We start from the raw sequence: 241173 nt of genomic DNA, 5'->3' as shown, positions 1-241173 counted from the left end.
GCTGGAATAAGCAAACGCCTTCCCGCTTGGGACCCTTCGCCTGCGAGGAGCACCCTAGACAGGGTTAAACAGCAGCGCGCGCCAAGGCGTGTGAAGAAGAAGCAGGAGCAAATCAGGGATGCTGCAGTGCTAAAACCACCTGCTACAGTGATAAAGCCACCTGCGGCCTTCGTTTCCTTGGTTGCCGAACGCAGACCATGCTACAGTGATAAAGCCACCTGCGGCCTTCGTTTTCTTGGTTGCCGAACGCAGACCATGCTACAGTGATAAAGCCACCTGCGGCCATCGTCTTCCTGGTTACCCAATCGTCGGCCAAACAGAGGCAGAATTCTCCGCCTTCGGCTGTCCTCTTCGCCCCGACTCTGTCCAGGATTCCTCTTCCAGCAGCTTCAGGGAGCACAGTTCACCAAATCATAGGGTTCAGCGGATGCTAGCCTCGTCTATTACCATCCTAATGTTTAAAGTATAAAAATCTCACAAAATTTGTATATTCATTAAGAATAATTATCAGCCAACCTCAATAACGTTCAAGTTCCCACTGGGAGTGCGGGAAATGTGTTCAGAATTGGCAGTTATAAGTATTGTTAAGACATCGCTAGTTTAATTCCTTTTCGTTACACATTCGTTAAACTCATATCATGCTTAAGCTATCTTTATAAATATTCACAAGCTATTGTTGTCAGTAAGTTCGGATTGAATTGTCAGGGAGAAAATTCCCCCAAAAGTTCTGTGGCTCCACATACAAGGAGTAGGTCGAAGTTAGGAATTCTGAGTTGTAGCAAGAGATAGAGTCTCCGTACTGTAAACCACCTCTCCGAATTAACGCTTGTTTTCAGCCACGCCGGAAGATCGATCTTTCGTCGTTGGAAAATGAACAGTGAGTGGGTAAGCATACCTTCCAAAAGTTGAAATGTACGTAGTTTTGAAAACCAACTGATCCTTGCCCAACCTCGCGAATTAGAAACCTCTGACCCCTGCCTATTGAGGCTGTGCCTTGAGTGATCTGATCGTTGGCTAATTAGAGATGCCATCTGCATCCGGTCATCGACTGAACTCCGCATATGAGATCACGTTGTGTCAGCCAGACCGCCTCTTTGATTTTCGACTCACTCAGAAGTTAAAAGATTTAATGATTTTTCCACATTTGTGCGAAAAGCGAAAGTAACGAACTTAAAGTATTCAATGATTTTCCCATGTTATGCGAAAAGCGAAATTTATGAATTTAATTAAAACTTAACTCGAATTACAGTCTTATTATATATATACTCATTACATTATCAAATATCCTCATATACCCAACCATTACGAATCACCTAATTTTAGTAGTTATTAAGATCATTTACTATGTTGCCAAATCGGATTTAATTTTTGTTTTAAGGAAATAATGTTGAAGTTTAGATAAAAGAACAAAATGGACTCAATGCTAGCTCGCGCGTTTTCGTAAAAGGGTCAAAAAGGGGTCATCGAAGAACGGCTATTCCGTGAGGATGACCAAAGGCAGGGTGGGTCCAGACTCCGCATAACATCTGCGGGCATATACACCGATGTCTCTCCGTTTTCCTTGGTTCTCACTTCCCATTCCTCTTTATACTTCTTTACTTCCGCTTCCATCTCTCTTCCTGTTCTCTATCCTCTTTAGCTTCGTATCTTCTTCTCGTACAATCTACCGTTCTAGCACAAGTCGCAGCACGCTAAATTCTGGCAATATTATTAGTAATTGAAGCCTCGAGTCTGGGTTGATCTGAGGGAGCAACAACTCCACCCCCAAAGCCGACGAGCTAGAGCCGGATAATTATTAGCGTGCCCGGCTAGCTCAGTCGGTAGAGCATGAGACTCTTAATCTCAGGGTCGTGGGGCCCCAGTGGGTAGTTCGAAATATTCCACGGGGACTCCTGGATGATTAGATAGATTCTTTAATTTTTTCCCTTTTCTAAATTTTCCGCTTTTATTTTCCGGAGGAGTTATTGCCGTGTTAGAGTCCGCTTGGAAGACAGATAGAGAGAATACCCGTATTCCCTTCTGACGGCGGATTACTGGTTCGGTGACGATTTTTCCAAATAGGCAAGCGACGTTAGGCCACTTTAAGAAGAGGAATTGCAGGACGAGATCGACTCCGGTTGACCACCTGACCCTGTAGAGAGTGCCGCGTCATTGGCTTATTGGTGTTCAATGTTAGATTGGTTCTTTTACGCTGCCGCGTCGGAAAATAAATAGACAGCTTTCGAGAGTCTCTTTATCCACGGTCGCTGGAGAAATCTTCGGTTGATTTTTCTGAAGAAGCATTAGAGGTAGCCATCGAAAGCTGGAAAACCGACAAACCGTTGTTGAACAGTTGTCTGTCCGCTTCGGTGTGAGCTGCTGACGGGTACATCGTTCGTTTTGAGGAATAAGTCTGGAGATTCCTGACTGCCCACGACCAAGCGATTTACTTGAGAGTAGTAACTCTAATCCTTTTCCTTGGTGAGGGAGATATCGGTTGTATGATTAGGACCTTACGATTCGCTGCGTAGCTGCATTGAGTTCAAGCTAGTCCAAGTTAGTTAAAGTTAGTTCAAGTGAGTTCAAGTTAGTCAATTGAGTTCATCACTGGTATTAAAGTTATTAAGGAATTGTAGGTGAATAAAACAAAGTTAGGAAGAATTATAGGCATGACTTTGAGTATAGTATTTCTGGACATGGGCTTGGACAGATCTCCCGGAAAGGAAGCCCAAGGGGCAGGTGAAGGCGTCAGCCCGCTGTGCGCGCTGTGCCAGAAAGCCATACTGACCACGGATGAGGTATTCCGATCGGTTTGCGAGCACGTGTTCCATCTTCCCTGTATGACCACCCATTTAAAGACTAGCAATGTTTGCCCGGTATGTAAAGGCAGGTGTAGAACTGTAAGCGAGGCGGTGCCGAAGGTAGTAGCGCAAAATACTCGCGCTCAGTCTAAGGAACGTGCAAAAGGGGGAGAAGAAGCGAGTTCTTCTAAAAATATAGATCTGGTGGCAATGGAACAGAGATTGCTCACTTCACTAAGCAAACGAATGGCAGAACTGATGCAAAGCTCGGTAGTTGATTCAATGCAACAGTTAACCCGAACCTCAAGTCAGTCCACGGTCACCGCAACTTTAGACCGTTCTTCAACGCCGTTGTCCGAGCAGTTGCAAGCAACCAACTATGGTGAGGGAACTAGTCCTGGCCATAGACTAGAACCCCAAAGCATAGCTCATCCGTCACCATTGAGAAGCGGTTTTTCTGATTTATCCCAGAGACCGGACAGAGTAGTCCATATACTTAATGGCTGGAAAATTAAGTTCTCGGGAGTCGGAGTATCGATAGATAACTTCATATATAGAGTAGAGGCATTGACCCATCAAACTTTGGAAGGAAATTTTTCCGTGCTTTGCCGGAATGTGAGTGTTTTGTTTGAAGGCAAAGCTAACGAGTTCTACTGGCGACATCACAAGGCCGTAGTTGAAGTTCAATGGAATACTTTATGTGCTGCCTTACGACTTCAGTTTCGCCAAGAAAAAGATGACGTCGACATCGAAGAGCTGATCTGAAACCGAAAGCAGAGGGCAAGCGAGACTTTCGATAGTTTTTACGATAGCATCTCCAACTTGACCGATCAGTTGGAAGTACCCTGGACCATTCGGAAGTTGGTTCGTGTATTAAAGAACAACCTGCGTCCGGAAATTCGCCATGAGCTGTTGAATATCGATTTAAAAAGTGTACAGGAGCTCAGGGAAGTGTGCCGCAGGCGGGAGATGTTTTTAGAAGACGTCAAAAGTACGCATGGGTAAACCAAATCTGTTCCATTTCGACGTGAAGTATCAGAACTACTGCTAGATCGGGAGCTACGAGAAGACTCAGACACCGAGAGGGAGTTGGCGGTAGTAGCCATCTCGTTAATCTGCTGGAACTGTCATCAGACCGGTCACAGATATTAAGATTGCGTTTCAGAACGAAAAGTTTTTTGTTACGGCTGTGGAGCCGCGAACACTTATAAACCAAGTTGCGAAAAGTGTACAAAAAACTCCAAGTCCAGCACGCCGAAGTCGCAGTACAAACTGAAGACTTCGAGTGTGCTTCGCCATCAAGGCACAAACACCGATTAACTTCGGAGCCAACAACAGTGACATCACTGATTACACCGGACTTTCAAAAAAGCAACAATGATTTAGCGTTGGATTGCACACTCGGATCAAAAAAATTTTAACTGGCTGTGAATTACCAGAGACCGTAGGGAAGAATAAATCTCGGGGAAAGAAGCGCATGATTCGATTCTGGCAAGAAGTAAAGAAGAGTAAATCAGGTGTGGCGTATCTAAGCGCTCTCTCTGAAATGGCTAGAGATCCTCGTCCGTTTTTACCGATTCAACTGTTAGACCGCACAGTATACGGTTTGCTGGATTCAGGAGCGTCCATCAGCTGTATAGGAGGTAACTTAGCGAGCGAAGTGATGTGCGGAAACGTACCTTACAAGAGAATCACGGAAAATGCTAAAACCGCTGATGCACAACGGATAGCAGGGAAAATGAGGATAGACATCGAATACGGAGGTGATAAAAAGTCACTAGAGATTTATTTGATTCCTTCATTGAAACATGACCTATATCTCGGAATCGATTTCTGGAATTTATACGATTTACTGCCTAGTAGGTTGCGGGTATCAGAAATAGAGGCTCCGCGAACGAAGGATAGTGAGGAACAACATTCGTTAACCAGAACCCAAAAGGACCAACTGTCCAAGGTCATAGACGCTTATCCCTCGTTCGCTGTAAATGGCTTAGGTAAAACGAACTTAATCACACACGTGGTCGACGTAGGAAATGCCAAGCCAGTAAAACAAAGGCATTTTCCTGTTTCGCCAGCCGTTGAAAAGGCCATGTATACCGAAATAGACCGGATGTTACAGTTAGGTGTGATTGAGGAATCGGACAGTCCTCACCGATAGTAATGGTTACTAAGCCCGGAAAGGTTCGGATCTGCTTAGATTGTCGAAAGGTAAACGGTTTCACAGAAAAGGACGCTTATCCTTTGCCTCAGATTAGTGGCATTCTTAGCCGACTGCCGAAACCAGAATACATCACGAGTCTCGATTTGAAGGACGCCTACTGGCAAGTACCGTTACAGCTCAAGTCTCGTGATAAGACCGCGTTTACGGTTCCGGGTAGGCCTCTGTACCAATTCAAGGTAATGCCGTTTGGATTGTGTAATGCCACCAGCACCATGTCTCGCTTAATGGATAAAGTAGTTCCAGCCCGGTTGCGGAACGAAGTATTCGTTTATTTAGACGATTTATTAGTTGTTTCCTCGAATTTTGAAAAGCACCTAGAGGTTTTGTCAGAGATATCTAGGCATCTGAAACAAGCAGGATTGACGATCAATATTGCTAAAAGTCATTTCTGCATGCGACGAGTGCGTTACCTAGGTCATGTCATAGGAGATGGGGGTATCCGGACAGATCCCGAGAAGATCAAGGCGATCACCAGTTATCCCTTACCCAAAACTCTAAAGGGACTGAGAAATTTTATGGGTTTATGCGGATGGTATCGTAAATTCGTACCAAATTTCGCTTCGCTCTCTGCTCCATTAACGGACGTCATGACCACCAAACGGAAATTCGCTTTGACGGATGAAGCGGTAAAAGCTTTTGACGCCTTGAAGCAATGTCTCTGTGAAGCCCCGGTACTGAGAAGTCCAGATTTTACAAAACCTTTCTACATTCATTGCGACGCCAGCAAAACGGGAGTGGGAGGAGTATTAGTACAGTTGTCCAAAGAGGGAGACGAATGCCCTATTGCCTTCGTTTCAAAGAAGTTGAACAGAGCGCAACGTAATTACACTGTGGCGGAGCAGGAATGCTTGGCGGCAATAGTATCTTTGAAGAACTTCAGAGCATACGTGGAAGGTCATGAGTTCACGATCATAACCGATCACGCCTCGTTAAAATGGCTTATGTCCAACACAGATCTAAGTTCCCGGTTAGCTCGTTGGGCCATTGCTCTGCAGATGTATCGATTCAAGATCGAACATCGTAAAGGTGCGCAGAACGTAGTACCCGATTTTTTGTCCCGGGTCAACGAAGCTGAAGTAGCAGCTTTGGATTCACCTGATGGGTCGTTGGTCGATTTATCTTCTGAACACTTCTTATCGTCCGAATATACGGATTTAGTACAGAAGGTCCAGTCTAACCAAGACCAGCTGCCTGACTTAAAAACGGATAAGGGATTTGTGTAACGTCGCGCTGAACATCTGACCGGAGAACAAGTTCACGACGAGTACGCTTGGAAGCTGTGGATACCAAAGATAATGGTTCCCGACGTGCTTGCGCGCGCTCACGACAATTCGTTAGCGTCCCACGGAGGAATCCACAAGACTATTGAACGCATAAGGCGACATTATTTCTGGCCTGGTCTAGTATCCGACGTAAAAGCACACATCAATGCTTGTCTCGTGTGTAAGACGACCAAAGCCCCGAATTATGTCCTTCGACCTCCGTTAGGGAAAGCGCCGGAGAGTCAGCGGTTCTTTCAAAGACTGTTCGTGGATTTCCTGGGACCTTATCCCAGGTCGAGAGGCGGAAACATAGGCATTTTTATCGTACTGGACCACTTCTCGAAATACGTCTTCCTGAAGCCCGTCAAGAAAATAAGCGCTGACGTGGTGGTTAAGTATCTAGAAACTGAATTATTAATGACGTTTGGTGTTCCCGAAACAATCGTATCTGATAATGGATCCCAGTTCCGATCCGAATCGTTTCGAAAGCTTTTAAGGCGGTTTGAAATAACACACACTTTAACGGCCGTGCATTCACCGCAAGCGAACGCCTCTGAGCGTGTGAACCGGTCAGTGATTAGCGGGATCAGGGCGTACCTACGAACCGATCAAAAGGATTGGGACGAGCACCTAAGTCGCATTTCATGGGCGCTAAGATCCGAGTCTCATGCTAGTATAGGGACTACCCCGTACTACATGGTGTTTGGCCAGCATATGGTCACGGCCGGGTCGACATATTCGCTACTCAGGAAATTAAAGTTACTAGACGATCGATCCTTGGTATTCAACAGACCCGACTCGCTCGAAATCATACGCAAGGGCACCTGTGAACAAATGCAGAAGATGCACGATCAAAACGAGAAGCGATACAACCTGCGCTCAAGACAAGTAGATTTCGCCGTAGGTCAGGAAGTGTTCCGGAGGAACTTCAAGCAAAGCTGCTTCCAAACAGGGTACAGTGCCAAATTCGGACAAGCGTTTGTGAAGGCTCGAGTTCGAAGAAAGCTTGGCGGTGCGTATTATGAATTGGAAGACTTGCAAGGACGATCTTTGGGTAACTAACACGCAAAGGACGTACGACAATGATAAGTCGCTTCATGCGGTATCAGCCTAGGAGATGTAACCACCCCTAGTCTGATCTGGTGGGGGGCTTTGTAGCGGGCCTGAAGCGACGTAGAAGAAGTCGATAGGTTTGGCGGGAAGGATTAATCGGTTGAGATTTGAAAGAGAAATGGAAAGTCAAGACCATGATATCGATCTCGAGGCCAGGGATACATGCTGCCACCCTTTGACAGGCACAGGGTTACTTTGACCTGTTAACAGGCGCAGGGTTACTTTGACCTGTTAACGCGCAGAGATGCTTTGGACATCTGACAGGCCATGTCAAATTCCTTTTCCGGTTAAAGATCTCGTCGAGAACGGCTGTGCGCGCAAACGAATCTTTTGTAAGAAGTGCCATCATAGGAAAATTTCCTTGTGAAACAACTCGACACGGTACGGAAAAGACATACCTTTCGGTTGATCGCGATATTTTGGGGGAGTGCGATTGGAAAAATCCACAGAACAGGTTTTCATCTGATTTTCTGCAGCTCACGCACCCGCTGATTCCCTTGCTCGTACAAGTGGAGTGGCGGGGGACGGGGGTCTCGCGACAGATCCCGCTCGGAAGAAAGACGCCACAGCTCCAAAGACCGGACGGTCTTTCGCTTATTGCGTGGGGCAGCGACCCACGCTATTTAAACGCACCCCATCGGCCAGTCGCCGGCTAAGTAAGCCGCAGAGCGCAGTCAGCCGGGGGCTGGAATAAGCAAACGCCTTCCCGCTTGGGACCCTTCGCCTGCGAGGAGCACCCTAGACAGGGTTAAACAGCAGCGCGCGCCAAGGCGTGTGAAGAAGAAGCAGGAGCAAATCAGGGATGCTGCAGTGCTAAAACCACCTGCGGCCTTCGTTTCCTTGGTTGCCGAACGCAGACCATGCTACAGTGATAAAGCCACCTGCGGCCTTCGTTTCCTTGGTTGCCGAACGCAGACCATGCTACAGTGATAAAGCCACCTGCGGCCTTCGTTTTCTTGGTTGCCGAACGCAGACCATGCTACAGTGATAAAGCCTCCTGCGGCCTTCGTTTTCTTGGTTGCCGAACGCAGACCATGCTACAGTGATAAAGCCACCTGCGGCCTTCGTTTCCTTGGTTGCCGAACGCAGACCATGCTACAGTGATAAAGCCACCTGCGGCCTTCGTTTTCTTGGTTGCCGAACGCAGACCATGCCACAGTGATAAAGCCACCTGCGGCCATCGTCTTCCTGGTTACCCAATCGTCGGCCAAACAGAGGCAGAATTCTCCGCCTTCGGCTGTCCTCTTCGCCCCGACTCTGTCCAGGATTCCTCTTCCAGCAGCTTCAGGGAGCACAGTTCACCAAATCATAGGGTTCAGCGGATGCTAGCCTCGTCTATTACCATCCTAATGTTTAAAGTATAAAAATCTCACAAAATTTGTATATTCATTAAGAATAATTATCAGCCAACCTCAATAACGTTCAAGTTCCCACTGGGAGTGCGGGAAATGTGTTCAGAATTGGCAGTTATAAGTATTGTTAAGACATCGCTAGTTTAATTCCTTTTCGTTACACATTCGTTAAACTCATATCATGCTTAAGCTATCTTTATAAATATTCACAAGCTATTGTTGTCAGTAAGTTCGGATTGAATTGTCAGGGAGAAAATTCCACCAAAAGTTCTGTGGCTCCACATACAAGGAGTAGGTCGAAGTTAGGAATTCTGAGTTGTAGCAAGAGATAGAGTCTCCGTACTGTAAAACACCTCTCCGAATTAACGCTTGTTTTCAGCCACGCCGGAAGATCGATCTTTCGTCGTTGGAAAATGAACAGTGAGTGGGTAAGCATACCTTCCAAAAGTTGAAATGTACGTAGTTTTGAAAACCAACTGATCCTTGCCCAACCTCGCGAATTAGAAACCTCTGACCCCTGCCTATTGAGGCTGTGCCTTGAGTGATCTGATCGTTGGCTAATTAGAGATGCCATCTGCATCCGGTCATCGACTGAACTCCGCATATGAGATCACGTTGTGTCAGCCAGACCGCCTCTTTGATTTTCGACTCACTCAGAAGTTAAAAGATTTAATGATTTTTCCACATTTGTGCGAAAAGCGAAAGTAACGAACTTAAAGTATTCAATGATTTTCCCATGTTATGCGAAAAGCGAAATTTATGAATTTAATTAAAACTTAACTCGAATTACAGTCTTATTATATATATACTCATTACATTATCAAATATCCTCATATACCCAACCATTACGAATCACCTAATTTTAGTAGTTATTAAGATCATTTACTATGTTGCCAAATCGGATTTAATTTTTGTTTTAAGGAAATAATGTTGAAGTTTAGATAAAAGAACAAAATGGACTCAATGCTAGCTCGCGCGTTTTCGTAAAAGGGTCAAAAAGGGGTCATCGAAGAACGGCTATTCCGTGAGGATGACCAAAGGCAGGGTGGGTCCAGACTCCGCATAACATCTGCGGGCATATACACCGATGTCTCTCCGTTTTCCTTGGTTCTCACTTCCCATTCCTCTTTATCCTTCTTTCCTTTCGCTTCCCTCTCTCTTCCTGTTCTCTATCCTCTTTAGCTTCGTATCTTCTTCTCGTCAAATCTACCGTTCTAGCACAAGTCGCAGCACGCTAAATTCTGGCAATATTATTAGTAATTGAAGCCTCGAGTCTGGGTTGATCTGAGGGAGCAACAACTCCACCCCCAAAGCCGACGAGCTAGAGCCGGATAATTATTAGCGTGCCCGGCTAGCTCAGTCGGTAGAGCATGAGACTCTTAATCTCAGGGTCGTGGGGCCCCAGTGGGTAGTTCGAAATATTCCACGGGGACTCCTGGATGATTAGATAGATTCTTTAATTTTTTCCCTTTTCTAAATTTTCCGCTTTTATTTTCCGGAGGAGTTATTGCCGTGTTAGAGTCCGCTTGGAAGACAGATAGAGAGAATACCCGTATTCCCTTCTGACGGCGGATTACTGGTTCGGTGACGATTTTTCCAAATAGGCAAGCGACGTTAGGCCACTTTAAGAAGAGGAATTGCAGGACGAGATCGACTCCGGTTGACCACCTGACCCTGTAGAGAGTGCCGCGTCATTGGCTTATTGGTGTTCAATGTTAGATTGCTTCTTTTACGCTGCCGCGTCGGAAAATAAATAGACAGCTTTCGAGAGTCTCTTTATCCACGGTCGCTGGAGAAAATCTTCGGTTGATTTTTCTGAAGAAGCATTAGAGGTAGCCATCGAAAGCTGGAAAACCGACAAACCGTTGTTGAACAGTTGTCTGTCCGCTTCGGTGTGAGCTGCTGACGGGTACATCGTTCGTTTTGAGGAATAAGTCTGGAGATTCCTGACTGCCCACGACCAAGCGATTTACTTGAGAGTAGTAACTCTAATCCTTTTCCTTGGTGAGGGAGATATCGGTTGTATGATTAGGACCTTACGATTCGCTGCGTAGCTGCATTGAGTTCAAGCTAGTCCAAGTTAGTTAAAGTTAGTTCAAGTGAGTTCAAGTTAGTCAATTGAGTTCATCACTGGTATTAAAGTTATTAAGGAATTGTAGGTGAATAAAACAAAGTTAGGAAGAATTATAGGCATGACTTTGAGTATAGTATTTCTGGACATGGGCTTGGACAGATCTCCCGGAAAGGAAGCCCAAGGGGCAGGTGAAGGCGTCAGCCCGCTGTGCGCGCTGTGCCAGAAAGCCATACTGACCACGGATGAGGTATTCCGATCGGTTTGCGAGCACGTGTTCCATCTTCCCTGTATGACCACCCATTTAAAGACTAGCAATGTTTGCCCGGTATGTAAAGGCAGGTGTAGAACTGTAAGCGAGGCGGTGCCGAAGGTAGTAGCGCAAAATACTCGCGCTCAGTCTAAGGAACGTGCAAAAGGGGGAGAAGAAGCGAGTTCTTCTAAAAATATAGATCTGGTGGCAATGGAACAGAGATTGCTCACTTCACTAAGCAAACGAATGGCAGAACTGATTCAAAGCTCGGTAGTTGATTCAATGCAACAGTTAACCCGAACCTCAAGTCAGTCCACGGTCACCGCAGCTTTAGACCGTTCTTCAACGCCGTTGTCCGAGCAGTTGCAAGCAACCAACTATGGTGAGGGAACTAGTCCTGGCCATAGACTAGAACCCCAAAGCATAGCTCATCCGTCACCATTGAGAAGCGGTTTTTCTGATTTATCCCAGAGACCGGACAGAGTAGTCCATATACTTAATGGCTGGAAAATTAAGTTCTCGGGAGTCGGAGTATCGATAGATAACTTCATATATAGAGTAGAGGCATTGACCCATCAAACTTTGGAAGGAAATTTTTCCGTGCTTTGCCGGAATGTGAGTGTTTTGTTTGAAGGCAAAGCTAACGAGTTCTACTGGCGACATCACAAGGCCGTAGTTGAAGTTCAATGGAATACTTTATGTGCTGCCTTACGACTTCAGTTTCGCCAAGAAAAAGATGACGTCGACATCGAAGAGCTGATCTGAAACCGAAAGCAGAGGGCAAGCGAGACTTTCGATAGTTTTTACGATAGCATCTCCAACTTGACCGATCAGTTGGAAGTACCCTGGACCATTCGGAAGTTGGTTCGTGTATTAAAGAACAACCTGCGTCCGGAAATTCGCCATGAGCTGTTGAATATCGATTTAAAAAGTGTACAGGAGCTCAGGGAAGTGTGCCGCAGGCGGGAGATGTTTTTAGACGACGTCAAAAGTACGCATGGGTATACCAAAGCTGTTCCATTTCGACGTGAAGTATCAGAACTACTGCTAGATCGGGAGCTACGAGAAGACTCAGACACCGAGAGGGAGTTGGCGGTAGTAGCCATCTCGTTAATCTGCTGGAACTGTCATCAGACCGGTCACAGATATCAAGATTGCGTTTCAGAACGAAAAGTTTTTTGTTACGGCTGTGGAGCCGCGAACACTTATAAACCAAGTTGCGAAAAGTGTACAAAAAACTCCAAGTCCAGCACGCCGAAGTCGCAGTACAAACTGAAGACTTCGAGTGTGCTTCGCCATCAAGGCACAAACACCGATTAACTTCGGAGCCAACAACAGTGACATCACTGATTACACCGGACTTTCAAAAAAGCAACAATGATTTAGCGTTGGATTGCACACTCGGATCAAAAAAATTTTAACTGGCTGTGAATTACCAGAGACCGTAGGGAAGAATAAATCTCGGGGAAAGAAGCGCATGATTCGATTCTGGCAAGAAGTAAAGAAGAGTAAATCAGGTGTGGCGTATCTAAGCGCTCTCTCTGAAATGGCTAGAGATCCTCGTCCGTTTTTACCGATTCAACTGTTAGACCGCACAGTATACGGTTTGCTGGATTCAGGAGCGTCCATCAGCTGTATAGGAGGTAACTTAGCGAGCGAAGTGATGTGCGGAAACGTACCTTACAAGAGAATCACGGAAAATGTTAAAACCGCTGATGGAAGAGCACAACGGATAGCAGGGAAAATGAGGATAGACATCGAATACGGAGGTGATAAAAAGTCACTAGAGATTTATTTGATTCCTTCATTGAAACATGACCTATATCTCGGAATCGATTTCTGGAATTTATACGATTTACTGCCTAGTAGGTTGCGGGTATCAGAAATAGAGGCTCCGCGAACGAAGGATAGTGAGGAACAACATTCGATAACCAGAACCCAAAAGGACCAACTGTCCAAGGTCATAGACGCTTATCCCTCGTTCGCTGTAAATGGCTAAGGTAAAACGAACTTAAACACACACGTGGTCGACGTAGGAAATGCCAAGCCAGTAAAACAAAGGCATTTTCCTGTTTCGCCAGCCGTTGAAAAGGCCATGTATACCGAAATAGACCGGATGTTACAGTTAGGTGTGATTGAGGAATCGGACAGTCCGTGGTCCTCACCGATAGTAATGGTTACTAAGCCCGGAAAGGTTCGGATCTGCTTAGATTGTCGAAAGGTAAACGGTTTCACAGAAAAGGACGCTTATCCATTGCCTCAGATTAGTGGCATTATTAGCCGACTGCCGAAACCAGAATACATCACGAGTCTCGATTTGAAGGACGCCTACTGGCAAGTACCGTTACAGCTCAAGTCTCGTGATAAGACCGCGTTTACGGTTCCGGGTAGGCCTCTGTACCAATTCAAGGTAATGCCGTTTGGATTGTGTAATGCCACCAGCACCATGTCTCGCTTAATGGATAAAGTAGTTCCAGCCCGGTTGCGGAACGAAGTATTCGTTTATTTAGACGATTTATTAGTTGTTTCCTCGAATTTTGAAAAGCACCTAGAGGTTTTGTCAGAGATATCTAGGCATCTGAAACAAGCAGGATTGACGATCAATATTGCTAAAAGTCATTTCTGCATGCGACGAGTGCGTTACCTAGGTCATGTCATAGGAGATGGGGGTATCCGGACAGATCCCGAGAAGATCAAGGCGATCACCAGTTATCCCTTACCCAAAACTCTAAAGGGACTGAGAAGTTTTATGGGATTATGCGGATGGTATCGTAAATTCGTACCAAATTTCGCTTCGCTCTCTGCTCCATTAACGGACGTCATGACCACCAAACGGAAATTCGCTTTGACGGATGAAGCGGTAAAAGCTTTTGACGCCTTGAAGCAATGTCTCTGTGAAGCCCCGGTACTGAGAAGTGCAGATTTTACAAAACCTTTCCATTCATTGCGACGCCAGCAAAACGGGAGTGGGAGGAGTATTAGTACAGTTGTCCAAAGAGGGAGACGAATGACCTATTGCCTTCGTTTCAAAGAAGTTGAACAGAGCGCAACGTAATTACACTGTGACGGAGCAGGAATGCTTGGCGGCAATAGTATCTTTGAAGAACTTCAGAGCATACGTGGAAGGTCATGAGTTCAAGATCATAACCGATCACGCCTCGTTAAAATGGCTTATGTCCAACACAGATCTAAGTTCCCGGTTAGCTCGTTGGGCCATTGCTCTGCAGATGTATCGATTCAAGATCGAACATCGTAAAGGTGCGCAGAACGTAGTACCCGATTTTTTGTCCCGGGTCGACGAAGCTGAAGTAGCAGCTTTGGATTCACCTGATGGGTCGTTGGTCGATTTATCTTCTGAACACTTCTTATCGTCCGAATATACGGATTTAGTACAGAAGGTCCAGGCTAACCAAGACCAGCTGCCTGACTTAAAAACGGATAAGGGATTTGTGTACCGTCGCGCTGAACATCTGACCGAAGAACAAGTTCACGACGAGTACGCTTGGAAGCTGTGGATACCAAAGATAATGGTTCCCGACGTGATTGCGCGCGCTCACGACAATTCGTTAGCGTCCCACGGAGGAATCCACAAGACTATTGAACGCATAAGGTGACATTATTTCTGGCCTGGTCTAGTATCCGACGTAAAAGCACACATCAATGCTTGTCTCGTGTGTAAGACGACCAAAGCCCCGAATTATGTTCTTCGACCTCCGTTAGGGAAAGCGCCGGAGAGTCAGCGGTTCTTTCAAAGACTGTTCGTGGATTTCCTGGGACCTTATCCCAGGTCGAGAGGCGGAAACATAGGCATTTTTATCGTACTGGACCACTTCTCGAAATACGTCTTCCTGAAGCCCGTCAAGAAAATAAGCGCTGACGTGGTGGTTAAGTATCTAGAAACTGAATTATTAATGACGTTTGGTGTTCCCGAAACAATCGTATCTGATAATGGATCCCAGTTCCGATCCGAATCGTTTCGAAAGCTTTTAAGGCGGTTTGAAATAACACACACTTTAACGGCCGTGCATTCACCGCAAGCGAACGCCTCTGAGCGTGTGAACCGGTCAGTGATTAGCGGGATCAGGGCGTACCTACGAACCGATCAAAAGGATTGGGACGAGCACCTAAGTCGCATTTCATGGGCGCTAAGATCCGAGTCTCATGCTAGTATAGGGACTACCCCGTACTACATGGTGTTTGGCCAGCATATGGTCACGGCCGGGTCGACATATTCGCTACTCAGGAAATTAAAGTTACTAGACGATCGATCCTTGGTATTCAACAGACCCGACTCGCTCGAAATCATACGCAAGGGCGCCTGTGAACAAATGCAGAAGATGCACGATCAAAACGAGAAGCGATACAACCTGCGCTCAAGACAAGTAGATTTCGCCGTAGGTCAGGAAGTGTTCCGGAGGAACTTCAAGCAAAGCTGCTTCCAAACAGGGTACAGTGCCAAATTCGGACAAGCGTTTGTGAAGGCTCGAGTTCGAAGAAAGCTTGGCGGTGCGTATTATGAATTGGAAGACTTGCAAGGACGATCTTTGGGTAACTACCACGCAAAGGACGTACGACAATGATAAGTCGCTTCATGCGGTATCAGCCTAGGAGATGTAACCACCCCTAGTCTGATCTGGTGGGGGGCTTTGTAGCGGGCCTGAAGCGACGTAGAAGAAGTCGATAGGTTTGGCGGGAAGGATTAATCGGTTGAGATTTGAAAGAGAAATGGGAAGTCAAGACCATGATATCGATCTCGGGGTTAGGGATACTTGCTGCCACCCTTTGACAGGCACAGGGTTACTTTGACCTGTTAACAGGCGCAGGGCTACTTTGACCTGTTAACGCGCAGAGATGCTTTGGACATCTGACAGGCCATGTCAAATTCCTTTTCCGGTTAAAGATCTCGTCGAGAACGGTTGTGCGCGCAAACGAATCTTTTGTAAGAAGTGCCATCATAGGAAAATTTCCTTGTGAAACAACTCGACACGGTACGGAAAAGACATACCTTTCGGTTGATCGCGATATTTAGGGTGAGTGCGATTGGAAAAATCCACAGAACAGGTTTTCATCTGATTTTCTGCAGCTCACGCACCCGCTGATTACCTTGCTCGTACAAGTGGAGTGGCGGGGCACGGGAGTCTCGCGACAGATCCCGCTCGGAAGAAAGACGCCACCGCTCCAAAGACCGGACGGTCTTTCGCTTATTGCGTGGGGCAGCGACCCACGCTATTTAAACGCACCCCATCGGCCAGTCGCCGGCTAAGTAAGCCGCAGAGCGCAGTCAGCCGGGGGCTGGAATAAGCAAACGCCTTCCCGCTTGGGACCCTTCGCCTGCGAGGAGCACCCTAGACAGGGTTAAACAGCAGCGCGCGCCAATGCGTGTGAAGAAGAAGCAGGAGCAAATCAGGGATGCTGCAGTGCTAAAACCACCTGCGGCCTTCGTTTCCTTGGTTGCCGAACGCAGACCATGCTACAGTGATAAAGCCACCTGCGGCCTTCGTTTTCTTGGTTGCCGAACGCAGACCATGCTACAGTGATAAAGCCACCTGCGGCCATCGTCTTCCTGGTTACCCAATCGTCGGCCAAACAGAGGCAGAATTCTCCGCCTTCGGCTGTCCTCTTCGCCCCGACTCTGTCCAGGATTCCTCTTCCAGCAGCTTCAGGGAGCACAGTTCACCAAATCATAGGGTTCAGCGGATGCTAGCCTCGTCTATTACCATCCTAATGTTTAAAGTATAAAAATCTCACAAAATTTGTATATTCATTAAGAATAATTATCAGCCAACCTCAATAACGTTCAAGTTCCCACTGGGAGTGCGGGAAATGTGTTCAGAATTGGCAGTTATAAGTATTGTTAAGACATCGCTAGTTTAATTCCTTTTCGTTACACATTCGTTAAACTCATATCATGCTTAAGCTATCTGTTCGGAGCAGAACCCAGCCGATTAGCTGCTTGCCAAATAGCACCTAATTCTTGGCCCTCAGCCGCTTATTTTGTTTGTTACTTATGTCTATGTCACTCATTTGTTTGTTAAAGCTTTGCGCTTGCTTGCCCTGCTAAACGCTCTCTGCCAGCTCTCTCTTCGCTATCTCCGCTTTGCGTCTGCCTACCGACGTCGGCCGAGCGAAGCTGCGCTTAGCGATCGGAGCGGCAATGTAAAGGGCAGGCAAGCCACACTTGCAATTTGGATGTCACGCATTAAAGAACATATCGTAATTTTATTTCTGCGCCGAGTTTTGTTTAATTCGAAATAATTAGTCGGCCGATTGGGGATAAAAAATATTATCTCCACATAAAATTTGGTGACCCCGACGTGATCTCTGAGTTGCAGTGTCAATTAATAATCATTCGCGATCGACATTCGTTAGACCTAGCAAATTTTCGGCGGTTAAGCACAATTCGGTGCTAAAACACACTTACATACACCTACATACACGCATTGCTGGCTATTAATTTCTCTGTCGCGACAATTCGGTCAGTGCAGTGCGGTAGGCAGTGCAGCGAACTCACTAATACACACAAGCGGAGTACAAAGCGGAATCGGACAGCTCGCACAGCCGCACAGCTAAAGGCATTAGCTGTAATCCCTTTGCTTTCGGTTCCCACGTTTATACGTATACAGGGTGTCTTTTTCGGTCGTGCTGAGAGACTCTTTTAAAACCTCAACATGGCAGCACCTGAGCCTACCAATGTCGCGAACGCAGCAATGCCGAGTGATGTAGATTTCTACAAGCACAAGGCCGAGTCCATCGCGCGCCAACTAAAGGCCATGGATCGCTTTCTTACCAAGGAAGAGCTTGCCGAGTTAGATGAGGCAGAACTTCAAGCTCGCTTAGAGCAAATCGAGCGAATGAATGCGGATTTCGATGCCGCTCAAACGAGCCTTGAAAGGCTGGATTTCCTGCAGTTAGCCCATGATGCCCGGCTGGACTTTTCGAATGTTTATGTCAAGGTTAGGTCCAGGCTGTCGCGGGAGTTGATGGCTGCTCGCACGGTAAATGTTGCCAATTCAACGGCTCGGCATACTCTCGAGGGGAATTCGTCGTTGTTCGCCTATAATAGTATAGGCCGTTCTCGAATGCCCGAGTTGCAGCTTCCGCGATTCGGTGGGAACTACATGGATTGGCCAGAATTCCACTCGATGTTCTCGACAATGGTGCACAAAGACCATCGTATACCAATCATCGAAAAATTCCAATATCTTCGTGGATGTCTAGATGGTGCTGCGCTGGATACGATTCGTTCCTTGGAACTTTCTGAGGAGAATTACGACAAGGCGTTGAATTTACTAATGTTGCGATTCGATAATAAACTGTTACATTTTCAGGCACACGTCAAGGCTATTTTCGGGCTGCAAGGGGTGGAGAAGGGCTCGGCTATCGGCTTGCGCGCGCTCAGCGACAAAATCAATTCGCACTTGCGTGCACTTCAGACCTTGGCGACCCCGCAGGAGATATCCGATGGGTTGCTGATCTTCATCATAGGCACGAAACTGGACCACAAAACAAAGGAGAAATGGGAAGAGAACTTGCCGACGTCAGGATTGCCTCGGTGGTCAAGCATGGCCTCATTTCTGGAAGCGAGATGTCGGATGCTGGAGAATTTGGGATCAGCCATGGCAACAAGTCCTAGTCAACAGGTGGGAGAAGACAAACCTGTCACCCTTATCACCTCCAGTAACGACCATCCTAACCCCATATGTAACCATTGCAATTCCTCCGAGCATTACATATCTAGATGTCAGGCATTCCTGAATCTCTCTGCGTTTGAACGATACAAAGAAGCAAAGAAGAGCCGCTTGTGTTTGAACTGCCTCAACAAAGGCCATGAATTGCAGAGGTGCAGGTCAGGACTTTGCAGGCATTGCCAGGCCAAACATCACACGCTACTCCACATTCCATCGGGAACTGGTGCTTCATCTTCCTCTTCACCGGCCGAGGAATCGATCCAGCAAGAGGCCGCGACTGTGCTTCTAGCAAGCGGGTGTTCCAGCCCTCCCCCTCGATCCAGAAATCTCAGCCTAGCCAGAACGTGTTGCTACCATGTCGTGCCATTTTGGATTCTGCATCACAGGCAAACTTTGTAACATCTAGACTTGCTGATCAGTTGCAGTTGGATCATCGCTCGTCTTATGTTCACATCTCTGGAATCGGAGATTCCATTCTACCTTCGAGCAAGTCTGTACATATAGTTGTACAATCCCAGGACGCAAGCTATCGAGCTTCCTTCGCTGCAATTGTCACCAACTCAATTACGGAAATGCAGCCTAACTTCGGCGTAGACGCAAAGGATTGGCCAATGCCGAATAATCTAAAACTAGCTGATCCTAATTTCTCCAAGCCCCAACGTATCGATCTGTTGATAGGTTCTGGTTTGTTCTTCGATTTAATGTGCGTCGGACAGATTCGACTATCAGCCCAATTGCCAACATTGCAGGAGACAAAACTTGGTTGGATAGTATCAGGAAGCATTGATAGCTCGGAGAATAAGCGTGCAGCTTTAGCCGCTTTTGAAAATTCCTCGTGCATCTCTATTGACGATTTTCGACCCACAACGCTGGAGTACCAAAACTTAGAGCAGCAATGCAGGAAGAAGCTGCTCGAGTGCCAGGTGCAAGTGGAAAAACTGCGATCGGAGAATCAGGAACTGCAGCGCGAACTTTTCCATATATTAAAAACCTACATATCCACGCTAAATGAAATTCAACTTTCAACAATTTCTACATTGCCAAATTTCCTGCCATTCTATACAATTACAGAGGTTCCCGATGATCAAGACGTAATCACGACAAGACGCCTTCGTAAAGAAGCGCCGATTGCTGCGTTCGACGATCATCCCAGCGTAGCCGCCAGCTGCGCCCAAGCAAGCATCTTCAAGAGGGCCGTTGGAAAAATAGCGGATCTGCCCCTTCAGGATGGATCTGTTGAAAGCCTTTGCCTTCCAACGGGGGGTGAATGTTCGGAGCAGAACCCAGCCGATTAGCTGCTTGCCAAATAGCACCTAATTCTTGGCCCTCAGCCGCTTATTTTGTTTGTTACTTATGTCTATGTCACTCATTTGTTTGTTAAAGCTTTGCGCTTGCTTGCCCTGCTAAACGCTCTCTGCCAGCTCGCTCTTCGCTATCTCCGCTTTGCGTCTGCCTACCGACGTCGGCCGAGCGAAGCTGCGCTTAGCGATCGGAGCGGCAATGTAAAGGGCAGGCAAGCCACACTTGCAATTTGGATGTCACGCATTAAAGAACATATCGTAATTTTATTTCTGCGCCGAGTTTTGTTTAATTCGAAATAATTAGTCGGCCGATTGGGGATAAAAAATATTATCTCCACACCACTATCTTTATAAATATTCACAAGCTATTGTTGTCAGTAAGTTCGGATTGAATTGTCAGGGAGAAAATTCCCCCAAAAGTTCTGTGGCTCCACATACAAGGAGTAGGTCGAAGTTAGGAATTCTGAGTTGTAGCAAGAGATAGAGTCTCCGTACTGTAAACCACCTCTCCGAATTAACGCTTGTTTTCAGCCACGCCGGAAGATCGATCTTTCGTCGTTGGAAAATGAACAGTGAGTGGGTAAGCATACCTTCCAAAAGTTGAAATGTACGTAGTTTTGAAAACCAACTGATCCTTGCCCAACCTCGCGAATTAGAAACCTCTGACCCCTGCCTATTGAGGCTGTGCCTTGAGTGATCTGATCGTTGGCTAATGGATGCCATCTGCATCCGGTCATCGACTGAACTCCGCATAGGAGATCACGTTGTGTCAGCCAGACCGCCTCTTTGATTTTCGACTCACTCAGAAGTTAAAAGATTTAATGATTTTTCCACATTTGTGCGAAAAGCGAAAGTAACGAACTTAAAATATTCAATGATTTTCCCATGTTATGCGAAAAGCGAAATTTATGAATTTAATTAAAACTTAACTCGAATTACAGTCTTATTATATATATACTCATTACATTATCAAATATCCTCATATACCCAACCATTACGAATTACCTAATTTTAGTAGTTATTAAGATCATTTACTATGTTGCCACATCGGATTTAATTTTTGTTTTAAGGAAATAATGTTGAAGTTTAGATAAAAGAACAAAATGGACTCAATGCTAGCTCGCTCGTTTTCGTCAAAAAGGGGTCATCGAAGAACGACTATTCCGTGAGGATGACCAAAGGCAGGGTGGGTCCAGACTCCGCATAACATCTGCGGGCATATAAACCGATGTCTCTCCGTTTTCCTTGGTTCTCACTTCCCATTCCTCTTTATCCTTCTTTCCTTTCGCTTCCCTCTCTCTTCCTGTTCTCTACCCTCTTTAGCTTCGTATCTTCTTCTCGTCAAATCTACCGTTCTAGCACAAGTCGCAGCACGCTAAATTCTGGGTTGATCTGAGGGAGCAACAACTCCACCCCCAAAGCCGACGAGCTAGAGCCGGATAATTATTAGCGTGCCCGGCTAGCTCAGTCGGTAGAGCATGAGACTCTTAATCTCAGGGTCGTGGGGCCCCAGTGGGTAGTTCGAAATATTCCACGGGGACTCCTGGATGATTAGATAGATTCTTTAATTTTTTCCCTTTTCTAAATTTTCCGCTTTTATTTTCCGGAGGAGTTATTGCCGTGTTAGAGTCCGCTTGGAAGACAGATAGAGAGAATACCCGTATTCCCTTCTGACCGCGGATTACTGGTTCGGTGACGATTTTTCCAAATAGGCAAGCGACGTTAGGCCACTTTAAGCAGAGGAATTGCAGGACGAGATCGACTCCGGTTGACCACCTGACCCTGTAGAGAGTGCCGCGTCATTGGCTTATTGGTGTTCAATGTTAGATTGGTTCTTTTACGCTGCCGCGTCGGAAAATAAATAGACAGCTTTCGAGAGTCTCTTTATCCACGGTCGCTGGAGAAAATCTTCGGTTGATTTTTCTGAAGAAGGAAGCTACCATTAGAGGTAGCCATCGAAAGCTGGAAAACCGACAAACCGTTGTTGAACAGTTGTCTGTCCGCTTCGGTGTGAGCTGCTGACGGGTACATCGTTCGTTTTGAGGAATAAGTCTGGAGATTCCTGACTGCCCACGACCAAGCGATTTACTTGAGAGTAGTAACTCTAATCCTTTTCCTTGGTGAGGGAGATATCGGTTGTATGATTAGGACCTTACGATTCGCTGCGTAGCTGCATTGAGTTCAAGCTAGTCCAAGTTAGTTAAAGTTAGTTCAAGTGAGTTCAAGTTAGTCAATTGAGTTCATCACTGGTATTAAAGTTATTATCGGAATTGTAGGTGAATAAAACAAAGTTAGGAAGAATTATAGGCACGACTTTGAGTACAGTATTTCTGGCCACGGATGAGGTATTCCGATCGGTTTGCGAGCACGTGTTCCATCTTCCCTGTATGACCACCCATTTAAAGACTAGCAATGTTTGCCCGGTATGTAAAGGCAGGTGTAGAACTGTAGGCGAGGCGGTGCCGAAGGTAGTAGCGCAAAATACTCGCGCTCAGTCTAAGGAACGTGCAAAAGGGGGAGAAGAAGCGAGTTCTTCTAAAAATATAGATCTGGTGGCAATGGAACAGAGATTGCTCACTTCACTAAGCAAACGAATGGCAGAACTGATTCAAAGCTCGGTAGTTGATTCAATGCAACAGTTAACCCGAACCTCAAGTCAGTCCACGGTCACCGCAGCTTTAGACCGTTCTTCAACGCCGTTGTCCGAGCAGTTGCAAGCAACCAACTATGGTGAGGGAACTAGTCCTGGCCATAGACTAGAACTTCAAAGCATAGCTCATCCGTCACCATTGAGAAGCGGTTTTTCTGATTTATCCCAGAGACCGGACAAAGTAGTCCATATACTTAATGGCTGGAAAATTAAGTTCTCGGGAGTCGGAGTATCGATAGATAACTTCATATATAGAGTAGAGGCATTGACCCATCAAACTTTGGAAGGAAATTTTTCCGTGCTTTGCCGGAATGTGAGTGTTTTGTTTGAAGGCAAAGCTAACGAGTTCTACTGGCGAAATCACAAGGCCGTAGTTGAAGTTCAATGGAATACTTTATGTGCTGCCTTACGACTTCAGTTTCGCCAAGAAAAAGATGACGTCGACATCGAAGAGCTGATCTGAAACCGAAAGCAGAGGGCAAGCGAGACTTTCGATAGTTTATACGATAGCATCTCCAACTTGACCGATCAGTTGGAAGTACCCTGGACCATTCGGATGTTGGTTCGTGTATTAAAGAACAACCTGCGTCCGGAAATTCGCCATGAGCTGTTGAATATCGATTTAAAAAGTGTACAGGAGCTCAGGGAAGTGTGCCGCAGGCGGGAGATGTTTTTAGAAGACGTCAAAAGTACGCATGGGTATACCAAAGCTGTTCCATTTCGACGTGAAGAAGATCGGGAGCTACGAGAAGACTCAGACACCGAGAGGGAGTTGGCGGTAGAAGCCATCTCGTTAATCAGCTGGAACTGTCATCAGACCGGTCACAGATATCAAGATTGCGTTTCAGAACGAAAAATTTTTTGTTACGGCTGTGGAGCCGCGAACACTTATAAACCAAGTTGCGAAAAGTGTACAAAAAACTCCAAGTCCAGCACGCCGAAGTCGCAGTACAAACTGAAGACTTCGAGTGTGCTTCGCCATCAAGGCACAAACACCGATTAACTTCGGAGCCAACAACAGTGACATCACTGATTACACCGGACTTTCAAAAAAGCAACAATGATTTAGCGTTGGATTGCACACTCGGATGAAACAAATTTTAACTGGCTGTGAATTACCAGAGACCGTAGGGAAGAATAAATCTCGGGGAAAGAAGCGCATGATTCGATTCTGGCAAGAAGTAAAGAAGAGTAAATCAGGTGTGGCGTATCTAAGCGCTCTCTCTGAAATGGCTAGAGATCCTCGTCCGTTTTTACCGATTCAACTGTTAGACCGCACAGTATACGGTTTGCTGGATTCAGGAGCGTCCATCAGCTGTATAGGAGGTAACTTAGCGAGCGAAGTGATGTGCGGAAACGTACCTTACAAGAGAATCACGGAAAATGCTAAAACCGCTGATGGAAGAGCACAACGGATAGCAGGGAAAATGAGGATAGACATCGAATACGGAGGTGATAAAAAGTCACTAGAGACTTATTTGATTCCTTCATTGAAACATGACCTATATCTCGGAATCGATTTCTGGAATTTATACGATTTACTGCCTAGTAGGTTGCGGGTATCAGAAATAGAGGCTCCGCGAACGAAGGATAGTGAGGAACAACATTCGATAACCAGAACCCAAAAGGACCAACTGTCCAAGGTCATAGACGCTTATCCCTCGTTCGCTGTAAATGGCTAAGGTAAAACGAACTTAAACACACACGTGTTTAAGTGTGTGTAGGAAATGCCAAGCCAGTAAAACAAAGGCATTTTCCTGTTTCGCCAGCCGTTGAAAAGGCCATGTATACCGAAATAGACCGGATGTTACAGTTAGGTGTGATTGAGGAATCGGACAGTCCTCACCGATAGTAATGGTTACTAAGCCCGGAAAGGTTCGGATCTGCTTAGATTGTCGAAAGGTAAACGGTTTCACAGAAAAGGACGCTTATCCTTTGCCTCAGATTAGTGGCATTCTTAGCCGACTGCCGAAACCAGAATACATCACGAGTCTCGATTTGAAGGACGCCTACTGGCAAGTACCGTTACAGCTCAAGTCTCGTGATAAGACCGCGTTTACGGTTCCGGGTAGGCCTCTGTACCAATTCAAGGTAATGCCGTTTGGATTGTGTAATGCCACCAGCACCATGTCTCGCTTAATGGATAAAGTAGTTCCAGCCCGGTTGCGGAACGAAGTATTCGTTTATTTAGACGATTTATTAGTTGTTTCCTCGAATTTTGAAAAGCACCTAGAGGTTTTGTCAGAGATATCTAGGCATCTGAAACAAGCAGGATTGACGATCAATATTGCTAAAAGTCATTTCTGCATGCGACGAGTGCGTTACCTAGGTCATGTCATAGGAGATGGGGGTATCCGGACAGATCCCGAGAAGACCAAGGCGATCACCAGTTATCCCTTACCCAAAACTCTAAAGGGACTGAGAAGTTTTATGGGTTTATGCGGATGGTATCGTAAATTCGTACCAAATTTCGCTTCGCTCTCTGCTCCATTAACGGACGTCATGACCACCAAACGGAAATTCGCTTTGACGGATGAAGCGGTAAAAGCTTTTGACGCCTTGAAGCAATGTCTCTGTGAAGCCCCGGTACTGAGAAGTCCAGATTTTACAAAACCTTTCTACATTCATTGCGACGCCAGCAAAACGGGAGTGGGAGGAGTATTAGTACAGTTGTCCAAAGAGGGAGACGAATGCCCTATTGCCTTCGTTTCAAAGAAGTTGAACAGAGCGCAACGTAATTACACTGTGACGGAGCAGGAATGCTTGTCGGCAATAGTATCTTTGAAGAACTTCAGAGCATACGTGGAAGGTCATGAGTTCACGATCATAACCCATCACGCCTCGTTAAAATGGCTTATGTCCAACACAGATCTAAGTTCCCGGTTTCGATCGAACATCGTAAAGGTGCGCAGAACCGGAGAAAGCACCGGAGAGTCAGCGGTTCTTTCAAAGACTGTTCGTGGATTTCCTGGGACCTTATCCCAGGTCGAGAGGCGGAAACATAGGCATTTTTATCGTACTGGACCACTTCTCGAAATACGTCTTGCTGAAGCCCGTCAAGAAAATAAGCGCAGACGTGGTGGTTAAGTATCTAGAAACTGAATTATTCAGGACGTTTGGTGTTCCCGAAACAATCGTATCTGATAATGGATCCCAGTTCCGATCCGAATCGTTTCGAAAGCTTTTAAGGCGGTTTGAAATAACACTCTCTTTAACGGCCGTGCATTCACCGCAAGCGAACGCCTCTGTGCGTGTGAACCGGTCAGTGATTAGCGGGATCAGGGCGTACCTACGAACCGATCAAAAGGATTGGGACGAGCACCTAAGTCGCATTTCATGTGCGCTAAGATCCGAGTCTCATGCTAGTATAGGGACTACCCCGTACTACATGGTGTTTGGCCAGCATATGGTCACGGCCGGGTCGACATATTTGCTACTCAGGAAATTTAAGTTACTAGACGATCGATCCTTGGTGTTCAACAGACCCGACTCGCTCGAAATCATACGCAAGGGCGCCTGTGAACAAATGCAGAAGATGCACAATCAAAACGAAAAGCGATACAACCTGCGCTCAAGACAAGTAGATTTCGCCGTAGGTCAGGAAGTGTTCCGGAGGAACTTCAAGCAAAGCTGCTTCCAAACAGGGTACAGTGCCAAATTCGGACAAGCGTTTGTGAAGGCTCGAGTTCGAAGAAAGCTTGGCGGTGCGTATTATGAATTGGAAGACTTGCAAGGACGATCTTTGGGTAACTAACACGCAAAGGACGTACGACAATGATAAGTCGCTTCATGCGGTATCAGCCTAGGAGATGTAACCACCCCTAGTCTGATCTGGTGGGGGGGCTTTGTAGCGGGCCTGAAGCGACGTAGAAGAAGTCGATAGGTTTGGCGGGAAGGATTAATCGGTTGAGATTTGAAAGAGAAATGGAAAGTCAAGACCATGATGTCGATCTCGGGGCCAGGGATACATGCTGCCACCCTTTGACAGGCACAGGGTTACTTTGACCTGTTAACTGGCGCAGGGTTACTTTGACCTGTTAACGCGCAGAGATGCTTTGGACATCTGACAGGCCATGTCAAATTCCTTTTCCGGTTAAAGATCTCGTCGAGAACGGTTGTGCGCGCAAACGAATCTTTTGTAAGAAGTGCCATCATAGGAAAATTTCCTTGTGAAACAACTCGACACGGTACGGAAAAGACATACCTTTCGGTTGGTCGCGATATTTTGGTTGAGTGCGATTGGAAAAATCCACAGAACAGGTTTTCATCTGATTTTCTGCAGCTCACGCACCCGCTGATTCCCTTGCTCGTACAAGTGGAGTGGCGGGGCACGGGAGTCTCGCGACAGATCCCGCTCGGAAGAAAGACGCCACCGCTCCAAAGACCGGACGGTCTTTCGCTTATTGCGTGGGGCAGCGACCCACGCTAATTAAACGCACCCCATCGGCCAGTCGCCGGCTAAGTAAGCCGCAGAGCGCAGTCAGCCGGGGGCTGGAATAAGCAAACGCCTTCCCGCTTGGGACCCTTCGCCTGCGAGGAGCACCCTAGACAGGGTTAAACAGCAGCGCGCGCCAAGGCGTGTGAAGAAGAAGCAGGAGCAAATCAGGGATGCTGCAGTGCTAAAACCACCTGCGGCCTTCGTTTCCTTGGTTGCCGAACGCAGACCATGCTACAGTGATAAAGCCACCTGCGGCCTTCGTTTCCTTGGTTGCCGAACGCAGACCATGCTACAGTGATAAAGCCACCTGCGGCCTTCGTTTTCTTGGTTGCCGAACGCAGACCATGCTACAGTGATAAAGCCACCTGCGGCCATCGTCTTCCTGGTTACCCAATCGTCGGCCAAACAGAGGCAGAATTCTCCGCCTTCGGCTGTCCTCTTCGCCCCGACTCTGTGCAGGATTCCTCTTCCAGCAGCTTCAGGGAGCACAGTTCACCAAATCATAGGGTTCAGCGGATGCTAGCCTCGTCTATTACCATCCTAATGTTTAAAGTATAAAAATCTCACAAAATTTGTATATTCATGAAGAATAATTATCAGCCAACCTCATTAACGTTCAAGTTCCCACTGGGAGTGCGGGAAATGTGTTCAGAATTTGCAGTTATAAGTATTGTTAAGACATCGCTAGTTTAATTCCTTTTCGTTACACATTCGTTAAACTCATATCATGCTTAAGCTATCTTTATAAATATTCACAAGCTATTGTTGTCAGTAAGTTCGGATTGAATTGTCAGGGAGAAAATTCCCCCAAAAGTTCTGTGGCTCCACATACAAGGAGTAGGTCGAAGTTAGGAATTCTGAGTTGTAGCAAGAGATAGAGTCTCCGTACTGTAAACCACCTCTCCGAATTGTAGCAAGGTAATAATTAGTGAGGCATTCAACTAGTATTTAAAATAGCATACAGCGCGCATTGGTATTTACCGCACCATCGATACACTCGGTGGGAAATACCAATAGTGAGATATCGGATAAGAAACATCGAGAAGAGAGTGAGGGCACTTTGTAAATGGCGATTGTGAGAGACGGACGCGCAGCTAATAAAAAAGAGTTACATTAAATCACCGGGTTTGTGTTTTTATACCTATACCGTTCACTCACGCACCGATATTGGTCACTACAATTCCCGGGTTAGACGGCCTACAATTTCAGAAGTGGGATACGATCAATCGCCGCCAGTGAAAAATAGCGAAAATTTTTATTATCTCGTCCGTCGAAGACGCCATCGCTGAAAAAAAACATGTCGGACTTGGTCGGCACGGAGGAGTTCTCGGCCGCCCAGCTGCGCGAATGGCTGGAGTACCTCAATCTACCAAAAGGTGGAAGCAAAGCTGCCATGGCAGCGAGACTTAACGAAATACCAGTAGAGCTGCGGGGACAGGGACCACCGGCAGCCGAAACATGCGAGAACGAGAGGGAAGATGAGGCGGCCGCAGATCAAGACTCGACGAAGAGCGAACGCAAAGAGAAGAACGAAAAAGCACCGCAAGCGCCTGGGCACAACAACAACCATGGCGAATATCGAGCAGAGGTTGAAATGTTAAAACTGCAAATCGAGCTGCTGAAGCTGCAGAGCGAGAGGGAGAAGGAAGGGAGAGGAGAGAACACAACACCAGCCGCCAGCAATGACGCTGGCGTCATGTTGCTAAATGCCGCCAAAGACATGTTGCCAACATATCATGGCAACATTTCTGGAAACAACGATGACGTCACAACTTGGATCGCGCAGTTTAAGGCCGTCGCAAAAGTGAACAAACTGAAGGATGAGAAGCTACTAATGCTGCTAATGTCGAAGCTTAAGGACAAAGCATTGGTGTGGCTGCATTCGAGTCCGGAGCACATGTCGCTGCCAATCGATCAATTGTTGAACGTCATGGAAGACACTTTCCATCCCAAGGAAAGCAAACTGTTGCTCCGTCGCAAGTTCGAGTCCCGTTCATGGGCACGTGGCGAGGAGTTCTCGATGTACTTCAACGCCAAAGTGTCGCTGGCATCCCGCATAGTCATTGACGACGAGGAGTTTATTGACGGAGTCATCGAAGGTATCCCAGATGTAGGCCTGCGTAGGCAAGCCCACATGCAGTGCTTTGGCGCTCCATATCAACTACTCAAGGCGTTCGAGAAGATCATGCTGCCAAAGAAGTACGGTTCAACTGAAGGGGCAAACACTGGAGCCTCGCCAACACCCATTCGCTGCTACAACTGCAACTCTTTGGGCCACGTGGCAGGGGAGTGCCGCAAGCCCAAGCGCGAAAGAGGAGCGTGCTACGGATGCGGCAGCATGAGTCACCAGGTGTCACACTGTGACGAAAAGAAGTACAAGGTACATAACGATTATATATACAAATTTAATATATACATTAGCAATTACAATAACAAATGCTTGTCCTTAAATTGCCTCATCGACTCAGGGAGCCCAATAAGTTTTATGAAGTTATCGTGTCTAGAGCACCAGTCGGAAAATAACCTAAATAAAGTGGAAGAGCGCTCACGATTAAGTTCGAACGAAATCAAAGAAGATGATTTAAGTTTATATAAGTTTAACAAAGACAAGAAAAACAGAGAAATTGAATTTATTTTGAATAAAAATGCGGATTACGCTTATGTTGGACTAAATAATAGCAAACTTAACATCTTTGGTAAAATACCCAGTTTTGTAATTATTAACAAAAATCGAATCAACTTTGAATTACTAGTAGTGGCAGACGAGTCGATGGGCTATGAGGCTGTGTTAGGTAGGGATTTTATGAATTTATGCAAATTTAAAATTGTAAGTGACATTTGCAAGGAGAAGGAGAGTGAGACAAAAAACGAGTGTGAAATAAAAAATGAGTGTTTAGAAAAAAATGAGTGTTTAGAAGAAAATGAGTGTTTAGGAGAAAATGAGTGTTTAGAAGAAAATGAGTGTTTAGGAGAAAATGAGTGTTTAGAAGAAAATGAGTGTTTAGGAGAAAATGAGTGTTTAGAAAAAAATGAGTGGAAAATAGAGAATGAGTGTTTAGGAGAATATGAATGTGAAGTTAAAGATGAGGGTGTTAAAGAGAATAAGCATGAAGTAGAAAGTGGAGGCAAGGTAGAAAATGAGTGTTCTGCAATGGTTGAGTGTCTGGAAGACAGCGATACCTGCGAGAGCGTAAAAACCAATTTCAACGAACTACCAAGCCAGTATCCAGACAAAGAAAACGACTGGGAGTTGAAAGTAGGGACAGATTGTAGCCAAGAACTCGCAGGACGACTTAAATACATGTTTAGGACAGCGTATGTAAACGCAGAAAGACCAAACTTACCACAAACCAAGTGGGAAATGAAGTTGAATTTCGAACACGAAAAACCGTTTCATTGCCCACCTAGAAGACTGTCGTATAGCGAAAAAGCCCAAGTACAGAAAATGATAGACGAATACACAGAAAAAGGTTACATCAGAACCAGTGAGTCAGAATACGTTTCGCCTATAGTACTGGTAAAAAAGAATTCGGGAGAGTTGAGACTGTGCGTCGATTATCGCACACTTAATAAAGGTATGATAAAGGACAATTACCCAACACCTCTGATAGACGACCTACTAGATAAACTGTCAGGGAAAAGACTTTTCACCAAGTTAGACCTGAAGAATGGATACTTCCACGTATTTATGCATAAAGATTCAGTTAAATACACATCGTTCACGACCCCCATGGGACAATACGAATGGTTGAGGATGCCGTTCGGGTTACGAAATGCATCGGCGGTGTTTCAAAGATTCACAAACAACATTTTTGCAGATATGGTAAAGGAAGACAAAGTTATAATATACATGGACGATATTATGGTAGCAACTAAAGATAGTGATAGTCACATGGAAATTTTACAAGAAGTGATGAGACGATTGGTAGAGAATAAACTTGAATTAAGGATTGATAAATGCGAATTCTTACAGTCAGAAGTTAAGTACCTGGGCTATTCCATATCGGGTAACGGAATTAAACCAGATACGAAGGGATTACAGGCAGTAAAAGGGTTCCCAGTCCCCACGAAAACGAACGAAGTGCAGAGTTTCTTAGGGTTATGTTCTTACTTTAGACGGTTCGTAAAAGATTTTTCTACGAAAGCTAAGCCCCTTTATGATTTGGTCAAAAAAGACAGGAAGTTTGAATTCGGTATCGTAGAACTAGAATGTTTCGAACAACTCAAAAGTAATTTGTTGGAAGCACCGATCTTGGCACTTTACAATCCCAGAGATCCGACAGAATTACATTGCGATGCAAGTTCGTTAGGTTTCGGGTCAATTCTAATGCAGAAGAAGGGTGATGGCAGAATGCACCCGGTGTTTTATTTCTCCAAGCGGACAACAATTACCGAAGCAAAATACCACAGCTTTGAACTGGAGACACTAGCGATAATTTATGCACTACAACGGTTTAGAGTATACGTGCAAGGCATACCCTTCAAAATAGTGACAGACTGCAACGCGCTAACTATGACTCTAAACAAAAAAGAACTCAATCCACGCATTGCCCGCTGGGCGTTAGAGTTACAAAATTATGACTACAAGTTAGAACACAGGTCAGGAAGTAGAATGCAACACGTAGATGCGCTAAGCAGAGCCGTTCAGATACTCACGGTAGACACAAACACCTTTGAAGAAAATTTAATTATATGCCAAAACAGGGATAAAAAACTGATGGAGCTGAGAGAAACGTTACAGAAATCAGAACACAAACATTATGAGATGAGAAACGGAATAATATACAGGAAAAAAGATAACAATACTATCCTATTCTGCGTACCCGAGGAAATGGAAGGCCACGTACTCTATAAGTACCACGATGAACTAGGGCACGTCGGTATAGACAAGATGACCGACGCTATATCGAAAAGCTACTGGATCTCAAACGTAAGGTATAAAGCCAAGCGACACATTGAAAACTGTCTAAAATGCATAGCGTACTCAGCAAAACACGGAAAAGAGGAAGGGTTTTTACACAACATACCAAAAGGGTCAGGACCATTCGAGGTAGTACATATCGACCATTTCGGGCCAGTCGACAAAGGCAGGGCCAACAAACATGTTTTAGTAGTAATAGACGCGTTCACCAAATTCGTAAGACTTTATACGACCAAAACCACTAGCACAAAGGAAGCAGTAATTGCAATGAAAGATTATTTCCGAGCTTACAGTAGACCCAGATGCATTGTGTCAGACAGAGGAAGCTGTTTCACGTCAAAAGAGTTTGAAGAATTCTTAGAACAGAGCAATGTTAAACACGTAAAGATAGCAACAGGGTCGCCACAGGCCAACGGGCAGGTAGAAAGGGTGAACAGAAGTTTGGGACCCATGATTGCAAAGCTTGTTGACCCGGAAAAAGGATTACATTGGGATATGGTAGTGGAAACAGTAGAACACGCGATGAACAACACAATTCAAAGAACAATTAATGAACACCCGAGCAGAATGTTGTTTGGGGTCGTACAAAAAGGAAAGGTTTCAGATTTACTAAAAGATCATCTAGACGAACTAACCGAACAGCGGGCAACAAGGGATATAGAAAAGATTAGAGCAGTAGCAGGCACTCATCAGGAAAAAATACAGTCTTATAACAAACAAGCAACAAATTCAAAGCGAAGGGAGCCACACGTGTACGTAGATAATGATCTAGTTATGGTGAGAAATTTCGACACTCATACAGGGGTGTCTAAAAAGCTTATCCCGAAGTTCAAAGGACCTTATAAGATATCAAAGGTGTTAAAAAATGATAGGTATTTGCTAGAAGATGTAGAGGGGTTTCAACAATCAAGGATCCCGTATAAAGGAGTTTGGGCGGTGGCAAATATGAAGCCGTGGATTGAAAATGGTAATAATGCAAATGTCACAGGGAATCAAAATGAAGAAAATGATTGTAACACGTAAACTTAGAATATTAAGAGTAAACCACACCCAACTGTAATAAATCAACCTATCTAGAAACTAAATTAAATGTAAGGAGTTCAGGAGCACTCCGGTCAGGATGGCCGAATTGTAGCAAGGTAATAATTAGTGAGGCATTCAACTAGTATTTAAAATAGCATACAGCGCGCATTGGTATTTACCGCACCATCGATACACTCGGTGGGAAATACCAATAGTGAGATATCGGATAAGAAACATCGAGAAGAGAGTGAGGGCACTTTGTAAATGGCGATTGTGAGAGACGGACGCGCAGCTAATAAAAAAGAGTTACATTAAATCACCGGGTTTGTGTTTTTATACCTATACCGTTCACTCACGCACCGATATTGGTCACTACAATTCCCGGGTTAGACGGCCTACAGAATTAACGCTTGTTTTCAGCCACGCCGGAAGATCGATCTTTCGTCGTTGGAAAATGAACAGTGAGTGGGTAAGCATACCTTCCAAAAGTTGAAATGTGCGTAGTTTTGAAAACCAACTGATCCTTGCCCAACCTCGCGAATTAGAAACCTCTGACCCCTGCCTATTGAGGCTGTGCCTTGAGTGATCTGATCGTTGGCTAATTAGTGATGCCATCTGCATCCGGTCATCGACTGAACTCCGCATAGGAGATCACGTTGTGTCAGCCAGACCGCCTCTTTGATTTTCGACTCACTCAGAAGTTAAAAGATTTAATGATTTTTCCACATTTGTGCGAAAAGCGAAAGTAACGAACTTAAAGTATTCAATGATTTTCCCATGTTATGCGAAAAGCGAAATTTATGAATTTAATTAAAACTTAACTCGAATTACAGTCTTATTATATATATACTCATTACATTATCAAATATCCTCATATACCCAACCATTACGAATCACCTAATTTTAGTAGTTATTAAGATCATTTACTATGTTGCCACATCGGATTTAATTTTTGTTTTAAGGAAATAATGTTGAAGTTTAGATAAAAGAACAAAATGGACTCAATGCTAGCTCGCGCGTTTTCGTAAAAGGGTCAAAAAGGGGTCATCGAAGAACGGCTATTCCGTGAGGATGACCAAAGGCAGGGTGGGTCCAGACTCCGCATAACATCTGCGGGCATATACACCGATGTCTCTCCGTTTTCCTTGGTTCTCACTTTCCTTTCCTCTTTATCCTTCTTTCCTTTCGCTTCCCTCTCTCTTCCTGTTCTCTATCCTCTTTAGCTTCGTATCTTCTTCTCGTCAAATCTACCGTTCTAGCACAAGTCGCAGCACGCTAAATTCTGGGTTGATCTGAGGGAGCAACAACTTCACCCCCAAAGCCGACGAGCTAGAGCCGGATAATTATTAGCGTGCCCGGCTAGCTCAGTCGGTAGAGCATGAGACTCTTAATCTCAGGGTCGTGGGGCCCCAGTGGGTAGTTCGAAATATTCCACGGGGACTCCTGGATGATTAGATAGATTCTTTAATTTTTTCCCTTTTCTAAATTTTCCGCTTTTATTTTCCGGAGGAGTTATTGCCGTGTTAGAGTCCGCTTGGAAGACAGATAGAGAGAATACCCGTATTCCCTTCTGACCGCGGATTACTGGTTCGGTGACGATTTTTCCAAATAGGCAAGCGACGTTAGGCCACTTTAAGCAGAGGAATTGCAGGACGAGATCGACTCCGGTTGACCACCTGACCCTGTAGAGAGTGCCGCGTCATTGGCTTATTGGTGTTCAATGTTAGATTGGTTCTTTTACGCTGCCGCGTCGGAAAATAAATAGACAGCTTTCGAGAGTCTCTTTATCCACGGTCGCTGGAGAAAATCTTCGGTTGATTTTTCTGAAGAAGGAAGCTACCATTAGAGGTAGCCATCGAAAGCTGGAAAACCGACAAACCGTTGTTGAACAGTTGCTGTCCGCTTCGGTGTGAGCTGCTGACGGGTACATCGTTCGTTTTGAGGAATAAGTCTGGAGATTCCTGACTGCCCACGACCAAGCGATTTACTTGAGAGTAGTAACTCTAATCCTTTTCCTTGGTGAGGGAGATATCGGTTGTATGATTAGGACCTTACGATTCGCTGCGTAGCTGCATTGAGTTCAAGCTAGTTCAAGTTAGTTAAAGTTAGTTCAAGTGAGTTCAAGTTAGTCAATTGAGTTCATCACTGGTATTAAAGTTATTATCGGAATTGTAGGTGAATAAAACAAAGTTAGGAAGAATTATAGGCACGACTTTGAGTATAGTATTTCTGGACATGGGCTTGGACAGATCTCCCGGAAAGGAAGCCCAAGGGGCAGGTGAAGGCGTCAGCCCGCTGTGCGCCCTGTGCCAGAAAGCCATACTGACCACGGATGAGGTATTCCGATCGGTTTGCGAGCACGTGTTCCATCTTCCCTGTATGACCACCCATTTAAAGACTAGCAATGTTTGCCCGGTATGTAAAGGCAGGTGTAGAACTGTAAGCGAGGCGGTGCCGAAGGTAGTAGCGCAAAATACTCGCGCTTAGTCTAAGGAACGTGCAAAAGGGGGAGAAGAAGCGAGTTCTTCTAAAAATATAGATCTGGTGGCAATGGAACAGAGATTGCTCACTTCACTAAGCAAACGAATGGCAGAACTGATGCAAAGCTCGGTAGTTGATTCAATGCAACAGTTAACCCGAATCTCAAGTCAGTCCACGGTCACCGCAGCTTTAGACCGTTCTTCAACGCCGTTGTCCGAGCAGTTGCAAGCAACCAACTATGGTGAGGGAACTAGTCCTGGCCATAGACTAGAACCCCAAAGCATAGCTCATCCGTCACCATTGAGAAGCGGTTTTTCTGATTTATCCCAGAGACCGGACAAAGTAGTCCATATACTTAATGGCTGGAAAATTAAGTTCTCGGGAGTCGGAGTATCGATAGATAACTTCATATATAGAGTAGAGGCATTGACCCATCAAACTTTGGAAGGAAATTTTTCCGTGCTTTGCCGGAGTGTGAGTGTTTTGTTTGAAGGCAAAGCTAACGAGTTCTACTGGCGACATCACAAGGCCGTAGTTAAAGTTCAATGGAATACTTTATGTGCTGCCTTACGACTTCAGTTTCGCCAAGAAAAAGATGACGTCGACATCGAAGAGCTGATCTGAAACCGAAAGCAGAGGGCAAGCGAGACTTTCGATAGTTTTTACGATAGCATCTCCAACTTGACCGATCAGTTGGAAGTACCCTGGACCATTCGGAAGTTGGTTCGTGTATTAAAGAACAACCTGCGTCCGGAAATTCGCCATGAGCTGTTGAATATCGATTTAAAAAGTGTACAGGAGCTCAGGGAAGTGTGCCGCAGGCGGGAGATGTTTTTAGAAGACGTCAAAAGTACGCATGGGTATACCAAAGCTGTTCCATTTCGACGTGAAGTATCAGAACTACTGCTAGATCGGGAGCTACGAGAAGACTCAGACACCGAGAGGGAGTTGGCGGTAGAAGCCATCTCGTTAATCAGCTGGAACTGTCATCAGACCGGTCACAGATATCAAGATTGCGTTTCAGAACGAAAAGTTTTTTGTTACGGCTGTGGAGCCGCGAACACTTATAAACCAAGTTGCGAAAAGTGTACAAAAAACTCCAAGTCCAGCACGCCGAAGTCGCAGTACAAACTGAAGACTTCGAGTGTGCTTCGCCATCAAGGCACAAACACCGATTAACTTCGGAGCCAACAACAGTGACATCACTGATTACACCGGACTTTCAAAAAAGCAACAATGATTTAGCGTTGGATTGCACACTCGGATCAAAAAAATTTTAACTGGCTGTGAATTACCAGAGACCGTAGGGAAGAATAAATCTCGGGGAAAGAAGCGCATGATTCGATTCTGGCAAGAAGTAAAGAAGAGTAAATCAGGTGTGGCGTATCTAAGCGCTCTCTCTGAAATGGCTAGAGATCCTCGTCCGTTTTTACCGATTCAACTGTTAGACCGCACAGTATACGGTTTGCTGGATTCAGGAGCGTCCATCAGCTGTATAGGAGGTAACTTAGCGAGCGAAGTGATGTGCGGAAACGTACCTTACAAGAGAATCACGGAAAATGCTAAAACCGCTGATGGAAGAGCACAACGGATAGCAGGGAAAATGCGGCTAGACATCGAATACGGAGGTGATAAAAAGTCACTAGAGATTTATTTGATTCCTTCATTGAAACATGACCTATATCTCGGAATCGATTTCTGGAATTTATACGATTTACTGCCTAGTAGGTTGCGGGTATCAGAAATAGAGGCTCCGCGAACGAAGGATAGTGAGGAACAACATTCGATAACCAGAACCCAAAAGGACCAACTGTCCAAGGTCATAGACGCTTATCCCTCGTTCGCTGTAAATGGCTAAGGTAAAACGAACTTAAACACACACGTGGTCGACGTAGGAAATGCCAAGCCAGTAAAACAAAGGCATTTTCCTGTTTCGCCAGCCGTTGAAAAGGCCATGTATACCGAAATAGACCGGATGTTACAGTTAGGTGTGATTGAGGAATCGGACAGTCCTCACCGATAGTAATGGTTACTAAGCCCGGAAAGGTTCGGATCTGCTTAGATTGTCGAAAGGTAAACGGTTTCACAGAAAAGGACGCTTATCCTTTGCCTCAGATTAGTGGCATTCATAGCCGACTGCCGAAACCAGAATACATCACGAGTCTCGATTTGAAGGACGCCTACTGGCAAGTACCGTTACAGCTCAAGTCTCGTGATAAGACCGCGTTTACGGTTCCGGGTAGGCCTCTGTACCAATTCAAGGTAATGCCGTTTGGATTGTGTAATGCCACCAGCACCATGTTTCGCTTAATGGATAAAGTAGTTCCAGCCCGGTTGCGGAACGAAGTATTCGTTTATTTATACGATTTATTAGTTGTTTCCTCGAATTTTGAAAAGCACCAGAGGTTTTGTCAGAGATATCTAGGCATCTGAAACAAGCAGGATTGACGATCAATATTGCTAAAAGTCATTTCTGCATGCGACGAGTGCGTTACCTAGGTCATGTCATAGGAGATGGGGGTATCCGGACAGATCCCGAGAAGATCAAGGCGATCACCAGTTATCCCTTACCCAAAACTCTAAAGGGACTGAGAAGTTTTATGGGTTTATGCGGATGGTATCGTAAATTCGTACCAAATTTCGCTTCGCTCTCTGCTCCATTAACGGACGTCATGACCACCAAACGGAAATTCGCTTTGACGGATGAAGCGGTAAAAGCTTTTGACGCCTTGAAGCAATGTCTCTGTGAAGCCCCGGTACTGAGAAGTCCAGATTTTACAAAACCTTTCTACATTCATTGTGACGCCAGCAAAACGGGAGTGGGAGGAGTATTAGTACAGTTGTCCAAAGAGGGAGACGAATGCCCTATTGCCTTCGTTTCAAAGAAGTTGAACAGAGCGCAACGTAATTACACTGTGACGGAGCAGGAATGCTTGTCGGCAATAGTATCTTTGAAGAACTTCAGAGCATACGTGGAAGGTCATGAGTTCACGATCATAACCCATCACGCCTCGTTGAAATGGCTTATGTCCAACACAGATCTAAGTTCCCGGTTTGCTCGTTGGGCCATTGCTCTGCAGAGGTATCGATTCAAGATCGAACATCGTAAAGGTGCGCAGAACGTAGTACCCGATTTTTTGTCCCGGGTCAACGAAGCTGAAGTAGCAGCTTTGGATTCACCTGATGGGTTGTTGGTCGATTTATCTTCTGAACACTTCTTATCGTCCGAATATACGGATTTAGTACAGAAGGTCCAGGCTAACCAAGACCACCTGCCTGACTTAAAAACGGATAAGGGATTTGTGTACCGTCGCGCTGAACATCTGACCGGAGAACAAGTTCACGACGAGTACGCTTGGAAGCTGTGGATACCAAAGATAATGGTTCCCGACGTGCTTTCGCGCGCTCACGACAATTCGTTAGCGTCCCACGGAGGAATCCACAAGACTATTGAACGCATAAGGCGACATTATTTCTGGCCTGGTCTAGTATCCGACGTAAAAGCACACATCAATGCTTGTCTCGTGTGTAAGACGACCAAAGCCCCGAATTATGTTCTTCGACCTCCGTTAGGGAAAGCGCCGGAGAGTCAGCGGTTCTTTCAAAGACTGTTCGTGGATTTCCTGGGACCTTATCCCAGGTCGAGAGGCGGAAACATAGGCATTTTTATCGTACTGGACCACTTCTCGAAATACGTCTTCCTGAAGCCCGTCAAGAAAATAAGCGCAGACGTGGTGGTTAAGTATCTAGAAACTGAATTATTCAGGACGTTTGGTGTTCCCGAAACAATGGATCCCAGTTCCGATCCGAATCGTTTCGAAAGCTTTTAAGGCGGTTTGAAATAACACACACTTTAACGGCCGTGCATTCACCGCAAGCGAACGCCTCTGAGCGTGTGAACCGGTCAGTGATTAGCGGGATCAGGGCGTACATACGAACCGATCAAAAGGATTGGGACGAGCACCTAAGTCGCATTTCATGGGCGCTAAGATCCGAGTCTCATGCTAGTATAGGGACTACCCCGTACTACATGGTGTTTGGCCAGCATATGGTCACGGCCGAGTCGACATATTCGCTACTCAGGAAATTAAAGTTACTAGACGATCGATCCTTGGTATTCAACAGACCCGACTCGCTCGAAATCATACGCAAGGGCGCCTGTGAACAAATGCAGAAGATGCACGATCAAAACGAGAACCGATACAACCTGCGCTCAAGACAAGTAGATTTCGCCGTAGGTCAGGAAGTGTTCCGGAGGAACTTCAAGCAAAGCTGCTTCCAAACAGGGTACAGTGCCAAATTCGGACAAGCGTTTGTGAAGGCTCGAGTTCGAAGAAAGCTTGGCGGTGCGTATTATGAATTGGAAGACTTGCAAGGACGATCTTTGGGTAACTACCACGCAAAGGACGTACGACAATGATAAGTCGCTTCATGCGGTATCAGCCTAGGAGATGTAACCACCCCTAGTCTGATCTGGTGGGGGGCTTTGTAGCGGGCCTGAAGCGACGTAGAAGAAGTCGATAGGTTTGGCGGGAAGGATTAATCGGTTGAGATTTGAAAGAGAAATGGAAAGTCAAGACCATGATATCGATCTCGAGGCCAGGGATACATGCTGCCACCCTTTGACAGGCACAGGGTTACTTTGACCTGTTAACAGGCGCAGGGTTACTTTGACCTGTTAACGCGCAGAGATGCTTTGGACATCTGACAGGCCATGTCAAATTCCTTTTCCGGTTAAAGATCTCGTCGAGAACGGCTGTGCGCGCAAACGAATCTTTTGTAAGAAGTGCCATCATAGGAAAATTTCCTTGTGAAACAACTCGACACGGTACGGAAAAGACATACCTTTCGGTTGATCGCGATATTTTGGGTGAGTGCGATTGGAAAAATCCACAGAACACGTTTTCATCTGATTTTCTGCAGCTCACGCACCCGCTGATTCCCTTGCTCGTACAAGTGGAGTGGCGGGGCACGGGAGTCTCGCGACAGATCCCGCTCGGAAGAAAGACGCCACAGCTCCAAAGACCGGACGGTCTTTCGCTTATTGCGTGGGGCAGCGACCCACGCTATTTAAACGCACCCCATCGGTCAGTCGCCGGCTAAGTAAGCCGCAGAGCGCAGTCAGCCGGGGGCTGGAATAAGCAAACGCCTTCCCGCTTGGGACCCTTCGCCTGCGAGGAGCACCCTATACAGGGTTAAACAGCAGCGCGCGCCAAGGCGTGTGAAGAAGAAGCAGGAGCAAATCAGGGATGCTGCAGTGCTAAAACCACCTGCGGCCTTCGTTTCCTTTTTTTGCCGAACGCAGACCATGCTACAGTGATAAAGCCACCTGCGGCCTTCGTTTTCTTGGTTGCCGAACGCAGACCATGCTACAGTGATAAAGCCACCTGCGGCCATCGTCTTCCTGGTTACCCAATCGTCGGCCAAACAGAGGCAGAATTCTCCGCCTTCGGCTGTCCTCTTCGCCCCGACTCTGTCCAGGATTCCTCTTCCAGCAGCTTCAGGGAGCACAGTTCACCAAATCATAGGGTTCAGCGGATGCTAGCCTCGTCTATTACCATCCTAATGTTTAAAGTATAAAAATCTCACAAAATTTGTATATTCATTAAGAATAATTATCAGTCAACCTCAATAACGTTCAAGTTCCCACTGGGAGTGCGGGAAATGTGTTCAGAATTTGCAGTTATAAGTATTGTTAAGACATCGCTAGTTTAATTCCTTTTCGTTACACATTCGTTAAACTCATATCATGCTTAAGTTCGGATTGAATTGTCAGGGAGAAAATTCCCCCAAAAGTTCTGTGGCTCCACATACAAGGAGTAGGTCGAAGTTAGGAATTCTGAGTTGTAGCAAGAGATAGAGTCTCCGTACTGTAAACCACCTCTCCGAATTAACGCTTGTTTTCAGCCACGCCGGAAGATCGATCTTTCGTCGTTGGAAAATGAACAGACTCCGCATAACATCTGCGGGCATATACACCGATGTCTCTCCGTTTTCCTTGGTTCTCACTTCCCTTTCCTCTTTATCCTTCTTTCCTTTCGCTTCCCTCTCTCTTCCTGTTCTCTACCCTCTTTAGCTTCGTATCTTCTTCTCGTCAAATCTACCGTTCTAGCACAAGTCGCAGCACTCTAAATTCTGGCAATATAATTAGTAATTGAAGGGTAAGCATACCTTGCAAAAGTTGAAATGTACGTAGTTTTGAAAACCAACTTATCCTTGCCCAACCTCGCGAATTAGAAACCTCTGACCCCTGCCTATTGAGGCTGTGCCTTGAGTGATCTGATCGTTGGCTAATTAGAGATGCCATCTGCATCCGGTCATCGACTGAACTCCGCATAGGAGATCACGTTGTGTCAGCCAGACCGCCTCTTTGATTTTCGACTCACTCAGAAGTTAAAAGATTTAATGATTTTTCCACATTAGTGCGAAAAGCGAAAGTAACGAACTTAAAGTATTCAATGATTTTCCCATGTTATGCGAAAAGCGAAATTTATGAATTTAATTAGAACTTAACTCGAATTACAGTCTTATTATATATATACTCATTACATTATCAAATATCCTCATATACCCAACCATTACGAATCACCTAATTTTAGTAGTTATTAAGATCATTTACTATGTTGCCACATCGGATTTAATTTTTGTTTTAAGGAAATAATGTTGAAGTTTAGATAAAAGAACAAAATGGACTCAATGCTAGCTCGCGCGTTTTCGTAAAAGGGTCAAAAAGGGGTCATCGAAGAACGACTATTCCGTGAGGATGACCAAAGGCAGGGTGGGTCCAGACTCCGCATAACATCTGCGGGCATATACACCGATGTCTCTCCGTTTTCCTTGGTTCTCACTTCCCTTTCCTCTTTATCCTTCTTTCCTTTCGCTTCCCTCTCTCTTCCTGTTCTCTACCCTCTTTAGCTTCGTATCTTCTTCTCGTCAAATCTACCGTTCTAGCACAAGTCGCAGCACGCTAAATTCTGGCAATATTATTAGTAATTGAAGCCTCGAGTCTGGGTTGATCTGAGGGAGCAACAACTCCACCCCCAAAGCCGACGAGCTAGAGCCGGATAATTATTAGCGTGCCCAGCTCTCTCAAATCGGAACGCCCGTTTTCGAACAGGACTCGTTGCACGTTACATATTAATAACGATTATAATGATAGGAGGTAATAAAGTTAAGGCTCTGAAATCTTACGGCAGACCAAGCAGTGTGAGCGAGAGAAATATATATGGTAGGATCTGATATTAATGCAGCTCTTCGACTGTCATGGTTGTATGACATAATACTGTGCTAACTGCTAGACTAACTAGGTTTTCCGTACGGGAAAAGTAAGCAATAAGATCGAGGGACATATATGCGGAAGTTTGGCTTTCTAATCGAGCTGGTGGCAGAGCAGCTGTAGATTTGATCAGCTCTGTGTGCTGGAAAAAAACCTTTTGGTCGCAAATAGTACGACTCTTGCACTCTAGATTTGATTTGAAGTCTAAAACCCTTGAAAAGAGCTGGCAATATAAATGTTAAACGCGAGATTTTTTTCATGTATCCAGCTTATTTTTTAGAAAGTTTAAATTAATATTTAAACAAAGTATTTATAATTAATCATTTTAACTATCGCATCACAGTGAACATTCAATAGTGGCAGTAACTATCGGCGTTCAGTGCTTTTCTTGTAATCGAGTGTGCCACAAAATCGAGTATCGATTACTTCTATGATTGTATATAAAGAAAGACAAGGGTTCTCAACTTTTCTTAATATTTTAAGTCTCAAGGAATTAATGTAGAATCAAGCAAATGTAAAATGATCTTCGAATTACTTAATATATTCTGGATACCTTTTGCTGGATTCATATCGTTTCTGATATTCATATCAGCAATCAACAAATCCATCGGCGTCCGGAGGGCATACATATGTAAATCTTCTTTTAAGGATATTTGAGGTAAATTTGTTGTGCCAGTGACACCCAACCACCCATCGACATATTAACAGCCATTAATTTCGTGTTCGTACCTTCAGTTGATTGCCCCTGTCATGGCCAACTGATAGTTAGCTATTCCAAAGTCCATAAATATAGTCAGCCTAAAGTACATGCATACAATGATACGCACAGGCGAGCCAATATGCAGATGCCATACCGATGTATGCTAAAAGGTGTTAATTTATTGTAATTTCAAATTCTTTCGGCTGTATTCAGACTAGTTATGAAACTGGACAGCTTTTTCTTTGAACACACCCACCTATATGCTCATATAAGAGTTGCTACGGGCTTATCTTTATGGTCGGTCGGTCGGTCAGGTCAGCCATCGAAAGAACTGTTGTTATGTTATCAACCTGTTTCCTTCTGCTTTCATAACTGCCCCATCTATAGATAAAGGTCCCAGACATGAAATTAATGTATTGTTTTATCTTTTATATTATCGAATTTTCAGTATGGTCGAGTTAGCATAGAGCATCAACAACTTTCCCAAAATAATCTTAAGACTGACGATACAAATTCAGTGCAGTTCGTCGTTAATGCCGATTCGAAGGAAAGTACAAATGGAACAACAATAACCAGAGATGCAGTACTTCTTCCACAACCGCAAGAGCCTGCGTCAGAAAAGCCAGCGTCCTCAAAAAAGGTACGAGGGGTCATCCATTGCCTTTTCTTGTCTATTATAACCGCTAGACGAAAAATCTTTATCTCAATTGTTGTTTTTATTCAGGAAGAAATTACCTTTGACTTTGAAAAATGCCTGGACTACTTGAAGTCGGGAGTGGAGTCCATAATTGAAGATGATGTGACATCCCGTTTCGAGGCGGAATAGCTGAAAAGCTGGAACATGCTGACACGCACCAATAGACACCACGAATTTATATCCTGGAAGATAACGCTCATTTGGATGGTTGGATTTTTTGTGCGATATGTATTCTTAATGCCGTTGCGTGTATTAGTTTGCTTTGTTGGTGTAAGTATGAACTGTTATGTATGTTTGTTGTACAGCAAATACTTAAAAGTTGCTAGGATTCCCTTGCCTTCGATTATGAATTGACAAACATAAAGTGTTGGTATAACTACTCGTATGCAAGTGAATCAACGCAACAAGCGACTAATTCAAGCTGTAAGGGATACTTTACCTTATGCTATCCCAGGGTCAAAACTGTCACAGCAAGTACTAGGCAGCAATGCATTCTTGCGAAAGACAGAAACCGATAGTAAGTTGCCTCAAATGTAACATATTTTACTCTGGAGCCAACGTTCTATAGCTGTTAGCTTAAGTGTTTCAAATGTTCGTCTATTAGTAGTAAACTTCAACAATTTATCGCTTTTCACAAATAATATTCGTGGAATGTGGAAAGCTTTGGGCCATCGACGTTAGTTCCCCTGAATAAGGCTAAAAGTTCTTTGGGCATCAGGTATGATAATAAAAACGTCCTTACGTGGAATCAGAATATTTAATTGGCTTATGTTGAACCCATATCGACGATTATCGCTGGAATTTGGTACACTCTGGATATTTTAGTCCTGAAATTTACATGTCCTTGCTCCCAACTGCTCTCATCATGACGTGACACATTGATGCTTGACACGAACAAGAAAATGCTCCAAAAGAGAATGCCGGAGAATTACAAAAACAACATAGTACGAGTGTCGCGACACTTTCATGCATGACACGCACAAGTGAATGCTGCAAAAGATAATGCCTGGGAGTTGCAAAGCCAACATGGCATACATGGCGCGTGCATGACGCTGCACATTGATGCTTGACTCGAGTTTGGCTGAGAAGGGTTTTTGTTGCTTTTGTTGTTCACAAAGCCAGCCCACCGCTGTTTAAGTCCATTACCAGGTCCAAAAACTGGAACGTGCTAAAACATAAAGTCCTAGTAGGGGTACTAAAATTGATGAACTGTCTTAAGCTTTAATCTTGTAATGAAACTTTTGTTAAACCACTTCTTCTGTCGATTAAAAATAGTTATGTTTATTTAGTTTTGATTTTGTACAGAGCTCTGAAGCTTAATTTGTAGCATTTTAGCTATGTTTTCTCAACATAATTGCGTAGAGTATACGAGTACGTACGAGTATATTGTAATCCTTTGCTGTGTTGCAATATTTTAGACGTTCTTTTTAAGATCTTTTGTTTGATATTGATTGTTTGATATTGTTATGTGCCTGTACTTATTATTTAACATTTCTCTAATACAAATATTTGATCCCTAGGTTTTATTTGCAGTTTTAACAAACTCTATTGTGGCTCTAATACCCAATCGATTTTTGCGGCTCCTTTTAGCGGACTTATCGTTTAAAATTACGTTCCGTCTTATAGCATGTTCTTTGTCATCCCTTATTGAGTTTCATAATAAACAATACAGGCCCACCAGATCCGGGTTTTGTGTAGCAAATCATACATCTCCATTGGACGTGGCAATACTATCGACAGACCGTACCTTTTCTTTGGTGAGAAAGAAGTTTTATATTTACTGCAACATATAAAAATGGATTGATTTTAATTGTATAATTCATGCATGTAACCCCGAACTCTAAACTCTCGTCCATCTCTTCAATGGTACATTCATATCTTTCGTAAAAGCACTCAATCTCAATTCTCATTCCCATTCTCAGCAGACAGGCTATCCTTCTGTCCCTCCCTGGGTACGAGTACCTATGGATTTGCAGAACGTAGCTCTCTCTTGCTCATACAAACATACTATTTATTCAGTAAGCGGTAGTAATACAGACCTGAAATGTACCAGTATCTGTACGTTTTGATAACCCCTCGGGTATAACATTGTGACGAAACCTCTTATCTAACGATAATTCCATCATTAATTACACCTGGTGACTAGTTAAGACCTTAATATGCGTCTGGGAAAAGCACCGACCAACTATTCGAGAATTCATCCATGAATTTAATTAGAATAAGTTCAGTTTTATGTGTAGTATTATTCTATGTTTCTGTATTCGTATCTTGGCTTTTGTCATTGTCTTCGCGTAGTTGCGCATCTGTATGTACTCTTAAGTTTTGTTTACATTTTGATTGCCACAGCGCTTATTTCTTAGCACAGTTAAGAATCAGGTAAGAAGAGCGAATATATTTAATTTATTACTACCATTTAGTTAATGATTTTACGTTGAGTACTCCTAAAGTGGGCCCGTTTATCTGCCGTGTCCATTTGGTCAGCTTCCACGCTGATTTTGTGGGATATTTGCTTGGGTTGATTGTACCGACTGATTCCACTGAACTGATGCGTGATTCGGAAGAATTCTATAAATATTGTTGAAAACATACATGGAAGATTGCAAGAAGCTTGGATACATCGCTAGTCTATGGGCCTATGGGTCCCTGGGAATGTTCTCTCTCTCACCTCCAATGCGTTTTTCACTTTTGTAGGAGTTTAGTTCCCCCTTAAACATTGAGCAAGCAACGGTATTCCAGCAAACCTCCACACAACACACACAACACCTTTTAATTTAATGCAATGCCCTGCCAAAATATTACCATAATATTACTTTAATTTTTTATGCCATCTTAAATAGTATGGCTTACAGTACGTACGGCCGCTGTGGGCTATCTGAAGGAGGGACAAAAAAAGCGTGCTATCGTGAATTTAGTACTGGGGACATGCTTTGGTGTCCTGTCCAGTGCGATTTCAGCGGTTATAACATACCATAATGAGGAGAATCGCCCATTGTCTGGCATTTGCGTCGCAAATCATCGATGTGCTGGTGCTGATGTGTGACTCGACCTATTCCCTGGTAAGGCAATTTTTAGACCTAAAGGATACTAACTATTGTATGGAAACACTTGTGAATTCCGTTTCGTTTCTAATTACACAACAACTTTTTTAAGTTTTCAAGTTCTGTAAAGTACATAAAAAACCCCGTAGTGGAATGGCAGATGTATAAGCAGAGAGCCCTTATTTCTTCTCCCTTCTTTTGTTGTACATACTAATTATTATTCTTTCCTAAAATTAATAGTTTTTTTTTTTGTTGGAATGCGGTTGGTTTGGAAGCTGTTGCCAATCAAGAACCAATGTTATGGGACTGCTGTAATGTTCAGTCATTAAACGTGAGCTAAGCTTCTGTGTGAGAGCTCTTTAGACTTTTCTTTTTTCTTATTCTTAGGTTTAGTACTATACGAGTCAGCTTTTATAATGGTTTATCCCAATTCTCGGGCATTCATACCATTAAAATTAAGGTTATATGTATATTCCTAATTAATGTTGACATTCCTCGCCTCGCACACATGTAGGTACTAATTTACTAATACTTTATTGGTTGATGATGCTTGATTATTGTTTTAATGTTTGGTTTTTGGAATTTTGTATGTTGTCTGCTTGGTGAAAGTGTCTCTCCATTTGCAGGCTCATTAAACAGTTTCTCCAAATATATTTCAGATTGGCCAACGTCATGGCGGCTTTCTTGGCGTCCTCCAAAGGGCACTGGCCAGACCGTCGCCCCACATTTGGTTTGAGAGAGGCGAGGCAAAGGACCGTCACTTGGTCGCCGAGAGGCTAAAGCAGCATGTTTCGGACCCAAACAATCCACCAATTCTTATATTCCCGGAGGGAACATGCATCAACAACACATCCGTAATGCAATTTAAAAAGGGAAGCTTTGAAGTCGGCGGTGTCATATATCCGGTGGCCATAAAGTGCGTACAGTAGCAGATCTGTTGGAAGAATACAATTATGATAATCTCTTGCTCTTTGTTTCTTTAAGGTACGATCCGCGATTTGGCGATGCTTTCTGGAACAGCGCAAAGTATTCGATGATGCAGTATCTTTACATGATGATGACATCATGGGCAATCGTATGCGATGTCTGGTACCTCCCGCCGATGTACAGACAGGATGGAGAGTCTGCGATTGATTTCGCGAACCGTGTGAAGGGTGTGATTGCAAAGTAGGGAGGCCTAATTGATCTTGTCTGGGACGGACAATTGAAGAGGATGAAACCAAAAAAAGAGTGGAGGGAAATTCATCAGGTTGAATTTGCGAATCGTTTGAAGGCGGAATGATAATAATTTTAATGATAATGAAAATACTTCTACAGTGACTGTAATTTACATACATATACATAATTCGTACATACATAATTTTTTTATTATTTGTAATATGTATAAATTACGATTAATTATTGCATGGTTTAAATAAAAGATGAAGTCAAATGTAAATAGCTATTCGTACGAGTATATAAACTGATTAAATTATATTTGATATACTGGTAACCCAGCAAACCAATGTTTATCTCATCTTAAGACGAGTAGTCTGTTACCTAGATGCGAGCCAAGCCGAGCTGTGACATTCATTGATTTCTTTGTTTCTCACTTTTTCTCACAGCAATCCCGTACAGAAAGCGACTCCACTCGAAGACTTTTTTGAAGGTGAGGCCTAGGCTGGTCAAAAAACTGCTAACAGGTCAACGCCCGCCTGAGTTTCATGAATATTGCTCAAATTGATAGCATAGGTGGTTTAATTGGGAGTTGTGGGGGCATTATCATAATAAGAGGGTACTCGGCTGTCGACATAAGATCCTAATAGTTAATGAGCACACCTCGTTCTAGGCACCGTTTTGGGGCGGAATCAAATTGTAAACGCTTTCAGATGCGTGGTATATTCAATACTTTTTCAGTTCCGAGCACAAGCAGAGCAGAATGTGTTTGTTTTTGTTTTGCCTCACGAGTCATTCCCGTAGATCGGATCGTAGATCTGGCCTTCATAAATTGTTAGGCTCATTGCCAATCGCAATTGAGCGATTTACAATTAATAAATACATACTTATTTATGGATTTTATATTGTATAGGTACATATATGTACGTATAGGTATATGTGGGCTGGGCACTGGCACCCCCGCCATCCATGCATACATTTGCTGAATTACTGAATTTCGAAGGGTGTCAAGATTATTAATATTTTAATGGCTTCGAATCTGCACAAAACCATTGTTATTTTCCATAAAAACATACATATGTATGAACATTCAGATGGCAATCAAACACTTGGGGGCTACATACAGTATGTCAAGAAACTCTTTACACACTGAAAATAAATTAAATTTTTTGACTTTGGATAAAAAAATAATGGCCTTTGGTTCAAATTTATCAAATTTTTTTAATTCATAACCATTCAGGGATTAATTATAAAGTAGTTAGTGAAAAAAAAATAACAAAACTATAAATAGGTAACTTACAAAACAACAAAAACAATGATTACTCATTTTTGACACTGTCAAGAAACTCTTTACCCATTTCGTTTTCGAGCTCTGTTTTGATCTCGTTCTTAGAAAAAACGGGACTTTACCGTAATCTATGCTTTTGGCGTTGCTCAGTGATGTTCTATTTTTGCATTGACTTTGATTTGGTTGCGAAATTTGACTGGTGCAGATCTACAGACTAACTTTCTGAAATTTTTAAAATGCCTGGCAAAAGACTAAGCTTTGACGTTGTCCAGTTGATTTACTATAATCACCAGTTGGGCAAATCTGTTGCAGACATGGTAGACATGTTTTCAGTATCAAGGAAAACAATTTACAATGTCCTAAGTCGCGCGAAGAACGAAGGGAGACTGGAAACCAAATCTGGAGGTGGCCGTAAAAGGAAGATAGACAAACGGGCAGACCGCATAATCATGAGGAAAATTAATCAGAATCCGCAAATATCGGTCAGGACTCTGGCCAAGGAACTTGACGAAGAACTTGACTTGGTTATTTCACACGAAACAGTACGCCAGGTTATTCTACGCCATAAATAATCTTCCAGAGTGGCACGAAAAAAACCGCTGCTTTCGTCGGTCAATGTGGAAAAGCGCTTCACTTTCGCTGTTAACATGATCAGTAAGCCGGCAGAGTATTGGGATGACGTCATATTTTGCGACGAAACAAAAATGATGCTATATTACAATGATGGTCCACCCAGAGTATGGCGCAAGCCGTTAACAGCTTTAGATAACCGAAACATCATTCCGACTGTAAAGTTTGGAAAACTTTCGGTTATGATTTGGGGTGCATCTCTAGCCGAGGAGGGGGAAATATTGAATTTATTGAGAACACAATGGATGCCAAACAGTACCTCAAAATTTTAAAAACAAATTTAAAAAGCAGTGCGGTGAAATTTGGTCTCATTACGGACAATAGGGCCAAATTTAAGTTTTATCAAGACAATGATCCCAAACATAAAGAGTCCAATGTGAGAGCTTGGCTGCTTTACAACTGTGGAAAAGTTATTGATAAATTTGAACCAAAGGCCATTATTTTCTTATCCAAAGTCAAAAAATTTAATTTATTTTCAGTGTGTAAAGAGTTTCTTGACATACTGTATGTGATCCACTTACATATGATGGTACACACATACGTATGTATTTACAAACTGGATTATTTGCACACACTGTCCATATGATCTTACGTGTGTGTATGCATGTACATACATGTATGTAGGTATGTACATATGTATATTCGATCGATCACATCGGACAGGTAGATCGCTGAGCAGTGGAAAATATGTGCACATACTCGTATGTTTGTATTTACTTTATTACGAACGGATTTAAACATGGCCTTTTGACCCCGTTCGCATAGGTCTGCATTTCTCATACTCGTACATATCTAAATTTATTCGTTATATGTCCATACATACATCCTACTCCCTCAAATCTGAAAACATACATACATATATGTATGTATGTATATTGTACAGTGTGTATCTATCTATAAAGCCAGATGAACAGATTAATCTATGTTTTGTTTTTATTGTAGCTTTTCCTCATTGTATGCTCGTATGAATTTAGGAAATGAAAAGCCCCAAAAAGATATGTATGTATGTATGCACATACAATGTACAACAAACACATGTAAATATTTCAATATGAACAAATGTATGCGTAATGTATTTACTTATGGAACTGGGTTGAGCAGTTATGAGTTATTTATATATTTTTAGAGACGCCTAAAATAAGGCCATGAATGTACTTTGATACATATCCTATGTATGCATGTACATATTTATAGACTAAGCACCACCACCGCACTATGGTCCGAACGACCACTTTTGTTGGCCAAAACCTAATTTTTAAAAGTCACAACTAAAACTTGGTTTTGATCACTCTGCATTAGAAAAAAATGGACCATTAAAGCTGCGTACCAGAATTTTCCATAGATGGCGCCACATTCGCAAAATCAGCTGTGCAACCCAACTGTTTTTATAGTAAAGCACGTAAAGGGAAAAAGTGCCAAATTAATAACCATTTTAGATCTCTCAAAAAATGAAAAACGGCAAGAAGTGATTAAATTTTTTTGATGAATCTTAATCTGTCGGGTTCTTACTACGTGTTTTGAGTTTTTTTTAACTGTCTCTGGTAGTTGTGATGTCTTCGTAATTGAAGGTTAAAGTGAGGCCTTCAACATGTGCCAACTTGCAATGAAAACTAATTTTTGAAAAGGTGTACAAAGTGAGTCCTACCTAGTCCCACCCTGAAACCTTTTGTGTCTCGTAGATTAATAAATTCTTTTTGAAATGTGTATAGTAAGAAATGCCACTTTTCACCACAATTCTTGGAATTTGCATTAATAGAGCATAACCTCAAATTCGAAAATGCAGAGTTGTTTGCCGTAAGGATTTCAAAAAGGGTAAAATTATCAATTAATTGAAAACGGATCTTAAGGCGACATATCATATGAAATTAATAAAGCTTTTGAAGATACCAGCAAGAAAATTTGTTATCGCTTGGCAACATACCGGAACAAATGCAAGTAAAATTCACAGATGTTTGAACGAAAATATGTGGATTGGCCACAAGCCTTTATTTCACTACTATTATCTTTATGCCCAGAGAATGCTAACTAAGTTCGTAAGGCTGTACAGGACCCACTCGGAAAGCCGGCACATATCTCACCTAACGAGGCGTTAACCTTGCTTCTAGACAAGGATCTCAGCAATAATTTACGGAAACCTTTAAACGATTTTATTTTTATTTAAATCAAAATTTTGTTTATGCGTGCAACGCCGTTTTCTTAAATAAAATATGCTTAATACTTTTTTTCACTATAACTAATAATTTAAATATGCATTATTAAAAAAAGGGGCGGTGCCACACCCATTTTTTTCTTAAATCCACTTCATATTGATTATATATATCCAATACAAAAAACTAAATGAAAAAATCTTGTTCTGTTCGGGAGTTATTAATTTTGGCCAACAAAAGTGGTCGTTCGGACCATAGTGCACCGTATGTAAATAAATACATATAGATGTACGTACATATATATTCTATAGTCGCTATAGTATAGGTTAGTGTGCGTGCAGACAGCTAAGAAATTGACCGTTGTGCAGAATTACTTTGATACACGTACGGACACACACCACACTTTCAGATACAATTTGCATATGCAATTAATATACATAAATAGTTATATGCGAAAATATATTTAGAATCTTATGGATCAATATATGGAACTACTTGCACGGACATACAGAATGCGAAATTCCATTGTTTCGAAATAGCAGAGTGTACGTGTGTCCATTGTCTGGGAGCTGAAAGTTACTATGTTGCTACCGCCCTGAGTGGGATGGGTGTAGCAGTAGCAGTAGCATTAGCCGAAAGCGATGCGATGTACACATAAATATGTACATACATACCATGAACATGTATTGCATGATAAATAATGATATATTCAGAAAGTGCTGTTTTTATTACGCAAACTGTATTTTCTTAGTTGTGCCGTGTGCATCCACAAATATAGACTACCTGTGTACAGAATCTTTCCAGTCTAGTCCGCGGCATTTCCGACGAATAGGAACTACTTCACAGAGTACCTCCGAAGTTTTTGTCCGTCTTTGCCTTCCCTCTCCCCCCGCAGACATACACAAACACACACATCAAAATGCCTTTTGTTCCCGTGGAAACTCCCAAGTGCCCAGCATGCGGAAAGTCGGTCTATGCCGCTGAGGAGCGCGTTGCTGGTGGCTACAAATTCCATAAAACATGCTTCAAGTGCAGTAAGTATTGGGAGAATCCATAAACCAGAACTATGGCCTCGATGGAATCGATCTTTGCCTGGAGCAACATGGCATAACGTTTTGCTTTCCGTTCCGTTTAATCACAAAAGGCATGTGTAACAAGGCTCTGGACTCCACAAACTGCACCGAGCATGAAAAGGAACTGTTCTGCAAAAACTGCCACGGACGCAAGTACGGACCCAAGGGTTACGGTTTCGGTGGTGGTGCCGGTTGCCTGTCCATGGACACTGGCTCTCACTTCAACAGAGAGTAAGGACTAAAATAAAATATGTTTTGTATGAAAAGTGTCAAATTCCTTGAATTAAATGTGTAGTGTTGCTTGCTATTAGAACCTGTATGTTTTACATGTTGTTTTATTTGTTCTACTGCATTCCCCCATGGTTACACCTCGTCTTTGAACTTATCACCTTTGTGCCCATACATTTCTGAGCGTTAGGTATGGGATGGTACTCACGATCAGAACAGCTTTTATGTATACCTTTTGTTATTTGTCCAAATATACACAATGTATTTTATGGTAAAAATAACTCAATTCAATAATAAAATGTAAAAATGTAACGGGAAAAACTAACAGAATTCAAAATTTGTCTTTTGTTCTTTGGTAAATATTGTTTCTCCCAATGACCTTGCGGTGGTCCCCAAATCTGTTGCTAAGGTCTGTCTTCGTTGATGTTTTTTATACCCGATACTCAAAATGAGTATTGGGGTATATTAGATTTGTGGTAAAAGTGGATGTGTGTAAAGTCCAGAAGGAATCGTTTCCGACCCCATAAAGTATATATATTCTTGATCAGCATCAATAGCCGAGTCGATTGAGCCCTGTCTGTCTGTCCGTCTGTCCGTCCGTCCGTCCGTCCGTCCGTCCGTCCGTCCCCTTCAGCGCCTATTGCTCAAAGACTATAAGAGCTAGAGCAACGATGTTTTGGATCCAGACATCTGTGAAATGTCACTGCTACAAAAATATATCAAAACTTTGCCCCGCCCATTTCCGCCCCCACAAAGGACGAAAATCTGTGGCATCCACATTTTTAAAGATACGATAAAACGAAGATGACTATATGTTCTAGAGTGTAAAATCTCAACCAGATCGTATAATTATTATAGCCAGAATCAAGAAAACAATTACATTCTTTCTCGCTCTGTCTCTCTCTAACACACAGGTTTCATGGTCGGCTTTGCCAATTGCAAAATATGAGTTCAAGGATCTCAGAACCTATAAGAGCCAGAGCAACCAAATTTGGTATCCACACTCCTGTGATATCTGACCTTGACCGTTTCGTGCCCAAATTTCGCCACACCCCCTTCCGCCCCCGCAAAGGACGAAAATCTGGGGCATCCACAAATCTCAGAGACTATTAAGGCTAGAGTAACAAAATTTGGTATCCGCACTCCTGTTAGATCTCACTATAAAACGTATATCTCAGAATTTCGCCCCACCCCCTTCCGCCCCACAAAGAACGAAAATCTGTTGCATCCACAATATTGCACATTCGAGAAAACTAAAAACGCAGAAATATAGATAATGACTATATCTATCAGATTGCTGAATCTGGATCAGATCGGATCATTTTTGTAGCCAAAAGCAAGAAATCAATTTGCAGTGGCCACGCAGCGCCCGACGTCACGCTCAGACTGATTTTCTGTCTCTCTCGCACGCACTCTTTGTCGTGTGGTTCAATATTAGCGGCGTCTGCCGCAGGAGAGCCATACTGACTTAGTATCGGGTATAACTGTAGAGTTGCGGTGTACGAAGCAACTCACAACGTTCCCCCTCGTTTTTGTTTGTATCAGCGGTGCCATATAATGAGAATCATCCCCTGTTGAATGTACAATTATGTATTGTAGTGTGCTTGTAGTGGTACTCGTACTCGCTTAATTGAGGAAGGCATCTGAATCACTCACCTCACTGAATCATTATAGCTTTGTTCCACCGAAAATTCCGCCAAAAGCGCCCGATGGTGAGGGCTGTCCCAGGTGTGGCATATATGTTTATGCAGCGGAGCAAATGCTTGCCAGAGGGAAGGTAAGCCTTAGGGTATGGTGTGTTCTTGGGAAACAGACACTTAGACATACATATATGATTATTAAAATCAATTCTTTATGAATGCCTTCTCCGAGTATTTCGGTTGCGTGGAATGATTTCAAAGCGCTTTCATTACGATTCCAGGGGTACCATCGCAGATGCTTCAAGTGCGTTCAGTGTAACAAGACACTAGACTCCACTCTTCACTGTGACGGTCCTGATAAAGATATCTAGTGTCGAGGTACTTTTCACTTTCAGTTGTTTACAGCTTACGGACAGCTTTCGGGCTGTTTGGGGTTCAGGGTGTATCAACAAGTATCAACGATGTCTACTGCAAAACGTGCTATGGCAAAAAGTGGGGGCCGCATGGATATGGCTTTGCATGTGGATATGGTTTTCTTCAAACCGATGGGGTTAGGTGGGTATGGGTAGTCCACTTCTACACGATATTATTGTCCAACTACAAACCTATTCCATGGCCTTCCCCTAGTGAAGGCGTATCGCAGCGACCCTTCGTGTGTCCCGATACGAAATCGCTCAAGGCGCCCGAAGGTGAGGGATGCCCGCGCTGTGGTGGAGCCGTATTCGCCGCCGAGCTGCAGCTGTCCAAGGGGAAGATGTGGCACAGGCAGTGCTTCAGCTGTGCCAAGTGCCACCGACCCCTGGACTCGGTCCTGGCCTGCGACGGTCCTGCAAGCTGTGCTACGCGAAACTGTACGGCCCCAAGGGCGTTGGATACGGTCACACCCCAGCTCTAGTCTCCACGAGCTACGAATATACGCCCTCCAGGTATGGACCCCTTCATCGCTATCGGCGAAACCGATTGTACATAATTTTCCGTGTCTGTTTCAGTTGGGGACAGCTTAACCGCTGCGGTGTCCAATCGGAGGACGGATGTCCCCGTTGCGGATACATCGTGTTTGCGGCCGAGCAGATGAAGAGCAAGAACAGCATATGGCACAAGCTGTGCTTCTACTGCTCGGGCTGCCGAAAGTATCTGGATTCGACTAACCTTAACGATGGTCCCGATGGCAACATATACTGCCGATCCTGCTACGGCAAGAACTACGGACCAAAAGGTGTGGGATATGGAATCGGGGCTGGCACGTTGACCATGGCCTAACGGGAGCGGTGCGGAACGAAATTATCCAAAAAAGTGTACTTTTATAAGACTGGACCAGTAATCCAACCAGCTCCAAATGGATATTGAAGTTTCAGTCTTTAAATGAACACTTTACAGGAGGCAGACCCACAAATATTCGGATTTATTTTAATCAAATTACTGCACGAGTAGTATTGTATTTCTCGGATTAGTTTCCTTTTGGATGATGTATGGGATCAAAGCTCCAAAGCCATACATATTTATTCAACTAAGCGTCGTTGGTGGTTATTAATATAATAACTACAGATGGTATACATCCTTTAGTTAAGAATCTTTACAAGCGAAATCGATATGTATGTATTGGCAGTCGAAATAAACGAAAAATATATTCTGAAATGCTATAAAACAACCAAAATATACAAGTTGCTTACTTTCAGAGAGTGTTAGACCCAGAAACCATAGTTTTGTTTCTATAATATTGAGGGTTTTTTTTTCAAGAAATCTTCATTTAAAATATCTTAACAAGTATAGAAATAGTAGATAGTATTGTAATGGTTTTTGGGATAATCAATAACCTACCTGAGCTTGTGGAATTACAGCAATCCACTGAATAATATAGAATTTTGGGGTACAACGATTTCCAAAAGTTGATTCTCTGATTTTGGAGTAAATTATCCGTATTGAAGTTCTCGTCGATCAACAGTACCGAATCGTTGCTGGGAGTCATTGCATTCCACTTGACGTATACGTTGGACTTGGTAGGGTTCGAGGTTTTCGCAAAGTTTGCCCACAGGGTCATGATAATTTCGGCAATTTTCTTGTCGGTAGACTTCCACTCCACGGAGTTTGTCATATATGGGTTGCCCCAGACGAAGACCTGATCGAAATACTGGGAAGATCCTGAAGCACACTCTTGGGGCGTGTCTTGTACGGTGAGGCTTGTAGCTGCTGTGAGGAGGCCTAGGGTTTTTGGGGGTCCGCCGAAAATTAGGCACCATCTGACGAGAGGCAAGAGAAATTCTCTTTAACAGTCGGCAAAGAGGGCTTGGGATCAGAGAGTGGGTCAGAGCCAGGTCAGACTTCCTCGTCGAAAGGAGAGCGGGTTCGAAGTCGAAGTTCGACGAGAAGAGAGGCTACAAATAGATGTCATTGGACGCCATTGCAGCATTCCAAGCCTGGTCGACAGCATTGGATGGTGTTCATTTTCTAAAGTGGCAGCGGGGTTTTTAAATATTCAAAAAAAAAAAAGGAGAGAGAAACCTTTTAAATTAAATAACGACAAGGAGATATATCTCAAGCAGTTAGTGGCTGATCGAAGTTGAAATTGTCACAGAGATCTAGCATGGTCCAAAAGAAACAAAAAAAAATAGCAAGAATAAGACAAAAAAAATAACGTAACACAGTCATATGCTCTAAGCATTTTTACCCGGGTTATTTCATTGTCCCTCTTCATTTAGGCTTTTTGATCTCTCTATCCCTTTCCCTTTTTCTCCACCTAACTTTGCCGCTGAGGGCGAGCCCCCACATACCGGTGCTCGATAAGCGCCGGTGATCCGCAAAGAGGAATGCGAGACTGAGCGCAGAGGAATGCGGAGAGATAAGAGAGATAAAAATTCACAGTAAAATTAGCTCGACCTGCCTGAGCCACTCGGTCGTCGTCTCACTTTTTTTTGTGTGTGCGAATTGTGCGTGTTCTCTTTTTTTTTAACTTTTCAGAAACCCAAGTCGGAAGCGCTTCGTCGATGGAGGTTCCTGTAAGTGGTTTTAATTAAACAAATAAATTATCTTCCATTTTTTTTGTGTGGCGAATGCTCTGAAGGTTCGTCACGGGAGCACACCCAATTAGTGGGATGAAAAGAGAGGGCATCGGAAAGTCGTAGATAATTGCTCTCCTCTTGATTCTTTTCCCAACGTCTCTCGCGTATTACACCTTCCCTTTTGATGGATCGATATGCCAGCGAATGCTCAGATTAAAATTTCTTACATTTCTTTTGTTTTCATTCCTATTCAAATTATCTGTTCTCAAACATATCTAATCTAAGCTTCTTACTTATTTACATTACTTCACTCTATTTTATTTAAAATTAAGTCGTAGCCAATACTCGGGGAAGGGAGAAACTAATGAATAAACTTAATTACAAGGGATCAAGAATTTTAGTCATAAGGAATGAATAAATGTTTATAATGTGTGAGTAGAGATAATAGTGTTTGATCTCCTGCAGCAAGCCCCTGTAGGTCCCCCATAAATATAAGGGGTCTTTTAGCAAATCATGTGTTATCGGGCACAACAAGACCAAGTTAGGGTGGGCGAACATCACTCCTCATGAACAGCTGAGGAATTCTTGTCGTGTTCCGTTCACCAGTGCAGTCATTGTCTTTCGTTTTAGGTGTTGTGCTTTCCGTCCGGTTTCAAATGGCTTAGTGACACGCATTAAATGTAAAATAATAATAGGGTAGGCCTCAGCTTAGGAGCAAAATACATAAGAACACCACACTCGTGGCCGACGAGCCAGTAGCCGGAGAATTGACAGCGTGCCGCTCCAAGCTGAGAGGACCATCTTGCCTACATCGTGTTTGCACGTTACAGTCTTGAACAGGTAGCTGTACACGTGCTGATCCTTGCTTATCATGTCTGCAAACATTTGAATCGGCGTGATATAGAACTTTTCGGTGTGGGCACTGATTATATGTTTGTTCGCTGTGGAGATAATGTTTTTTATCCCCAATCGGCCGACTAATTATTTCGAATTAAATAAAACTCGGCGCAGAAATAAAATTACGATATGTTCTTTAATGCGTGACATCCAAATTGCAAGTGTGGCTTGCCTGCCCTTTACATTGCCGCTCCGATCGCTAAGCGCAGCTTCGCTCGGCCGACGTCGGTAGGCAGACGCAAAGCGGAGATAGCGAAGAGCGAGCTGGCAGAGAGCGTTTAGCAGGGCAAGCAAGCGCAGAGCTTTAACAAACAAATGAGTGACATAGACATAAGTAACAAACAAAATAAGCGGCTGAGGGCCAAGAATTAGGTGCTATTTGGCAAGCAGCTAATCGGCTGGGTTCTGCTCCGAACATATCGTTATCCGTCTCTTTGTTGTACATAAAATGGATTGCCTCCGAGATCAATTCGTAGTTGGAGCACCATTCGTAGTTCTTGACCAGCTTATGCATATCATTCACTGCTATGTCGTTGAAGAAACCCTCCAGGTCGGCGGCGCTGATTTCTGCATCGAGATTATCCATGAATAAGGTCAACACTTCTTCCATGTCGGTTACTCCAGTGATGACCGGTACTTTGGGATAGCTCCCCCTCTTGAACAAAATCTCTGGCTGGTTTTCGATGAACGGATATGAGGTGTTACTCAATCCAAAGTCCAAAACAGGACCCCAACTCACGGAGGGAAGGTTCTCGGAGAGTCGCTTTCCGTCGATTTTCTTGAGGCACTGCATAAACATAGACGTGGGCCTGCGTGGACAGCCGAAAGTGCTCGAAACCTGGTCCAACGAGCCTTCGTAGTCCGATGGTAGTTTCACAGAGTTAAGTGGATTGCTCGACATTATAATAACCTTATGGAAGCCCCTTCGACCACTCGCCCGAGGTCATGTGCAGTGCCACGCTTATTGCTCCGGCATCGTGCCCCATGAGGGTGATGCGATTTGTGTCACCACCGAAGAAGTTGATATTCTTTTTGACCCAATACAAGGCTGCTGCCTGATCCATTAGTCCATAATTTCCCTGGGCTTCGCCATCGTCGGTTGTAAAAAATCCGAAAATGTTAAGCCGATACGAAAAGGTTACAACAATCACCTTTTGCTTAAAGACCAATTGAAATGGGCTCACATCAGCAGGGCTTCCGGTGGAGAAGTCCCCTGAATGGATGCACACAACGACTGCATATCCATTAATTTCAGGCAATCCTGAGAATGTGAATGAAAAATGAAAGAAATGGAGTTTTGAAAACTTACAAACTTAGGAAAGATAATAATGATTAAATAATTATTATAACTTTCACATTGACAATTACCACTCACCATCAGGTACAAAAACATTCAGATAAAAACAGTTCTCTTCGTATTTCCTGGCACTGCCTGATTCCTGATTGGTATCGGCGGACAAGATTTTCAGGATTTGGTCGGTTTCTTTACCCATGGAAGGCACTGGATTTTGCAAACAGTCCGCTCCGAATGAGGTTGCGTTAAAAATTCCCTTCCAGGGTGTTAGTTCGATATCTGGAGGGGAAAATCTTCTAGCATGGGCATAGCGAATACCGAGATAAGCTTTAATATTTTGGGTTCGAAACATTTTCAAATATGTTCCAGATATGACTCCATTGCCCGGAATATGGATGAACGGAGCATCCGCACATTGCACGTATATACAAAAAAAGCTACTAAATAAATGGAAAAAAAGGGCTAAAAATGTTAGGAAATTCCTTTTGCACTTCATTTTCCGTACGTATCCTTTACATCTTTCTATGTTTTGAAGTTAAACGACACTGTTCAAATCCTGCACGACACGCGAGCCTCTGGTTGCTATGGTGAAAATACACAAAAAAAATATTGTTGCTAGGATTTTGTAACTATGGTAGTCGTCATCGTCATCCATCTCGCCTTCCTCTGCGGTTGAGTTTATTTATTTCGGCTACGTCAGCCGCCAGAATGCTATTTACCCATTGTTACCGTTGGCCCCACTCTGTATCCAACACAATGTCCCGACCCAAGAAATAATTGCAAATATTATACTACTATTATTCATACTATGGCTAAAAAGGATCTCCATTAACGATCTAGAATCATTAGACAATCAGATAATGCAAGCTGATTTTGAAAAATCACAAAAAACTGTAAAACATAGTTTTGGAAACAAATTCAAAAGGTAGTAACTCATTGATTATATATCAGCCTAACACAAAGCCTCAACAAACTGGGTAGCGTATCAAAATGAGTAAAGATCAGAAATCTTTGGAGGCGAAGAAATTGGAAGCAGCTCGCGTGTCAGAGTCATCTAGCAAGACCAATGACAAATGCATTACAGACTTTCTTATGAAGGGTGCCCGCGGCTTGATAATCGGCACTGTATTCACAGTATTTTTCACACGGCCCCGAACATATCCGATCTGGCTGGGCTTGGGTGTTGGCATGGGCCTGGCCTATGACTGCTGCCAGAAACGGTTGGCCACCGTGGACGATAATCAACGATAATGACACGTACGCAGAACGAACACTGGCGAGTAAATCTAATGATATTCATCACGTACTATTTGAAGGGGATTAAGAAAAGAGTTTTATTTACAGCAGACCAGACGATGCTTTGTACCACAAAAAGAAAGTCCATTATGTGGTAGAGGCTCCCTCCAAAAGCGCTGTTTTAGTCCCGTCCCTAACTAACTGCTAATCCAGACTTTCTTCTAATTCAAATTCAATTTATCAGCAGAGAGAAGCATATTTAATTAAATCATTTTTCAAAATGGATTTAAAATGTTAAATATTTAACAAACGCATGGGTTGTTTCACTTAAAGAGTTTCTTTTATTGCAGAATCTTCATTTTCAGTGTATTTTTGCAAGAAAAAGTATTAGATGTTAGATAAACAGATTTTTTTTTACTGTGTTAAGTATTTTTATCTTTTTTACTCCATAATTTCCATGAGAATTCGCTCATGGCTCACGAAATTTGTTCGAAACGGCACGAAACGCGCCATGGGGCGCATTGATATGAAGAAACCAAACTGGTTTTCTCGCATCGTGAGTAACCCTAGTTCGGACACCACAAATTACTCGTATCTGTTTACAAGCTATCTATGTACTTTATATACATGTAAGAAGGAGTGGGCCAGCTGGCCTATTGAGGGGGCAGCGGAGATAAGCAACAGCAGTAATAACAGCAGCAGAGGAACAGCTGATTAGCAGCAACAGCAGTAGTAACAGCAGCAGCAACAGCAGTAGTAACAGCAGCAGCAACAGCAGCAGCAACAGCAGTAGTAACAGAAGCAGATCAACAGCGGACAGAGAAGAAGAGGAACCGAGCGAAGCAGTGAAAAGGAGAGAACAGCAGCATACGGACGTGACTCAAGCAGCAGCAGAAAATCAGCAGAAATAAGCCGTAACATTAAGAACTTTTGTAAGCACACATACCAGGCCACCGCGATAATAATACGAATAAACAATACTCTAAATAATATCTTGCATTTGGGGGCTCAACCAGTCGCGTACTGCCTGTGTAAAGTGGAAAAAATCAAAAATTGTGTGTCTCATGTCTCAGAAGCCGGCAGCAGACGAAGCGAGACGGAAAAGCAAAAATTCGGTGCAAAAAAACTGCGCATTAGACTCTCAGAAGCCGCAAGCAGAGGAAGCGAGACAGCGAGTGGGTGAAAAGAAGAACCGAGAAAAAAGGGTTGTTTCAAGTCGGCCCACAAGAGTATTGCGCAGTAGAATTATAATGGAAAATACAAGTGGACCACCAGCCGGGAATATGCAGCAAAACGCGAACGAGGAAGCGATGAGGGGAACACTCCTAGAAGAAAACACACAGACGCTCCAACAGCTGGTTCAACTGATCTCGATGAAAATAAATGCTGATGAAATAGACAAGAAAAATGATGCAAAGCTGGTAGTGGAAAATTTTGCCAAAATTGTTCCAGAATTCAACGGAGAAAATATGTCGGTACAGCAGTGGTTTATTAACTTCGAGCTAAACGCTGAAGCATACGGACTAAATGACAAACAAAAATACGTGCAAGCCCGAGCAAAAATGACAGGTACAGCCGCTCTTTTTCTCGAGTCCACAGCAGTGTATGAGTACGGCCAATTGCGTCACCAACTTTTACAGGAGTTGGAGTGTGAGCGTTTATGCAGTGCGCAAATTCACAATCAACTGTCTATGCGAGTGAAGATTGCCGGCGAAAGTTTTCACGAATATATACTACAGATGAAACGCATTGCTGCACGTGGGACAACAGACACGGAGTCGGTGATTCGATACATAGTCGACGGACTCAATTTAAAAACGGATTATAAGTACACCTTGTATGGATGCAGCTCATACAAGCAGCTGCGAGAGAAGTACGAAATCTACGAAAGAACGCTCGCGGTTGATGGGGGTTTGGCCCCGAAACAAAAAGACTCACAGCCGTTCGGAAAGAAGTCCAATTTCACCAAATATGAAAGGAAGCAACACTGCTACAATTGTGGATCCCAGGAGCATCTACGCAAGGATTGCCGAGCTGCATTAAAGTGTTTCCGCTGCAATCAGACTGGACACATGTCTAAGGATTGCCCGAGTGCTGCTGCCGTAAACGTTGCATACGAGGAAAAACGCCTGAAGTCTCTTAAAATTAACGACGTGCAAGTCAAGGGGCTCATAGACACCGGTGCAGATGTTTCCCTATTAAAGATGTCAGTGTTCGGCAAAATGAGTGGTATCCATCTGCAAGCCAGTTCGTCAACTTTGAGGGGACTTGGAAACAACATCACACGCTCCGCTGGGCAGTTTACGGCAGAAGTGGAGATCGACGGAATGCGACTGGCACACAAATTCCTTGTGGTGGCCGATCATGCCGTCGGATGCGAATTGTTGCTTGGACACGACTTTATATCCAAGTTCACAATGACATCAACGCCAGGAGGATATAAGTTTTCTCCCCTGCCGGGGGAGGAAACTGAGGACACCAAACAGATAAGTATTTACAACGTGGTCGAAGCAAATACTGACATAAACATTCCATCGCAGTTCAGAGATGCCGTCCAATCAATGATTCAGGACTTTACTGAAAAGAAGCAGACTGCAGTGTGCCCGATCATGCTGAAGATCGTACCGGACGAGAAAATAGCGCCGTTTCGACATTCGCCAAGTCGAGTGGCCATCAGCGAAGCCGACGTTGTCAAGCAGCAGATCGATGAATGGGCCAACGCTGGGATAATACGACGCTCAACATCAAATTTCGCCAGTCGGACTGTAATTGTCAAGAAAAAGGATGGGAGCAGCCGGGTCTGCGTGGACTATCGTCAGTTGAACAAGATGGTCTTGAAAGATTGCTTTCCCGTTCCAATCGTTGAAGAGGTGCTGGAAAAACTGGAAAATGCTAAGGTGTTCACCATCATGGACTTAGAAAATGGGTTTTTCCACGTTCCTGTGGAAGAAAGCAGCAAAAAATATACGGCGTTCATAACGAAGGAAGGCCTCTTTGAGTTCAACCGTGCGCCTTTCGGTTTTTGCAATTCGCCAGCAGTTTTCATCCGTTTTATAAGATTTGTATTTCAAAACCTTATAAATGAAAACATTTTTGACCTGTACATGGACGATATCGTTATACACGCTGAAACCGCCGACGAATGCCTGGGAAAGCTGAAGAAGGCTTTTGATGCTGCAGCTGAATACGGGCTGAAGATGAAGTGGAAGAAGTGCCGATTTCTGCAGTCGACCATTACATTTTTGGGTCATCAAGTTGGAGGAGGGGAAATCAAGCCTGGATTGGAGAAAACCAAAGCCGTCAGCAAGTTCCCGATGCCGAAAAACATAAAGGCTGTGCAGTCGTTTTTAGGATTAACTGGGTTTTTCCGTAAATTCATAAGAAACTATTCGCTAATCGCCAAACCACTGACCAATCTGCTGCGAAAAGATGTCCTATTTAAAATGAGTATGGATGAGCAGCAGGCGTTCGCTACAATAAAGGAAGCATTGGTGAAAGAGCCGGTCTTGAAACTTTATCGCAGGAATGCAAAAACCGAGATACACACTGATGCGTCAAAGGACGGGTTTGCAGCGGCGTTGTTACAATGGCACGAAGGACAATTGCTTCCGATCTTATTCTGGAGTAAGAAAACCTCGGAGTCTGAAGCACGACAGCATAGCTATATACAGGAAGCCAAAGCAATTTTCCTAGCGTGCAAAAAATTTCGTCAGTACATACTTGGAACCAACTTTAAGCTCGTAACGGATTGCGCTGCTTTCAAGCAAACGTTAAGCAAGAAGGACGTTCCGCGGGAGGTAGCCCAATGGGTCCTGTACTTGCAGGACTACGACTTTGAAGTGGAACACAGACCAGGAGAACGGCTGAAGCATGTGGATGGCCTGAGTAGGTACCCAATTGATGTCATGATGGTATCTTCGGAAGTCACAGCAAGAATTAAGAAAGCCCAGCAGGAGAATACGATGATCAAAGCAGTTTCCGAAATTTTGAAAAGTAAACCATATGACAACTTTAAGTTGAAAGCTGGTCTCGTATACAAAGTGGTGCAAGGCACGGACTTGCTGGCAATACCGAAGTCATTAGAAAAAGAAATAATAACCGACGCTCACAACGCAGGACACTTTGCCGCTCAAAAAACAATGCATACCGTACAGCAGAGCTATTGGATTCCACATCTGGAAGGAAAAGTAATGCAGATCATAGGAAACTGTATGAAATGTATAATCTACAACAAAAAGCTTGGCAAAAAAGAGGGATTTCTGCATCAAATTGACAAAGGATCACAGCCGGTGTATATTATACACGTGGATGACCTTGGGCCTATGGATGCTACTTCAAAGCAATACAAGTACATCTTCGCAATGGTTGATAGCTTCAGTAAGTTCGTATGGATGTATCCCCCAAAAACAACAGGAGCAGACGAAGTTCTTAAGAAGTTAAGGGAGTGGTCTGATGTATTTGGTAATCCGGCACGCATAGTAAGCGATCGTGGAGCAGCATTTACATCTTCAAGCTTTGAGGAGTTTGTCAAGGAAAAGAACATCGAACACATATGGAGCACCACAGGGGTACCAAGAGGAAACGGACAAATTGAACGCGAAAACCGATCTATTCTGAGCATCATTTCCAAATTGTCGTCGGAGGAACCTGGAAGATGGTATAAGTTCGTACCGCGAGTTCAGAGGGCTATTAACAGCACTGTTCATGTGTGTACAAAGCGTTGTCCATTTGAGCTGATGATCGGGGTAAAAATGCGTTGTGGACCGGATAGCGACATACTTCAGCTAATAGAAAAAGAGATGGTTGATAATTTTGAAGACGAGAGGCAAAAGATGCGACAAGAGGCAAAAGAAAATATTCAGCAGGCCCAGGACAGATACAAGGAACAATTCGATAAAAAGCGGAAATGCGAATACGGATACAAGGTCGGAGACCTCGTAGCCATACGTAGAACACAATTTGTAACTGGAAGAAAGATGGCCAGCGAATTCTTAGGACCATACGAAATAACCAACGTGAAACGAGGCGGACGCTATAATGTTCGAAAGGCAGCAGACGTCGAAGGACCAAGCAATACGACCACAAGCAATGATAACATGAAACTATGGAGCTTCTCTGTAGAAAACGAGGACGCATGGTCATCAGGGACTGATGACTAATCAGGATGACCGAGTGTAAGAAGGAGTGGGCCAGCTGGCCTATTGAGGGGGCAGCGGAGATAAGCAACAGCAGTAATAACAGCAGCAGAGGAACAGCTGATTAGCAGCAACAGCAGTAGTAACAGCAGCAGCAACAGCAGTAGTAACAGAAGCAGATCAACAGCGGACAGAGAAGAAGAGGAACCGAGCGAAGCAGTGAAAAGGAGAGAACAGCAGCATACGGACGTGACTCAAGCAGCAGCAGAAAATCAGCAGAAATAAGCCGTAACATTAAGAACTTTTGTAAGCACACATACCAGGCCACCGCGATAATAATACGAATAAACAATACTCTAAATAATATCTTACATACATATGTACAACAATTGTGTGTGAGTGAGCTATCCAATTAAATGGAACAGTGTTTTTGCAACCAACCTGAATAATGATGTAGGCCTTTCTCTATTCAATGTTTCTCAATGACCAAATGCTTCATTGTCTCTATGTGCGCCTTGTCTTTTCTTTGTGCTTGTGTTTGTGAGTGGTTACATACTGTGGGCAACAAAAGTTTACGGGTCCGTTCAAACATTTTGGCTGGAAAATGTGTGTGCACAGACTTTTTTGACCGCTGAATGGATAAGCACCCGCTCCACACTGACAATCTGTAGACCTTGGCGCATAATGTGGAGTATGTACAAGTGACCAAACCAAAGCCACCTAAACAAGAATCAACCCACATCCCCTAAGCCAGCCAACAGCAGACCGAAAGCGAAAGGCAGGCACTGTAGAAATATTTTGATATTCGCGTACCAAAGAGACACCCTAATTAAAATTTGAACGATCACCTTTGCTGCGCCAATGCCACCGGATCAGTGGGGGTGCGGTCGTAAAGTTGGTCCTACTTATTTCGAGATATTATGGATCTCAATTAAGGTCTGAAAACTACATTTCTTGTGGAATCGTGAAGAGACTATCAAATGACTATTGAAAAATATACGTAGATCACCGGAAAAGAAAGAAACCAAACTTATTAGTATTACAACGGCACATTATCCAAGAAGTTACATAAAGCCCAAAGATAATTGACTGAAGAGATAGTTAAATCACAATACTTATGTATATGTTTCAGCTCTAAGTTTGGTAATATATTCGAACTTAATTATTATAATTCGAATTTTAATGAATAGTAGATTATACGAGTATCACTCATTGGCCATGTATAAATTACGAAATTTTTAATTATTTTTCAGATTGAATTTATTTTTCCCCAACTTTAAATCTGTGCACCCTTCACAAACATGTTAATTTACTTGCTTATACTTTGTGCTTTAAAAAGCGGTAAGTTTATTAAATAAATGGATGGTTTGATTTGATATTTACTCAAGTTTCAAAATACAAACTACACATGCAACAAAATATTTAAAATTTGTTTATATTGTTATGTGTATTTCGATTCCAGCATCTTGTGGTGAAAATGAGTTACTTACTCAAACTGTTTATGGATTTTTGGACTTTACGACTACAATTGGGAATACCGTAATGGTATTTTCTCCCCAAAGCTCCCCACATTTTGGTGAGTTTTTATTATTTTCAGATAATGTTTCCTAATCATGAGAATAAGGTCCTTACCATTGTAATTCTAATTTTGAGGACACAAACTGATTTAAATATGCCCATTAACGTTCCTTTGTATCTTGTTGTATCTTTTAGAACTAAAACCTAACAACACAAACAACATCATTAATATTATTGAAACCAAGCCAAAATTTTCAAAAAAAGAAAAGGAAAAAGAGGGAATCAAACCTACCCCTCTAATTTTGAGTCAGTCCAATGTTCATCCCGAAACATTTACGTCGAAGAGTGAGCCGTACAATAAAAGTATATCGAATTGCCCAATACAAACACTATTAAGCACCCCCGAATACGATCTGCTTTCGCGCCAGCCAGAGCAGTTTGCCGAAGAATCGTATCGTGTGGTTAACTTTAAGGGGAAGAATGAAGCTGAGCGGCAAAGAAATTATTTGTCTAAAAAGGAGAGTGTCCATGGTTATCAGACAAGAGTAGCTGACGGCAACGCTAGAAATGGTGTTACTTCCACAAAGGAATCTGGGCGTTTTACAAAAGTTCCTCAGTCCATATCTTTATCGAATACCGAGAAAAAGAGCAAGCCCAGGCAGACCAGAATAAATAAAACATCAACGATTCAACCAAGTAAAACTATAAAAGATTCCACATCTCAGACTCTGGTCTCTAAAAATCCACGGAAAAGTCAACAAGGCAGCCGGGATCACAGAGGATCAAGCACTAGAAAATCATCTCGCCCAAAAGGAAAAAGGTAATGATGTAATCCAATTAGTTAAAAATGAGCATCGTGTCATTAAAAGCAATGCAAATATTATTGGCCGAAATCAATTTTTCGTTCTAGGATGCATAAATCAACGCAAAACACTAAGATATTAATCACTCCATCATCAACGGAAACTACCTCACGTCACTCATATCGTTCCAAAGTAACAAGTCTACAGGAAGAATCCGTTACAGTTCCAAGTGCTAGCACGTTCAAACTAAATAGGCGACCAGGTCGATGGCAATATAAAACCTCCAGAAAGCCCAAAGTTAATATAAGGAAGAATACCAGCTCCAACAGTCCGATCACCATCCAAAATAATGATACGACCCACGTTGATCAAAGCATACCGGAGGTTCCCATAAACGGCGAAAATCCGGAGCAGATTCTGAAGGCCTTAAACAGTGGAAGAGATCTAGAGGTTTCTGGCTCCCAAAATGGCCCTGTGGCTAATAACAATGACAACGACGATGAAAAATCAAAGTACTTTGTGCAAACATTAAATGTAGAGATATCGACACCGAAACCTTTTATCGACACATACTATGAAATTGCAACAATTAAAAGCCCGTTTATCTTCCAGGTAATTTATGATATATTTTAATCTATCTAATCTATTTTTGTAAACTTCTTTAACACGTTTCCCTTATCTTAATCCTGAAACTTTTTTTCAGGCGGGAGTGGTAAAAAAAACGAGATTTTTGACCATCACATCGACCATAGAAAAAGTAATAAGGGAAGAGCACACGAAAGAATACTCTGAAGATGATGGCCCTCTGACCGAGAATATTTTGGAATCGACAGCTCAGACAGACGAAAAACCATTGGATGGAAGTATATCAACACTAAAACCTATTTATATTGAAGATGGTTCAGAGACTCCTAGCTTGGAAACAATAACAGAATCGTTTTCCATAAAACAAACCAAGCTTAAAACACAGATTCTTCCAATAATTAATGAAAAAAGAAATGAAACAATCCAAGTAACATTGGTTCAAACATATGATTATACCAGCCTTATAACAGTTACGCAAACAATATCCCCATTGAGCGAAGATTTTAGTCCTTCCAAGAACTTTAAAGACTTCGAAGGGAATTTAGACGAAGCTGGATCAGAGCTGAACTTGGATCTGGAGTTCGGTGATGAGGATAATACCGGAAAATTTGATGCGAAAATTAAACCGAAAAATAAAGAAGACATCAAGAGTGGAAGCAACCTAACCCTAACAAATCCATTGATTCCTGAAACTATTCATTTTTCAGAGAGCCAACCACCAAACAATTTCATAACCTCAACGCGCCCAGTTGTAAAACTTGAAACAATTTGGGAGTCGCATGTAGTACCTCTAGTTAGAGGAACTGAGACCATTATGAGAACGCTCTCCAAGTCTGTTGGAGTAGTTGAGAAAACAGAATATGTTACTGATATTACTCCACTGTCCGTGCCAACATCACAATATCCATTTTCAATCAATCCTTTCTACAATCCCTTATTGCCCATGCCGCCACATCAGCAGCAGCTGATTACTTCCACTGAAATTTTGCAAACAATGGCAACAGAAACGAGCTCTAAGGTTTTGAAATTGACATTTGGTGCAAGAACAGCTTATACCACAATATATTCAACTGCCGTTGTACCAACACAAGTTACAAAATTAATTACAGCAACCATACCTGTTCAGCACTCTGGATCTTTCCCAAACTTCTATCCACCCCCATATAATCCTTTCGCATATGTTGGTTAATATTTAAATAGATATAAGGACGAGCACCTAAACCAATACTTCGATTACTCTAAATACAATTTCTCCTTATAACTAAGTTTGTGTATTGAAAGGCGGTGATAAAAATACAATAGATTTTATTAGATTTAATATAAACGTTGTCACAAGAAAGTGCAAATATAATTATAAATATTTATCTTAAGTTTAGAAATAAGCTATATTCAAATTGTTTTTGATAGTTACATACGCGTAAATATGGTCGTTGTTTGGTTAAACTTCTCGGATAAAATAAATTTTTCTACTTTTTCAATCCATGACTTTTTTATTCTCTTTCGTTTTCTCCTATCAAGGATTGGATTCTTTTTATGTACTTGTAGTATACAGGACCGCTTCCGCGGGACTGCCGCTAGGCATTACTTCGCGGTGCGGGCTGTGGGGTCATCTTTCTGGCTTAGTTTGTCCGGCTTCGCTCCAGCCTGCGCAGCTCCTTGATCACGCTTGCTGCCATGTAGGCGACCGCGTTCCAAGATTGCTCATCGGCTAGCATCTGGTCGGTGAGGGTGTCCACACTCACTTCTGCAAGCGTCTCCCCTAGCCTCGTTCGTTCTTGCGAGAAGCGGGGGCATACAAAGAAGACGTGCTCTGCATCCTCGTCGACTCCAGGCCCGCAGCAGCTGCAATACGGGTCGTCAGCATGCCTAAGGCGATGCAGGTACTGCTTGAAGCAGCCATGCCCCGTCAGCAGTTGGCCCAAATAATGGTCCATTTGGCCGTGCCTTCTTCGCAGCCATGGGCTAAGCTGGGGAAGGAGACGTCTGGTCCACCTCCCTTTTGCCGCTTGGTCCCAGCGCCGTTGCCACTGGGCTATAGTGCGCTCTCGCCGCTCGCTGGCTACCTCCACTCCGCTCTGCCGCTCAGCTGCCAGGAGATCCAGCGGGACCATGCCTGCCACAATAAGTGCGGCGTCTTCAGACACCGTCCGGAAGCAGCATGTAACCCTCAGGGCACAGCGTCGGTATGCGCTTCTGCAGTCTCTGCTGTATGTGGAAACCATCATTGCTGGTACCCACACTGCTGATCCATATAAGATTATGTAGGTGACCACCCCAGCGATGAGCTGCCTGCTACGCTGCCGTGGTCCCCCTGTATTGGCCATCATCCTGCTTATGGCCGCCGTTGCTGCAGTCGCTTTTGCGCTGGCGTGCTTGAAGTCCCTGGGCCTTGAAGTTCAGCCTCTGGTCCATCATTACCCCTAGGTACTTTACCGCAGGCTTGGTCCTGATGATCGTGCTACCGACTCTCACACATGCCTGCTCGACCTTTTTTCTGCTGCTCATCAGCACAGCCTCCGTCTTCTTCTCCGCCAATGCTAGCCCGTTGGCTGCGAGCCAGGCCACTGTCATCCTGACTGCTACGTTGGTTTTCTCCTCTGCGTCTCTTACGTGTTTCGACACTGTCACCAGTGCTATGTCGTCGGCGAAGCCCACCAGGGTGCACCCTTCCGGTAATGTAAGCCGCAGGATATCGTCATACATCACGTTCCACAGTATCGGCCCTAGGACCGAGCCCTGTGTGACGCCTCCGGTGATTTGGTGATGTTCTGCTCCTTCTTCCGTGTCGTAGATCAGGACGCGGTCCGTAAAATAGATTCGCAGAGTCCGTGTGATTTGCTCAGATATACCCCTCCTGGTCAGGGCCTTTAGGATGCTCTTCCAGCTGGCAGAGTTGAAGGCGTTTCGTACGTCTAGTGTACATACTAGGCAGTACTTTTTGTCGCCTCCAGCCCATCGCGTTTCTGCCATGGCTTCCCTGGCAAGGTTTGTCACCATCTCGATGGCGTCAGTGGTGCTCCTCTGATTGCGGAACCCGAATTGGAGGTCGGAAAGTCCGCGACGGTCAGCCAGTTCCGCCTCCAGTCGATTACATACCATCCTCTCGAAAATCTTGCCCATGGTATCCAGCATGCACAGCGGCCGGTATGACGATGGGTCGTTGAGCTCTTTGCCTGGCTTGGGTATCAGAACCAGCCTTTGCCGTTTCCATGCTCGTGGGACTGTCCGCTCCGCTAGGCACTGGGTGTACATTGTGGCGAATGCTTCCGGATGGGCTCTAATTATGCATTTTAGTGCTGCAGTAGGGACTCCATCTGGACCTGCCGCTTTCCCGATCTTCAGCTTACCCGTGGCCTCCAGTACTTCTCTGGCAGTGATGATGGTGGTGATGTCCCTCAGGCTAGCTCCTTCTACCCTAGCTTCCTCTTGTAAGGGTGGTTGTCTAGGGAAAAGGGTGCCGACTATCTCTCTCATATGCACCGGATCCTTGGGCATAGGCTGTCTGTTTAGTCTCCCCATGACTAGTTTGTATGCTCCACCAAAAGGTTCCGCATCGGCCGCATCGCAGAGCTCCTTGAAGCATTTGAGTTTGCTGCTTCTGATGGCCTCCTTCAGCTCTTTTCTTTTGGCCTTGAATGCCGCGCCATTTCTGCCAAATTGGGCGGAGCCTCTTGCTCGCTGGTAGGCACGCCGAGCTGCGCAGCACTCCCTCCTAGCCTTGGCAATGTGCTCATTCCACCACGGTACTGGCCGGTGCCTGCTTCCTCCGATCTTTCTTTTTTTCATGGCTGCATCACAGGCCGCTTTGACGGTCCTGTAAACGGCAAGCGCGGATGCTTCAGCATCCCCGGCGGCGCTTAGGTTTTCTGCTGCCGAGAGGAGCGCGGCTCTGCTCAGGATTTCCTCCTTGTACCCGGCCTGGAGCGCCCGCTGTATCCTTGTTGTGTTCCTGGGTGCAAAGGTTTCCGTCATTACGGCTAAGTGGTCGCTATGGGTGTAAGCACTCAGCACTTGCCACTTCGCGTGGCGTGCGAGCTCTGGGCTTGCAAAGGTGAGGTCTATAATAGACTCCCGCCCTGCTTTGCTGAACGTTGGTGTGGTTCGTGTGTTGAGGAGACAGACGTTCGGGCTTGCAAACTCGTCCAGGAGCGATGTCCCACGGGGTGTGTTCTTGGCGCTGCCCCAAGTCGTGGCCCAGGCGTTAAAGTCGCCCGCTATCAGGACCGGCGATTTGCCTCGTGCGTCGTTAGCGATGTTGCTGATGATCGCCTCATACTCCTGCTGCGTGAACCTTGGTGCTATGTAGCAGCTGTAGACAAAAGTCCCGCTGTGCTTAGCTCTCACATATCCCACTCTGGATGCTCTGTGGGTAAGCTGGCCTGGTTGTGGGCCACAGCTCCAGATTGCTGCTCCTCCGTCTGAGCATTGCTGCCAGACTCCTTCGTGTTTTTTGCCGTACGGCTCGCTGAGTAACGCTATGTCGATCTTCTGCTCCAGGACTGTTTGCGCCAACAGATCCTGAGCAGCTCGGCAGTGGTTTAGGTTGAGCTGCAGGAGCTTAACCATCAACCAGTTTTGCTAGTGCCTTCTTATACTCAGGGCAGCTGCGGCTGAGGGCCGAGTGGGCTGCTGAGCGGACGTCTCCTGGCTTGCCAGCGCATAGTATGCACATTGGCGGGTTGTTGCACTGGCTGTGCTTGTGCCCCTCCCCACAACATTTGTAGCATGCATTGCTTGACACAGGCCGCTTGGATCTGCACCTGGCTGCAGTGTGTCCATAGGCCATGCACTTGAAGCAGCGGGTTGGCGCAATCCGTTGCCGCACGCGGCAGACAACCCAGCCGATTCGAACTTTTCCGAGCTCCAGGAGCTTCTTTGCGAGTGCGGGCTGAAGGTTCAGCGTAGCTACCTGCGTTGCGCCATATGCTTTCCGCATGTACGACACTGCTCCTTGTGTTAAGTCGCCGTCGATCGCTGCAGCTATGGCCTCACATACCTCGTCGCCTGTCGTGAGCTCGTCTATGTTGAGTACCTCAACCGCGACTGTCTCCTGCATGGCCTTCACGGCTGCCTTGTCCCCAAGCGCTGCCTGGATGGCCATCTGTAGCTCCTGGGTGGCGGATTGTCTGAGGATTGTTGCATCCTTAGAAGCAGCTCGCCCGAGGCTGTCTTCCTGATGCCCTGAACCTTGTTTTTGAGGTTCTGGAGCGTTGGTGCTGCCTTCACCAGTTTTAGGATGTCGGCGTATGATGCCTCCTCGGTGCATTTGACCAGCACTGCGTCTGGTCGGCCTGTCTGCTTGCGTTTCGCACGCCTGCCTCTCACCTCACTCCACTTCTGTGTAGGGTTGGTGTCTTCCGCCTTGCCGCACTGCATCTTGGTTTCCTCTTGTCGAGTGGCGTCAGCTTGGTGGCCTTGCCGAGGCCTTCCGCGCGCGCTCTTCTCCTCAGTTCGGGGTGTTGCCTCGCTCTTGTGGGCTCCTGATGCCGTTTGCGTCGCCTTAGTCGCACTGGGCTTGGTCATCCTGGGTAGGGGGCCAGTTGGGCATGCAGTGTGATCATGGCACTGGCATCCTCCTGGCGCTGCCCTTTTATCCTCTAGCGCCTGCAGATGGGATTTGACTTCCACTTGCAACTCCTTCATGCGTGCTACCATCTTCTTGATGGCCATGTTGATCGACCTCTGGCCCTTCTCGTTCATCTGGTAGAGTAGGTCGTCCAGGATTGCGCCAATCTCGTCTATGTCCTGTAAGCGGTTCCTTCTTCGCTTGGGGGGGGGGGGGGGGGGTTTCTCCCGCTACTCGATGGTGTAGGGGGGTCCCTCGGCTCCTTCGGAGTATCAGTGCCCTTGCCGCCGTCCTGCGTGGCCCCACTGGCAAAGCTGTGCAACGAGCTCTGCTTCATTGGCGGTGCTAAAGCTGCTTGTGGCAGTGTTCGGGCCACCTTTGAGGCTTTTTGGAAAGCCATTGCTCCTTGGCTTGTAGCGTATTTTGCTTCTTCGGCCAAGTGTGCCGCCGTCTTTATTTGACGAATAATTAAAGACTACTTTTCAATATATTTTGAGGCCCTATTCTTCGCGACCGCGGAATGTTGCAGCGATGCAACGACAGCAGTTCAGCCGAGGCGAGGTATTTCTCGGAATCCCTCGCCGTTGGCGGATATCGTCCAGACGCTGATCCAGCAGTTTTGGCGATCTGGAGCGGCTCGTGTTGGTTGCTGGTGTTTTGGCAACTTTGTCGTTAACTTACATACATTTTATAAAATAAAATAAAAAATCCTACTGCCGCAAAATTTTGAGCTTCTTCTCGTATGATTTTGCATTTTGATTCCCTATCATCCTATCTGTTAACCATTTGCAATTTTTTCTAATCAAAATCAATACAAACTGATTGAGCAGATGATTTCGGTGTACAAAGCACGGATCGGAAAATTTAAACCAGTCTGCATATTTATCTATTTTTGACGTTAAAATTATACATTTTTGGACTATGCTTCTTTTTAAATTGAATTTGTGAGACTTTGTCTCGAAATGCCGATGAAATATATCAAAATAAAATATACCAATGTAATAAACTTTAATATTTATGTACATATGTATGTACATAAGATATTTTATAATTGAATTAGAAAATTTATGGGTATTCAAGAGTATTCAAGGTGCGACCGGCATCTAAATTTTGCTTTGCAGATTCCCGTCGGAAAGCGCGCGATTGACAATTGATTTGAAATATATGTAAAACCAATTCCATTTATATTTATGCATATTTATTTAAGTATATATATATTTTTTCTTATATTATATATTTAGATACATCATTGTTTTAGTTATAATAAACAAAAAAGTCGAGAACCGACGGCGTTTGCATAATTTTTATAATTTATAATAAACCTGTTTAAAATAAGGAAATAAATGTGTAATTATATTATTGTAATATTTTATATTTTGTGGTATAAATCAAACAAATAACAGCTTTTATTTCATTTCCCGCGCCCTAGGGTACCATACCCCCACCCCCTGCCCATTCTTCATTTATTTTGTGGCGGTAGGTCAGTCCATCAAAAGACCCAAAACAAGAACCAAACTCAAATTTCAGTTCTAGCGGCCAGCAATACTAAACACACACACGCAAAGTACGTGAGAATGCATGTGCACCCATACACTAAAACATGCTGGTGGCAAAACAGAACCAGACCTGAGAGAGTTCAAAAAATCTGAAAAAGCATACAATCACATAATTTTGTCGAAACATATTGCGTGTGTACTAACACATGCAAAGATGTTCTCTCTGCGCTCTCTCTCTCATGATGACGTCACTCTGGGGTACTGAACGCGCTATCCAGTGTGTGACGCTTTCGTTGTATGAACTGGCACATCTATATACTGTATGGTTAGTGATCAGAGCTACCGCTCTAGCAGTGTGTAAACACATACAGGCATAACTAACATGTGTAAAAACCGTTGCAAGCACCCATTCAAATGCGCTGCTGCTCTGTCCCTTTCAATCCGACGAGAGAAAATAACGAGAATTTACAGCCGGAGCAATTAAATTCTGATTAAATTTGAATTTTATTGCATAGTTTTCAAAGGAAAGAATATCCAAATCGACCTGAAGATTTATGTTACAGATTGATATTGCATTAATATGGTTGCACTAGGTTTTTTTTTTTGTACGCATTTATTTGGTCCCAGCTGAAAATATAAACAAATTTAAAGTTAGTCGTAATCAGTTTCACAAATGCCCATAATAAATAATTAATACGTCAAGATAGTATGATCGAATCATTCCGATTCCATCGTTCTAAAAATACATCAATTTGAATGCAAACCTAACCTATAACGATAGATATCGCGGTATCGATATAATTATGTGCAATGCTGTCAAATAAATAGTGTCGAGGCAAAAATAAAATACTCCGACGTTTATTTTTGAGTTGTAAGTAATTGTGTGCGTGCCAAATGTTTACCGGTAATATCTTGTAAATGGCCAGTGTTTTGTGGTAGATTTGCCTGTACTAATCCGTACGTTCTTTGAATCACATTTAGTTATCTATTTAATGTCTACATGTGGATGTAGCTATGTGCACAAAAATTCGCTCACGCATTTGTATGCTTGTAGCATAAATTGAAAGTTCAGTGTTTTTTCATAAGCTATATTCGTTCCATGGTGTAATAATATAGTTCATGTCATTGCGTTTATTTAGTTGTACGTATTTAGCTATACCAATGATTTTTGTGGGTAATGATTCTTCGAGTAATGTTATCGTGGTGATCCAATCAGTGCAAATAAAAGAAAATTGCTAAAAGTACAACACGTCCTTTTTATGTCCTTTATGTTATGTACGTACATATGTATGTATTTAGCGTCCTCTTAGCCATTTCAAATCGTTTTCACCATCGCTCTCAGAACCTATCATCGAACCGACATACCTGCTATTTGCAAATCGTCTTCTTCTTCACATTTCTGTCCGGATTAGGTGCATATATTAAATACATGCATATGTATCCACATCATGTATCAAATGTTGACCTGTACTTTAATACAACGTTCTAATCTGAAACTTTAATTTGCAACTCAAGCCCCCTCTGTTATATGAGTGGTAGCGGCTCTTCTGGGACGAAAAATATATATTTATATTCTCCTAATTGCATCTTCCTATCTTAGATCATACTCACACTTGAAAATGTCAGTGCATTATAAATTCAAAAGTACACTCAACTTCGATACCATTACGTTTGATGGACTTCACATATCTGTGGGCGATCTGAAAAGGGAAATTGTACAGCAGAAGCGTCTGGGGAAAATCATAGACTTTGATCTTCAAATAACGAATGCGCAGACTAAAGAAGGTATGTTTGAAATAGTATACAGTAAAAGTTTGTTGATAAAACTCTCTACTTCCCTATTAGAATACAAGGATGATGGAGTCCTTATACCAAAAAACACAACGCTGATCATTTCCAGAATACCGTTGGCCCATCCAACGAAGAAGGGATGGGAGCCGCCAGCCGAAAATGAGGCCCCGGCTCCCTCCTCAAATAAGCAGGAGAACTTCAATATGGAACTCTCCAAAATGCAAGGCACTGAAGAGGACAAAATCCATGCGATGATGATGCAGAGTACTATGGACTATGACCCAAAGACGTAAGAAGTAGCCCACAACTGAAAAGCCAATTTCCCTACAATTCTTTCTTGCTCAGGTATCATCGCATAAAGGGGCAATCTCAAGTGGGCGAAGTTCCCGCCTCGTATCGTTGCAACAAGTGCAAGAAAACAGGTCACTGGATCAAGAACTGCCCTTATACAGCTGGTAAAGATCAGTTCGAAGTTAAAAGAAATACTGGCATACCGCGCTCCTTCAGGGACAAACCAGACACGTAAGTGACAGGATTTCGTCCTCGATTCAGTAGATAAATGAAACACATTTGAAAATACCATATTTTCTGATTTATTTCAGGGCAACAGAGGAAGAGGCCTCCATGTTTGTAGTGCCAGCGGAGCAGAATCAGGAAATTCCCGACGATTTAATCTGCGGCATTTGCCGGGACATTTTTGTTGATGCAGTCATGATACCCTGCTGCGGCAGTTCCTTCTGTGACGACTGTAAGCACCCCTCTAGCAGTAGCTTTGATTACCTAAGCCCTAATTAATTTCCTCTCTACTCTACTGGCAGGCGTGCGAACATCGTTGCTGGAGACCGAGGAGAGCGAATGCCCGGACTGCAAGGAGAAGAACTGTTCACCGGGATCACTAATACCAAATCGATTCCTCAGAAATTCTGTGAATGCTTTCAAAAACGAAACTGGATATACAATGCGTGCCGCCAAATCGGGTAAGATATTGTTAAGTGGAGAGTAAAGTAAAAAACTAAAACCATTTAAAATCAGTTCCAGTTAAAAAAGTTGAGAAACCCACTGAGGAGAAGCCGCCGGGCATTGAGGACAAACCCGTCGATGAGAAGCCGAGCATTGAAGAGAAATCCACTGTGGAGAAGCCCGTGGCGGAGAAAGAGCCCGATGAAGTGTCAATCAAAGAAAGGATTCTAAAGCATGAAGAGCCAGAGACAAATGGCAACAAACACCCCCCCAAGGTGCCATCTCCGGAACGGGACACAGCTGCAACTACGGCCGCTGCCACAGATAGTAATGCTGATCAGTCGCAAAAAGAAAGGGAAAAGGATAAGGAAAAAGAAAAGGACAAATATGATTCGGATTATGAAGATAACATAACTATTACGATGCCCCAACCGCTGGCCGATTCAGCTTCGATTGTCTCCAGCAAGGTGAGTTGAGTGCTTACTTATTCGAATAAAAGATAGTTTTTTCTACTTTATTTCACTCATTTTTTTTTGTTTGTCTGCAGTTGTCTCCCACGTTTGCAAGGAAACCTCCTGCTCATCATGTATCACACAGACGTGATCATAAATTGGATTACATGTCCGAGTCCGATATGAAGCGACGTCCACCAGCGCAATCGGAGTCTGGAAAGCCCCACAATGAACGGGGGGAACGGAGCCTCCTGCCCACGCCCATCTCGACACACCAAAGCTACCAGGGACACCATGTGGTGAACGAGTCCGATGAAGTGCATCGTGGGAATGTATATAAGACGCCGTATATGCAAATGCCTCGGGGTCCACCACCATTGCATATGATGGGCCACCATATACCGCCACCCTACAGCAATGGAAACAATAATATAGGACAGCGGCCGCCCTTAAGGTATGTTTTCATCCTATTCAACTTGGGATCTCCAGCAGAGTGGATCTCCGAGGAGAGGCCTGCGCAGTACTACTCCAATTGTAATTTAGTTACGATCTATGCTCTATTACGTTACTACTTTAAGCTTTGTGCCGTACCAGAACCAGCCTGTGCCTCCCATTCGCGCACAGTATGGACCCACAGGCGGAAATATGAACATGAATATGTCCCAACAGTTTCAGTCCCCAAATTTAGCCTCAATATATCACGGCGTGGCAGCAAAAGTGGGCTCCGGGTAAGTATCTCTGTGTGGATCTTGGTTCCTTTTATGATTTGCTCATTTTCGAACATAGCCTTATTGACGACCCCCTGGAGGCCTTCAATCGCATTATGAAGGAGAGAGAGAGACAGAAATTCGAGAGATTTCGGAGCATAGATCATCACAGGTCCAGGTCACCGGATAGGCAGAGGTCACATCGCTTCAAATCCCCCGTATACGAAAAAGAGTCACTGAGAGACCTGAATCTAAAGGATAAACGACCTAGGTCGAGGGAAAGAAAGCGCGAGTATAGCTACGAACGACATACGCGACACAATAGTCTCACGCGTCAGCCCTGCGATGGGTCCAAGTCGCCCATAAACAAAATTAAAAGGTAAAACCCAACCAACTCCACACTTAATTTGTCAGAGTTTCTTTAAAGAATTTTTTGTATTTTGTGTATGATCAGATCGGCGTCTCGCCGTTCTATATCCCCTAAAGCGTCTTATAAATCGGACTTCAGGGAGAAGTCATATGCCAAGCCCAGTGCTCCCAAACTTGACCCATTTGAGCCACCTCCGCCAGGGTTCGAGGGCATGCAATTGTTTGATGATGCGGCGGCTTACAAACCAAAGCACCATCTGGGCGGCAGTGGGGGGCATGCCAAGAGAAGTGCCGCCGAGGACGAGTTGCCACGCAAGCGGAAAAGGTCGCGCAGCAGAAGTAAGGAACTGAATCAAAAACTTATTGACACCAGCTTCAGAAGCCTGACTCCTCCCCCAGCGAAAGTAGCCATTATCGCCCCGAGGCAATCAACTGTTGGGCCCAGCTACGACCACTGCGAAAGGTCTCCAAAGACGCCAGAAAGAGGACAGGTCGAGTATTGCATGCAGCCGATACAGCGAGTGGTACAGAATGCAGCCCCAGAGGCGACTGCGCCCAATCCCTTGGATGGCATGGGAAATATGGGCAAGGAGAACAAGAGTAAGAGTCCTGTTCCGTTGAAGGAGCGGAAGAAGAAGAAGAAGGACAAGGACAAGACCGAACGCAAGAAAAACAAGAAAGACAAGAAGGTCAAGAAGGAAAAGGAGAAACACGAAAGAGCCAAGAAGAGCTCGTCCATCAATCGGTCCGATTCGGATATCAACAACATGCAAATAGAGCAGACCTGTAAGATAACCCCACCCTTGCGGGCTTTGCCTGAGAGCTATGGAAAATATGAATCTGCCTCGAATTCCCCAGCCCAGAGCAAGACCAACGATATTGTTAAACCCATTAAGGCCCTGTTTGCCGTTGAGGCTCCCCATAGACATAATTTCGGTGAGGAGAGCGTCAGTGTCTCCTCCAGAAGTGGCAAACGAAGTGAGGCAGCGGCGTTGAATGCGGTCAACGTGTCCAAATGGGAGATTGAGGAGAACAGTTTGTCCTGCAATTTCGATGATTCCTTTAAGAAGGCGGGCTCTGCCAATTCGGGATGGGAGCACACTGTTATCACCTCAGACGTTATACGCAAGGCAGAAAACGCGATCTTTGCCAAGGCCATAAACGCCATCAGACCAGTCGAATTTCAAGTTGTAATTAATTCCAAGGGCAACAGCAAGGACCGCTCTGTGTCCATTCGAAATGATAATAAAGATCGCTCGCTCTCGCCGAAGCAGCGCCCCAGCAGCAAGTCGGTGAAGGAGCGGCTGGGCAATAAGGTGGTGCGTGATAGAAGTCGCTCGGAGGACAAGTCAAGAGGAGCCAAGAGGCGGGAGATTTCCGCTAAAGTTGCACCTGATGATGACGGGTACAGGGGCAGACCAGACGCCAATAGTGGGTCCCGCAGAGGGGACAAGCACTCGAGAGCTAGGGATAGGGATAGAGCTATTTCCACAGAGAAAAGACACTCGCAACAGGTATACAAGAGAACACTCCCCGAGAGCGATAGAAATAGGCGGCAATACAAAGACGCCAAGCACGATAAGATCGGTCAAATCAATATCCACGACTCAGATCGCAGAGGAGCTAGGAGCGTCAAGTTGGGCGAAGGGCGCATTGTATCTTCTGTGTCTGTGGCAGCAGCCTTGCCACCGAAGCCATGCCGCCCAGATAATCCGTTTAGACGAGCCGGCGACAGCAGTTCGAAGAGCAGTTTAGTTTTAAAATATGATAATACGATACCGAATGAGGTTTCGCATCCAGTAAGCAGCCGCTCAGCCGCCGAGAGCAGCTTTGAACAAAGGAAACAAAAGGATAAAAAACTTAAGAAACATGCGAAATATTCGTCAACAGATTCGTTGAAGAGCGAGAAGCGCAAAGATTTGAAGAGCAAACGGAAGAGCAAGATAATGAAAAAGAAGAAAAAGTCGAAGAAGAAGAGTTTAGTTTAGTCTTAAGCTAAGCTGAAACAATTATAATATAATATGATTCATTCTAATGATTTCTGTGTACAAATCAAAGATTTTTAAGTGTATGTATTTATCATGCAGACTCTAGTATACAAATAAAAACAAATACACAACAAAAACGAGGGGGAACGTTGTGAGTTGCAGCGAACACCGCAACTCTACAGTTATACCCGATACTAAGTCAGTATGGCTCTCCTCCGGCAGACGCTGCTAATATTAAACGACACGACAAAAAGAGTGCGTGCGAGAGAGACAGAAAATCAGTCTGAGCGTGACGTCGGGGGCTGCGTAGCCAGTGCAAATTGATTTGTTCCTTTTGGCTATAAAAATGATCTGATCTGATCCAGATTGAGCAATCTGATAGATATGATCATTATCTATGATTCCGCGTTTTTAGTTTTCTCGTATCCTCAATATTGTGGATCCTTTGTGGGGGCGGAAGGGGGTGGGGCGAAATTTTGAGATATACGTTTTGAAGTGAGATCTAACAGGAGTGCGGATACCAAATTTGGTTACTCTAGCCTTAATAGTCTCTGAGATTTGTGAATATCCCCAGATTTTCATCCCTTGCGGGGGCGGAAGGGGGTGTGGCGAAATTTTGAAACAAACTCGTCTCGGTCCGATATATTAGAAGTGTGGATACCAAATTTGGTTGCTCTAGCTTTTATAGTCTCTGAGATCTAGGCGCTAATGTTTTACTCTAAGCAAAGCCGGCTATGCTACGTGTGTGTTAGAGAGAGACAGGGCGAGAAAAAATGAAATTGTTTTCTTGATGCTGGCTATAATAATAATACGATCTTATTCAAATTCTGCAGTCTAAAAGATATGGTCATTCTCTACGATTCTGCGTTGTTGGTTTTCTCGTATCTTTAAAATTGTGGATGCCCCAGATTTTCGTCCTTTGTGGGGGCGGAAGTGGGCGGGGCGAAGTTTTGAAATATTTTTGTAGCAGTGACATATCACAGAAGTCTGGATCCAAGACATCGTTGCTCTAGCTCTTATAGTCTTTGAGCACTATGCGCTAATAGGGACGGACAGACGGACGGACAGACAGACATGGCTCAATCTACTCGGCTATTGATGCTGATCAAGAATATATATACTTTATGGGGTCGGAAACGATTCCTTCTGGACGTTACACACATCCACTTTTACCACAAATCTAATATACCCCAATACTCATTTTGAGTATCGGGTATTAAAAACACACCCAACGAATTGTATAATATATTTCATTGTTTTATCCCGATTAAATTCGAAAGGCGGCAAGCCTAAGCCGCAGCTCTGGAATAGCTCCATTGATCCCAATTGGTTGCAGCCCATTTGCCACTCGTCTGTTTACATAGAGGATTCGATTCAGAATCTTCGTGATTATACCTAACTTCTAAACTCGAAAGCCAGAATCATGGAACAGCTTTTTAACACGATGATTGAGGAGTCGAGTCCACGGCTAGGGAATGCTACTTGGGGTGTATTCACGCCATCTCTCTATTATATAAAAAAGGTTTGGGTCGTCGTCGTCATCGGCAGATATTTTATTTTGGGTCGTCGGCTAATGATGGCATATGAGGGCAAAAATTACATGGCTGAAAATAGACAGATAGTTTCTGTACATATATTCTTGAAACATTTTGTACAATGCACTTGACACATTTTTTGATTCTTCGTGCCACTTTCTTACCCGATTAGATCTGGGAAACTTGCTTAGCTCAGAGAAGTTATCGAGTCTAAAAAACTTAAGGTCAAGACTTTATGAACAATTTCAAGAAGGCAATCAAGAAGGCAAGAAGGCGGCCACCAACCACCACGAATTTACTAAAGTTCAGCTCTTTCATCATTAAAGGCTTTCAAGGTCACTTACAGACGGATTTTTTTAGCTCCGACTTTAGTAAAGCATTCGACTCTGTAAACCATTCCCGATAGCACATAGACTTGATCTTATAGGGTTTCCGCCCAACGTCCTGATATGGATTTCTAGCTATCTAGGTCTCCAGTCCACTTCACAAACTTCGGTAGTACCACAGGGCAGCCATCTAGGTCGCTTACTCTTCTCCCTCTTTACTAATGATTTGCCTTCGATATTAACATACTCCCGAGTACTCATGTATGCGGATTATTTTAAGCCCTGTGTCCAGTATAAGGACATTTAATTTTATTCTCGCTTGCAGGGAGGAGGACTGCGTCTTTCCTTAGGACGCTTGATGGTGCACAGTCATTGCACATCAACGTCCAAGCAAGTTATAATAGTTTCTGCACTTAAATTATTCATAAATAGCATTCCATCGAATGCCCATTAGTACATCTCCATTTTTTTGTCTTTGCTTGGGAAAATACAGACTGATGTTTTTCTCAGATTCTGAAGTTTCCTTTTCGCTATTAAAGTAACCGATAAGGCTATCCTTAAGCGCCCTTTCAGAGTATGGGAGGATTTAAGGCCATTTGCTCCCTTTGCAAATCGAAAATCTTGGGTGATGTTATTGTTTTTTCAGATCCAATCGTTTACAAAAATTAACTCTTGAATGCGTTTTATTCACCAGGCGAACAGAAAGAAAAGCAAGTGGCGGGACGATCTGTCAGCGATAACCGTACCACGCCATAGTATGATATGGTACTTAGTACTTCCAAAAACCGGAAACACAGAATGGGATATTCGAGAAATTAAATATGTTTATTACAAACAGTTTCCTTAAAAAATTGGTTAATTAGATAAGTAGATGTAGAGATTGACTGAAACTAATCGTTATTGCTTAAGCCGTCCATAAAAGACGATGCCATTGGACTGGGTGTTCTAGAGATTATATTATCGTTGCCATAGTCATCAGAGTTTGCATCCACTGAAAAACGAGATGCATTTAACAAAGCATTACACTTTAATGAACTTGACAATAATCACCTTGTTCTAGAAAATTTGATTTTCTAGATGGTATGGAGCTCAGCGAATGTATGATGGGACTGCAGGCCTGATCGGCTGTATCGAGCGTGGTTGGTAGATCTAAGAGTCGCTGATTTTGAATGCCATCGCCTGGCCCCATGTGCGAAATGTGGTTGAAATTAGTCGGTGCCGATATCATCTTTGATCTTCGATCACTGTAAAATGATTTACTTGCGTTACTTGAAAGGTATTTAAGTTGTGAAATATCTAGCTTACCTTTTTACTGTTTTGTTAATCTCACGAATGGAAAATCTTCGCTTGATGTGCGCCAGTCCCTTTCGATTTCCTTCACGGTATTGCAAAAGTCCCTCTGTATGAGAAATGAAAGCAAATAAACACTCCAATGCCTACACGTCTGTGGGGAATATACGCTTACTTGTGTGAATATTGGGCAGGTAAACAATCAAAGGAGTGTCATTGACTGACGCCAACACCACATTTCCTTCATTATTTAGGGGCAGTGACTGCTTCAGGCCAATCGACTGCACCCATTCAGCGGTTTGCGTATTGAAGATATCCAAATGTGTGTCGGAGAACACCAACAAATGGCCATCACAAAAGGCTGGAAACAAACAAAGCACAGGTTGAGTCACTTTCCGGTCGGTCCCTGGCATCAGCAGTACTCACTTATATATGTGGGAAAAGCGGGGTACATTATTTCTCTGTCGCGGGACTTTCGTCCCTGCAGGTCCACATATATGGCCAGAGTTTGGAATACCAACAAGTACTCCCCGAAGTTTCCGCCGCTGGGGCAGAGTATTTCAATTACTCGAACAGCATCGACTTCGGAATAATTTAAAAATGCACATAGCTGGTTTTCAGGATGAACCAGAGCTGAATGACAGTATATATATGTGTTTATAAGAAAGATGCAAAGGAAAGACCGTGGGCGGTATACATACACATCGCGTTAGATTCTCCTCTCAGAAAATAGGCGGTAAATCCACTTTGGTGCGCCACAACCAGCCGCATATCGGACAATATCTGCAGATGCTGGGCCAAGTAGCCAATTGTGAATTCACAAGTCTTCTGGTGCCTTGTGCGCGTTCTATTAATCTCGTAGACAACGATTTGTGTGTGGTTATTGGGCCGTTTCAGGGCAATTATAAACGAATAAACAATGTTGGGGAAACGTCGGATAATGCCAGTGCAAGCCGATATACAGTTCTTCGATTCGACCACTTTTATCCACTCAACATCGCTAGCCTCTAGCGCTCTGATGGGCAACAGCCGCAGGTTGCGCTGCTTCCCGCAAAGTATAACGAGAATATGCTCCTCTTCGATGTACCACAGCTGCAGGATCTTCTTGCTCTCCCCAATACGAGCTATTTCTGCAAGAAAATACAAGCATAAGTCAAGCAATTCCCATCCAGGAGGGAGTGTGTGTACCATACTGATCTAAATTTATGTAAAAGAGTCCGTCTTCAGTGCCCAGTAGGATTTGATTGGGGTATATGATGACAGAACACAATGCATTCCGAATGAGCGAGAGCGTGTTATCCAGAATCTCGTAGACCTTAAAAATTGAAGTATTTGGTAGACTGTTTCGTTTCAATATTCGATGTAGTTCACTCAGGGCAATGACCCATTTGGACTTCTCCGATTCGTTGCCGGCCAGCGCGGTTTTGATCTGTAATAAATGGAACACAAATAGTAACTACATCTACACACTTATGTATACATAGCATCTTCCGATTATCTTTCGTAGTGATCAGACGTGTTTTTGTTTTGCGCTCCGCATTTTTTCCTTTTGTTTTGAATACACAGCCGGTGTTTTCCTAACTAAATTCTAATTATACTTTCTAACCAGACAACAATCTGGAAACCTATTCATTTACGCGAGTGCATGCCTTTTGATTTGTGTTAAAACATTATTTAACTTTTTATTTTTCGGCGTCGGCTTGTGTTTGTGTTGTTGCAGTGAGTGAGTATTGCATTGCAGTCCGCTCTCGTCTGGTAGCTTTTGTTGTTTTATCACTCTCTCGCTATCACCTCAACTTCAATAACTGTTCTTTCTCTCTCGCTCTTTAAACTTTCTGAGCAATAGCGCTCTCTGCTTAGTAGTTCTCGCTATAACCGCTCTACACTCTGCTCTCTTTTTTTTTACCAATTCCGCTTTGAGCGTTGTCTGGCACATTGGTCTGATACCAATTTGTTTTGCAAATAATAGTAAATAAATAAATAATAAAATGGAATACGCTGTGGTCTGTGCCAAAAAAAGCTGTAAGAAGCAGATCACCCACGATCAGCCGAATGTCTCCTGCTGGCTCTGCGACAGCGTAGTGCATGCAAAATGCGCTGGATTTTCTGGCCTCGTGAGTGATGCTATAGCCAAACGTAATGGCTTGCATTACAGTTGCGAGGCATGCCGTGCGGTGGAGAAAGACATGGTGGCTTTCATGAGGCAGACGCGGAGTGGCTTTAAGGAGCTGACCGTTGGTTTTAAAAACCAATCCGATCGGCTCCTAGCCATGGATGCTCAGTTTAGCGGCTTAAAACTGCTGAATGAGTCTCCGAGGCGCAAAAAGGTCACTCCGCGGGATCTGCAATTGCCAACCGTCACTCAGCCGTGCGCCGCCGAAAAACTGACTCCGACCACTCCAAGTGTGCAGCAGTTGATCTCGTTTGCCACTCCAAGGGCAACGACAGCTGCTGGCGATGCAGATTCGGTAGCCGAATTCATCGCCTCGGAGAATGTGCAGCCAAGTACGTCTGCAGCGTCCGTGTCCGTGGTGTCCGCAAGTTCGCTAGTTGTCCCGTCTATCCCGATCCCACCAGTAAATAGACGTTCCGGACCTCCGGATATTGCCACAACAGGTACTAGGCCTGTGGTGACTAAACCACTGGTGGGAGTCCCACCAAAACGACAAGTTTTTGTTTCACGGCTGGCCCCTGACCTCACATCTAATGATGTAATTGCTTTTATTCAAAGCAAAATAAAAGCCGTGGGTTTAAAGGTGGAGAAATTTAACTTCTCTTATGCCAGGGAGATAGCCTCGTTTAAGATAAGCATCTTCCCAACTCAATTTGACACCATTTGCTCCGCCAAATTTTGGCCGGAGCATTTGGTGGTGAAGGAGTTTAAGGCTAAGAAGAAGAATAGGCCCCCCATATCCCTTCCAAATCTTTCCAGTGGGCCACCCTCAACCTCAACTTCCTCTTCCTCAACTTCCCGTCTTGCTTCCACCTTTCCAAAAAACTAACTTCTCTTTTAGTAACCTATCAGAATGTAAGAGGCTTGCGTAGTAAGCTCAGCATTCTTTTCCGGGATAGTGTTGCATTTGCTTCCCACGTTATTGTGTTTACTGAAACCTGGTTAAAGCCGGACATTCGTAGTTCCGAGGTTTTGGCAGGTCGGTACACAACTTTTAGAAAGGACCGTTCGTCTCGACGGGCAGGGGGGGGTCTAATTGCAGTGGACTCTTACTTCACGTCGGAACACTTCACAGTCCAAGTTCAACAGGAACTGGAATTCCTGTGTGTAAAACTGATTCTTCCCGCTTTCGCTATATTCATTACTTGCTCGTATATCCCACCTTCTTCGGATATTTCAATTTATGAGCAGCACTTGTCCGCTTTAGCCGCTGTTTCTTCCTCGCTATCTGATAAAGATCGTATGATAGTTCTTGGTGACTTCAACTTGCCAGGAACTGTTTGGTCTTCGGTAAACGAGTCTAGTATCCTAGTGCCCATGTCACGACATGACTTTGTTGACGGCTTGCTTGACCTATCCCTGTCTCAAGTCAACCATGTGAAAAATTCCTTGGGTCGATTGCTTGATCTGTGCTTTGTATCGGATCCGACCATAGTGTTGTTAACCCGAGCCCTTCCGCTCACTATACCTGAAGACGCCTACCACCCTACTTTCGAGGTGTCGCTAGATATAGGACCAACTGTATTGGATCGGTCGAGTAGGCTGCCCGAACATGTCCGCTGCTTTCGTAAAGCCGAGTTTGCGAAGCTTAATAACCTCATTAGGGAAAAGAGTTATCCAGTCTAAAAAACTTAAAATCAAGACTTTATAAAAAATTTCAAGAAGTGGGTTCTCCTACTTCTCACTCTCGCTATGTATTAGCTCGGTCAAACTTTTCAGTTCTTAATGCTCAATGCTATAAGAACTACCTATCTCGATGCAGGATACGTTTTTCTCAGGACCCTAAACAGTTTTACAGCTTCGTAAACAGTAAGCGTAGAACGTCCGCACACCCATCCTCGCTATCATTTTGTAATACGTCGGCAAATAATGATCAGGCAATTGCCGATCTTTTTGCCCAATTCTTCCAAACCACCTATTCTGAGGAAAGCTACTCTGGTCATCCGTACCCATACGGTTTAGCGAGGTCGAACGGCATTTTCAGTCCCTTGTTAAATGAATGTTCCCTACTTCATGATCTTCGACTAGTTAAGCCGGTGTTTTCACCGGGTCCAGACGGGGTTCCAGGTTGTGGACTCAGGTACTGCGCCGAGGCTCTGTGTGGTCCTTTGCTTAAACTATTCAACCTGTCCATTGATTCTTCTTGCTTCCCCCCGATCTGGAAGGAATCGTTTATAATTCCTCTCCATAAAAAAGGTAGCAAGTCTGATGCAAAAAATTATAGAGGTATAGCAAAGTTATCCGCTATTCCTAAAATGTTTGAGAAGGTTTTAACTCCGCACTTGCAACATCTCTGCAAGTCACTTATATCTCCAACTCAGCATGGATTTATAAGGCGGCGATCAACCACCACGAACTTGTTAGAGTTTACCTCTTTCATTATTAAAGGCTTTCAATGTAACTTACAGACGGATGTTATTTACACCGACTTTAGTAAAGCATTCGACTCTGTAAACCATTCCCTTTTAGCGCATAAACTTGAACTTTTAGGGTTTCCGCCCAACCTCCTGAGTTGGATTTCTAGCTATCTTTGTTCTAGGTCTCAAAGAGTCCTCTTCAAAAACTCCCTCTCTTTACCAGTAAAGGTTTCTTCGGGAGTACCACAAGGCAGCCATCTAGGCCCCTTACTCTTCACACTCTTTATTAATGACTTACCTTCAGTATTAACATACTCTCGAGTACTTATGTATGCGGATGATGTTAAACTCTGTGTCCAGTACAAGGACATTTCATTTCATTCTCGCTTGCAATCCGATCTCAATAACTTTCAGTCATGGTGTTGTGCAAACTTGTTACACCTTAATGCCTCGAAATGCAAAGTTATGACATTTCATCGTTCTAGCCCTTTGTTGGCTCCCTACACCCTATTTGGTGGTTCTCTTGACAGAATTACCCTGGTGGATGATCTGGGTGTTATGTTAGACCCCAAGTTAAAGTTTTTCGAACACATTTCTACCATGGTAAATAAGGCCATGGGCGTGCTTGGGTTTATAAAGAGGTGGTCAAAGGAATTTGACGACCCCTATATAACAAAGACTCTCTATACCTCGCTTGTTCGTCCGATCTTAGAATACGGCTCCTGTGTATGGTGCCCTCAGTACAAAGGACACCAGGACCGTATAGAATCAGTACAGAAAAACTTTTTACTCTTTGCTCTGCGGGGCCTTACTCTAGTAGACTACTATTAGTAAACCTCCCATCCTTAGTTAACCGCAGAAAAATGCTTGGTGTGATATTTATGCACAACTTGATCAGGGGTGACATAGACAGCCCTGATCTGTTGAGCCGCATAAACTTCCCGATTCCTATTAGACTGACTAGAAATTTTATACCGTTGTTCCTTCCACTTTGTAGATCGAATTATTCCTTGCATGAACCGTTTAGGGTCTTATGCTCGGATTATAATTCCCTCTACCATATTATATCCACCACTAATTCTCTTCCTCTTATTAAATTATTAATCCTTACACACCTTTCTATTAATTAGTAACTGTAGTGGTATTTGTATTTTGATTGCATGCTTAGTTTCTTAGTAAGTTTAGTACTAATTTTCCTCGAATATTAGTCTAATAGCTATCTTTCTTGCATGTTCGCGTTTGGTTCGGCTACGCACCGCGCGTCATGCGGCAGCGCCCCTCGGTCGGTTGGGCGGGAGGAGGGCTGCGTTTTGCCTGGGATCCGCGCGTAACAGCCTTCTGCTGGTGTCACACGGGCCACTTGACGGTGCAGTAACTGCATCGCCTCTTGAAATATGCAGTAATTGCATGTCAACGTCCAAAAACAAAAATATGGGACAGCGGCCGCCCTTAAGGTATGTTTTCATCCTATTCCACTTGGGATCTCCAGCAGAGTGGATCTCCGAGGAGAGGCCTGCGCAGTACTACTCCAATTGTAATTTAGTTACGATCTATGCTCTATTACGTTACTACTTTAAGCTTTGGTTTATTAAAACAGCATTCCTAACTACCAATCATACTTAAGCTTTTCTATTCCCAAAATAACTTCTGAATTTTCAGCTTTGTGCCGTACTAGAACCAGCCTGTGCCTCCCATTCGCGCACAGTATGGACCCACAGGCGGAAATATGAACATGAATATGTCCCAACAGTTTCAGTCCCCAAATTTAGCCTCAATATATCACGGCGTGGCAGCAAAAGTGGGCTCCGGGTAAGTATCTCTGTGTGGATCTTGGTTCCTTTTATTATTTGCTCATTTTCGAACATAGCCTTATTGACGACCCCCTGGAGGCCTTCAATCGCATTATGAAGGAGAGAGAGAGACAGAAATTCGAGAGATTTCGGAGCATAGATCATCACAGGTCCAGGTCACCGGATAGGCAGAGGTCACATCGCTTCAAATCCCCCGTATACGAAAAAGAGTCACTGAGAGACCTGAATCTAAAGGATAAACGACCTAGGTCGAGGGAAAGAAAGCGCGAGTATAGCTACGAACGACATACGCGACACAATAGACCCAGTCGTCAGCCCTGCGATGGGTCCAAGTCGCCCATAAACAAAATTAAAAGGTAAAACCCAACCAACTCCACACTTAATTTGTCAGAGTTTCTTTAAAGAATTTTTTGTATTTTGTGTATGATCAGATCGGCGTCTCGCCGTTCTATATCCCCTAAAGCGTCTTATAAATCGGACTTCAGGGAGAAGTCATATGCCAAGCCCAGTGCTCCCAAACTTGACCCATTTGAGCCACCTCCGCCAGGGTTCGAGGGCATGCAATTGTTTGATGATGCGGCGGCTTACAAACCAAAGCACCATCTGGGCGGCAGTGGGGGGCATGCCAAGAGAAGTGCCGCCGAGGACGAGTTGCCACGCAAGCGGAAAAGGTCGCGCAGCAGAAGTAAGGAACTGAATCAAAAACTTATTGACACCAGCTTCAGAAGCCTGACTCCTCCCCCAGCGAAAGTAGCCATTATCGCCCCGAGGCAATCAACTGTTGGGCCCAGCTACGACCACTGCGAAAGGTCTCCCAAGACGCCAGAAAGAGGACAGGTCGAGTATTGCATGCAGCCGATACAGCGAGTGGTACAGAATGCAGCCCCAGAGGCGACTGCGCCCAATCCCTTGGATGGCATGGGAAATATGGGCAAGGAGAACAAGAGTAAGAGTCCTGTTCCGTTGAAGGAGCGGAAGAAGAAGAAGAAGGACAAGGACAAGACCGAACGCAAGAAAAACAAGAAAGACAAGAAGGTCAAGAAGGAAAAGGAGAAACACGAAAGAGCCAAGAAGAGCTCGTCCATCAATCGGTCCGATTCGGATATCAACAACATGCAAATAGAGCAGACCTGTAAGATAACCCCACCCTTGCGGGCTTTGCCTGAGAGCTATGGAAAATATGAATCTGCCTCGAATTCCCCAGCCCAGAGCAAGACCAACGATATTGTTAAACCCATTAAGGCCCTGTTTGCCGTTGAGGCTCCCCATAGACATAATTTCGGTGAGGAGAGCGTCAGTGTCTCCTCCAGAAGTGGCAAACGAAGTGAGGCAGCGGCGTTGAATGCGGTCAACGTGTCCAAATGGGAGATTGAGGAGAACAGTTTGTCCTGCAATTTCGATGATTCCTTTAAGAAGGCGGGCTCTGCCAATTGGGGAGGGGAGCACACTGAAATCACCTCAGACGTTATACGCAAGGCAGAAAACGCGATCTTTGCCAAGGCCATAAACGCCATCAGACCAGTCGAATTTCAAGTTGTAATTAATTCCAAGGGCAACAGCAAGGACCGCTCTGTGTCCATTCGAAATGATAATAAATATCGCTCGCTCTCGCCGAAGCAGCGCCCCAGCAGCAAGTCGGTGAAGGAGCGGCTGGGCAATAAGGTGGTGCGTGATAGAAGTCGCTCGGAGGACAAGTCAAGAGGAGCCAAGAGGCGGGAGATTTCTGCTAAAGTTGCACCTGATGATGACGGGTACAGGGGCAGACCAGACGCCAATAGTGGGTCCCGCAGAGGGGACAAGCAATCGAGAGATAGGGATAGGGACAGAGCTATTTCCACAGAGAAAAGACACTCGCAACAGGTATACAAGAGAACACTCCCCGAGAGCGATAGAAATAGGCGGCAATACAAAGACGCCAAGCACAATAAGATCGGTCAAATCAATATCCACGAATCAGATCGCAGAGGAGCTAGGAGCGTAAAGTCGGGCGAACGGCGCATTGTATCTTCTGTGTCTGTGGCAGCAGCCTTGCCACCGAAGCCATGCCGCCCAGATAATCCGTTTAGACGAGCCGGCGACAGCAGTTCGAAGAGCAGTTTAGTTTTAAAATATGATAATACGATACCGAATGAGGTTTCGCATCCAGTAAGCAGCCGCTCAGCCGCCGAGAGCAGCTTTGAACAAAGGAAACAAAAGGATAAAAAACTTAAGAAACATGCGAAATATTCGTCAACAGATTCGTTGAAGAGCGAGAAGCGCAAAGATTTGAAGAGCAAACGGAAGAGCAAGATAATGAAAAAGAAGAAAAAGTCGAAGAAGAAGAGTTTAGTTTAGTCTTAAGCTAAGCTGCAACAATTATAATATAATATGATTCATTCTAATGATTTCTGTGTACAAGTCAAAGATTTTTAAGTGTATGTATTTATCATGCAGACTCTAGTATACAAATAAAAACAAATCACAACAAAAACGAGGGGGAACGTTGTGAGTTGCAGCGGACACCGCAACTCTACAGTTATACCCGATACTAAGTCAGTATGGCTCTCCTCCGGCAGACGCTGCTAATATTAAACGACACGACAAAGAGTGCGTGCGAGAGAGACAGAAAATCAGTCTGAGCGTGACGTCGGGGGCTGCGTAGCCAGTGCAAATTGATTTGTTCCTTTTGGCTATAAAAATGATCTGATCTGATCCAGATTGAGCAATCTGATAGATATGATCATTATCTATGATTCTGCGTTTTTAGTTTTCTCGTATCCTCAATATTGTGGATGCAACAGATTTTCGTCCTTTGTGGGGGCGGAAGGGGGTGGGGCGAAATTTTGAGATATACGTTTTGAAGTGAGATCTAACAGGAGTGCGGATACCAAATTTGGTTACTCTAGCCTTAATAGTCTCTGAGATTTGTGAATATCCCCAGATTTTCATCCTTTGCGGGGGCGGAAGGGGGTGTGGCGAAATTTTGAAACAAACTCGTCTCGGTCCGATATATTAGGAGTGTGGATACCAAATTTGGTTGCTCTAGCTTTTATAGTCTCTGAGATCTAGGCTAATGTTTTACTCTAAGCAAAGCCGGCTATGCTACGTGTGTGTTAGAGAGAGACAGGGCGAGAAAAAATGAAATTGTTTTCTTGATGCTGGCTATAATAATAATACGATCTTATTCAAATTCTGCAGTCTAAAAGATATGGTCATTCTCTACGATTCTGCGTTTTTGGTTTTCTCGTATCTTTAAAATTGTGGATGCCACAGATTTTCGTCCTTTGTGGGGGCGGAAGTGGGCGGGGCGAAGTTTTGAAATATTTTTGTAAAAATTCCATATCACAGAAGTCTGGATCCCAAACATCGTTGCTCTAGCTCTTATAGTCTTTCAGCACTAGGCGCTAATAGGGACGGACAGACGGACAGACGGACGGACGGACAGACGGACAGACAGACATGGCTCAATCTACTCGGCTATTGATGCTGATCAAGAATATATATACTTTATGGGGTCGGAAACGATTCCTTCTGGACGTTACACACATCCACTTTTACCACAAATCTAATATACCCCAATACTCATTTTGAGTATCGGGTATAAAAAACACACCCAACGAATTGTATAATATATTTCATTGTTTTATCCCGATTAAATTCGAAAGGCGGCAAGCCTAAGCCGCAGCTCTGGAATAGCTCCATTGATCCCAATTGGTTGCAGCCCATTTGCCACTCGTCTGTTTACATAGAGGATTCGATTCAGAATCTTCGTGATTATACCTAACTTCTAAACTCGAAAGCCAGAATCATGGAACAGCTTTTTAACACGATGATTGAGGAGTCGAGTCCACGGCTAGGGAATGCTACTTGGGGTGTATTCACGCCATCTCTCTATTATATAAAAAAGGTTTGGGTCGTCGTCGTCATCGGCAGATATTTTATTTTGGGTCGTCGGCTAATGATGGCATATGAGGGCAAAAATTACATGGCTGAAAATAGACAGATAGTTTCTGTACATATATTCTTGAAACATTTTGTACAATGCACTTGACACATTTTTTGATTCTTCGTGCCACTTTCTTACCCGATTAGATCTGGGAAACTTGCTTAGCTCAGAGAAGTTATCGAGTCTAAAAAACTTAAGGTCAAGACTTTATGAACAATTTCAAGAAGGCAAGCGCATATATTTTTTCCCAATTCGACCAAAGTTCTCAAGTACTGCGCCGAAGTTCTTTGTGGACCCTTGCTTAAACTATTCACCCTGTCCATTGATTCTTCATGCTTTCCCCTGATTTGAAAGGAATCTCCATAAGAAATGTAGCAAGTCTGATGCAAATAACAACAGTGGTATTTATAAGGCGGCCACCAACCACCACGAATTTACTAAAGTTCAGCTCTTTCATCATTAAAGGCTTTCAAGGTCACTTACAGACGGATTTTTTTAGCTCCGACTTTAGTAAAGCATTCGACTCTGTAAACCATTCCCGATAGCACATAGACTTGATCTTATAGGGTTTCCGCCCAACGTCCTGATATGGATTTCTAGCTATCTAGGTCTCCAGTCCACTTCACAAACTTCGGTAGTACCACAGGGCAGCCATCTAGGTCGCTTACTCTTCTCCCTCTTTACTAATGATTTGCCTTCGTTATTAACATACTCCCGAGTACTCATGTATGCGGATTATGTTAAGCCCTGTGTCCAGTATAAGGACATTTAATTTTATTCTCGCTTGCAGGGAGGAGGACTGCGTCTTTCCTTAGGACGCTTGATGGTGCACAGTCATTGCACATCAACGTCCAAGCAAGTTATAATAGTTTCTGCACTTAAATTATTCATAAATAGCATTCCATCGAATGCCCATTAGTACATCTCCATTTTTTTGTCTTTGCTTGGGAAAATACAGACTGATGATCTTCTCAGATTCTGAAGTTTCCTTTTCGCTCTTAAAGTAACCGATAAGGCTATCCTTAAGCGCCCTTTCAAAGTATGGGAGGATTTAAGGCCATTTGCTCCCTTTGCAAATCGAAAATCTTGGGTGATGTTATTGTTTTTTCAGATCCAATCGTTTACAAAAATTAACTCTTGAATGCGTTTTATTCACCAGGCGAACAGAAAGAAAAGCAAGTGGCGGGACGATCTGTCAGCGATAACCGTACCACGCCATAGTATGATATGGTACTTAGTACTTCCAAAAACCGGAAACACAGAATGGGATATTCGAGAAATTAAATATGTTTATTACAAACAGTTTCCTTAAAAAATTGGTTAATTAGATAAGTAGATGTAGAGATTGACTGAAACTAATCGTTATTGCTTAAGCCGTCCATAAAAGACGATGCCATTGGACTGGGTGTTCTAGAGATTATATTATCGTTGCCATAGTCATCAGAGTTTGCATCCACTGAAAAACGAGATGCATTTAACAAAGCATTACACTTTAATGAACTTGACAATAATCACCTTGTTCTAGAAAATTTGATTTTCTAGATGGTATGGAGCTCAGCGAATGTATGATGGGACTGCAGGCCTGATCGGCTGTTTCGAGCGTGGTTGGTAGATCTAAGAGTCGCTGATTTTGAATGCCATCGCCTGGCCCCATGTGCGAAATGTGGTTGAAATTAGTCGGTGCCGATATCATCTTTGATCTTCGATCACTGTAAAATGATTTACTTGCGTTACTTGAAAGGTATTTAAGTTGTGAAATATCTAGCTTACCTTTTTACTGTTTTGTTAATCTCACGAATGGAAAATCTTCGCTTGATGTGCGCCAGTCCCTTTCGATTTCCTTCACGGTATTGCAAAAGTACCTCTGTATGAGAAATGAAAGCAAATAAACACTCCAATGCCTACACGTCTGTGGGGAATATACGCTTACTTGTGTGAATATTGGGCAGGTAAACAATCAAAGGAGTGTCATTGACTGACGCCAACACCACATTTCCTTCATTATTTAGGGGCAGTGACTGCTTCAGGCCAATCGACTGCACCCATTCAGCGGTTTGCGTATTGAAGATATCCAAATGTGTGTCGGAGAACACCAACAAATGGCCATCACAAAAGGCTGGAAACAAGCAAAGCACAGGTTGAGTCACTTTCCGGTCGGTACCTGCCATCAGCAGTACTCACTTATATATGTGGGAAAAGCGGGGTACATTATTTCTCTGTCGCGGGACTTTCGTCCCTGCAGGTCCACATATATGGCCAGAGTTTGGAATACCAACAAGTACTCCCCGAAGTTTCCGCCGCTGGGGCAGAGTATTTCAATTACTCGAACAGCATCGACTTCGGAATAATTTAAAAATGCACATAGCTGGTTTTCAGGATGAACCAGAGCTGAATGACAGTATATATATGTGTTTATAAGAAAGATGCAAAGGAAAGACCGTGGGCGGTATACATACACATCGCGGTAGCTTCTCCTCTCAGAAAATAGGCGGTAAATCCACTTTGGTGCGCCACAACTAGCCGCATATCGGACAATATCTGCAGATGCTGGGCCAAGTAGCCAATTGTGAATTCACAAGTCTTCTGGTGCCTTGTGCGCGTTCTATTAATCTCGTAGACAACGATTTGTGTGTGGTTATTGGGCCGTTTCACGGCAATTATAAACGAATAAACAATGTTGGGGAAACGTCGGATAATGCCAGTGCAAGCCGATATACAGTTCTTCGATTCGACCACTTTTATCCACTCAACATCGCTAGCCTCTAGCACTCTGATGGGCAACAGCCGCAGGTTGCGCTGCTTCCCGCAAAGTATAACGAGAATATGCACCTCTTCGATGTACCACAGCTGCAGGATCTTCTTGCTCTCCCCAATACGAGCTATTTCTGCAAGAAAATACAAGCATAAGTCAAGCAATTCCCATCCAGGAGGGAGTGTGTGTACCATACTGATCTAAATTTATGTAAAAGAGTCCGTCTTCAGTGCCCAGTAGGATTTGATTGGGGTATATGAAGACAGAACACAATGCATTCCGAATGAGCGAGAGCGTGTTATCCAGAATCTCGTAGACCTTAAAAATAGCAGTATTTGGTAGACTGTTTCGTTTCAATATTCGATGTAGTTCACTCAGGGCAATGACCCATTTGGACTTCTCCGATTCGTTGTCGGCCAGCATCAGGGTGTTCAGCGAGAGACCGCTTTCAATAAGCGCGGTTTTGATCTGTAATAAATGGAACACAAATAGTCACTACATCTACACACATATACATAGCAGAGAGAGGCTATAATTACCTTGAAAATACATGGCACATCTTTCTTGGCCGCGTGAATGACATCGCTTTCGCGCACGCCGCCAACTGAGAACTCAGGATCGCGCATATCCAACACCTGGGAGACGCTCACACTCGGCAGGGCGCATCGGTCGGGAGATATATCGTATAGAAATAGTTTAAAGTCGCACACGACCACAAATTGACGAATCCATCCGCGCTTGATCACCCCCGACTTGGGCACCTTCACATAGCCCTCGTAGGCAGTGCCTATGCCCCGCGTGGGATCTATGCCCAGGGGCCGCTTGGTCTGGTCCATAGGAACTGGGCAGGTGGTCGGCACCTTTTGGCAGCAGATCGTGTGGCAGGCAAAGCCGCAGCTTTCGCACACCACGCCCTGACGCGTCAGTCCGACCATCAGAGAAGTGCAGTGATTGCATTTCGTGGGGCTGCTGAAGGTGCGCACCAGAAACTGATGGATGGCCGTGTTCGAGGGGTTGTTGGCGCCCGCCTTCTTTTGGGATTTCTTCATCAGCAGTTCGGCGTCCTCTCGCGATATATCGCTAACCGAGGCGTCCTTCATGGCTGCCAGAGAGCTATCTTTGCTCTTTCCTCCCGCATACTTTGGTTCGTAGTTGAAGAGCATGCCAGAGTTCCCTGACTGGAAGAAATCGGGTGTGCCTATGAAACTATCGCTGGAATCGTTGCCAAAACTTTCCGCGGGATCAATCATTTCGCTCTTGGATATATCCCTAAAGAAGGCGCTGCTCAGGCCCTGGTGCGTGGATTTATTCAAAAACGTCTCGGAATACTCTAGACCTCCCTTCTGCAGGTCGCGCATCTCGGTTTCCTTCTTCTGAAAGTCGTGCAGAATAGAATCGTAGCGCTTTTTGTAGTCGCGCACCTCCTTCTGTATGGATATCAGGTCGGATCGGGTCTGGCTCAGCTCCTCGGATATTATGGCCTTGGCCTGGATCTCCCTCTGCAGAGCGCTCTGCAGGTTGAGCAGCTCCATCTTGTCCAGCTTCTGGGAGCGCCTGTTCCGCCAGTTCTTGTTGTCCACCCCATTGTTGTTAAACGTGCCGACATGCTTCAGATACTCGAGCTCCTCTGTCATTTTCGTGGCGAGGGCCTGCAGGTAGCCGCGAGCGTCCTTCTCGTCGGATACCCATTGTATGATTTCCGCCATCTGCCGCTCCCACTGGTTGATGGCCTCCCGCTTCATGCGCAGCTCCTTGCAGATCTCGTCGTCTTCGGCCTGCAGGTCCTTCAGATTCTTCGCCTTGAGATTCACTTCCGAGCTCAATCTTTGCTTCTCCTCGAACCACGAGGATTTCTCCAGATCGTGCTGTTTCTTCAGTTCCAGGAGCGCATCGTCCGAGTCCGTAATCGATTCCAGCTGCGTGTACTTCAGCCTGTCTTGCATCTGATGCAGCTCTTTGGAGAGCTCAAGGTTCGAGCTCCCAATCTCGCCCAGCTGCTCTCGCAGCGTTTCCATCTCTAGATTGTGTCGCGTCTGCTGATGGTTGAGCTTCTCCGAGTACTGCAACTCCAGTCTTTCGATTTCGTACGACGACATTTCCGAGGAAATGCTCATCGGTAGAGTCGTCTCCACACTGGAATTGCACTTGCGCAGCTCCAGCTGCAGCTGCCTGCAGCACTCTTCGGCGTGCTCCCGCAGCTTTTTCTCCTTGGAGGCTTCTATGACCGCATCCTCGATGTGCAGTTCCAGCTCCCTGCGCGTCTTGTCCGACTTGCGCAGCTCGTTGCGCAGGCTGTCATTCTTCTGCATGGCTCCATCCAGCTCCTCCTCCTTGTCCCTCACTTGTCGGGAGAGCTTCTGCTTTTGATTGCGCAGCTCCGAGAGCTTCTCCGTGACCTCCGAGTACTCCATCATGGCCACATTACGCTGCGAAACGGCATCCTGCAGCTCCGACTCTTGCGTCTTCAGCCGCTCGAAAATCTCCGTGTGTTGCTTCGTCAACTCGATCTTCTCCTGCTTGAAGGCCGCAATCTGCTCTGTCAACGCCTTAAGCTGCGCCTTCTCCTGCACGGAGTCGACCGATGCCTCCGAGTTATTGCTCGGCAGATTGCTGGACTGCTGCAGGCTGCACGAAGTATTGTCTTCCTCGAAGCCAGAACTCTGACTAATCTTAGTGTCGCCAGGGGAGCTGGTTTTCAGCGAAAAGGTGAAGCCAATGAACGGCAAATGGAAGCCAGAGAAGGCCGGATTTGCAGATGGAGGCATCGAATCGGTGAGTCGCACGTCATTGTCGTCGACATCGAAATTGGAGGTGTCTGTGGGACTCGACACCTCTGGCACGTAGGGCGCCAGGCCGCAGCGTATGTTTTTCCAGTCGATACCCACAAACCAGGGATGATCCATAAAGTCTTGGATGCCGTTCTGGCCCAGCCGGTTCTCCGGTATGCAGATCAGTTTGCACAGCAAATCCTGCGACATTTCCGACACCTTGTAGTTGAGGGTCTCCTGTGTGGGCAGATTGAAGCAGTTCTGGTGATTCATGATCTTGCCATAGGTCTCGACCAGACTTTCGGCGTAGAACGGAGTCTCCCCGTACAGCATTTCGTACATGCACACGCCGAGGGACCACCAATCGCACTCGGTGCCATAGCGGCCCTTTCCGTCCTCCATGGCTCGCAGAATCTCGGGCGATATATAGTCGGGCGTGCCCACGGCCACGTTCGACTGAACGATGCCATCCTTGTCCAGTCTCAGGCACGAGCCAAAGTCCGCCAGCCGCACATGCCCCCGCTTGTCCAACAGCACATTATCCGGCTTGATATCCCGATGAACATACTTAATCTGATGAATACTGTGGATGGCTAGAATCATTTCGGTGATGTAGAACTTGGCCATGTCTTCGGGCAGCTTGTCCTCGAATTTACTCAACAGCGTCAGCAGGTCTCCCCCGCAGTAATAATCCATTACAAGATACTGAAAGCAGGAAAGAGTTAGGATCGACAAAGCCAGTGAATTGCACTGTATTCTCACCAGATTAATATTGTCCTGAAAGGCGTAGTGCAGGTTTGTGATCCACTGCCGATCGCCAAAGACCAACACGTCCCGCTCTTCGCGAAAACATGCCGTCTCGGCCCGCTTCAGCATCTCCCACTTGTTCAGTATCTTCATGGCATACACCTTTTCTGTGGATATCATCTGGACCACGCACACCTCTCCAAAGGCCCCACGCCCGATGATTTTCAATATGTCAAAATCATCTCGACCTAGTCGAAGTTTTCGCACCACATGAACGAATGGTTTGGCTGCAAAAGACAATCGAAGAAAGGGGGGCAGATAGCATTATGAACGGTTCTCCAATGATTGAACAGATAAAACAAAACCAAAACCAATTTAAATTAGCAATCATCTCATTCTGAGTATCATCTAAGAAGCACAGAAACATAACCGAGACATAACTTTTTGGTAAAACCCATTTAAATGAAAGCTGTACGACATAATGATAGTGGTTCGATGCAAATGATTTCAGTAAACATACAAAGCGGAACTGTGGGACTGTCGAAAATCTTCTTTCTGTCTATCAAAAATAGTATTATATTACCTTCTGGCAGGGGGGTATAAAAATATCCGGAAATCAAAAAGTGTATATCTGTGTTCCATGCAAATATGTTAATAGTATTAAGTATTTACATAGTTTAAGAAAATCCGATACTCCTTTCTCTCTGCGTAGGGATGAATTGCTGCATTCGTCGTAGAGCACGATGAAGGTGTCGAGCAGATAGTCCAAGGACAACTGATGCCCCTCCGTGTCCTCGCCAAAGTCGGATGCCCATTTGTGATCGACTGTTGCATCGCTTAGAATATATTTTAGAAATTTGAGCCTTTTCTTGCAGCTTCCTGTGGTTATATCTGGAAGGCATACCAAAAGGGATAATTAAAATTTTTTATCATTTCCCAAGCCCCCCAATATAAAGCCGCACCCAATCAGTCACAAGTAACATGAATAGCTTTAACGGGTGGTGTCGACGAGACAGAAGAGTTTTACAAACGAAATATAGGTATAGTTAGTGGTAGGAAGGGGCTGCTTTGACCCAAAATGTGATTACGTTGGTTATTCAAACATACAGACAACTTGAGCTGTCACGGCACCTATTAGTCAAGCAACGGTTAAACTATTTCCTTGTGATAGGAATTCACTATTTGCGTATTAAAGGCAAATTATTTACATAAAACTCTCGACAGTTCATCGGACTGTTTCGATTTTTCAAATGCGTATGCGGGAAACTAAACTACATTTAGGGTGCTCCGACCCCCCGTGCAGGAATATGAAATATAAGTATACACATATTGAGGCATGTGTATATATTCTTGCGTTTGTTTGTTCCGTCCCACCCCACTGTGCAGATATAAATAAATAATTGTTTATATGAATACGTATGTGTGTGTATGAGACAAGTCTGCGAAAACACAAACGCGTCAGCATCCACATACAAACCCTAATTCATTTAACACAATCTCACGTGTCGCAAATTTTAAAATATTACCACTAAATTCTGAAGTTTCGTATTCCATTTTAATGAGGCTTATATTTAGACATTTTCTCCCAACAAAAGTGTAAAAAAGCCGAACCGACTGTCTAGTTATGAATTGTTTTTTGATCCGAAAAGAACTACACGGTAACTACACATTTGCTACATAATGGGAGGAAAAAGAGGGTATGGACAACAGGCAACACAGCCCAGAAAATGCAACGAGTGCAAGCTAAAATCCACCCCTTTTGTCTTAAAGTTATATTGGTGTATTGTCCTCACACGCGAGGTGAGTTGCCAATTTCCAATTTGACTTGGCTGTTTTTTTTTGTTGTCTATACCCTACTGAAATAGGCCATTCGACTCATTTGTTCGTGGCAGAAGAGAGCAGCAGTGTGCCCGTAATATGATAGCAATATGATAGTTTGCTATCATATCATGCACCTCGCCGGGGTGTTACGGTGTCGCGCGGTGCAAAATTATCGTTCCGGTGGAAGCCCCGGCGCGGTCCATCATTGCGGAAATTACGGTCGCGTTCGCGAGATATTTGTGTACTCTGAGAATATTATTTAACTCAAATTCAAATATTCAGGATTAAATGGCTACGATTTAAGTGGGGTGGTAAATGTTTGGGATTCGTTAAAGCGGCTAGCTTTAAATGTACTGGGTCAGCTTTCGATTCCAGGTTGTAAAGAGCAAGGAACAATTTAGATTTGCGGAATCCGTCAAGGATATTATTTCCAATAAAAAAAAAATAATTTTATTAATTAAAATGCTAATCATTATTTAGTAAAATAATATTACTATATAATAACATTCGATAAAAACGTGTTAAATTTATCGTTTAGTAAACTACAAAATTTATTGTCATCCATCAAAAAAACAGCTGATGATGGCAAAACTCAAAATGTTTGCTCTGAATTGTGAAATTTGTAACATATACGGATTAGCAATCGTTTTAGCTGTTGTTCAGCAATATAAAATGTTGTTGAAAATCTGTTGGTGGCGTTGGAAAGAGAGAAAAACAACATAAATGAATTCGACGAGGAGTTTGTTGCAGTGTGAAATTTGGTGGTACAACACCAAAAATATACATAACAAAAACCGAAACAATACAAAAAGAAGAGAGCAGAAGATGGTGGTGGTATGTTTAATGAACATTTGAATGTATGTATGTATATGTTTTTTACGATTAGTATCTGTCATCGGGCATCATTAATCCGTACATCAGATTTAGCGTAATAATAGTTTGATGTTTAAATCGTTTAAATCGGCAATATCGTGCAGCACAGTAGACATTACAGAAGGAGTACCACAAATCCTGTGTGAGATACCACGAGTTTTAAGGCTTTGCTGTCTGGTCACAGACAAATCAAAAAAACACCAAGCAGTCGCGCTCTCTCACTGAGCAGAATGTTTTTTGCCTCTTCGCTTATGAGACCTCTTTCTTGAGCCAACACACGATTTTGTTTCACAATAACAACTTTGGTCAAGCGCTCACAGAAAAAGTTTCTGTAGATGAAGGGAACCAAAAAAGTTAAGTTTTTAGTTTTCTGCTTATTTTGGGTTATATGAGTTGTAATATATTTTTATAGAATTGGGAAAATTTTTTAAACTGAAGATAGATGATGAAGGGGATTTGGGATAATAATGAAGACTATACGTGTTAGAAATTGTCTGCATTTTGTCCTAATAATATCTGAAAAATAGGTTATAAACATTAAGCATGCACATTATTGTGTACATATGTAAATAGATATAATTTATTAACTGCAAACTTTGTAATTATATTTTGATGTATGGTATTTAATAATTAATAAATGAATATATATCATATAATTTATTTATGAGCATGCACATCTGTTTCAATTCCTTGTTCCAATTTCAGGCAATACCGCAATCGGTGCTATCGAAAACTGTATGTAAAGCCTTACAAATAGTTATACACATATTATTATGTTTGTGTGTGTGTGTGTGTTCTAATAATCAGTGGCGATCAAACTTGATTAAAAATAAATAATTGATATAGTTACAACATATTCAATGTCTGGAAATACATGCAGTGGTTGGCACTTACTTAGGGCTAAGATATTTTTATCGTCCGCGATATACTATCAATTTGTTTCGCGAATATTTGAATTTTAAATGTACGTACACATCTCACTTGCATACATATGCAAAGTATACCATTCGTGGGAGTTAGTTTTGTGCAAAGTGATACATACATATTATTTGCATGCAATCTAAAAAATGAAAACTGATGCTGTTGGTGAAAATCTACATACATTGCATTTACGATTATCTGCATTATCTACGCGAATACATTCCCATGTTTTCAGTACAAACAAAATAAATTATGAAATGAACCCTGTTTTAGAACGGTCTCCCCGGAACTTCAAAACAAATTTGCATATTCAAATGCAAGCACGCAAAGAGTAAAGTGAACGTTGATAATAATATTAAAAATAACGCGATTCCCTAAGATAAAATACATAAGTTCGATTTCTGATACATACAGCTGCGCCGAAAAAAATAGCACCAGGGGACTAGTGTGTCTATATTGACGGATTTTGCATAAGCAATGGTTCTAATGAACGTTGTTAAGAGTAATATGTAAACTTTAAGGTATAATTTATCGTATCCCAGAGCACTGGTATGATTTGCAAACTCCAAATGAAAATATTTGAAAAGAAAAGGATTTTATCAGAAATTTGGGCACCAACAAAAATAGCACCAATTTACAAAGAAATCGAAAAACTATTAAATTCAAAGAAACTTTCCACATTTTTTTGTAAAATATGTTACTTTAGTTGTATTTAAAGGTTGGCATTTTGTTTTAAAACCTTTGGCAGCAACAACAGCAGCTCAACATATTGGAATTAAAGCTCACCTAATTTTCGCATCTTTTCCTTGGGATATTGATCCACGAACCATGCAGGATACCCCAAACATATTTATTGTTCTTTGATTCCGCATTAGAAACATATTTTTTGACTTGACCCAAAATATTAGCAATGGGGCTCAAGTCTGGAGACTGAACAGGCCAATCTATTGCACTAAGTGAATTGTGCTCGAACCACTTTCGAGCTTTCTTTCTAGTTCGTTTTGGGTCATTTTCCTGCTGGAAGACACAAAACAACTCTATTTCGAATTCTACATAAAGCAGAATCACTGTTTCTTTGATATTGACAGACATGTTGATCCATAATGGGTTTGTGCCATGTATTGGATCACCTACTTAGTACGAAAATCATTCCCATACGATCTTGCTTGCTTTTCTATGTCTAATGAATTTACAAGTGAGTCAGGGGGTTGTATTCTGCATTCGGTAGTCGTTTCACAAAAGAACAAGACCCTTTTACACCAAAAAATTAATTTTGGCTTTAGTCGGACCACAGGATGTTTCTCCATTTTCTTTGGCCCAACTTCAGTGCTATTTTGCATAACAAACTTTTTTTGCCCTATGCCTTCCCGTGAAAAGTGTAATTTTCCTAGGACTACGAGTACCCATTTTACGTTCTTGTAAACAAGATCTAACTTTCCTGGTACTTGCCGATTTTTTAAGATCCTTGCTTTAGCTCTGTGGCCGACTTAATTGGGTCCTCCTTGCTCTCACGAACCAGTAGTTTTACCAGAAATGGGGATATCGCGGCCTTTCATCCACGTGTTTCTTGTTGGAAACATACTTCAAAGCATTGCTAATCATTTCTTTTGAACAACCGACAATGTTCCCAACCTTAGCATAGGTCCTGCCTTCTGAAATGAAAGTTTTGATACTTTGGCTTTTTTCTTCACTTTAGTGCTTTCCAAGACCCATAACTACTTAAATTTTGTAACTTTCTTGTCACAATCACCTAAGGCCACCGATTTTTAATTCAGTCAAGAACTTAAAATATCAAGAAGCTCAGAAAAGTAGAAGCTTTTACATAAAACAGTTACTAATGTTTTACTCTAAGCAAAGCCGGCTATGCTACGTGTGTGTTAGAGAGAGACAGGGCGAGAAAAAATGAAATTGTTTTCTTGATGCTGGCTATAATAATAATACGATCTTATTCAAATTCATTCTCTACGATTCTGCGTTTTTGGTTTTCTCGTATCTTTAAAATTGTGGATGCCACAGATTTTCGTCCTTTGTGGGGGCGGAAGTGGGCGGGGCGAAGTTTTGAAATATTTTTGTAGCAGTGACATATCACAGAAGTCTGGATCCAAAACATCGTTGCTCTAGCTCTTATAGTCTTTCAGCACTAGGCGCTAATAGGGACGGACAGACGGACAGACGGACGGACCGACAGACGGACAGACAGACATGGCTCAATCTACTCGGCTATTGATGCTGATCAAGAATATATATACTTTATGGGGTCGGAAACGATTCCTTCTGGACGTTACACACATCCACTTTTACCACAAATCTAATATACCCCAATACTCATTTTGAGTATCGGGTATAAAAAACACACCCAACGAATTGTATAATATATTTCATTGTTTTATCCCGATTAAATTCGAAAGGCGGCAAGCCTAAGCCGCAGCTCTGGAATAGCTCCATTAATCCCAATTGGTTGCAGCCCATTTGCCACTCGTCTGTTTACATAGAGGATTCGATTCAGAACCTTCGTGATTATACCTAACTTCTAAACTCGAAAGCCAGAATCATGGAACAGCTTTTTAACACGATGATTGAGGAGTCGAGTCCACGGCTAGGGAATGCTACTTGGGGTGTATTCACGCCATCTCTCTATTATATAAAAAAGGTTTGGGTCGTCGTCGTCATCGGCAGATATTTTATTTTGGGTCGTCGGCTAATGATGGCATATGAGGGCAAAAATTACATGGCTGAAAATAGACAGATAGTTTCTGTACATATATTCTTGAAACATTTTGTACAATGCACTTGACACATTTTTTGATTCTTCGTGCCACTTTCTTACCCGATTAGATCTGGGAAACTTGCTTAGCTCAGAGAAGTTATCGAGTCTAAAAAACTTAAGGTCAAGACTTTATGAACAATTTCAAGAAGGCAAGCGCATATATTTTTTCCCAATTCGACCAAAGTTCTCAAGTACTGCGCCGAAGTTCTTTGTGGACCCTTGCTTAAACTATTCACCCTGTCCATTGATTCTTCATGCTTTCCCCTGATTTGAAAGGAATCTCCATAAGAAATGTAGCAAGTCTGATGCAAATAACAACACTGGTATTTATAAGGCGGCCACCAACCACCACGAATTTACTAAAGTTCAGCTCTTTCATCATTAAAGGCTTTCAAGGTCACTTACAGACGGATTTTTTTAGCTCCGACTTTAGTAAAGCATTCGACTCTGTAAACCATTCCCGATAGCACATAGACTTGATCTTATAGGGTTTCCGCCCAACGTCCTGATATGGATTTCTAGCTATCTAGGTCTCCAGTCCACTTCACAAACTTCGGTAGTACCACAGGGCAGCCATCTAGGTCGCTTACTCTTCTCCCTCTTTACTAATGATTTGCCTTCGTTATTAACATACTCCCGAGTACTCATGTATGCGGATTATGTTAAGCCCTGTGTCCAGTATAAGGACATTTAATTTTATTCTCGCTTGCAGGGAGGAGGACTGCGTCTTTCCTTAGGACGCTTGATGGTGCACAGTCATTGCACATCAACGTCCAAGCAAGTTATAATAGTTTCTGCACTTAAATTATTCATAAATAGCATTCCATCGAATGCCTATTAGTACATCTCCATTTTTTTGTCTTTGCTTGGAAAATACAGACTGATGTTCTTCTCAGATTCTGAAGTTTCCTTTTCGCTCTTAAAGTAACCGATAAGGCTATCCTTAAGCGCCCTTTCAGAGTATGGGAGGATTTAAGGCCATTTGCTCCCTTTGCAAATCGAAAATCTTGGGTGATGTTATTGTTTTTTCAGATCCAATCGTTTACAAAAATTAACTCTTGAATGCGTTTTATTCACCAGGCGAACAGAAAGAAAAGCAAGTGGCGGGACGATCTGTCAGCGATAACCGTACCACGCCATAGTATGATATGGTACTTAGTACTTCCAAAAACCGGAAACACAGAATGGGATATTCGAGAAATTAAATATGTTTATTACAAACAGTTTCCTTAAAAAATTGGTTAATTAGATAAGTAGATGTAGAGATTGACTGAAACTAATCGTTATTGCTTAAGCCGTCCATAAAAGACGATGCCATTGGACTGGGTGTTCTAGAGATTATATTATCGTTGCCATAGTCATCAGAGTTTGCATCCACTGAAAAACGAGATGCATTTAACAAAGCATTACACTTTAATGAACTTGACAATAATCACCTTGTTCTAGAAAATTTGATTTTCTAGATTGTATGGAGCTCAGCGAATGTATGATGGGACTGCAGGCCTGATCGGCTGTATCGAGCGTGGTTGGTAGATCTAAGAGTCGCTGATTTTGAATGCCATCGCCTGGCCCCATGTGCGAAATGTGGTTGAAATTAGTCGGTGCCGATATCATCTTTGATCTTCGATCACTGTAAAATGATTTACTTGCGTTACTTGAAAGGTATTTAAGTTGTGAAATATCTAGCTTACCTTTTTACTGTTTTGTTAATCTCACGAATGGAAAATCTTCGCTTGATGTGCGCCAGTCCCTTTCGATTTCCTTCACGGTATTGCAAAAGGCCCTCTGTATGAGAAATGAAAGCAAATAAACACTCCAATGCCTACACGTCTGTGGGGAATATACGCTTACTTGTGTGAATATTGGGCAGGTAAACAATCAAAGGAGTGTCATTGACTGACGCCAACACCACATTTCCTTCATTATTTAGGGGCAGTGACTGCTTCAGGCCAATCGACTGCACCCATTCAGCGGTTTGCGTATTGAAGATATCCAAATGTGTGTCGGAGAACACCAACAAATGGCCATCACAAAAGGCTGGAAACAAGCAAAGCACAGGTTGAGTCACTTTCCGGTCGGTACCTGCCATCAGCAGTACTCACTTATATATGTGGGAAAAGCGGGGTACATTATTTCTCTGTCGCGGGACTTTCGTCCCTGCAGGTCCACATATATGGCCAGAGTTTGGAATACCAACAAGTACTCCCCGAAGTTTCCGCCGCTGGGGCAGAGTATTTCAATTACTCGAACAGCATCGACTTCGGAATAATTTAAAAATGCACATAGCTGGTTTTCAGGATGAACCAGAGCTGAATGACAGTATATATATGTGTTTATAAGAAAGATGCAAAGGAAAGACCGTGGGCGGTATACATACACATCGCGGTAGCTTCTCCTCTCAGAAAATAGGCGGTAAATCCACTTTGGTGCGCCACAACCATCCGCATATCGGACAATATCTGCAGATGCTGGGCCAAGTAGCCAATTGTGAATTCACAAGTCTTCTGGTGCCTTGTGCGCGTTCTATTAATCTCGTAGACAACGATTTGTGTGTGGTTATTGGGCCGTTTCAGGGCAATTATAAACGAATAAACAATGTTGGGGAAACGTCGGATAATGCCAGTGCAAGCCGATATACAGTTCTTCGATTCGACCACTTTTATCCACTCAACATCGCTAGCCTCTAGCACTCTGATGGGCAACAGCCGCAGGTTGCGCTGCTTCCCGCAAAGTATAACGAGAATATGCTCCTCTTCGATGTACCACAGCTGCAGGATCTTCTTGCTCTCCCCAATACGAGCTATTTCTGCAAGAAAATACAAGCATAAGTCAAGCAATTCCCATCCAGGAGGGAGTGTGTGTACCATACTGATCTAAATTTATGTAAAAGAGTCCGTCTTCAGTGCCCAGTAGGATTTGATTGGGGTATATGATGACAGAACACAATGCATTCCGAATGAGCGAGAGCGTGTTATCCAGAATCTCGTAGACCTTAAAAATAGCAGTATTTGGTAGACTTTTTCGTTTCAATATTCGATGTAGTTCACTCAGGGCAATGACCCATTTGGACTTCTCCGATTCGTTGTCGGCCAGCATCAGGGTGTTCAGCGAGAGACCGCTTTCAATAAGCGCGGTTTTGATCTGTAATAAATGGAACATAAATAGTCACTACATCTACACACATATACATAGCAGAGAGAGGCTATAATTACCTTGAAAATACATGGCACATCTTTCTTGGCCGCGTGAATGACATCGCTTTCGCGCACGCCGCCAACTGAGAACTCAGGATCGCGCATATCCAACACCTGGGAGACGCTCACACTCGGCAGGGGTCGGGAGATATATCGTATAGAAATAGTTTAAAGTCGCACACGACCACAAATTGACGAATCCATCCGCGCTTGATCACCCCCGACTTGGGCACCTTCACATAGCCCTCGTAGGCAGTGCCTATGCCCCGCGTGGGATCTATGCCCAGGGGCCGCTTGGTCTGGTCCATAGGAACTGGGCAGGTGGTCGGCACCTTTTGGCAGCAGATCGTGTGGCAGGCAAAGCCGCAGCTTTCGCACACCACGCCCTGACGCGTCAGTCCGACCATCAGAGAAGTGCAGTGATTGCATTTCGTGGGGCTGCTGAAGGTGCGCACCAGAAACTGATGGATGGCCGTGTTCGAGGGGTTGTTGGCGCCCGCCTTCTTTTGGGATTCCTTCATCAGCAGTTCGGCGTCCTCTCGCGATATATCGCTAACCGAGGCGTCCTTCATGGCTGCCAGAGAGCTATCTTTGCTCTTTCCTCCCGCATACTTTGGTTCGTAGTTGAAGAGCATGCCAGAGTTCCCTGACTGGAAGAAATCGGGTGTGCCTATGAAAATATCGCTGGAATCGTTGCCAAAACTTTCCGCGGGATCAATCATTTCGCTCTTGGATATATCCCTAAAGAAGGCGCTGCTCAGGCCCTGGTGCGTGGATTTATTCAAAAACGTCTCGGAATACTCTAGACCTCCCTTCTGCAGGTCGCGCATCTCGGTTTCCTTCTTCTGAAAGTCGTGCAGAATAGAATCGTAGCGCTTTTTGTAGTCGCGCACCTCCTTCTGTATGGATATCAGGTCGGATCGGGTCTGGCTCAGCTCCTCGGATATTATGGCCTTGGCCTGGATCTCCCTCTGCAGAGCGCTCTGCAGGTTGAGCAGCTCCATCTTGTCCAGCTTCTGGGAGCGCCTGTTCCGCCAGTTCTTGTTGTCCACCCCATTGTTGTTAAACGTGCCGACATGCTTCAGATACTCGAGCTCCTCTGTCATTTTCGTGGCGAGGGCCTGCAGGTAGCCGCGAGCGTCCTTCTCGTCGGATACCCATTGTATGATTTCCGCCATCTGCCGCTCCCACTGGGTGATGGCCTCCCGCTTCATGCGCAGCTCCTTGCAGATCTCGTCGTCTTCGGCCTGCAGGTCCTTCAGATTCTTCGCCTTGAGATTCACTTCCGAGCTCAATCTTTGCTTCTCCTCGAACCACGAGGATTTCTCCAGATCGTGCTGTTTCTTCAGTTCCAGGAGCGCATCGTCCGAGTCCGTAATCGATTCCAGCTGCGTGTACTTCAGCCTGTCTTGCATCTGATGCAGCTCTTTGGAGAGCTCAAGGTTCGAGCTCCCAATCTCGCCCAGCTGCTCTCGCAGCGTTTCCATCTCTAGATTGTGTCGCGTCTGCTGATGGTTGAGCTTCTCCGAGTACTGCAACTCCAGTCTTTCGATTTCGTACGACGACATTTCCGAGGAAATGCTCATCGGTAGAGTCGTCTCCACACTGGAATTGCACTTGCGCAGCTCCAGCTGCAGCTGCCTGCAGCACTCTTCGGCGTGCTCCCGCAGCTTTTTCTCCTTGGAGGCTTCTATGACCGCATCCTCGATGTGCAGTTCCAGCTCCCTGCGCGTCTTGTCCGACTTGCGCAGCTCGTTGCGTAGGCTGTCATTCTTCTGCATGGCTCCATCCAGCTCCTCCTCCTTGTCCCTCACTTGTCGGGAGAGCTTCTGCTTTTGCTTGCGCAGCTCCGAGAGCTTCTCCGTGACCTCCGAGTACTCCATCATGGCCACATTACGCTGCGAAACGGCATCCTGCAGCTCCGACTCTTGCGTCTTCAGCCGCTCGAAAATCTCCGTGTGTTGCTTCGTCAACTCGATCTTCTCCTGCTTGAAGGCCGCAATCTGCTCTGTCAACGCCTTAAGCTGCGCCTTCTCCTGCACGGAGTCGACCGATGCCTCCGAGTTATTGCTCGGCAGATTGCTGGACTGCTGCAGGCTGCACGAAGTATTGTCTTCCTCGAAGCCAGAACTCTGACTAATCTTAGTGTCGCCAGGGGAGCTGGTTTTCAGCGAAAAGGTGAAGCCAATGAACGGCAAATGGAAGCCAGAGAAGGCCGGATTTGCAGATGGAGGCATCGAATCGGTCAGTCGCACGTCATTGTCGTCGACATCGAAATTGGAGGTGTCTGTGGGACTCGACACCTCTGGCACGTAGGGCGCCAGGCCGCAGCGTATGTTTTTCCAGTCGATACCCACAAACCAGGGATGATCCATAAAGTCTTGGATGCCGTTCTGGCCCAGCCGGTTCTCCGGTATGCAGATCAGTTTGCACAGCAAATCCTGCGACATTTCCGACACCTTGTAGTTGAGGGTCTCCTGTGTGGGCAGATTGAAGCAGTTCTGGTGATTCATGATCTTGCCATAGGTCTCGACCAGACTTTCGGCGTAGAACGGAGTCTCCCCGTACAGCATTTCGTACATGCACACGCCGAGGGACCACCAATCGCACTCGGTGCCATAGCGGCCCTTTCCGTCCTCCATGGCTCGCAGAATCTCGGGCGATATATAGTCGGGCGTGCCCACGGCCACGTTCGACTGAACGATGCCATCCTTGTCCAGTCTCAGGCACGAGCCAAAGTCCGCCAGCCGCACATGCCCCCGCTTGTCCAACAGCACATTATCCGGCTTGATATCCCGATGAACATACTTAATCTGATGAATACTGTGGATGGCTAGAATCATTTCGGTGATGTAGAACTTGGCCATGTCTTCGGGCAGCTTGTCCTCGAATTTACTCAACAGCGTCAGCAGGTCTCCCCCGCAGTAATAATCCATTACAAGATACTGAAAGCAGGAAAGAGTTAGGATCGACAAAGCCAGTGAATTGCACTGTATTCTCACCAGATTAATATTGTCCTGAAAGGCGTAGTGCAGGTTTGTGATCCACTGCCGATCGCCAAAGACCAACACGTCCCGCTCTTCGCGAAAACATGCCGTCTCGGCCCGCTTCAGCATCTCCCACTTGTTCAGTATCTTCATGGCATACACCTTTTCTGTGGATATCATCTGGACCACGCACACCTCTCCAAAGGCCCCACGCCCGATGATTTTCAATATGTCAAAATCATCTCGACCTAGTCGAAGTTTTCGCACCACATGAACGAATGGTTTGGCTGCAAAAGACAATCGAAGAAAGGGGGGCAGATAGCATTATGAACGGTTCTCCAATGATTTAACAGATAAAACAAAACCAAAACCAATTTAAATTAGCAATCATCTCATTCTGAGTATCATCTAAGAAGCACAGAAACATAACCGAGACATAACTTTTTGGTAAAACCCATTTAAATGAAAGCTGTACGACATAATGATAGTGGTTCGATGCAAATGATTTCAGTAAACATACAAAGCGGAACTGTGGGACTGTCGAAAATCTTCTTTCTGTCTATCAAAAATAGTATTATATTACCTTCTGGCAGGGGGGTATAAAAATATCCGGAAATCAAAAAGTGTATATCTGTGTTCCATGCAAATATGTTAATAGTATTAAGTATTTACATAGTTTAAGAAAATCCGATACTCCTTTCTCTCTGCGTAGGGATGAATTGCTGCATTCGTCGTAGAGCACGATGAAGGTGTCGAGCAGATAGTCCAAGGACAACTGATGCCCCTCCGTGTCCTCGCCAAAGTCGGATGCCCATTTGTGATCGACTGTTGCATCGCTTAGAATATATTTTAGAAATTTGAGCCTTTTCTTGCAGCTTCCTGTGGTTATATCTGGAAGGCATACCAAAAGGGATAATTAAAATTTTTTATCATTTCCCAAGCCCCCCAATATAAAGCCGCACCCAATCAGTCACAAGTAACATGAATAGCTTTAACGGGTGGTGTCGACGAGACAGAAGAGTTTTACAAACGAAATATAGGTATAGTTAGTGGTAGGAAGGGGCTGCTTTGACCCAAAATGTGATTACGTTGGTTATTCAAACATACAGACAACTTGAGCTGTCACGGCACCTATTAGTCAAGCAACGGTTAAACTATTTCCTTGTGATAGGAATTCACTATTTGCGTATTAAAGGCAAATTATTTACATAAAACTCTCGACAGTTCATCGGGCTGTTTCCGATTTTTCAAATGCGTATGCGGGAAACTAAACTACATTTAGGGTGCTCCGACCCCCCGTGCAGGAATATGAAATATAAGTATACACATATTGAGGCATGTGTATATATTCTTGCGTTTGTTTGTTCCGTCCCACCCCACTGTGCAGATATAAATAAATAATTGTTTATATGAATACGTATGTGTGTGTATGAGACAAGTCTGCGCAAACACAAACGCGTCAGCATCCACATACAAACCCTAATTCATTTAACACAATCTCACGTGTCGCAAATTTTAAAATATTACCACTAAATTCTGAAGTTTCGTATTCCATTTTAATGAGGCTTATATTTAGACATTTTCTCCCAACAAAAGTGTAAAAAAGCCGAACCGACTGTCTAGTTATGAATTGTTTTTTGATCCGAAAAGAACTACACGGTAACTACACATTTGCTACATAATGGGAGGAAAAAGAGGGTATGGACAACAGGCAACACAGCCCAGAAAATGCAACGAGTGCAAGCTAAAATCCACCCCTTTTGTCTTAAAGTTATATTGGTGTATTGTCCTCACACGCGAGGTGAGTTGCCAATTTCCAATTTGACTTGGCTGTTTTTTTTTGTTGTCCATACCCTACTGAAATAGGCCATTCGACTCATTTGTTCGTGGCAGAAGAGAGCAGCAGTGTGCCCGTAATATGATAGCAATATGATAGTTTGCTATCATATCATGCACCTCGCCGGGGTGTTACGGTGTCGCGCGGTGCAAAATTATCGTTCCGGTGGAAGCCCCGGCGCGGTCCATCATTGCGGAAATTACGGTCGCGTTCGCGAGATATTTGTGTACTCTGAGAATATTATTTAACTCAAATTCAAATATTCAGGATTAAATGGCTACGATTTAAGTGAGGTGGTAAATGTTTGGGATTCGTTAAAGCGGCTAGCTTTAAATGTACTGGGTCAGCTTTCGATTCCAGGTTGTAAAGAGCAAGGAACAATTTAGATTTGCGGAATCCGTCAAGGATATTATTTCCAATAAAAAAAAAATAATTTTATTAATTAAAATGCTAATCATTATTTAGTAAAATAATATTACTATATAATAACATTCGATAAAAACGTGTTAAATTTATCGTTTAGTAAACTACAAAATTTATTGTCATCCATCAAAAAAACAGCTGATGATGGCAAAACTCAAAAGGTTTGCTCTGAATTGTGAAATTTGTAACATATACGGATTAGCAATCGTTTTAGCTGTTGTTCAGCAATATAAAATGTTGTTGAAAATCTGTTGGTGGCGTTGGAAAGAGAGAAAAACAACATAAATGAATTCGACGAGGAGTTTGTTGCAGTGTGAAATTTGGTGGTACAACACCAAAAATATACATAACAAAAACCGAAACAATACAAAAAGAAGAGAGCAGAAGCTGGTGGTGGTATGTTTAATGAACATTTAAATGTATGTATGTATATGTTTTTTACGATTAGTATCTGTCATCGGGCATCATTAATCCGTACATCAGATTTAGCGTAATAATAGTTTGATGTTTAAATCGTTTAAATCGGCAATATCGTGCAGCACAGTAGACATTACAGAAAGAGTACCACAAATCCTGTGTGAGATACCACGAGTTTTAAGGCTTTGCTGTCTGGTCACAGACAAATCAAAAAAACACCAAGCAGTCGCGCTCTCTCACTGAGCAGAATGTTTTTTGCCTCTTCGCTTATGAGACCTCTTTCTTGAGCCAACACACGATTTTGTTTCACAATAACAACTTTGGTCAAGCGCTCACAGAAAAAGTTTCTGTAGATGAAGGCAACCAAAAAAGTTAAGTTTTTAGTTTTCTGCTTATTTTGGGTTATATGAGTTGTAATATATTTTTATAGAATTGGGAAAATTTTTTAAACTGAAAATAGATGATGAAGGGGATTTGGGATAATAATGAAGACTATACCCGTTAGAAATTGTCTGCATTTTGTCCTAATAATATCTGAAAAATAGGTTATAAACATTAAGCATGCACATTATTGTGTACATATGTAAATAGATATAATTTATTAACTGCAAACTTTGTAATTATATTTTGATGTATGGGATTTAATAATTAATAAATGAATATATATCATATAATTTATTTATGAGCATGCACATCTGTTTCAATTCCTTGTTCCAATTTCAGGCAATACCGCAATCGGTGCTATCGAAAACTGTATGTAAAGCCTTACAAATAGTTATACACATATTATTATGTTTGTGTGTGTGTGTGTGTTCTAATAATCAGTGGCGATCAAACTTGATTAAAAATAAATAATTGATATAGTTACAACATATTCAATGTCTGGAAATACATGCAGTGGTTGGCACTTACTTAGGGCTAAGATATTTTTATCGTCCGCGATATACTATCAATTTGTTTCGCGAATATTTGAATTTTAAATGTACGTACACATCTCACTTGCATACATATGCAAAGTATACCATTCGTGGGAGTTAGTTATGTGCAAAGTGATACATACATATTATTTGCATGCAATCCAAAAAATGAAAACTGATGCTGTTGGTGAAAATCTACATACATTGCATTTACGATTATCTGCATTATCTACGCGAATACATTCCCATGTTTTCAGTACAAACAAAATAAATTATGAAATGAACCCTGTTTTAGAACGGTCTACCCGGAACTTCAAAACAAATTTGCATATTCAAATGCAAGCACGCAAAGAGTAAAGTGAACGTTGATAATAATATTAAAAATAACGCGATTCCCTAAGATAAAATACATAAGTTCGATTTCTGATACATACAGCTGCGCCGAAAAAAATAGCACCAGGGGACTAGTGTGTCTATATTGACGGATTTTGCATAAGCAATGGTTCTAATGAACGTTGTTAAGAGTAATATGTAAACTTTAAGGTATAATTTATCGTATCCCAGAGCACTGGTATGATTTGCAAACTCCAAATGAAAATATTTGAAAAGAAAAGGATTTTATCAGAAATTTGGGCACCAACAAAAATAGCACCAATTTACAAAGAAATCGAAAAACTATTAAATTCAAAGAAACTTTCCACATTTTTTTGTAAAATATGTTACTTTAGTTGTATTTAAAGGTTGGCATTTTGTTGTAAAACCTTTGGCAGCAACAACAGCAGCTCAACATATTGGAATTAAAGCTCACCTAATTTTCGCATCTTTTCCTTGGGATATTGATCCACGAACCATGCAGGATACCCCAAACATATTTATTGTTCTTTGATTCCGCATTAGAAACATATTTTTTGACTTGACCCAAAATATTAGCAATGGGGCTCAAGTCTGGAGACTGAACAGGCCAATCTATTGCACTAAGTGAATTGTGCTCGAACCACTTTCGAGCTTTCTTTCTAGTTCGTTTTGGGTCATTTTCCTGCTGGAAGACACAAAACAACTCTATTTCGAATTCTACATAAAGCAGAATCACTGTTTCTTTGATATTGACATAGACATGTTGATCCATAATGGGTTTGTGCCATGTATTGGATCACCTACTTAGTACGAAAATCATTCCCACACGATCTTGCTTGTTTTCTATGTCTAATGAATTTACAAGTGAGTCAGGGGGTTGTATTCTGCATTCGGTAGTCGTTTCAAAAAAGAACAAGACCCTTTTACACCAAAAAATTAATTTTGGCTTTAGTCGGACCACAGGATGTTTCTCCATTTTCTTTGGCCCAACTTCAGTGCTATTTTGCATAACAAACTTTTTTTGCCCTATGCCTTCCCGTGAAAAATCTAATTTTCCTAGGATTACGTGTACCCATTTTACGTTCTTGTAAACAAGATCTAACTTTCCTGGTACTTGCCGATTTTTTAAGATCCTTGCTTTAGCTCTGTGGCCGACTTAATTGGGTCCTCCTTGCTCTCACGAACCAGTAGTTGAAATGGGGATATCGCGGCCTTTCATCCACGTGTTTCTTGTTGGAAACATACTTCAAAGCATTGCTAATCATTTCTTTTGAACAACCGACAATGTTCCCAACCTTAGCATAGGTCCTGCCTTCTGAAATGAAAGTTTTGATCCTTTGGCTTTTTTCTTCACTTTAGTGCTTTCCAAGACCCATAACTACTTAAATTTTGTAACTTTCTTGTCACAATCACCTAAGGCCACCGATTTTTAATTCAGTCAAGAACTTAAAATATCAAGAAGCTCAGAAAAGTAGAAGCTTTTACATAAAACAGTTACTAATGTTTTACTCTAAGCAAAGCCGGCTATGCTACGTGTGTGTTAGAGAGAGACAGGGCGAGAAAAAATGAAATTGTTTTCTTGATGCTGGCTATAATAATAATACGATCTTATTCAAATTCATTCTCTACGATTCTGCGTTTTTGGTTTTCTCGTATCTTTAAAATTGTGGATGCCACAGATTTTCGTCCTTTGTGGGGGCGGAAGTGGGCGGGGCGAAGTTTTGAAATATTTTTGTAGCAGTGACATATCACAGAAGTCTGGATCCAAAACATCGTTGCTCTAGCTCTTATAGTCTTTCAGCACTAGGCGCTAATAGGGACGGACAGACGGACAGACGGACGGACCGACAGACGGACAGACAGACATGGCTCAATCTACTCGGCTATTGATGCTGATCAAGAATATATATACTTTATGGGGTCGGAAACGATTCCTTCTGGACGTTACACACATCCACTTTTACCACAAATCTAATATACCCCAATACTCATTTTGAGTATCGGGTATAAAAAACACACCCAACGAATTGTATAATATATTTCATTGTTTTATCCCGATTAAATTCGAAAGGCGGCAAGCCTAAGCCGCAGCTCTGGAATAGCTCCATTGATCCCAATTGGTTGCAGCCCATTTGCCACTCGTCTGTTTACATAGAGGATTCGATTCAGAATCTTCGTGATTATACCTAACTTCTAAACTCGAAAGCCAGAATCATGGAACAGCTTTTTAACACGATGATTGAGGAGTCGAGTCCACGGCTAGGGAATGCTACTTGGGGTGTATTCACGCCATCTCTCTATTATATAAAAAAGGTTTGGGTCGTCGTCGTCATCGGCAGATATTTTATTTTGGGTCGTCGGCTAATGATGGCATATGAGGGCAAAAATTACATGGCTGAAAATAGACAGATAGTTTCTGTACATATATTCTTGAAACATTTTGTACAATGCACTTGACACATTTTTTTATTCTTCGTGTCACTTTCTTACCCGATTAGATCTGGGAAACTTGCTTAGCTCAGAGAAGTTATCGAGTCTAAAAAACTTAAGGTCAAGACTTTATGAACAATTTCAAGAAGGCAAGCGCATATATTTTTTCCCAATTCGACCAAAGTTCTGAAGTACTGCGCCGAAGTTCTTTGTGGACCCTTGCTTAAACTATTCACCCTGTCCATTGATTCTTCATGCTTTCCCCTGATTTGAAAGGAATCTCCATAAGAAATGTAGCAAGTCTGATGCAAATAACAACAGTGGTATTTATAAGGCGGCCACCAACCACCACGAATTTACTAAAGTTCAGCTCTTTCATCATTAAAGGCTTTCAAGGTCACTTACAGACGGATTTTTTTAGCTCCGACTTTAGTAAAGCATTCGACTCTGTAAACCATTCCCGATAGCACATAGACTTGATCTTATAGGGTTTCCGCCCAACGTCCTGATATGGATTTCTAGCTATCTAGGTCTCCAGTCCACTTCACAAACTTCGGTAGTACCACAGGGCAGCCATCTAGGCGCTTACTCTTCTCCCTCTTTACTAATGATTTGCCTTCGTTATTAACATACTCCCGAGTACTCATGTATGCGGATTATGTTAAGCCCTGTGTCCAGTATAAGGACATTTAATTTTATTCTCGCTTGCAGGGAGGAGGACTGCGTCTTTCCTTATGACGCTTGATGGTGCACAGTCATTGCACATCAACGTCCAAGCAAGTTATAATAGTTTCTGCACTTAAATTATTCATAAATAGCATTCCATCGAATGCCCATTAGTACATCTCCATTTTTTTGTCTTTGCTTGGAAAATACAGACTGATGTTCTTCTCAGATTCTGAAGTTTCCTTTTCGCTCTTAAAGTAACCGATAAGGCTATCCTTAAGCGCCCTTTCAGAGTATGGGATGATTTAAGGCCATTTGCTCCCTTTGCAAATCGAAAATCTTGGGTGATATTGTTTTTTCAGATCCAATCGTTTACAAAAATTAACTCTTGAATGCGTTTTATTCACCAGGCGAACAGAAAGAAAAGCAAGTGGCGGGACGATCTGTCAGCGATAACCGTACCACGCCATAGTATGATATGGTACTTAGTACTTCCAAAAACCGGAAACACAGAATGGGATATTCGAGAAATTAAATATGTTTATTACAAACAGTTTCCTTAAAAAATTGGTTAATTAGATAAGTAGATGTAGAGATTGACTGAAACTAATCGTTATTGCTTAAGCCGTCCATAAAAGACGATGCCATTGGACTGGGTGTTCTAGAGATTATATTATCGTTGCCATAGTCATCAGAGTTTGCATCCACTGAAAAACGAGATGCATTTAACAAAGCATTACACTTTAATGAACTTGACAATAATCACCTTGTTCTAGAAAATTTGATTTTCTAGATGGTATGGAGCTCAGCGAATGTATGATAGGACTGCAGGCCTGATCGGCTGTTTCGAGCGTGGTTGGTAGATCTAAGAGTCGCTGATTTTGAATGCCATCGCCTGGCCCCATGTGCGAAATGTGGTTGAAATTAGTCGGTGCCGATATCATCTTTGATCTTCGATCACTGTAAAATGATTTACTTGCGTTACTTGAAAGGTATTTAAGTTGTGAAATATCTAGCTTACCTTTTTACTGTTTTGTTAATCTCACGAATGGAAAATCTTCGCTTGATGTGCGCCAGTCCCTTTCGATTTCCTTCACGGTATTGCAAAAGTCCCTCTGTATGAGAAATGAAAGCAAATAAACACTCCAATGCCTACACGTCTGTGGGGAATATACGCTTACTTGTGTGAATATTGGGCAGGTAAACAATCAAAGGAGTGTCATTGACTGACGCCAACACCACATTTCCTTCATTATTTAGGGGCAGTGACTGCTTCAGGCCAATCGACTGCACCCATTCAGCGGTTTGCGTATTGAAGATATCCAAATGTGTGTCGGAGAACACCAACAAATGGCCATCACAAAAGGCTGGAAACAAGCAAAGCACAGGTTGAGTCACTTTCCGGTCGGTACCTGCCATCAGCAGTACTCACTTATATATGTGGGAAAAGCGGGGTACATTATTTCTCTGTCGCGGCACTTTCGTCCCTGCAGGTCCACATATATGGCCAGAGTTTGGAATACCAACAAGTACTCCCCGAAGTTTCCGCCGCTGGGGCAGAGTATTTCAATTACTCGAACAGCATCGACTTCGGAATAATTTAAAAATGCACATAGCTGGTTTTCAGGATGAACCAGAGCTGAATGACAGTATATATATGTGTTTATAAGAAAGATGCAAAGGAAAGACCGTGGGCGGTATACATACACATCGCGGTAGCTTCTCCTCTCAGAAAATAGGCGGTAAATCCACTTTGGTGCGCCACAACCAGCCGCATATCGGACAATATCTGCAGATGCTGGGCCAAGTAGCCAATTGTGAATTCACAAGTCTTCTGGTGCCTTGTGCGCGTTCTATTAATCTCGTAGACAACGATTTGTGTGTGGTTATTGGGCCGTTTCAGGGCAATTATAAACGAATAAACAATGTTGGGGAAACGTCGGATAATGCCAGTGCAAGCCGATATACAGTTCTTCGATTCGACCACTTTTATCCACTCAACATCGCTAGCCTCTAGCACTCTGATGGGCAACAGCCGCAGGTTGCGCTGCTTCCCGCAAAGTATAACGAGAATATGCTCCTCTTCGATGTACCACAGCTGCAGGATCTTCTTGCTCTCCCCAATACGAGCTATTTCTGCAAGAAAATACAAGCATAAGTCAAGCAATTCCCATCCAGGAGGGAGTGTGTGTACCATACTGATCTAAATTTATGTAAAAGAGTCCGTCTTCAGTGCCCAGTAGGATTTGATTGGGGTATATGATGACAGAACACAATGCATTCCGAATGAGCGAGAGCGTGTTATCCAGAATCTTGTAGACCTTAAAAATAGCAGTATTTGGTAGACTGTTTCGTTTCAATATTCGATGTAGTTCACTCAGGGCAATGACCCATTTGGACTTCTCCGATTCGTTGTCGGCCAGCATCAGGGTGTTCAGCGAGAGACCGCTTTCAATAAGCGCGGTTTTGATCTGTAATAAATGGAACACAAATAGTCACTACATCTACACACATATACATAGCAGAGAGAGGCTATAATTACCTTGAAAATACATGGCACATCTTTCTTGGCCGCGTGAATGACATCGCTTTCGCGCACGCCGCCAACTGAGAACTCAGGATCGCGCATATCCAACACCTGGGAGACGCTCACACTCGGCAGGGCGCATCGGTCGGGAGATATATCGTATAGAAATAGTTTAAAGTCGCACACGACCACAAATTGACGAATCCATCCGCGCTTGATCACCCCCGACTTGGGCACCTTCACATAGCCCTCGTAGGCAGTGCCTATGCCCCGCGTGGGATCTATGCCCAGGGGCCGCTTGGTCTGGTCCATAGGAACTGGGCAGGTGGTCGGCACCTTTTGGCAGCAGATCGTGTGGCAGGCAAAGCCGCAGCTTTCGCACACCACGCCCTGACGCGTCAGTCCGACCATCAGAGAAGTGCAGTGATTGCATTTCGTGGGGCTGCTGAAGGTGCGCACCAGAAACTGATGGATGGCCGTGTTCGAGGGGTTGTTGGCGCCCGCCTTCTTTTGGGATTCCTTCATCAGCAGTTCGGCGTCCTCTCGCGATATATCGCTAACCGAGGCGTCCTTCATGGCTGCCAGAGAGCTATCTTTGCTCTTTCCTCCCGCATACTTTGGTTCGTAGTTGAAGAGCATGCCAGAGTTCCCTGACTGGAAGAAATCGGGTGTGCCTATGAAACTATCGCTGGAATCGTTGCCAAAACTTTCCGCGGGATCAATCATTTCGCTCTTGGATATATCCCTAAAGAAGGCGCTGCTCAGGCCCTGGTGCGTGGATTTATTCAAAAACGTCTCGGAATACTCTAGACCTCCCTTCTGCAGGTCGCGCATCTCGGTTTCCTTCTTCTGAAAGTCGTGCAGAATAGAATCGTAGCGCTTTTTGTAGTCGCGCACCTCCTTCTGTATGGATATCAGGTCGGATCGGGTCTGGCTCAGCTCCTCGGATATTATGGCCTTGGCCTGGATCTCCCTCTGCAGAGCGCTCTGCAGGTTGAGCAGCTCCATCTTGTCCAGCTTCTGGGAGCGCCTGTTCCGCCAGTTCTTGTTGTCCACCCCATTGTTGTTAAACGTGCCGACATGCTTCAGATACTCGAGCTCCTCTGTCATTTTCGTGGCGAGGGCCTGCAGGTAGCCGCGAGCGTCCTTCTCGTCGGATACCCATTGTATGATTTCCGCCATCTGCCGCTCCCACTGGTTGATGGCCTCCCGCTTCATGTGCAGCTCCTTGCAGATCTCGTCGTCTTCGGCCTGCAGGTCCTTCAGATTCTTCGCCTTGAGATTCACTTCCGAGCTCAATCTTTGCTTCTCCTCGAACCACGAGGATTTCTCCAGATCGTGCTGTTTCTTCAGTTCCAGGAGCGCATCGTCCGAGTCCGTAATCGATTCCAGCTGCGTGTACTTCAGCCTGTCTTGCATCTGATGCAGCTCTTTGGAGAGCTCAAGGTTCGAGCTCCCAATCTCGCCCAGCTGCTCTCGCAGCGTTTCCATCTCTAGATTGTGTCGCGTCTGCTGATGGTTGAGCTTCTCCGAGTACTGCAACTCCAGTCTTTCGATTTCGTACGACGACATTTCCGAGGAAATGCTCATCGGTAGCGTCGTCTCCACACTGGAATTGCACTTGCGCAGCTCCAGCTGCAGCTGCCTGCAGCACTCTTCGGCGTGCTCCCGCAGCTTTTTCTCCTTGGAGGCTTCTATGACCGCATCCTCGATGTGCAGTTCCAGCTCCCTGCGCGTCTTGTCCGACTTGCGCAGCTCGTTGCGCAGGCTGTCATTCTTCTGCATGGCTCCATCCAGCTCCTCCTCCTTGTCCCTCACTTGTCGGGAGAGCTTCTGCTTTTGATTGCGCAGCTCCGAGAGCTTCTCCGTGACCTCCGAGTACTCCATCATGGCCACATTACGCTGCGAAACGGCATCCTGCAGCTCCGACTCTTGCGTCTTCAGCCGCTCGAAAATCTCCGTGTGTTGCTTCGTCAACTCGATCTTCTCCTGCTTGAAGGCCGCAATCTGCTCTGTCAACGCCTTAAGCTGCGCCTTCTCCTGCACGGAGTCGACCGATGCCTCCGAGTTATTGCTCGGCAGATTGCTGGACTGCTGCAGGCTGCACGAAGTATTGTCTTCCTCGAAGCCAGAACTCTGACTAATCTTAGTGTCGCCAGGGGAGCTGGTTTTCAGCGAAAAGGTGAAGCCAATGAACGGCAAATGGAAGCCAGAGAAGGCCGGATTTGCAGATGGAGGCATCGAATCGGTCAGTCGCACGTCGTTGTCGTCGACATCGAAATTGGAGGTGTCTGTGGGACTCGACACCTCTGGCACGTAGGGCGCCAGGCCGCAGCGTATGTTTTTCCAGTCGATACCCACAAACCAGGGATGATCCATAAAGTCCTGGATGCCGTTCTGGCCCAGCCGGTTCTCCGGTATGCAGATCAGTTTGCACAGCAAATCCTGCGACATTTCCGACACCTTGTAGTTGAGGGTCTCCTGTGTGGGCAGATTGAAGCAGTTCTGGTGATTCATGATCTTGCCATAGGTCTCGACCAGACTTTCGGCGTAGAACGGAGTCTCCCCGTACAGCATTTCGTACATGCACACGCCGAGGGACCACCAATCGCACTCGGTGCCATAGCGGCCCTTTCCGTCCTCCATGGCTCGCAGAATCTCGGGCGATATATAGTCGGGCGTGCCCACGGCCACGTTCGACTGAACGATGCCATCCTTGTCCAGTCTCAGGCACGAGCCAAAGTCCGCCAGCCGCACATGCCCCCGCTTGTCCAACAGCACATTATCCGGCTTGATATCCCGATGAACATACTTAATCTGATGAATACTGTGGATGGCTAGAATCATTTCGGTGATGTAGAACTTGGCCATGTCTTCGGGCAGCTTGTCCTCGAATTTACTCAACAGCGTCAGCAGGTCTCCCCCGCAGTAATAATCCATTACAAGATACTGAAAGCAGGATAGAGTTAGGATCGACAAAGCCAGTGAATTGCACTGTATTCTCACCAGATTAATATTGTCCTGAAAGGCGTAGTGCAGGTTTGTGATCCACTGCCGATCGCCAAAGACCAACACGTCCCGCTCTTCGCGAAAACATGCCGTCTCGGCCCGCTTCAGCATCTCCCACTTGTTCAGTATCTTCATGGCATACACCTTTTCTGTGGATATCATCTGGACCACGCACACCTCTCCAAAGGCCCCACGCCCGATGATTTTCAATATGTCAAAATCATCTCGACCTAGTCGAAGTTTTCGCACCACATGAACGAATGGTTTGGCTGCAAAAGACAATCGAAGAAAGGGGGGCAGATAGCATTATGAACGGTTCTCCAATGATTTAACAGATAAAACAAAACCAAAACCAATTTAAATTAGCAATCATCTCATTCTGAGTATCATCTAAGAAGCACAGAAACATAACCGAGACATAACTTTTTGGTAAAACCCATTTAAATGAAAGCTGTACGACATAATGATAGTGGTTCGATGCAAATGATTTCAGTAAACATACAAAGCGGAACTGTGGGACTGTGGAAAATCTTCTTTCTGTCTATCAAAAATAGTATTATATTACCTTCTGGCAGGGGGGTATAAAAATATCCGGAAATCAAAAAGTGTATATCTGTGTTCCATGCAAATATGTTAATAGTATTAAGTATTTACATAGTTTAAGAAAATCCGATACTCCTTTCTCTCTGCGTAGGGATGAATTGCTGCATTCGTCGTAGAGCACGATGAAGGTGTCGAGCAGATAGTCCAAGGACAACTGATGCCCCTCCGTGTCCTCGCCAAAGTCGGATGCCCATTTGTGATCGACTGTTGCATCGCTTAGAATATATTTTAGAAATTTGAGCCTTTTCTTGCAGCTTCCTGTGGTTATATCTGGAAGGCATACCAAAAGGGATAATTAAAATTTTTTATCATTTCCCAAGCCCCCCAATATAAAGCCGCACCCAATCAGTCACAAGTAACATGAATAGCTTTAACGGGTGGTGTCGACGAGACAGAAGAGTTTTACAAACGAAATATAGGTATAGTTAGTGGTAGGAAGGGGCTGCTTTGACCCAAAATGTGATTACGTTGGTTATTCAAACATACAGACAACTTGAGCTGTCACGGCACCTATTAGTCAAGCAACGGTTAAACTATTTCCTTGTGATAGGAATTCACTATTTGCGTATTAAAGGCAAATTATTTACATAAAACTCTCGACAGTTCATCGGACTGTTTCGATTTTTCAAATGCGTATGCGGGAAACTAAACTACATTTAGGGTGCTCCGACCCCCCGTGCAGGAATATGAAATATAAGTATACACATATTGAGGCATGTGTATATTATATTCATGCGTTTGTTTGTTCCGTCCCACCCCACTGTGCAGATATAAATAAATAATTGTTTATATGAATACGTATGTGTGTGTATGAGACAAGTCTGCGAAAACACAAACGCGTCAGCATCCACATACAAACCCTAATTCATTTAACACAATCTCACGTGTCGCAAATTTTAAAATATTACCACTAAATTCTGAAGTTTCGTATTCCATTTTAATGAGGCTTATATTTAGACATTTTCTCCCAACAAAAGTGTAAAAAAGCCGAACCGACTGTCTAGTTATGAATTGTTTTTTGATCCGAAAAGAACTACACGGTAACTACACATTTGCTACATAATAGGAGGAAAAAGAGGGTATGGACAACAGGCAACACAGCCCAGAAAATGCAACGAGTGCAAGCTAAAATCCACCCCTTTTGTCTTAAAGTTATATTGGTGTATTGTCCTCACACGCGAGGTGAGTTGCATATGAACCTTCCAATTTGACTTGGCTGTTTTTTTTTGTTGTCCATACCCTACTGAAATAGGCCATTCGACTCATTTGTTTGTGGCAGAAGAGAGCAGCAGTGTGCCCGTAATGTGATAGCAATATGATAGTTCGCTATCATATCATGCACCTCGCCGGGGTGTTACGGTGTCGCGCGGTGCAAAATTATCGTTCCGGTGGAAGCCCCGGCGCGGTCCATCATTGCGGAAATTACGGTCGCGTTCGCGAGATATTTGTGTACTCTGAGAATATTATTTAACTCAAATTCAAATATTCAGGATTAAATGGCTACGATTTAAGTGGGGTGGTAAATGTTTGGGATTCGTTAAAGCGGCTAGCTTTAAATGTACTGGGTCAGCTTTCGATTCCAGGTTGTAAAGAGCAAGGAACAATTTAGATTTGCGGAATCCGTCAAGGATATTATTTCCAATTAAAAAAAAATAATTTTATGAATTAAAATGCTAATCATTATTTAGTAAAGTAATATTACTATATAATAATATTCGATAAAAACGTGTTAAATTTATCGTTTAGTAAACTACAAAATTTATTGTCATCCATCAAAAAAACAGCTGATGATGGCAAAACTCAAAATGTTTGCTCTGAATTGTGAAATTTGTAACATATACGGATTAGCAATCGTTTTAGCTGTTGTTCAGCAATATAAAATGTTGTTGAAAATCTGTTGGTGGCGTTGGAAAGAGAGAAAAACAACATAAATGAATTCGACGAGGAGTTTGTTGCAGTGTGAAATTTGGTGGTACAACAGCAAAAATATACATAACAAAAACCGAAACAATACAAAAAGAAGAGAGCAGAAGATGGTGGTGGTATGTTTAATGAACATTTAAATGTATGTATGTATATGTTTTTTACGATTAGTATCTGTCATCGGGCATCATTAATCCGTACATCAGATTTAGCGTAATAATAGTTTGATGTTTAAATCGTTTAAATCGGCAATATCGTGCAGCACAGTAGACATTACAGAAAGAGTACCACAAATCCTGTGTGAGATACCACGAGTTTTAAGGCTTTGCTGTCTGGTCACAGACAAATCAAAAAAACACCAAGCAGTCGCGCTCTCTCACTGAGCAGAATGTTTTTTGCCTCTTCGCTTATGAGACCTCTTTCTTGAGCCAACACACGATTTTGTTTCACAATAACAACTTTGGTCAAGCGCTCACAGAAAAAGTTTCTGTAGATGAAGGGAACCAAAAAAGTTAAGTTTTTAGTTTTCTGCTTATTTTGGGTTATATGAGTTGTAATATATTTTTATAGAATTGGGAAAATTTTTTAAACTGAAGATAGATGATGAAGGGGATTTGGGATAATAATGAAGACTATACCCGTTAGAAATTGTCTGCATTTTGTCCTAATAATATCTGAAAAATAGGTTATAAACATTAAGCATGCACATTATTGTGTACATATGTAAATAGATATAATTTATTAACTGCAAACTTTGTAATTATATTTTGATGTATGGTATTTAATAATTAATAAATGAATATATATCATATAATTTATTTATGAGCATGCACATCTGTTTCAATTCCTTGTTCCAATTTCAGGCAATACCGCAATCGGTGCTATCGAAAACTGTATGTAAAGCCTTACAAATAGTTATACACATATTATTATGTTTGTGTGTGTGTGTGTTCTAATAATCAGTGGCGATCAAACTTGATTAAAAATAAATAATTGATATAGTTACAACATATTCAATGTCTGGAAATACATGCAGTGGTTGGCACTTACTTAGGGCTAAGATATTTTTATCGTCCGCGATATACTATCAATTTGTTTCGCGAATATTTGAATTTTAAATGTACGTACACATCTCACTTGCATACATATGCAAAGTATACCATTCGTGGGAGTTAGTTTTGTGCAAAGTGATACATACATATTATTTGCATGCAATCTAAAAAATGGAAACCTGATGCTGTTGGTGAAAATCTACATATATTGCATTTACGATTATCTGCATTATCTACGCGAATACATTCCCATGTTGCCAGTACAAACAAAATAAATTAAGAAATGAACCCTGTTTTAGAACGGTCTACCCGGAACTTCAAAACAAATTTGCATATTCAAATGCAAGCACGCAAAGAGTAAAGTGAACGTTGATAAGAATATTAAAAATAACGCGATTCCCTAAGATAAAATACATAAGTTCGATTTCTGATACATACAGCTGCGCCGAAAAAAATAGCACCAGGGGACTAGTGTGTCTATATTGACGGATTTTGCATAAGCAATGGTTCTAATGAACGTTGTTAAGAGTAATATGTAAACTTTAAGGTATAATTTATCCTATCCCAGAGCACTGGTATGATTTGCAAACTCCAAATGAAAATATTTGAAAAGAAAAGGATTTTATCAGAAATTTGGGCACCAACAAAAATAGCACCAATTTACAAAGAAATCAAAAAACTATTAAATTCAAAGAAACTTTCCACATTTTTTTGTAAAATATGTTACTTTAGTTGTATTTAAAGGTTGGCATTTTGTTGTAAAACCTTTGGCAGCAACAACAGCAGCTCAACATATTGGAATTAAAGCTCACCTAATTTTCGCATCTTTTCCTTGGGATATTGATCCACGAACCATGCAGGATACACCAAACATATTTATTGTTCTTTGATTCCGCATTAGAAACATATTTTTTAACTTGACCCAAAATATTAGCAATGGGGCTCAGGTCTGGAGACTGAACAGGCCAATCTATTACACTAAGTAAATTGTGCTCGAACCACTTTCGAGCTTTCTTTCTAGTTCGTTTTGGGTCATTTTCCTGCTGGAAGACACAAAACAACTCTATTTCGAATTCTACATAAAGCAGAATCACTGTTTCTTTGATATTGACATAGACATGTTGATCCATAATGGGTTTGTGCCATGTATTGGATCACCTACTTAGTACGAAAATCATTCCCATACGATCTTGCTTGCTTTTCTATGTCTAATGAATTTACAAGTGAGTCAGGGGGTTGTATTCTGCATTCGGTAGTCGTTTCACAAAAGAACAAGACCCTTTTACACCAAAAAATTAATTTAGGCTTTAGTCGGACCACAGGATGTTTCTCCATTTTCTTTGGCCCAACTTCAGTGCTATTTTGCATAACAAACTTTTATTGCCCTATGCCTTCCCGTGAAAAGTGTAATTTTCCTAGGACTACGAGTACCCATTTTACGTTCTTGTAAACAAGATCTAACTTTCCTGGTACTTGCCGATTTTTTAAGATCCTTGCTTTAGCTCTGTGGCCGACTTAAGTGGGTCCTCCTTGCTCTCACGAACCAGTAGTTTTACCAGAAATGGGGATATCGCGGCCTTTCATCCACGTGTTTCTTGTTGGAATACTTCATACTTCAAAGCATTGCTAATCATTTCTTTTGAACAACCGACAATGTTCCCAACCTTAGCATAGGTCCTGCCTTCCTGAAATGAAAGTTTTGATCCTTTGGCTTTTTTCTTCACTTTAGTGCTTTCCAAGACCCATAACTACTTAAATTTTGTAACTTTCTTGTCACAATCACCTAAGGCCACCGATTTTTAATTCAGTCAAGAACTTAAAATATCAAGAAGCTCAGAAAAGTAGAAGCTTTTACATAAAACAGTTACTAATGTTTTACTCTAAGCAAAGCCGGCTATGCTACGTGTGTGTTAGAGAGAGACAGGGCGAGAAAAAATGAAATTGTTTTCTTGATGCTGGCTATAATAATAATACGATCTTATTCAAATTCTGTAGTCTAAAAGATATGGTCATTCTCTACGATTCTGCGTTTTTGGTTTTCTCGTATCTTTAAAATTGTGGATGCCACAGATTTTCGTCCTTTGTGGGGGCGGAAGTGGGCGGGGCGAAGTTTTGAAATATTTTTGTAGCAGTGACATATCACAGAAGTCTGGATCCAAAACATCGTTGCTCTAGCTCTTATAGTCTTTCAGCACTAGGCGCTAATAGGGACGGACAGACGGACAGACAGACATGGCTCAATCTACTCGGCTATTGATGCTGATCAAGAATATATATACTTTATGGGGTCGGAAACGATTCCTTCTGGACGTTACACACATCCACTTTTACCACAAATCTAATATACCCCAATACTCATTTTGAGTATCGAGTATAAAAAACACACCTAACGAATTGTATAATATATTTCATTGTTTTATCCCGATTAAATTCGAAAGGCGGCATGCCTAAGCCGCAGCTCTGGAATAACTCCATTGATCCCAATTGGTTGCAGCCCATTTGCCACTCGTCTGTTTACATAGAGGATTCGATTCAGAATCTTCGTGATTATACCTAACTTCTAAACTCGAAAGCCAGAATCATGGAACAGCTTTTTAACACGATGATTGAGGAGTCGAGTCCACGGCTAGGGAATGCTACTTGGGGTGTATTCACGCCATCTCTCTATTATATAAAAAAGGTTTGGGTCGTCGTCGTCATCGGCAGATATTTTATTTTGGGTCGTCGGCTAATGAGGGCATATGAGGGCAAAAATTACATGGCTGAAAATAGACAGATAGTTTCTGTACATATATTCTTGAAACATTTTGTACAATGCACTTGACACATTTTTTGATTCTTCGTGCCACTTTCTTACCCGATTAGATCTGGGAAACTTGCTTAGCTCAGAGAAGTTATCGAGTCTAAAAAACTTAAGGTCAAGACTTTATGAACAATTTCAAGAAGGCAAGCGCATATATTTTTTCCCAATTCGACCAAAGTTCTCAAGTACTGCGCCGAAGTTCTTTGTGGACCCTTGCTTAAACTATTCACCCTGTCCATTGATTCTTCATGCTTTCCCCTGATTTGAAAGGAATCTCCATAAGAAATGTAGCAAGTCTGATGCAAATAACAACACTGGTATTTATAAGGCGGCCACCAACCACCACGAATTTACTAAAGTTCAGCTCTTTCATCATTAAAGGCTTTCAAGGTCACTTACAGACAGATTTTTTTAGCTCCGACTTTAGTAAAGCATTCGACTCTGTAAACCATTCCCGATAGCACATAGACTTGATCTTATAGGGTTTCCGCCCAACGTCCTGATATGGATTTCTAGCTATCTAGGTCTCCAGTCCACTTCACAAACTTCGGTAGTACCACAGGGCAGCCATCTAGGTCGCTTACTCTTCTCCCTCTTTACTAATGATTTGCCTTCGTTATTAACATACTCCGAGTACTCATGTATGCGGATTATGTTAAGCCCTGTGTCCAGTATAAGGACATTTAATTTTATTCTCGCTTGCAGGGAGGAGGACTGCGTCTTTCCTTAGGACGCTTGATGGTGCACAGTCATTGCACATCAACGTCCAAGCAAGTTATAATAGTTTCTGCACTTAAATTATTCATAAATAGCATTCCATCGAATGCCCATTAGTACATCTCCATTTTTTTGTCTTTGCTTGGGAAAATACAGACTGATGTTCTTCTCAGATTCTGAAGTTTCCTTTTCGCTCTTAAAGTAACCGATAAGGCTATCCTTAAGCGCCCTTTCAGAGTATGGGAGGATTTAAGGCCATTTGCTCCCTTTGCAAATCGAAAATCTTGGGTGATGTTATTGTTTTTTCAGATCCAATCGTTTACAAAAATTAACTCTTGAATGCGTTTTATTCACCAGGCGAACAGAAAGAAAAGCAAGTGGCGGGACGAGGGATGTCATCTTTGATCTTCGATCACTGTAAAATGATTTACTTGCGTTACTTGAAAGGTATTTAATTTGTGAAATATCTAGCTTACCTTTTTACTGTTTTGTTAATCTCACGAATGGAAAATCTTCGCTTGATGTGCGCCAGTCCCTTTCGATTTCCTTCACGGTATTGCAAAAGTCCCTCTGTATGAGAAATGAAAGCAAATAAACACTCCAATGCCTACACGTCTGTGGGGAATATACGCTTACTTGTGTGAATATTGGGCAGGTAAACAATCAAAGGAGTGTCATTGACTGACGCCAACACCACATTTCCTTCATTATTTAGGGGCAGTGACTGCTTCAGGTCAATCGACTGCACCCATTCAGCGGTTTGCGTATTGAAGATATCCAAATGTGTGTCGGAGAACACCAACAAATGGCCATCACAAAAGGCTGGAAACAAACAAAGCACAGGTTGAGTCACTTTCCGGTCGGTACCTGCCATCAGCAGTACTCACTTATATATGTGGGAAAAGCGGGGTACATTATTTCTCTGCCGCGGGACTTTCGTCCCTGCAGGTCCACATATATGGCCAGAGTTTGGAATACCAACAAGTACTCCCCGAAGTTTCCGCCGCTGGGGCAGAGTATTTCAATTACTCGAACAGCATCGACTTCGGAATAATTTAAAAATGCACATAGCTGGTTTTCAGGATGAACCAGAGCTGAATGACAGTATATATATGTGTTTATAAGAAAGATGCAAAGAAAAGACAGTGGGCGGTATAAATACACATCGCGGTAGCTTCTCCTCTCAGAAAATAGGCGGTAAATCCACTTTGGTGCGCCACAACCAGCCGCATATCGGACAATATCTGCAGATGCTGGGCCAAGTAGCCAATTGTGAATTCACAAGTCTTCTGGTGCCTTGTGCGCGTTCTATTAATCTCGTAGACAACGATTTGTGTGTGGTTATTGGGCCGTTTCAGGGCAATTATAAACGAATAAACAATGTTGGGGAAACGTCGGATAATGCCAGTGCAAGCCGATATACAGTTCTTCGATTCGACCACTTTTATCCACTCAACATCGCTAGCCTCTAGCACTCTGATGGGCAACAGCCGCAGGTTGCGCTGCTTCCCGCAAAGTATAACGAGAATATGCTCCTCTTCGATGTACCACAGCTGCAGGATCTTCTTGCTCTCCCCAATACGAGCTATTTCTGCAAGAAAATACAAGCATAAGTCAAGCAATTCCCATCCAGGAGGGAGTGTGTGTACTATACTGATCTAAATTTATGTAAAAGAGTCCGTCTTCAGTGCCCAGTAGGATTTGATTGGGGTATATGATGACAGAACACAATGCATTCCGAATGAGCGAGAGCGTGTTATCCAGAATCTCGTAGACCTTAAAAATAGCAGTATTTGGTAGACTGTTTCGTTTCAATATTCGATGTAGTTCACTCAGGGCAATGACCCATTTGGACTTCTCCGATTCGTTGTCGGCCAGCATCAGGGTGTTCAGCGAGAGACCGCTTTCAATAAGCGCGGTTTTGATCTGTAATAAATGGAACACAAATAGTCACTACATCTACACACATATACATAGCAGAGAGAGGCTATAATTACCTTGAAAATACATGGCACATCTTTCTTGGCCGCGTGAATGACATCGCTTTCGCGCACGCCGCCAACTGAGAACTCAGGATCGCGCATATCCAACACCTGGGAGACGCTCACACTCGGCAGGGCGCATCGGTCGAGAGATATATCGTATAGAAATAGTTTAAAGTCGCACACGACCACAAATTGACGAATCCATCCGCGCTTGATCACCCCCGACCTGGGCACCTTCACATAGCCCTCGTAGGCAGTGCCTATGCCCCGCGTGGGATCTATGCCCAGGGGCCGCTTGGTCTGGTCCATAGGAACTGGGCAGGTGGTCGGCACCTTTTGGCAGCAGATCGTGTGGCAGGCAAAGCCGCAGCTTTCGCACACCACGCCCTGACGCGTCAGTCCGACCATCAGAGAAGTGCAGTGATTGCATTTCGTGGGGCTGCTGAAGGTGCGCACCAGAAACTGATGGATGGCCGTGCTCGAGGGGTTGTTGGCGCCCGCCTTCTTTTGGGATTCCTTCATCAGCAGTTCGGCGTCCTCTCGCGATATATCGCTAACCGAGGCGTCCTTCATGGCTGCCAGAGAGCTATCTTTGCTCTTTCCTCCCGCATACTTTGGTTCGTAGTTGAAGAGCATGCCAGAGTTCCCTGACTGGAAGAAATCGGGTGTGCCTATGAAACTATCGCTGGAATCGTTGCCAAAACTTTCCGCGGGATCAATCATTTCGCTCTTGGATATATCCCTAATAAAGGCGCTGCTCAGGCCCTGGTGCGTGGATTTATTCAAAAACGTCTCGGAATACTCCAGACCTCCCTTCTGCAGGTCGCGCATCTCGGTTTCCTTCTTCTGAAAGTCGTGCAGAATAGAATCGTAGCGCTTTTTGTAGTCGCGCACCTCCTTCTGTATGGATATCAGGTCGGATCGTGTCTGGCTCAGCTCCTCGGATATTATGGCCTTGGCCTGGATCTCCCTCTGCAGAGCGCTCTGCAGGTTGAGCAGCTCCATCTTGTCCAGCTTCTGGGAGCGCCTGTTCCGCCAGTTCTTGTTGTCCACCCCATTGTTGTTAAACGTGCCGACATGCTTCAGATACTCGAGCTCCTCTGTCATTTTCGTGGCGAGGGCCTGCAGGTAGCCGCGAGCGTCCTTCTCGTCGGATACCCATTGTATGATTTCCGCCATCTGCCGCTCTCACTGGTTGATGGCCTCCCGCTTCATGCGCAGCTCCTTGCAGATCTCGTCGTCTTCGGCCTGCAGGTCCTTCAGATTCTTCGCCTTGAGATTCACTTCCGAGCTCAATCTTTGCTTCTCCTCGAACCACGAGGATTTCTCCAGATCGTGCTGTTTCTTCAGTTCCAGGAGCGCATCGTCCGAGTCCGTAATCGATTCCAGCTGCGTGTACTTCAGCCTGTCTTGCATCTGATGCAGCTCTTTGGAGAGCTCAAGGTTCGAGTTCTCAATCTCGCCCAGCTGCTCTCGCAGCGTTTCCATCTCTAGATTGTGTCGCGTCTGCTGATGGTTGAGCTTCTCCGAGTACTGCAACTCCAGTCTTTCGATTTCGTACGACGACATTTCCGAGGAAATGCTCATCGGTAGAGTCGTCTCCACACTGGAATTGCACTTGCGCAGCTCCAGCTGCAGCTGCCTGCAGCACTCTTCGGCGTGCTCCCGCAGCTTTTTCTCCTTGGAGGCTTCTATGACCGCATCCTCGATGTGCAGTTCCAGCTCCCTGCGCGTCTTGTCCGACTTGCGCAGCTCGTTGCGCAGGCTGTCATTCTTCTGCATGGCTCCATCCAGCTCCTCCTCCTTGTCCCTCACTTGTCGGGAGAGCTTCTGCTTTTGATTGCGCAGCTCCGAGAGCTTCTCCGTGACCTCCGAGTACTCCATCATGGCCACATTATGCTGCGAAACGGCATCCTGCAGCTCCGACTCTTGCGTCTTCAGCCGCTCGAAAATCTCCGTGTGTTGCCTCGTCAACTCGATCTTCTCCTGCTTGAAGGCCGCAATCTGCTCTGTCAACGCCTTAAGCTGCGCCTTCTCCTGCACGGAGTCGACCGATGCCTCCGAGTTATTGCTCGGCAGATTGCTGGACTGCTGCAGGCTGCACGAAGTATTGTCTTCCTCGAAGCCAGAACTCTGACTAATCTTAGTGTCGCCAGGGGAGCTGGTTTTCAGCGAAAAGGTGAAGCCAATGAACGGCAAATGGAAGCCAGAGAAGGCCGGATTTGCAGATGGAGGCATCGAATCGGTCAGTCGCACGTCGTTGTCGTCGACATCGAAATTGGAGGTGTCTGTGGGACTCGACACCTCTGGCACGTAGGGCGCCAGGCCGCAGCGTATGTTTTTCCAGTCGATACCCACAAACCAGGGATGATCCATAAAGTCCTGGATGCCGTTCTGGCCCAGCCGGTTCTCCGGTATGCAGATCAGTTTGCACAGCAAATCCTGCGACATTTCCGACACCTTGTAGTTGAGGGTCTCCTGTGTGGGCAGATTGAAGCAGTTCTGGTGATTCATGATCTTGCCATAGGTCTCGACCAGACTTTCGGCGTAGAACGGAGTCTCCCCGTACAGCATTTCGTACATGCACACGCCGAGGGACCACCAATCGCACTCGGTGCCATAGCGGCCCTTTCCGTCCTCCATGGCTCGCAGAATCTCGGGCGATATATAGTCGGGCGTGCCCACGGCCACGTTCGACTGAACGATGCCATCCTTGTCCAGTCTCAGGCACGAGCCAAAGTCCGCCAGCCGCACATGCCCCCGCTTGTCCAACAGCACATTATCCGGCTTGATATCCCGATGAACATACTTAATCTGATGAATACTGTGGATGGCTAGAATCATTTCGGTGATGTAGATACTGAAAGCAGGAAAGAGTTAGGATCGACAAAGCCAGTGAATTGCACTGTATTCTCACCAGATTAATATTGTCCTGAAAGGCGTAGTGCAGGTTTGTGATCCACTGCCGATCGCCAAAGACCAACACGTCCCGCTCTTCGCGAAAACATGCCGTCTCGGCCCGCTTCAGCATCTCCCACTTGTTCAGTATCTTCATGGCATACACCTTTTCTGTGGATATCATCTGGACCACGCACACCTCTCCAAAGGCCCCACGCCCGATGATTTTCAATATGTCAAAATCATCTCGACCTAGTCGAAGTTTTCGCACCACATGAACGAATGGTTTGGCTGCAAAAGACAATCGAAGAAAGGGGGGCAGATAGCATTATGAACGGTTCTCCAATGATTTAACAGATAAAACAAAACCAAAACCAATTTAAATTAGCAATCATCTCATTCTGAGTAACATCTAAGAAGCACAGAAACATAACCGAGACATAACTTTTTGGTAAAACCCATTTAAATGAAAGCTGTACGACATAATGATAGTGGTTCGATGCAAATGATTTCAGTAAACATACAAAGCGGAACTGTGGGACTGTGGAAAATCTTCTTTCTGTCTATCAAAAATAGTATTATATTACCTTCTGGCAGGGGGGTATAAAAATATCCGGAAATCCATGCAAATATGTTAATAGTATTAAGTATTTACATAGTTTAAGAAAATCCGATACTCCTTTCTCTCTGCGTAGGGATGAATTGCTGCATTCGTCGTAGAGCACGATGAAGGTGTCGAGCAGATAGTCCAAGGACAACTGATGCCCCTCCGTGTCCTCGCCAAAGTCGGATGCCCATTTGTGATCGACTGTTGCATCGCTTAGAATATATTTTAGAAATTTGAGCCTTTTCTTGCAGCTTCCTGTGGTTATATCTGGAAGGCATACCAAAAGGGATAATTAAAATTTTTTATCATTTCCCAAGCCCCCCAATATAAAGCAGCACCCAATCAGTCACAAGTAACATGAATAGCTTTAACGGGTGGTGTCGACGAGACAGAAGAGTTTTACAAACGAAATATAGGTATAGTTGGTGGTAGGAAGGGGCTGCTTTGACCCAAAATGTGAATACGTTGGTTATTCAAACATACAGACAACTTGAGCTGTCCATTCATGGCACGGCACCTATTAGTCAAGCAACGGTTAAACTATTTCCTTGTGATAGGAATTCACTATTTGCGTATTAAAGGCAAATTATTTACATAAAACTCTCGACAGTTCATCGGACTGTTTCGATTTTTCAAATGCGTATGCGGGAAACTAAACTACATTTAGGGTGCTCCGACCCCCGTGCAGGAATATGAAATATAAGTATACACATATTGAGGCATGTGTATATATTCATGCGTTTGTTTGTTCCGTCCCTCCCCACTGTGCAGATATAAATAAATAATTGTTTATATGAATACGTATGTGTGTGTATGAGACAAGTCTGCGAAAACACAAACGCGTCAGCATCCACACCCTAATTCATTTAACACAATCTCACGTGTCGCAAATTTTAAAATATTACCACTAAATTCTGAAAATTCGTATTCCATTTTAATGAGGCTTATATTTAGACATTTTCTCCCAACAAAAGTGTAAAAAAGCCGAACAGACTGTCTAGTTATGAATTGTTTTTTGATCCGAAAAGAACTACACGGTAACTACACATTTGCTACATAATGGGAGGAAAAAGAGGGTATGGACAACAGGCAACACAGCCCAGAAAATGCAACGAGTGCAAGCTAAAATCCACCCCTTTTGTCTTAAAGTTATATTGGTGTATTGTCCTCACACGCGAGGTGAGTTGCATATGAACCTTCCAATTTGACTTGGCTGTTTTTTTTTGTTGTCCATACCCTACTGAAATAGGCCATTCAACTCATTTGTTTGTGGCAGAAGAGAGCAGCAGTGTGCCCGTAATATGATAGCAATATGATAGTTCGCTATCATATCATGCACCTCGCCGGGGTGTTACGGTGTCGCGCGGTGCAAAATTATCGTTCCGGTGGAAGCCCCGGCGCGGTCCATCATTGCGGAAATTACGGTCGCGTTCGCGAGATATTTGTGTACTGTGAGAATATTATTTAACTCAAATTCAAATATTCAGGATTAAATGGCTACGATTTAAGTGGGGTGGTAAATGTTTGGGATTCGTTAAAGCGGCTAGCTTTAAATGTACTGGGTCAGCTTTCGATTCCAGGTTGTAAAGAGCAAGGAACAATTTAGGTTTGCGGAATCCGTCAAGGATATTATTTCCAATAAAAAAAAAATAATTTTATGAATTAAAATGCTAATCATTATTTAGTAAAGTAATATTACTATATAATAATATTCGATAAAAACGTGTTAAATTTATCGTTTAGTAAACTACAAAATTTATTGTCATCCATCAAAAAAACAGCTGATGATGGCAAAACTCAAAATGTTTGCTCTGAATTGTGAAATTTGTAACATATACGGATTAGCAATCGTTTTAGCTGTTGTTCAGCAATATAAAATGTTGTTGAAAATCTGTTGGTGGCGTTGGAAAGAGAGAAAAACAACATAAATGAATTCGACGAGGAGTTTGTTGCAGTGTGAAATTTGGTGGTACAACACCAAAAATATACATAACAAAAACCGAAACAATACAAAAAGAAGAGAGCAGAAGCTGGTGGTGGTATGTTTAATGAACATTTAAATGTATGTATGTATATGTTTTTTACGATTAGTATCTGTCATCGGGCATCATTAATCCGTACATCAGATTTAGCGTAATAATAGTTTGATGTTTAAATCGTTTAAATCGGCAATATCGTGCAGCACAGTAGACATTACAGAAGGAGTACCACAAATCCTGTGTGAGATACCACGAGTTTTAAGGCTTTGCTGTCTGGTCACAGACAAATCAAAAAAACACCAAGCAGTCGCGCTCTCTCACTGAGCAGAATGTTTTTTGCCTCTTCGCTTATGAGACCTCTTTCTTGAGCCAACACACGATTTTGTTTCACAATAACAACTTTGGTCAAGCGCTCACAGAAAAAGTTTCTGTAGATGAAGGGAACCAAAAAAGTTAAGTTTTTCTGCTTATTTTGGGTTATATGAGTTGTAATATATTTTTATAGAATTGGGAAAATTTTTTAAACTGAAGATGGATGATGAAGGGGATTTGGGATAATAATGAAGACTATACGTGTTAGAAATTGTCTGCATTTTGTCCTAATAATATCTGAAAAATAGGTTATAAACATTAAGCATGCACATTATTGTGTACATATGTAAATAGATATAATTTATTAACTGCAAACTTTGTAATTATATTTTGATGTATGGTATTTAATAATTAATAAATGAATATATATCATATAATTTATTTATGAGCATGCACATCTGTTTCAATTCCTTGTTCCAATTTCAGGCAATACCGCAATCGGTGCTATCGAAAACTGTATGTAAAGCCTTACAAATAGTTATACACATATTATTATGTTTGTGTGTGTGTGTGTGTGTTCTAATAATCAGTGGCGATCAAACTTGATTAAAAATAAATAATTGATATAGTTACAACATATTCAATGTCTGGAAATACATGCAGTGGTTGGCACTTACTTAGGGCTAAGATATTTTTATCGTCCGCGATATACTATCAATTTGTTTCGCGAATATTTGAATTTTAAATGTACGTACACATCTCACTTGCATACATATGCAAAGTATACCATTCGTGGGAGTTAGTTTTGTGCAAAGTGATACATACAGTATGTCAAGAAACTCTTTACACACTGAAAATAAATTAAATTTTTTGACTTTGGATAAAAAAATAATGGCCTTTGGTTCAAATTTATCAAATTTTTTTAATTCATAACCATTCAGGGATTAATTATAAAGTAGTTAGTGAAAAAAAAATAACAAAACTAGAAATAGGTAACTTACAAAACAACAAAAACAATGATTACTCATTTTTGACACTGTCAAGAAACTCTTTACACATTTCGTTTTCGAGCTCTGTTTTGATCTCGTTCTTAGAAAAAACGGGACTTTACCGTAATCTATGCTTTTGGCGTTGCTCAGTGATGTTCTATTTTAGCATTGACTTTGATTTGGTTGCGAACTTTGACCGGTGCACATCTACAGACTAACTTTCTGAAATTTTTAAAATGCCTGGCAAAAGACTAAGCTTTGACGTTGTCCAGTTGATTTACTATAATCACCAGTTGGGCAAATCTGTTGCAGACATGGTAGACATGTTTTCAGTATCAAGGAAAACAATTTACAATGTCCTAAGTCGCGCGAAGAACGAAGGGAGACTGGAAACCAAATCTGGAGGTGGCCGTAAAAGGAAGATAGACAAACGGGCAGACCGCATAATCATGAGGAAAATTAATCAGAATCCGCAAATAACGGTCAGGACTCTGGCCAAGGAACTTGACGAAGAACTTGACTTGGTTGTTTCACACGAAACAGTACGCCAGGTTATTCTACGCCATAAATACTCTTCCAGAGTGGCACGAAAAAAACCGCTGCTTTCGTCGGTCAATGTGGAAAAGCGCTTCACTTTCGCTGTTAACATGATCAGTAAGCCGGCAGAGTATTGGGATGCCGTCATATTTTGCGACGAAACAAAAATGATGCTATATTACAATGATGGTCCCCCCAGAGTATGGCGCAAGCCGTTAACAGCTTTAGATAACCGAAACATCATTCCGACTGTAAAGTTTGGAAAACTTTCGGTTATGATTTGGGGGTGCATCTCTAGCCGAGGAGTGGGAAATATTGAATTTATTGAGAACACAATGGATGCCAAACAGTACCTCAAAATTTTAAAAACAAATTTAAAAAGCAGTGCGGAGAAATTTGGTCTCATTACGGACAATAGGGCCAAATTTAAGTTTTATCAAGACAATGATCCCAAACATAAAGAGTCCAATGTGAGAGCTTGGCTGCTTTACAACTGTGGAAAAGTTATTGATACACCACCCCAGAGTCCCGATCTTAACCCCATTGAAAATTTGTGGGCCTATTTGAAGAAGAAAGTGGGAAAAAGACAGCCCAAAAACCGCAATCAGCTCAAAGAATTCATATTGGAAGAGGGGCAAAAGATTCCCTTTGAGTATGACCTACAAAAATTGATAAATTCGATGAAAAAACGGCTCCAGCATGTAGTCAATGCTAAGGGTGGACATACCAAATATTAAAATAAGTTAAATATATTAAATAATTACGAAGAATTTTGAATTTAAAAAATGAAAATATTTTGTGTAAAGACTTTCTTGACAGTGTCAAAACTGAGTAATCATTGTTTTTGTTATTTTTTAAGTTACCTATTTATAGTTTTGTTATTTTTTTTCACTAACTACTTTATAATTAATCCCTGAATGGTTATGAATTAAAAAAATTTGATAAATTTGAACCAAAGGCCATTATTTTCTTATCCAAAGTCAAAAAATTTAATTTATTTTCAGTGTGTAAAGAGTTTCTTGACATACTGTACATATTATTTGCATGCAATCTAAAAAATGAAAACTGATGCTGTTGGTGAAAATCTACATATATTGCATTTACGATTATCTGCATTATCTACGCGAATACATTCCCATGTAGCCAGTACAAACAAAATAAATTATGAAATGAACCCTGTTTTAGAACGGTCTACCCGGAACTTCAAAACAAATTTGCATATTCAAATGCAAGCACGCAAAGAGTAAAGTGAACGTTGATAATAATATTAAAAATAACGCGATTCCCTAAGATAAAATACATAAGTTCGATTTCTGATACATACAGCTGCGCCGAAAAAAATAGCACCAGGGGACTAGTGTGTCTATATTGACGGATTTTGCATAAGCAATGGTTCTAATGAACGTTGTTAAGAGTAATATGTAAACTTTAAGGTATAATTTATCGTATCCCAGAGCACTGGTATGATTTGCAAACTCCAAACGAAAATATTTGAAAAGAAAAGGATTTTATCAGAAATTTGGGCACCAACAAAAATAGCACCAATTTACAAAGAAATCAAAAAACTATTAAATTCAAAGAAACTTCCCACATTTTTTTGTAAAATATGTTACTTTAGTTGTATTTAAAGGTTGGCATTTTGTTGTAAAACCTTTGGCAGCAAAAACAGCAGCTCAACATATTGGAATTAAAGCTCACCTAATTTTCGCATCTTTTCCTTGGGATATTGATCCACGAACCATGCAGGATACCCCAAACATATTTATTGTTCTTTGATTCCGCATTAGAAACATATTTTTTAACTTGATCCAAAATATTAGCAATGGCGCTCAGGTCTGGAGACTGAACAGGCCAATCTATTGCACTAAGTAAATTGTGCTCGAACCACTTTCGAGCTTTCTTTCTAGTTCGTTTTGGGTCATTTTCCTGCTGGAAGACACAAAACAACTCTATTTCGAATTCTACATAAAGCAGAATCACTGTTTCTTTGATATTGACATAGACATGTTGATCCATAATGGGTTTGTGCCATGTATTGGATCACCTACTTAGTACGAAAATCATTCCCATACGATCTTGCTTGCTTTTCTATGTCTAATGAATTTACAAGTGAGTCAGGGGGTTGTATTCTGCATTCGGTAGTCGTTTCACAAAAGAACAAGACCCTTTTACACCAAAAAATTAATTTAGGCTTTAGTCGGACCACAGGATGTTTCTCCATTTTCTTTGGCCCAACTTCAGTGCTATTTTGCATAACAAACTTTTATTGCCCTATGCCTTCCCGTGAAAAGTGTAATTTTCCTAGGACTACGAGTACCCATTTTACGTTCTTGTAAACAAGATCTAACTTTCCTGGTACTTGCCGATTTTTTAAGATCCTTGCTTTAGCTCTGTGGCCGACTTAAGTGGGTCCTCCTTGCTCTCACGAACCAGTAGTTTTACCAGAAATGGGGATATCGCGGCCTTTCATCCACGTGTTTCTTGTTGGAATACTTCATACTTCAAAGCATTGCTAATCATTTCTTTTGAACAACCGACAATGTTCCCAACCTTAGCATAGGTCCTGCCTTCTGAAATGAAAGTTTTGATCCTTTGGCTTTTTTCTTCACTTTAGTGCTTTCCAAGACCCATAACTACTTAAATTTTGTAACTTTCTTGTCACAATCACCTAAGGCCACCGATTTTTAATTCAGTCAAGAACTTAAAATATCAAGAAGCTCAGAAAAGTAGAAGCTTTTACATAAAACAGTTACTGGTGCTATTTTTGTTGGTGCTCCATTTCGCTCCTCTTTCGCAAAATTGCCTAAAGTTATAAGAACCGTTAGAATTGAGAGAGTAAGCACACTTCTCTCAGAGAGGAGGAATATAAAGCTACATTATATTGCAGTAAAGTCCAGCAAATGTTGGACAGTGGTCTTGTTTTGAAGGAATAAAGACGGTCGTCCCTACTGGTGCTATTTTTTTCGGCGCCACTGTATGTACTCTTCTTCAGTGAACATGATGAGGGAGTCGGCACACGATATCAGCATGGAGACGTGGATACAGTGGATTCTGGAGGCGATATCCAAAATCAGATCCCAAAAACAGAGGCCATCCGTTCAGAGGATATGCCAGGCCATCGGCACGCACCACAAGTTCCACGAGGACATTGTGGCCGAAAAGCTGGAGAAGGCCGTGGACTCGGGAGCTGTGATTAAGGTCTACAACAAGGGATTGCACTCGTACAAAGCGCCCATGGCCAAGCGTCGGGTCAAAGTGGACAAGAACACCAACCTCTACAAACTGGTAGCGAAAGCGGTGCACGATCTGGGCGAGTGCGAGGGATCTACCTTGAAGAGCATAGAGAACTATATTCAGAAATTCAACTGCATCGACCTCTCGCCCAATGTCGACTTTAAGACCGTAATAAAGGCATCCATCAAGAAGGCCGTGGACGCCGGCTTTCTGATCCAGGAGGGTAAACTGTACAAAAAGGGCAAGTCCCTGACCACGCCACGAAAGTGTGTCCCCCAGGCGGATGTGGTTATAAAGGGGGAAGACACTTGCACCCATTGCTCCGGAAACTCTCAGAAAAACCTCAATGGCATTCCAGAGCCCCTGAGCTCCTGCAAGCAGTGTGGCATCTCTCTGCACACCACATGCGCAAACATTGCCGGCAGATGCAAGTCGCAGTCGTATGTGCTGCTCTACATGCTCGTCACCAAGGGAACCCTGTGGGACTGCCAAAGCTGCGCCGACTGCGCTGTCTGCAAGATGCGCAACCGTGGACCCTGTCTCCTGCAGTGTTTCGTCTGCAAGGACCATTTCCACCTGACTTGTCTCGACACGATACCCGACAAGAAGCCCAAGCATCCCTACAGGTACAATCTACACCTCTCTCATTCCGCAGATTGTGCTGATCATAATGAACGTTCTGTTTTAGATGTAAGACATGCTCCAAGCAGAGCATTGAAAACCCAAAACTTTTAAAAAAAGATGCCACAAAAATCAAATCGGAGGCTGGAAATGAAAAGTAAGCTACGATAATCCTAAATATACGCTGTATTTTTATTTTAATATGTTTATTTTCAGGCTGTCGTCGTACGACAGAGTCGCCTTCAGCAAGCGACAAATAATCAAAAGGGAGGGAAACGCCGAGAGTCCCTCAACCTCGAAACTATGCGTCTACAACGATGGGAATGGCCAGAGGAGGAAACTATCGGGGTCTGGGTTGAATGCCAGGAAACTAAACATAAGTGAGGATCAATTCGAGTTCCCCTCGAAGCAGAGTAAGTCACAAATACTACAGGGAGGCTACATCGCTAGCCAAGAGACGCGAAAGCGCACGTTTTCAGATCTATCGTCGTCAAGCTCCTCCAGTGACAGCGAGGACGACGACGATGAGGACGACGACAGGAACAGGAACGACAATGACCAGGATGAGAGCACCAGCTCGGAATCATGCACTTCCTCGAGCTCAGACTCGGACTCGAGCGAAAGTTCCAGCGACAGTTCGGAATGCGACGACGAAAACGACGACGAAGACTATGACACCGATCGGAGCACGCTAAAGGGCAAGCTAGCTGAGAATGATAAGCAGAACAACTGCAAGCTGAATGCCGGCGGCGCCAGTGAACGCCTTAGTTCGCCAGAAACCAATGAAGCGGCGAATGAGAATTGGGGATTCGCAGCGGTTGCCAAGAATCCAATTGATATATTTGTGAAGTCCAAAAACAATGGGGGAGCCAAAGGCATTAACTATACAAAGCAAATGGTAGACACAGGAGGCTATGGAGCGGCAACAGCAGCAGCATCGCTAATCGTTAGGGTACCGAAAGGCACCGGGCCAATGGCCACACATGCTTCGACAGCAGATAAGGATTCAAAATCCTCTGCAAACGTGCAGAGGAAAAAGATTGTGCCCCTGAAGTCGATGCCCCTCGATGCTGGCAAATCGTACAAGAAATGCGAAGAGGAGGAGGACATTCCATACCTCACAGAGGAGACTGTATTAAAGTGTCAAATGATGGAGCAAATGGATCGTTGCAGAGACACAAAAAGCGAAGGGAAAACCAATCCGGAATCGGAAGATATGTGTGCGGAAAACATGAAGCGCACCAATCCGTTTGGTACGTAACCGAGGAGGCATAGCTATTAAATCCATTAACAACTATATTTATAGAGAATCAGCCGCTGCCGCCATGCGTTAATCCAGTGGATGTTGATTTGTTTCAGGAAGTACTCCACAAAGCCGTTGTCCAGATGTCCAATAACTGTCAGAAGATGACGGACGTGGCCCAGCAGAAACAAGGACAGCACACGCTGAGTCCCAAGTCCATTCAGATCGGAAAGTGGGACATTGAGACATGGTACTCCAGCCCTTTCCCGCAGGAGTATGCCAGGTATACATCCCACATTGTTCGATTTGATTTCTTCGTTTGCTCGTTCTAGTGATCGTAGCATAGATCGTATAGAATATCATTGCTTATTGATACTATAAATTATTGATATTATTGTATGATTGATGTTTGATTTGATATTTTACATCTCTTGCAGGCTCATCAAACTCTTCCTGTGCGAATTCTGTTTGAAGTACACGAAGAGTCGGTCTGTGCTGGACAGGCACCAGAACAAGTGCATCTGGAAGCAGCCGCCTGGCACGGAGATATTTCGCCAGGGGAATATCTCGGTGTTCGAGGTGGATGGCAATGTGAATAAAATATATTGCCAGAACATGTGCCTGCTGGCCAAGTTCTTTCTGGACCACAAGACGCTCTACTACGACGTCGAGCCCTTCCTGTTCTATATTCTAACGAAGAACGATCAGAGCGGCTGCCACCTGGTTGGCTACTTTTCGAAGGAGAAGCACTGCACGCAGAAGTACAATGTCTCCTGCATCCTGACCATGCCACAGTATCAAAGGCAGGGCTACGGCCGATTCCTAATTGACTTCAGCTATCTGCTGAGTCGCGAGGAGGGCCAGCTGGGAACTCCCGAGAAGCCGCTCTCGGATCTGGGGCGTTTCTCGTACTTTTCCTACTGGAAATCCGTTGTCCTCGAGTATCTGTACAAGTATCGCAATCAGCCGAAGATCACGTTCAAGGACATTGCAATCAAAACTGGTCTAGCCATATTGGACATTGCGTTGGCATTCGAACTGCTGAACTTCATCAAACTGCGGAAGAACGATGGGGACATTCGGTATCAGATAAACGTGAACATCGACTGGAAGAAGGTTCTCAGCCACAACAATAGGATGGCGCACAGCAAGACGCGCATTCTCATAGAGGCCGACTGCCTGCGCTGGAGTCCCTTGCTGTCCGTCTCTAAGTTGCCCAATATCATCAAGCCGATCTCCAATCGGGAGTACTTGAACAACCAGCTGATGCAGAAATCCGAGTACAAAGAGGAGTTCCCTGAGGACACCAAAGTCGAGGCCAAACAAAGTATTACCTCTTCGAAGCCCATTCCAGCGAGCAGTGGCGATGAGAACATCAAAAGCCGCAGTGGGGAAAGGCTGGAAGAGCAGAGGGAAATCCCGCGCAAGCGCCGGTCCAGCGAGGAGTTGTCGAAGCTGGTCACGGGAGTGGGAAAGAAGATTAAACTGGCGCTGGAGCAGCAAGCGGTGGCCGACGACCACTCCTTTGGCGACAACTCCGACTCATCGGATTGCAAGTCCCCAAAGAACTCCAGCGAGCTCTCCGAGCACTTGACCAAACGGGCCAAGAGACTGGCCAAGCGCAATGATCTGATTCCGCACACGAACAAGCGCAAGCATTTTGAGCGGCAGCTAGAGAATAATGCACACGATCAGAGCCTATCGTTGGGTCAGAGCCAGTCTGAGTCAGAGACAACCCCTGCGGTGCAGCCTGCACTCGACGCTGGATCTGCATTGGAAGAGCCACCCTCCAAGGAAGTCTGCAGAAATCAGGCCGAAAAGGCGGAACACACTGATAAGCCAGTGAATATCGTACCCAAACTGAGGGGCAAGCAGTCCAATGGGAAGCGATCCGAGGAGTCGCAGTTCACAGAAGCCACAGACTCACTAGCAGCTCCAGCTTCAGCTCCGGCCCCAGCACTCGGCACTGAAAAATCGATGAAAACAACGCACACGGAAGTCGTTGCCAAAGCATTCGAGACGGAGAAGAGCGAGGACGAAGGCAACAGCAGCATAAGCGAGCAGGTCCTAGATGCCGTGGCTAAGAAAACTAAAAAGACCGTATTCGCGGATGTAACGTCCTACAATATGAACAGTGAGATCGAAATAAAGTATAGCGCAACGCAAAAGCCGACAGAAAATGCAATGGAACCAGGAAAAGAGGCCAATGTCAAGGAACATAAAATACTACAGCTTGAAACTCCAGTTCCACCTCCAGCTGAAGCTTCAGCTTCAGCTGCTCCTGAGCTGAAGAGTCCTGTCATAAGTAGTAGTCCTCTGGAGAAAAAAGAAGAGGTTCTTCCTCCTGTGGCCCCACAGCAGCAGCCTGCTCAGCCTCTGGCTGTCCAGGAGAAGTCTGCCAATCCCGTCTGCATGGCAGAAGAAAAGAAACCGAATCTGGATATGAGCTGCCTGAAACCAGAGTCATCCGTGTTTACAGAACTTCTGCCGCCGGTACAGCCAGCAGGGGCAGTGGCAGTGGCAGTGTCGCATGAAAAAACCAAGGAAATCGCTCCTCAAATGATACCCGAGGTCCCGGTTCCGGTCCCGGGCCCGGTACCGGTCCCAGTCCTGCAAAAACCGATGGAAGTGAAAAAAGTCGATGTGGTGGTCCCTACACATCCATCACCTGCCAATGCTGCCAATGGCAATGCCAATCAGCGGGCGGAGGCTGCACATTCATATGTGGATCCGCCAAAGCCACAGCCAAATCCACATATACAGTCCCAGCCGCAGGCACAGGCACAGCCACAGGCATTCAATGAGCCCCACACGCAGGGACATAATGATCAGCTTAAGACCAAGGACAATGGGGATATCAAGGAGAAGCCGATTAAGTGCAAGCCAGCGCAAGAAACGCCCGTGGTAAAGCCCGAAGTCCACCAGGTTCCGGAAAGGGAGGCGGTGAAGCCGGACCACCAGGTGGTGCAAGTCAAGGAGGAGGACAGATCGAACTCACGAGGCCCCCCGCTTCCGCTCCCTCGAACGTTGTGCCCGTGGTGCGGGAGAAACTGCAGCTAAAGGGGATACCAGAGCACACGCAGCTGCAGAACCCGATCCCCAGCCAGTTCAACATAAACCAGATGCCCAACTACCATCACACCTCCCAGTACTGGCAGTGGGACTACTACAGCTACAACCTGCATTTGGCCTCGGCTACGCAGAAGGGCCAGAAGCAGTTCCAGAAGGACCTGGCCACGACCATGGCCTACACGCACAACCTAACCCAGAATCTGTATCAGTCCGCCAACCACCTGGCCATGCACCACGCAGCGACGCACCATCAGATCCACCAGACCAAGGAGAAGCACAAGCTGGAGCGAAAGAACACCGGCAAGAAGGAAGAGCATCCCAAGCTACTGTCCGGCGGCAATGTGCCCAGCACTTCCCGCGAGGACGCAGCACATGGCCACAGCAGCTGCCACGAGTATGGCGTGAATAATCAGGCTGCGATATACAATCAGAAGTGTGCACCGCAGCAGAAGATGTTCAAGCCATCGCCCGAGCAGGCGCAGCAAATGAAGTCCCTGGCTAATGCTCAAAACGCGGTGCCCAGACAAGGCAATCCCAATGCAAATCCGAACCCAAACCAGGCCGAATCGTCGGCTCTGCTACCGAACTCGGTTAATCCACAGGCGGGGGGGACAGTGGCTGCCAAGCAGAAGCTCGAGCACGGCGTTAACTCGGCTTCAGTCATTACGCGCGAGGGTAAAATTAAAATTGGTCATCCGAACATACACGCGGCTCCTCAACACTCGAACCTGCAAGTGCCCGGGCAATCCGAGGTCAACACGAACATGGTTTACAGTCCGGAGGCGTCGGCGAATGCAGGAATGCAGCAGCATTACGATTGCGGAATAAATGCCCAGATAAATATGGAATCCCCCGCCAACATTGGCAGCGCCATTAACCATGGCTCCGACAACATCCAGACCGCCGCCTCGAATGTGCACATGCATCAGCCGCACAGGCAGTACTCGGACTGCTCCATGCAGAACCAGCCAGCCACCACCCCCATGCACATGTCCATCCAGAACTCGCACATGCAGCAGCAGAACAACCTGAACATGAATCTGGCCCCCGAGGGATCGCCGAACATCAGTTTGCTGGCGAATGCCCAGCAGCAGCAGCACCAGCAGCAGCAGCATCAGCAGCAGCAGCAGCATCAGACTAGGAAGTTGAATACGCAGGTAATGCTATTGCAAATAAACTATTTGTGGTGCAGTTTTTAATTCTTTTTTATTCTACTGCAGGCGGATAACGCTAATGTTAGTTCTCCTACACCGTCGCATCGAGCCACCACGCCCAAGCAAATACGCAGTGGCAATGCTGCCCAGCAGCGTGACGCCAAAAACTCGTCCGCGTCGACCACAACGACGAATGCGCATCACCAGATTCCGCAAGGCGCCGCATCAAATATTCCAAAGTCGCACCAGGAGTCGTTGCACAACCTACAGTTCTCGCAGCACGGACATCAGCAGAATATGCAGCCACTGGACTATGTGCCAATTCCACAGATCAGTCAGAACTTTGCGACCAATCCCTCGAACTACGACATTGTGGGCATGCCACCTGCGGTCATCCAGCAGAGAATGTCGCTCAACAGTTCCGTGCATCCGCTCGCGAACAGCCATCAGCGCATCGAGCAGCCGTCGTCGGCATGCGCCGTCAACAATTTTTACTTGCAAAACAACATGCCCGCCAGCGAGAATGCCCCCCGGGTTCCTGTGTCCAGTTCGCTGGGGCCGCCATCTGCTGGAGCCAACAACAACAACGACCAAAGGCAGGCCACTCAAGAGTCTATATCGGGATCGAACAGCAGTGTCACTGGCGGCACTAGCAGCGGCTCCTCTCTGGCGGGCAATCTGTGCAGTCTCTCGAAGCTGCAACAGCTCACGAATTGCCTGGAGAGTCAGCCATGCAATACGTCGCCGGGGGCCCAAGTGAATTTAACGCCATCGCCGCATCACCCGATTCCACCCAACTCAATGACCCCGCCCCCTCACTTGCTGATGCAGAACAGGAACATTTCCACGCCTCCCAACATGCTGCAGACGCAGGTGGCACCACAGCAGTACCACAAGTACTATCCCGGCAACATGAACATTGCCCCGATTGCGTCCACGCAGAACCCCAGCCGGAACACGCGGAACACACCGTCCGCACCCGTGCAGCATACCTCGGCGCCAATAAGCAGCACAAACTATCGCACCACCAATATCCACATCAGTCCCAATCTGATGGCCTCCTACGGGGCGATGAACAGCTATAGGATGTCGCCGCAGCAGTCCCCACCCACTGGTGGCTACAGTTCGGGGAGCGAGTATCCCAACTCCCAGATACCGATGCAAATGGGAGTCATGAATATGCAATCTCAATACCAAGATGCTTGCGTGTTGCAGAGAGCCACACAATCAAATCCGATGTATCCAACGTATTCTCCTTACTTACCTCTCAACGGCACCATTCGCAGGTAATGGGTGTACACATTTTATATATTATTGTATTGACTATAATTTCTATAGAAATGTGTGCTGTAAATAAATCTTAAATATATATTGTCAATTAATAAAACAAACCAATACACACGTGCTTTTTATTTTTAGTATACAAAGCAAGTACGAGTATATATGTACATATATTGGTATTGTATTTTTTTTTTTTTAAGATTTCTGGGAATTCTGTACAATCATTCAAGGATCCTGTGATCATATGTACATACATCTCTCTATAGAAATCTCTGTAGGTTCTTTGAAGTCGCAGTCTGCAGCAGATCTCAACATTTTGAGGGAACATTTGAAAAATAATACTACTTAACTTCATTAAAACCCCAAAAACACGGATTCTCGATTCTATACAATTTTATTTTTTTTTGTTGCTCTGAACGATGTTATTTGGAAGCATGAATTGAATTTGCAATTGGAAGCCGTTCATTGGTTTGGTGGTGTCTGAATTTCAGACTCATGTTACGTTAACACTAATCAGCCCTTTCGGATGAGCGGAATATTCAATATTTGGCGAGTACTCGAATGCGAGACGAAGCGGATGTAAATGCTCGATGTACTTGTTTGCGTTGATGGCCATTTTCTCTGTGAGTCTCCATTCCAATTTGCGTAATTGATTGCGTTAATCTGTTTCGAGGCGTTACGGTGTAACAAGTTTCTACTGGACACAGAGTTTAACATCATCCGCATACATGAGCACTCGAGAGTATGTTAATACCGAAGGCAAGTCATTAATAAAGAGTGTAAGGAGTAAGGGGCTTAGATAGCTGCCCTGTGGTACTCCCGATTGGTACTCTCTTGTGATTGAGATTCACGCAATTGCGGCATGCTCACAGACTTTTGGGAGGAGTTGAACCACAGGAAGCGAGGTAAGGAAGTATGAACTACACGGATGAATGTTTCAGTATAATACCATTACTTTATTTCTTACAGCTAACATTTTTTAATCAAAGCTTGTTTATATTTTCGAATGTTTTTTTTTCATTTGTTTTTAGATGTTTTATTGTAATTATTAGATGGAGGTAGGCATGCACTACACACACTACCCGTAGCCAAAGAGAGACCAATCTTCGAATGTTTGCTCGAATGAGTTTTACGATTCCATATCCATGGGCTTCTAAATTAAATAGATTTGGATAGAACGAGTTGTGTAAACACTATGTTAAAATCTAAGAATATTTATTCATTTTTCGTTTGTATCTTTTCATAACGAAAATGTGTAAACTAATGTTATCCATTTAAAGGGAATTAACTATAATATTGTAATAAATAACTTAAATGAAAAATAACCTTAACGGTAAGGAAGCCAGTTTTTCTAATGGTTTCGAACAGAAAAGATTCTTAAACTAAAAAATATTTTTGCTCTTTGAGTATAATTAAAAGAACAGAACCTACTCCTACTTTTAAAACAACAGCGAAGAAGCGCAACTTTATAACCTTTAAAAAAAGAAAAAAATTGTCCTTTTTTATTAAAATTAAGTTTGAGGAGTGGCATCTTCGCCCTCAACTGGACACAGATAAATAGAAGCAGCATTTATTTACATTCGTTATTGCGACGACCACTCGTTGATTGGGTAAGTAGTGCTCCCGTTGTACGAGGGCTGTCGAATAGACTCATTTGACGCTGGCGTATTTACAACTGAACTCCAATGTGGTCTGGGAAATACATTTGAGTTTACATACGACGACGGCCCACCGATGTATCCTGTCGATGGGTGTAGGTTGGAATGGTAGGGTGCGAAATTCAAGTTGCCGTAGGAGCTGTAGTTGTTAATGTGATAGCCGCCGGATGCGGGCGGGGTGGCCTTGTGCTTATTGTCATAGTAATCGTAGTATTGGGGTGGATATGAGTGCTGAAAGTGCTTCGGTTGGAAATATGAACTTTCTGCCGTCTCTGTTCCGTTTGGAGCAGGCGGATGCGAATGCGCTAGTGGCACATTCGACGGAACAGGATTGGCACTATTGTAGCCTTCGCTGCCTGCAGGTAGATGATTCTGATGTTTGTACGGCTGCTGTTGCTGAGGCTGCGACTGCGTCTGTGGCTGTGACCCCAGCGTCTGCTGCGGAAAGTTCAAGTCACAAGGCATCTGATGTGGATTTGGACCCGCATGAAGGGGGGCGGCTAAATTATTATTTGGTTGCGTTTGTGGCTTAAAATGTTGTAGATTCTCTGTGGCTTGTTTTCTTTCCTTCGAGCACATTTCTATCCGGCTTGAAGTTGTTTGCGCGCCTTCCTTATTCTTCACGATATGTGGCTCGTCATCAGAGGTCAAGTCATTTACAGTTTCTACAAAAAATAATAAAACCCTTTAAGCATTTACAGAACTATAAGAGTTATACAAGGTATACCTTGCTCGGGCGTTTGTGGCTTTGCTACATCTGTGTCACAATCGGACGTTATGTCAATTACATCGTCCTTGTTCGGCTTTTCTGATTCATTTTTAGCCGTCGTTCTTATAGCTATTATTTTTCCGCTGTCCAATTGCATGTAGATGCCTTTGGTGGACTTCAAAACCATCACCCGTTGTCCAGCCTTCAGAATAATATTGGCCTTGTCCGACGAGTTCGTGGGGATGACAACATCTGGAAAGAGCATTCAATTATTACGGGGATTGAGGGAGGCGAATCATGTAAAAATACATACCAAGCGGCAATGTCATTTCCTGTGCTGTCATTCCTTGCCGTTGCCACACATCTGCGGGAATCCAACGAGTTGTGCGTCCTCCAGCAGAGACAGAGGTGGTCGACTTTACCTGCAATCCATTATATACATACATGATATATGTTTTATCATGAATTCATAAGGTACTTACCGGTACTTGTGGTCGGGACACAATAGTTCCATCATTATTCACAATCTTGTAGTGCGTTTTAACGGGAGCATAGGCAAACTTCTGATTAACGGCTGCCTTCTTTTCCAGCTCGTAGCTCCGATGAGCCTGTCTTTTCTCAGCCTGCGACAGTTTTCTATCCTTTTGATCAACCAACAAGCTGTCGTGCAAGAAGGGTTCCTTGGTCACACAGTGCCTGTGGAGCTCAAGGAGGGTATTGATGATAGGGTCTACATGCACATGGGGGATCGGGGTTTCAGCTTTTTCCTTTTCCGTCTTAGACGGAGACTCATCACAGGTGCCATTCTGTGGTTTAGGCTCAACTATTTCAGTCGCATCTCCCTCTGCTGGGTCTATTTTCTCCTCTTTTGGCGTTACTTGCTCCTCTGTTGCTGGCAGTGTTTTCTCATCTGCTTGACTAGCCTTCTTCTGTTCTTCTTCTGGTATCGCTTCAGGCTCATCCTTTGGCTTGATTTGCTCCTTTGATGGCTCTTCAGCTGGTGGATTTTTTGACGTATCTGTGGCCTCGTCATCAGAGTCATAATCGTGGCACAAGTTCGTTATCTCCTTCATGGAAAGATGCGCCTCGGGATTGCATTCGTCGACAATTCGGTCGGACATGCCTTGTTTCTTGATTTGCCTATCATATATCTTCTTCTCCAGGCATTTGTCCATTACAATTCTATACACATAGCATGGCTTGGTCTGTCCGTATCTAAGAACAAATTATTGTTATTCGATGGTTGTTGTATTGCCAGTAGGTCGTTGTGCTTACCTATAAATCCTATATACAGCTTGCGTATCGTGGCAGGGATTCCAACTGGCATCAAAAATGATAACACGATTCGCTCCAGTCAGATTGATGCCCAATGAGCCAGCCCTCGTCGAGATTAGAAATAGCTTCACTTGACTATTTGCATTGAATTCATTGACTAGCCTCTCCCTTTCCTGCGAGGAGGTGGACCCATCCAGACCTGCAATCAATCATTAATTGGGTTGAATAAAAGGTGGTTTTTATATGACGAACACTTACGAAAGTATGAGTAACTTCTGGTCCAAAATTGATTGGTGCCGGGCACGTAACTGGTCTTCAGGTAGCCCTCGAGTATGTTCAACGTAAGGAGGGATTGGCTAAACAGCAATATACGGTCGCCGAACTGCATACTCTCCTTCAGGATGCAAAAGAATATCTCCATTTTGGGCGAATTCTCTATTTGGCCAGCCACATAGTTCCTCATTAGATCGACCGCCCATGAACATGAGAATTCGTCGTTCCGTTTAGTCTTCATTAGCTTTTTGTTTGCCTCGAAGCCAATGCCAGTGCCGCCGGCTACGTTCTTCAGGCCCGGCACGACACCACAACCACTTGACTTGGAATTGGCCTCATTGTCCAGCTGATTATTGGAACACGGCGTTTGGATATTCGTTTCGACTGTTTTTATCTCATTTGTGTCGAGATCCACAATTTCCGAGGATCCCGTAATACTTTCAAAGTCCTTCGACATATTTGTATCCGTCTGTTTTATCACCTCAACAAAGCCCGGTTTGGACAGGATGGGACAGCTCGATTCCATCCAATAGTTGTTCTTTCCTATGGTTTCCGAATCGAACGACCCATAATTGAGGGGTTCCCCGTAGGCCAGATTGGGGCTGCTGCAGCTCTTGTTTAAATATTTCGCATTTAGATCGGATGCTACCGGGGGCATATTGAACAGGCCTTCAGTTTCGTTGGAATTAGAGGCCACTTCAATGGTTTCGCTGCTCTTCTTCTCACAGAGAGGAGACAGAGAGGCCGAGGCCGCCATGTTCGATGAAGGATTGGATTCATGATTGGAGTCTGTGATTGGAGTGGGAGCGCTCTTCGAAAGCTCTTCGTCGATTTCTAAATCTAAGTCAGTCTCACATTTCTTCAGAAATTTGTACAGTACATCCGGATGATTCCAGATCTTACAGCAAACAGCAAAGGCCTTCAGGGGATTGGGAAACGCCTTCTTTCGCACCACATCAGTCATAAAGGTGTCGTAAAGCTTCCGCTGGAATGCTGTCATTTTCACCAGAATAACATATTCGTGCTTCTGCGGCAGCGTGATCTGCAATACCTTGTGGGAGCGTCGCTGCACGAAGCCCAGCAGCAGGGAGTGCAGCACGTGCGCTCTGTATCTCATAAGTTTTATGTCGTCTGGGGTGGAGTCCACGCACTGGCCATTCTGGATGGGCCTCTCGAACATGTTGCAGAACTCTGTGCGGGTTCCCAAATAGTTGGGCCGCACAAAATCCACCATGCACCAGTACTCAAGAAGGTTATTCTGCAAGGGGTAGCCCGTAAGTACAATGCGGCGACGAGTCCGTATCTGCTTCAGGGCCAGGGATATGCCGGCATGCGAGTTCTTGATCCTATGCCCCTCGTCACATATCACCAGATCTGGACCAGGTTTAACGAGTGCTTCGAACACCCGATTCATTAGATCGCTGCTGGCATCGTGGCCATCGGCCCTAAAGGCGTTGGCGCCTTTCCGCTTGCGGGTTCGCACCAGCTTCAGGGCCAAGAGTCGGAACAATTCGTATCCGATCAGCAGAACCCCGCCTTCTTGCACCCAATTCAATATAACTTTCGCGCGAGCAGTGAGTGTCTTCTGGTGGTCGTTCAGAACATAAATGTCGAATTGGCGCGGACGAATGTTGTGGTCGGCGGTGTAGCGGGGCACCCACATATTGAACTCGCTCAACCAATTCTGCAGCGTGTTGATGGGCATCACACAGAGAACCGTCTTGGCGGACGTGTGTCTTAAGAATATATCACAGAAGGAAACAACTTGCAACGTCTTGCCCAGACCCATGGAATGGGCAAGAATGCATCCGAAGCCGCTTGATTTGTTGAACCTTCGTGTCGATTCAATGATGTTGTCGTACAAGAAGCGAACGCCTCCGATCTGGTGCGGTTTTATCACCTTGGCTATTTGGGGGGCCAAGTACAAGGTCTCCTCGCCCTCGGGATGCGCAATGTTGACTACTACTTGTCCGTTTTCATCTGGAACATTATACAAATCCTTGACATGCATGCCACTGTTATGGGCATCGTCCGACTCGTTCAAGTCCTCCTCTTCCTCCGACAGGAGTATGCAGTCGTCATCCGAACTGTCATCAATGGTCACCACTTCCCCGGACGGCTCCACGCTGCTGGCCTCCTTATTTAGCACGTCCTCGATGCTACAGCTTAAACTACTATTCGTCTCATCAAATGTGTCCGACACGACTTCCTCCTCGGGAAACTCGACGGGAGTGTCGTTAGCGTTAACGTTTACGTTAACATTGACGGGGTTCGACACGGAACAGCTGTCAATTCCCTCGCTCTCGTCCAGCTGCAATATGCGGAAGAATTGCTTGTGGACAACCTGCTTCTGGATTTCGCGCATTGACTTCTGTTGACCAGCAACGCGAGCCAAGCGTTCGGCCTCCTCCTTCTGGGCCGCCAGCGTGGTTGTGTCCAGATTGTTCTCGTTCATCACATCCCTAATGTTCTTCCTGAGATGGAGGAAGTTCTTCTTCTCCTCGGCAGCCGTTAGATTTAGACCGATTTTCTTGTTCGTGCCCTGCTCTACATCTTGGACAGAGTTCTTTCGCTTGTGGCCGTGAGGTACTGCTGTAATATTCTTCCCCACATCCTGTGGGATGGCGATGGCTGGATGTGGGATTCTGGTTTTGTCCGCGGATGTGTTTTCCACAGTGGGGATCGGCATCGGGTTCGCAATATTGATGTCTGTACTCATCTCCGGCATCTTAGCAGGTATGAGCGATCCACCGATGGCATTGATGGGCGGGGGATTGTGAAAATACCGCCTCGGGTCATCCGGAAACATAAGCGATGGATGAAATTCATGTATATTGGGCCATGCTTCTGTATTCTGCAATCGTTGAGCGCCCGGATAATTGGGGTTTGACTCCTCCATGTTTATTTGTGATGATGATGTATCCCTGCAAAGGAGGGGATTCGTCAGTTGGAATTTTTTAATCGAACTAAATTGCTTGGAAGGTGAGTTAGTCTTTACAGGATGTCGAATATATTTGATTTTTAAGAATGTCGACCGACATGAAGCCACAAAGGGTTAAACATTGGAGGGATGGGCGTTGTAAATAAACTTTTTATACTTTATTCTTATTATTGGACCAGATTAATATTTGCCAACATACATACGTACATACATACAGATGTAAGTATGTCTGTAAAAGCAAGTGTAATTAATGGGTGGTCTTCATCCGAACATACATACATATTAACATATGTAGGCATACATACGTCACTGCTCACACTTCACTGTTAACAGCCGTGAGAATGTTGATGAGGTCTTACATCAGAAGAAGGCGTATTACAACTCTCCAGTGCCATTAAAACTATATGTACATACAGGCCATGACGTGCTCAGTCAATATAACATACATATAACTGTGCATACTATAGGTACATATAAATATGTCCTGGGACAGTGGACAGTTCTACGGCAGCTATGGCTTAAAGCCGAAAATAATCTCCATTAGCTTTGGACACCAAGTACCTACATACATTTGTATGTATGCATGTACACATTACATACAATGTACATGTAAGAATGTAAGTACATACATACAGAAATCGTAACCGGAATGGAATCATTAGCTCTTATATACCTTTGTATGTACATGACATACATATGTACATGCAAAGCGGACTGTTTATGGTGAGCATTATTAAACACTATCATATGAATACACACAAATTTAATTACAAAGGGTACTTTTCGTGGGATTTTTTCTTTACAAATTAAAAGAACATTACGTATATAAATAAGGAAAACTGCACTCACTACTATACGTACATTTACATGCAGCCGGCGAATTTGATTTTAAGATGAACGATTTAACAACACAGGTTCTTAATTATTGTTAGTGCGTACATATGGATGTTTTTCTTTATGCACTAAGTATTTGAAGATTCAGTTTTTTCTATTGTAGGATTTTGAGATTCACAATCTATAGGGTCCAATACATGTTGGAAGAGTAGCTTTTAGAACATGCTTTAATCTTTTATTAAAATGTTACTCTCGATTGTATTTTTCTCACTGTTTTCAACGTGTATATATGTATGTATATAATGTATACATTACTCTACATAGATACAATACTGCAGTGTGACCGCGATGCAAAAAATGTGTGTGACCGTAAACAAATGTTCACATACAATGAAATACTGAAATCTGACATCGATAAAAGATTTTTTCTCAGCTGATTTTAACCCGATAGAAAAACTTAAAAATTCTTTACAAGGAGTTTTTATGTTTTGTTGCGTTCGTTATGATATACAACGATATACAATTTCATGGTGTGAGATTATACTGTAAGATATGAATATAAGTTTATAAGATTTGAATATTAGTTTAAGATTTACACATCGATAGTATTATAAGAAATACCAATGTACTCGATATATCGATACTTGTCCTCGACAAGTATCGATATGCCAACACACATTCATTCGAATACGCCGATCAAGAAAGAAGAACATATAATAATACCGTGCTATTAAAAGTTTACATATCAGGTGTGGGGTTTGCCCAAAAAAAAAAAAAAAAAAAAACTCTGCGATGAACAATGCAGACATAAGAGCGAAAACCAAAAGTGACCTTAGCGACATATTGCGTAGCGACATAACGTATATTTTGATCAAGACCAATTACGTACAGCAGTGAAAAAAATCATGGAAGACACGCATGAGCTAGGAAATACGGCGCCAAGCGCAGACGAGACTATGCAGGCAGACATTTTTGCAGTCCCGGTTGAGCGCGAGATAGATAGAGACAACCGTAGTGCACAACACGCAGTAAAAGCGGCGCCAGAAGAATATGGTGAAAATGTGCAGAAGGCTCGAGAAGCATTCATGCCGCGACAAGACAACGCTTGTTCGAAATTGACCATGCGATCAGATGAATACGAAGAAGAATCGCGCCGTTTGCAGCAGTTGGAACAATTGTACGTTTCTCGCAAGCGCTTAGCTGATCTCAAATTAAGCATATTGAAAACGGAGAAAGAGGCTATGGAGTTGGAAACGCCGAGAGATTGCATCGACTTGACACACATTGAGGCGTTGATGCGTCCATTTTCTGGAGATGACGACCAGGCTGTAACCAGTTGGATAAGTAACTTTGAGGACATTATGAATTTCCATGCTGTATCCGAGTCCAAATGCTGGATATTAGCGAAGCGGCTGCTAGGCGGATCGGCGAAGGCGTACATCGACCATGTGGCGCCTTTGACTTGGCAATTGATGCGAGCAGAATTGCTCAACGTCTTTGAGCAGAAAGTGACAGCGTGGGACATTGGAAAGCCACTGGAGGCACGGAAAATTGCAAATAATGAAAGCGCATTGCAATATTTCTTCGCAATGTGCAGCATAGCGTCGCAAGCAGACATGGCCACGAGCGATGTGGTCAAATTCATCGTAGAGGGACTGCAGGACAAGACGGGCATGGCAGCATCCATGCTATATTGCAGCACACTCAACGAGTTGCGTGACAAGATGGTCACCTATGATAAGGTCAGAAGAGCTCCTGGCGTCGTAACAATTCGTAGCGAAGGTATGACAAAGGGAAAACTAAATGTGAGTATGGCAGTTGGGCAGCAGCAAGGTGGTGGCGCAATGCGTTGCTACAACTGTCGGCAATTTGGGCACGTTATGAAGGAATGCAGTCAGCCAAAGAGACCGGATGGGGCATGTTTTAACTGTTGGAGTACCAGCCACCTATATTCGTAGTGCCCGAAACGAAAGATGACCACTAGGGTAGCTGCAGTTCAAGATGAGGAGCGACCAGGAGAAAAAAAACAATGACGATTTAGCGGCTGTCCAGTTAATCACTTTATGACTTCCGTTTGGTGAACAAAGAGGCGTCAGTATTTTTAGTCCATTTGATACAGGTAGCCCTTTAAGTTTTATTCATAAGTCTTTGATACCGAAGTCGGCTATAGTTGAAGCCTATAATGAAGTTAGGAAATACTATGGACTAGGAGGACAACCAATTCCCATATGGGGAAAATTTAAGTGCCATATTGAATTTTGCACAAAGAAATATATCGTTTTATTAAACATCGTAGATGATAACATGCTGCCTTTGCCGGTATTGTTGGGACGCGATGCCCTTAAAGTTATTGAAGTAAAATTAGTTCATAAGAAAAATATCAATGCGAAGCAACACGCACCATTAAGTTCGTTAAAGCAAAAAGCTATTAGTTTAACCTGCGCGTCTTTATTCACCGAACGTAAAAATAATATTAACATAAGACTATATGATAAGTTAGATGGTAATCAATCAGAAAGAAGCGAGCTAATCAAATGTTCTAATCCATTTAAAAATCAGACACAAGAAAACTCAAGGAATGACAAAATGGCCATCGAGAACATGAATCAAGGCGACGAATTCAGTAACTTTTGTGCGTCGGTAGAGATTGATGAAGAGGAACATATTAACGTAGGTTTCGAATTTGGCCGCACTCTTGCAGAAAAGTGTAGGGAAGTTATTAAGACATACTATTTACACAAAGAATTTGACTTTAAAGCACCACCAAAGTATCAGATGCAGATTCGTGTAACAGAAACAACACTGTTCGGAGCAGAACCCAGCCGATTAGCTGCTTGCCAAATAGCACCTAATTCTTCGGCCCTCAGCCGCTTATTTTGTTTGTTACTTATGTCTATGTCCCTCATTTGTTTGTTAAAGCTCTGCGCTTGCTTGCCCTGCTAAACGCTCTCTGCCAGCTCGCTCTTCGCTATCTCCGCTTTGCGTCTGCCTACCGACGTCGGCCGAGCGAAGCTGCGCTTAGCGATCGGAGCGGCAATGTAAAGGGCAGGCAATCCACACTTGCAATTTGGATGTCACGCATTAAAGAACATATCGTAATTTTATTTCTGCGCCGAGTTTTATTTAATTCGAAATAATTAGTCGGCCGATTGGGGATAAAAAACATTATCTCCACATAAAATTTGGTGACCCCGACGTGATCTCTGAGTTGCAGTGTCAATTAACATACACCTACATACACGCATTGCTGGCTATTAATTTCTCTGTCGCGACAATTCGGTCAGTGCAGTGCGGTAGGCAGTGCAGCGAACTCCCTAATACACACAAGCGGAGTACAAAGCGGAATCGGACAGCTCGCACAGCCGCACAGCTAAAGGCATTAGCTGTAATCCCTTTGCTTTCGGTTCCCACGTTTATACGTATACAGGGTGTCTTTTTCGGTCGTGCTGAGTGACTCTTTTAAAATCTCAACATGGCAGCACCTGAGCCTACCAATGTCGCGAACGCAGCAATGCCGAGTGATGTAGATTTCTACAAGCACAAGGCCGAGTCCATCGCGCCCCAACTAAAGGCCATGGATCGCTTTCTCACCAAGGGAGAGCTTGCCGAGTTAGATGAGGCAGAACTTCAAGCTCGCTTAGAGCAGATCGAGCGAATGAATGCGGATTTCGATGCCGCTCAAACGAGCCTTGAAAGGCTGGATTTCCTGCAGTTAGCCCATGATGCCCGGCTGGACTTTTCGAATGTTTATGTCAAGGTTAGGTCCAGGCTGTCGCGGGAGTTGATGGCTGCTCGCACGGTAAATGTTGCCAATTCAACGGCTCGGCATACTCTCGAGGGGAATTCGTCGTTGTTCGCCTATAATAGTATAGGCCGTTCTCGAATGCCCGAGTTGCAGCTTCCGCGATTCGGTGGGAGCTACATGGATTGGCCAGAATTCCACGCGATGTTTTCGACAATGGTGCACAAAGACCATCGTATACCAATCATCGAAAAATTCCAATATCTTCGTGGATGTCTAGATGGTGCTGCGCTGGATACGATTCGTTCCTTGGAACTTTCTGAGGAGAATTACGACAAGGCGTTGAATTTACTAATGTTGCGATTCGATAATAAACTGTTACATTTTCAGGCACACGTCAAGGCTATTTTCGGGCTGCAAGGGGTGGAGAAGGGCTCGGCTATCGGTTTGCGCGCGCTCAGCGATAAAATCAATTCGCACTTGCGTGCACTTCAGACCTTGGCGACCCCGCAGGAGATTTCCGATGGGTTGCTGATCTTCATCATAGGCACGAAATTGGACCACAAGACCAAGGAGAAATGGGAAGAGAACTTGCCGACGTCAGGATTGCCTCGGTGGTCAAGCATGGCCTCATTCTTGGAAGCAAGATGTCGGATGCTGGAAAATTTGGGATCGGCTATGGTAACAATTCCTAGCCAGCAGGTGGGAGAAAGTAAACCTAGCACCCTAATCACCTCCATTAACGATCATAATAGCTCAACATGCAAGTATTGCAAATCCTCCGATCACTACATATCCCGATGCCAGGCATTTATAGATCTCCCTGTTTTTTCTCGATACAAGGAGGTGAAGAAGCGCCATTTATGTCTAAACTGCCTCAACAAAGGCCATTCATTGCAACGCTGCAAGTCAGGGGCATGTAGAAATTGCCAAGCCAAGCATCACACACTGCTCCACATGCAGTCGGGCGCTGACGCTGAGTTGCCGTCGCCGAGCACGGAATCGACCCAGCATGATCCTGCAAGTGCCCTAGTAGCAAGCAAATATATTAGCCCTCCCCCTCGAGTCAAAAATCTCTGCCTAGCCAAAACGTGCTGCTAGCTACTGCAATCGTATATGTCAGGGGCCGTTTTGGATCGCTTATTCCATGTCGTGCCATTTTAGATTCCGCTTCTCAGGTTAACTTTATAACATCGAGACTCGCCAATCAGCTGCAGTTAGATCCTCACCCGTCTCACGTTAAGATCGCCGGTATTGGAGAGTCAATTCTACCATCCAGCAAGGCTGTGGACATCGTCCTGCAATCTCAAGACGAAAGCTATCGCGGTTTCCTCTCTGCAATTATCACTGCCTCAATCACAGGAATGCAGCCTAACTTCGGCCTAGACGCAAAGGATTGGCCAATGCCAAATAATCTAAAACTGGCTGATCCTAATTTCGCCAAGCCCCAGCGTGTCGATCTGTTGATAGGTGCTGGTTTGTTTTTCGAACTAATGTGCGTTGGACAGATTCGACTGTCAGACCAATTGCCAACATTGCAGAAGACGAAACTTGGCTGGATAGTGTCAGGAAGTATTAAAAACTCTGAGAAAGCCCGTGCGGCGCTAGCAGCCGTTGAAGATCCCCCTGTCATCTCCGCTTGCGAGACTAATTTGTGCGATATTGTAAGGCGGTTTTGGGAAGTCGATGGAGATTATTCGCCCTCATCAATTTCGGAGGAAGATGTTCATTGCGAACAGGATTTCGGCACAAACTGCATTCGCCTAGAGTCCGGAGCTTACTCCGTGCGTTTGCCAACCAAATTCAGTCTAGAGGAATTAGGAGAATCGTATCAGCAGGCGCTACGTAGATTTCTCAATTTGGAGAGGAAGCTAGCAAAAAATGCACAGCTTAAGGCAAAATATATGGAGTTTCTTCAGGAGTATCGTGATTTAGGACACATGTCGCCAGCTTCGCGGCAGTCAGAACTCCCGCAGTACTTCTTGCCTCACCATTGCGTCCACAAGCAGGATAGTACAACCACCAAATTACGCGTAGTGTTCGATGGATCTGCCAAAACAGCGTCTGGAGTATCACTGAATGATGCGCTTATGGCTGGACCCACCATCCAACCTAAAATTCTGATAACTCTGCTTCGTTTCCGCTTTTTTAACGTCGCCTTGTGTGGCGATATCTGCAAAATGTACCGCTGTGTACGCGTTTCCCATCCCGATACGCACGTGCAGTGCATCCTATGGCGCAATGACCCGAAGGAGGAGATTCAGGTGTTCAAGTTGGAGACTGTTACTTACGGAACCAAACCTGCCGCTTTCTTAGCAATTCGTGCTATGCATCAATTGGCAAATGATGAAGAGTTGCGTTTTCCGCTTGGCGCTGATGTTGTTCGAAGAGATTTCTATGTCGATGATCTCATATCTGGAGGGGACAGCATTGATTCTGTCATCAAGATTCGTCAGCAGGTAAAGGAGCTACTTTCGAAAGGATGTTTTCCCATACGTAAATGGTGTTCCAATGAACCCGCTGCTTTGGAAGGCGTATCGGAGGCGGATCGCGAAAAGTTCCTTACCTTTCATGACGGGACTGAAGTAACCAAGGCGCTTGGTCTAGTTTGGGATCCCACCACGGACAATCTTCTGTTTAGCTTCGCTCACGTCGGAACCGCTGCAGGCCCAATATCGAAGCGTTCGGTCCTGTCTACACTAGCTAGGTTCTACGATCCTCTAGGGCTCATCTCTCCCATCATCACAAAAGCTAAAATATTTATGCAGTCGCTATGGAACGAAAGCCTAAAATTGAATTGGGACGAAAGCCTGCCCCAGGATCTACATACGACTTGGATTGAGCTGACTTCGCAGTTGTCGATGGTTAAAAACTTTAAGTTTCCACGTTACGTGCTTCGGCAGCAAGCCAGATTAGAAATGCACGCGTTTTGTGATGCGAGCCAAGCAGCATATGGCGCCTGTGTATACATGCGTTCGGAAGCTCTTGGCATTGTGCAAAGTCATCTCTTATGCTCTAAATCCAGAGTCGCGCCCTTGAAAAGTATGACTATCCCCAAGCTTGAGCTGTCCGCTGCCCTCGTATTAGCCGAACTAGTGTCCACCATAGTTAAGGGATTATCAGCTCCATGCCAAATACATTGCTGGTCGGATTCGTCCATAGCCCTTGCCTGGATTCGAGAATCACTATTGAATTTTAATATATTTGTTTCTAATCGAGTTCAGCGGATTCAGGAGCTCACCGCTGGAATGACTTGGCATCACGTGCCCACAAAGTTGAATCCTGCCGACATCATATCACGCCCACGCCCGCTGAACTAATGGATAGCAGCCTTTGGATCTCTGGACCACCATTCTTGCGTCTTGAGAACTCAGAGTGGCCTGCAGGCTTGCAATTGCCGACCGATGTACCAGAACGTCGTCATGCAGCATTGGTTGTTTCAAACGAAAGGGATGTATCGTACGATTGCAAATTTCAAAACTCATTCGGATCCATGCAGCGCGTCTTTGCTTACATATATCGATTCTACATTCTCAAGGACAAAGGCATAGCGCGGTCGAAGGGTCAACTTACCGTAATCGACATCAAAAATGGTACGCATTTGCTCATAAGGGCAATACAGCAGCAACAATTTTCGGAAGAGATAAGGGCCCTCTCCAGCAAACAGGCCCTACCCCCAAAAAGCACGATGGCCTCACTGAATCCATTTCTGGATAGCTTTGGATTGCTGCGTGTTGGAGGCCGCCTCCAAAATGCCGAATTGGACTACGACGCGAAGCACCCGATCCTGCTTCCTAAGGGACATCCTGTCACTGTCTCTATTATTATCTTCTTTCACGAAAGGTTTCTCCACGCAGGAGCTCATGGATTGCTCGGACTGCCTCGGCAAAAATTCTGGCCTATTGGTGGACGCAAATATGTTGCTGGAATCATTCGCAAATGTGTTAGATGCTTTCGTTTGAAGCCAGTGCTGAGGGAACATATCATGGGAAACTTGCCTGCGGATCGCGTAAGGACTAATCCAGCATTCCACACAACGGGCGTTGATTTTTGCGGACCCTTTTATCACAAGTCGGAAGTCAGAAGCAGGCCTCCTATCAAATGTTACATCGCTGTCTTCGTATGCTTTAGCACCAAAGCAACTCATTTGGTCGTTCGGGATCTATCTACAGAATCCTTTCTGGCAGCATTAAGGCGTTTTATAAGTCTACGTCCCAAACCTCGAATCATCTGGTCAGACAACGCTACAAATTTTGTAGGAGCAAAAAATGAGCTTTTGGAGCTTCGGCAAATGTTCCTCAGCGATCCTCATACGTCGGCTGTGTCACATCTCTGCGTTTCTAGTGGAATCGACTGGAAATTCATCCCCCCTCGCTCACCTCATTTTGGGGTTTGTGGGAGGCGGCTGTTAAAGCAGCTAAATATCATTTTCATCGCATCGTCGGGACCTACATTTTTACTCTTGATGAAATTCAGACCTTGGCTTGTGAAATCTCTGCTTTGTTAAATTCCCGTCCGCTTTATGCAATTACAGAAAGTCCCGATGATCTAGATGTGCTCACGCCAAACCACTTTCTCAATGGAGCCCCGAAAGCTGCATTCGACGAGCCAGATGTGGCGCATCTCCGGGTCAACCTACTTAGTCGATGGCAGCGGCTGTGTCAAATGAAGCAGGCGTTTTGGAGAAAATGGAGCACGGCGTATCTTTCGATTCTTCAGGAGCGGAGCAAGTGGCGGTCATCGTCTCCAAACATCAAGCTAGGAGCGCTCGTCATGATCAAGGAGGAAACGCTGCCACCATAAAGGTGGCCGCTTGGCCGCATTGAGAGCGTCATCCCAGGAAAAGATGGAACCATCAGAGTAGCCGTCATCCGCACTCAAAAAGGCCTTTTCAAGAGGGCCGTTGGAAAAATAGCGGTTCTGCCCCTTCAGGATGGATCTGTTGAAAGCCTTTGCCTTCCAACGGGGGGTGAATGTTCGGAGCAGAACCCAGCCGATTAGCTGCTTGCCAAATAGCACCTAATTCTTCGGCCCTCAGCCGCTTATTTTGTTTGTTACTTATGTCTATGTCACTCATTTGTTTGTTAAAGCTCTGCGCTTGCTTGCCCTGCTAAACGCTCTCTGCCAGCTCGCTCTTCGCTATCTCCGCTTTGCGTCTGCCTACCGACGTCGGCCGAGCGAAGCTGCGCTTAGCGATCGGAGCGGCAATGTAAAGGGCAGGCAAGCCACACTTGCAATTTGGATGTCACGCATTAAAGAACATATCGTAATTTTATTTCTGCGCCGAGTTTTATTTAATTCGAAATAATTAGTCGGCCGATTGGGGATAAAAAACATTATCTCCACAAACACCATTTCATTGTACTCCGCGTCGTTTATCCTACCATGAGAGAGAGAAAGTAGCTGAAATAGTAGATGATCTGTTGGAAAAGAAAGTAATCCGTCATAGTGAGTCTCCTTATGCTTCCCCGTTGGTCCTAGTAAAAAAACGAGGGGGAACGTTGTGAGTTGCTGCGGACACCGCAACTCTACAGTTATACCCGATACTAAGTCAGTATGGCTCTCCTCCGGCAGACGCAGCTAATGTTAAACGACACGACAAAGAGTGCGTGCGAGAGAGACAGAAAATCAGTCTGAGCGTGACGTCGGGCGCTGCGAAGCCAGTGCAAATTGATGTGGGGGTGTGGCGAAATTTGGACACGAAACGGTCAAGGTCCGATATCACAGGAGTGTGGATACCAAATTTGGTTTCTCTGGCTTTTATAGGTTTTTAGATCCTTGAACTCATATTTTGCAATTGGCAAAACCGACCATGAAACCTGTGTGTTAGAGAGAGACAGAGCGAGAAAGAATGAAATTGTTTTCTTGATTCTGGCTATAATAATTATACGATCTGGTTGAGATCTTACATTCTAAAGAATATAGTGATCCTCTACGATTCTGCGTTTTTGGTTTTATCGTATCTTTAAAAATGTGGATGCCACAGATTTTCGTCCTTTGTGGGGGCGGAAGTGGGCGGGGCGAAGTTTTGAAATATTTTTGTAGCAGTGACATATCACAGAAGTCTGGATACAAAACATCGTTGCTCTAGCTCTTATAGTCTTTGAGCACTAGGCGCTGAAGGGGACGGACAGACGGACGGACGGACAGACGGACAGACGGACAGAGGGACAGACGGACAGACAGACAGACAGACAGGGCCCAATCGACTCGGCTATTGATGCTGATCAAGAATATATATACTTTATGGGGTCGAAAACGATTCCTTCTGGACGTTACACACACCCACTTTTACCACAAATCTAATATACCCCAATACTCATTTTGAGTATCGGGTATACAAATCAGGAGAACTTCGAATGTGTGTCGATTACCGTGGTATGAACAAACGAATTGTTAAAGATAATTTCCCATTGCCCCTTATTGAGGACTGTCTTGAGTTTTTAGAAAACAAATGCTGTTTTTCCATTATAGATTTGAAAAGTGGGTATCATCAAATAGGCGTAGAAGAAAAATCAGTTCCGTATACATCGTTTGTGACACCGCAAGGACAGTATGAGTACTTGAGAATGCCCTTTGGGTTAAAAAATGGATCCGCTATTTTTCAGAGATTTATTTCGGAGCTCTTGAGAGACTTTATTAGGAACAAAAGCATTGTAGTGTACATGGATGATATATTAGTAGCGACTAAAACAGTTGAAGAACACATGGATATATTAAAAAGACTATGCATTCGGTTTAGCGAGAAAAATTTAGAGATAAATCTAAAAAAGTGTAGGTTTGTCAATCGAAACATCGATTTCCTGGGGTATAAAGTTAATCAAAACGGAATAGTTCCTAGTGATTCCCATATTGAGGCATTGAAAAAATACCCAGTCCCTCAAAATGTAAAAGCACTGCACTCATGCTTGAGATTCTTTTCGTATTTTCGACGTTTCATGTTGTCATTTGCGACGACAGCTAAGCCCTTGGTGCAGTTGTTAAAAGAAGGTGGTCCGTTTCCCATGAATGGAGAACAGGTGAAGACGTTTGAAACTCTTAAGAATGCGTTGGCAAATCCTCCGGTATTAGCCATTTTTAGCCCAAATAGAGAAACGGAATTACATACAGACGCAAGTTCATACGGTTATGGCGTAATACTGATGCAAAGACTACACATTAAGTGTAGAGAATTAAATATCAGTAGAGAGCGTAGTAGTACCGTACTGAACCCTGCGATTGAGTGTGGAGAATCAAGTGCAGTAGGAAGTAGATTGGGAAATAGGTGGAAGTCTGATGATAGAGAGAACCTTGGTAGTGATTTTAGAGATAACATAGAGAATAGTGAATATAGGGAAGAGGATGGATGGAAGATTGAAATTAGAGATTTGAGCCAATGTAGAGGAAGCGTTAACGATGTGGTGGGGGGAGTAAAGTACATTAGTAGTAGGAATTCAGATAAAGAGAAAAAATGTGTTGAGGATACAGTAGAGAGGGACAAGTTAGAGTTTCAGGAGGAAAGATTACTAAAATCATTGATAGTTGGGGTAGTAGGTGCAACGCCAGAAGATGTTGATTTGATAGTGCAAACAGAACAGATGCGAGACAAGGAAGTAGTTAGGATTCGAAAAATGCTAGAGGATGGAATTGGAGTAGATTTTGAAATGATAGATGGTATTGTTTACAAGAGGAGTTGTGAAAACAAACTATGTTTCTATGTACCAATGTGTATGGAAGAGCAGTTGATAAGGCGGTCACACGAAAAACTAGGACATCTGGCCGCAGAGAAGTGCGTGAGTGACCTTTTGAGGACCTACTGGTTTCCGTCAATGAGAAGTAAAGTGGCAAGGTTCATCAGAAACTGTCTACCGTGTATACTACACTCGATGCCTAAAACAATCCATAACAGAACGCTCCATAGTATCCCAAAGACGTGTGTTCCTTTTCATACCCTACATGTTGATCATTTGGGTCCGTTGCCGAGTATTAGATCTAAGCGAAAACACCTCCTTGTGGTAATAGATGCATTCACTAAGTTTGTCAAATTGTTCCCGGTTAATAGTACCAGCACGCGGGAAGCGAAGGATGCCTTAAGTAAATATTTTGATTTCTATAGTCGCCCTACTAGGATAATATCAGATCGTGGGACCTGTTTCACCTCGTTAGAGTTCTCTAGTTTTCTGCAGGAGAGAGGGATAGAGCACATTAAGGTAGCTACAGGTGCACCGCAGGCGAATGGCCAAGTGGAGCGGGTGAATCGTGTTCTTACTCCTATGTTAGGAAAACTGTCAGAGCCCCTTGAGCAAGCCGATTGGTATAGGTTGATGAGCAAGGTAGAGCACGCTATTAATAACTCCGTTAACAGCAGTACGAAAAAGACACCTAGCACATTGTTATTTGGAATACCCCAGAAAGGACCCGTTGTAGATGAATTAACCGAATACCTAGATGAGAAGTTAGCGTCAAAACTTAGAGAGTTGGAAACTATAAGAGAAATAGCAAGTGAGAACATACGGTTGTCGCAGAAAAGAAATGAGAAACTACAACGAAAGCGTCACACACTGGCTAGCGCGTTCAGTGCCCCAGAGTGACGTCATCATGAGAGAGAGAGAGCGCAGAGAGAACATCTTTGCATGTGTTAGTACAAACGCAATATGTTTCGACAAAAATATGTGATTGTATGCTTTTTCAGATTTTTTGAACTCTCTCAGGTCTGGTTCTGTTTTGCCACCAGCATGTTTTAGTGTATGGGTGCACATGCATTCTCACGTACTTTGCGTGTGTGTGGTTAGTATTGCTGGCCGCTAGAACTGAAATTTGAGTTTGGTTCTTGTTTTGGGTCTTTTGATGGACTGACCTACCGACACATAATAAAGGAAGAATGGGCAGGGGGTGGGGGTATGGTACACTAGGGCGCGGGAAATGAAATAAAAGCTGTTATTTGTTTGATTTATACCACAAAATATAAAATATTACAATAATATAATTACACATTTATTTCCTTATTTTAAACAGGTTTATTATAAATTATAAAAATTATGCAAACGCCGTCGGTTCTCGACTTTTTTGTTTATTATAACTAAAACAATGATGTATCTAAATATACAATATAAGAAAAAATATATATATATATATATATTTGTTTTCTAAAAACTCAAGACAGTCCTCAATAAGGGGCAATGGGAAATTATCTTTAACAATTCGTTTGTTCATACCACGGTAATCGACACACATTCGAAGTTCTCCTGATTTTTATACCCGATACTCAAAATGAGTATTGGGGTATATTAGATTTGTGGTAAAAGTGGGTGTGTGTAACGTCCAGAAGGAATCGTTTTCGACCCCATAAAGTATATATATTCTTGATCAGCATCAATAGCCGAGTCGATTGGGCCCTGTCTGTCTGTCTGTCTGTCCGTCTGTCCCTCTGTCCGTCTGTCCGTCCGTCCGTCTGTCCGTCCCCTTCAGCGCCTAGTGCTCAAAGACTATAAGAGCTAGAGCAACGATGTTTTGGATCCAGACTTCTGTGATATGTCACTGCTACAAAAATATTTCAAAACTTCGCCCCGCCCACTTCCGCCCCCACAAAGGACGAAAATCTGTGGCATCCACATTTTTAAAGATACGATAAAACCAAAAACGCAGAATCGTAGAGGATCACTATATGCTTTAGAATGTAAGATCTCAACCAGATCGTATAATTATTATAGCCAGAATCAAGAAAACAATTTCATTCTTTCTCGCTCTGTCTCTCTCTAACACACAGGTTTCATGGTCGGTTTTGCCAATTGCAAAATATGAGTTCAAGGATCTCAGAACCTATAAGAGCCAGAGCAACCAAATTTGGTATCCACACTCCTGTGATATCGGACCTTGACCGTTTCGTGTCCAAATTTCGCCACACCCCCACATCAATTTGCACTGGCTTCGCAGCGCCCGACGTCACGCTCAGACTGATTTTCTGTCTCTCTCGCACGCACTCTTTGTCGTGTCGTTTAACATTAGCTGCGTCTGCCGGAGGAGAGCCATACTGACTTAGTATCGGGTATAACTGTAGAGTTGCGGTGTCCGCAGCAACTCACAACGTTCCCCCTCGTTTTTTTACTAGGACCAACGGGGAAGCATAAGGAGACTCACTATGACGGATTACTTTCTTTTCCAACAGATCATCTACTATTTCAGCTACTTTCTCTCTCTCATGGTAGGATAAACGACGCGGAGTACAATGAAATTGTGTTGTTTCTGTTACACGAATCTGCATCTGATACTTTGGTGGTGCTTTAAAGTCAAATTCTTTGTGTAAATAGTATGTCTTAATAACTTCCCTACACTTTTCTGCAAGAGTGGGGCCAAATTCGAAACCTACGTTAATATGTTCCTCTTCATCAATCTCTACCGACGCACAAAAGTTACTGAATTCGTCGCCTTGATTCATATTCTCGATGGCCATTTTGTCATTCCTTGAGTTTTCTTGTGTCTGATTTTTAAATGGATTAGAACATTTGATTAGCTCGCTTCTTTCTGATTGATTACCATCTAACTTATCATACAGTCTTATGTTAATATTATTTTTACGTTCGGTGAATAAAGACGCGCAGGTTAAACTAATAGCTTTTTGCTTTAACGAACTTAATGGTGCGTGTTGCTTCGCATTGATATTTTTCTTATGAACTAATTTTACTTCAATAACTTTAAGGGCATCGCGTCCCAACAATACCGGCAAAGGCAGCATGTTATCATCTACGATGTTTAATAAAACGATATATTTCTTTGTGCAAAATTCAATATGGCACTTAAATTTTCCCCATATGGGAGTTGGTTGTCCTCCTAGTCCATAGTATTTCCTAACTTCATTATAGGCTTCAACTATAGCCGACTTCGGTATCAAAGACTTATGAATAAAACTTAAAGGGCTACCTGTATCAAATGGACTAAAAATACTGACGCCTCTTTGTTCACCAAACGGAAGTCATAAAGTGATTAACTGGACAGCCGCTAAATCGTCGTTGTTTTTTTCTCCTGGTCGCTCCTCATCTTGAACTGCAGCTACCCTAGTGGTTATCTTTCGTTTCGGGCACTACGAATATAGGTGGCTGGTACTCCAACAGTTAAAACATGCCCCATCCGGTCTCTTTGGCTGACTGCATTCCTTCATAACGTGCCCAAATTGCCGACAGTTGTAGCAACGCATTGCGCCACCACCTTGCTGCTGCCCAACTGCCATACTCACATTTAGTTTTCCCTTTGTCATACCTTCGCTACGACGCCAGGAGCTCTTCTGACCATCCTGTCACGCAACTCGTTGAGTGTGCTGCAATATAGCATGGATGCTGCCATGCCCGTCTTGTCCTGCAGTCCCTCTACGATGAATTTGACCACATCGCTCGTGGCCATGTCTGCTTGCGACGCTATGCTGCACATTGCGAAGAAATATTGCAATGCGCTTTCATTATTTGCAATTTTCCGTGCCTCCAGTGGCTTTCCAATGTCCCACGCTGTCACTTTCTGCTCAAAGACGTTGAGCAATTCTGCTCGCATCAATTGCCAAGTCAAAGGCGCCACATGGTCGATGTACGCCTTCGCCGATCCGCCTAGCAGCCGCTTCGCTAATATCCAGCATTTGGACTCGGATACAGCATGGAAATTCATAATGTCCTCAAAGTTACTTATCCAACTGGTTACAGCCTGGTCGTCATCTCCAGAAAATGGACGCATCAACGCCTCAATGTGTGTCAAGTCGATGCAATCTCTCGGCGTTTCCAACTCCATAGCCTCTTTCTCCGTTTTCAATATGCTTAATTTGAGATCAGCTAAGCGCTTGCGAGAAACGTACAATTGTTCCAACTGCTGCAAACGGCGCGATTCTTCTTCGTAATAATCTGATCGCATGGTCAATTTCGAACAAGCGTTGTCTTGTCGCGGCATGAATGCTTCTCGAGCCTTCTGCACATTTTCACCATATTCTTCTGGCGCCGCTTTTACTGCGTGTTGTGCACTACGGTTGTCTCTATCTATCTCGCGCTCAACCGGGACTGCAAAAATGTCTGCCTGCATAGTTTCGTCTGCGCTTGGCGCCGTATTTCCTAGCTCATGCGTGTCTTCCATGATATTTTTCACTGCTGTACGTAATTGGTGTATGTTGGCATCTTGATCAAAATATACGTTTTGCCTACGCAATATGTCGCTAAGTTCACTTTTGGTTTTCGCTCTTATGCATCGCAGAGTTTTTTTTTTTTTTTTTTTTTTTTGGGCAAACCCCACACCTGATATGTAAACTTTTAATAGCACGGTTTTATTATATGTTCTTCTTTCTTGATCGTCGTATTCGAATGAATGTGTGTTGGCATATCGATACTTGTCCTCGAGTACATTGGTATTTCTTATAATACTATCGATGAGTAAATCTTAAACTAATATTCAAATCTTATAAGCTAATATTCATATCTTACAGTATAATCTCACACCATGAAATTGTATATCGTTGTATATCATAACGAACGCAACAAAACATAAAAACTCTTTGTAAAGAATTTTTAAGTTTTTCTATCGGGTTAAAATCAGCTGAGAAAAAATTTTTTATCGATGTCAGATTTCAGTATTTTATTGTATGTGAACATTTGTTTACGGTCACCCACATTTTTTGCATCGCGGTCACACTGCAGTATTATATCTATGTAGAGTAATGTATACATTATATACATACATATATACACGTTGAAAACAGGGAGAAAAATACAATCGAGAGTAACATTTTAATAAAAGATTAAAGCATGTTCTAAAAGCTACTCTTCCAACATGTATTGGACCCTATAAATTGTGAATCTCAAAATCCTACAATAGAAAAAACTGAATCTTCAAATACTTAGTGCATAAAGAAAAACATCCATATGTATGCACTAACAATAATTAAGAACCTGTGTTGTTAAATCGTTCATCTTAAAATCAAATTCGACATATGTCATGTACATACAAAGGTATATAAGAGCTAATGATTCCATTCCGGTTACGATTTCTGTATGTACTTACATTCTTACATGTATGTACATTGTATGTAATGTGTACATGCATACATACAAATGTATGTAGGTACTTGGTGTCCAAATTTTTTCGTGAAAAATCATCGCTTATTAGGTGCATGATTTTTCGGCAACGCTGGATGACAATGTCATCGATTATGCCCTAGGACATCTCCATGTTAAAGTAAACAGTTCAGCGTATGGCCGGTCATCGACTATGTCATCGGGGGTAGTGACGCGGTCATCGACGTGTCAGCAGCTAAGTCATCGCTGACCCGTACTGCAGGGTATTGCGTGTGTACTAACACATGCAAGGATGTTCTCTCTGCGCTCTCTCTCTCATGATGACGTCACTCTGGGGTACTGAACGCGCTAGCCAGTGTGTGACGCTTTCGTTGTACCCTGCAGTAAAGGTCATTAATGACTCAGCTGCTGACACGTCGATGACCGCGTCACTACCCCCGATGACATAGTTGATGACCGGCCATACGCTGAGCTGATTACATTAACATGGAGATGTCCTAGGGCATAGTCGATGACATTGTCATCGAGCATTGCCGAAAAATCATGCACTTAATAAGCGATGATTTTTACCTAAAAATCATGCATTTTATAAGTGATGATTTTTTGGCTTAAATCATCGCTTATTAAGTGCATGATTTTTCGGCAATGCTCGATGACAATGTCATCGATTATGCCCTAGGACATAATAAGCGATGATTTTTACCTAAAAATCATGCATTTTATAAGTGATGATTTTTTGGCTTAAATCATCGCTTATTAAATGCATGATTTTTGCCTAAATATCATGCACATAATAAGCGATGATTTTTACCTAAAAATCATGCATTTTATAAGTGATGATTTTTCCCGAAAAATCATGCACTTAATAAGTGATGATTTTTCACGAAAAAACATGCATTTAATATAAAAAGTAATACATTGTAATTGTTTATTTTTCCAATTATTTTTATTTATTATTATTCATTATTGTCTACTTTAAATTTTTTTCCCTCGAGGTCTTCTGAAAATGACTATTCTTAATGTTGTGAATAGCCTTCCGAATCACTTTTTCTGCTGGCTCGTCGGGTATTTTCATCTTCACCGCCGCTGAAATAATTTTTTGTTTAACACGCGCACAACACATATTATTAATTAATTAAAATCTGCACTTACCTGATAATAATAATAATCACAGATTAATAATCACTTATTAAAACTCCAGATTAATAATCACTTATTAAAACTCCGTCTGACGATTGCAATTAGCAAAGAGCAAAGCAAAAGAGTTCTGTCGACGCAGGCGCAAAGAAGACGAAAAGATAGAACGAAGTTCACTGCTACTGCGCACGGTCGGCAGAACCGAATTACGTTCGGCACGCGCGGAAAATAGCAAATGCAAAGCGAAATGGGGTGGAACGTTGTGAGTTGCTGCGGACACCGCAACTCTACAGTTATACCTGATACTAAGTCAGTATGGCTCTCCTGCGGCAGACGCCGCTAATATTGAACCACACGACAAAGAGTTCGTGCGAGAGAGACAGAAAATCAGTCTGAGCGTGACGTCGGGCGCTGCGTAGCCACTGAAAATTGATTTCTTGCTTTTGGCTACAAAAATGATCCGATCTGATCCAGATTCAGCAATCTGATAGATATGGTCATTATCTATGATTCTGCGTTTTTAGTTTTCTCGAATGTGCAATATTGTGGATGCAACAGATTTTCGTCTTTTGGACGGGAGGGACGGAAGGGGGTGGGGCGAAATTCTGAGATATGCGTTGAAAATTCGGAAGACTTTTTCCAAAAACAAACGTGATGATGACTCCGGTCCAGCGGGCTCTAGTTTCGGTTTTTACGTTAAATTGTCAGGTAATGTATGACTAAAAAAAACAAGTGCTCGACTTCAAAGCATTTATTGGACTGGTCGCAGCCAGAGATAGCAAAACTCCCCGACTCCACCGTCGAGCCGATCTTGAATGCGCAGAGAGCAGTACAAGAGCGCGGCGTGTGAGAGCAAAAGCTCTGCTCACAACATCGCACACGCTACGATAGGGTAATTACGATCGTCTGCTGCAACATTCCGGCCCCGTTGAAGACCTCCGGTGCTTCAACCGTCTATTGGCAGTTTTGCCAATTTGTGTATGGGGCGTTTAATTACGCCCGCGGGTGTTCGCACCTCGGCGACGCGCACTCTCCCATCTTCTCCCTTGATTGCGGCCACCACTAGTCCTGTGGTCCACTTCTGTGGCGGTGTGTTGTCCTCGTGGACGAGCACTAGACAGCCAATGTCCAAGTCTGGCCCTTTGGTAGCCCACTGGTGACGCTTCTGCAGGCTGACCAGGTAGTCCTTGGACCAGCCCTGCCAAAACTGCTGCTTGAGCGCTTCAAGTACGCGAAGCTTCCCCTGCTGCATCTGTCGTCGTGATCTGATTCGGGCGGCAGCGAAAGAAGCGGCTGCCCGATCAGCAGGTGCCCTGGCGTTAGCGCTTCTCCATCGCTGGGATCGTTGCCTGGGGACGCGATTGGCCGGGAGTTGAGAAGAGCCTCTACCTCTACCAGGTGGGTGCACAGCTCGTCCGCTGTGAGCTTGGCGTTGCCCACTCCGCGTACCAACCTCTGCTTGGCTGATTTGACGGCTGCCTCCCACAATCCGGTGGTATGAAACACCACTCGACGCCTTGGCGCTCTGCGTACGCCTTGAGCCGGTCCTGGTCCCTCTGGTACGCTTGATGCAGCTCGTTCAGCACCTTGCTCGCGCCCACGAAGTTGGTGGCGTTGTCGCTGTACACCTTCTCCGGAAGGCCTCTTCTCCCGATGAACCTTTTAAGAACAGATAAAAAACTATCAGTGGACAAATCTGCTACAAGTTCCAGGTGAACAGCCTTTGATACAAAGCAGACGAAGACGGCTACATATGTCTTAATAGGGGGCCTGCCGCGAATCTTGAGAGACACGTAGAATGGGCCGCAGAAATCTACCCCACAAATCAAAAAGGGCCGAGCTCTTCGCACTCTATCAGCTGGCAGGTTTCCCATGAACTGTCCCTGTAGGACTGGCTTGTATCGGAAGCAGTGCACACAATTTCTCAGGATCCTTGTACATGCTTCTCGAGCATTGATTAGCCATATCTGCTGCCTTAGCAACGAAACCATGACTTTGGCGCCTGCATGGTAGTGAGTCCGATGCAAATTGCGAAGATAAAGCGTCACGAACTGCGACTTTTGCGACAGGAGCAGAGGAAATTTGGCGTCATACGGAATCTCTGCGTTGAGCAACCTTCCTCCCACTCGAATCAGTCGCAGCGTTACTCCGTCGAGTTCGCTCGTATGTATGAACGGGTTTAGTCGTTGAAGATGCGGTGACAGGATTTCCGACCTCGCTAGCTTGTGGAATTCTGGTCCCAACTCGTGTCTTTGGACTACCAGCCTTAGAAATGAGACCTTAAGTTCTTTGGCTGACAGAACGACCTCTCGACTACGCTTGCTTCCTTGTAGGAACCGGTTTACCTATGCCATAATCCGAAGCAATTTCTCAAAGGAAGAGCATCTTTCAATCAACTCGATGAAATCATTGGCCTGACACTTTGCCACTGAATGTGTTGCCAAACACTTCTTGTTTTCCGACCGTTCCATTTATGGGGACAACTCAACCTGATGTAGACATGGCCACTCCTCAGAATTCCTGAGCAGAAATTGGGGACCCTCAGTCCACAATGAGCACGTTACACCGTCTACGTCTGTGCCACGTGACACCAAATCGGCTGGGTTTTGCTCAGTAGGAACGTGCCGCCAAGTCACACCGCTTGACGATTCCTGGATTTCAGCAACCCTATTGGCCACAAACGTTGCGACCGTGGCTGGATCCCTTTCCAGCCAGTACAAGGTGACTTGGGAGTCCGACCAAAAGTTCACACTTTCGATCATGAACTTGTCCAGGAGCGGTTTTACTTGAGCCCATAAAGTGGATAACAAGAGTGCTGCGCACAATTCGAGTCTTGGAATCGATTTCGTTTTGAGAGGAGCTACTCGAGACTTTGCGGTAAGAAGCTTAGACACGACATTTTTACCATCACTGATACGGATGTAAATGCAGCATCCGTACGCTTCACCTGATGCGTCTGCGAATCCGTGAATCTAAACGCTTTTATGCGTGGGAAGGCCAATGTAGCGAGGTATGGTTATCTTGTCTAATTCAAACAAATTTTGCTTGAAGTGGTTCCAACTCGTGTGCAAACTCATGGGAACCGACTCGTCCCAATCCAACTTTTGCCGCCACAATTGCTGCAGCAATATTTTTGCCCTCGTTATTAAGGGACATAATAACCCTAATGGGTTGAACAATCGGGACGCAACTGCCAAAATGTTTCGCTTTGTAGGGGGCATTGAATCAAATGAGTCATCTAAATGATAATGGAACAAATCATTTTGCGGATTCCATCTAATTCCGAGCGTTTTAACAGACGACGAAGGATCAAACTGCAGCGATTTCTCCTGGCCACTATCGGACAGCAGCTGGGGATGATTTGACGCCCACTTGGCCAACTTAAAACCCCCGGATTCTAAGACCTCACACACTTCCAGCCGAATACGTTCTAAATCTTCCAGACTGTTTGCTCCAGTAAGCATATCATCGACGTCAAAGTCACTTTTTATGACTTGTGATGCAATAGGATGGGACTCAGCATAAACGTCTGCCAATTCAACGAGACAGCGGATGGCCAGAAATGGAGCTGAGGCTGTCCCATAAGTAACCGTATTCAGGCGATACGTTTGAACATCTACATTTGCCTTATCCCTCCACAGAATCAATTGGAAATTTCGGTCTTCTTCGGCGACCTGAACTTGCCTATACATTTTGGAGATGTCAGCTGTGAGCGCAAAACGATTTAATCGAAATCGGGCAAGAGTTGCGTAAAGCTCCCTCTGAATAGTTGCACCCACCATCAAAGTCTCATTTAATGTGATTGAAGTCGATGTTTTGCTCGATGCATCGAAAACGACGCGTAGCTTGGTGGTTTTACTATCAGGTCTCAGGACACATTGATGTGGAATGTAGTAATGGCGTCCTGGAGGAGTGTCTGGAAGCAATGACATGTGGCCAAGGATGAGATACTCTTTCATAAACTCCATATACAGATCATGCAAATACTGATCTCGTGCAAGTCTGCGTTCTAGGGATAGAAAGCGGCGTTTTGCCGTCTGGAACGAGAAACCCAACACGTTGGGATTTATTTTAAATGGCAGCCCCACTTCAAAACGACCCGATTCGAGCCTGCGTAAAGTCTGCTTAAAGTTTTGTTCGCAAGCCAATTGTTCAGCTGTATATACAGCCTTCGACTTCTCTGGGACCTGTTCCAATTCCCAAAAGCGCTCCACCAGAGAGTCGAGAGAACAATGATCGCTACCAACAGCGATATTGCATACAGCATCCTGTGCTGATGCCTTATATTTTCCTGATACAATCCATCCCAACAATGTTTTCTGGATTGTTGGATGTTCGGAACTTGCCTTTAATTGGCCTACACACATTAACTCAAAAAAGGTTTCTGCCCCTATCAATAAGTCAACCTTAGCAGGCTTGTAAAACTGCGGGTCTGCCATCTGCAGGTTTGCTGGTATCTTGGATCGACCTTAACACCCAAAAATCGGAATCAAAGTTGTGATCGTTGATACGAGATTGGACAGAAGTATGAATCTTGTGCTTTATGACGGACGAGTTTTTTCCAACAGTTGTGATATTAAGGCACGACTCATCACGGCGCAATCGTAAGCGCTGGGCTAGATCCTCGGATATAAAATTAATTTGGGAGCCGGAATCTAGAAGTGCCCGTGCATACTGAAATTGTCCGATCTTGCACCTTTACAACAGCGGTAGCAAGAATAACCTGGTCAGCACTAGCAACGTGACTAGAATAAGCTGTCTGAGGCTCAGACGATGACGAATGTTCTACTGGCACAGAACTAGGCCCATTTTGCTGTGGCTCAACCCCGTATCGATGAAGCAGAGTTTTATGGGGCTTAGAGGACACTCGACATTTTGCTGTCTTGCACCTCGTCACTGTATGACCTGGCTTCAAACAATTTATGCACAGTCGGAGTTGCTTGGTGATATCGAACCGTTGAAGAACAGGAAGAGCACTAAACGATTGACAATTGCTTATGGTATGATTCCCCGCGTGGCAATAGCTACATTTCGAATCAGCTCGCCTATCCGTCTTTGCACATGAAAATGACGATTTAGTGGGTCCTTTACTTGTCTCTTGTTTAGTTTTACCCTTATTCCGTGTTGACTCTTCGGCAGCTAGATGCTGATAGCGCCGATTCAGCTGGGCTGCGCACTCGGACCAAGACGGTCGTTTATCGTAATCCAGTTGCTCTTCGAACCGAGACTTCGTTGTGGGATCTACTTTAGACAGCGCTATGTGAATTAGCATCGCGATATTTATGTCTTTTTCACTTCCTAACGACTGCAGAGAAGAATATATGGCTGACACCGTGTCAATGAGGGACCTAAGGCATGAAGCAGAAGCTTTTGTTGTGCTGGGAATGTCAAACAACTGCGAAACAGTATCAGAAAAGATAAAATATTTTTTGTCGTAAACCTCCTTCAAACTATCAAGAGCCTTGTCATAATTTTCTGCAGAGATCTGAAACGCCTTCACTGTTCCCAATGCATCGTCAACGAGACACGACAGTAAGTGGTTGAATTTTTCCACATTTGATAATATTGGGTCGTTATGCACCAAGCTCTCGAAAAGGCTTATAAAGTTTTTAAATTCAGAATGTTTTCCACTAAACTTGGGGAGATTCATTTTAGGCAGATGTGATGAATGACGCTGGCTACTCCTATCCCTCCTCTGTATTCGCTGAGTTTCGGGTTCTTTAAGTGCAGACGTGTACATAGCCTTTGTGGTAACACACATATCCTCGACCGATGCTCGTAGATCGTTGTTGGGATTTAAACAATCCACGTCTGCCTGTATATCCATCAACTTTTCACAATAATTTTCGATCAGCTCGAGTCTGCATTTAATTTGAAGAGAGTCGAACGAAATAGTTTTTTCTTCAAAGGCCGTTCTCACACGCCTTAGATCGCCCATCACTCTATCGTGTCTTTGCATTGCTGTTGCTAACTTTTGCAGGACTTTTGGACCCCCTCCTTCTTTTGAACCTCCTTCCCTGGTAACAATTTCCCTTTCCTTTTCACTCATTCTGGCGCTTTCTCTTACTTCAAGAGGGTCGGAAAGTAATGCACTGGGTTTAGACAATGGTTAACCAAAATACTGTAGGGTATGCAAAAAACTATGAAAGAACGCGAAATTTCCACAAAAAACTATGTATCGGCTTCAAAGGGTTAACGCAGCGAAACAAACACAAATTATGCTGCCAATGCACACAACCAAACGCAGCCAAATTATGCACAATTTGGCGCAACGATAGCGTTACCGAAGTAAAGGCAGCACCAATAAGCGGTACTTCGCAAAAGAGAATTGAAAACAGCGGCAATGACCGGAGCGTCTGATTATCAAGTACCGTAAACCCTCATCAATTTGCACTTTTCTTCAATCCACCAATATTCCGCATATAATAAATATTTTATGTTGCTGGCTGTTCACTTTGGTTTATTTTATTACTTTGTGTTTTATTTAATTGGTATTCCAATTCAACGAGGCGCCAATGAAATTGAGATCAGTGGCCAAATAGAGAAACACAGCGCACAAAATGGTGGCTTGGTTCTAGAACTCAATTTTTTTTCGCACTAAATACCTGAGAATTCGGCATAGATTAGCCGAACACTTTCCTTTTTTGTTGAGTAAAGATGAATCCAATTTGTCGCACAAAACCAGCCAGCTAGAGCTCTATTCGCAACAGAACAAAAAAAACCAATGACTTGTGCCGAGAGAACGAAGATGCACTGTAGGTCACTGGTTTGTCGTGCGAATTTCCACGAAATGCTGGATGCCGATGTCCCTGCTCGGGCGCCAATGAAAATTCGGAAGACTTTTTCCAAAAACAAACGTGATGATGACTCCGGTCCAGCGGGCTCTAGTTTCGGTTTTTACGTTAAATTGTCAGGTAATGTATGACTAAAAAAAAACAAGTGCTCGACTTCAAAGCATTTATTGGACTGGTCGCAGCCAGAGATAGCAAAACTCCCCGACTCCACCGTCGAGCCGATCTTGAATGCGCAGAGAGCAGTACAAGAGCGCGGCGTGTGAGAGCAAAAGCTCTGCTCACAACATCGCACACGCTACGATAGGGTAATTACGATCGTCTGCTGCAACATACGTTTTATAGTGAGATCTAACAGAAGTGCGGATACCAAATTTGGTTACACTAGCCTTAATGTGGATGCCCCAGATTTTCGTCCTTTGCGGGGGCGGAAGGGGGTGTGGCGAAATTTGGACACGAAACGGTCAAGGTCCGATATCACAGGAGTGTGGATACCAAATTTGGTTGCTCTGGCTCTTATAGGTTCTGAGATCCTTGAACTCATATTTTGCAATTGACAAAACCGACCATGAAACCTGTGTGTTAGAGAGAGACAGAGCGAGAAAGAATGATTCTTGATTCTGGCTATAATCATTATACGATCTGGTTCAGATTTTGCACTGTAGAAGATATGGTCATCCTCACCGATTCTGCGTTTTTGGTTTTATCGTATCTTTAAAAATGTGTATGCCACAGATTTTCGTCCTTTGTGGGGGCGGAAGTGGGCGGGGCGAAGTTTTGAAATATTTTTGTAGCAGTAACATATCACAGAAGTCTGGATCCAAAACATCGTAGCTCTAGCTCTTATAGTCTTTGAGCACTAGGCGCTGAAGGGGACGGACGGACGGACGGACAGACGGACAGACAGACAGGGCTCAATCGACTCGGCTATTGATGCTGATCAAGAATATATATACTTTATGGGGTCGGAAACGATTCCTTCTGGACGTTACACACATCCACTTTTACCACAAATCTAATACACCCCCATTACTCATTTTGAGTATCGGGTATAAAAAGAAAAAAAGTGCTGTCGACGCAGGCGCAAAGAAGACGAAAAGATAAAACGAAGTTCTCTGCTTCTGCGCACGGTCGGCAGAACCGAATTACGTTCGGCACGCGCGGAAAAGAAAGAAACAAAAGAAAAAACAAAGGGTTCGATTTGGCTGGCGTCAACGCCTCGATGACATTGTAGATGACATTCGTCATCGCTCAATGCTGGTACTGCAGGGTATGAACTGGCACATCTATATACTGTATGGTTAGTGGTGGTACTTAGATAAGAATCTACATTATGATACGAACGTTCTTAGAGGATCTCAAGCTATTACTCTGCGTTCTGCTACAGACTAGAGCCCCTTATGCTCTTCATTCTAAACCAGAATAAATGAAGCAATCTATGGTGATACTCGTATTAATCGAGTTGCTAGAGTTTGGTGAACATTTTGACTTTTCAACAGCAATATGCGTCAAGAGTTTACTCGCTTTCCCCTTAGCCTCATCCAAGCCATGGCTCCTAAAGAAAACTAAATTGAAAGCCATTCCCGCTAAAAGAATCAACAGACCGCTAGTATTTGGTAGGCACACAATCGCCGATAGTATCGATAACGCCTCACATAATTTTTAATTGTACCATGTACAACACAACAAGGCAATACGTCCCATCTCTAAGAAAGAAAACATCAGCTTGATGTAAAACTGTAACAAGTACTCTATAACACAACATCTACTATTCTCTGACCTGGCAATTTGCACCTTCATCCAGGCGGTCGGACAAACAATCGCTGAAGGGCACACTCAAACAAATTAAACAAATAAAAAACTATGGTATGTAAAAGCTGTTAAGCCTATTTAATGGTTTTAATGTGATCCCTTTAAAATCAGTGCCACCTATCAAATTTGAGTTCTCTAAAAATTGCTCTGGCGATTCTGTTGATAAACATATTCTGTTTGTTTAAGCAGCAGCTGGCAGGAGATGCATCGACGAAATGCAAGAAGGCAGAGCACATCGCTCCATCCCGAAATCCAATCGCGGCGGACTGCCCCTAGCACCCAGATATTGCCTTTTCGTTGATACAGCCGCTTGCAGGATTGGACAGTTTGCTCGCTCCGAACAACACTGCTCCGTTGGCATTCGATAATGTCGACCTGAGCTATGGTCGCTGGGATAGCCAGCATTTGTATAAGATCAAGGATTTTGCTCTCCTAGGGGAACAGTACACCGAGTCATCTGAGAGCAGTTTGGTCTGCCTCGCCACTCAAACTTCGGTGGAGCGCTTGAACTCCTTGCCTCTGGTCGCTACAAACTGGCAAGGGCCGATGTCAGTGGCCGTGTTCTCTGCCAGCCAAGAGGAATTTGTTGTTTTGCAATACTTTGTTACATATATGCGGCTTTGTTTCCCCAACATAAGGGAAAATGCCACGTTCCACTTGCTCACTCCACCCGACTACGATAAGCTGCCCCGACTCGTATCCATTTCGTTTAATTTGAGGGGAAAATTCGACTGCCAGTATCCAGACAGAACGTTGAAGGCTTTGCTGAAACTCCGGTCCCTGAAAAGTTTGCAGTGGCGACAAAGGAATCCCTATCCTCAAAATCACATGCGAAATTTAGCCCGAAAAGGTTGTCAGACAAAGTACACCTTTCTCACAGATACGACATAGTCCCAAGCACGAACAGAGTTCCTCAACTCTACCAGTTCTCGAAAACAGCCAATTGCTCAAAGAACTGCGCCTACGTAATACCACCCTTTGAGATAGACGTACGAGCCTCGTTTCCCCGCTCAAAGTATTACTCGAGCCTCGTTTATAAATCAACTAATATTTTTCAGATGGTTATCTTCGAATAAAAACGATACGGAGGTCTCTATAAGCCACGTCGTTACAAATTTTGAATTTGTATATGAACCATTTTACATAGCAATCGATAGTGCGATTCACAGGCTATGGGTTCACCAGGAACTCCCAGGTAAGCAATTGAAGTAATTTATGCCGGGTTTCAACCAAAAACTCAATATTTTTTGTAGGTTTATGAAAACCTGACGTTTGTTTTATTAAAGCTCAAATGTTCGGACAGAAGTCAATGGGGATGTTGCCTGTTTTAGTGGCGCTGCTGGAAGTGTGTTTAACCTCTGTATCCTGCCTTCGGCCACTTTCCCATACTCCTCCAACGAATACAGGGCTGACAACAGCCTTACGAAGTGACCAACAGGCTGCGGAAAAATGGTCGTAACCGGTTTGAAAATCTTTGGCCGAGATCACTGCCTCAATGGGGCTGGGACGTTTCTCGAGGACCTCGAGGACCATCACAAATTCACGCTGGAGCTCCACACAAATTCAGGCATTGGGGGATACAAGCTAATGCCTGTGGAGGTCCCCTCAATGTCGTTCTGTGCCGCCATCCGTACCTACTACCGCAGATTTATCAAGAATTCAATTGAAACAGGCGTGACTTTAAGGTTGTGGAATGTGTGGCCGGTTCCCAGCGGTACGTATTGGATAAAATATGTTCTATTCGACACAAGCGACTGGGCCGCCATCATGCCCCGCGAACGGATCAAGGCCAAGTTGAACCTCTTGGAGAAGGGTGACCAGGTCGGCGGGGTTGAGATTATTAACGATGAGACTTTAAGGACGGACAAAATAAATTCTCAATGAAAATAAAAGGGATAGAAGGATGGAAGGGGGCGGGGGATTGGTGCTTCATCCACGCGAATGGGCGAGGTAAAGCAGAGCACGCAAGGATTTGTGATGCAAAGCACTAAACGGTGCAAAACAATGAGACAGAATTGCCGGAAGGAGAGAAGCGCAGGCGCCGTCCTTTGTCGAGCTTTCTCCCCTATCTCAATAGCTTTCTCGTCCGCGGAGCGGAGGACAATAAAAGCTCCGTCCTTCGGCCACCTTTTCTCAGTCTGTGGCAGTCAGATCCCGAGTTGTGTGCACGTCTGGAAAAACATAAATGAAACACAAAAGCCCAAAGTGCAGTCAGGAAAAGAGTACTTTCTATTGTAATTAGAGTGAAATCGGAGTAACCAAAGGTTCAAGAAGTTGGAAGTGTTTAACAAATAAATTGATAAGAATGTGTATTTGGATGTAGGCTTCTGGACAGGTGAGTGCATTCAATCCACATCACCATCCCGATCTCCATCCCCACCCTCAGCCGAAGGCTTTGACATGTGTTTTTCGATTTTTCATTGCCTGGCGAGGAGTCAGTGCCAGTCGGACATAAAGAATAGAGAAAGCGAGTGTCCGTCTACCGCAATATGAGTGAAGATAGAATAAGGCAATAAAGTGGCAATGACCAAGCCCCAGAGCTGTTTACACAATCAGCTTTCCAGAGCGGAGGCAAGGAGAGACGACTTGCCACGGCCACAATGGATGTGGATGTGCATGTGTATGGGCCTCGTCGCGTTGCCTTCTCCCACAGAGTGTCCGCGTATTGCGCCGCATTCATTTCAATGAGTCCCGTCCCGTATGCTGATGTCGCTGTCGATGTCGATGATGATGCCATTGTTGGCCATGTCCTGGCTGGGTCCGGCACTCCATCATCGTCGTGTTTTGCTTCTGTGGGAGCAGTGGTATAGGCATTGATATCGATGTCCCTATTCCCACCCTCTATCCTTTATCCTCTATCCCCTATCCCTATTCCACACCCATCCCTTTGACACTTGTTCGTGTGTTTGCTTACGTGGTCGCACCGCCCCGTCCCCCCTCTTTCTTTGCCAGTAATTGCGGTTCGAGTGTCGGCGGGGGCAGCCAATTAATATCCAATTTGCGTAATTGTTTTGCCTTCCATTCATTGATGGGTGTTCGGCGACAATCCCCTTTTGATGGAACCCCAAAATTCAGGAGATTAAAAACAGTACTTAAATATTCAAAAGGGCGCTCACTTTCCTTTTGATTTTATGACCAGACCTGGGCGTGTGGGCAGGGTAATGCTGATGCTGATGGCATCCAATCCAATAACCACAAAGAAAGGAAAGCAATTTGCATCTTCTGCATTTCGCAGATACAGTTCCACAGTTCCACAGTTGCACAGTTCCTCAGGCGATGCTTTTAGCCCGCAGAAGTGGCCACAATAGCAGCAAAGGGCTTTGCTGTGCTGCGCTTTAGATTGAACAGGCGAGGGAGCGACCTCGGACGCGTCAACAAACAGTCATATCCTCCTCCTATTGTTCGAGCCACACGATGGCCAAAGTTGAAATGCATTTATTTATGCTTTTTATTTGGCAGGGCTTGGAGCCGGGAATTAAGAATTATTAAGAATTCATAATCAATGGCTCTGTTGGCTGCCAAGACGTTGCGGATGGGGTGCATTATATGTGCATGCATCTCTCCCTATGTTGCCAACTGTTGCTCCAAGGACACGCCCACGACAACGGACTGTCACCGCTGCAGAGTATTTCGGTTATGGTGCGGCACACTCGTACGAGACCCCGCACTCACCAAACTAATCCAGCGGATTCTGAGCCACTGAACCTGAACGCAAGCTACTCCACAGAAAGGGGTTTTTCAGTGAAATGAAGGTACATGCGAATGAAAGTACATACATATGTATGTACAGCAGCGAATATGCTCTCCTGCATGGGTGGGTGGGAAGGATGTTGAAGGCTCGATGGCGGATGATTGCCATTGTTCGGGCCTCGCCTCGCGTTGCATCCCATCTCATGGCAGCTGCTTATGAATATACAAGCTGAGGAACTGAGCGGGGATCCATCCCGCCGTGGATTGTGGGCCTTCTTCTCTTCTGCTTCGTCGAACCTGCTTGCCGAGTCAACAGCAATTGGAAGTTTATTGTCTGCAAATATGCAAGGATAAATGTTTGCGGAATTAACAAGCAAAGAGTGTGAGTGCGCACACAGAGGAAAACCCTCTTGTCAGTGGAGAATCTATCAAAAGATGATTATGTATAGACGAAACACTTGCCACACTTATGGCCGCCTTAATTGGGATTCACATTCACCCACACAAAGTGCGTCATCCTGCATCATCCGGGTCCTCTCCCACGAGGAAATGAGTTTTCTCGCCGTGCAGCAGCCAATAAGCATAATAATAGTTTCTACACACACACTCGTAATTACGAGTACCCCGTAGGTGGTTCTCCCGGTCCCTCCAATATACGTAGGTGTTGGGCGGAGACCTCATCTCGTCTCAGGTCCTTGGCGCTGCATTTGAATCTGGGTGCTGTGTAATCTGCATAATAATGAGAACAGTCTGCCAGGACAGACAGCTGTTTGAGTGGGCGGAGATCCAAACTTGCAACAACTTGTCGCTTTCTAGTGCTCGTGGAAACTATAAACAGCTCAAGTGTGAGGAGGGGGCGCGCTTTAAATTGGTCAAACAGCCACAGTCAGGTCTCATTAAGTCGGAAATGGGTGCAGCAACCGTCTTCTTTCTTTCAACTCTTTCGCAGATGTAGCTATGCTATCCATTAATTATATTTTTTACTAATTATATCTGTATCTACATATCTTGCAACGACACATCATAATCCGAATTTTATTTAAATTAAATTTTTAACATCCAATTTGACAAACATCTTAAACAAACAGAAAGATGAATTATAGCTATTCACATTGCAAGAAAGTAATTTATATAATTTCAAAATAGTAAACATCGGCGTACGTACATATATGAACATATGGGCATTTCAATGATGTCGAACTGGACAGTGGTCCCGGAAACATTTAACGTGAAAAAGTCGAAATAAACCGCATTGCCAATAGGCCTAATTTACAATTTACAATAGGCCTTAATCAGATAGAGGACATGGGTTAATTAAAGATTAAAAATACACCATAAGCCGAAATTGGCCCATTTTTCTGAAATTTTTTAGATAGTGAAATATGTTAGAGAGATTCTCTTATAGGAGATAATAAAAACGGATAACATAATAATTCGTACTGCAAAAATAAACTTTTGCTGATTTAAATGGATTTTCACATCAAAGTTAATAAAATTATGCGTCAATTGGTTAAATAAATTTAGATAGTTCGAGGCAGCGTTCACCCTCGAACGCAGTTGTACATTTATACCCTATGGCTCCCAGTATGGCTCTCCTCCGACAGACGACAAAGAGTGCGTGCGAGAGTGCGTACAAATCCAATCTGATTCGGCAATCTGGTAGATATGGTGCGTTCTTAATTTTCTCGTGTCTTTAAAATTGTGGAATCCACCGATCTTCATACTTTGTGGGGGCGGAAGGGGGCTGGGCGAAGTTTTAAAATACACCTGTAACAGTGCCATATCGCAGAAGTCTGGATACAAAATGTCGATACTATAGCTCTTATCATCTCTGAGCACTAGGCGCTCATAGGGACAGACAGGCGGACGGACGGACGGACAGATGGACAGACAGACATGGCTCTATCCACTTGGTTATTGATGCTGATCAAGAATATATATACTTTGAAGGTAGGAAACGCCTCTTTCTGGACGTTACACACCGCAAATCTAATATACCCCTATACTCATTTTGAGTATCGGGTATAAAAATCGCTACATAATAATTAAATGGTAATGTGTTTTTATTGAATTTTAATTTGTTGGAAATGCCAGACACAAATAAATATTTAAATGCATGAACATACATACATATATTGTTTGTGATGCTTTTGGATTGTAATTCCGTCCGCTCTGTCTTTGTGTGTTGGTAATAATCCGACTGTCTCTGTTTGCCTGCATGTGGATTTTTGCCGTGTGGGTGTTTTGGTTTGGGGCTTCCGAGTATTGTCCTCCGACTCGTGCAGTTTTAGTGAAATCATAATTAAATTTGTTATCGTCCTACCTATATACTCGTATACATTTCGAGTGGGGGGAACTCAGAGCCATGGCGCCATTTAAGCTGAAGTTCCGCATGGGCAGCTCCCGGAGCACATCGCAAGAGCACGACCCGGATCCGCAGGTGAACGAGGCTCTCTTGGGCAACCAGCAGCAGCATCAGCAGCAGCAGCATCAGCAACAACAAGAGCTGCTCCAGCAGCACGTGGTGGAGGCCAGCAGCAGCTCCAGCCTAGACCTGGCCGACTGCAATGGTCTGGGTCCGATGAGCAGCGAGCGAAAGCTCCTGTTGCCACAGAATAAGACCCTGAACCTGAACAGCAACAGTATGCGTAAGTACCCGTATTAGGAATGGGGACTGTAGAGATACGTATTTAGATAAAAACAAAAGATCCTAGTATTGGAAGTGAAACCCTCTATAAATTAGCCAGCATGAACCTTCTCTAGTGTACCTTCATGCATGCACTAAAGCATTTTCCTAATTCTGCATTCTAATGCACCATCCTCCTAAACGCATCTAGATCTAGCTCTGGATTTAAATATTCCTTTTCGGATTCGTGGTTGCATGCTCATCATTGGATCGCTTGCAGGTTACCTCAACCAGAGCCGCACGCCGTGCATCAACGAGTCGCTGACGGACACTGACGCCGACATTTTGCCCACCACCCCACCGCCTTCCTACGAGCATGTGCTAGAGGAGGTTTGTACATGTAACCGAATCCTGATGTCTCTTAGCTTAATTTCTTACCCGTTCCCACTCCCGTTGTAAGGACACGCGCTTGTCCCAGCATCAGCGACAGGTATCCCTGGACAGCGCCGCCACGCCCAATCAGAATAGTCGCAGGAGCTCGGCGAACAGCTCGCGGCACAGTGCGGCCCATCTCAGCGCCGCCCTGGAGGAGCAGCTGGAGGGGGGAACAGCAGCAGCAGCACCAGTAGCAGCCTGTGCAACGATCCGGACTGCCAGCAGAACCAGCAGAATCTCAACCAGAACTACTCACATTGCGGCGGCAGCAACATCAGCAACAGCAACAACAACAACAACAATAACAACAACAACGAGGGGGAACAGATCGCCGAGGGAGTGTTTGAGCTGGAACAGCAGAGCGACACGGAATTTGACTGCCCGGAGGACGACCTCAACACGATTAGCGTGAACGAGTTTCTGCTGGAAACGGAAATGGCGGCATCCTCCCGGTGCCCGGACAAGCTCTACGCCGGAGATGAGGATGGGGATGATGCAGATGGCCAGTGCACGGACGACCAGTGTGCCCAGTGCAGCGAGGAGCGTGGAGCGCACGGGGAGGAAGCGGCTCTCGAGGGGGACAAGGCCAGCACCAGCAGTCAGGCAGCAGCATTCTATGACCCTCTCTTGAACCGCGGCAGCTACAACTACAACGAGGGTGAGGCCAAATACCATCATGGATAAATCGCTTATCTACCCCCTACCCCCTAACCACTGTATCGCAGGTGGCAATTCCAATTCAAGGCCCGTCTCCAGCAACAGCCAGCTGTGCCAGGAAGCCTGCTGTGTCGGCTCCGCCTCTGGTTCGGCTTCCCGTTCCCGCAGCCGACGTCGCCAGCAGCATCAGCAGCTGCAGCATCAGCAACCCAATTGCCACACCAATCTTCTCACACCGGAAAAGATGAGCAACAAGACCAGCAAGGAGATATACAAGGATCTAGCCAAGGAATGGGGCATCACATGCAAAATGTCTGAGAGCTGTCGGTGCATGGACTGCCAGAGTAATTATTTCGACTGCGATTACGATGATGTGAGTAGAAGTATCTATCCCCCCATCCCCATCCCAATTCATCTGAGAATTCGCCCGATTTCTTCCAGAACGAGCACCATAAGACAGACGGCGGCTTGGGCGCCGGCACCCCCATGTTCATCAGCGAGGTAATGCATGGCTCTGGATGCACCATTTTGTAGAGCGAGACCCGGAACACAGTCCCTCTGGTGGGCTATAGATTTGCTGAACAGATGTCCCATTGTCTTAAAGAATTAGTAAAACATTAGTCGAAACGAAGCTTCAAATTGTACGAGTATGTGTAAAATGTTATAATACTCCTCCTATTCTGTACACCCGTACAGAGACCCAGTTGGGAAAGAGAAGGAGCGGCTTCACTTAATTTGCACTGAATGTTTGCACACTATTTTGCCATACAAGTGCACTGATATGTATATGTTTGTTATTCTAGAGTATCAAGTAAAGTAATTCATAGAATGGAATGCCATTTGGCCAGCCAGCGGAAGCGAAAGGGCCTTAAAAAGGTCAATTGGGAATGGAATATCCTTAAGAAAAGAAAGCGGCGATAAGTACATATATTTTTGGGGTCGAGTGTAGATTTTATAGATGTAAGCAAAGCCAAAAATTCGGCAACATTTTGCAAACGAATCGAATCAAATCGAATCGAAGACGAACTAATTATAATATAGGCATTAACCCACCTTGAAGATGAAAATATGAATATCCCTGAGTGTGTTCTTTCCTTTAGGGTTCTTATATCCCTTGAATGAAACGATTGTGGAAGGCCTTGGCACTCGGCTCTCGCTCCTGCGGTAAAACTCGAGCTTATGGTACCGAAATCCCCCAAAACTTTGCTTTATCTGTAGGGTTTATATGTATTTTTGTACATGCATAGAAAACTAGAAGAATTAATCTGAACATGATCCAACAATAAGGTGTAGTTGGGCGGCATTCCAGTGCCCTTGAAAATGTATACTCGTATTCGTAGCTCTGTCTGGGCTTATCCGCCACCCAACCCTTTGGATTCCGCGAATTGCTAATTACTAACAAAAATGTACAGCAGCCAAGCGATAGATTAAGCTAGTCGGCACTTTTGTGCGCTGTGGCGGGGATACTGATACTCTGATCCGATCTTCTGAAAGTCTATGCGAAACTAAGTTAACTTCATCGACACGATATGAAACGGCGCAACGTTAATTATTTATGTATTAATCCATACGATCTGAAAAAAGTTAGTCTGAAGGTACTCGTATTGTCCCAATGTAGAATCTTTGAATGATCAATATATAGTATGATACGTGTTTACTCTTACGCTACAATTAGTCTTCCGCGATGAAGGGGGTTTCATTCGTAAACGATGCAGATAAAAGCCAAAATTGGTACAAGAAACGAAACAAAGATAACAAATAGTAAAGGTACCATAATCGATAGTAAAAGCAAAAACTGACTAAGTCTGTTAGCTATTAGAGAGTGTTAGAGTATTAAATGGATATGAAGATTAAAGAAACCAAACTAAAACGAGGGGGAACGTTGTGAGTTGCTGCGGACACCGCAACTCTACGGTTATACCCGATACTAAGTCAGTATAACTCTCCTCCGGCAGACGCCGCTAATATTAAACGACACGACAAAGAGTGCGTGCGAGAGAGACAGAAAATCAGTCTGAGCGTGACGTCGGGCGCTGCGTAGCCACTGAAAATTGATTTCTTGCTTTTGGCTACAAAAATGATCCGATCTGATCCAGATTCAGCAATCTGATAGATATGGTCATTATCTATGATTCTGCGTTTTTAGTTTTCTCGAATCTGCAATATTGTGGATGCAACAGATTTTCGTCTTTTGTGGGGGCGGAAGGGGGTGGGGCGAAATTCCGAGATATACGTTTTATAGTAAGATCTAACAGAAGTGCGGATACCAAATTTGGTTACTCTAGCCTTAATAGTCTCTGAGATTTGTGGATGCCCCAGATTTTCGTCCTTTGCGGGGGCGGAAGGGGGTGTGGCGAAATTTTGACACGAAACGGTCAAGGTCCGATATCACAGGAGTGTGGATACCAAATTTGGTTGCTCTGGCTCTTATAGGTTCTGAGATCCTTGAACTCATATTTTGCAATTGACAAAACCGACCATGAAACCTGTGTGTTAGAGAGAGACAGAGCGAGAAAGAATGAAATTGTTTTCTTGATTCTGGCTATAATCATTATACGATCTGGTTCAAATTTTGCACTGTAGAAGATATGGTCATCCTCACCGATTCTGCGTTTTTGGTTTTATCGTATCTTTAAAAATGTGGATGCCACAGATTTTCGTCCTTTGTGGGGGCGGAAGTGGGCGGGGCGAAGTTTTGAAATATTTTTGTAGCAGTGACATATCACAGAAGTCTGGATCCAAAACATCGTTGCTCTAGCTCTTATAGTCTTTGAGCACTAGGCGCTGAAGGGGACGGACGGACGGACGGACGGACAGACGGACAGACAGACAGGGCTCAATCGACTCGGCTATTGATGCTGATCAAGAATATATATACTTTATGGGGTCGGAAACGATTCCTTCTGGACGTTACACACATCCACTTTTACCACAAATCTAATATACCCCAATACTCATTTTGAGTATCGGGTATAAAAAGGGGGAAAGGAAAAAAAGAGCAAAAAGAAAAAAAAAGAAAAAAAACAAGGGCGAAACACGCGGGAAGAAAATGAATAAAGAGAAGACGAAAAAGAGAAAAGTGGAATACTTACTGGGGAGAGATATCGAGTGGATCGCCTAAACGCCCCTACACCTTATCGATAGGCGGGGATTCGGCCCCAGCCAGAAAATTGCAAGGGCTGGCAGCGCCGCCCGAGCAAAGGCGCCAGAGGGCGCCAGGGCGCCCGTGATCCCAGATGCAGTAAGGAGCGCGCGTAAAATGGGGCCGTTTGAAGGGGGAAAGCACACTCCGTCGCAAGGTCGTGGAAAACGGGAGTATTCCGCTGCGGGAAGAAAGAGGGGGGTGTGAGGAACCGCGGTTCCCACAGGCCGAATTCGACCAAAGCATAGCCGGATAAAGGCGGTGGGACGGTCGGATAAGGGCTGATGGCTGGCTGGATAAGGCGAAGGTCATCCCCAGATACCCACACATATCCGGATACGTCGAAGAGCCCAAGGGCCCCGAGAGGAGAAGTGTCCCGCTCTCGGAGCGAGAGAAACGCGAGAGGCAGAGGAGACGGCGGGATCGGGCCGGCAGCGATCCGACGCATGACCAAATATGGGCATGGGATCACGCCACCGGCCAGGCCCCGTTACGAAGGCCGTGGAAACCAGGAGACGGCGATGGAAAACTACCAACGCCGAGCCGGGGCCCGTCAAGGGCTATAAAAGGAGGCTGCGGCAACGAAGCGGGTCTCTTTTGCCGTGGAGAAGTCATCGCGCGCGCACGTTGAAACCCCGCCGAAACGTAAGAGTAGTACCCGGTACGGTTCGAAGAAGTGCAGTGAAGTGAATAGCAACAGGAAGACAGGCCCCGCCTGCCCCAGAGTGAGTCTAAGTTAAGAGGTGATCCACAGTTGCCGGCGGAAGCTAAGAGGGGAGTGCGAGACGTAGAGTGCGGATTTGCGTGGCGGGCCAAAGCAATAGCGGAGGTCAAACTGCCCCAATCGTTAGCCTCAACGCTGCCACACCCGACGAGAGCCCACGCGTGGTGGAGATCCATAGATAAGCTGAATTGTAGCATCAAGCCCTAAGTCCTCATATAAGTACGAATAAAGAGAAATTCGATTAAAGAAAAGGAAGGTCTTATCATTTGTCGTTGGGGGCAACAATAACGAGCGGGAACGTTGTGAGTTGCTGCGGACACCGCAACTCTACATTTATACCCGATACTTAGTCAGTATGGCTCTCCTCCGGCAGACTCCGCTAATATTAAACGACACGACAAAGAGTGCGTGCGAGAGAGACAGAAAATCAGTCTGAGCGTGACGTCGGGCGCTGCGTGGCCACTGCAAATTGATTTCTTGCTTTTGGCTACAAAAATGATCCGATCTGATCCAGATTCAGCAATCTGATAGATATGGTCATTATCTATGATTCTGCGTTTTTAGTTTTCTCGAATGTGCAATATTGTGGATGCCACAGATTTTCGTCCTTTGTGGGGGCGGAAGTGGGCGGGGCGAAGTTTTGAAATATTTTTGTAGCAGTGACATATCACAGAAGTCTGGATCCAAACTCATTTTGAGTATCGGGTATAACTAAACGAGGGGGAACGTTGTGAGTTGCTGCGGAGACCGCAACTCTACAGTTATACCCGATACTAAGTCAGTATGGCTCTCCTCCGGCAGACGCCGCTAATATTAAACGACACGACAAAGAGTGCGTGCGAGAGAGACAGAAAACCAGTCTGAGCGTGACGTCGGGGGCTGCGTAGACAGTGCAAATTGATTTGTTCCTTTTGGGTATAAAAATGATCTGATCTGATCCCGATTCAGCAATCTGATATATATGATCATTATCTATGATTCTGCGTTTTTAGTTTTCTCGAATGTGCAATATTGTGGATGCAACAGATTTTCGTCCTTTGTGGGGGCGGAAGGGGGTGGGGCGAAATTCTGAGATATACGTTTTAAAGTGAGATCTAACAGAAGTGCGGATACCAAATTTGGTTACTCTAGCCTTAATAGTCTCTGAGATTTGTGGATGCCCCAGATTTTCGTCCTTTGCGGGGGCGGAAGGGGGTGTGGCGAAATTTGGACACGAAACGGTCAAGGTCCGATATCACAGGAGTGTGGATACCAAATTTGGTTGCTCTGGATCTTATAGGTTCTGAGATCCTTGAACTCATATTTTGCAATGGGCAAAACCGACCAAGAAACCTGTGTGTTAGAGAGAGACAGAGCGAGAAAGAATGAAATTGTTTTCTTGATTCTGGCTATAATAATTATACGATCTAATTGAGATTTTACACTCTAGAACATATAGTCATCCTCTACGATTCTGCGTTTTTGGTTTTATCGTATCTTTAAAAATGTGGATGCCACAGATTTTCGTCCTTTGTGGGGGCGGAAGTGGGCGGGGCGAAGTTTTGAAATATTTTTGTAGCAGTGACATATCACAGAAGTCACAGAAGAAGAGAAGTTATAGTCTTTGAGCACTAGGCGCTGAAGGGGACGGACAGACGGACGGACGGACGGACGGACAGACGGACAGACGGACAGACGGACAGACGGACGGACGGACAGACGGACAGACAGACATGGCTCAATCAAATCGGCTATTGATGCTGATCAAGAATCTTTATGGGGTCGGAAACGATTCCTTCTGGACGTTACACACATCCACTTTTACCACAAATCTAATATACCCCAATACTCATTTTGAGTATCGGGTATAAAAACTACAGAAATGTTGAAAAAATACATCATATATTCCAATCAAATTTGTAATTAAATCACACAAGAAGCAAACCAAACGAACCGAGCTGGCCTGGTTAATGTTAGTTCAATTAAAAAAGGATCCTAGGAATTGTAACAATTGTATTTCGGATGTTACGCTTGAGCTTTGGTATTCGTACGACAAGGAAATCATAGGAAGCATAGCATACAGAATACAGAATATATGTATATTAAACACCCAAGATTCTTGTTGTATTACTCAAGTCCTCATCGCCATGATTCTAAAGAGGGGAGGCACATGGGATAAAAGAGCAGGTGCAGCAGCTGTATATACTGACCTGTCCGAATATTCCTCCCTCGTTGCCACAAAGATGCTGATAGTCCTTACTGGGGTCCGCCTCCCAGATCTGGCAATCGGTGGCAGGTGGTCCTTCCTTATATACATACGAGCCCTGAATATTGGTGAAGTCAAAGTGGCAGGTAAGGAAGTGACAATGCCCTTTGGGCAGGTCGTCACTGCATTTTGTGGCCACAGCGACCCCACAGCCCACACGCGAAACGCGATCGCTGACAATGGTACTGAAGTGGCCGGCAGTTATGTCTTTGCTGCCATCAAAGTTTGATATGAGCGACTCGGGATCCTTCACATCTAGGTGCTCATCAAACATCCGATCGAAAGCCAACCTTAGTACATCGGACATGCTGCGGCGGTCCATTGTGGAGCCCACAACACCCAGCGCCTCGCCTGCCATCGGAAACCGCTGGGTGGCCCGGCATTCGGAGTGCTTGAACGACACCGTGGAGGCGTGGCTGCGGGCCATGTAGCCCAGCTCCAGATCCCAGATAAGCTCTCGCATTCGCTTGGCAGCAGGGAAGATTTTATTGCTGCGTGTTTCCAGGAAGCCGCTGGCCAACCTGTCTCGATAGGAGTTCAGCTGCTTCAGAATGATCGTATGAAACTTCTTGGTGTCCGGAATGGTGCCCTTGTAAGCGGCAACGGGCGGAAGCTCTGCATCCAGGCGGCACATGAAGTGTTGCCTGTTGGCCGCAAGGCAGAAATGGGTATCATTGTGGCAATAGTTGTAGGCGGATCCCTTCGGTAGGAGTGGGATCATCACCATGGCAATGGCAAGGCCCACATGCAGAAGTAGGACCATCCTTCATCAACGATTTATTTTACTGGAAATTTATAGTAAAAAAAACAATCAAACACGAATATTTGTTTGATTTTTGAAAAGTTAAACTGTCAAGGTTTATCAAATGTTTATTGTTTTCATTCTTTAAGGTTTCGGGAAAAAGATTGCCTCTAAATTCATTCGGTAATAGCATGCCATAATATTAAATTAATTTTAGTTTTAGTTTTGGAGTTTTCGATTTTATTATAATTTTGAGCGAAGATTGCGCTTGAAAGTTTCAGCAAAATGTGGTTTTTATCTACTTATTATTTCATCATTTTTGGATTTGTGTGCAATGGTTATTACAAAAGGCATTTGGGTCTCAAAATACTAACAATAAATTAATCAAATCAAAAAAAATCCAATTAAATATACATATATATTTAACAAAGAGCAATAGGTACGTGGTTTCTTTTATTTATAAAAATATCGTATATGCTTTCGCATCTTGCAGGGTTCCTACTCTATCAACATTAATCTTAACATTTCAACAAACAAATTGATTTGCGTGGGAGGGGGACACTGTGTGTGCTCGTGTGGCGGGGTTCTGGCTATCTAGCATTGGGGAAGGTGGGATAAGCAGTTTGCTTGATCCTCTGTCTATGCCCTTTTGAATTCCGTTGAGCTCCTCTGCTCCTCTCATGAGGGGAGGACTGGGGAGAGGGAACGTATAATAGTTCATTTGTAGATATTTGCACTTTACTCTTACTTCCTTTCGTTTCAGTAAAATTCGAATCAAAAATTGTAAGTTAACAACCCGTACCCGTACCCTTACCCGTACCAGTTCTGTTCTTTCTGCTCGATCGTTACTCAAATTTCAATTACTTATGCTACAGTTATAGGTATTATTTAGTACGAAAAGGTCAATAAAGGTATATTGGCTGTTCGAGATTTGCTGAATATACGTACGTATGAATATAAAGTTCATTTTCGCTCAGTTTCGGATATATGTACGTACTATGAATGACACTATGAATATAAGGTATATAATTATCAGATGTTTTTCCATTTCCTACAAATATACAAAGTTCGTGTTTTACTCTCTCGCTGTCTATCGCTGTCTGGCACGCGCTCACAAATCTATAAAATCAATTTTTTTTCGCATGTATACAATGGTATATTGTATGCTCGTGCGGGGAAAGCAGACAGGGAGGCACTAATTTGAAACAGAAGCGGCGGCCTCAACAACGGGGAAACAATCTATAACTAATTAAAGCGTGTGTTTACAGGTAGGGTAACTAAATAGAATAGTTCGTATGCATTAGATGCAGGTGATGCACCTGCCCTGCTGGTGATGCTCCTTCGCTCCACAACAAAAGGTGGCTGCGATTCGTAGGCTACGAGACTAGATCTTAGAGACACGCACAGGGTCGTATAAAAATATATTTAGCTTTTCACTGCACTGTTTTGTATCACTAAGGGGGTGAAGGTGTAGGGGGAGGGGAGTTTGTCCAGACTATCGCCTAAACGCAGGTTGAGGAAGCATGGGAGACGCTCGCCGCTGAAGCTGCAGCCGCTGACGATGACGACGCCGCTGTGGCTGCCTCCAGATTGAAATCCTTGCTGCGGCAGCACATCTCACAGATGCGCTTCGTGTCTGGGTTGAGGAACGTGCAGAAGCGACAGCTCCACTCATTCGGGCTCGTCACAATCAGTTGCGTGGACACTGGCGGAGGCTGCTTTGGCCCAGCTCCGGTGCGATTTCTCGATCCTGTGCCTCTATTGTCTATTGTGGCCGTTTTCAAGGCGGACTTCACTTTCTTCACGCCAGTGCTGCTTCTGTTCGGCACCAACGTGGGCGCTGGCGCCTGCAGAACCTTGGCTTCCCTTCGGATGGCCCCAGTCTTCTTCTCCAGTGTGCGTGCCTTCCCCCCACTTGTCTCCGTAGTGGCTGCACTGAAACGTGTTCCCTTCCCACCTCCTGCCTCCACAGCAGCTGCACTAGCTGCACGTGTTGCCGTCTGCGTCTTGGCTGTGTCGCGTCGCGTACTTTTTTCAGCAGGATTTGCGCTGTCATTGGATATGTTCAACGAGTCCAAATCCAAGCTTTGCACTAGCAAATCCTCACGATCCCCCAAGTCTTTGGAGTAGCCAGAGCGCTCCAGGTTCTTAAATACATAGTTCCAGGACTCAAAGCTGCCGACACCCTCCTGCACCTTGGGCATCAAAAGCGGGGATGCGCTGCTCAGCTTTACGAAATCATCCAAACTCGCCGTCTCGTAGCCCGCTGTCATGTCCGTAACAGTGGTGGGTATATCAGGATCGTTAACTGCGTTAACCGTCCGACTAGCCCGCTCCTTCAATTCCTTGTGCATTTTGCGATTATTGTCCATCGGATCCTGTAGCCAGAAAAAAGTCAATATTTGCACTAGCTAAGGACAATGTGAACCAGCTTTGGCACTTACCTGCATCAGGTCGCGATCGGCTTGTCGCGAGTCGCAGCCAGACTCTGCCAGCGCCCGCGTCCGACTGCTCTTGGGCACAGGCCGAGCATAGACATACCTGTCTTGAGCAGTGGGTGGCGGCGGCTGCGAGTGTGGCAGCGTCGTGGGCAGGTCGTAGGCCCCATACGACGTCGGCTCTGGGGTTGGCGCGTATATTACAGTATTGCCACGCAGGTAGCCCCCATGGCTCCGTTGCTCGTACAGCCGCGGATGGTAGTCATGGGCACCATAGTCGTGCTGCATCAGATTGGCAAGTTTGTCGAAATCGATCAGATGATGATCTGGCGGATAAGTGCTCTGTCTGTGCTGCATGGCTGCCATGGCGGCGACGGCAGCCCCCGAGGGTGGGGCCTGACCCTGACGCCTGTGATAGTCACAGCTGTGTACCGGCCCAGAGGCCAAGACGCCCGTCTTCTCAATGGTCGCGTACATATTGTGCTCTGAATTCGTAAAGACATCGGCGGGCGTGGCATACTGGGCATTCAGTTGGTTGGAGATGTTGTAGGGAAGGGGATAACGATTGGCAGGAGCATTGTAGCCACCGGCGACTGCCGCATAGGAGGCACTGCTGCCCATACTCAGTCCGTCCAGACAATCGTAGGGTGCCTCGTAGAGATGGGGGTGCTGATGCATGGCCTGGCACTGCTGATCGAAGGAGTGTCGATGTGGGAGGACATTGTAAGGCTCCTGGTAGTGATCAAGGCTGCGCGAGTGGGTCATCAGCCCTCCTTCAGCCGTTTGGTGGAGCTGAGGCTGCTGCTGCGGTTGTGTGGGATATGGCGGTAAGTATTTCCCCGTCAACGAGTCGTGGCTGAGATTTGGGGAAACAACATTGGGATGAATGGCGCAGCTGTTTGAGCTAGCGGGATGCACCAGGTTGTTGCCATGGAAAGCGCAGGGGCTCGCACTCACACTGCCATCCGCTACCCTGCTCTTCGGGGGCTGAGTGGCAATTGTCGCCACATTGCTGTATGTGTTGTCCGACATTTTCTCCTTGCGCAGTCGCTTCTCATTCAGGTGGAAGACTATCTCCTTGATCGAATGTGTGGTGCCTCCAATGTGACGCTCTCGATATTGAAAAATCTCCTTCCAGCTGCATGGAAATCCCTCTGCATGGACACCTGCATGGATGTGCTTCATGATCTGGCACTCTACGTAGGCGGCCATGGCATCACGCGATACATTTGTCACCTGATCGGGGCAGATGGGGCCCTCCAGGACAAATGTATCGTCCGATATGCGCCTATAGCCCATGGCCGGAAAGAGCTGGTCAGCGTCCAGCAGACGAGACAGTACGTCATGCTGATAGCATCCCGAATAGGTCTGAAAGCAGAAAGTAGGGGAGGCCGTTTGATCAACAATCGAATGGGTGAAGAATGGGCCACAAGCCAACCTTGAGGGTTCGGTACTCCTTTCGCCAGGGTTTGGTAAACAAGTTGTTGGCATACTGGCTGATAGTCTCGAATCCCACGATGGCATTTTGCGCCGTGAAGTCGGTCAGCTCTCGCACTGATTTGCGCAGGATATGCCCTGTCTCTGGCAGAAAGAACTTGCGATCGTGCGGCACCACGCAGAGGAACTCCTTGAGGCAGCCTGCAAATAAAAAACAATTAATTAGGTTTGTTCCAGAATTCCAGCAGAACTTATACAAACCCTCTAGCTTCTTGCGCTCCTCGAGCTTTTGAATGCTCTCCTCCGTCTCGAGGAACGACCACTGACGCTGAAGTATCTCCTGCCACAAGTCGGGCAGAATGTCGCGGGGCACAAAATCCGACATGTTGCTTTAAGGACTCTCATTCAGCGCGCATCACGGTTCTGCAACAAGGCCACAAAAGCGATACAAGGTTACAACAAGTCTCGAGATGCCTTGGAATCTCACTTGCTATTGATTTCACAAGGATAATGTCGATGGCTGGATGGCTGTGGATGTGTGGATGAGCCTGCAGGCAGGGCAAAGCAATTACCCAACAATGATTGTCCCCTCCCGGCTCCACGTGCCACCCAACATGCATCAGCTAGTACCATACACCGCCTGCCCAACGCCCAACGCCCAACGCCCACCGCCCAACTGTCTATCTCGCACAAAACATGCACTAACTAAACAATGCATGTTTTAGCCTCAAGTGGAGTAGCAATAACTGGCCTGATAACAGCTCATGGACATGTGCGGCTCGTCATCTATAGTGCCGTGCCAATAGCTTGGAGCTCGGCAGGTCTTTGCTTCCCGAGTAAAACAGTTGGCGTTGGCAATAAGGAGGAGCACCCACTCAACCCAGACTTCTCACCTGTGATTAGAGTTTCAACAAAAGACTGCCGCAATGCAATGAATCATTCAAATAGCAGGTGATTGGATAACAGAATGATTGGATTAGGGGAGATCATCATCGTCAGATGTGGCTGCTACGAGTACTCGTTTCCAATGAATCCTTACTGTTTTAGGAACAGTAACGGAATTATTGCATAAAGGGGATTTCCCCTGATCGGAAATTATTGCTTCTACGAGGGAGGAGCTTTCCGCAAAACTCTCTTTGGAAATTGAATATCAATTGAGAGTGAAATTCCAAGAGGTGCAAGTTCTTCCTGCTTCTCGCACAACAATGCGAAATCGTACAAATGTTCAACAGAAGCCCCACGATACACGATGCGAGCCACACACAAACATACACACGCATTATCGCTCTAAACACACAAAAACACACACACACTAACATTTATAATTATTTCGGCTGGCTATCGTAAAATAAGCCAAAGATCGTCCATTGGCCTTTAGGCAGTAGCAACAACAACTCTGCGAAAAGAGAGCGAAAGAGAACCGTTGGAGTAACCTTGAGAAGTGACTCATTTCACGGTTTGGTGTGCAATCAAAATGCAAACCAGAACACCAAAGCAAAGGGTGAAGAGAAAGAGGAGGATAAGTAAGTAAGCGAAAACAGAAAATGCGATATAGGTAGAGTAGAGAAGAGAGAGGAGAAACTAGTCACGGCATGAAAGTTGAACGAGTGCGTGGGAGGGAGATGGAGACAGAGCGTAAAACACTGATAACGGTTGATGGAAAGCAAAACACACTCCGCGCCACTTGAATAGCACTCCTGCAATATCAGTACATTGTACATACATATGTACATATACATAAATACAAATGATGATCTTGGACTACGACCATGAGAAAGAGAATATCAATTTTTCAACAAATTAGAAGTGCGAGTTTATATAATAGTTGCAGTTTAACAAAAACCAAAACATTTGTGATACCAAATGACATTGGCTGAAATGTTCTTTTGTTTTATTGCGTTGCTTATGTACATGCATATATGTATGTATGCATAATGTACTACTATTTAAGTGGCGCAGAGCGTATACATTTAAGTGTACCTCTAGAAGTATTTGCACCAACGACAGTCATAAGTAAAACGAGGGGGAACGTTGTGAGTTGCTGCGGACACCGCAACTCTACAGTTATACCCGATACATAGTCAGTATGGCTCTCCTCCGGCAGACACCGCTAATAATTAACGACACGACAAAGAGTGCGTGCGAGAGAGACAGAAAATCAGTCTGAGCGTGACGTCGGGCGCTGCGTAGCCAGTGCAAATTGATTTGTTCCTTTTGGGTATAAAAATGATCCGATCTGATCCAGATTCAGCAGTCTGATAGATATGGTCATTATCTATGATTCTGCGTTTTTAGTTTTCTCGAATCTGCAATATTGTGGATGCAACAGATTTTCGTCCTTTGTGGGGGCGGAAGGGGGTGGGGCGAAATTCTGAGATATACGTTTTATAGTGAGATCTAACAGAAGTGCTGATATACCAAATTTGGTTACTCTAGCCTTAATAGTCTCTGAGATTTGTGGATGCCCCAGATTTTCGTCCTTTGCATGGGCGGAAGGGGGTGTGGCGAAATTTGGACACGAAACGGTCAAGGTCCGATATCACAGGAGTGTGGATACCAAATTTGGTTGGTCTGGCGCTTATAGGTTCTGAGATCCTTGAACTCATATTTTGCAATTGGCAAAGCCGACCATGAAACCTGTGTGTTAGAGAGAGACAGAGCGAGAAAGAATGAAATTGTTTTCTTGATTCTGGCTATAATAATTATACGATCTGGTTGAGATTTTACACTCTAGAACATATAGTCATCCTCTACGATTCTGCGTTTTTGGCTTTATCGTATCTTTAAAAATTTGGATGCCACCGATTTTCGTCCTTTGTGGGGGCGGAAGTGGGCGGGGCGAAGTTTTGAAATATTTTTGTAGCAGTGACATATCACAGAAGTCTGGATACAAAACATCGTTGCTCTAGCTCTTATAGTCTTTGAGCACTAGGCGCTGAAGGGGACGGACAGACGGACGGACGGACAGACGGACAGACAGACATGGCTCAATCGACTCGGCTATTGATGCTGATCAAGAATATATATACTTTATGGGGTCGGAAACGATTCCTTCTGGACGTTACACACATCCACTTTTACCACAAATCTAATATACCCCAATACTCATTTTGAGTATCGGGTATAAAAAACACACACAAATATTTAGGTGGAGCTTATGGAATGTTGGAAAAACAAGAGGAGGGAGGATGTCCCCCGTAGATGTATGTAACTTTAAGCAAGAGTGGTACGTTTTACTGCCTTAAATGACTCCTCATCGGACAGGGAATGAGCTTTGACGTTGCACAGGTAGCCCTTGCGGTACGGGGGTACCTGTGATGCTAAAAGAAAAGTTAAGCCAATAAATCATGTTACAGCTGCTGTGTAGTGGAGTTGGGCTCTGCCTTTTGCTCTGCACTTAACGGTTTTCTTAATTGGATGCAAACTATTTTCAGTGGCGCATAAGCTTATTAGCGAGAGCGAGAGCTCAGCAATTCTCTTAAATGCAGCTCGCCCGTCAGTCAGGTTGCGGGCTCCAGCTTCCTGTTGTCAGGACAACGAGGTAGGAAGGAATTCTACAGGCTACTATGCCTGGACGGTAGAAGACCAGGGTAAGCCCTGGCTGCACCGAAGCTAATTTAAATGCAGAAAAAGATGTCAATGCTGGTGCAATTCGTGTCCTCTAATTGTCAAAATCAACGAGTCATTGAATGGACTTTTAATGAAAAAATGTTTGCCGTAGGTAAATATTCCAATTCCCTGTCTAGCGAGAGAATCCACTTTGAAATTACATTTTATTTAATTTAAAATGGAAAGAGAATCAGAAACAGAAAGAAACGGAGAAACCAAACTAGAATAATATAAAACCTTAGGTGGGGCCGGGGGAAGGGAACAACTACAGAACTCAGTTGTGAACTAACATATGAATGAGGAATTTAAATCAATAAGTGCAATACTAGTATGCCAGGAAGGTTAGGAAGGCGGGAACAGCAAAATAGCAGCAAAAATAAATTGGAAACTTCGCAGAAACTAAGATCTGGGCATGGGCTAGGAGTGTCGATGGATTTCTCATGCAAATTGGGCCAATTGTTCGGAATCCGTTTAGACATGACGGAGCTTCGCTCGTTCTATGAGCTGGTTTTCCCTTAATTTTCCGGATTGGCAGCAGCATGCAGGGAATTTCATAGAACTCCATCCAGTTGCCTGCTTTGCGATTGAGCTGAATTGTAATTGAATTTTCAATACATCCTCGTAGGGATGTCAGTTGGATGTCATAAAGCGGTTGACACACATGGTGATGCGCATGTAAAACCGTCAGAATGGCCTGGCTATGATGGCTATGAGAGGCGACATCGCCTCGGGCAATGAATTTGGCCGAAAATTTGCCCAAAATCATGTGTTGACAAAATGACAATGGACACAATATGGTCGGGATTGGAAGCTTTTATTGACTTAGGCTGCGGCCCGATGCTGATGGCGAATGTTTGCATTGCTGGTCTGGTCTATTACATGAAATATTGATTAGCCATTTCAGGTTAACAGAGGATTGGCGATGCAATAAGATGGTGGTAGTCAGTCGTCAAGAGGGCCAGACTTGGCACGATGCTAGCCAGGTCTATAGATTATATGCCTGTGTACGGTGCTCGTACATATGTGTGTGTGTGTGTGTGTGTGTGTGTGACCGGCAAGCGTCGGGCAGGGTGTTCCAATTCTTATTTTCTACAAAGCATCACTAAATTTAGCAAAATAAAAGCTCACCCGGCCTGTGAATACTTTCTGCTGGTACCATCTGCTCATCCCGACCAGCAATCTATTTCCTGCAATTGCAATCTGCCTCTGCTGGCAACCGGATTCCCATTTCCCTTCCAACCCAATGTAACCCCAATTTGGAGGGGGAATGACAGGGAAAGAGAAAATTACTTACGGAAATTCCCAGTGGTACGTTGTATTTATGAATTTTCATTTCTGCATTGTCCCTGCATTGGCAAAACCTTCTTAGACAGAAGCGTGCTGGAAGAGTCCACACCAGGTTCACCTTGCCCCGTGCTGTTGCCAAAATCTGTAGTCGTGTGGGTGGCTGGGTTTTATTTTTAGCACACCCGAAGGCAACAAGCAACACACGATAAGGCAGTTTCAGCGGCTCAGGCTGGGGGCTGCTGTTGTCGTTATTGGCGCTTCAGCGGCAGCAGCTGCTGCGACTATTATTATTAACAAATACTATGGCGCTGTTATGCTCTTCTTCTTTGTTTGCGTTGACAAATCTTTGCTGCGCTTTCACAATCTAATCTGCTCTTACAACAAACTTGTTGCTGTCCTCTTCGATAGCAACAGGAAATGGAGTCACACACAATTTTCTACATTTGGGAATTACTTAGTGAATAAACATTTCTCGAACACGTTACTACGTTAATTGTAAATTAAATAAAAATTAATTCCGAACGGAACCGTGCTGGCTGCGAGAACAAGTGTGACCGCGGATATTCCTATACTGTGTAACCCTCAGAAATATACAAAAATATACTGTCTCATTTTAAAAATATACCGTAAATATACTGACGAATTCAAGTTGTATTATAGCACTAACCATACAGTATACTGTACCAAGTGTAACATCTATAATCACTAACCATACAGTATACTGTATGGTTAGTGATTATAGATGTTACACTTGGCTTGTTTCCCAGAGGGCAATGCCGGCTAGCTGTCGACCCCAGGGCTGGGTAGTTCCCCTTGCCCGCCAAATGTAGACAAAAAAGGAGACATACTACTTCTCGGGACATCAAAACTAACAACAACCTAACAACAACAAAGAAAATCATAAACAGACGGCTATCAAGTGGGTGAAGCTTGGGTGTTATCACTTCGCGCGCCCGCCCTACCTGTGACCAAACACAACGTTCATTTTGGCCACCCTCTGCTGGAACGGTGACGGCTGGCCTAATCCATGGCTGACGCCACGCGTCCTCCCTCTATTTTAAATTTAAGGCATCATGCTTCAATATATATCCAAGCTTTAATAATCGTAAATTGACAATTTTATCTTTCTCATTAATAAATAGCTATACTCAAAATTATCACTAACCACTAAGAAACACCAAAACGTTCGAGACAAAGGCAAACAAGGAAATAACTGCTGAAATTTCGTTCAACCAACAGGGATACCCTCACCCATACGTAATGGAATATGTGTAGTTGACTGGATCCAGTTTTACGGGAGTTAATTTAACTCGGGCCCCTACGGAGACTTAACCTACCAAGAGCTCTTGTTAAGGGTCCCCGGGACATAAACAATAAACAATATTTTTTTCACAAATCGCTCGACCAAATACGGTGGACTGATGGGACCCCCGCGTCACCCACTAAGGGTTAATCTTCTGGCACTGAACAACTGATCGCAGATTTAGGTTCGTGAAAGGTGTTGGTGTTTTTACATATTTTTTTTCAATGTACGTTAAACGGTTTAAGCTAATACTAATTACTAAATAAAAGACAACACACGGAACAAAATAACATTTAATGTGGAACGGTGTTTGGAGTGCGGATTATGTTTGTTTGGGCGATCGCTGGCCGTGGCCGGTCAGCCCTAAATTTATATAGGTCCGTGTATACGTGTGCGCGTGTGTGTGTGTGTGAATAGGGTTTCGGGGTTTTTACTTGGTGAATGAGACCAAACGTGTGGCACGCACTGGAAGGCGATGCAACGATCGTGCGGTGTGGCTAGAATCGCCCTGGCAGCTAAATCGCCCTCTTTCACCCTCCCCCTTCACACGTCCCGCGCTACTTGGCTCACACACGCGCAACTGGAACGAACTCACTCAGGTTCCGTTGGGCAGTCTTCTTCTCTGCAGTCGACTTTCTCGAACTCCAGTGTCCCTCTCCAGGAAACCTTCTGGCCCGGTTCTGGTGGCTATATTCCTTGCCGGCTGTTAGTAAAATTTTCTGCATTACAACCTATTTTATCGCCCGCCTTTTCTGTACTCACTTCAAACTTTCTGTTTTAAGCACAAAACTTCAAATTTCGACGTTACTCCGTCCACGCTCCACGATTTCCATAATCCAATCCACGTTTTCTAATATTTTCACTCCTATTTATACCTTTTTCCCTTACTAATACATATAACTAATCCTATTCTCTTCCTTATATCCCCAGTAACGGCTCCAGCTCCCCCGATGTCCGCATACACCATCGAGCCTCCCTGGACTTCCGCTAGATGGCGCGTCGCCCTCAGCCCTGGCCACCTATCGTTCAGGTGGGACTGGAACACCACCACGAGTATGTCGTCAGTCCCAGGAGGGACAACATACGCGTGGGCATGCCCACCGGATTCCGGAACACTATTGAGCACACGCCGGCGTGCCCTGCATTCTTCTGCCGCGCCCAACGTAGGCCACACCCACACCTCACTACATTCTCAGGTCTTTGGCGTGGTACACTCCTATGGGACGGCCGTTAAGGTCCTCCAGAGCATACGCGTTCTCTCCTACTGGGCTTACTACCCGGCATCGGATGAATTTGCGCGCGAACTTGGTATTAAAGCTTTTTCCAAAGTCACGAAGGACAAAATTTCGGCGGAATACCTCTTGTCCCGGCCTCGCGTAAAACACCCGAGCTCGCTGGTTGTATCTTACCCTACTACGCTCGTATGCCTGATGTAAACTAGCGCGAATCCTCTCTTGGATGAGTTGTCGCTTGTCCTGACCCTCCAGCAGCGATATGTCATGCTCGCCGATCGACCGCAGTCGCTTTGCCAGCTTGTAGCATGACCTATGCAAATACATTTGCTGCCCGAAGACTGCAAAGAATGGTGTTACGCCTGCCGCCTCGTGAACCGAGTTCCTAATAGCCAGTTCTATCTCCGGCAGATGGACATCCCAGTCCCGGTGATCGTCTTCCAGATACGCCCGAATCGCGCTGAGTACTGTGCGATTCACGCGTTCGGCTGCGTTACTCTGCGGAGAATACACTGGCGTCCTCATATGAGTGACTCCGAATGCATCGGTCATCTCCTTAAAAGTTTTCGAGACGAATTGAGCCCCATTGTCCGAGTGAATCATCTCCGGCACTCCAAACTTGTAAAACACCTCGTGAACGAGGAATCTTACAACTTCCTTTGCTGTGGCCTTGGTCATGGTCTTTAGGAATGTGAACTTAGAGAACTGGTCAACTACAATAAATATCCACGCCTGACCGTTCTTTGACCGCGGATATTTGCCCAAAAAATCAATATAAAGTTTTTGGAACGGGCGCTCAGTGACCACTTCTTGCCCCATCCCGACCTGCATCCGATAATTCGGCGCTTTCGACTCCTTGCACACGGTGCACCGTCGGATATAATCCCGCACCTCTATCGCCATGTTCGGCCAGTAAAACTGCCTACGCAATAAGTGCAAGGTTTTCGCGATTCCTCCGTGCGCTGTCTTCTCTTCCGAATGTGCTTTGTCTATCAACGCGGCCGTCAGCGAACTCGGAACCCACAATTTCCAGACGGCGCCCTCCAGTTGATCATCCAATCGTTCAAAGCGCATGCGCTTGAATATCATGCCGTCAACAATCTGGAGATCAGGTAAGCGGTCTTGGTTCTCTGTTATTTCCTTCCTTAACTCCTGATATTCTCCAGATTCAAACTCCACCGTTTCAAAACCCAGGATACTACTCGGATCCACTTCCAGCTCTTCAATACTGCGTGACAATGTATCTGCCACTACATTGTCCGCTCCTTTCCGGTGTTCTATGCCGAAATCGAAGGCCTGCAGTTGAAGGGACCAACGAGCTAAGCGACCATCCAGGTTCTTCATGGTCATGAGCCATTTGAGACTGGCGTGGTCAGTTATGACTGTAAACGGCATAAGCTCTACGTACGGACGGAACTTAAGGATCGCCATGAGGGCTGCCAGACACTCTTTCTCTGTCACCGAGTAGTTTTTTTGGTGGCAACTCAGTTTGGCAGAGAAAAACGCTATGGGCCTCTCGTTCTGCTCGTCATCCCTTTGGAAGAGTACGGCTCCTACTCCATAATGTGAGGCGTCGCACTGTATGTAGAAGTGCCGCTTGAAATCCGCGTGTACCAGGACTGGTGCCGAGGTGAGTGCAGCTTTTAGCTCCCCCATGGCTCGTTTTGCCTCCTCCGTCAATTTAAACTTTCCATTTCCCGACTTTTTCAGGGCGTCTGTGAGCGGACCGGCCATCTCAGCATAGTTTTTCATAAAGCGCCGGTACCAGCCCGCAGTTCCCAGGAAACTACGCAATTCTCGAACAGATCGCGGCTCGGGAATGCGCAAAATGGCCGACACACGATCCGGATCCATCTTCAGCGCTCCTCCTCCCACTATAAATCCCAGGTATTTAATGTTTTTATAGCAAAAATTAGATTTGCTCAGCCCTATCGTTAAATTTGCTTCTCGTAGACGCTCGGCAACCTGTCGCAGAATCTTCACGTGCGTTTGGAAGTCCTCAGCTATAATCAGCAAGTCGTCGAGATACGCATAGACGTTTGAACGCATCTCAACCGGAATCACCTTATCGACCAGTCTACATAGGCGTTGTGCGGCGTTGCAGAGGCCAAAGGGCATCATACGGAACTGGTACAGAGGCCGTCCCGGCACCGTGAACGCCGTATATGGTCGACTCTGCTCGTCCAGCTCGATTTGCCAAAAAGCGAATTTTAAGTCGACGCTGGAGCTATATATCGTCTGATCGAGACGCGACAAAATCCCCTCGATGCTAGGAAGTGGGTAAGCGTCCTTGATGGTTACTTTGTTGAGCTTTCGGGCATCGAGGCAGAAACGATTTTTGCCCGCCCTTCGCCCCACGGTGGTACGGTTGCTCCACGGACTATCACTGTACTCGATGACTCCCAAAGCCAACATTTTGTCCACCTCACCACACACCACTTCCTGCATCGCTGGCGACAGTGGGTAATGTCAATCCTTCACAGGCTCGGCCTTCTCCACCAACTGAATTTTGTGAGTCTCTCTCGACGTCCTCCCCAGGCCTACGGCTTCGAAAGTCAGAAACTCTGCCTTCACCTGATCCAAGGCTGCCCTTTGCTCTTCTGACAACTCCCATTCTTCCTGCACTATCTCCTTCTCCGGGCCTTCCACATAGTGAGCGACTTGATCAGCCAGCACTTCTTCCACTAATCTGTGAGATGCCCCTACCGGACCTTCTCCCATCACCTCAGGAGCCAATGAGAATACCCGCCAAAAGTCTACCCCCAAGTAAATTTCCTGTTCTAAGAAAGGGCATACGAAAAACGTTAATCTTTTTACTTCTCCCTTGTATTTCACCGGTAATTCTACTCGGCCAACGATTGCGCGATCTTCCCCATTCGCTACCTTCACTATAGAAGAATATCGACGAGCCTCCACGCCCAGCTTCTCCAGGAATTCCTGACCATTACACCCTAGCATGCTGTGTGTAGCGCCTGAATCCAACAGGCCTCGCACGGACTCGCCCATTATAGAGATTTCTGCGCAAACTCTCGGGTCTTTCTTGCACCAACGCTTTACTGAAGCAATCACCTGCCTCCTCATAGCTCGCCTTTGCTTAAAACGGGATCTCGCCTTTCTCACCCGCACCGACAGTGCTCGCATACCATCCACTTGTAGCTCAGAAAATATTCTATTTCTGGTTTCTAAATAATTTCTTAAGCGCTCTTCATATGATAAGTTCCTTAACCTAGCATGCAATTTACGTCTATCTAATTCATTTTTATTTTCTTCTACTTTCTCTGCGCAGGCCCCTTCTGTGCGCGTGATTCGCCTGCTTGGATCGCACCCCTCTTCACGTTTCCCGCGCAATTCGGACAGGTTGGACAATATGCATCGGGCTTTCCACACCGGTAGCAGAAAATTCGCCTCTCCGATGCCATACAGTCCCTAAACCCATGATCGGTCTGCCCGCAGTTCCAGCAAATCAACTTCTGTGGAACACGCTGTGTCACTTGCGCTTCCTCAATGACCTCTGCCTCTTCATCGCCAATCGACCGATCCTGCGCGACCTCGCTGACGTTCGCATTCGGCCCGCGACCATAGTTTGTGGCTTTGGGTGCTCCTCGCCACGAAGATCGAGCCTTCCTCTTCAGATGTGCCTCTATTTCCACGCACTCATCCCGCAGTTGGTCTAAGGAATAAACCCGTAAGCCGTAGACGAAACTCGCTATCTCATCTGTGAGTGCCTTTTTGACGATTTTTACCATCTCCTTTTCAGGTGGTGGCATCTCCAACCTCGACGCGAGCTTTCTCATGACATGGAAAAAGTCTTCCACACTCTCGTTTGACCGCTGCATTCTTTCTCGCAGTTCTCTCATGCGGTCGAACTCGCCGTGCCTCGGAAACGAGCAATTAAGTCGCCCCTTAGTTCCTGCCAAACACCACCGCCATGATCACGGATGTACTGCCAGTACCATTCCCGCGCGTTTCCTGTAACCAGGTGATGAAATCCGTTTAGAACTTCATCCCACGGACAGCGGCATTGGGCTTGTAGGAATTCAATTCGGAACACAAAATCCTCGACTGTCATTTTGTTGCTGTCTCCGTCGAACGTCACGTCCCATTTTTCGACTCGGCCCCACCGTGGCCAAGGTCTATAACCCGGGGGATTTGGATGAGGATCTTCTCGAGGAATCCCACCAGCTCTCCTACCCTCGCCACGACCCTGACCCGAGTGTCTGAGTGCTATCGGGTTTCGCCAATTTCGCGCTTGATGCCCACCCCGTTGATGCTGCTCACTGGATGCGGTCGGTCCTACTCCTGAAGACGGCTCCGGACCAATACCACCTCGCCCCGAGCGAGCCAAAAATGGTTTTGGTGGCGGAATCGGCGCATCAGTCGTGCTAGACGGCTTCCTTTTCGGGATTGCTCCTCGATACTCCTGCTCGTGGTGAACCTCCTCCCGCTGCGGTTCCTTCTGCTGCTGCAGCTGTCTAACCGGCTGGAGTACCTCGTTGAGTTGGTGCATCATCTCGATAAACCCCTTACGCAACTCCTCCTGCAACACCCGACTAATCGAGTCAGTGTTCGCTGCCCTGTGTGTCGCATGAGCCTGAGCCAACGATACGTTGACTGCTGATGCCAGTTCGGAAGCAAGCGTGGGTGTAGGATCGGACATTGGCCATTCTTCTGACCTGGCCTGGACCGGTGTTCTTGGCAACCCACCCACAGCTCCAAGTTCCTCCCGATCTTGATCAAACATCGCCCCTGACACTTCTCCTATCTGGTCCCCTGTTTTGTTTACGCGTGATCGCGTATGATACTGTCGACTACCCCCTTCTTGTGGCATCTGCACCGAGCAACACCAATATTACAAAAAAAAAGGGAAACTCCTAAACTAAGATAATATATATAAATAAAGAAATAAATACCCAAAGAAATAACTAGTAAGAATAAATAACACCACGCTTCGGACCAATAAATACTCCGATAAATAAATAAATAAATAACCAGCGCCGTTAACGAGGTATATGCAATTAAATATTTGAATAAATAAATAATAACATACATGTATATTCGATCGACACCTAAGACACTCAAACTTCAAACACATTCAACACAACACAAAACCTAACAACACAAATTCCTAACAGTTCTTCTTCTTCTTACAAGATTCATTAAGAGGGGGACACGTGACTAGCCGGGACCAGCAACCGCTCCAGTTTCTGCGCTCCACTTGACAGTCGCCCTACGGATATCCTACAATTACGAACACCACCTTTGTGTGGCCTGTCATCTACTCTAGTCATCGCTCTAAGCGATGGCCGATAAACGAGAAGCCTCACGGTGCATGAGCTCACTTTGCTTGTGATTTGTTCCTGTCATCCATCATACCGATCTGCCATGACAACAGATGCATCGCGGGTTGTCTTTACGACTCCCGGGCCACCTACTCCTCACCACCTCTCGGCAGACAGACAACAGGTTCAAAAGCACGAAAGCGGCTTTGCTTTAAACAAACAGGTGCGAAACTACAATGAACATTTACCTACATGACTTACTCTAACTTATTCCAATATCACATTCCATCACAGATTTATTCGATATCACAGTCCACCAGGCAATGTGTCCGTCGCAAACTCCCTGTCCATTTTTTTGTTGAACGGCAGTGACTTACGTTCACTTGCGACATCGAATAGCGACAAAATGTTCAATTGTAATTCGTAAGTCCCTATCACATATTTTTTTTCATTCCCCGCATCTGCCTTTACCAGCCCGAGTGACATTTGTTGTAATACCACCCGAACCTGCGTCAGTCCAGATGCATGCGAATTCGAAAATAAATTGGGCGCCATTTGTTTACATTTGGTGGGCAAGGGGAACTACCCAGCCCTGGGGTCGACAGCTAGCCGGCATTGCCCTCTGGGAAACAAGCCAAGTGTAACATAGATATTCCTCGCTTTTGATGTTCCGTCGAATATTACTAGCTATGTACATAGAATGCGCAGCCCGGCTCACATAATTGTATCCGATTAATAAATCAATTTTCTACTTGACTGGCTTGTTTTTAATACTTGAATTGTTTTCGTTCAACGGCGATTGCTTTGATTGTTTTTGCCTCAATTTTGGTGCCTCAACAACGATATAAAGCCTCGTATATCGTTAGAAATCTAACTTAGTCCAGTTAACCCTCCTCCAACTTTCCACTGAACTTAAACAAAACCACGATATCACTCATCTGAACTACGCTAAAATGATTTAATTTTCGGTGGAATTTTAAAATCGTTCTCAGTCAAGGATTGTAATCATATTCCTCGATTTATATATTTGGTGGAATATTACTAAGGAACCAATTTTCTACATGACTGGTTTATTTGAAATTGAATTGTTATGGTTATGAGATATTGGTTCTTTATTAACTTCTGACTCATACACTGGCTCTTCTGAACTGAACTGTATTTACTTTACCACAAAAAAAATAAGGGAAACCCCTGTTCTTTATTAACTTCTGACTCATACACTGGCTCTTCTGAACTGAACTGTATTTACTTTACCACAAAAAAAATAAGGGAAACCCCTGTTTTGAACAAACGAAATCGCAGCAATAGTATGATTTTTTCACGATTTTCATTGGCCGTTTCAAAACAGTTTCAGTTACCAAAAACCGTTTCTGTTAATGTGTTAATATTTTGAATACTAGTCCGCTCATACAAATTGAATGCTGCCAACGGTAAAAAACGGAAGTATGTACATACATATTTGGAACTCATTGTTGCTACCAATTCAGAGAAAACAGAAAGAGGCGAATGGTGCGCGAAAGATATAAATTGTTTAAAAAATGAATGAGTGACAAGGATTTAAATGCATTCATTACTCAACTGCGGTTGCAGATCAAGCTATTGCTGATGTAGTCGGGTGGGATGGAATAGTGCCCCTTACAGTGTTTTCTCTGCAGGAGGTTTTCTACTGCACTTAAACGAAGTTGTTTGCAACAAAGCCAGACCTTTTAGGCAGTCGACTTTTTTTTGCGTACGCCGTGTTTTGATTTGGTTACATAGTGTAATCTGATGACTTGAAACAGCAGGATTTTCTCTGAGTATCCATTTCCGCAGCTTAGCTTAAGTTTTTCGCCTGTTTAAATAAACGGGGTTTAGGTGGGTTATACGGAATATATACGGTATATTTCTGAGGGTCAGACGCTAGCCTTCACGTTAAAAACATGGAAATTGATTTGGGTTTTGCCGAGAAACTCGACAATAATGGTTGGTTGACTAACCGCTACTTTCCCAGCAAATTGGGTGGACAACCGGCCTGGCTGGAGCTGGAGGCACTCCCTCCGACGGAACAGCTGCAGTGTCAGAAGTGCAAGGCGCCAAAAGTTTTCTTAGCCCAACTTTATGCCCCCACGAGGATGATTTCAACTTTCATCGGTCGATTTATATTTTCGTGTGCCGGAACGCAGACTGCCAGCAGGATCATAGTGCAGAGTAAGTACTTTAAACTGTGTGTTTTGTGGCTATCCTGCGACTCATGTTTGTGGCTTGTCCAGAAATTTCACAGTGCTGAGATCTCAGCTGGCACTGAAAAACAAATTCTTCTCGGAACAGGCGGCGGAAGACGATGGGGAACCTTTGGTAAGCTATAGAACGAAGGGTTTTTGGAATTAATTGTAGACGTGTATACTTCTTCCAGCTTCCCATACCATGCCTGAAAAAAGTATGTGAAGCCTGCGGCTGTTATGCTCCGCATGCCTGCAGCCGCTGTAAAACCATCTATTATTGTTCCGCTGCTCATCAGCGGGCACATTGGTCCGACCACAAGGCTAACTGCGGGTCATCGCTTAAAGCGATAGAATTTGAAGAATTTGAGATTGTGATAGAGAGCAATCCCACAAGGCCGGTAGAAGAGCATCACAAAGATGACGACGCCCGTTTGGCAGAGTTTGAAGCGCTACAAGCCAGTGGCAACACCGGCGACCTGAGCAACGTCTCCGAGGCGGAAATGGACAAGTACTTTGGAAATACAGCTGGCTCGGATGACAAGACGTTTCGTCAATTTAAGAAGCAAATCGCCGACGAGCCCGAGCAGATTGTGCGCTACAAGCGCGGCGGGGAGCCCCTTTGGATAACAAACACAGCCGCAACTGTGGCGGATCAGCTGAAATCGCTGCCCAACTGCAGCCAATGCAGTGGGATTCGTCAATTTGAGTTCCAGATCATGCCGCAGACCTTGGTGCTGCTCAAAGAAGAGTTTCTGGACTGGGGCGTACTGGCGGTCTACACTTGTGCCAAGAGCTGCCCCATTGAGGGAGCACATGGTCAAGCAGGACGTTGTGTCGCAAGAGCAACATTGATAATAAACTCCATACGTACATTTAATTTAGTTGGTTATGGTTAGTGGAGGTGGCACACATTTAAAATCTGATCGCCAGCCGCTTATTTCAACTTTATAATGGGGAAATAGCTATGCTTTGAAAAATCAAACTCTGGCTGGCGCTTCACATCCTTCTGATGGCCACGGGCCAGCACATTCATCACGACAAAGTTGGTTCGAGCGATTTGAAGAAGGTCCAGCACCTGTAACAGATCGGATTTGAGCTGTGAGCGAGACGTTTGTGGCAGAGATTCTGTAATTGTAAACTCACTTCCTGGTCAGGGTTCTGTACGTTTTCCAAAATATTTCGGGCCTGGTCGAAATGCTTGGCTGCAACAGCGTACAGGTCCTCGACGCTAGCAAGCATTATGTGATCGCGGATGCTCTTAAACTCCTGATAGCTGACAGGCGGAGGACTGGTTAGTGCGCCAAAGGGACGGAATCGTCGATTGTATCGAACCTCCTCGTTGTCAAAAGTGGGCATTGGCAGACGCACGCGTCCGTCTTTGGTAAGGGCGCCCATAGCCTTGTACATGCCGCCACAGAGACTAAGCAGGGCGTGATAGAAGACTATCTCGCAGCGGTACGGACGCTGTAGTTTCTTGTTCTTCCTGGGCTTGGCCGCCTTGCGGTTCTTGGAAATGGTGCCACCATTCGCTTGAATCTTGCTCAGGTGCTCAGCGTATTCCTCCTGGGCGAGAAGAATATTTTCCGTGCGTGTCAGCGCCGAAACGAGGAAACCCACCAGAAACTCGTAAGGATACCAGTAGATGTAGAGGAACTCGTGCACAGCATACAGCTCCAGCTCGAAGCCGGACATTAGGTAGATCAGCATGGCACGGAAGCAGTTGTACAGGACCCACGTGGAAAAGTGGGTGCTGTGCTTGAGTGCAGTGGCGTGCAGCTCGTTTCCCTCCATGGCCCGCTCGTTGGCCAGTTGGTTCATAAATGAGTCCAATCTGGCCGCATCCACCTGTATAGCGTCGAAATTCTCAATCAATCGAGCCAGCTTGTCCCGCTGCCTTGCGCGATTGAAGCCACAGATGCGTATAAACATTGTGAAGGTGTTCAGGCTGATGCAGTAGCGAAAGAAATTCTCCAGCTGCTGCTGCACCTTGGGATCAGCGGACACCGAATTCTTGGTACTGAGCACTGGCGGGGAGTTGAAGGCCTGCACCGAGTGCCGCAGAAACAGTTTCATCGGCATTCTACCATGCACCAGACGCAGGTTTGCGGTGAATAAACTCTGCAGAACACTCCTCGAAAGGATGCACTGCCCCGACTTTTTACTGTACTCGATAAAGAAGTTCTGCAAGTGGACGAAATTAAATGTAGCAATTTCCAAACAGTTCAAACGTTAGCCTTACCAGCGCAGAGAAGTAATCCTTATTCCGCGTCACTTTGCAGGCGTATTTGAAACGCGAGATCATCTCCTCTAGAAACTGAAAGCTGGCTGGTCGGTCTCTGATCTTAATGCTGCGAGGAAATGAGGGTGGCTGAGTGCGATCATGAATGCGGGTCGAGAAGCCGATGGGATTTGGGGCCTCAGCTGGAGAATACAATTAATTGGTTAGACACGACTTAAAAAGCAATCGCTGCCATCTGACTTACAGCCCTCAACGGGCTGGGTGCCCCGATCAATGGTTTTGCGCAGAAGCGGCAACAGTTCAGAAGCCACGTTTAGATTTTTGTAAATCTCGCTTATTGTATCTTCTGCGGTGTCATTGGCTGCCATCTGCTCCACCTGGTAGATGACCTGGAATAGGTGCCGCATGAAGCGGAGTCGATGCACCACGGACATCAGATCTTCCGGCGATGTCAGCTGCTTGCATTTGAGCACCAGCTCGTCCTCTACCTCCTTCAGATAACCAAAAATATTGCCGGGATGAGCCTTCTCCGCGGCCAACAGTGCAGTATTTCCGTACAGCTGGAAATCCTCCTCCTCGTTCACACCTGCTATGATGATGATGCTCTTGATGACCACAATGAGATTACGCACTGCAGTGCAGAAGACGCGCAGCGCCTTGTCCTTGATTTTAGAGGGAGCGTGCAGATAGAGACAGGTGAACAGCACCTGATCCATGGAATTCCCCTCCAGCCAGGACACAACGCAGGAGAATAGAGCATCAAAGATCCCAATTAGTTCGGTGGGCGTAAGGTTGTCCAGATTAATAACGCCTGTCTGGAATGGGTGCAAATGAAAGGATGACCTAGGCATGAGACTGACTATCTTCTCCATTCTTACCGAGATGGCTACCTCAAAGGAGGGCGGAGGCAAATCCAACTTATCGAAGCCCATGCCCACATCCATCTTTGGATCCATTATCTCAATCGCAGACATGGCTTCGAAGAGACCAAACATCATGTCCTGCGCCAGTTCTCCGGGTTTCAGTTCTTTACAGGCAGCAAGAAACTCGTCGCTTACATCAAGCCATCCATGCAGTGGATACTGTGTTATGTCTTCTGCGGTACTGCCACTCCGCATTGTGCGCTGCACTTCGGGATCCATAAAGCCGCATTCGCTCGCGCTCCACTCATCCCGGTCCGAGGAGCTGTTGGCCCTAGTGGCGGCGGCCGCAGCTGCAGCGGCAGTTGCAGCGGCTGCCTGGAAGTCGGCCGGCTCCGCAACGCCACAGAGTGGACTGGAAGGAACATAATTGAACATATGTATGTGTGTAAGTAGATATTTATAGAACAGTCCGCACCGCTGGCTTACCTTCCGTTCATTTTGTCAATCTTGCCGTGTCTTCTTAGAGCTATCACGACTTATCGTCGTTCTTTGAATTTATGTTGATTGTATGAAGGTGGATATGGCCAAGTTAAAGAACAGTAGATGTTGGGAGCACTTGTTTACATCATTAGTTTGTACGCGAAAATATGTGTATCATGCGTTGATAAGTCTTTGCAACGCCTTCAGCCTTCTTGTACAGCAAACTTGTTGCTGTTCTCTTCGCGAGTAATAGGAAATGGAGTCCATACAATTTTCTACATTTGTGAATTAGTGAATAAACATTTCTCGAATACTTTACTACGTAAATTGTAAATTAAATTAAAATTAAATCCGTGCTGGCCATCAATAAAAAAGTATACCGTCCAACCTCCAGAAATATACTGTCCCATTTAAAAAATATACCGTAAATATACTGACGAATTCATGTTCTATTTTACATATTCCTCAATTTTGATATTCCGTCGAATATTAATAGCTGTATAGAACATTTAGCCATGCACACATAATTTTAACCGATTAATGAATCTATTTTCTACTTAACTGGTTTATTCTAAATACTTGCTTTTATTGGATCTTATCTAATAAAAGGTTTTAGCGAAATAGTTTAAAACAACAAAAACGAAAGAGAATAGTCGTTCATATTGTTCAATTTAGAGATTCCGTTGAAAAATTCTTGCTAACTAAAACCTTAAGTTTTGCCCTCGTAATTTTATACCATTTATTAATGAATTTCCTACATAACTGGCTAGTTTTTGTTTCTTGCTTTTATTGCTTTTAACTAAAACAGGGTTTAAACAAAATAGTTCGACAAAAACATAGTCGCAATGTTGCTGGTATTTGAAGACATAATGCGTGTATTGCCCTTTGTACACCCTATTTCGTTAATTTTATATGAAGATACAACGTAATTTATTAAGACCTTTTCTCAAATTGATATTTTTTAGACATATTCATGTATATTATTAGTATCTTGTATATATTTATCTCGATCCTGATACCTACGGAGTCTGGGATGTCAAACATATTCTCAATTCTATAATATCCTTTTCCCTAGGGTATGAGAATTAGTGCTGCCGGTAATCATTGTTGTCAACCGGTTATTCACCAATAAATACTCGTTTATTATCTTCCGTCAAATATTCCCAGCTATATAGATCTCTCAGTTTCGCCCAGATAATTTTATATGATTAATGATTCAATTTTATACTTGACTGGCTTATTTAAAATATTTGCTTTTTATTGGATTTCTATATAACGTTGAAAATTAAATTTAATAGATTGATGAAATTGACCTTATACCATTATATACCGATATACCGTAAATATACCGTCGGTGCAATATTGACCTCAAAAAATAACGAAAAGTATTAAAAATACCGTAAACGGTCACCCGGATAAATTTAGGTTTTCATCTTTATAGCATTGCTAATGAAATAAGATTTAAACAAAACGGTCAATAACAATTTCCACTAAAATTCTGTTCTTTACTTGGTAACAACACGCCAACGCGTCTTAAAATATACTGGAAAATATTATGAGGAGTATAAAATTTGCACGCAGTGTGAGCCAGACATGGTGGCAAGAAAATCAGTGTGACTGCGTCAGGAACGGAAATGTGTGAAAATGGCGCGCTTCTTAAACTCGAAATAAAACATGCTAAAAATGACACGGATGAAGTGGTTTCCATTCATTCTTTTCACTTCGCTTTTTGACTCCTTTAATTCAAGAGACATCTGTTTAGCTGATCCGTTTAGTTTAATTTACGGACGGCCTGATGTGTAATGTCTGTGTTGGCATCGGAGATTCAAAGTCAATATTTTTGACGGCACAGGTCGTTCCTCGGCGTGAACAGCGGCCGTCTATTTTTCCTTGAGGTTTGGACCACATCTTTGCGTCGCTTCCCTTGATTGATTTAAGATTTAATTTGCAGGATATTTTACAATAGTTAATTAATTAGTTATATTACGATTATTTATTAATTTATATATTGTGAGGAACCGCGGTTCCCACAGGCCGAATTCGACCAAAGCATAGCCGGATAAAGGCGGTGGGACGGTCGGATAAAGGCTGATGGCTGGCTGGATAAGGCGAAGGTGTCAGCCCAGATACCCACACATATCCGGATACGGCGAAGAGGCCAAGGGCCCCGAGAGGAGAAGTGTCCCGCTCTCGGAGCGAGAGAAACGCGAGAGGCAGAGGAGACGGCGGGATCAGGCCGGCAGCGATCCGACGCATGACCAAATATGGGCATGGGATCACGCCACCGGCCAGGCCCCGTTACGAAGGCCGTGGAAACCAGGAGACGGTGATGGAAAACTACCAACGCCGAGCCGGGGCCCGTCAAGGGGCTATAAAAGGAGGCTGCGGCAACGAAGCGGGTCTCTTTTGCCGTGGAGAAGTGATCGCGCGCGCACGTTGAAACCCCGCCGAAACGTAAGAGTAGTACCCGGTACGGTTCGAAGAAGTGCAGTGAAGTGAATAGCAACAGGAAGACAGGCCCCGCCTGCCCCCAGAGTGAGTCTAAGTTAAGAGGTGATCCACAGTTGCCGGCGGAAGCTAAGAGGGGAGTGCGAGACGTAGAGTGCGGATTTGCGTGGCTGGCCAAAGCAATAGCGGAGGTCAAACTGCCCCAATCGTTAGCCTCAACGCTGCCACACCCGACGCGTGGTGGAGATCCATAGATAAGCTGAATTGTAGCATCTAGCCCTAAGTCCTAATATAAGTACGAATAAAGAGAAATTCGATTAAAGAAAAGGAAGGTCTTATCATTTGTCGTTGGGGGCAACAATAAAAATACGTTGCGACGAATCGGCCGACCGCTGAGCGAGCCCAGCAAACTCAAGCGAACCAAGAAGCAGGTTCGTTACAACTGGCGCCCAACGTGGGGCCTACAACGACAAAGAGTAGGACAAAGGGAGGAGAAATATAGACGAGAGAATGGGGAAGGGACAATGGATCCACCGGTTGAGAAAGGAGGAGCTTGTCCAATGCGGCCAAGCCTTCGGCGTGCGGCTGGAGGGCACAGTGGACGAAATGAGAAGAACATTTGAGGAGTGGATGAGGGAACACGAAGATGAGTCGGAGTGGGCCGATCTGATTGAGGTATGGGAGTGTCGGGCGGACAGGTCCTCGCCGACACCCCGGGCGGACGACAAAAAAGCCGCGTACGAGCACCTGGCACCCCCACCCGGCGCAGCCGCGGCGGCGCTGTGGAGGTCCCCAGTCGACATACAGAGAGAATTGATCGCGAGTCTCTCAGTGCCAATACCGGAACGCTCGCACACGGGGACGCCTAGCAGGCCCCGCCACCAAGGAGGGGATCGAAGCCGAGTGACCGAAAGAGGGAGAACCGAACCAGCCACAATACGGCCAGCACACCTGGACTACGCTAGAGTGGCGAAACAGGTGAGAGAATGGTCGTTCCGTTTCGACGGGACGACGAAGCCTCTCGAGTTCTTGGAGCAGGTCGAGTGGTCCGCTGAGACGTACGGTCTGGATCCGGATATGATCCCAAGGGCGATGCCGGAGCTGCTAAAAGGGCGGGCGCTGATGTGGTTCGTGGCGAACAATCGACAGTGGAGAACGTGGAAAGAGTTCTCGTCCAGCTTCCAGGCTTACTTTCTGCCGCAGGGATACTTTGAGAAGTTGCTGCAGGAAGTGAGGATGCGGAAACAGAAATGGGGCGAGCCATTCAAAGAGTATATGGTAGAGATGCAGACACTTATGCGACCCCTGAAATGTCCCCAAGAGGAGCAGACGGAGCTGATTCGTGAGAATAGCATGCCCGATCTGAGAGCGTATATGAGGCCGCACCGGTGCAAAGACCTCGACACCATGATGGAACTGGCAGACGAGTTCGAGGCGTTAGAGAGGGACCGCCTAGAGTTCCAACGGGAGAATCCAACCGTGAAAGCCCGGGCAGCGAATCCCTTCCACAAGCCAGCCGAGACGACGGCATGTCGGCGATGCAAAGACGGCCCGCTGGACGGAGCAGCACGGGAGGAAAGGGGAGCGCGTGTCCTTATGCCGACACCGACCAACGGCAATATCGAGAACGGATATGTCAAGAATCCGGCCCAGGCGTGCCGAAGGTGTGGGAGCGCGGATCATTGGAGCCGGGAGTGCAACGGCCGACCTCTCACCTACTGCTGGAGATGCGGAAAAGTGGGCGTCTCGGCATGGCAATGCTGCAGGAAGACGGGAAACGCCCCGCGACCCACGCCGCGGAGGGCCGGGCCAGGTTCGCAAGAAACAGTCCCTCAAGCCTAGTCGGCAGGCTAACCAGCGAGGAGGAACAGTTATCCGCAGTAGTGGAAGTCGCGGGCATGGAGCTGCAAGCCACGGTGGATACAGGAGCTACCAGCAGTTTCGTGAGCCGCGAGCTTGCGGACCGACTAAAGGGTGAAGGCCGGGAGGCGGCGGCAAGGAAAAGGGTGAGGTTGGCGGATGGCCATAGCCAGGAGGTCACGTGCCAGATTGAAACGAAGGTATGCTTTGGGAATAAGGAGATCCCAATGGTGCTACTCGTATTGCCGGGTGTGATTGATGAGTTAGTGTTGGGATGGGATTTTCTCCGCGCGGTCGGGGCAGTGGTGACCTGTGCAGGGCACAGGGTGGTGATCCCTGCCCAAGATAGGGAACGAGGAGACCAGGAGGAAAGACTGTCCGTGGCGAAGGCCGAAGCTGGAGACACGGCTCCGGAGTCCGACAACGAAACGGACACGACCCTAAGAGTGGCCGCCAGAGGGGTGTCAGCGGGCATGAGGCAGAATGAGGGGGCGAGGGAAGAGCCAGTGGAGGAATTCTTAGCCCGAGAGTTAGGGGCATTTTCCAAGATCGAGGGGGTGTCTAATGTGGCGGTGCACACAATCACCATGAGTGACCCGCAACCGATTAAGCAAAGATATTACCCGAAGAACCCCAAAATGCAGGCCGAGATTAACCAGAAAGTGGACGAACTATTAGAAATGGGATGCATAGAGCCGTCAAAGAGCCCCTACAGTTCGCCTATAGTGATGGTAAAGAAGAAAAATGGCAAATGGAGATTGTGCGTGGACTTTCGTCAAGTTAACGCGATTACATCCTCGATCAACTGCGGGAAGCGAAATTCATAAGTAGCCTAGATCTGAAGGATGGATATTGGCAGATCCCCCTGGCCGAGAGCAGCCGGCCGATCACGGCGTTCACGGTGCCCGGAAAGGGGCTATACCAATGGAAGGTGATGCCGTTTGGGTTCAACGGGCGTTAGACCAAGTGATTGGGCCAGAAATGATGCCGCACGCGTTCGCGTATCACGATGACATAGTGGTCATCGGGCGAACAGAGGAAGAGCACCGAAGAAACCTGAAAGAGGTGTTTCGACGGCTGCGCTTGGCTAACCTGCGGCTGAACGCAGACAAGTGCGAGTTCTTTAGGAAAGAGCTGCGGTATCTAGGCCACAAGGTGACCGGCGAGGGGATATGTACAGACCCCGAGAAAGTCGCAGCGATAGCCGAATTGAAACCGCCGACAAATGTCAAGGAGCTGAGACAGTACTTGGGAGTGGCCTCATGGTACCGGAGATTCGTGCCCGAATTCGCCACCCTCGTGCAGCCCCTGTCCGGGCTCCTCAAGAAGAAGACGGAATGGGTCTGGACACAAGAACGGCAAGAAGCGTTCGAGGAGGTGAAAGACGACTAGTGGCGGACCCCGTGCTGGCGTGCCCCGACTTCTCGAAGAAGTTCGTTCTGCAGACAGACGCCAGTGATTACGGGCTGGGTGCGATTCTCACGCAGGAGACGGAAAGGGGCGAACGAGTAATATCATATGCTAGCAGGACGCTAAATGGACCCGAAAGGAACTATTCGGCGACCGAGAAAGAATGTCTGGCCATTGTATGGGCCATCCGCCGGTTGAGGCCATACTTGGAAGGATATCGCTTCAGGAAAGTCGCGTACAGGAAAGGACAGCTCAACGTGGTAGCCGACGCACTCTCCCGACAACCGGTGGGGGAGCGAGGCCGTCGGATAAGAAATGAGGAGGGAACACAACCAGTAGGCGAGCCGCCCTGCAAGTGGTTAGAGGGCATGGTAGAAAAGATCAGAAAAGAATCCCCGAAGTACCCCGACTATGTGGAGAAGGGGGGAAACTTGTACCGGCACATTCCTCACCGGGCAGGGAGCGAAGAAGTCGCCTCGTGGAAGTTATGTGTGCACAGGTGCCGGAAGAACCATGGGCAACGGTATGCGCGGACTTTGTGGGTCCTCTGCCGAGGTCGAAACATGGGAACTCAATGCTGTTGGTGCTGGTGGATCGATTCTCCAAGTGAACCGAGTTGGTGCCGCTGAGGAAGGCCACAGCAGAGGCACTAATAAAGGCCTGTCGAGAGCGCATAATAGCCCGTTTTGGCACGCCCAAAGTCTTCATTACGGACAATGGGGTGCAGTTTGCAAGCAGGGCATTTACAAGATTCCTGGAGCAGCTAGGAGTTCGCCACCAGTTTACGGCGCCATACACGCCGCAAGAGAATCCGACAGAGCGAACGAACAGAACGGTAAAGACCATGATAGCTCAGTTCACAGAGGGTGATCAAAGGTGTTGGGATGAAAAATGGCCGGAGCTGATGTTGGCCATGAATTCGGGAGTGTCGGATACAACGGGATATTCACCGGCGTTCGTGGTGCAAGGAAGGGAACCCCGGCTGCCAAAGGCCCTATATGACGAGGAGACGGTAGGCACGGGACAAGGCACAGAGACGCCGGATGAAAATGCGAAGAAATTAAAGGAGCTGTTTCAGTTGGTTCGACGCAACTTGGAAAGGGCAGCCCAGGATCAGGCCAGGCATTACAACCTGAGAAGAAGACCGTGGAGGCCCAAAGTGGGAGAGGTCGTGTGGGCCAAACAGCACCACCTTTCCAATGCAGCGGAGGGATTCGCCGCGAAGCTGGCACCACGGTACGATGGGCCATACCAGATAGAGGAAGGGTGCCGCGCAGGACACGCAAGAGACTCGTCAGCACGCAGGGTGAAACTTGTGCACTTAGATTAAAAAAAAAACCAGGTGGAACGTTGTGAGTTGCTGCGGACACCGCAACTCTACAGTTATACCCGATACTAAGTCAGTATGGCTCTCCTCCGGCAGACGCCGCTAATATTAAACGACACGACAAAGAGTGCGTGCGAGAGAGACAGACAATCAGTCTGAGCGTGACGTCGGGCGCTGCGTAGCCACTGAAAATTGATTTCTTGCTTTTGGCTACAAAAATGATCCGATCTGATCCAGATTCAGCAATCTGATAGATATGGTCATTATCTATGATTCTGCGTTTTTAGGATACCAAATTTGGTTGCTCTGGCTCTTTTAGGTTCTGTGATCCTTGAACTCATATTTTGCAATTGGCAAAACCGACCATGAAACCTGTGTGTTAGAGAGAGACAGAGCGAGAAAGAATGAAATTGTTTTCTTGATTCTGGCTATAATAATTATACGATCTGGTTGAGATTTTACACTCTAGAACATATAGTCATCCTCTACGATTCTACGTTTTTGGTTTTATCGTATCTTTAAAAATGTAGATGCCACAGATTTTCGTCCTTTGTGGGGGCGGAAGTGGGCGGGGCGAAGTTTTGAAATATACTTGTAGCAGTGACATATCACAGAAGTCTGGATCCAAAAAATCGTTGCTCTAGATCTTAGAGTCTTTGAGCACTAGGCGCTGAAGGGGACGGACAGACGGACGGACGGACAGACGGACAGACAGACAGGGCTCAATCGACTCGGCTATTGATGCTGATCCAGAATATATATACTTTATGGGGTCGGAAACGATTCCTTCTGGACGTTACACACATCCACTTTTACCACAAATCTAATATACCCCAATACTCATTTTGAGTATCGGGTATAAAAAGGCGAACAGGAAGACTGTGGTTGGAGAAATCTAAAAAAAAAAGCGAAAATTAGTAAAAAGAAAGGAAAATAAAACGAGATGAGGAAAAGCTCAGCAAACCTGAACAGGAAACGCGTCACCCAAAGCTGGGAGGCGAATCCAGGGTCGGGGAGTGTAATCTCAGACAGCGGATGACCAGGAAAAACCCAGGGGCCAGGCTCACGCCTCAACGCGGACTCACGGGGCAACTACGAGCGTCGGGCCGGAACGACGGAAGCCGCTCATGCGTGGACTACCGGGCGAGGAGTCGGATGATCCTCGGGTCCGAGCCACTGTGTGAGGGAGACACCTGTCAAAAGAGTCCGGCCGGTGGCGCATAGGAGTTGCCCTGGGATGTGAGCCCAAGATTCCAGCCCGGGCGGAGGGTCGGAGGACCCATTATTCACGAGCGGAATCGCGGCAAGCGGCCCGCATTGAGGGCAGAGGGCGAGCTGGAAAGGGAGAAAAAATTGAGTAAAAGTCATCCGGGTCGGGAGAACTCACCCAGGCCAAGGAGGGTCCGAGCAGCACGGGATGAAGAAGACAGGTCGGCGGTAGCATGTAAGAATAAATAGCAATTTTTATAACGATTAAAAGTAAATAATTAGCAATCCATTAATCCATTAAATAGCAATTAAAATAAACAAGAATAAAGGGCTAAATAAAAATTGTGAATAAGCAAAAATAAAATGGGGGAATAAAAAGCAAAATAATCAAGAACGGGAAGGGGGTGGGTCCATCAAAGATGGAAAAGTGTTATCCATGAGCCAACAGAGAAATGCGGCGAGAACACAACAGTATCCAAAACGAGGGGGAACGTTGTGAGTTGCTGCGGACACCGCAACTCTACGGTTATACCCGATACTAAGTCAGTATAACTCTCCTCCGGCAGACGCCGCTAATATTAAACGACACGACAAAGAGTGCGTGCGAGAGAGACAGAAAATCAGTCTGAGCGTGACGTCGGGCGCTGCGTAGCCACTGAAAATTGATTTCTTGCTTTTGGCTACAAAAATGATCCGATCTGATCCAGATTCAGCAATCTGATAGATATGGTCATTATCTATGATTCTGCGTTTTTAGTTTTCTCGAATGTGCAATATTGTGGATGCAACAGATTTTCGTCTTTTGTGGGGGCGGAAGGGGGTGGGGCGAAATTCTGAGATATACGTTTTATAGTAAGATCTAACAGAAGTGCGGATACCAAATTTGGTTACTCTAGCCTTAATAGTCTCTGAGATTTGTGGATGCCCCAGATTTTCGTCCTTTGCGGGGGCGGAAGGGGGTGTGGCGAAATTTGGACACGAAACGGTCAAGGTCCGATATCACAGGAGTGTGGATACCAAATTTGGTTGCTCTGGCTCTTATAGGTTCTGAGATCCATGAACTCATATTTTGCAATTGTCAAAACCGACCATGAAACCTGTGTGTTAGAGAGAGACAGAGCGAGAAAGAATGAAATTGTTTTCTTGATTCTGGCATAATCATTATTCGATCTGGTTCAGATTTTGCACTGTAGAAGATATGGTCATCCTCACCGATTCTGCGTTTTTGGTTTTATCGTATCTTAAAAATGTGGATGCCACAGATTTTCGTCCTTTGTGGGGGCGGAAGTGGGCGGGGCGAAGTTTTGAAATATTTTTGTAGCAGTGACATATCACAGAAGTCTGGATCCAAAACATCGTTGCTCTAGCTCTTATAGTCTTTGAGCACTAGGCGCTGAAGGGGACGGACGGACGGACGGACGGACGGACAGACGGACAGACAGACAGGGCTCAATCGACTCGGCTATTGATGCTGATCAAGAATATATTTCAAAACTTCGCCCCGCCCACTTCAGATTTTGCACTGTAGAAGATATGGTCATCCTCACCGATTCTGCGTTTTTGGTTTTATCGTATCTTAAAAATGTGGATGCCACAGATTTTCGTCCTTTGTGGGGGCGGAAGTGGGCGGGGCGAAGTTTTGAAATATTTTTGTAGCAGTGACATATCACAGAAGTCTGGATCCAAAACATCGTTGCTCTAGCTCTTATAGTCTTTGAGCACTAGGCGCTGAAGGGGACGGACGGACGGACGGACAGACAGACAGGGCTCAATCGACTCGGCTATTGATGCTGATCAAGAATATATATACTTTATGGGGTCGGAAACGATTCCTTCTGGACGTTACACACATCCACTTTTACCACAAATCTAATATACCCCAATACTCATTTTGAGTATCGGGTATAAAAAGGGATAAGGCGAAATCGGATGGAGAGCGGAGAGCGCGACGGCACTCACACAACCAGGGGAAAGATGCCGTTAGAGAGCTCGGCCGGCAGAGAGACGAGGCTGAGGGCCATGAGTACAAACGCAACAACCGTTAGAACCAGGCAGGAGAGACAGAAACACGGAGCACCGGCACCGGTAGAGGGAACGATTGGCAATGCAACGCGTGTATATAGGCGGGTGGAAAACGGAACAGCGAACACTTGAAGGTAATTATCACCAGAAAGAACGCAAGAAAAGCAGCAAGAAAAAAAAATGGAGATGAAACGCGGGCTCAACCACGAGGATGGCAGGAAGAAGATGAAGGAATTAGGGCCTTCCTGGAGAAGCAACAGGCGATCGTGGGAGAAGGGGGCTATCGCGCCGGTACTTCTCGTCAGCGACGGGCGTCTCTGCTCTCGCGTAGCGACGAGGAGGATTGGTGCGATGGCTCCCAGTTCCTGCAACTGCTGGCCTCGCCGTTGGTGTCACCGGCGCCCCAGCGGCGGCTGCAGCAGGCCGAGGAGGAGAAGGGCGAGCTGTGGCAACCTACGCCACCGGCCGAGGATGACGAGGGCCCCGAGAGGCGGCAGCCGCAGGCCGAGGAGGAGCAGCACCAGCAGCACCAGCAGCAGCAGCACAAGCAGCAGCAGCAACAGCAGCACCAGCAGCAGCAGCACCAGCAGCCGCATCACCAGCAGCAGGGGCAGGAGCAGTGGCAGCAGCAACCACAGTGGAGGGGACCGGAGGCGGCCGTAATGGGACCGTATGTATCGCAGGAGGTGCGGACCGCCGTGCGCCAGGGGATGGTGTGGCAACACTAGACCCTGTACATCACGTGGGCCTCGGGGCCCGCCCCGAGCGAAGCCCAGCCAGAGGCCGGCACCCGGGTGTGGGAGGAGAGTCCACGCGGCGGCAAATACAGGGACCCGCGGAGGAGGGACCCCGGACCCGCCCCCACGACCTCAGCGGCAGCAATTGCGACGGCGGAGGCAGCGACGCGGACTGCAGAAGCGGCGAAGGTGACAGCAGAGACGCAGGCCGCGGAAATGGCGACGGCGGCCCAGACGGCGACGGCCGAAGCAGCGGCAGCCACGGCTACGGCGGAGGCGGCGATGCGAACGGCAGAGGCGGCGACGACGGCAGCAGGGACGCAGACCGCGGAAACGGCGACGGCGGTCCAGACAGCGACGGCCGAGGCAGCGGCAGAGGCGGCGACGGCGGCAGCAGGGACGCAGACCGCGGAAACGGCGACGGCGGCCCAGACGGCGATGGTCGAGGCAGCGGCAGAAGCAGAGACGCGGGCCGCGGAAACGGCGACGGCGGCGACAGCACCGACGGAGGTGGAACTCGAGGCGTGGGAGCGCGGACCGTGGGTGTGGCCCGCACCGGAGAGGTCGACGGCGGCCGAGCGCCCGGCTCTGAAGCGGCAGGCCTCCTGCCCGGAGCCCTGTGCAGGACCGAAGCGACCGGCCCTGCAACGGCAGAGCTCGGCACCGGCAGCCACGGTCCACTGGACGGCGATCCCGCGGGAGGAGTGGCCGGCGGCGGTGGTCCGCGCGCAAACCCATATTCGCCTCGTGGGTAGGAGGGTGAAGAAGCTGGTGAGCGAGCGGGGTACCCGGTACCGCATTGCGATGTCGGCCACACGCACGAAGGTGTTCCGCGAACAGAAGTAAGGGAAACGAGGTGGAACGTTGTGAGTTGCTGCGGACACCGCAACTCTACAGTTATACCCGATACTAAGTCAGTATGGCTCTCCTGCGGCAGACGCCGCTAATATTGAACCACACGACAAAGAGTGCGTGCGAGAGAGACAGAAAATCAGTCTGAGCGTGACGTCGGGCGCTGCGTAGCCACTGAAAATTGATTTCTTGCTTTTGGCTACAAAAATGATCCGATCTGATCCAGATTCAGCAATCTGATAGATATGGTCATTATCTATGATTCTGCGTTTTAAGTTTTCTCGAATCTGCAATATTGTGGATGCAACAGATTTTCGTCTTTTGTGGGGCGGAAGGGGGTGGGGCGAAATTCTGAGATATACGTTTTATAGTAAGATCTAACAGAAGTGCGGATACCAAATTTGGTTACTCTAGCCTTAATAGTCTCTGAAATTTGTGGATGCCCCAGATTTTCGTCCTTTGCATGGGCGGAAGGGGGTGTGGCGAAATTTGGACACGAAACGGTCAAGGTCCGATATCACAGGAGTGTGGATACCAAATTTGGTTGCTCTGGCTCTTATAGGTTCTGAGATCCTTGAACTCATATTTTGCAATTGACAAAACCGACCATGAAACCTGTGTGTTAGAGAGAGACAGAGCGAGAAAGAATGAAATTGTTTTCTTGATTCTGGCTATAATCATTATACGATCTGGTTCAAATTTTGCACTGTAGAAGATATGGTCATCCTCACCGATTCTGCGTTTTTGGTTTTATCGTATCTTTAAAAATGTGGATGCCACAGATTTTCGTCCTTTGTGGGGGCGGAAGTGGGCGGGGCGAAGTTTTGAAATATTTTTGTAGCAGTGACATATCACAGAAGTCTGGATCGAAAACATCGTTGCTCTAGCTCTTATAGTCTTTGAGCACTAGGCGCTGAAGGGGACGGACGGACGGACGGACGGACGGACGGACAGACGGACAGACAGACAGGGCTCAATCGACTCGGCTATTGATGCTGATCAAGAATATATATACTTTATGGGGTCGGAAACGATTCCTTCTGGACGTTACATACATCCACTTTTACCACAAATCTAATATACCCCAATACTCATTTTGAGTATCGGGTATAAAAAGGGGGAAAGGAAAAAAAGAGCAAAAAGAAAAAAAAAGAAAAAAAACAAGGGCGAAACACGCGGGAAGAAAATGAATAAAGAGAAGACGAAAAAGAGAAAAGTGGAATACTTACTGGGGAGAGATATCGAGTGGATCGCCTAAACGCCCCTACACCTTATCGATAGGCGGGGATTCGGCCCCAGCCAGAAAATTGCAAGGGCTGGCAGCGCCGCCCGAGCAAAGGCGCCAGAGGGCGCCAGGGCGCCCGTGATCCCAGATGCAGTAAGGAGCGCGCGTAAAATGGGGCCGTTTGAAGGGGGAAAGCACACTCCGTCGCAAGGTCGTGGAAAACGGGAGTATTCCGCTGCGGGAAGAAAGAGGGGGGTGTGAGGAACCGCGGTTCCCACAGGCCGAATTCGACCAAAGCATAGCCGGATAAAGGCGGTGGGACGGTCGGATAAGGGCTGATGGCTGGCTGGATAAGGCGAAGGTCATCCCCAGATACCCACACATATCCGGATACGTCGAAGAGCCCAAGGGCCCCGAGAGGAGAAGTGTCCCGCTCTCGGAGCGAGAGAAACGCGAGAGGCAGAGGAGACGGCGGGATCGGGCCGGCAGCGATCCGACGCATGACCAAATATGGGCATGGGATCACGCCACCGGCCAGGCCCCGTTACGAAGGCCGTGGAGACCAGGAGACGGCGATGGAAAACTACCAACGCCGAGCCGGGGCCCGTCAAGGGGCTATAAAAGGAGGCTGCGGCAACGAAGCGGGTCTCTTTTGCCGTGGAGAAGTGATCGCGCGCGCACGTTGAAACCCCGCCGAAACGTAAGAGTAGTACCCGGTACGGTTCGAAGAAGTGCAGTGAAGTGAATAGCAACAGGAAGACAGGCCCCGCCTGCCCCCAGAGTGAGTCTAAGTTAAGAGGTGATCCACAGTTGCCGGCGGAAGCTAAGAGGGGAGTGCGAGACGTAGAGTGCGGATTTGCGTGGCGGGCCAAAGCAATAGCGGAGGTCAAACTGCCCCAATCGTTAGCCTCAACGCTGCCACACCCGACGAGAGCCCACGCGTGGTGGAGATCCATAGATAAGCTGAATTGTAGCATCTAGCCCTAAGTCCTCATATAAGTACGAATAAAGAGAAATTCGATTAAAGAAAAGGAAGGTCTTATCATTTGTCGTTGGGGGCAACAATAACGAGCGGGAACGTTGTGAGTTGCTGCGGACACCGCAACTCTACATTTATACCCGATACTTAGTCAGTATGGCTCTCCTCCGGCAGACTCCGCTAATATTAAACGACACGACAAAGAGTGCGTGCGAGAGAGACAGAAAATCAGTCTGAGCGTGACGTCGGGCGCTGCGTGGCCACTGCAAATTGATTTCTTGCTTTTGGCTACAAAAATGATCCGATCTGATCCAGATTCAGCAATCTGATAGATATGGTCATTATCTATGATTCTGCGTTTTTAGTTTTCTCGAATGTGCAATATTGTGGATGCAACAGATTTTCGTCCTTTGTGGGGGCGGAAGGGGGTGGGGCGAAATTCTGAGATATACGTTTTATAGTAAGATCTAACAGAAGTGCGGATACCAAATTTGGTTACTCTAGCCTTAATAGTCTCTGAGATTTGAGGATGCCCCAGATTTTCGTCCTTTGCGGGGGCGGAAGGGGGTGTGGCGAAATTTGGACACGAAACGGTCAAGGTCCGATATCACAGGGGTGTGGATACCAAATTTGGTTGCTCTAGCTCTTATGGGTTCTGAGATCCTTGAACTCATATTTTGCAATTGGCAAAACCGACCATGAAACCTGTGTGTTAGAGAGAGACAGAGCGAGAAAGAATGAAATTGTTTTCTTGATTCTGGCTATAATAATTATACGATCTGGTTGAGATTTTACACTCTAGAACACATAGTCATCCACTACGATTCTGCGTTTTTGGTTTTATCGTATCTTTAAAAATGTGGATGCCACAGATTTTCGTCTTTTGTGGGGGCGGAAGTGGGCGGGGCGAAGTTTTGAAATATTTTTGTAGCAGTGACATATCACAGAAGTCTGGATCCAAAACATCGTTGCTCTAGCTCTTATAGTCTTTGAGCACTAGGCGCTGAAGGGGACGGACGGACGGACGGACGGACAGACGGACAGACAGACAGGGCTCAATCGACTCGGCTATTGATGCTGATCAAGAATATATATACTTTATGGGGTCGGAAACGATTCCTTCTGGACGTTACACACATCCACTTTTACCACAAATCTAATATACCCCAATACTCATTTTGAGTATCGGGTATAAAAAGGGGGAAAGGAAAAAAAGAGCAAAAAGAAA

General features: G+C 44.8%; 15 protein-coding genes, 3 long non-coding RNA genes and 7 pseudogenes across 29 annotated transcripts; 14 read left to right on the top strand and 11 right to left on the bottom strand.

The window, feature by feature from the left end:
- The first annotated feature begins 28216 nt into the window (after positions 1-28216).
- LOC117191279 lies at positions 28217-29702 on the top strand. Its single transcript, XM_033396188.1, has 2 exons — positions 28217-29509; positions 29580-29702. The coding sequence occupies exons 1-2, from the start codon at positions 28427-28429 to the stop codon at positions 29607-29609; spliced, it is 1113 nt and encodes a 370-aa protein (XP_033252079.1). The 5' UTR covers positions 28217-28426; the 3' UTR covers positions 29610-29702.
- Positions 29703-43250: 13548 nt separating this feature from the next.
- LOC117190050 (glycerol-3-phosphate acyltransferase 3-like) lies at positions 43251-48709 on the top strand. Its single transcript, XM_033395134.1, is given in 6 exon segments — positions 43251-43457; positions 43459-43488; positions 43979-44170; positions 44255-44497; positions 47925-48181; positions 48250-48709. Coding segments are annotated over 6 exon segments (1128 nt in total). The 5' UTR covers positions 43251-43349; the 3' UTR covers positions 48548-48709.
- A 4557-nt stretch (positions 48710-53266) lies between these two features.
- On the top strand, positions 53267-53877 carry LOC117191888 (muscle LIM protein 1-like). Its single transcript, XM_033396648.1, has 3 exons — positions 53267-53344; positions 53381-53519; positions 53630-53877. Exons 2-3 carry the CDS (start codon positions 53405-53407, stop codon positions 53791-53793), a joined length of 279 nt encoding a protein of 92 aa, XP_033252539.1. The 5' UTR covers positions 53267-53344; positions 53381-53404; the 3' UTR covers positions 53794-53877.
- A 1798-nt stretch (positions 53878-55675) lies between these two features.
- LOC117190368 lies at positions 55676-57018 on the top strand (annotated as a pseudogene).
- A 155-nt stretch (positions 57019-57173) lies between these two features.
- On the bottom strand, positions 57174-61130 carry LOC108160081 (carboxylesterase 5A). The gene is given in 6 exon segments (XM_033396651.1): positions 57174-57556; positions 57559-57589; positions 59251-59363; positions 59719-60242; positions 60244-60580; positions 60695-61130. Coding segments are annotated over 6 exon segments (1803 nt in total). The 5' UTR covers positions 61110-61130.
- Positions 61131-67263: 6133 nt separating this feature from the next.
- On the top strand, positions 67264-71368 carry LOC117190978. The gene is made up of 6 exons (XM_033395958.1): positions 67264-67290; positions 68238-68325; positions 68447-68560; positions 68698-69322; positions 69413-69917; positions 70009-71368. The coding sequence occupies exons 2-6, from the start codon at positions 68286-68288 to the stop codon at positions 71077-71079; spliced, it is 2355 nt and encodes a 784-aa protein (XP_033251849.1). The 5' UTR covers positions 67264-67290; positions 68238-68285; the 3' UTR covers positions 71080-71368.
- Positions 71369-77745: 6377 nt separating this feature from the next.
- LOC117190550 (E3 ubiquitin-protein ligase RBBP6-like) lies at positions 77746-83357 on the top strand. Of its 3 annotated transcripts, none has more exons than XM_033395610.1 (11): positions 77746-77823; positions 78553-78737; positions 78798-79032; positions 79089-79265; positions 79346-79491; positions 79562-79720; positions 79776-80170; positions 80251-80609; positions 80734-80883; positions 80942-81241; positions 81317-83357. In XM_033395610.1, exons 2-11 carry the CDS (start codon positions 78572-78574, stop codon positions 83217-83219), a joined length of 3990 nt encoding a protein of 1329 aa, XP_033251501.1. In that variant the 5' UTR covers positions 77746-77823; positions 78553-78571; the 3' UTR covers positions 83220-83357. The 3 variants fall into 3 exon arrangements, with proteins under 3 accessions (XP_033251501.1, XP_033251500.1, XP_033251502.1); XM_033395609.1 differs by lacking the exon at positions 77746-77823 and adding an exon at positions 77827-77909; XM_033395611.1 differs by lacking the exon at positions 77746-77823 and adding an exon at positions 78076-78093.
- Positions 83358-85884: 2527 nt separating this feature from the next.
- Positions 85885-104667, bottom strand: LOC117189628 (serine/threonine-protein kinase Genghis Khan-like). Of its 4 annotated transcripts, none has more exons than XM_033394748.1 (12): positions 104430-104664; positions 103576-103794; positions 102919-103190; positions 99928-102861; positions 99776-99856; positions 87559-87754; positions 87072-87500; positions 86797-87003; positions 86546-86731; positions 86386-86479; positions 86131-86324; positions 85885-86071 (listed from the first exon to the last, which is right to left on the bottom strand). In XM_033394748.1, exons 1-12 carry the CDS (start codon positions 104455-104457, stop codon positions 85971-85973), a joined length of 4941 nt encoding a protein of 1646 aa, XP_033250639.1. In that variant the 5' UTR covers positions 104458-104664; the 3' UTR covers positions 85885-85970. The 4 variants fall into 4 exon arrangements, with proteins under 4 accessions (XP_033250639.1, XP_033250640.1, XP_033250641.1 ...); XM_033394749.1 differs by having other exon boundaries at positions 87559-87764; positions 99786-99856; XM_033394747.1 differs by lacking the exons at positions 85885-86071; positions 86131-86324; positions 86386-86479; ... (2 more) ...; positions 87072-87500; positions 87559-87754 and adding exons at positions 97906-98092; positions 98152-98345; positions 98407-98500; ... (1 more) ...; positions 98818-99024; positions 99093-99521 and having other exon boundaries at positions 99580-99856.
- LOC117189629 (zinc finger CCCH domain-containing protein 13-like) lies at positions 92563-95141 on the top strand. Of its 2 annotated transcripts, XM_033394752.1 has the most exons (4): positions 92563-92709; positions 92768-93067; positions 93143-93396; positions 93457-95141. In XM_033394752.1, exons 1-4 carry the CDS (start codon positions 92627-92629, stop codon positions 95043-95045), a joined length of 2226 nt encoding a protein of 741 aa, XP_033250643.1. In that variant the 5' UTR covers positions 92563-92626; the 3' UTR covers positions 95046-95141. The 2 variants fall into 2 exon arrangements, with proteins under 2 accessions (XP_033250643.1, XP_033250642.1); XM_033394751.1 differs by having other exon boundaries at positions 92564-92709; positions 93143-95140.
- Positions 104668-104704: 37 nt separating the features above from the next.
- On the top strand, positions 104705-143818 carry LOC117189633. Of its 5 annotated transcripts, none has more exons than XR_004473485.1 (4): positions 104705-106561; positions 118867-119125; positions 131436-131692; positions 143412-143818. It is a non-coding gene; the product is annotated as an uncharacterized LOC117189633 (long non-coding RNA). The 5 variants fall into 5 exon arrangements; XR_004473488.1 differs by lacking the exon at positions 143412-143818 and adding an exon at positions 132065-132188; XR_004473486.1 differs by lacking the exon at positions 143412-143818 and adding an exon at positions 131924-132188.
- On the bottom strand, positions 110476-117260 carry LOC117189631 (annotated as a pseudogene).
- On the bottom strand, positions 123031-129882 carry LOC117189627 (serine/threonine-protein kinase Genghis Khan-like). Of its 2 annotated transcripts, XM_033394745.1 has the most exons (11): positions 129558-129876; positions 128701-128919; positions 128044-128315; positions 125053-127986; positions 124705-124981; positions 124218-124646; positions 123943-124149; positions 123692-123877; positions 123532-123625; positions 123277-123470; positions 123031-123217 (listed from the first exon to the last, which is right to left on the bottom strand). In XM_033394745.1, exons 1-11 carry the CDS (start codon positions 129583-129585, stop codon positions 123117-123119), a joined length of 4941 nt encoding a protein of 1646 aa, XP_033250636.1. In that variant the 5' UTR covers positions 129586-129876; the 3' UTR covers positions 123031-123116. The 2 variants fall into 2 exon arrangements, with proteins under 2 accessions (XP_033250636.1, XP_033250637.1); XM_033394746.1 differs by lacking the exons at positions 123031-123217; positions 123277-123470; positions 123532-123625; positions 123692-123877; positions 123943-124149 and having other exon boundaries at positions 124417-124646; positions 124710-124981; positions 129558-129882.
- On the bottom strand, positions 135114-141582 carry LOC117189632 (annotated as a pseudogene).
- Positions 143819-145636: 1818 nt separating the features above from the next.
- Positions 145637-155172, top strand: LOC117189626 (annotated as a pseudogene).
- Positions 155173-155989: 817 nt separating this feature from the next.
- LOC117190373 (helicase ARIP4-like) lies at positions 155990-163046 on the bottom strand. Its single transcript, XM_033395454.1, has 7 exons — positions 162774-163046; positions 158957-161895; positions 158699-158897; positions 157906-158638; positions 157737-157845; positions 157442-157675; positions 155990-157379 (listed from the first exon to the last, which is right to left on the bottom strand). Coding segments are annotated over exons 1-7 (4956 nt in total). The 5' UTR covers positions 162776-163046; the 3' UTR covers positions 155990-156639.
- A 17440-nt stretch (positions 163047-180486) lies between these two features.
- On the bottom strand, positions 180487-180872 carry LOC117190952. The gene is made up of 2 exons (XR_004473895.1): positions 180660-180872; positions 180487-180593 (listed from the first exon to the last, which is right to left on the bottom strand). It is a non-coding gene; the product is annotated as an uncharacterized LOC117190952 (long non-coding RNA).
- Positions 180873-181413: 541 nt separating this feature from the next.
- On the bottom strand, positions 181414-187504 carry LOC117190949. The gene is made up of 2 exons (XM_033395946.1): positions 187250-187504; positions 181414-182303 (listed from the first exon to the last, which is right to left on the bottom strand). The coding sequence occupies exons 1-2, from the start codon at positions 187262-187264 to the stop codon at positions 181758-181760; spliced, it is 561 nt and encodes a 186-aa protein (XP_033251837.1). The 5' UTR covers positions 187265-187504; the 3' UTR covers positions 181414-181757.
- A 1165-nt stretch (positions 187505-188669) lies between these two features.
- On the top strand, positions 188670-190397 carry LOC117190367 (annotated as a pseudogene).
- A 299-nt stretch (positions 190398-190696) lies between these two features.
- LOC117190365 lies at positions 190697-191131 on the top strand. Its single transcript, XM_033395443.1, has one exon. The coding sequence runs from the start codon at positions 190697-190699 to the stop codon at positions 191129-191131; it is 435 nt and encodes a 144-aa protein (XP_033251334.1).
- Positions 191132-191495: 364 nt separating this feature from the next.
- Positions 191496-198362, top strand: LOC117190943 (annotated as a pseudogene).
- A 4134-nt stretch (positions 198363-202496) lies between these two features.
- On the bottom strand, positions 202497-203553 carry LOC108158898 (venom allergen 3-like). Its single transcript, XM_017291685.2, has 2 exons — positions 202711-203553; positions 202497-202653 (listed from the first exon to the last, which is right to left on the bottom strand). Exons 1-2 carry the CDS (start codon positions 203527-203529, stop codon positions 202603-202605), a joined length of 870 nt encoding a protein of 289 aa, XP_017147174.2. The 5' UTR covers positions 203530-203553; the 3' UTR covers positions 202497-202602.
- A 98-nt stretch (positions 203554-203651) lies between these two features.
- LOC117190942 (protein tamozhennic-like) lies at positions 203652-212827 on the bottom strand. Its single transcript, XM_033395939.1, has 5 exons — positions 212287-212827; positions 207645-207806; positions 207385-207584; positions 205953-207314; positions 203652-205886 (listed from the first exon to the last, which is right to left on the bottom strand). The coding sequence occupies exons 2-5, from the start codon at positions 207766-207768 to the stop codon at positions 205011-205013; spliced, it is 2562 nt and encodes an 853-aa protein (XP_033251830.1). The 5' UTR covers positions 207769-207806; positions 212287-212827; the 3' UTR covers positions 203652-205010.
- Positions 212828-217548: 4721 nt separating this feature from the next.
- LOC117190953 lies at positions 217549-217775 on the top strand. Its single transcript, XR_004473896.1, has 2 exons — positions 217549-217580; positions 217709-217775. It is a non-coding gene; the product is annotated as an uncharacterized LOC117190953 (long non-coding RNA).
- A 3409-nt stretch (positions 217776-221184) lies between these two features.
- On the top strand, positions 221185-223171 carry LOC117190947 (annotated as a pseudogene).
- LOC108160168 (N-alpha-acetyltransferase 35, NatC auxiliary subunit homolog) lies at positions 223150-226252 on the bottom strand. The gene is made up of 6 exons (XM_017293989.2): positions 225883-226252; positions 225412-225808; positions 224778-225348; positions 224534-224715; positions 223438-224475; positions 223150-223369 (listed from the first exon to the last, which is right to left on the bottom strand). The coding sequence occupies exons 1-6, from the start codon at positions 225891-225893 to the stop codon at positions 223229-223231; spliced, it is 2340 nt and encodes a 779-aa protein (XP_017149478.2). The 5' UTR covers positions 225894-226252; the 3' UTR covers positions 223150-223228.
- Positions 226253-241173: the final 14921 nt, after the last annotated feature.

The sequence above is a fragment of the Drosophila miranda genome (genome assembly GCF_003369915.1).
Source record: "Drosophila miranda strain MSH22 chromosome Y unlocalized genomic scaffold, D.miranda_PacBio2.1 Contig_Y1_pilon, whole genome shotgun sequence".
Taxonomy (NCBI): Eukaryota; Metazoa; Arthropoda; class Insecta; order Diptera; family Drosophilidae; genus Drosophila; species Drosophila miranda.
The sequence above is the reverse complement of the archived record's forward strand: the minus strand, read 5'-3'. Positions and strand labels throughout refer to the sequence as shown.

What these genes read in the sequence shown, in the direction of transcription:
- LOC117191279 (XM_033396188.1), top strand. Translation starts at nt 28,427, where the DNA reads ATGTCGGACTTGGTCGGCACGGAGGAGTTCTCGGCCGCCCAGCTGCGC. An exon ending in GTGACGAAAAGAAGTACAAG is followed by an intron (nt 29,510 to 29,579) that starts GTACATAACGAT and finishes GCTTGTCCTTAA; the next exon opens with ATTGCCTCATCGACTCAGGG.
- LOC117191888 (XM_033396648.1), top strand. Translation starts at nt 53,405, where the DNA reads ATGCCTTTTGTTCCCGTGGAAACTCCCAAGTGCCCAGCATGCGGAAAG. An exon ending in TAAAACATGCTTCAAGTGCA is followed by an intron (nt 53,520 to 53,629) that starts GTAAGTATTGGG and finishes TAATCACAAAAG; the next exon opens with GCATGTGTAACAAGGCTCTG.
- LOC117190978 (XM_033395958.1), top strand. Translation starts at nt 68,286, where the DNA reads ATGTTAATTTACTTGCTTATACTTTGTGCTTTAAAAAGCG. An exon ending in ACTTTGTGCTTTAAAAAGCG is followed by an intron (nt 68,326 to 68,446) that starts GTAAGTTTATTA and finishes TTTCGATTCCAG; the next exon opens with CATCTTGTGGTGAAAATGAG. An exon ending in CCAAAGCTCCCCACATTTTG is followed by an intron (nt 68,561 to 68,697) that starts GTGAGTTTTTAT and finishes TGTATCTTTTAG; the next exon opens with AACTAAAACCTAACAACACA.
- LOC117190550 (XM_033395610.1), top strand. Translation starts at nt 78,572, where the DNA reads ATGTCAGTGCATTATAAATTCAAAAGTACACTCAACTTCGATACCATT. An exon ending in ATGGACTATGACCCAAAGAC is followed by an intron (nt 79,033 to 79,088) that starts GTAAGAAGTAGC and finishes TTTCTTGCTCAG; the next exon opens with GTATCATCGCATAAAGGGGC. An exon ending in GGACAGCGGCCGCCCTTAAG is followed by an intron (nt 80,610 to 80,733) that starts GTATGTTTTCAT and finishes TACTACTTTAAG; the next exon opens with CTTTGTGCCGTACCAGAACC.
- LOC117189629 (XM_033394751.1), top strand. Translation starts at nt 92,627, where the DNA reads ATGAACATGAATATGTCCCAACAGTTTCAGTCCCCAAATTTAGCCTCA. An exon ending in GCAGCAAAAGTGGGCTCCGG is followed by an intron (nt 92,710 to 92,767) that starts GTAAGTATCTCT and finishes TTTCGAACATAG; the next exon opens with CCTTATTGACGACCCCCTGG. An exon ending in CCCATAAACAAAATTAAAAG is followed by an intron (nt 93,068 to 93,142) that starts GTAAAACCCAAC and finishes GTGTATGATCAG; the next exon opens with ATCGGCGTCTCGCCGTTCTA.
- LOC117189628 (XM_033394748.1), bottom strand. Translation starts at nt 104,457, where the DNA reads ATGGAATACGAAACTTCAGAATTTAGTG. An exon ending in CGCTTTTCCCACATATATAA is followed by an intron (nt 86,732 to 86,796) that starts GTGAGTACTGCT and finishes GTTTGTTTCCAG; the next exon opens with CCTTTTGTGATGGCCATTTG. An exon ending in ATTAACAAAACAGTAAAAAG is followed by an intron (nt 86,325 to 86,385) that starts GTAAGCTAGATA and finishes ATCATTTTACAG; the next exon opens with TGATCGAAGATCAAAGATGA.
- LOC117189627 (XM_033394745.1), bottom strand. Translation starts at nt 129,585, where the DNA reads ATGGAATACGAAACTTCAGAATTTAGTG. An exon ending in TTCAGGACAATATTAATCTG is followed by an intron (nt 127,987 to 128,043) that starts GTGAGAATACAG and finishes TCCTGCTTTCAG; the next exon opens with TATCTTGTAATGGATTATTA. An exon ending in CCTGCCCAATATTCACACAA is followed by an intron (nt 123,626 to 123,691) that starts GTAAGCGTATAT and finishes TTTCTCATACAG; the next exon opens with AGGGACTTTTGCAATACCGT.
- LOC117190373 (XM_033395454.1), bottom strand. An exon ending in CAGAAGTTACTCATACTTTC is followed by an intron (nt 158,898 to 158,956) that starts GTAAGTGTTCGT and finishes GATTGATTGCAG; the next exon opens with GTCTGGATGGGTCCACCTCC. An exon ending in GCCACAAACGCCCGAGCAAG is followed by an intron (nt 157,380 to 157,441) that starts GTATACCTTGTA and finishes TATTTTTTGTAG; the next exon opens with AAACTGTAAATGACTTGACC.
- LOC117190365 (XM_033395443.1), top strand. Translation starts at nt 190,697, where the DNA reads ATGGTCGTAACCGGTTTGAAAATCTTTGGCCGAGATCACTGCCTCAAT.
- LOC108158898 (XM_017291685.2), bottom strand. Translation starts at nt 203,529, where the DNA reads ATGGTCCTACTTCTGCATGTGGGCCTTGCCATTGCCATGGTGATGATC. An exon ending in AGGGAGGAATATTCGGACAG is followed by an intron (nt 202,654 to 202,710) that starts GTCAGTATATAC and finishes TCCCCTCTTTAG; the next exon opens with AATCATGGCGATGAGGACTT.
- LOC117190942 (XM_033395939.1), bottom strand. Translation starts at nt 207,768, where the DNA reads ATGTCGGATTTTGTGCCCCGCGACATTCTGCCCGACTTGTGGCAGGAG. An exon ending in GGAGCGCAAGAAGCTAGAGG is followed by an intron (nt 207,585 to 207,644) that starts GTTTGTATAAGT and finishes TTTTATTTGCAG; the next exon opens with GCTGCCTCAAGGAGTTCCTC. An exon ending in CCGATCGCGACCTGATGCAG is followed by an intron (nt 205,887 to 205,952) that starts GTAAGTGCCAAA and finishes TTCTGGCTACAG; the next exon opens with GATCCGATGGACAATAATCG.
- LOC108160168 (XM_017293989.2), bottom strand. An exon ending in CCTTTGAGGTAGCCATCTCG is followed by an intron (nt 225,349 to 225,411) that starts GTAAGAATGGAG and finishes CACCCATTCCAG; the next exon opens with ACAGGCGTTATTAATCTGGA. An exon ending in CACCCAGCCCGTTGAGGGCT is followed by an intron (nt 224,716 to 224,777) that starts GTAAGTCAGATG and finishes TGTATTCTCCAG; the next exon opens with CTGAGGCCCCAAATCCCATC.